The following is a 283341-nucleotide window of genomic DNA, read 5'->3' on the forward strand; positions in this document are numbered from 1 at the left end:
GAGAGTGCAAGCGGGGAAGGAACAGAGAGAGAGGAGAGAGAATCCTAAATAGGCTCCACTGTGCTGTCAGCATAGAGCCCAACATGGGGCTTGATCTCACAAACCCTGAAGTCATGGCCTGAGCTGAAATCAAGAGTCAGACACTTCACTGACTGAGCCACCCACGTGCCCTGATTTTCTTAATTTAAGGAATTAGGTTTGTGTTCCCTCATTAAGAAAAGATAATCTTTAGCATCATTAAAAGAGTTGATCAGGAAATGAGACAAAAATCAAGAGATCATATTCCTTTATTACATATATGAAATATAAAAAAAATTAACAGAGCAATATATATATATATATATATTTTTTTTTTGCAAGTCCACAGGACCTCAGGAAAAAAATATGTTCTGTATGTGAAGTTAATCTTATGGCACTGTGGTTCATGTTTTGTATATTCAAGTACAGAAGAAACTGTACGTATTGTGGTTATGCATGTGTACAGATGAATAATAATGAAGACTGTAGTTTGGTGAACTATCACATACATTGTGTCAAAAAAGTGAGCAAATATAATGACCATATATTGTTAATAAAGATAAGGAGAAAACTGTCTCAACATTCAGGTTTAAATACTAAACACAAAAATAAAACAAATTCTGTGTCTATAATAATTTTTGCAGTGTTTACAAGTGCATTGCAAATAAATGAGCTTTTAAAAATTTAAAGTCAATTTCCTCTTTATCCAAGCATATTTCTACACTTATGATTTCTTCTTCCTCTAATTTTAAAGTCTCATCTTGTTTAGTTTTTAAAAAAATTTTCATCATGGTTGGTATCTGTGGAATCTAACCTCTAGCCTGAAGCTGAGATTTGATATGCAAACATGTTCTTTTAGGTTGTATCTTCACATATTTTTTCCCCAAGTGTTCAGAGTTAAAACGTACAACTTCCTTTTGTCCACATGTAGTGGCAGTGCTTCTGTTTCAGTAGGTTTTCTTACATGCCCTTTATTTTTCTTTCTGTCAACAACGGTTTCCAAACTTTCACAACACAAGTGGTAGGTAGTAAAGTGCTTTATACAAGGAAATACTATATACATGTGGAGAGGTTCCATTTAACACCCCACAGACCAAAGTTCACACACATCACGCAAAAGAAGGCTCTTTTTTAAGAAAAACCTTTTTTGATAGTAGGGTTGGGGAGTCCTTAAAATCTCCTTAATTGCTTTAAGTAGCACAAATATAAGTAACATATCTGAAGCTGGAAGGAGTCCTTGTTAGATGTACTGCCCTTAATGGATTACTGCTAAATATCACACTGCTGTTAAAAACTCTTAATAGTTACAAATTTCAGAATCAGTCCCATAGAAACCAGGTATCAGCATAGGAGTTTTCATTTGTCTTTATGAAACAAACTGTATTTAAACATGGCCTCCCAAAGAGTCAGATTAGACAAGGCCTATGCATTGGAACATTTCTATATGTTTTGGCACTTAAAAAATTCCAGTTTCATTTTTGAGGTCTCCTTTCCATGAAGTTTGTGTTTCATACATAGAGAAGTGCCATTATGTGCTATATACCTTTATTGCTACTTGCACTCTCTTTTTAAAATATCCATCACTTTTCTTCCAAGGGATGGCTTCCAGTGCTGGACAAAACTTTTCATATTCACGACTAATTTGCCTGTTCTTACATCTTCATGTCCTGCCACAAGGTACTCCAAACCTAAAAGAGAACAAAGTTAGGGGCTATAGAGTATCATAATTTATTGAAGGAGAGAGATGTGACTTCAGTAATTTTATATGCACGGTTCATGCTTTTATATATTCATAGTCGAAATAGGGAGTCACAGGTAGTAAGAGCTAACACTTAATAAGCATTTACTGTGTGCTAAATGGTTTACATGTATTATTTATTTAATCTTGAAAATAACCCTATGAAGTAGGTCTTGTTTTTCTTCTTGTGTCACAAATAAGGGGTGAGGCTCAGCAAGATTACACAAGTTGTTCAGTGTCTCCCAGTAAATAGTTAACACTCTGACTTAAGCTCAACTCTGTCTGTAGAACTTTTACTTTATACTGTACCACCCTTCATGGTAAAGAAGTGAGGATTCTGTGCATGCTTAGCACACTGCCATAAATTACTATTTCTTGGAGACTCACTATGTATGGTAGTGTATATTGAGGATTTTATAAAAGTGAAAAACCATTTGGGAAAACATATTGGAAGAGAGTTATAAATTATACAAAGTAACACATATTTCCTATAGAAAGTCAGTGTTGGGGCGCCTGGGTGGCTCAGTCGGTTAAGCGTCTGATTTCGGCTCAAGTCATGATCTCACGGTTCGTGGGTTCAAGCCCTGCGTCAGGCTCTGTGCTGGCAGCTCAGAGCCTGGAACCTGCTTCCGATTCTGTGTCTCCCTCTCTCTCTGCTCCTCCCCTGCTCACACGCTGTCTCTCTCTCAAAAATAAATGAAGATTACAAAAATAAAATAAAAAAAAAGTCAGTGTGTTTTTGGGATATAGGATGTTTGTTTGTCATATATTAAAAAAAATAATTGAGACTTAACTGGACCTAGTATTGACTTTGTAATTAAAAATTCTTTTCAGACTTCAAATAAAAAATTTTGGATAACACACAGAAAAATTAAAGGATGGTTTCAATACCTATACACTATAAAAAGGAAATATGTTAATCTCCTTTAGGAGATGTTTGTAATAATATTAATATTGGTATTTTGAAATAATTTTCTTTAATATTATAGGGTAGAGAAATAAGTAGTTATATTTATACGACAGCTTTCCAAGATAAAGAGACATATACTTTAAAACTTAAGGGAAAATAGTAGATGCTAAAATTAAGCTGAAAATACTAATTTAAACTCATGGCTTTATATGTACATATAAAAATTAATATATATTAATAAAATAATAAAAGTAAAACATATGAATATGGTGTGTGTATATATATATATATATATATATATAACACTTGTCCACTGAAATGACCTAAAAAAAAGGCATTCAAGTAGCAGTGAACACCTATAATAGATATACTGTAGTCTCTAATTAAACAGATCTCACCAAAACAAAACAAAACAATTCTTGGACAAATGCTATTGCAGGTCCAGGGCAGGAAGATACAAGGTAGCATGGGACATCCTATTGTGGTAAAAGGCACAGAAGCTTTCAAAGATTAATGGGGATCAATTCAGAAGGACATGGGAGTTATCAAGAAAGGGTTACAACTTTTTAAAGTTGTGATAATCTGAGCACCAAGGAATATAATAATTTGTACCTATTGGTGTCTATCTATTTGAATCAACCAATATCCATAATTCCAAAATGATACTCAAAAAAGAGAAATCTAGAAAAAACTAAATTGTCATCCTTTTTTTTTTTAAATGTTTATTTTTGAGAGAGAGAGTGAGCAGGGGAGGGGCAGAGAGAGAGGGAGACAGCTCTGTTCTGACAGCAGAGAGCCCCGTGCAGGGCTCAAACTCATAGAACCCTGTGATCATGACCTGAGCTGAAGTTGGTCACTTAACCCACTGAGTGACCCAGGCACCCCTAATTTGTCATCTTTTGAGGAAGCTGTTAAAACCATTACTTACTTTGAAAATTGGAAATTATGGGGAAAGAATTTAGCATTTATTCTGCCTTTTACAATAGGAACTATATTGAATGGTAACCTAATAGCCCAGTTTCAAAGAGACAGTCCCCTTACAGAAGCATCAACTAATAAATGAGGGAAGTTAGGAAAATGTCATTTCTCAAACTCTAATGAAATTGTTGATTCAGGAAGATTACCAATCAATGATAATGTCATTAAACCAATAGTTACTGGGAAACTGGATGTTTGTATCATGACTAAGTAATACCACACTCATTATTTTCTAGTCTCAAAAGGGAAAACAAAACTGCCCAATGGAGAGACCAGACTATCATCACTCTAACCCAAGGATCAAGTCGAGCAACCCTGATGGTGAGTTTTCCAGTTACTATATGTCTTCTGATATGATTTAACATGAAGTACACACACAGCAATATCTCTAATGGATTCTAGTCCAAATATTTATCTTGAATCTATCAAGCTTTTCTTTAGAGATTACATAGGCAGTAGAGGGACAAGATAAATGACACCACAAGGAACCAACCAGACAAATATAGAAGGTAATACGATCTACAGGACACTTGGGCTGGTTTCTTCAACACTAATAATTTTTTCAACAATGAAAAAAGGAACTGTGCTTGAATAAAAGAGACTTGAGAGTCTTAAAAACCAGATACAATGTGTGATCCTGGATTAAACCTGACAAGGACAAATCAGTCCTAAAGGACATTTTGGGACCAGTTGGGAAATTGGCATGTGGTCTGAGTATTATAGTATATGAAAATAAACTATAATTGAAGGCAAAGATCACTAACTGAATAAAGTAGGTTGCAAAACAGAGTATAGTATGAATTTATTTTGGTTAAAAATTATATGTACATGCACAGAGGAAGACCTGGAAGGATTTTACACTAAGCTGTCAACAGAGAATCTTTGGAGGTAAGAAATGTGACATTTTAAATTTTCCCCTAAAATTTTATAATGTACATGTATAGCTTCTATAGAGGGTTATATATTTATTTTTAAATATTTATTTATTTTTGAGACAGAGAGAGTGAGAGAGTGAGCTAAGGAGGGGTAGAGAGAGAGAGAGAGAGAGAGAGAAACAGAATCCTAAGTAGGCTCTGTGCTGTCAGCGCTGTAAACACAGAGCGCCATGTGGGGCTGGAACTCAAGAATCATAAGATCATGACCTGAGCCAAGATCAAGAGTCAGACGCTTAACCAACTGAGCCACCCAGGCGCTCCTTAAGATTTTTTAAACTTTTAAAAGTAATCTCTATACCCAATGTGGGGTTCAAACTCACAACCCCAAAATCAACAGTTGGATGCTTCACCAGCTCAGCCAATCAGGTGCCTCAAGAGGGTTATTTAAAAAATTATTAAAAGAATTCAGCACTAAACTTAAAAACAGCTATGATGGTGTTTTCAAAAAAAAAAAAAAGAAAAAGAAAAAGAGAGAAAATAATGATAGAGATTTTAAACACACTGCAGAGCACAAATGTAAGGATTATAAAATATTAAAATTCTTTGAAGAGTAACCTTAGCTTTTGCATGAAAAAGAATCCCAATATTTAATTAACAGTCTAATTAAAATATAGTGGTCTTGATATAATATCATGTTTGTATCATACCTAAAGTAATAACATCTTCATTTAAAAACACAATACATAATTTTCAGGAAACTTCATTGCTAAGTCTAGTATTTTAAATGAATTTACTTTGAAACTATAAACAGAACAAATACGATAGGAGCTTGCCATTAATTTAAAGTATAAATATAAATTTGGGACACCTGGGTGGTTCCGTTGGTTGAGCATCCAACCCTTGGTTTCTGCTCAGGTCATGATCGCAGGGTCATGGGATAGAGCCCTGAATCAAGCTCTGTGCTGAGCATGGAGCCTGCTAAGGATTCTCTCTCTCTCCCTCTGCCCCTCTCCCCTGCTTGCTCTCTCTCTCTCTAAAATAAATAAAATGAAAAAAATTAAAGTATAAAAATAAACCAACAAAAATGATACTGAATAAATCCATAAATTATGGAGCAGTATCATGCCAAAAATTAGCATGGAAAACAATGTTATCTGTTGCATCACTTACTAGCATTTACATTTTGCTTTCCTATTTTTATGCTTTTGACATCTACTTTGCTACACGTTTGAGGGCACAAGATTTATTTTGTTTCTTTAGAAAAAGAAAATATAATACTTTGCTGCTAGTCTTGATATCCTAAATTGATTAATGAATGAGTAAATGTATGTATGAATGTAGGAATGAATGAATTTGCAGGGATGCCAATTAGATTGTTCCTTTTCAAAAAAGTAGCAGAGGAAGCAAGTTGGCGTGTAAGGTTTCCGAATTTTCTTATCAGCTTTCTTTGGCCTTGGCTATTGAACTTGTAAAAATGGAAAAACAAAGTGAAATGAAAGAGTGTCTGGTTTTGCTTTGGCAGGTTCCAGTCTTTTCTTCAAAGCAAGTAAACATGTTTTTAAGAATTCTTTGAATAATTGCGCTTATGTTTTCAATTGTGATGAACTCAGTTGATTCTTTGGCTCTGGCAGAAACCTGATTAGGAAGTATAGTTTACTTCCTGGAGGGTGGCTCAGATGGTCAAAGCTTTTTTTTTTCTTTTAGTGGCTTACTAAAAGACTGGGCATATTTTTTTTTCTTTTGCCAAGATAGTAAAAAGTGCTTATAGGAAGAGCCTCTACATACAGATTATTAGGAAATAGAACTTAAATTTATGACTCTTAGTTTCCTGTATTCAAAATCCAAGATTCTAATTACTTCACTTGTTCTTTGGAAACATATTTATTTATTATTTAAAATGTCCCCTTTTCCTTTTCCTTATTAAAATTTAAAATAAATAAAATACTAAAGGGGTATAAAAGGATGTAAGAGATTAGTCAATGGGTCAAAACGTCAACAGTTTTATATTATTTTAGATTGTTTAGGGGATAATATTTTATTGACTGATTTTCTCTTTTTCTCTGTCACTCGGTTATCTGTTTCTCTCAAAGTTATTAATCAAAGACTACAGTAATTTCTTATTAACATAACTGGGGTTTCCTGGACTTTTATTTTAAAGGAATTAGATCCAGAGCATAAATTATGCACCTGTTTTAGCAGTGCCACTAAAATACAGATGGCAACTACATAAAGTGGAAAATACAGAGGATTTTTTAAAAAAATATTTGTTTTGATAACTTACTATCTGGGTACTATGTTATTTTTTAGGTACTAATGGTAGGTACTAGAGATGTTGTGATCGAAAATCTAAATCCCATCCTCAAATTTAATGAAGGACACAGAGAAATAAGCAGCTTATGACACAGTATGAAAGTGTACTTGTAGAGCATAAAGGTAAGAATCCCATGCTTACTCACTTGTCTCTACCACTGTAGTAACATTTTAAGGTGCAAATTCCCTTAATTTCCAGTTTTTCTAAGATTCTACAGTGTTTTGTTTTTGTTTTTGTTTTTTTTTTTACATTTCTGCTGTTTCTAATTTGGAACCAGAATGGTCATTTAATGAAAAACAAGATGATGAGAACTTGAGAGTTGTTTTCTATCCAGGAGGAACAGATGCTTCTCATGCAATCGTAAAAATGAATTCAGTATTATTTGCACAGATGGAATGTTGCATTTGAATTTCCTTTGGGAGAAAATTCTACCCAGGGCACCGTAATAGGACCTAGCTTTCAGATGAAGTATTAGTGGTAACTAAATTATGAAAGTGTTTTCTATGCTACTGGCACATGGAACCAAGCTAAGACTTCTCTTTTAGGACAGAAAATATTATATTGCTGGATTTTAAAATGTTTCACTTTTTAGAACATGTGGAAGAGAAACAGTTTTTTGATGTCAGTTCAAAGAGTACCATTTGGATTTTCCCCCAGAATTCAGATGGTGAAAAGGAGACATACTCTTGGTGAGTTGATTTCAGTTGTGGTTTAGAGAATAAGACAAGGAGCAAATCAGCAGAGACAAAGTAGTTACTAAGCTAGAAAAGTCTAATGCTTACCAGGATTGAGGATTGGACAAGTGCAGCCTCTGTTAGTCCACGATTCTGGATATAATGTTCGTTTTCCTCGTAAAATTTTCAATTTGGTAGATTTTAAGACTTTTTTTATCTTCACATTGACCTCAGCATGAGATCCTTTGTCATGAGCTGATAAAATCTTTATTTTTAGCACTGTAACAACACAATTCCAAAAGTCAAAATGTATAGGATTTCATGTTACCTGTTGAACTCTGAATAACTTAAATAAGCATTTCAGAGTATAATGGAAAAGTTAACTAATGATGATGCAAATGTGGAAATTTGCTTTTAAAATCATTAGGTTCATCTTGATGAACAGTGAGTAATATGTAGAATTGTTGAATCACTATAGTATGTACCTGAAAGTAATATGAAATGGTATATTAGCTATACTGAAATTTGAAAAAACTAAAAAAAAAATCATTAGGCTCACTAACTTTTGCATTGGCTTCACCTTATTTATCGATATTAACTATACTCTTCTTTCTTCGACATTTTCATCTGCTTCTGTTACTCATATCATTATGCTAAGAGAAAATCAGCCATTTGCCTACTGCAAACATATCTTAAACACATTCAGCTATCAAATCCAAATAGAAAAAAAATGTATAGGAAGTAGAATTGTTATCCTGGTTTTTATTTAGATTCTGATTATATTTTACTCTGCAGCTCACTGTGTATAAAGTTATGACAAAAAACAAACAAAATATTACTGCCAGAATATATTTTACATATTCTAAAGAGATTAAATAATTAAATAATAAAATAATAAAAATGGAGTATTTAATCTTCTTCCCAGATGTAAAATCCAAGCCAACTGGGGTTGGAATGGCTGTCCTTCTATATGATGGCAGAGCTTCAATATTCTCTATAACTCATGATTCTATTACGCTATGCTCTTCATCTATGAAATGATGTGGCTAGGGGTTAAGCAGTTGGAATAACTTGGGGTGAGGAAGAAAGTAGATCTAAGGAACACTGGATGTATATTCTATACTATTAGAGGAGTTCTTACTGGCTCATCTATATCTTGATGGAAAATTCTGTGTAATGAGAGAACCCTACACTGGCTGGTTCCATTTCCTAATAATACTGTTGTCAGATATCAGATATCTTTATAGAATCACCAAATTTTAGACTTATAAGTGGTCTTAAGAGGTCATCTAATCTTGTTTTATGTATGAGGAAGCAAGTTATAAGAAATCAAGTGAACTTCCCAAATTTGCATGACCAGTCAGTTAGAGAGGTATCAAATCCAAATAGATAAGATAATGCATGAAGGGTACGTAGCATAGTTCCTCACACATGGCTAATGCTCAGTAAATGTTCACTGTTATTTTTCCACTAGACTGTATGGTCAAAGAGAACAGGGACCTCATCTATTCATTATTATAACTTAATAAATATTTTCTAAGGAATAAACAAATGAATCAAGTTTCTTTTTTCCACTAATAGAATGGAGAAGGGAAACCATTTTTCCCCCCAAGTCTGTAGATGTGTTAATAAGAATAAGGTATTTCAGGATGTCTGGGTGGCTCAGTCAGTTGAGCCTCTGACTTTTGACTTCGGCTCAGGTCATGACCTCATGGTTCATGAGTTTGAACCCCGCATCAGGCTCCGTGCTAACAGTGTGGAGCCTGCTTTCGATTCTCTGTCCCCTCTCTCTCCCCACCGCCTCAAAATAAATAAAAATAAACAAGAAAAAAAAAGAACAAGGTAGAGTGTTCAAAGTTTCTTAAGCAGAAAATAGTACAATTGTATTAAAAGATGCCAGTGCAGTTGTTTGTAAATTCAGAGAGCTACCAAATATATGTAATATTGAAAACTAGTTGATATTTCCACTAAACTGACCATCTTTGAACTAAATTGTCCTGTTTTTTGCTTTTGATAGTAAATACCATTTTCTCAAAATGAATTTTTCTTTATTGGGCACTATACATTTCAAAAGTTTTCTTCTATTATTTAGCCAAGTTGTCAAGTGAAAGGAGGGAAATATGCATGTAATTTTAGATAAAAATTTATGAGATTTTTTTTTTTTTTAGCATTTATTCATTTTGGAGAGACAGAGAGACAAAGCATGAGTGGGGGAGGGGCAGAGACAGAGGGAGACACAGAATCTGAAGCAGGCTCCAGGCTCTGAGCTGTCAGCACACAGCCCGATGTGGGGCTCGAACTCAAGAACCGTGAGATCATGACATGAGTCGAAGTTGGATGCTCAACCAACTGAGCCACCCAGGCGCCCCAAGATTTATGAGATTTTTAACATTTACTTAAAAAAAATCTTTTATGAGATTAAATACGATGTTATCAAGAACCTAGGAGGAAAAAAAGAACCTAAACACTTGGTTTCAGAGATCATGACTTAAAATTTTCTCTTCATTGTAATGTGTATTTCAGGCAGTATGAATTATGGAACAGGGGCACCTGGGTGGCTCAGTCGGTTAAGCGTCCGACTTCAGCTCAGGTCATGATCTCGCGGCCCGTGAGTTCGAGCCCCGCATTGGGCTCTGTGCTGACTGCTCAGAGCCTGGAGCCTGTTTCAGATTCTGTGTCTCCCTCTCTCTCTGACCCTCCCCCGTTCATGCTCTGTCTCTCTCTGTCTCAAAAATAAATAAACGTTAAAAAAATTAAAAAAAAAAAAAGAATTATGGAACAGTAAAAAGCCTCAGATACTAGTGAAAAATATGTTGGCAAGATAAGGCATCTAGTATATTTAATAGTAAGCATAAAGCCATTTAGAGTTTGAAGATAGGAACAGTCTTTACATAGCAGTAACATTTCCCTTTGTCTGTATTTCCCTGGTATTTGAAAAGTAGAGGAGTCTAGAATATACAGAGAGGGCAGGGAAGAGGCTTGAGTGGACAGCTAGCCTCAGTGCTTCCTAAATATATATCCTCTTCCTTCTCCCTACCAGTTACTGAGCATATAGTGTATGCAAGGTAATGTGCTGTGTGCTTTTCAAAACTCTCATTTTATGGGAAAGGTGGCACCATCCAATTTTATAGATGAAGAAGTCTAGAGAAGTGAAGTTACCCAACAAACCAGAAATCCAACCCACGTAGGTCTGAATCCAAAGCTCGAACTCTTAATCACTGTGAAATAGTGTTTAAACTGATTTTTGCTTCATATTACTACATGATAACTGGCACAGGTTATTACTCGAAACTGGTAATACTACATAAAACTGGCACAGGAATCATTTTAGTGGCTAGGGACTTCCCTTTTAGGTTACTAAGACAAGAAGCATCCATAAGAAAGGGTTATGTGTGATGGTTTTCTTCTTTTTGTTTGCCTCTTTTCCTCATAGTAGGATGACTTTGCCTTTGCTCTAGCAGCCTCCTGCCCTCACTAGGACCTTCAACACTATCTCTATTAGGTATTATTATATTAAGACTAATGCTTTGATATTTTGAGAATGTCATAGACTAGACCTCCCATTTCCTAAAAAACTCTTTGGATTTAGTTTGAATAGATTCTTAGAAGCATTCAGGATTTCAAACTCACCATATGAATATTTCATTCCACAGAATGCCTTGGGGTTTCCTAACACCTGTTCTTTACATTCACATTTACCTACAAAAAGTAAGTGAAAAATTGTGTCAGTTATTTAGAAACAAGGAAGAGAAAAAAAAAAACAACACAAGTAAATCCAGGTAGCATAACTCATTTAAAAAAAAAAAACATTGAAATATAATTAACATACAGTGTTATATTAGTTTCAGGTGTCAGGTAGCATAACTCTTTAAGACTTGAGTGATTCACATAATCCATAAATACTAAGAAATCATAAACAGTCATTCAAACAAAGTAGAGTCACTTTCTGAATTGAATTAGTTATCATCCAATAAAGTACTGACTTAAGAGAAATATACAAAGGTAGAAACAATGATATATTTTAATGCTTGTAATTGATGTTATGATAGATATAGTCCAGTATGAATATTCCATGCTAATGGAAAAGAAAAACTAAATGAATAAACTATAGAAAAGACACTTTCTTTTTACAATTAATGTTCACTACAGCAAAAGTCAAATAGAGTAAAATAACTGGGCAGTCCTTTGAAGGTAATGCCATCCAATTTAAAAGTATTTATTTCACCTATTATGTGCAGGACATGGTGCTATATACACTTCAGAGTATATAAAAATGAGCAATATACAATTCTTGCCTGAAGGCTTACAATTCAGTAAGGTGAATAAAGCAAGTGTATAAACAGTGTTCTAAGACAGATACAATATGCTTGGGTGAGAGTCACATGTTTGGGAGGATGGAAAAAGGCTACATGGCTGAAGAAGGATTTGAAATGGACCCTGAAGAATAAGTAAGATATTTCCCCAACAGTTTAAATTATGCATTACAATTATTGTGTGTGACACATTTGTCAGGCCCTGTGGAAGACTTGCAAAATGCCTTTGTACGTAGTCTATATATAGCATTCTTATTTATCTGTTTCCTCTCTAAAGTGTGATCCTTGAGGACAACAGTTATGTCTTATTTATCTTTAAATCCCTAGAAGGAATAGGATTTCCGTTCTTACATATTTAATAATTCGATATAATTTTATCATCCCTCCCCTTCTGCCTTCATGCATTACATTTAAATAGGCATTGAGTGGTGTAAACATAGGTAACATTTACTGAGGAAGAGCTACTATGTGCCAGGCACTATTTAAAAAAAATTTTTTTTTAATGTTTATTTATTTTTGAAGGAGAGAGAGAGAGAGCAGAGCATGAGTGGGGGAGGGGCAGAGAGAGAGAGGGAGACAGAATCTGAAGCAGGGTCCAGGCTCTGGGCTGTCAGCACAGAGCTTGATGCAGGGCTTGAACTCACAAGCTGTGAGATCATGACCTGAGCCGAAGTCGGACGCCCAACCGACTGAGACATGCAGGCGCCCCTGTGCCAGGCACTGTTTTAAGTGTTTTACATTTATTTACTCATCTAAGATTCTAACACATAGAAATTTGACAAGAATATAGAGATAAAAGGGTGAGTAAAGGGGCGCCTGGGTGGCTCTGCCGGTTAACCATCCGACTTCGGCTCAGGGCATGAACTCATGGCTCATGAGTTTGAGCCCCATGTTGGGCTCTGTGCTGACAGCTCAGAGCCTGGAGCCTGCTTCAGATTCTGTGTCTCCCTCTCTCTCTCTTTCTCCCCCACTTGCACTCTGGCACTCTCTTTCTCTCTCTCTCTCTCTCTCTCTCTCTCTCTCAAAAATAAAGATTAAAAAAAAAATTAAAAAAAAAGAGTGACTAAAGAAATGTAAGACAGAAAGGCAGAGTGTAGTGTGTTCATGGAAGAATAAATGTTTCTGTTTTTCCTGGGTACAGATTGAGTTGTGAATAGTAGAAGGCATCATGGAGGACCTTGACTGATAATGCAATTAGGGCCTGAATTTAATTTGTTAGATAAAGGAGAAATTTTTTTTAAAATTTGAGTACAAGTCACATACAATGTTACATTAGTTTCAGGTGTACAGCATAGCAATTCAACAACTCTATATGTCATGCTGTGTTCACCACAAATGTAGCTACCATCTGTCACCATGCAATGCTATTACAGTATCATTGACTATATTCCCTATGTGGTGGCTTTTATTCCCATGACTTATTCATTACATAACCGGAAGCCTGTATCTCCTGCTCTCCTTCACCCATTTTGCCCATTGATAAAGACGAATTTTCGAAGTTTATCAGATTAAAGAAGTTACATGAATTAAATATATATATATATATATATATATATATATATATGTGTATATATATATATATACATATATACATATACTTCGTACTTCGTACATATATATATATACATATATATATATATATATACGTATATATATATATATGAAAATTAACCTGGCATTACCATATCAAAAGTACCGGAAAAGAGAGAAAATGGAGATGGGGACCAATTAGAAGATGATGATATTGATGGTAACAACAGTAACTGAATTGAGTGCCAACTATAAGCCATAAACTATGTAAGGAACTTTATATGGTCTTATTTAATATTTATAATAACCTTATGGGACAGGCTTTATTAACAAGTGAAAACATAAAGGCTCAAAGAAGTTAATTAGCTTATCCAAGGCAGCAAAGCTAACGTAGAAAAGCCAGATTTTAAGCCAGGGTCTGGGAGAATCTGAAGCCCCTGATCTTTCCACTGTACTGTCTCCCTAAGTCAGATGAAATGTAGGTCTGAACTAAAGAAATGGCTGTGGGTCTAGAAAAGAAGGAATATTAAGGGAGGATGCAGAGTTAGGGTCTACAAATCTTGTCAATGGATTGGATTACGGCAAGGGAAGAGGGAGCCTAAGGATGAACTTGGAGTTTTCAGCTAAGATGACAGAAGACTAAAGTATTACTAACAGAAATAGAGACGTTAGGAGGAGAACACTTCAGGAGTGTGTAACTTATGGTTTTTGGTAGCAACCAATGGTTTAACTTAATTTTTGAAAGGATATGGAGTAGCTCATAGAAAGGAGAAAAAGCTGAAGAACCAGAACTCAGAAAAGACAAGCATCAGGACAGCGCCAGAGATCTAGGTACCAGGAACTGTTATACAGTCTCTTTTATGGCTGTGTCATTGGAATCACGAACTGTGATTACTTTCAGACTTTGTCACTTTCAGCTCACGATTTAAATTCCGGGGAGAGAACATCTGATTGGCCTCACCAAGACTTTACTAAATGGGGGAAGGCTGGTTCCCTAGAGAAAGTTTGGGTTAAGCTGCCACAGAAATAGCAGGAATAAAGAGGGGGAAATGGATCTGGGTAGGCAGAAACAACAGAGGTCTAGTATGCGGAGAATATAATGACTTAGAGTTGCTGACAGAATACGCAGGTGGAAATGGGAGTAGGATTCCGGTGAGATGAGGTTGGGTAGACATGGTAATGTGGCAAATGGTGACATGCTGACTCTGACTAAAGCTGTTAGAAACCAGAGAATGAGATTTTGCCAGTGGAAAATCACAGTGGAATTAAATAGTGGGAATGAGAAATCACAGGTGCTTAAAATTAGCTGTTGTGATTTGTTAAATAATATTGCGTATCATCTAAACATAGCAGAGATGGTTACTCCTTCAGGAATTGTAGTAACCTAAGATAGCCCAGGGCCTTTGATAATTCCACCAAAGCTGGAGAGTGTGGTAACCACCATGCTAAAAAAACCAATTGAGCTCCAAAGGGCATGTATTATTCCTTAACTTATGTTCTTTTTAGTCCTTCAGCCAACAAGAATATACAAAGTTCTGTTATTTGAAGATATTTCTGTGGCTGCTTTCCAATACTCCCTTTTTCATGTTAAGAAATCAGACATTCAAATTTGTTTTTGAATGAATCTGTGTTGATCAGGCTTTATTTAACCCAGAGGTGTTTCCTTTTTTAAAAAATTTTTTAACATTTATTTATATTTGAGCGCAAGAGAGACAGAGTGCAAGCGGGGGATGGTTAGAGAGCAAGGGAGAGAGAATCCAAAGCAGGCTCCAGGCTCCGAGCTGTTAGCACAGAGCCTGACATGGGCTTCAAACTCGTGAACTGTGAGATCATGACCTGAGCCGAAGTTGGGCGCTTAACTGACTGAGCCACCCAGGTGCCCCCAGATGTGTTTTCTAAAAGGAAATCTGGAAAGGGAGAAAAACCTAGTTAGTTAATACTGGGTTATGAGAAACATCATTTACAGTTCTGTGGTATCAGGTAAAGCCAGTTGTGTTGAACAAATTCTATAGTACTAGTTCAAGCCAGTTTTGTTATATAAGTTCTGTGGTACTAGTTAAAGCCAGATTTGTTGTACAGGAGGTAAAAGTATGTATCTAATGTTCTCTGTCTCACAAGAAGTGGTAGAAATTAAGGGTATCTTGCTGGTATAGTGCATTACACTTCTAGTTATGGAAACTTATGGTAGGTAAATAGGTAGGCAGGCACATGTATTCGAGAATGAACTGTGGTGCTTAGGAAACTGATTATCACTTTGTTGGTAAAAGGTGCCCAGGAGCACCATTCTATATCCAGTGGGAACTTTGCTGTTTAGCAGGAAACTGAACAATGTCTTCCTCAATCTGGAACCCCTCCAGGTGAATTTCAGAGACTCTCTGGGGGATATCACAGACCTAACAGCTGTTGTGGATGTGAGTCTGGAGTCATTCTGATGCCAGCAAGTTACGTGCTTAATTGGTGTGTCGCCAGCTCCCTAGTAACGTGATTGGCTTAATGAATGTCCTATCATGCTAAAAAGTTGATTTTCACAGATTTGGCTTAGCAGACAAAGTTGGATAATTATGAAAATCATCGTGTTAGAGAAATAGAAGAAAACTTTCGCAAGTGGTTAAAGTTAAAATTATAGAATTCAGACTATTTAGCATTGAGGCAAAAAATTAATGAGAAAGATTTTTTCTTTTTCAAATGCTGAAAAGATAAATATGACAACTTTGTGTTTCTTTATCTTTCCCACCTTCTTTCCTGTTGTGACCTAAAATGAAAACATTAGGAAAAGGATCGTAAGATCAGGTTAAGTAAAAAAAAAAAAAAATGATACAGAATTGCAAATACCAGTATTTCTCAAATTTGGATTCTTGATTCTTGAAGAGTCCATAAGTTCTCTATGAAAATGAATTAAAATTGTGGTTTCTTGCTCTGCCCCAATCACCCTGGTCTCTTTGCTCACCACAGGGCTTTTGCACTTGCAGTATCTTCTGCCTAAACTCTCTTCCCTCTTTTATCTGTAGAGCTCACTCTTACCTTTTTCAGGTGTTCTTCTGCAAACATCACCTTCAAAAGACTTTCCTTGATCACCCTATTTAAAAGTATGCCCCTCCCAGCCATTTATTATCTCCCTCCTTGCTTTATTTCTCTGTTATATTAGATAACATGACACAAAATTTTATTTATTTATTTATTGTCTTCCTCCACAAGAATGTAAACTCCTTGGAGTCTGGGATTTTTGTCCGTTTTGTTCTATTACTGTATTTACAGTACTGACACATAGTATGGGTATGCAATAAATATTTGTTGGATAGATGAATGAATTTACAAAGAACTACTAAGTAGTGAGAAAATTACGAATTGGAAATACACAGAATAAGAGACCTGAATGGCCAAGAAACCGTGAAAAGCTACTAAAACTGTTAGTAATCAGGAAAATACAACTTATAATGGCAGGGTCCCATTTCACACTCACCAGATGGGCAAAAGTTGAGAGGTTTGATAATGTTAACTTCAGAAGTCGGAAAATGTTAAAGGAGTTGAACTGTGCCTGAGTTAGTGAGGTAGAATAGTCCTTGGCCCCTCATATGTGTTACACACAAGTTTGTTACATAAATATGAAGTTATCAGTGAGGATGTGGAATAAGCAGCAGGATGTCATCTCTGGTGGTGGAATGCAAATCTGTACAACTGCTTTGGAGAGCTACTTGGCAGTATGTGGTAAATCTGATAAAAAGCATACTTGTGACCCAACAGTGGCTAGGTTGTACCCTAGAAGAAGGCTCAGCAAACGTTTTCTATAAAGGGACAGATAACAAATATGTTGGCCTAAGAGACAAAATTAAAGATTTTGATGTAGGTACTTATATAACTATTTATTTTATGTTTTTAAAGTTTATTTTGAGAGAGAGAGAGAGAGAGAGAGAGAGCATGCACACACATGAGAGAGTGTGAGAGAGAGAAAGAGAGAGAGAGGGAGAGAGAGAGCACAAGTGGGGGAGGGGCAGAGAGAGAGAGAGGGAGACACAGAATCTGAAGCAGGCTCCAGGCTCTAGGTTGTCAGCGCAGAGCCCAACACAGGGCTAGAACCCATGAGCCATGAGACCATGACCTGAGCCAAAGCTGGACCCTTAAACAACTGAGCCACCCAGGTGCCCCACTTATGTAACTATTTAAGCTGTAACCATCTAAACCTTAGAGCAGGTAGTTTGTGGGCTGTAGAAAAACAGATGGCAGGCCCAATTTGGTCTGAGGGACAGTTTACCAGCCCCTGCTCTAGTGAAACTCCTTCTCAAGTGCACAGAGTTACATTTAAGAGGACATTTGTGGTAGCATTACATATAACAGTGGAAAATTAGGAATTGGAAATATCCTAAATGGCAAATAATGAGAGAATAAAAAGTGATATATTCAAATAATAGAATGCATAAATCTAAAAAAATACATATTTAGGTCAAAAAAAGCTTTAAAGGGGTAGGTAAGTTATGTACATGCAGTCTTAAAAACACTCTTATGTATATGTGTAGTAAAATAGAAAAAATATGAAAGTGAATGATAAATACCAAAATTCAGGGTGGCGATTACTCTGTGGAGTAGGGGAGGCTAGTGAAGTTGGAAATTGATACAGGTCTTCAAATGTATGTATAACACTTTAAAATTTAAATGAAAATATAAAACAATTATGGCAAAACTTAAAGTTTGATAGGTGTGTGTATATGGGTGTTCATAATACATTTTGGGCATTTGTAATGTTTAATACAAAGAATTTTTTTGGTGACCATTTCACAGTACACACAAATATTGAATCATTATATTGTACACCTACACTAATACGTTATATGTGAATTATACCCCAATAAAAAAGTTAAAAAACTTATTATAAGTTTCATTTGTATCATTTGGGGAGCTCTTTACAACCAAATGCTGACACAGATCTCATGCCCACATTTGTGTTTGTGGTGAATAGCACCACTCAACTTTCTACAAGAAAAGAATAGAGGCAGGATGAACACAGAAATCATGTATTCACACCAATATTACGGCATACTCATCAAACGAAGGAACAGATAAACATCATAGGAAAACTGAGAGGAAAGAGTAGTATAGACCTGGCAGACTTAAAGAACCATATTTATGTAGTGAAGAGTGCTTTGGCTTCAGTAAAAATTATTTTTCATCTTGAATTAATGGCGTTAATTTGAATTTTGTTAGTTTTATTGTCTTCTAGTTGTATAAAAGATATAAACATAAGGAGTTCACACCTGCCTTTGTGCATATTAAATTACACTAGGTCTGTAAGAACATTTTTCCTTTAAAAGGATCTCTACATTTCCAAACGTGACATATTCAGTAGCTCTCACCTCTGTAAAAGAGTGTATTTTAGACAGAGAAAGACACACCAAAACAGTAACAGCTTGGGTAATGAGATTTGGATTTTTTTTTTTTTACTGTGATGTTTTGAATTTTCCAGATTTTCTATACTAATTATATATGTTCCTCTAATAATCAGAAAATAAACAGAAGCTTGTTAAAATACTCCTTAACTAAATTGAATAGTTCTATACTTAAGGGAGTCACTACTTTATTAACCTCAGAGCTAAAGCATCCCCCTCATAGGATACAAGAGTTGTTTCCTGGTTTGTCACAAATCACTGTTACTCAAGACCAGACCCGGAAATATGGTATCTGGTTATATCTATCATCTCACCTGAGTGTCGAAGTGCAGAAAATCCTTGCTCACCCTCCCACTCCCAGGCTGGTTCACTTTTATTGTCCATGGAATGGAGGTCAGGAATTTCATGATACCAGTCCATGTCTGTGCTGCTAATAAAATAGAAAATGATGAAGTTAAGGAATTTCTTAGAACTTGAATGAAATGAATGTATTTATGGAGCTGTAAATCTAATCAGGTACTTTCCCATCCCTTTAGTTTTCAGAAATAGTGTTTTAAGGGACTATTGTTAAGATTAATAATTTATTTTGTAAAATGAACCAGACCATCTCGAGAATCTTGCAAGAACAAATTTGACGAAGATTCTTCAAAGAGCTGTGCAAATGCATCTTTGCTCCACTGACAGCATGTAAGACTTTCTAAGTCGTTACTAGATCTTCAAAAGAATCCAAAGGACACAGAGACAGAGCAAGAGCCATGTGCACTCACCTGCTGATGCAATCGCCTGTGAGTGGGTCACAGCTCCCTGCGCAGTCACAGGGCCTGCAGCCATAGTCTCCGAAGCCCCAGTACCCCACCATACACCTGTCACAATGTGGCCCTGCCACCCCAGGCTTGCAAGGGCAGTCACCATTGCTGGGGTCACAGAAGGTCACTGAGCTGAAAGGAAGGACAGCTGATCCCACTGGATGACAGGAACACTCTACAACAGAGAGGACACACAAGGACTGATGAGTAACGAGGTTATCTGTGAAGATCAGGCCTGGCAATCCTGAAATAGTTTCCCTTTACCACCCAGCGAACCTCTAAGACTCCTCCTTTAGCCAGTTGGTATATGCTGAGAATGAAAGCTAATTAAATTACAGATAAGAAGATATAATCAAGAAGGCAAATTTGCTGAAAAACGAACTACATTATTTATTTTAGATTAGAGGGCATTAAATGTGAATGGCTTTTGCTTGGGGTGTTGAGAATGAACCAGCAAAGGTAACAAAGAAGGAGCAATTAGCGAGAAAGGAAAAAAAGTCATGAGTGTGGTGTTCTGGAAGCTAAACAAGGTTTCCACATCACATAGGCAACATTCGCTGGGTTAAATGCTGAGAGGCCCAGAAGATGGGGCATGGGGATATATTTTTGCATTTGACAACATGAAGACCATCGGTGTTCTCGATAGGGACAGTTTCACCCTGTGAATGATGAGTGGTGAGCCCATCTGAAGAGAATTAAGGAGGTCGGAGTAGAGGAATTTGAGCATGGGAACAGATAACTCTTTTGAGGAGCTTTTCTAGAAAGGCACAGAAATGTGGTGGTAGCTAAAACTGGAGGGGATAGGAATGCAAGTGAAGGTTCTAGTTTTTGCTTTGTTTATGGTAAGATGAAATAGATTACAAATGTTTGACATTGAATGGGAATGATCCAATAGAAAGGGGGAAAGAGGAGGTGTTGGCCTTGGGTAGGAACATGAGCAGTTCATAGTAACAGGATGCAGGGCAGAGCATATGGGCACTGATGCAGGAAAGTGGGTAAATGCAGTAGTGGGAGTTAGTGGAATTGTTCTTCTGATTGCTTTTTTTCTGATTTTTCTGGATGAAATAGGAAGCAAAGTCACCAGGTCAGAGCGATGAGGAGTGGAAGCAGGAGAGTGAATGAGAGACATAGATAGTGAAGTATAATTGCTGGGCACAGAAAGGCTACACTTGAGGTCAGTAGTCATGAATCTATAGTGATAGTGATATAGCCAAGAGGGTTCAGGTATGGGATAGGGAGAAAGCTGGATTTAATTCACATGGTGCTATGGACCCTTCCAGATTCATATGTTGAAGCCTAATCTCCATTGTGATGGTATCTGGAGGTGGGGTCTTTGGGAGGTTTGGATGCAGTCTTGGGGGTGATGAGATTGGTGCCCTTACAAGGGGATGGAAAGCTCAGCACTCTCTTCTCTGTGAAGAATGTGAAGCTATGATGAGAAGTTGGCAGTCTACAACCCAGAAGAGAGCTCTCACCAGAGCCCAGCTGTCCTGAACTTCAGAGGGATATCTGGGTCTCAAAGAGATTTCAGGAGGATGAAATTATTTTACTTTACTTTACTTTACTTTACTTTACTTTACTTTGCTTTACTTTACTTTACTTTACTTTATTTTATTTTATTTTATTTTATTAATGTTTATTTTTGAGAGAGAGAGAGTGAGTGGGAGAGAGACAGAGAGAGAGGGGGATAGAGGATTTGAAGTGGGCTCTGACGCAAGGCTCATGATCTGAGCTGAAGTCGGACACTTAATCCCCGAGGATGAAATTATTTTAAATGAAATGACTTCAGCAAGGTACATAGCACAGTCTGACACCTACTAGGCTAACGCTTCCTGCTAAGTCTTCTCAACTAATATTGTGAGATCCCACTCCCTCCTTTATTCCCTTGGAAACATCTTTTTATTGATTATTTTCTTTGTCATTAAAATCACAGTTTGGCCTCAATCTGGCTTCAGATCTCAACTACTGGCTGTGACCTCTGGCAAGATACCTAGCTTCTAGTTATCCCAGTTTTCTTGTCTTTAAAATGGAAATGAGAACAATATCTACCCTCATATGGTTGTTGTATGGATAAAAGGAGATCATGCATGTAGCATATGGCTACATTCGTGTAGTGGCTGGCACATGGTTAATTAATTGCAGGTTAACTAACAATTTAATTCAAGAAATAATTCTTGTAGAGGTGTAGGATCTATGCTTGTATAAGTAATGGTGCCAGCCTTCAGGGAACTCATAGTCTTGTTGGGGAAACAGAGGAGTAAACAAAAACTTTCCATATGCTGTGACTAGGTACTCTAACAGAAGCCTAGGAGTGCTACAGGGAGCATAGAAAAAGGAAGACAGGCTGAGGGAGCACATAGGAACTGCAAAGGAGGGGTCATTTAGACATGTGAGCTGATCCTAAAAGATGAGTATGAGTTTACAAGCTGAGAAGGAGGGAAAGACAGGTTGTTGTTTATCCTAGTCTTTGGATACTCCCCCCACTGCATTTCTTTTAAATAATGAAAACAAAATTTAATTGTGGCCAAAAACATATATGACAAAATGTAGCATCTTAACCATTTTCAACTGTAAAGTTCATCCCCATTGCATTTTATGTTTTCACATTACATGTGGAAGCTTACTGCTTCCTGAAAATGTGAAGCTCTTTCCTGTCCCGGTGCCCCTTGTTACACCTGCATTGCCTTTCCCACCTTGTCTGTCTGGATCTTGACATGTTTCCTTGTCTGGCTCCCTCCAGACAGTTTACCATGTTCTCCTCTGTGCTGCTTCTGCTTTTAGTATATACTTCTATTTTGTGTGTATCATAGTACATCATTATTTGTTTGTATACATGTTGCCCTTGCTACCAGACTTTGGACTCATTGACAGATGGATCTTTATCTTCTTATTTTTGTTTTCCAGTCCCCAGAACAGTGTCTGGTATATGGCAGATGCCCACATTAGTATTTGTGGAATTGACCTGAAGGACATTCCAGGCAGTGGGAATCATATGTGAAAGGGCATGGCCTCCTTGGAGAGCATGAGAATTTTAGAATGTCCATTGAGTGGAAAGTAGTTGAAGTTGATGAAGGAGAAGAAAAAGTCAGAGTTAGGGTTGGAGCCAGATTGAGAAGGACCTAACCCAAGAAGTTGATTTTTGTTCTATGGGTATAAAGAGACATAGGAAGTCACTCTTTCTTCCTTTCTTTCTTCTTTTAATGTTTATTTATTTTTGAGAGAGAGACAGAGTGCAAGTGGGGGAGGGACAGAGAGAGAGGGAGACACAGAATCCAAAGCAGGCTCCAGGCTCTGAGCTGTCAGCACAGAGCCTGACATGGGGCTTGAACTCATGAACTGTGAGATCATGACCTGAGCCGAAGTCGGATGCTCAACCAACTGAGCCATCCAGGCACCCCGGAAGTAACACTTTCAAAGGCAGAATTATGACATGATTATGATTTAATTTTGAAGATACTTTGGTGGCATTATGTGAAATAGTCTAGAGTAGGGAGAGACTGATAAGAAATGATAGAGAACAAGGAACTGGACTAAGAGAGTAGATGTGGGAACAGGAGGAAAGGTTGGATGTGAAAAATCAATTTTTAGATTGAAATGATAGTATTTGGAGGTCATTTGAGGAGGAAGAAGAAACTGTTGAGCAACAAATAGAAATTGAGGAACATTTTAACATTTCTAGCTTATGAAAGTGGATGACTAATATTTCTCTCATGTTAGTAAGGCATTGTTGATTTGTTATTTGTTCTTAATTAATTAATTACCTAGGAAAGAACTTGGAGAGTTATATAATATGTACCACAAAATGTACCAAAATGTATCAAAGTGCTATGTGATGATACTAAATGAGATCACATAATCCAATATAAACAGTGCATCATTTTGAGATGACTAAACCAATAGTTACTGCAATATTCAGTTCTAAGCTTGGTTCTTTTTTTTAAGAAAAATTTTTTAAATATTTATTTATTTTTGAGAGAGAGAGAGAGAGAGAGAGAGAGAGAGACAGAGTGCGAGAGGCAGAGGGGTAGAGAGAGAGGGAGACACAGAATCTGAAGCAGGCTCCAGGCTCTGAGCTGTCAGCACAGAGCCTGATTGGACTCAAACCTGTGAACTGTGAGATCATGACCTGAGCTGAAGTCGGATGCTTAACTGACTGAACTACCCAGATGCACCTAAGTCAGCTTGGTTCTTGACAGCAGATAAGGGAGCCAGAAGAAAGACGTCTTAGACTTCCACCTATTGTAATCTTTGGTTTTCCACTGTCACCATTATCTTTTACTCTAATAGAAAATTCAAGCCTTTTTAGGATTTGACCTCTGTGTACTACCATATACTTTAAAACTTACACATATTTCATGTGATTCTATCACATGTGCTGTGGATTTCTGTCAATGTGACTTTTTGCATAATTACAAGATAAAAATACCATTTGGAAACTATGCAGAACTAGCTCCAGGCAGATGGCACTGACACCTTTCACAGCATATTTTTCAAACTGCACACCAAGGCTTGCCTTGCATACCTCTCTCCTGAAGTTTGTGAAACAGTCAATATTTGACACATAATCTACATTTCTTATTTTCTTCCAAAATGGAAATATATTTTCATCTTGCTTGGGGGAAAAAAAGGTTCTGCTTAAATTCTGGTTGAGGTTCTGATTCTTCAACATATATTTCTCATTGGCTGTTGATTCTAAAGTGCAACCCAAGCACTTAACCTTTTACATATTCATTACGATGAATGTCAGTTACAACCCAGTTGGCGTACCTAAATCCTTCCATCAGCTTTGTCTTCTTGTTGGAAGACAATAGAATAGTAAAGATTGAACTATTATCATATACTGTCATTCTGAACTTATTTTTCTTTCATTATAATTTTTGGTGTGTACAGCTATGGTGAATTGTCTTTAAAAGCCAAAATGGTGGGGCGCATGGGTGGCTCAGTTGTTCCAGTCTTCGACTCTTGGTTTTGGCTCAGGTCATGATCTCACAGTGTGTGGATTTGAGCCCTGTGTCAGGTTCTGTGCTGACAGCATAGAGCCTGCTTTGGATCCCCTGTCTCCCTCTGTCTCTCTACTTCTCCGCCTCTCGTGCTCTCTTTCTCTTAAAAATAAATAAACATTAAAAATAAAAAAGCTAAAATGGTGCTTTGAGTGGCAGCCAGATGTCCTGTCTAGGTATTAAATGATTCATTATTGGAATAATTTTCATCCCTCCCAAACCTTTTCCCCAAACCACTTGCCCACTGCTGCTCTCTCAACCAAATTGACAGAATAAAGTTATTAAAAGTATCATTTTAAATTCCTAAATAATGTCACAAGGTTTCTTTAATAATGCAAATGACTACTTTTAAATAATACATTCTGTACTGATGTGTCCTGTTATAAGAAAACCTAAAATAATAATACAAAATATTCAAAACAGGTGAGGGAAATGGGTACTTTTACAAAAGATTTCATGACAGGTTCTTTTCAAATAACGAATATAAAATTGCTAAATATTATCCAAATTTTATTTACAGATATTTGTTTGCAGAAGTACATCTATTATGTGAAACACTGGCTCTCTATGAGCATTTGCAGAGAAGAGTTAGGACATGAGGCTGTTCTGGAGTAACTTCTACCAGAAAACATACTGTTCATGAAATAATGGATGAACACATTTTTAAACAACCTTGTTTATGTGTATGGCTCTGAAATTAATAATTGTTTCAATCACAATACAGCTTGATTGGAAATTGCCTGTAAGATCTTTTAGGAAGACAGAAAATAAAACAAAGGTGGTGTAATACAATTTGTAAGGGCACAAACTTAAAAGTCAGGCTCATGAGTCCAAATTCTGGTTTATGAGGGTGATTCTTTACAGGATTTTGTGAAATTAACCTCTTCAAGTTTCCCTTTTCTTATTGATGGAGCAAGATTAATAATACATATGCCATAGCGTTCCTGTATGAGGACTGAATGAGATATTGTATATATTTAGCAATGTATCAGGCAGTTAGTACATCAAATGCTCAGAGAATGACTGTTATTATCTGGCTGAAACACACTGGCTAAAATTTTTTTTTTTTATTAAGTAATCTCTGTGCCCAACGTGGGGCTCAAACTCATGACCCTGAGATCAAGCGTCATATACTCTACCAACTGAGCCAGTCAGGCATCATCAACATACTAGTTTTTAAAAGTCCACCGTTCATTCACTAATTCACTCATTCATTCATTCATTCACACCTTTGCCAAAGAGTTTTTGAAGTTTAGTGTTAACATGAGCTTTGCTAGAACCTGAAGATATAAAGAGGAATACAGAGTCACAACTAGCTCTTCAGTGAATCAAGAGAGATATGCAAATAAATAATTACAGACAGTAAATGCTATATTGAGTACCCCCCCCCCCCGGGGTGCATGGGAACACAGAGGAAACAGCAACAACTACCTTAGTGCAGATATGGATTGTTTTTAAAAGAAATTTTAATAATTTGATTGGTTTCCAAAATATCCTGAAATTCCTCACTTTGCATCTGGGAGGAATTTGGTGGCAAACAGCTTTCTTGCCTACTTTGTCTTACAGAATTAGGTTAGCCTCCTATTGCATGTTCCTTTCTTTGGATAAAATAAATTCATCTGCTCTTACTCTCCTTTTGTGGGTGAGAGCATATTGAAAAAGAGTAGGTCTTGATCCATGATCCTGCTGCTTATAGGGAGATATTGCACCATGTAATTTAGGACTAGAGTCCCAGCTGTGAATCTACATGAACATAATAAGTATGTAAACATGAGTACAAGATGGCCAGGGACAAAATGTGAGAGTTATGGCTTCCTTTATTCTGATGAAGTTGCTAAAGCTTTCACTGCCTTCTCTCTTTAATCCACCTTCACCACAACTCCAGAAGTCATTTGCAGATCTTTCATTCAGAGAGTGGTCCACGATGCCAAGCTTACTGCAGAAACAACCAGTTGAGTTCAGCATCGTACACCTTTTAAAAATTGCCAGGACTCCTTACTATTACCTGATGGCTGTAGCTTTTGCTATTCTGCTAGTAAAAGCTACGCTGGGAGCAAAACACCCTCAAAGTATTTGCTCCTGATTTAGCTTTTCTAAAAACAGAACTCAAAGTTCAAGGCCCTCAGCTGGGAAAGCAGCAGCTTGTCAAGGGCTTTCACCACTGCCCAGTAGCCACTCCTTCAACAGAGCCTCCCAGCCTCCCAACACCATCTTCCCCTGAAAAGGCCAAGGTCCTACATAATTTCTGATGGGGAATTTTAAATATCAAAATCATTTCAAAAGCTGCCCAGCTGCCTGCTGAGGTTCTTGGAACTGGAGCTATGACCAAGACAATGACTGAGAGGTAGCTCTAAACAGAAAAGAGGCAGTATGATTTGTTACTACTGTATCAAGTGTGCAGTTAAATTAATATAAAATGAAGTCTTCTACATTTTTGGGTACTGTTTTCTCCTTCTACTATCAATTATTTTTGCTAGTGGACAAACAGCTATAGGAAAATAAAGAAAACGTTATAAACAAAGGTAATTGCCCATTTTTTAAATTCATCCTTTATATATGATATGCATTGTGTTCAAAGATAGCTAGTTTAACAATATTCAAGATGAATATTAATTTGAAATAAAATTATATGCTAGAATAAATCTAATAAGAAAAATTAAGACTTGCCTTTCACTTACTGAAATGCAATGTCTCTTGAGTTATTGTACATCCCACACTGAAAGAAATCCAATGCTTTAAGAAAAAGTAAGGTATTTAAGTATATTTCCTGTGTTTTCTATATACTTTAAATGAGTAATGCAAATAAATACAAAAGACATACCCTTTATTTTTAATGCTTTACTATGTGACCACTACTCAGACCCTCAATTTGATTTCTGTATCATTCTTTTCCTGTTTACTAGTTGTAACTGAGCCAGTTACTATTTATTCCTGGGTATATCTAAAAGATCTTAGATGGCTAAATAGCTAATTTTATTTTCGTGAGTTGCTACTTCAGTTAAAACTGCAGAAAGTACTTTTGAGAGTAGAGATACATTTTGTTACAGGAAGACTTTTAAGTATAATTTTAGACACGGTATTTTGCTTTGAGGAATTTGGTTATATCAAACATCATTATCTTTTTGTTGAAGAAAGCCTTCTGTATTTCCATTCTACTCAGCCACCATCTAACCAAGTGCCTAGCCAGGAACTGTAGTCATCCCTAACTCCTTTTTCTTTTGGATAAAGAATGCTTACTGACCCCATCTGTCTTCTCCTTTCAACTGATGTGGTTCATCCCTGCTAAAATCTATCATGGTACCCTTTTCTTCATAACACTTATTATAGTTTTAAATTACATATTTACTTGGATAAATTTATTTATAGTCTGTTTCCATGGAATTAGGGACTCTGTTTTATTGTATATATACAGTGAATAGGATGGGACTGCCACCAGTAAATCTGTTTGAGTTTTTAAAAAATGGATGAATTATAGTCACTTAATGAATATTTGTTAATGATTGATAGTCTTTTGGCCTCCAGTTTAATCTCTTTATGATTTTTCACCTCCCTGCTATCTATATAGTACACTGTGAAGGCCCAGAAGGTAGAAACCACATCTTTTCATCTCTGTATCCAAAGAGATGACTGGCCTAGGACCATGCTGAACCATTTTAGTGATTCAATCTTTGTTGAATGAATGTGCCTTGGAATGAGTGACAGCCATGAAATATGTTTAGATGAATCTCCTAAAAGGGTCATATTATTTCTTTTATAGGTTTTTAGTATTTTAGCACCACAGCATTGCAATCCTAAGATACTAGAAATAGAAAACACACACACACACACACACACACACACACACATACACACACCCCAAATCCAGAGAAAACTGAAATGGTTAAACAGAACAGATTATTCTGAATTTTCCTAGTGCAAGACGGTTCCCTACATTTAATGCTTCACTCAGTCAAATTTTATTATTTATTATTTGTGATAAAAGTTCTTTATTCCAACTCTGTAGGGGACATTCCCCACCCATAAATGCCTTTCACTGGCAGTGAAATTTTTTTTCACATTAATCAATCTTTTTTCCTCACTTTCATCCAATTATATCTAATTACAACTCTTTGTTCTAGGGCAGTAAATTACGTTTTGCCACTCCCTATGTCCCCTTACACCCTTTGAGTGTTTGAAGAAAGTTGTTGTATTCTTCTTGAGCAGTTTCCTAGTTGAGTTGAGACTATTTAGCCTCTTTCATATTTGTTCATTAGTATCTCTGTTTTCTTGATTGTTGTGTTGGCCCATGTGGAACACTCTTCAGTTAGCTCCATCTTTCCTGTACGAAGATTCCTTAAGATAAATGCAGCTCCTGAAGTTCAAACTTTACATGGCAATGTATGATAATACATTTTTTCAAGAGGTTAGGGCCTTTAAAAACTATATTTGGTTCTAATACATATGTTCACTCATTTCTGCATTTAAAAACTCATTTTGTTTTCATCCACTAGACCACAGTGTAGAATCAAGTTCTTGAGATCTCTGTGTGTATTTGGATCAGTCTTTAAGGTCAGACAAACCTGGGTTCAAATCCCAGCCCTGCCTCTGACCAGCTGTGTGAAGTTGAACAAATTATATAATTAATTTAAGCCTCAGTGTCCTCATTTGTAAAATATAAAAGTCACCACCTAACTCCTAAAGATTGCTAAATGAGGTAAGTTATGTAAATTGCCCAGCACAGTGTCTGGCCCATAGTAGCCATTCAACAAATGCTACTTCTCTTCTTCGTACCCTATCTAATTTTGTCCAGGCTTTCTGAGAGTTTTGATATTTCATAATTATTTGCCTGATTATTTATTGCTTGTCCTCATGAAACACAGAATGGTGTATTGTTTGTTTATTCAGTGAATTACACTTTGTTTTGGAAACATCGTAGAGAATCTCATGATCTCTCCCACTTCTCTTCCCAAATTTGACTGACTTTTATTATTCATCAGTTCATAAAATTTCTCCTTTTTGAGGGGCGATTTTAATTTATGTCATTTGATCTTTTTAAGGGATAGTCCCAGTATGATTACTACATTATGATATATGTATTTTTCTCTATCTTTTCCATTTCTTAACCCTCTGGTTTTACATCCTAGATTTTTTTAAAGCTGACATTAAAGTTTCCCAACTATGATTGCCAAGTGACTGGTTCTATTTAAAGTTTTCAAAAACAGTTACTTCATATTGATTCTATGCTGAAATCATTCACAGTTGCTTTCAGCATAAAACAGGAATGTCTAAGTTGTTTATATGACATAAAATGGACTCATGTGGTTTTGCTGAAACTGTAATTTGAAAGAAAAAGCCCACTAAGCTACTATAGGAAGAGACTTTAAGGACCCTTGGGAAACAATCCTTTTCTGATACGGACTGGAACATAGGTACAACAATGAAAAGTGGGGAAGTGCTATGGGCTCCTAAATGTGGTAAGGTATCCTGGATTTAATTATTTAAAAATTTTTACTTCTGATACAATTTGAAGGGAAAGTATAACCATCCTAGAGGTAGAATGAAATAATTAATAAATAGAGGTACAAGCAAGCAGACAAACACAGAAATTCTTCTTTGGGAGCATGATGAGAGGGTGATATTTGAGTTGACTGTGAAGGATGGAAAGATAGTCTGCAGCAAGAGAGTCACCCATTCTAGACACTGTGTTTCCATCAGTTGAGCAGTTTTCACCTAAGACAGAAAGAAGAAAAGAAGAAGAAAAAAAGCAAGAAGGAAAAAAAGATAGATTTGGATGGATGACTGAGCTCTTTACAAAGATAGCTGGCTAGTCAGGGTAACGGTAACCAAGTAACAAAATGGTATCTTGGTAAACACTTGGTTTGGGTTTTAGGGCAGAAGGACCAAGTTTATTTTTGTTCACTCTTTGCTGAAAGGCAACAGACTACATTTATTTTGGACCGCCAGAGAGGAAGGAAGGGCATGTCAGTTTTTCAAGAGGTTGTTTACTTTGACAGGGAATAAATTCTGCTTTCTTTTCCATTTGCTGATTTTTCTTTAAATATGGAGAGAGACGATGCAATAGTTAAAAATGTGTCATAACATAAAAACCAAAAATTTATTGTAAAGGAACTAACTGGCTGTTTCCTAAAACAAAGAGCTATCCTATTCTTTAAAAAAAATTTTTTTTAATGTTTATTTATTTTTGAGAGAGAGAGACAGAGTGTGAGCAGGGAAGGGGGAGAGAGAGGGAGACAGAATCCGAAGCAGGCTCCAGGCTCTGAGCTGTCAGCACAGAGCCTGACACAGGGCTTGAACTCACAGACCAGCTCATGACCTGAGCTGAAGTTAGGCGCTTAACTTACTGAGCCACCCAGGTGCCCCAAGAGCTATCCTATTCTATAAGTCATTTCTTCAAACATCTATTTCAAACGATGTGTTGTATGGGAACATGTGTGTGTATGTAAGGGAAATTTTCTGTAGAGAGGTGTCATAGAATAGCTGTCAATATTTCACACCCAATTTCCCATGAATCTAACATTTAAGATATTCTTTGGTGTTAAAAGGTCGGGGGGAGAATGGGGCTTCATGAAGAACTACATTCAACGATTATTTAAATCCAACACAATAACATACTTATAGTAGTTTAGTGCACATTCTGAAATATGTAAATACAGAAGTAAAAGTAAATTGTCAATGTAGTGGTAAGTTAATTTTATTATAAATTCCAGTCTTATTACACAATAATGAACTCTAAAATATGAGGTACTTATGGTAAATCAATGTATATACTATGAACAAGAGGGAGTTCTCTGAATGGAATTGCTAGATATTTATTTTGAAACTGTTGCATGAAAAACAGGTATCTTAGAAATCTGCCATAATTTTTTTTTTTTTTGAGAAAAGCAGAGGTTCTAAGTTAGACATTCTTAAGAGGGAAAGATAAGTGACATGAAAGCTTTTGAGCATTTATATCTATCATTGAGTCAGGAAAAATGTCTAGTCAAGAGTTTTAGTAATCCTTTAGGATTTTCTGTCAAGAGTTATGGCTAATTCAGTGAGCAGATTGAGTTATAGATGATTCTTAGCTCAAAATCTTTCATTCAAGGATGGAAGTGAACAGAGCGCACATTAGAAACAATGGTATATGTAATGGTTCTCAATTGCTGGCCAGGAAACCAAAAGGCTGAATCAGAATCACCAACCTTGCTTTTAAAGACAAAAAACAAAAACAAAAACAAAAACAAAAAACAGATATCTGCCCCGGATCCCTGTTGGAGATTTTGATTCAGAAGATCTAGGGAAAGGCTCTGAGAGTTTATATTTTCAGTAAGTGCTCCCAAGTGATTCTGATCCATACACGGGTTGGGGAACCAATGACTAGATTGGAGTAGTGCTTGAGATCAGAGAAAGAAGCTGTGAAGGTGGAGTCAAGACTTCTTTCAAAGGAGGGAAACCATTCCACTTGTGGTATAGAGTATGAGTCTATTTGAGTTCCTGATTTGAAAATGATCTGATAGCTTGAAATTGACCATGGGGGAAATACTTAAACCATAGAAATTGGCCAATGCTATAAATCTGGGCATTTTCCCTCCCTAGAAAGCTAGCACACCACAGTTCAGTGAGGTCATTCTCATATTTTTAATATGTCTGCCAAAGGAAAATCTACTTAGGTGATAGGATACAACAGGTACATAAGTGACATTCAATATTTCAAGTGAGTTACTGTAAAAGAGACTGCTTTTTTAAAACATAGAGACAGTGTTCTTCAAAGTATCTTAGTACACAGTGATAATTATATTTTCCATTTTACTTCTGTACTTTAGCAACCAGCTGGTCTGAGCCTCCATTCTCCTCTCAACTCTAGATTCAGCTGGAGAGATTCACATTTTCCCTTGTGTTTACAGACCTTAAATGCACTGTCCTTTACATTTTTTTTTTCTGAGTTGTAGAAATAAATTTAGTTCCAATGATCTCTACTAGTCTTAAAAAAACAAACATCTCTAGAATCCTCAAAGTGCTTTCTTGGCTATGGAAATGTGTTGTTGATTGTTTGTGTCCCAGAGTTGATCCTACTTAAGATTGTAATAAAGAGGAAGTGAGAACAGAGATGATTTAATTATAAATCTATTGGCCAGTAGATTTGGTTTAGAGCTCTTTTTATTCAGGTCTGATGAATTTATCACCATCAACTAAAAAATGTATATGTAAGGACAATAGCATTCAGCATAGAGCTTGTCAGGAGAGTGGAAGGGAAAAATAGCCTGGAACATCAATGGAGCCAATAAATCCTTGGCTTATTTGGCAGAGAGTTAGCTACCTAACTGTGAACAGAGTCTCAAGATTAATGTCACCAGTATTTGTTGGATGGAAAAATGTGTCCAGGTAAGTATTCTGTTAAATGTATATATATGTAATCTGTGAGGAAGAATAACATCAGTTCATTTTATTTTCTAGATCAACTCATTAAAGTCAACAAAGGCAATCATTGATTAGAAAGTAGTACAAATATTGTGTTTCAGTACTTTTAGAGGAAAAAATAAAAACAGCCACCAAAGAAGTATCAGAGGCATCTCTTCAAGGAAGTCTTCCCTTAATTGCTTTCACCCTACCCTACACTCTAAGAAGCTTGATGTATCCCTTTCATTGCATTTGCTCATATAGTGGGGATAATAGTACCAACATCAAACAGCTTTTGTGGAAGTTAATACATATACAAAGGCTAATACATATACAGCCTTTTGAACAGTAAACAGAGAATAGTAGGCACTCAATAAATGTCAACTGTTATTTATTATATCATCACCATCACCACAGTATATTGAAATAATCTGTTACTTAAATTTCTCCCCATATAGAATTAAAGATCTCTTAGGGAAGACCTTTTTATCTTTACAGACCTAGTGCTTACCGCAATGCCTGGCATAGAGGAGGCACTCTGTAAGTGTTTCCTGAGCTAAACTGAGGTATAATTTATATACTTCTAGTAAATTTTGTCTGGGCTGCTGCCTCAGGTTTTCAGTGGTTCCAGCTCCTGAGAAGATAACTAGGAAATAAGGGAGAGATGTTTTCATAAATCATCTCTGGAAGTCCAACAGACTATATTGCCCTGCCTTACTTAATATTCTGTTTGTGATTATTTCACTGATGGAAATAGAAGGTTTACTATTTCCTTGATATACAGTTGTAGGCTCTAGCACTTAGAAATGAGGAAGAAATATACAGAAGGAATATTCTAGGATATATCTTCCCAAGTGAAGTCTTTCCATAGATATGTCACTATATAATAGCAGTATTTTCCAGCATTTTCCAATATTAGGCATAACTTGAGCATAGCACAGTAACAAAAAGAAAACAAAACAAAAATTTTAAAAGGTATTTATCTTGGCTCCTTAGACACTCTGTAAAAAAAAGCATTCTTTGGTTAAATCTGAGAGACACACCTCAAAGTTTTATAGGAGGTTTATAATGAACATTATTAGCATATGAAATGCTCAGAGAAATCCTGAATAAGTACTTGATTAATTCATCATTTCTTAAATTTTGAAAGTCATAGAAAAAATTTTCCTTATCTAATTCCTATTGACATCTCATGGAGTTAGTGTTGCATGAATCAAACTTTGGAAAATGCTGCACTACGGAAAAATATTCATCCAGTTTTCTATTTTTTAATCAGTACATCTCTATGTAATTCATTTTTATAAATTCTAAGTTCATATGCATACAAATAGAAATGCAAATCTTGGCTAACTTGGATGTTCTGGGAATGGTAGGATATTCTAGCCGACTTAACTGTAGAGTAAGTGCTAAGATGCATTTAACCTTTGTTGAAAAGCATTCTGAGTGTGCCTGGCTGGCTCAGTCGGTAGAGACTCATGTTCTTGGGGTTGTGAGTTCAAGCCCCACATTGGGTGTAGAGATTACTTAAGAATAAAATCTTAAAAAGACAGAGAGAGAGAGAGAGAGAGGGAGAAGAGAAGCATTCTGAAGCAATCTTAAACTTTAGTATGATACAGTCATCTGGGAATTTTGTTAAAGTGCATATTTGGTTCATTAGGTCTGGGATGGGATAAGAAGTTCTGTATTTTCTAATCAGCAACTGAATGATGCCAACGGGGCTGGCCTATGGACCACACACTGAGTTGCAGGTTACTTTTCCGCCTTGGTAAGCACAGTAGAATAAATATAATAAAATTGTTATTTTGAATAACATTGTACATGTTGATATAAGCACACACTGAGATAGTTTAAATTTTTTAATATCATATCATAATATTGACTTGTTTTCTTGATACTACCTTCCTCAGAAAAGTAGGAACTAATGGGGGAAAAGTTCTAGTTACAGCAATATCTCTATCAGCATCTAGCATGAAATCTGGTACACTGTAACGTTAGTAAATGTTATCATATTAGTAAATTTATCATAAACTTTGTCAAAGTTAATAACTCTGAAGGTGGTACATAGACACATCTGTTAAGGAGATAGTCAATGATATGAAAATATTACTAGATAAAAAAATGAAAACTCTACCAAACATGTTGACAATCAAACAATATATTACAGAGAGTATGAAGGTAGAGAAAAGAACTGGATGTACGAATAAGTATTGGGAGCTCCCCCTGGTTCAGAAAAGGTGAGAGAAGAACAGAAAGAATAATATTCTGGAAGAAGGTGCCGGTAAAGAAATCCATGCTAGGGAAGTTGACACAGATATCTTGTCCCAAACATATGCCAGAATAGCGATAGAATGAATGGGGATATGCTTTCCTCAGCTGTCTAATCAGCGGATCAGGGGGCTGTCCGGAGAAGGAAAGAAGGAAATATGGATCTTCCCTACTAATCCATCTACCACCTACAATTACGCTAGAAGGACTAAATTGGTATCAGTTATTTTCATAACTTCCTTACTTGGTGCATTAAATACTATGAAGGTATTTGTTTAGGAGTGATTAGCAATTTCACTTAGCAGTAGTATTTTCTATCTTTCAGTCTTTCAGAATCTCATGACAACTTAAAGAGTTGAGTAAGTCAGGCAAATATGTTCTAAATACCTCATAATATTTCAGGTTTTTTTTTTTTAATGTATTAATGTGGTCTTGATGTTTTCACTGAAATGGCTTTGGTGCTTTATTTAGGTCTTCTAATACTTAGATAATGCCTATAAATATCAACTTGGTAGGGCCCATGAAAAATTATGCTAAATGATATTTATTGGTTGATTTTCAACCACTTGTGGGTAGTGCAGTCAGCTTCATTTCACTGTCAAAGATGAGGACACCAGGCAACCACCCATATTTTCTACTATTCTCATTCCCTTTTGTGTTGTTGCCTTCCCCCCTCTTTCTTGCCTTTATGGCCATTCTGAATTTTTTTCAGTTCTCAAAGTATGTTATGTTCTTTGTCCTTCTGTTCCATTTTGGCTCTGGTTGTTTTCTCCACTAGGAATAAACTTAACCGTGCTTGTTGATTCCTATTAAACTTCAGGCCTCAGGTTTTATATCAAAACTCAAAACATTCAACTTGTTTTTTTAATTAATTTTTTAAAGTTTATTTGTTATGTAGAGAGAGAGAAAGTACAAGCAGAGAAGGAACAGAAAGAGAGGGAGAGAATCCCAAGCAGGCTGCACACTGTCAGCACAGAGCCCGATGCAGGCTTGAACTCACGAACTATGAGATCATGACCTGAGCCAAAACCAAGAGTCAGATGCTTAACCAACTGAGCCACTCAGGCACCCCAAAACATTCAACTCTTGTTAAATGCTCCTCCTATGAGCTCCCTCCACACTCTCTAACACAATACTGAGCATACTTACGTGATCTAACATACATGTGCACACATACATACCACTATTTGCTTACATAAACACCTATAAGACAGACATATATACTTTTACACAAATTCTCACATAAATAAACACTGTGAAAAGACTGTGTCTCTCTTATGTGTTGTTAGTTTTAGCTACATTCTCACATTTTGCTTATGTTTTTATAGAACTGGTAGTTTGGGGACAAAAACCTGTAAATTCTTTTTTTTTTGTACAAGTCTCTAAAAGAGTTGTATAAGTAAAGTAGTGATCATTAACAAGGAGCCACTTTTTAACTAATCTCCTTTTTCATGATCTTTTTGTAAAATTCTGAATTTAAAATTCTAGGATTTAAAAAGCTCTCTAGGATTTAAAAAGCTAGAGCTGGCAACCTTTTTATATTTTGTAAGAATATGAGCCATAGCTTGAACATAACACAGTAACAAAAAGAAACAAAACAAAAATTTTAAAAGGTATTTATCTTGGCTGCAGGTCTGCCAATAAACCTTTTATATTTCTTTTAAAAATTTTTTAATGTTTATTTATTTTTGAGAGAGAGAGAGAGAAAGAGAGCGCGTGCGTGCAAGCTGGGGAAGGGTAGAGAGAGAGGGAGACACAGAATCCGAAGCAGGCTCCAGGCTCTGAGCTGTCAGCACTGAGCCTAATGAGAGGCTTGACTCACAGACTGCAAGATCATGTCCTGAGCGCAAGTCCAATGCCTAACCGACTGAGCCACTCAGGTGCCCCAAACCTTTTCTATTTCTATTTTTAATGGTTAAAGAACTTTGTTTAGTTCCCTGATGTGTCCCTAGCTCTTGGCACTCAATAGGCACTCAATATATATACATTGAGTGTTTGAATGAACAAATACATGTTAGGTACATTGTACAACATAGTGTTTCAAGTCAATGCTATTTAATAGTATCTTTGAAAACGTATTTGAAAATGTTCCCCATTGGGGTGCCTGGGTGGCTCAGTTAGTTAAGCATCCAACTCTTGATTTCAGCTCAGGTCATGATGTCATGTTTGTGAGTTCAAGCCCCATGTCAGGCTCTGAGCTGAGTGTGGAGTCTGCTTGGGATTCTCTTCCCCCCTCTCTCTCTGCCTCTCCCTTGCTTTCTCTCTTTCTCTCTCTCTCTCAAAATGAGTAAATAAACTTTTTTTAAAAAGCAACAAAAAGAAAAATGTTGCCTGTTGTCCAACAAGAGAGTTACCTTATCTAAGTTACTCAATGATAAATTCCTTTTCTATATTATTTGCTTAGTAGTTAGTACATTCTCATTTTTAGACATTTCTACTAGTGGTCTGAGGATATGCAATACACATATATACATATCTATCTATTATATATTTTAAAATATATATCTTTTCTTTTTAAACTTTTATTTTTAAGTAATTTCTATACCCAACGTGGGGCTTGAACTAACTCATGACCCTGAGATTAAAAGTAGCATGTTCAGGGCACCTGGGTGGCTCAGTGGGTTAAGTGTTCAATTTCAGTTCAGGTCATGATCTCACAGTTCATGGGTTCGAGCCCCACATCGGGCTCTGTGCTGATAGTTCAGAGCCTGGAGCCTGCTTCAGATTCTGTCTCCCTGTCTCTCTGCCCCTCCCCTGCTTGCTCTCTGTCTCTCTCTCTCTCTCTGTCTCTCTCTCTCTCTCTCAAAAAAGTGAAGAAACATTAAGAAAAAAAAAAGAGTCACATGTTCTAGAGACTAAGCCAGCAAGGCACTGCTCTATCTATTTAAATATATCCTGTAGAAAATGGTATTAGGACTGAATATATTGTGAGTCTAAGCAATTTTATAAGCAGACCCTTCATTGAGCACTTGGGGCTGGGTCTTTATTTTATTTCCCAAGGTACTGTGGATTTTAAAGATGTAATTATCTTTGACATAAAGTATTTTAAATCAATAAATAGTAGAAATTCTGTAGCATTATTTCCCACCTTCTATCTTATAGGACAATAATAGCTATTATAATGCTAGTTTCCATTTCTTGAGAGCTTTCTATAAAGGCAATGTGCTAAATAGTTTACATACTTTATTTTATATAATTCTCATTACCACCCTATGGGGAGAAAAAAAATCAAAATCCAAACAGCTTTAATAGCTGGCATAAGATCACATAACCATAAGGATCAGGGAAAGCTTCTATTCCAGATCTGTTCAAAACCTATTCAAATGAAAGGAGCAGGAGTAAAATGGAATTCTCAGAGAAATATTAAGATGCAAATCTAAATTTTGGGCTCAATGTTGAAAGTGAGCTGTGCCACCTTCTGTCTTCTACAATTTAAGAGAGAAAGCTTGTAACAAGCAAGAGCACTCAAATTTCATGTAGATATCTCCTGTCTGATGTTAAAAATATGTATTTTTCAAGAGCAATAGATTTTTTTTCCTTTAAATTAAAAAAAGGCAAGATTTTAAATGATTCTTTCCCATTGTATTGCTCCCTTCCTGTCACTGTTTTTGAGCCAGAACATGGAGTCCTTGGTGGGGAAAGGAAATGCATGATCATCAATCTCCATTAACAGTCTTGAGTGGTTTTTGTCGTCTAATAATTTCTGAGTTGATAGATGTATAGCTACTCATGTAGTTAGATGAGCTATTCATCCACATTGGACATCTCCTTAAGCTCTGACTGTGCCCTTCAGAGTCACGTGTTTCAGATAATGTCTCATTAATTGAGCAGATCTTTTAAATTCTACTCTTTTTTCATATAAACGTCTTCTTGGAATTATGCTAACAAAAAAGCAAAATCCATTTTATGGTGTTTTGGGGAAGGTAGGGGATTATTGTTATGTTCTAAATTAGTCTGTAATACAGGGGTACATTAAGGCAGTGTCAACCAAAGTATATTCATAATGATATGAAAACCTGTGGTTTTTCAGGTTTCACATTTGCTGTAGAGATGAAGCTAGAATGACCCAAGTGCAGATAATAACTCTTTATTTCATCAGTTTGAGTTCACTTATTGTCTAAGTCCTACTCATATATTTAGTCTTAAGATAATTTTACAAGAAAAGAAAACACTTTTCTTGGTAATCTCTGCACCAAATGTGGGGCTTGAACTCATGATCCCAAGATCAAGAGTCACATGCTCTACAAACCAAGCCACCCAGCATCCCCTTAAAAATTTTTTAAAGGGCACCTGAGTGGCTGGGTCAGTTGAGTGTCAGACTTCGACTCAGGTCATGATCTCACAGTTCCTGAGTTCAAGCCCCACATCGGGCTCACTGCTGTAAGCACAGAGCCCTCTTCAGATCTTCTGTCCCTCCCCCACTGATGCTCTTTCAAAAATAAGTAAAACATTTAAAAATTTATTGTAAATATATCTTTCTTTCAGCATCCTTTTTTTATCTTGGGTCATCTAGTTTTCCAAAATGTGATGCTATGGGAAAAAATTTTACTTCATGCAGAGTGATAAAGGAGATTATTTTTATGAAGTTGAAAGTTCATGCCTTTTATCAATGAAGAAATGAACTAGTGTATGTGAGTGTATTGTCTGAGAATTTCATGACCTCTCTCCCATGGATCAGCATATAAAAGATGGAAAGATTCATCTCTTTTGTACAAAGCAAGTTTTTTGTTTTTTTTTTTCAGTAACCACTAGTTGACTTACTTTTGCAAGCATCTGGAGCAGAAAAAGGTCTCCGGAGGTCCCGGTAGAAGCCTGGCTTACATCGCTGGCAATGCTGACCTTCTGTGTTGTGCTGACAGTCATTGCAGACACCCCCACTACGATTACCTGATGCCTCCCACACCTTAATGTCAAAGTGACAGGCATCAGCATGCCCATTGCACTTGCAGGCTGAGGGGGGAAAAAGGCATGGGAGGAAACCAAATAATTAAAAATAAAACAACAGGTTCTCTAATATTCAGGCAGTTAAAAATAGGGTAAGCTGATTGCTAATTTTTTAATTCAAATATAATTAACATATAGTGTTATTTTTTAAAATTTATTTTTAGTTTTTTAAATAGTGCATATTTTCACAGTACATGCTCAAAACATATAAAGTATATAAAAGGCAGACAATGAGAACTCTAGTATCCCTATCCCTGTGTATCCTGTCCTCCCTATTTTTAACAGGTTACTACTTTTTTTTTCAGTTTCTTGTGTATCCTTCCAGTGTTTCTTTGTAATTTTTAATTAAAAAATAATTAAGTTTTGGGATATGCCTGAAAGTCAGCAAGGCATAGATCCATCTCCTTAGGCAGAGATGTTACTGTTTCCTTAGCAACTGGGGTTGACATTTATTGTGGAAAAACTATTTGAGTGGCTACCCATTTCCTCCCCCCTTTAACGGTAACACTTCACAATTTCTATTCCTGCTGCTTCCCAAGGACCAGAGTCATCACTGTGGGTCCCCTGACCATGCTTAGAAAACTCCACATTGTCAGGCATTATTTGAAAATGAAAATTCATATTGCAGATACAGGTCTGAATTCATGCTCACTGAGAAGCCTAGAAGGAACCTTATGGGGACAGGGATTAGGAATTTGTCAGGTAGATTGATTTGTCTTTCATGAAGTACTATTCCTTAGCTATTGATGTACTGGTGAGTACAAGATAGTTTCCTATAGAAGCCTGAATTTTTTTTAGAGAAGAGACCCACATTGTTTCTTTTGTAACAATTTCTCTAAGTCATTTATAATATCAATAGCACCACGTGACAAGTCTCTGTGTTCTACAGGTCTTTAGATACGCAGTTGGTGTCTGTGGAAAGGACCAGGAATGGCACTCTAGGAATTTAGGAGAAATTCTTTAGATTCTTTTGATGAGTGATTTAGAATAAGAATGCAGACATTTTCGTGGACGTCAACCCGTGTTTGTGCTATTGTTTTTTCATTGTTTCCTTGATGTGTTGTTATGATATTTTGACCAGATTCATAATCTTTAAAAAGCATAATATAAGATAATTCAGGATTTATGCCTAGAGGAAATCCTTTACTTTTCCTAGAAACTAAAATAAATCAATTATGATTCCAAATTATGTATGGGAAGAGACTTCCCACAATGTTACCCACGGTGCTTGCCTTTTAAATCCTTGTAAAATTGAAGTTTGTGAGTATAAACATTGTTATGGGCATGTGTATGTGTCTGAACATTTTGAACTGCAAAGAAAAAAATCGTTTTTATTCCCATATTTTTTACCCTTTTATCTAATCTTGAAACTCCCAAGTTAGCCTTGGTAATGTAGTCCAATTCTTGACTAACTGGCTTAATTTCAAATTTGATCTGTCATTTCAAGTATCATAAGTGAAAAGAAAGGCATTAGGCATTATTGAAAAAAAAAAAAACACAAACATTTAATTTGGAGTCTGAAGAACTGTGATCAAGTCCTGAAAATCATTTACTAACTTTGGCAAGTTACTTAATCTTACTGAGCCTCAATTTCCTGGTCTCTAAAATGGGATTAACACCATCTGCTTTATAGGTTTGTTTTGAGAACCGAACTGGAGATAGCTATTTTCATGGTTATAATTCAATATTTCAGCTGTGAGGGTAATTGTATGCCATAATCCTCCTGTTGCTCTTGTGTCTAGCTATGTTTTTATTATGTCAACTTCTCAAGAAGGGTGCTTAGATTCTGCAAAGCATCCAAGCATTGGGCAACACGTTGTTGGTAAAATAGTCATACTGGCAACTTTGCAAGCAGCAATTGTTTCCAATGGTGGAGGTTTTAGTGGGCAGTGATATGGGCTATATTTGTGTAGGTTACAGTGCCTGTCATCCACCACTTTATATTGTATTTCTAGAGACCAAGGAGTCCAGAGATAAGTTTACTTTACAAAGAAGGCTTTTAGTCTTGTGGGCTTGGTACTCACTTCTGCACTCTTTAGGAGATCCTGTTTTGCCATCAGCTGCCTCCCAGGGGCGGTCATTGTATAATGGTGCACAGTGTTGGCAGTGGGTGCCTGCTGTGTTGTGCTTACACATACACTTCCCATGGACCTACAAACAAAAATAAATAAGAGCTGTGAGGCACAAACAATGCTGGGAAGGAATATTCTTCCCATAGTCTTATCTCATTGGTTGGCTTTAGCAATATGATATTCATACACTTCCCTAAAAAAGCCATCAAGATGGGAGATCCTTTCTTTAGTTTGTCTTGTGATTAATTCAAAAGGTTACATAATATATTTTTCTTGGCTGTAAATTATGTGACCCTAATGAGCAATTCTTAGGTACTGGCTAGATATTTACTTAAATTTTTAATGCCTTAACATTTTTAAAATTCTTTACACAAGAGTACTACATCCTCACTATAGAAAATTTGGAAATCTGTAAATATGATTATCTCATATCATAATCATAATCAACATTTGAAGTTTATATTTCTAGTACTTTAAAATATAATTATGTAATTCTTTTCTCATATAACAATATATTGACATCTTTCCATTTCATTAAATATTCTTGTACAACACACATTTTAATGGCTCCCTTGTATGGTGTACAACTTATTTTACCAATCACCTATTTTTGGTTAATTAGGTTTTTAAATATTTTTACATATATTTTAATTCTATAATGAATATCCTTGTAGCTAACTGTTTGTGTACATCTTTGTTTGGAATGTGTTTTCTAGAAGTAAAATTGATCAATCAAAAATGTATATATTTTTGAGGCAGCTGGGTGGCTCAGTCAGTTGAGTGTCTGACTCTTGATTTCAGCTCAGGTCATGATTCCAGGATTGTGGGATTGAGCCCTGAGTTGGGCCCCATGCTGAGTGTGGAGCCTGTTTAGGACTCTCTCTCCCTCTGCTCATCTCTCCCGTTTGTGTGCTGTCTCTCTCTCTCTAAAATAAAAATAAATAAATAAAATAAAAAACTTTATAAAAAAACAGACATATGTGTGTGTGTGTGTGTGTGTGTGTGTGTGTATGTATGTATATATAGTTGTTTAAGACTTTGAATATATTTTGTCATAATTACCATAAAATTTTCTTTTCATCCTACAATTCAGAGTAGTCGAGGATTTATTAAAATAGTGTTTCTCACAGGGAGGAATACTTTAGTAGAATTCTTTAGGATCTGAGAGTTTTATGAGGATTTTAATATTGTTTGTATAATCTCACCAATAATTTCTAAAAATTAATATCTTGGATCATTTTGAATACTCCCTAGTAACTGTTGCCATGAATTCCAGTACCAACATGCACTTACTGACATGTGATGTCATGACTGTACAAATGAGAGTTTTGTAAAGTAGCTCAGAATGGGGTTTCCAAATTTGGATCTATAAGGGTTTTTTTTCTTGAGAAACAGTAGAAAAGGTAAATTAGCATGAAAGTAATAAATTATACCAACCAGTCAACAAATATAACTACCAAAATAGGCAATATGTTAGGCAATGTTTGGTACACAAAGCATTACAAAACATAATTTGTGTTTCAGAATAGTGTAATGTAGGTGGATAAAATATTTACATATAAAAATATTATAGATAAATAAGACAATAAATACCTAAGAAAACAAAATGATGTGAGAATTTAAAAGATGCAGAAGTCATCAGAGATTAGCAGTTGTGGGGGCTTTAGAAGGGGGTTGAATTTTAAGCTGGTCCTTAAACATGGGCAGTATTTCTGACAGGCAGAAGGGAAGAGACTTTCCAGGAAGAGGAAACAAAATGAATCAAGTTGTGGTGCTAGGAGGCTACGGAGAATCTCTGAACAAAGTTTATTTCAGTACAGCTAAAATATTTTGATGGCAATGATAAAGGAACTACTAAAAATGACATGAAATGACATGTACTTGGGGTGGGCAGAATCAAAATGAGTCCCTAGAGCTCAACAAATCTGGAAATAGCTACACCAATACATTGATGAACTATGCCTGACCTAATTTAACCCTAGAGTAAGTTGTGTTTTCTTACCCAGGAGCCCCTTTGTCTTTTAATTCTCTTAGTGCCTCTTCACTGGTAGAGGCATTCTGGATTATGCATTATCCAAGTGTGTGATATGATTACTACAGACATTATGCTCACAAAAAGTTCAAGGAATTATATAGGCATGGAGGACTGAAGACTCCTTGTGAATGATCCGTATGAAACCTAAGTGTTATAGTCTGGAAAATTTAATAAATAATGATTTTGATGGCCATGTTGCTAAATTTCATTTCTTTGTATTATAATGTAAGTTTTTTTAGTTAGTGAAAATTAATTATAGCTGCTCTTTTAGTTCTTAGGGATTAATTAAAGAATATAACTTTTTTTTTTTAATTTTTTTTTTTAACGTTTATTTATTTTTGAGACAGAGAGAGACAGAGCATGAACGGGGGAGGGGCAGAGAGAGAGGGAGACACAGAATCGGAAGCAGGCTCCAGGCTCTGAGCCATCAGCCCAGAGCCCGACGCGGGGCTCGAACTCACGGACCGTGAGATCGTGACCTGAGCTGAAGTCGGAGGCTTAACCGACTGAGCCACCCAGGCGCCCCAAGAATGTAACTTTTTTTAAGAGGGTGGGATTAGCTCCTTAGAGTATGATGATGCAAAAATTTTTGTTGATTTTCCTTATAGAAACGGAACTAGTGTTATAGATTCAATTTACTGATTTGGGTACTGGAAAGCCCAAGTATGAGCTGAGTTACAGTCACCTATTTTCTTGGGCTTCTCTTTGTGACTATCTCTGCTAGGAGCTGTTTACATGTGAAGTTCCATGGAGTTCACATCTCCATGTTGGTAAGTAAGATACATCTCCATTCACACATTCAGGTAAATTCTAAAGACAAATTTGCACTTCAATTTGGAATCTGTAGGAATTCAATTTTTACTGCTCTATAAGAGTGTGGTCTTTTTATCCTAGCTCTTGGAAATCTGGTTTTTCATATATTCTGATAGAAATCCTCCAGTCTTACTGTTTTTATTAAATCTTTTAAATTCAACCTTCCTTAGTACGATGAAAAACAGAAACTCTTTATTATATAACTTTGGTGTGGTAAGATTCGCTAAAGGCTCTTAGTAAACCTGGACAGTTCTTTGTTTACTTGTGCTAGATGTTGATTTCAAGCAAAATGGAGTCTTTGGAAAAACTGAGAAAGAAAAATCTCTCAAAGTTGAAGATTTTGGTAAAGTGAAGATATACTTATATAGCTGGCAGAAGTCGGTAGCATAATGAAAATAACGAGAAGAGTAGTTTTATAATTAATTCCCTAAGTTCTATAACCTATTTTAAAAAAATACTACACACAAAACATCTAGGATACAAATATGTAATGGCATTAGAGTCAGAATTCCTAGAATAAACCATCCCTAATTCACCACTGCTGTTATATAGAGTACTATCTGAGGGGGGCATTTTAGAAAATGTTAAGTCTAACTAACATAAATATGGTAAAGACCAACATCAACAAATGCTATTTGTGTAAAACTTCTTAGTCCTTGAGGCTGTGTCTTAAAGAACACATAGGATTTTCCTTAGAGACAAGGACAAGAAGATAAGAATCCCAAAGGAATATTCTAGAAAAAAAGTCAGTAAATAAAGAGGGCATGTGTTGGGGGATTGGTTCTATATAGATCATGAAGCACATTAAATATTAGCTTAGGGTGCTGGAATTTACCCTGTAGGTACTGAAGATCTATGAAAATTTTTGTGTAAGGAAATGATTAAAAGGTATATTAAATACACTTCTTTTCTTCTTTTAAAAAAAAACTTTCTACCTCATTCTTATCTTGTCTGTTGTGTTCTTTCTTCCCCTTCCTCTTTTACTATTTCTTATAGTATATATATATATATATATGTGTGTGTGTGTGTGTGTGTGTGTGTATGGTCATTTTACACATATATATACAGTAAAACCTTGGTTTGAGAGCATAATTCGTTCCAGAAACATGCTTGTAATCCAAAGCACTTGTATATCAAAGCAACTTTCAAGAACCATTGGCTCAGTTGTGATCATGTGATGTTCGGCATCATGTACTACTCATACTGCAAGACATTGGTCGTTTATCAAGTTAAAATTTCTTAGAAATGTTTGCTCCTCTTGCAGAACACTCACAAAACAAGTTACTCACAATCCAAGGTTTTACTGTATATTTTTTTACCCCAGCTTATGCTTTCCAACAGTCAGTGGCACTCACAACTCACATATCTTTTCTGATAATGTTCAAAATTTTTCAAGGTTGTTAATTCTTATATTATTGCTTTTTAGCATCCTTTCTACTTTTAAACAACCACTTACTAAGTACTATATAAAGATAGATGCTACAAAGTATTGTTCATTCTCTTTGGAGGAACCAAACTATCGTTATAGGTCAATTTATCAGGTTTGATCTTGGAATGCCCCAGACTTATAAGTAATTTCACCCAGCTGATAGGTTAGCCCTGGCCCACAAATTCCAGGCCTCAGGAGGCCACAGACATATAGGGAAACCTCATCAAACATTCACATGTATTACAAGATAATGGGGGCAGGTCAATTCCCTCTGGAGTAAGGATTTCAGAGCATTCCCTTGCTCCCACATGCTGAGAATTGGGATGAACCTCCCAGGGTCTGAAAAATGCCAGCTTAGCAAATTTTTCTGCACACAGAAAAATTCAAGGAGCTGTCATTTTGAGAATTACCAAAAATAGCTGTAAATCATTACCTAGACCATCTGAAACAAGAAGTCCTTCCTCAGCAATACAACTGTTACTGTTCAAGCTTGAAAGATCACCCACTATTTGATGCTTGTGAAAAATGTGCAAGTAAAACTAGGTCTTTATTGAAAGAAAAGAAAAAAAATAAAAAGGAATCTTTAGTAACAAGTTAAACATGGCTCTTGTTTGGTCACAAACATGAATTAGATAAAGGGCAGGAAAATGGGATTATGTACTTAAGGTTTAGTTGAAGAAGAGTGATGTCTGTCTGTCTAATTGGAAAAGGAGAAATTGACTTTAATAACAAATTTATAACTCCTAATTATATAAGAAATATTCCTTGGCATTTTGGATATTCTATGCATTTCATAACTTCCTCCCTTATACTAAGTACTTTATTCTATTAATGTCAAAATTTTTCCTACTGGGACGCCTGGGTGGTTCAGTCAGTTAAGCATCCAACTCTTTATTTCAGCTCAGGTTATGATCCCAAGGATCGAGCCCCACTGTTAGTGCAGAGCCTGCTTGGGGTTCTTTCTCTCCTTCTCTCTGTGCCCCTTCCTCATGTTCTCTCTCTCTTAAAGAAAATAAACATTAAAAAATGTCCTACTTGTATCTAATATTACTTATTTGTTACTAATATTAATCTATTTGCAAGTAATTTTTAGCATACTTATAGGGAAGGACTTATGCAAACTTTGAACAAGTAATTTGAGCAATTATTGGAACAGAATGCTCATTAGTAGCTATGCACTTCAGTGACAAATATATATTAGAGCCAAAAAGATAAGGAGAGAAAATACAGTTTCTACATATTTGAGGCTCAAAATATAGGAATCTGGGTGGGGGCAAAATGAGGAAATTATTATCTTTCAAATCCATCCCTATAAGACAGATAGTCTTGCTTAGAAAAGCTGCTTCTTCATTGTTGCTTTTGAGGCAGAAAGCCTTCTAGTAGTCTGCAGCGATGGAATTGAGGAAGTTGGCCACAGCAAGAGGTTGTGAGAATTGGATGACTGGTAGTGTCAGGCAAATGGGTTGGACAATCACTTATCAAGATGTCGTAAAACATTTAAACATTAGATGGGAGATTGCCTTAGACAACTTTTAGGGTCCTACCAGACTTAGGGTTCTATGATTTTTTTTTTTTAACGTTTATTTATTTTTGAGACAGAGAGAGGCAGAGGATGAACGGGGGAGGGTCAGAGAGAGAGGGAGACACAGAATCGGAAGCAGGCTCCAGGCTCTGAGCCATCAGCCCAGAGCCCAATGCGGGGCTCGAACTCATCACAGACCGCGAGATCGTGACCTGAGCTGAAGTCGGACGCTTAACCGACTGAGCCACCCAGGCGCCCCATGGGTTCTATGATTTTAAGGCCTGCTTCTCTGTGTTCAGAATACTGAACTACTAAAGAAGACTCATGTGGCTGGGTCTTATTATCTCACCAATGCAGAACATTTCCAGATCATCTGAAAACCAAACAAGGGAGAGCAAAGAAAGTATGTATGTCTTCATTCCTGCAGCACTTCTTGTGACACAAAGGAAAAGGTAAATAAATGTTAATAATCTCTGAAGACAGACTTTCATTTGTTGATACTGACTATACCTAAGCTAACATAAATTCTGTTCTTTTTTATTTTTCTCCTCCTGTTCTCCTCCCCTGCCTCATTTCCCCCATTGCTTGTGACTAAAGATATCATAGACTAAATATCATCCTAGCTCCTGCCTTTTAAATAAAGATACATTTCATCATCTAGTGATGCTTACTACAGACATTCACCATAATGGAAATTACCAAAGCAAAAAATCAATCTGGTTAATTCTTTAGAGACTCATATTAATTGAATTCTTTTAGGAATGCCTGATAAAATTTGCTTCCCAACTGCTTTCCAAGAAAGAAAGGAACAGCTGTTGTTCGTGTCCTGCTAAAAATTACAATGAAAGTTAGTGGGGGGGGGAGGGGAGGAGACTTTACAGCTAAGTATTCAGAAATTCTTGAATTTCATAAATTAAGTAATTTCCTTGTGCTATTGTGCCATTATTGTTTACATATACATGATTTTATTTTCATTTTTACCATTCAATTTTGAATTTTGATGGAAAAATGAGTCTTCTATTATACTGTCATTGGAACTTTAAAAAATGTTTGTGAAAAGAGAATGCAAACAGTGCCTACTCTATGAACCAAAGGAAAATGCCCACTTAAAGGCAGCTGCAGCAATTCATGGAACTCCATTTAGCTATGACAAATGATTTAGAAGTGGAATAATGCTATGCAGCAATTTAAGACAAAATGTGAAGGCAAAAACTGATTAATTTATAAAGAGATAGTATGTCCCTTTTAAAGAAAAGGATTAACTTTGAAAAGAATGAACTTCTTATGCATGAAAAGAGATAAATTCTAATAATGGGCTAGCCTGTTAGAACCTGCTCCTCTAATACAGGACAAAAACATGGGCAACAATGCTACAGCACAAACCTTTGAATAGAGAGTATTGTCAGGAAACATGTCTTTTCATTAACAAATAAAATATTCCTTTTCCCCATTAAAGGTTTGCATGTTTTAATTTAACAGAAGATGTGGGAGTTCTATGGTGAATATGAAGCATAATAATTGAATTTGGTGGAAAAGGGGGCTTGAAACATTCTGTCAGAATGGGGCAAAAGAGGTTGAAGGCTGGTTCCAGACTCTTGCCCAATAATACATATAGCAAGAATGCAACGAATTGAAAAAGTTTTACAAGGGCACCTTTTGGGATGAGCACTGGGTGTTGTATGGAAACCAATTTCACAATAAATTTCATATACTGAAAAAAAAATGCAAAAAAAAAAAGAAAAAGTTTTACAATCTATTCATTGGTCTGAAGTTGGACACTAGAGAAAACAGCTCTTGTGAGAAAGTATGGGCAATAAAATAAAGATAGGTATAGAGCAGAAAAAAATATGTTTAAAGAATGAAAATTGGCCAGTACTTTGAGACTTCTCTCTTTTCAGTTAGTCAGTTGCCTGCAATTCTTAGCTTTTAAATGGGGTTGTAGGTCCAGGAGCCCATAACAATGTACTTATGCTCAGAAGGGGCAAATCCTTAAGTATTAGTAACAAACATATCAGCTGGGATTATAACCATTGGTTCTCAATCCCAGAACTGGACTCAGAGTTGCCTAGATAGAGAACGAACTGGCTTCCTGATGGAGGGAAAGGGAATGTCTTAAGGGAAGGAGCTAAAGACAAACTATGCCTATATTCACTATCTTGCCAAGAATCTTGTTCTGGCTGATAGAACTGGAAAAAAGCATGAATGGAGCCAATGTAATTTCGCAAGAAAATTGCATTTAGTGCACTGCATGGTAATCATGTGTTTATCTGCCTCTCTCCACTAGATTGTAAGCCCTTGCAGGAAAAGAACCAGTGGGTTAAATTTCTTTGAATCTCTAGTAACTGGCATAGAATATGTTTTCAATAAATATGTGTTAATTTTTTCCATTCAGGAAATATATTTTAAGGGCACATTGAGAACCTCAGTTATTGAATTTACTTCCATTTCATAAACTTGCCAAGAAAAGCAGGGTACCAATTATGCATTTAAAGTGGGAATGGGAAGGGGCACCTGGGTTGCTCAGTCAGTTAAGCCTCCGGCTTCAGCTCAGGTCATAATCTGTGCTGACAGCTCAGAGCCTGAAGCCTGCTTCAGATCCTGTGTCTCCCTCTCTCTCTGCCCCTCCCCCCACTCTTTCTCTCTCTCTCTCTCTCTCTCTCTCTCTCTCCCCCCCCCCCAAAAAAAAAATAAACATTAATAAAAAAACATTTAAAGTGGGAACGGGATACTTTCAGTTGTTTGTCACAAAACAGTATTTTGTGTAGAGTAGGATTGAAACACATTCAGGTTTGTCTAGAGTGCTTCCTATAAGGTATATAGTAGTTCACAACTGGGCAAGGCATGTTCGTAAATATGTTTTTATCTATAGTAGTCATCAATAGTTGCTCTGGGAGATCTGTAAGCTTAAGGAACACGGGTCAATCATGGAGGGAAATGAGAGTAATAATAACAATAATGATGAGGAGGATAAATAATAACAAGATAATAACAACAATAGTAGTGGTAGAAGCTAATATTGAGTAGCACTATGTACTGGGCACTGCTCTGGTTCATTATATAAGCATTAACTCAATGGATGTACACAAGAACCCTATAAGATGAGTACAATTATCATTGCCATTTCACAAAGGAAACTGAAGTTTGAAGAGTTTAGATGACTTGCCTAAGGTTACAAAAGCCAGGAAGTGGTGGAGCTGTTGTATTAGAATTCTGGCAGTCCGTTATGAGTCTTCATCTTAATCCCTAACCTATGCTAGGATAAAACCCTGGGGAATAGGATTTTGAGAGATCTGCTTTGGCCAAGTCCCTTGAGGGTGTTACCTAAATAAAATAGCTGTGTTCCAGGGCGCGCCTGGGTGTCTCAGTCGGCGTCCGACTTCAGCTCGGGTCGTGAACTTGCAGTTTGTGAGTTTGAGCCCCGCAACAGGCTCTGTGCTGACAGCTCAGAGCCTGGAGCCTGCTTCAGAGTCTGTGTCTTCCATTCTCTCTGCCCCTCCCCTGCTCATGCTCTGTCTCTCTGTCTCTCAAAAATAAATAAATATTAAAAAAAATTAAAAACATAAAATAAAATAGCTGTGTTCCAAATCAATTTGTCCTTGAAGAGCTCTTCAGGACAGAAGCTATTTTGGACTCAAAGTGAGCCATTTCATGGGTGTTCTGGCCTTGAGTGGATTATTAGTCCTATTCCTCTGGGAGAAGCCTCGCAGTTTTGGAGATAGGGGAATACAGGAAGATTGGCCCCCCATTTCCCTCACCTGGCTTGAAAAAGTTTAGGGTACGTTGAGATGGAGAATACTTTTAAAATCTCCTTGGTTCAATGTAAAACCTATCTGAGCACTGAAAATTCTGATGCCTCCTAGGGGCATCTCTGGGCCACTGCAAGTTTTACTTATCAAACTCCAGTGAATAAATTTACAAATGGAGATGATAACAGGAATGTAAATGAAGTCTAATTAAACATTTGCTCTTTGTGGATAGCACCTCTTTTATGTTATTTACTCTATTAGATGTGATGTGGTAGGGATAGTAATAACACATAGTGTGATGGTTTTTATAGTCAGTATTAATTTAGGTTATGGAGAATGGTTAAGGAGAACACTGCATAACCTGATTCAGATACATTTTGAGATTCAGGTTGCTGGGTTATTTCCATTTTTTCATGTACAAAATTCCATAAGCCCCCAAACTGTGATTTGTATATCTAAGTGGCAGTTTATTTGTGCCATTGTGCATGTTCTTTACCATAAAAAATCAGGAGTATTCAGAAACATACATATAAGACACATAAAATTTCCAAATGCTACCAACTTTGTGTACTCCAAATTGTGGGCATTTATTCCAAGATTACTCAAAGATGTGGTTCAGCAGATCTTTTTTTAATAGTATTACAGCTAGAACTAAGAACTAAAAATCAAGTTTTGTGGGTTATCTTTCAACGTACCAAGACAAAAGAAAGCAAAAAAACCCAAAAAACAAAAAAACAAAAACAAACAAACAAACAAAAAACCAACCTCCCCAAACCTACCTATCTGCATAAAAGAATGCAGAAACTGCTTCAGGGCAGAGAAAAGCATAATCTGGGTCTTTCAAATAAATTGCAAAACACTTTTGTATTTAAAAATATTGCTAATAAAGTAACCTCATTTTAAAAGCCAAGTGAAAGAAGGTCTTAAAATATTCCCATTGTTTTAAAATGTACTATTGTTGCAATAGTGTTTTGTTTTGTTGTAAGTGAGCACTTTAGTTTAAATTTGGGGTCCTTGAGTAATTTTAGGTAGGATTCTCTCTCACCTTTCTGAGTAATCCTTTTCTAGAACAAAGAGAAAAATCTCTTCTTTTTGCAAGTCCAGTGGTAGGGACTACTTTTCTTTATTTCCAGGGGTTTAAGAGCTCTTCAGGACAGAGGCTGGTTTTGACTCAAAGTGAGCCATTTCATGGGTGTCCTGGCCTTGAGTGGATTATTAGTCCTATTCCTCTGGGAGAAGCCTCCCATCTTTAAAGTTATCATCTTTTGAGAAAGATGCTTTGCATCTATTTGTAAGTATATTCAATATTCTTTGTCTTTGTATGTATGGTTCTTTGAATTTTCCTTTGAACAGGTTGTAACGTCTTCATTAATTAATGAGTTAAATAAAATTGTTGACCTATGTTTATTTTATATCTGTATGAGAGTCATGGCTTCACTTTTGAAAAACTTACCCTTTAATACTGCCATTTCTTATCCCACATGTGTTCATCTATCCTAAAGTTCTTCTATCAAGACTGCTTAAGCATGTACTTCTAAAAGCGGAATTTCAACTTGTTTTGAATGTCTTATATTTTCAAAAGATTAATTCTACTAGCTTCCTCTTTTCAGTATCATCAGGTACTTTATCTTTCCTCTGGGGACTGTAATAAATATTTCTGCCTTAAAATTACAAATAGCATTGAACTAAATATTGTGATGCCCAGGAGGCTTATGAAGATTACATTTAGATAAGATCATTCTATTGTGTACATATGCAATTTTTTCCCCACCATTACTTCATTGCATAGAACTGTTTATTCTGTTTCCAATGGATTTTAAGAATTACTTCTGACTACTGGGCTTTGAAAAATGATGTCTAATAGACATGTTTATTTGGATAAATCCTATAAGTGAACAGAGCTAGATTATATGCATAATTTGGTTTGAGATTTGCATGTGTACAATGACAATAAAGTCAGACACTGATTTTAAGACATTTATTTCAGTGTATCTAAGGCTTTCTTGCCTTATAATATCAAATTAGCTTCTCTATAACAGCCACAATTTGTTCAGCTGTAAGATATAGAACAAGAGAAGATTGGCAAATATTATTAGATTCTTGCTATACTTCTTGTCCTTAGGCAAAGTTTGAGTTTTCTATAAAACTGTATGAGAAACTTTATCAGTGTATAGCTAAGTAATTTGAAATTTCTTTCAAGCCAAATTGCTATCTGGTCACTGTATTAAGTTTCTAGGATGGTTGTTACATAGCCATTTGAGCCACTTCATCTCTGTTCTTCATTTGATCTTAGTTAAGTCTTGTTTTGAAAGTGCTCACTTTCACTTTGCACTTGTCTTTATACACTGAAACTTTCCCCAGGTGACAATGCAAATCAGTGATAAGATAGGGAACAGATGGGAATGCAAGGTGGTGCAGCCACTCTGGAAAACAGTATGGAGGTTCCTCAAAAAACTAAAAATCGAACTACCCTACGACCCAGCAATTGCACTACTAGGCATTTATCCACGGGATACAGGTGTGCTGTTTCGAAGGGACACATGCACCCCCATGTTTATAGCAGCACTATCAACAGTAGCCAAAGTATGGAAAGAGCCCAAATGTCCATTGATGGATGAATGGATAAAGAAGGTGTGGTATATCTATACAATGGAGTATTACTCAGAATCAAAAAGAATGAAATCTTGCCATTTGCAACTACATGGATGGAACTGGAGGGTATTATGCTAAGTGAAATTAGTCAGAGAAAAAAAATCATATGACTTCATTCATATGAGAACTTTAAGAGACAAAACAGATGAACATATGGGAAGGGAAACAAAAATAATATAAAAACAGGGCGGGGGACAAAACAGAAGAGACTCATAAATATGGAGAACAAACCAAGTGTTGGGGGGGGGGGGTTGTGGGAGGGAGGATGGGCTAAATGGGTAAGGGACACTAAGGAATCTACTCCTGAAATCATTGTAACCTGAAATCATTGTAACACTATATGCTAACTAATTTGTATGTAAATTTAAAAAAAAATAGGGGCACCTGGGTGGCTCAGTCGGTTAAGCGGCTGACTTCGGCTCAGGTCATGATCTCACAGTCTGTGGGTTCGAGCCCCGCGTCGGGCTCTGTGCTGACAGCCTGGAGCCTGCTTCTGATTCTGTGTCTCCCCCTCTCTCTGACCCTCCCCCATTCATGCTCTGTCTCTCTCTGTCTCAAAAATAAATAAATGTTAAAAAAAAAAAAAATTTAAAAAAAAAAAAATAATAAAATTAAAAAAAAATACAGGGGACAGAACTCCCAAGACAGTCCTAAAATATTAGAGGCTCCATCTTAGAACAGTGATGTAATCATGAGGATTCTTTTCCTTCCCACCAACACCTAAAATAACTTTTCGTGAGGGGAAAAGGGATATCACTTCCAATTTCTTAGTACCTATTTAATTTTAATAATTTTAGAAAAAAATGGTGGAATTAACAATAATAACTTCTAATATGCTGTTAAAACTATTAACACATAACTATGAGACAAGAACCTGGGAAATTAAGTGAAGGTAAAAACTAGTAGAACTCATTTTGTAAGTAACTTATCTGTCAAGCAGTGTTTGACATGAGAATGAAGGAAGGATTTGTGAGGATTTATTCAATGTCTTTTTGGATTTAGATGGTTTTTATAATTAGTTGGGGGCCAGGTAAATTCTATTAGAAATGCTGTGGGGGATTAATAAGTACTTTTCATCCCATTGACATTCACTTGCTCAATGTGTTCACATAGCTTCTGGTTATATAAAGGAAAATTCCTTGTCACAGACTATTTTGCATTTTCTTACAAAGTTTTTTTTCTTTTTTTTTTTAATTTAATTCACTCTAGTTCACATTTCCCACTGTTTTCCTTCTTTCTTGACAGCTCTGTTTGACTGTCACTCAGTATTCTATACAGTACAGAGGGTGTTACAAAAGTTGACTTGTTTAAGATAAATGAACCCCTGATTGTAGTACAAGAAGCCAGTTGCTAGAGCATGTTTTCTTCCATAGTCTTTTGTTGTTGAATTAATTAATTCATTCAGATGCTTCTTTTCATATTGGAAAAATGCTTGTTTCTAGGTGAATCTTATAAAATGTAGTTTCATTATTGAGTATTCTCATATAAAAAAATATGCTTGTTTGGCAACTCTGTCAGAATGCAGAGTCATTAAAGAAACCTGTGATCATCTGTATATGGCCAGAAACGATAGCCACAGCATTTAGAAGAATTAGTTTTCTTTAATACCCACCCATTCAAAGCTATTGCTTTTAAAATCAGTCAGCTTAATGACCAGGACTTTAAAAGAAATTCTGCAAAATTCCTATGTAACCAGCCATGGATTTTTTCGTTTGTGTTTAGCTATTAATTTTTCTTATTATAATTATATTCATGTGACATAAAATTTATCATTTTAACCATTTTTAAAGTATACAATTCAGTGGTCTTTAGTATATCAAAATGTTGTGCAGTAATTACCATTGTCTAATTCCAGAGCATTTTCATCACACACCAAATAAACCTCATGCCCATTAAACAGTCACTCCCCATTTCTCCCTGACTCCTGGCAACCATTACTGTCCTTATGGACATGCCTATTGTGGACATTTCATACAAAAGGCATAATGCAATATGTGGTCTTTCGTGGTCTTGCTTCTTTCACTTAGCATCTTTTCAAGGTTCATTCATGCTGTAGCATCAGTACTTCATTCCTTTTTATGGTTGAATAATACTCCTTTTTAAAAAAATACATAGCTTTCTTTGTGTGTGTGTATTTATTTGTTTGTTTGCTTATTATGTTTAATGTTTTTATTTAAATTCTAGTTAGTTAACATATAGTGTAATATTAGTTTCAGGAGTAGAATTTAGTAATTTATCACTTAATCACCCATTTAGCCCATCCCCCTACCCACCTCCCCTCCAGCAACTCAGTTTGTTCTCTATAGTTTAGAGTTTCTTTTATGGTTTGCCTCTCTTTTTCCTTTCTCCTATGTTCATCTGTTTTGTTTCTTAAATTCCACATATGAGTGAAATCGTAGTATTTGTCTTTCTCTGAATGACTTATTTAACTTGGCATAATATACTCTAGCTCGAGCCACATCATTGCAAATGGTAAGATTTCATTCTTTTTTGGGGCTAAGTAATATTCCATTATATATCCATTCTTTATCCATTTATCAGTCTGAACATTTGGGCTCCTTCCATAATTTCACTATTTTTGATAAGGTAATATTCCATTGTACAGATAAACCACATTTTGTTTATCTATTCATCAGTTGAAGGATATTGGGGTTGTTTCCACTTTTTGGCTATTATAAATAATGCTGCTATGAATATTCATATCCACAGTTTTATGTAGATATATGTTTTCAATTCACTTGGGTATACACCGAGGAGCAGAATTGCTGGGTCATATGGTAACTCTATGTTAAACATTTTGAGGAACTGCCAGACTGTCTTTCACAGCAGCAGCAGCAGCATTTTACATTCTCATCAGCCATGTATTAGTGTTCCAATTTCTCTATATCCTAGTCAACATTTATTACTATCTATCTTTTTTATTATAGTCATCCTAGTGAGTGTGAAGTGGTATCTCATTGTGGTTTTGATTTGCATTTCCCTAGTGACTAAGGATGTTGAGCATCTTTTCATGTGCTAATTGTTCATTTGCATATCTTCCTAAGAAATGTGTATTCAAACCTTGCCAATTTTTAAGTTAGGTTATTTGTCTTTTTATTTTTGAGTCATAAGAACTATTCATATATTCTAGATATTAGACTCTTATCAGATATATATGATTTGCAAATATTTTCTCCCATTGTGTGGATTGTCTCTTCATTTTTTTTTTCTTTTAGACATTAAAAATTTATTTGAAATCTTTCTGCTTGAAATATGGTTGTTTCTCATACAGTCATCTTTCCTTTTTTTTTTTTTTAAGTTTTTATTTTAATTCCGGTATAGTTAACATATGGTGTCATTTTAGTTTCGGATATATAATATAGTGATTCAACAATTGCATACATCACTTGGTGCTCTTCACAACGAGTGCACCCCTTAATTTCCATCACCTATTTCACCCGTTCCCCACTCTGGTAACCATCAGTTTGTTCTCTATGGTTAAGAATCTGTTTCTTGGGGCGCCTGGGTGGCGCAGTCGGTTGAGCGTCCGACTTCAGCCAGGTCACGATCTCGCGGTCTGTGAGTTCGAGCCCCGCGTCAGGCTCTGGGCTGATGGCTCGGAGCCTGGAGCCTGTTTCCCATTCTGTGTCTCCCTCTCTCTCTGCCCCTCCCCCGTTCATGCTCTGTCTCTCTCTGTCCCAAAAATAAATTTTAAAAAACGTTGAAAAAAAATAATTAAAAAAAAAAAAAAAAGAATCTGTTTCTTGGTTTGTCTCTCTCTTTTCTTGTTGCTCATTTGTTTTGTTTCTTAAATTCCACATATGAGTGAAATCATATGGTATTTGTCTTTCTCTGATTGACTTATTTCACTTAGCATAATACATTCTAGCTCCATCCACATCGTTGCAAACGGCAAGATTTCATTCTTTTTTATGGCTGAATATTTCATTGTATATATATGCCACATCTTCTTTATCCATTCTTCTATCAGTGGACACTTGGACTGCTTCCAGATCTTGGCTATTGTAAATAATACTGCTATAAACAGAGGGGTGCATGTATCTCTCTGAATTAGTGTTTTTATATTTTGGGGGGTAAATACACAGTAGTGCCATTGCTAGATAGTAGGGTAGTTCTATTTTTAACTTTTTGAGGAACCTCTATACTGTTTTCCAGAGTGGCTGCACCAGTTTGCATTCCCACCAGCAGGGCCAGAGGGTTCCTTTTTCGCCACATCCTCACCAACACCTGTTGATTTTAATCATTGTGATAGGTATGCAGTGATATCTCAGTGTGATTTTGATTTGCATTTCCCTGATGATGAGTGATGTTGAGCATCTTTTCGTGTGTTTATTTGCCATCTGTTTGTTTTCTTTGGAGAAATGTCTGTTAATATCTTTTGCCCATTTTCAAATTGGGGTATTTGTGTTTGGGGAGTTGAGTTGTATAAGTTCTTTATATATTTTGGATACTCATCCTTTATGGGATATGTCATTTGCAAATATCTTCTCCCATTCTGTAGATTGCCTTTTAGAGTTCTTGTTTCCTTCACTGTACATAAGCTTTTTATTTTGATGTAGTCCTAATAGTTTGTTTTTGCATTTGTTTCCCTTGTCCCATGGGACCTATTTAGAAAACAAGTTGCTACATTTGATGCCAGAGAAGTTACTGCCTGTGCTCTCTTCTAGGATTTTTATGGTTTCAGGTCTCACATTTAGATCTTTAATCCATTTTGAATTTATTTTTGTGTATGATGTGAGAAAGTGTTCCAGTTTCATTCTTTTCCATGTTACTGTCCAGTTTTCCTAACACCATTTTTTGAAGAGACTCTCTTTCCCATTGTATATTCATTCTTATTTTGTCAAAGATTAATTGACCATATAATTATGGGTTTATTTCTAGTTTTTTTATTCTGTTCTATTGATCTATGTATCTATTTTTGTGCCAGTACCATACTGTTTTGATTATTATAGCTTTGTAGGATAACTTGAAGTCTGGAATTGTGATGCCTCTGGTTTTGCTTTTCTTTTTCAAGATTGCTCTGGCTATTCAGGGTCTTTTGTGGTTCCATACAAATTTTAGGATGATTTGTTGTAGTTCTGTGAAAATTAATTCTGCATTAAATGTAAATGTGTAGATTGCTTTGGGTAGCATAGACATTTTAACGTGTATTTGTTCTTCCAGTCCATGAGCATGGAAGTCTTTCCATTTCTTTGTGTTGTCTTCAATTTCTTTTATCAGTGTTTTATCATTTTCAGGGTACAGTCTTTTCACCTCTTTGGTTACGTTTATTCCTAAATATGTTATTATCTTCGGTATAATTGCAAATGGAATTGTTTTCCAAGTTTCTCTTTTGGCAGCTTTATTATTGGTGTGTAGAAAAGCAACAGATTTCTGTACATTGATTTTGAATACTATGACTTCACTGAATTCATTTATTGGTTCTAGCAGTTTTTTGGTGGAGTCTTTTGGGTTTTCTATATAAAGTATCATGTCATCTGCAAATAGTGGAAGTTTGACGTCTTCTTTCCAATTTGTTGTCTGATTGCTGTGGCTATGATTTCAGGTACTATATTGAGTAAAAGTGGTGAGAGTGGTGGACATCCTTGTCATGTTCCTGACCTTACAGGAAAAGCTCTCAGTTTTTCCCTATGAAGGACGATGTTAGCTGTGGGTTTTCATATATGGCCTTTATTATGTTGAGATATGTCCCTTTAAACCTACTTTATTGAGGGGTTTTATCATGAATAGATATTGTACTTTGTCAAATGCTTTTTCTGCATCTACTGAAATGATCATATGTTTCTTATCCTTTCTCTTACTGATGTGATGTATCACGTTGATTGATTTGTGAATATTGAACCACCCTTGAAACCCAGGAATAAATCCCACTTGATCATGGTGAATGACTTTTTAAAATGTATTGTTGGATTCAGTTTGCTAGTATTTTGTTGAAGATTTTTGCATCTATATTCATCAGGGATGTTGGCCTGTAGCGCTCTCTCTCTCTCTCTCTCTCTCTCTCTCTCTCTCTCTGTGGTATCTTTATGGTAATGCTTGCCTCATAAATGAATTTGAAAGTTTTTCTTCTTTTTCTATTTTCTGGACTAGTTTGAGAAGAATAGGTATTAATTCTTCTTTAAATGTTTGGTAGAATTTGCCCATGAAGACATCTGGTCTTGGATTTTCATACGTTGGGACTTTTTTTTTTTTTTTTATCACTGATTCAATTTCTTTGCTGGTAATCAGTCTCTTCAAATTTTCTATTTCTTTTTGTTTCAGTTTTGGTAGGTTACATGTTTCTAGGAATTTATCCATTTCTTCTAGATTGTCCAATTTCTTGGCATATAGTTTTTCATATTTTCTTATAATTGTTTGTACTTCTGTGGTGTTGATTGTTATTTCTCCTCTCTCACTTGTAATTTTATTTATTTGGGTCCTTTCCCTTTTTCTCTTTAAAAAAAATTTTTTTTAATGTTTATTTTTGAGAGAGAGAGAGAGCACGAGCAGAGGAGGGGCAGAAAGAGAGGAAGACACAGAAATCTGAAGCAGGCTCCAGGCTCTGAGCTGTAAGCACAGAGCCCAACATGGGACTTGAACTCACGAACCATGACATCATGACCTGAGCCAAAGTCGGACACTTAACTGACTGAGCCACCCAGGTGCCCCGCTCTCTCTTTTTCTTGATAGGTCTTATCAATTTATTGACTTTTTCCAAAGAACCAGCTCCTGGTTTCATTGATCTATTCTATTGTCCATTGTTTTCCTGGTTTCTGTATCATTTATTTCTGCTCTAATGGTAATTATTTCATTCCTTTTGCTCGTTTCAGGTTTTGTTTGTTCTTCTTTTTCTAGCTCCTTTAGGTGTAAGGTCAGATTGTTTATTTGATATTTTCTTATTTCTTGAGGTAGGCCTGTATTGCTATAAACTTCCCTCTTAGAACCACTTGACGCATCCCAAGTTTCGAGCCATTGAGTTTTCATTTTTGTTTGGTTCCATGTATTTTTTATTTCTTTTATTTCCTGGTTGACCCTTCCATTGTTTAGTGGCATGTTATGTAACCTCCATGTATTTGTGGACTTCCTAGATATTTTCTTATGGTTGACTTCTAATTTTATAGTGCTGTGGTCAGAAAAAGTGCATGTTATGACTTCGATTTTCTTGAATTTGTTGAGGTTTGTTTTGTGGCAAAATATATGATCCATTCTGGAGAATTCTCCATGTGCACTTCAAAAGAATGTGTATTCTGCTGCTGTAGAATGCTGTAGAATATTCTGAATATCTCTTAATCTGTCTGGTCCAATATGTCATACAAAGCCATTGTTTCCTTATTGATTTTCCATTTAGATGATCTGTCCATTGATATAAGTGGGTGTTAAAGTCCCCTTCTATTGGGGCACCTGGATGGCTCAGTTGGTTAAGTGTCTGACTTTGGCTCAGGTCATGATCTCATGGTTCACGAGCTCGAGCCCCACATCAGGCTCTGCACTGACAGCATGGAGCCTGGAGCTCACTTTGAGTTCCGTGCCTCCCTCTTTCTCTGCCCCTCCCCCACTCACACTCTGTCTCTGTATCTCAAAAATAAACATTAAAAATTAAAAAATTAAAAAAATAAAAATAAATAAATAAATAAATAAATAAAGTCCCCTACTATTGTATTATTACTGGTTAGGTCCTTTACGTTTGTTATTAACTCTTTTAGGCATTTGATGCCTCCATGTTGGGTGGAGGCCAACTGTTATATCTTCTTGTATTGTCTTGTCTTGTCTTGTATTGTCTTCTATATCTTCTTGTATTGTCCCTTTTATATTATATAGTGTCCTTCTTTGTTAATAGTCTTTGTTTTAAAGTCTATTTTGTCTGATATAAGTATTGTTACTCCACCGTTCTTTTGACATCCATTTGCAAGATAAATGTTTTTATATCCCCTCATTTTCAATCTGCAGGTATCTTTAGGTCTAAAATGAGTCTCTTGTAGGCTGTATGTAGATGGTTCCTTTTTTTTTTTTTTAAATACATTCTGTCACCTTGGCTTTGATTGGAGCATTTAGTCCATTTACATTCAAAGTAATTATTGATAACTATGTATTTATTGCCATTTTATTACTTGTTTTGTGGTCACTTCTGAAGATTTTCTCTGATTCTTTCTTGTCTTTCTCTCTTTCATGGCTTGCTGGTTTTCTTTAGTCATATATTTGGATTTCTTTTCCTTTATTTATTTGCATTTGTATTAGTGGTTTTTATTGTGGTTATCATTAGGTTTGTATACAATATCTTTTGCATATAGCAGTCTATATTAAGTTGGTGGTCATTTAATTTTGAATCCATTCTTCACTCCTCTCCTCATTTTTAGGTATATGTTATTATATTTTACATCCTTTTATTTTGTGAGTTCCTTGACTGATTTTTTTAGAAATATTTATTCTTATTCCTTATGTGTTTCCCACCCTCATACTGTCACTTTTGATCTTCCCTTTCCACTCACAGAGTCCCCTTTAATATTTTTTGCTGGGTTGGTTTAGTGGTCATAAACTCCTTTAGGTTTGTTTTTGTTTTTGTTTTTGTTTTGTCTAGGAAACTCTTTATTTCTCCTTCTATTCTGAATGATAGCCTTGCTGGATACAGTATTCTTGGCTGTAAATTTTTTCCATTCAGCACTTTGAATATATCATGCCAGTCTCTTCTGGCTTGGAAAGCTTCAGCTGAAAAATCCACTGATAGCCTTTTGGGGTTTCCCTTGTATGTTACTGTCTTCTTTGGTCTTGCTGCTTTGAAGATTTTTTTCTTTATCACTATGTTTTGCTATTTTAATTACAATATACCTTGGTATGGATCTGCCTTTGTTGATTTTGCTGAGGGTTCCCCATGCCTCCTGAATCTGGATTTCTGTTTCCTTCCCCAGACTAGGGAAGTTTTCAGTTACTATTTCTTCAAAAAATTTTTTTGCCCTCTTTTCTCTCTCTTCTTCTGGGACTCCTATAATACAAACGTTATTACATTTGATGGAGTCACTGAGTTCTTTAAGTGTATTCTCATTTTGCATAATTCTTTTTGCTCTCTTTCGTTCAGCTTGATTACTTTCCATTACTTTGTCTTCTAGGTCATTAATTCGTTTTTCTGCTTCTTCTAGCCTACTGTTCATTCCATCAAATGTTTCTGACTTTGTCTATTGAGCTCTTTATTTATACTGTTATTCCTTATCTCTGTGTTAAGGGTCTCACTGGTGTTTTCCACTCTTTTCTCAAGTTCAGTGAGTATCTTTATGGTCATTACTTTAAATTCTGTATAAGGCATGTTACTTATATCTGTTTCACTTAGATCTCTGGCCATGGCCTTTTCCTATTCTTTCATTTGAGACAAATTCCTTTGTTTTCTTATTTTGTCTGAGTCTCTGTGCCTGCTTCTCTGTGTTAGAAAAGCCAGCTATGTCTCCTCTTCTTGACCTTATGAAGAAGAGGTTCTGTAGTGCCCTGTCCCCCAGGTCTGTCACTTCAGGGAGTATCTCCGATGTGTGCTCTGCTGTTGTGTTCTGGCCACTTTATCCTTCAGGCCAGTTGTCTGCAGAGTCTCTCTTTGCCTGTTGTGGTCAGTGTTTTATCCCTGGCCTGAATGTGGTGGATTTTAACTAGATGTGCTCTGGTCTGCTTGTGAAATGAGATCTATTGCCACTGCTGCAGGAACCTGCAAAATTCCCAGATCTTGAGACAGTGTGGGTGGGAGTTTGGTCTGGTCTGGGGGAGAGAGCCTGTTGCACTGGTACTAAGGCAAGTATGACTTGGAAGGGCAGTTCCACCAGAGCACTGTGGGGCAGGGCTGGATGTAAGCAAGTTAGGTAGTGACTACTGTACTGGTTCTCACAAATGGCCCTGTGCTTATGCTGCAGGGTGGGGGAGAAATGGCACCTGCCAGTTCCTTTGTTCCTGGAAGGGTGTCTTTGTGAACATTGCCCCTCTGGGACATGCTGGGAGATGAGTAAATAACCTGCCCACTGTGTGCCTAAGGGGTTTTTTAGATTGCTGTTTCCATGCTGTATGTCCAAGGGCTGTTTGCTCTGTCTTCTCTCCAAGAGCAGCCCCAATGCCCTAGGGGCTTTCCCTGAGCCAAGCCTGCTGACCTTTAAAACTCCAGGCTTTAGGCCCTGCTGGTTGCAAGAACTCATGAAATTCAGTCCCTCTCATTTTTCAAGCAAATTACTATGAGGCTGCTTCTTCCCTGTTCACTCCCCTGTCCATCTCTTACCCTTCTCGATGACCACGGCTCCCTCCCCACTGCAGTGGCCATGATCTCTTTCTCTCCTGAACCAAGTCTCCATACTTCCTACTTTCTTCATTATTGCCTCTTCTCTACCTTTAATTATGGAGTTTGTTCTGCCAGTCTTTGGGTCAATCTCTGGGGTATTTAGGATAATTTGATAATTACCTAGTTGTATTCGTGGGACTAGGTGAACCTAGGGTCCTTCTAGTTGGCCACCATCTTGCCCTCTCTGTCTTTTCACTTTTAAGTGAATCTCCAAACCCAGTGTGAAGCTTGAACGTATAACTCCAGGATCAAAAGTTGCATGCTCTACCAACTGAGCTAGCCAGGAACCCCAATAGCATCTTTTGATGCACAAAAATTTTTACTTTTGATGAAGTCCAATTTATTTATTTTTTCTTTTGTTGTTCTGTGCTTTTGGTGTCAAATCTAAGAAACCATTTCCTAATCCAAGGTCACAGAGACTTACATTTGTTTCCCTCTAAGAGTTTTATAATTTTAGGTTTACATTTAAGTCTTTGATCCCTTATAAGTTAATTTTTGTATGTGGTGTAAGAAAGGGGTCCAAATTCTTTTGCATGTGGTTATTCTCTTGTCCCTGTACCATTTATTGAAAAGACTCTTTCCATTGAATAATCTGGACATCTTTGTTAAAAATCAATTTACCACAGATGTATGGATTTATTTCTGGAGTCTTTATCTTATCAATTTTTGTGTCTATCTTTATGCCAGTACCATACTGTTTTGTTATTATTGTAGCTTTGTGGTAAGTTTTGAAATTGGAAAGTGTGAGCCCTCCAACTTCATTGTTCTTCAAAATTGTTTTGACTATTTAAGGTCCCTTTCCTTTCCATATGAATTCAGATTGTCCATTTCTGCAAAGAAGGCATTTGGAACTTTGATGGGGTTTCATTGAACCTGTATATCGATTTGGGGACTATTTCCATCTTAGCAATATTAAACCTTCCAATCCATGAACACAGGATGTTTCTCCTTTTATTTAGATCTTTAATTTCTTTCAAGAATATTTCAGTTTTCAGTGTACAGGTCTTACATTTACTTGGTTAAATTTATGCCAAAGTATTTTATTCTTTTTTTGATGCTATTGTAAACAGAATTGTTTTCTTAATTTTATTTTTGGATTATTCATCACTAGTGTACAGAAACACAACTGGGTTTTATGTATTCTTTTATATCCAACTTTGCTGAACTTGTTTATGAGCTCTAACAGTTGTTTTGGCTGTTGCTGTTGTTGTTTTGTTATTTTTTTTTTCTTTTTGTGGATTCTTAGGGGTTTTCTACATATAAGATCATGTCATCTGTGAACATACATAGTTTTACTTCTTCCTTCCAATCTGGATGCCTTTTATTTCTTTTCCTTTTAGTTTTTCTTTCTTTCTTTCTTTTTTTTTTTTTTTTCCTAATTGCCCTGGCTAGAACTTCTAGTACAATAATAAGTAGAAGTTGTGAGAACAGTCATCCTTGCCTTATTCCCGATCTTTGTAGGGAAAGCATTCAGTCTTTCACCTTTAAGTATGCTGTTAACTGGGATTTTCATAGATGCCTTTACTCATGTTGAGTAAATTCATTTCTATATATACTTTGTCGATTTTTTTCCCTTTTTAGTCAAGAAAGAATGTTGAATTTTGTCAGAATCCATTGAGATGAGCATGTGGTTTTTATCCACTGTTTTATTATTATGGTGTATTATATTGGTTGATTTTCTGATGTTAAACTAATCCTGAATCTTAAAATATATAGTCATCTATATTTTTACTGCAATAAAATATTATAGCCAAGAATATGCTGCTCTTCTCTTTCCTTACTAGGGAAGTATAACTGCTCCTTCTAATACTTACAGTCACAGCTAGGTTAACAATGTCTAGACAAAAATATTTTAAGATTTTATTTTGATTAAAAAGCAAAATTAAACTTTCATAGTATAAAGGTGTTGGAGGATTTGAAAAGCAATCTTTCTGAATATCTAGTATAATAAATTAAGTGTTACTATCGTACTATTTATTATGTTGGGGGACAGCTGATATGTCACGGCAGTTTGTCTCTTAATATTTATAAATTTTATTATTCTGTTCTTCAAGTCATACAATTTATGCAAAATGGCTATAAAAGTTGTTGAAATCTTTAAAAAAAAAACTGTTATAAGATACCTTCATGCTATAGAAACTCTTTGGTCTCTCAGCATTCCATTAAAGCAGGTATTACTGTGTTAGACTGATATAATTAATTCCTAAAAGTTGAACATTTTAAACTTTATAATTACCTATTATTTAATATCTAAACCACTGTGAGCAGGATCTTGCTTTCCATATATTGAATGATAACAGTTTGATTTTCTGGCAAAGCCATCTCAATCCCATTGTAATCTGAAGAACCAGATGGATTCACAGATCTCTTGTGACTCCAGGTCTTTTAGTAACAAAATGTAGCAGGTTAACTTAGTGGCATAGGTTAGTTACTTTGTAAACGGTTTTTTTGGTTGCTATATTATTTATAAACCAATGTTTTATGATTGGATAATTAAAGTTTTTTATATTAAGAAAAAAGGAAATTAAGATTGGAATGGCATTTTAAAAATTAAAATTTAATATAGATGATATAACTGTGAACTTCTATTACAGTTTTTTTCTGTATAACCAAGAAAATCATGTTAAAAATGTCCCAAAGCATTTTATGTCCTCTATATTCTGAAAAGATTTTAAGAAAAACAATGGCAATATTGGAAATGGTCTCACTATGTGTTTCTCTTTTGCCTCAATTTTAAGAAATAAATAATTAAAAAGAAATACTGAAGATAATTTAGTTATTCTCTGAGGAAATGTGAGTCTGGATCAAAGATACAGTAATCCATCTGACACTCCTAGTATTTGTATGATTATGTTTATTACAAAGCTTGTTCGACAGGATTTCCTTTTCTCTAGATGATCTTAAAAGTCTTTATCTTATTGCCTTAATAAGACCACAATAATTATCAGTGAAAACAATAAGCACCTTAATATAGATGAAACTCTACTGAAGAGTTCTGAGATTTTTTTCCTTAGCATTATGAGGGTAAATGTGACATAAAGAGAATAAATTTTGGAATTAGATACATGGGGTTCCTAATCACTGCTCTCAATAATTTTGGACAAATTCCTTAAAGCAAGACCTAATTTCCTACCTATAAAATAAGGTAATAATAACAGCTCCATGTATTTGTTTGAGGATTTAAAGAAAAAATGTGTGTAGAAATGTGACACAATCAAGAACAGTCATTACTGTTAATATTATTGACATTATTAACTGAAATGAATCTCTTAACTTTAAAATGCCATTGATTAATTAATTCATTTAGCAATTCAGGACTTTTTGAACTTATGTTAGACATTGTGAATGTTCCAGTATGTGCCATTAAAGAAGAAAGTAGCTTAGCAGATAGGGAAAGTTGGATATATAAGAAAATAATTACAATACGGTGAAGTAAGTATTTTAATCAGGAGTAGTACAGGGGAGGGGCGCCTGGATGGCTCAGTCAGTTGAGCATACTCAACTTCAGCTCGGGTCACGATCTCACGGTATCTGACTTTGGTTCAGGTCATGATCTTACGGTTTGTGAGTTCAAACCCGGTGTCGGACTCTGTGCTGACAGCTCAGAGCCTGGAGCTTGCTTCAGATGCTGTGTCTCCCTCCTCTCTGCCCTCCCCCACTCACACTCTGTCTTTCCCTCTCTCTCAAAAATAAATAAATGTAAAAAAAAAAAAAAAAAGAATAGTACAGAAGAATAAAAGAATGTGAGAGGCCTGAAGAATGATTTGAGTTTTGTTTTCAAGGCCACTAATGACCTAATTGCTTGATAGCATAAGCTATAATTCCTCATCTTTTATGTTAGTGAAATTGGGTGGCACAGTTTGGAGCACATTCCTCTTCAGTGCTCCTATGCCTGTGTAATCCCACAGAGTTAAGTGCCCCCCCGCTTTTTTTACACATGAGAATTGAATTAAATGGCAAATAAGAATTAAAAGATAAATATGTTATAACTACAATATTTAACCTCTTTTCAGAATACTATGCTATGGAAATACTATGATTCCACCTTCTCTTTAATTTTAATACCTACCAGAGCCTTATCTGGGAAACAAAGAAACCTCTACCCTTCAGGAATTCTGAGAGCTGACTGAGCCAGCCAAATTACATGCCTGGTAGTGGTGCCCTTAGAAATGCAAAAATAAAAGGCAAAGGACGTCTGACCAGTGTTTACTCTTACAAACTTCATAACTGTTTGTATTATATATAAAATATTTAATAGTGGAACAAATGCAATCATTTTCCCATTTCTAATATGTGAAGTCTTTTAAAGCTAAAAATATATTTTAGTTTTTGAAACCATAATTTTCTGTTTTTAATTTCTATCTAAAGAGCTAAAGTGCTAAAGAGGTATCAGAATTCCATATGGCTAAAAAAAAAAATCTTATTATGAGTTAATAAGTACTACAGTCCTTTCATATCCCCACACATGTAATATTTTATTCCATTAACATATTTACATTGCTAAGATATAACACAATTGTAGTTTCAATTATAGCTTTAAGGCTTTTAATGCCAAAATTAGAAGACCTTGTTTTCCTCACTATTTGAAATAGCTATGAATTTTCTGTCTTGTGGAATCATTAGGACACTGTGTGCGTGCGTGTGTGTGTGTTTGTATTTTAACTTTGTGTGTCTGGTGACTAAAAATTCTTGTAAGAGGGAATAAGGACTTAAATTACAGCTTATCTTCTACTGAATGTAATTGTTTTAGGACAAATTGAAGTACATTTCCAGCTCTTACAGAATTGGCAAGACGCAAATGAAATACCACAGAGATACGAGTTCTGGGGTTGTGAACCAGAAGTGAGATATCTATCTGTAACCTCAGCTTTTCTCTTTCCATGTAGCTCCCCCCCACCGCCACCACCTCCTCGTCATTATATTAGCAGTGAAACGGCAAGACTAGGCCTTGCAGACCCAGAGATCTCCCAGATATCTGCAGAATGGATCCAAAAATGCTACACTGAAAAAGAAATATTTATAAGAAAAATTTTCAAAGTGAGATATACCTTGAATATCTGACAAGTACTTACAGTAGGAAAAATGTCAAATTTAAGTTGTTTCTTCCCAAATTTCTACTAGTTGCTCAAACTTGTTAAAGAAACTTATTTTTGGGGCGCCTGGGTGGCGCAGTCGGTTAAGCGTCCGACTTCAGCCAGGTCACGATCTCGCAGTCCGTGAGTTCGAGCCCCGTGTCGGGCTCTGGGCTGATGGCTCGGAGCCTGGAGCCTGTTTCCGATTCTGTGCCTCCCTCTCTCTCTGCCCCTCCCCCGTTCATGCTCTGTCTCTCTCTGTCCCAAAAATAAAAATAAAAAACGTTGAAAAAAAAAAAAATTTTTTTTAATAAAAAAAAAAAGAAACTTATTTTTGTATCTGAAAAATGCTCCAATTTTGACATAAATATAGATGTTTCACTTTCTGCAAAACATGTTCATGAAAAGTTGAATTGTATATATATTATATTTTGGAGAACCAATTTCACGTTTCTATTGACTTATATTTTACTTTCAGAAATGTCAGCTCTGACACCAACAATTTAGTTTTCAGTTGTTTTTTCACTTAACCCTTCTGTGAAATAGTCAAAGGCCTGCAAATAAATATTTAAACATTCCGGGAAAAACTTTGAAAGGAACCCCATAGGTAATTCTTTCATGAGTGCAAAAATTGTTTTGTAATGAATGAAGTCTTCTGGTTTCCTGATCTTCAAATAAAAAGAATATACTTAGGCCACTTTTGCCACTAAGAGAAAAAGTATATCTTGCTGTCTTAAGCGAAAATAAAGCTAGATTACTTGGGAAGTTTTACAATCAAAACACTAACAATTTCCAGCCATGAACATATTTTACTAGCTTGCCCTTCTACTAGAAAACACAAGGTAGTAAATGAAGTATAATCAACATTCTGTACACCTTCTATGGTATCTGTAGTTACTCATTGCCAAGGGACTAATGACAAAGCTATAACATAGTGACACTCAGGAACATTAAAATAAGAAGGTCAAGACCTTGAAATGGATTAAGGATAATCTCATACTAACTGTATCAAATTGGCAGGCTTTATAATAAGTTTGTTAATATTTGGAACACAACACTGTGCACCATTTTGGTGATAGGATTACCCTTTCTTCCAGATCCTAATGTGACAAATGAAATGATTGGATTGCTGCTGCCTTCATTACTGTTTTCAAGCCCTTGTTCTTTTCTTTAATTCCTTGAAGAGTTAAGAGGTTTCTAATTATTATTTTTGGCTTATTCCACAGCACATTTAAAATTTTTTTGAAGATGAAAAATGTAGTCTTAAACCTGTTCTGACAATATAAAACTTGATATATGAGATGTGCAAACATAAATATATAATGTATTCAGATTCAGATGAGAAAAATGTTTGTAATGAAACTATATGAGTAATTCTAACACTTGCCTTACAGAGTTAGGTAGCTAAGTGACATTTTCCTCAAACCCCACTATATGGTTCTACATATGGTTTCAATGTTTACTCTTAGTTTTAGAATACACCAGTTAAAATATTGATACTCTTTTATAATTAGTTTCTCATTACAAAGGAAAAATCCACCTTAACAAGTATAGAGCAAGGTATTTAAACAATTCTTCACAGTGTTCTAAGGCTTCTGTGGTATCCAATGAATGATATGTTACTAAAACAGTGAAATGTTCCATGTTCCTTATTACCATCCATCATCCAACAGCTGTAAAATCACCAGCTGCTAGGAAAAAGAGAACTACATCAGTCCTTTCCAGCTGCAAAGAGAAAAAGCTTCAGATCTCCTTTTTGCATAATGTCTGGGATCCAAACAGGCTGGAGTCAAAGTTTCCTTGTCACAAACCCCCAACCTTGTGAACATGTCAAACAGCACATAAGCTACAATTTATTTTTGTTGTTAGGGGGAAGAAGTGTACGTGGGAGAAGAAGTAGAAGTGGCTGGGGTAATACAATATAGTAATAGCAACGTCAGTAGTGGCTACTATATGCCAGGCACAGGCTATCATAATTTTAAAACTCACAATAACTATATAAGGTAGATCTTATTTTCTTGGGAAACTGAGGTTCAGTGAGACTGAGTAACTTAGCAAATGGTGTGGTGAATCAAATCCAGATCTGACTCCAAAGCTAGGGTCTTAATTACTTCACTGTTCTGCCTTCCAGTAAAATGAACAGATGAGAAAAATCTGAACTGGTAAAGAATAAATGGAATGTATTTGAGAATGTATCTGGGAAGAAGGGGAAGCATGAAGGTGGTAGTAAAAGACATAGGAGGAGTGTTTCAAAGTAAATGAGGGTGCCAACTTGCACTTTGTGCCTTTTTCTGCTCCCCTCTCTCACAGGGAGAAAATGACCCTAACATCTTAGATAACTTGAGAAACAGATTAAGTATCATTTGCATTAACTTCCTTAATTGTCATCGGCCATCAAAAATTCTAGTGCATAAAATCAGACTTCATTAATTAATTACTCATCCTGACAACAGTAGATGAATTGGCACAGTCTATTAAGCAGCAGCTCTCAAACTTTAGCAAGCACTGAAATCACCTAGGCCCCATCTCTAGAGTTTCTGATTCAGTAGGGCTGGGGTAGGGCCTGAGAACTGATAATTCTAACAAGTTCCCAGGTAATGCTCCCAGTGCCACTGGTTCAGGACCACTAACTATAAGAAAAACTGTGCTAAACAATGTTATATTTATACACACATACCTATGACAAACTGACTAGTAAAAGAATGTTTTTCAAGAGGCTACTTTCCATTGTACAGGCACAATTTAGGAATCCAGTTATTTATACCTGCATATGTAAAATGAATAGTGTTCATACAAATGTGGGAGGACAACTGACCTTATGGCCATGTTATTAATTAATTACACAAGAGTATGCTTTTAATGTGCAATTTGCTCATCTAAGCAGTTATGGAAATAAGAATATCACATTTAAAAAAGGCAATCATTCCCAAATTTAATACCAACTCTTTATAATCCAGAAAAAAATACATAAAAATAAAATGCACTTAAGCTTAGGGATGGGAAAAATCTGAAACTAGAACTATTCCTATTTCCAATCATAAGCGTCTGCTGGTCCAATTGCTTATGGCTTAAAAAACAAAAATAACTTTTAAAAAAAATTTTTTTTTCAACGTTTATTTATTTTTGGGACAGAGAGAGACAGAGCATGAACAGGGGAGGGACAGAGAGAGAGGGAGACACAGAATCGGAAACAGGCTCCAGGCTCTGAGCCATCAGCCCAGAGCCTGACGCGGGGCTCGAACTCATGGACCGTGAGATCGTGACCTGGCTAAAGTCGGACGCTTAACCAACTGCGCCACCCAGGCGCCCCAAAAATAACTTTTTTAAAGCAAGTAGAGACAAGGATTTTCATAGAACTGGATCCTGGAAGCCAACATACCATTGGCCACTTAGCCTGTTTCTTCTCCCTTACCCTGCCCTGGCTCTAAGTTTGACTTGATCTTGCCTGGTTTTGGCACATGCTGTAGTTACAGTACTAGGGGCTACCACCACTGCTGCTGAAATCGATATGAAAATTGGGGAGCAGCATGGCACAAAACCAGTATTATTTTTTCTAAGTAGGTTTCATGTCCACTATAGAGCCCAATGCAGGGCTTGAATTCATGACTCTGAGATCAAGACCTGAGCTGAGATCAAAGGTCAGACACTTAACCAACTGAGCCACCTAGGCGCCCCCAAACTAGTATTATTTTAAAAGGAAGTTGCTTCCAATTTCAGAGTGACCTGAGATTAGTAAGGAAGTGAAGTTTCAATCCGCTAAGGTCTTCTAGGATGGAGACTTCTCATTCCAACATCATTTTAAAATGAAAAACACTTACTAAATAATCCCCTTTACTTGGTTATCCAGATCCTTTCTATAGGCTACCAGTTTTCTTTTTTGGGATGGGAAAGGTCATCCTACAGTAACTTTATTATGACAGAGAACCCAGGCTGCAATAAGTCTACATGATTAGAGCAGATGGTTGTTATCTTTCCAAAGGGTGAAGCCTGAGCCCAGCTGGCAGCACACAAGGTTAAAACCAAGGTCCAGAATATCCTCTTTCCTAGTATTACCCTGCATTACCCAACTCATGATGTGAGATGCAAGACTGTACAACCACACTGAACAGAAGTATGAGGTCCCACTGTGCAGAGGCAAAACCCAGCGGGAGAAAATTGAACATTCAATCATCGAAAAGGATGCTGAAATAAAGTGCAGTTGCCTACTCTTCCACTATTCATTGCTGAGAAAGACGAGGGTATGGGATGAATAGCAAATTATGTCCTTTACTCTTCAAATAAATAAATCCTGAGAAAATGGGGTTGATGGCCAATCAGGCAGTAGAACAGGATGAAAATCTAGGCTAGTTAGAGATCTTTGTGCCGTAGGCAAAGAACAGCAGGGATAAGGGAAAAGAGAGGAACATTAAAATGCCTGGAAACATTAAAAAGGGAGAAACTTCTTTCTCTTTTCTTAAACAAGATAGGAAAGAGCATTTTTAATTTTCCTTGCTGCAGTGGCAGTAGATTCTGGTTTTCATAAAACACGATTTCAGTAACATGGTCTATTGATAAGATTGCTCAGTCACGGGAAGATAAACAGGCTGACCATTAATGTTAGGACTAGGTCTTCTCACAAAGCCTTTAACAAGGGCTATGTCTCACGCTGGGTCCACAGAGGAACTCTTAACACTGTAAGGTGCTTCAGTTAAAGCTTCTGCAATATTACAATGGCATGATTGATGGTTTTCTTTTAAGAATGTGACTCTCTTATACATGTAAACTACTTTAGAAAAGTTATAGATAAAAAGCTGAGGGAGAGTTTGGTTTCAAGCCACACAGTTCCAGACACCAGCTACAGATGCCCCTGTCCTGTTTAACTACATGTTATTTTCTGAGCAACATTCATTCACTGAGTGGTTGAAAGAAATGATCTGCCAATCACCTCCACCCTCCCTCATCCTGTGAATCTCACAAATACAGAGGCTGAAGACAGGACAGTTGACTCTGTTCCCTCTCATCAGGAAAATCATTTGGTGACTGAGTGGATGTCATGAGCAAGATAGCCCAGTTGTCCAAGATGATCCTTGCTACAAAGATGAGGCTGACCTTTGTCATGTAGATGAGAACTCCTTGGTCAGCTGCTCCACCTGTTTGGGCTTTAGCCCTGTGAAACAAAATATGCCAGTCTGGTCAGGGATGTGCTGCCCATTGTGGGAGAAGTCCTCCTTCTTGAGGTTGGAGACCAGCCGAATCTGCATGCTAATGATGCAGCTGGCCATAACTTGTGCTTCTTAACAACCATTGTTTTTGAAAATCTAGATGGTCAGAGTGGTTGAGGCAACTCGGGCTCCATTGAGAGGAGGGCTGGAATACACGGGATGGATCAGTGTCTTCATCTGTGATTCCACCCCTCTGACTTCATCAGCATCTTTGCAGACCACAGTGAAGTCTCCCACACAGTTACCATATAAGCCCATGTTCTTGGTATAGGATTGGCAGAGACAGACATTAATGCCCTCTTCAGTGAAGCGATGTACAGCCTAGGCATCCTTGTTACCATCACTACTGGCAAAGTCTTGGTAGGCCATGTCAAAGAACGTAGAGAGATTCTTTTTTTCACTGCTGTTGCTATTTCCTTCTATTTCTCAGAATGAGGGTCCACTTCCACGGGATTGTGGGCATAGGTGTGCAGAAGAACACTTTGCTATGGCATTTCTGAAATGTCCTCCATAGTGCTTGTGAAGTCAAAGCCACAAGTCTTGTGGGGGGGAGGGGGTCATAGTATTGTTAACCTTGCAGCTGCATGCCAGTGTGTCTGATTGTTTGGGTAGAAAAGACATCTTGGCTGATCTTAAAAAATCTATGCAGAAAACCAGTTTGATACCCAGGGCCTTAATTCCAGAAATGGTCTGCACAGTGATATACTGGCCAATTTTCAACTCTTTGCTGTCCTCCACTGGAGTCTGTCCTATAGATGTCTTGCAAAATTCAGCCAGTCCTGCAATGGACAGATATTCTTTGTCCATATTTTTTACATCAACCTGGGCCTCTGCCTTCCAGATGCTAGGGAGGACATAAGGCTCTCCATTATACTGGTAGACACCTCCTACCAGATTCTTTCTGCTACTGGTGTCTCTCTTATAGTATTTTGTGACTCTCGGGATGGGATCTGGAGGCCCCATCTCCACATGGGCCCACCAGGAGCTGACTCTTGCAGAGACCAGGTGGTGAGGCTGAGGTGGAAGACTGTGGTGATTTTGGAGAGGATGCTGCCAGAGTGCAGCAGTACCAGGGTGGCAACAAGAAGTTCAGTGGGTAGTGGCAGAATGGAGTGGAGGGCCAGTGGTGCAGACATGGGGGCTCAGGCTCATTGCCTGACAGTTTTCTTGCTGGCAGAAGACTGTATAGAATAGTTATATTTTGAGACTTTTATAGAAGTTTCTCGTAACTCTGTATTTATCCCTTTTCAAATTTAGCAAAGTTAATAGAATTCTCTCTCCCTTTTTTTAAGTCAGAAAGCCATTTTTTAATTTCTAAAGCTCTAGCATATATTTCTAGGGTGTGCCGATGGTCACCTGCCACACCTGTACCAGGTTGTCTGGGTAGCCAGCAAACAGTCTGGCTATCAGAAGACCAGGTTGGGAGGTACACTGGGGTGGCTCTGCCTTGCTGCTAATACTGATAACTTCTTGTTTCGGCTAATCTACAATGATCTTGACCTTAAAGTTCCAGATCTTAATGCTGTGGCGTGTGGCAACACAGAGCCACAGTGGTGGGGGCTGAATCACAGGGTATTGATGACATCCTTGCCATCTAGTGCATGAAGGTACTTGCCTTTGTTGAGGACCCACAGCATGACCTGGCCATCTCTGCCTCCAGAAGCACAGAGGAATCCATCCGGAGAGACAGTCACTGCATTCAGGTAGCCTGTGTGGCCAGTGTGGTTGGTCTTCAGCTTGTAGTTTTCCAGATTTTATCCCTTGACCAGCTTGTGGCTTATAAACAAAAGAAATTTACTTCTCACAGTTCTGGAGACTGGAAGTCTAAGATCAGGGTGACAGCATAGTCGGGTTCTCATAAAGACCCTCTTCCAGGTTACAGACTGCTGACTGCTCACTGTATCCTCACGTGGCAGAAAGAGAGCTAGCTAGCTCTCTCAGCTCTTAAGGCCACTAATCCCATTCATGAGGGCTCTACTCTCATGACCTACTTACCTCCCAAAGGCCCCACCTCCACATACCATCACACTGTGATTAGGTTTTCAACATATGAATTTTGGAGGGACACAAACATTCAGTCCATTGCAGCCTGCATGCTCTCCTTTCACTAATTCACTTAGTGGCCGAAATTTATTGGTGCTCTACTTCACATAAACTTTCTAGTTACAGTCTAGTAGATTGACATGTGTCTAGAATGTCTGGGTTCTTTTTTTTTCTTTTTTTTTTTTTTTTTTATGTTTGCTTAGTTAGGAGAGGAGGAGCAGAGAGAGGGAGAGAGAATCCCAAGCAGGCTCCACACTGTTAGCATGGAGCCCCACCTGGGGCACGACCTCACGAACCAATGTGAGATCATGACCTGAGCTGAAATCAAAAGTCAGATGCTTAACCAACTGAGGCCCCGAGGTGCCCCTGGGTTATTTTCTATTTCAATCATACTTGAACCCAATTATCTTAGGTATTACAAATTAGTCCATCCTTTATTTGAAGCAATGTGAGTTCAGAGATCCATTAGTGTTTGCAAACTAGTTTGTTGGGTGAATGTTTCATTTTCTCCAACTTGGGAGCCCCAGTTTCATTTCTAGAGTGATAGCATTGTTTCTGTTTTTGAAACTCTGGCTGATTCTGTAGTCATTTTTTTTACCCCAATGTTGTCCTGCACCCTAGGGACTTAGCCCAGCAGACACAAACTGTCCTGCTGGCTAACTGGTTCATGCTCCCTTATGACCCTTTCCTCTATCAGGGCTAGGAGAAAGATGACACATGTGGAAGTCTACTCTACAAAATGAAATAAGGATACTTTGAGATCTTCAAATTTTTATTTATTTATTTTTGCTTTGATCCGAAGTATCAGAGAAAAATATAAAATTTAAAAATTGAAGTGCTTTCCTACCTGTCTTCCCCTTGCCTAATCCGCATAGCTTTGGGTGCATCCCAACAAGGCACTTGCTGTCTGAGCCACTCTGTAACCTTGTTTTTTGGAAGAAGGTGATGTGAGGACAATGACAATAGGTTTTGATTATCTTTTTATTCCTATGTTGCTATCACTCAATCAAACACTTAATTCTGGCTCCAGTAACATACCAGACTAAGGCAACAGAGATCACGCAGTCCCTGTCATCAGGAGTTTGTGATCTCCTGGGAGATGCAGACAAGCAAAAGTTGAGAGGGAAGCCCAAGGAGATATGTGAATGCAGAGAAAAGGGAGTTTAACCATGGTTTAGGGTGAGAGGGGGTCAGGCCAACTCTTCACAGAGGAGAATTATTATTCATTCTATTGGCTGAACAGCAAAAGATACCAGGCATTAAACTGAAGTTCTTATTTTTTCCACTTTAAAATGTCTTCAACAATGGTTCCCATTTACTGTCAAAGCTGGCTTCTGAGTGATAATGCCACTAATATGATTATGCCAACCTCTCTTACTGCTCACCTTACACTTCATATCTGAAGGTCATGGCACTAAAAATTGGCATGGATGTATTCCAAGGAATCTGGTTATCATACTTGACTATTTATAATTCTAAAATTGAAGACTAAACCACAAGTTAATTGGCACTTTAAAAGATGGGTATGGAGTCGGAGGAGTGAATCAGCAGAGGAAGAAACAGGGAGGACTATGTGAGAGCAGACCAACTCTAAGGGAACTTCGATTACCAATGTCCAAAGCTGAAAGTAACTCACGGTTTGTTCTTCACAGGTGAGGAATTGTTTTACATACCACATGGAATGCTCCTGGGGCTTTGACAGGTCTGAAGCCATCAACAGGAACGCATTGATCCGCATGGCCGTTACAGAAGCAGCTGCCCTTGACAATGAAATCATAGATTGCATAATGTGTAAAATGTTGAGGCTTTGTGGTCAGGTCATTTCTCTGACAGGGGCAAGACTGTCGTTTTAGCAACTGCACACGGAGGTTGGTGATCTTCAATTGCTCCTGCACTTTGGCACTATAAGGGTTCTCTGCATCATATGGTGGTGACAAAGCTCTGAAAATAACCTGTAAAGAAAGAAAAAAATACCATGAGTATATACGACTGTGTGCAAACCCCAAATTGTTTGCCTCATACAGTCTTGGTTTGAGTTACACCTTTTGTCATCTACAAGTGATAAGAGATTTTTAGACCTTGATCACACAGGTGCTGCCTGTTCAGATGCAGAAGTATAAATTGAGTAACCAGCAGAGACCTTACTCTTGAGATGAAGGCAGCCATGCAAAGATCTTGGGGGAAGAGCATTCTGGGCAGAAGGAACAGCAAGTTTAAAGGCCTTGAAGCTGAATCAAGCTTGGCTTATTAAAGGAAGAACAACAAGGCCAGTGTGACTGAAGTCCAGGAAACAAGGGGACAGTTTTTAGAGAAGAGGACGGAGCCAGTGCATAACAGATCATGAATAGAGAGTCCTTTAAAGGCCATGGTAGTTATTCTAACTGTAGTGGGAAGGCATTGGAGGGTCATATGCAGAGAGCTGATATCATCTGATTTACATTTTTTAAAAAGATAACTCCCACTTCTATAAGGAGAATGGATTAAAAAGGGGGAAGAAGAGAAGCACCAAAATCAAGATCCAGACACTTCTATTTCCAAATGAGGTGTGACCCTTCAAAGACTAATCAGTTATTAATTGGGGCCACTGTTGCTACAAATACCTTTGGTTCTCCTTTTCTGGATCTGCCTTCCAAGCTTGTGGTACATTCTTGGAATATTCTTATGAGTAGTAAATATATAGTCATTTCAGGGTGGATTTGATTTCTGAAATCAGTTAAAAGTCCTTTAAATCCAAATGTAGAAAATAAAATGGCTGATCAAGTTAGTTAACAGTATTTTGGTTAAATGTAAAGTATAAGTAATAAAACTTTTTATTGTGTATGTTACAGATAGACTTGAAAGGCAATTTAAAACTTTAGTTCTGAGGAGGAAACCAGAGGGAGGAAGACTCAGAAGGGATGGACTTTGGGCATGTGTGTGTGTCCATACGTTATATGGGGGTAATAAAAGGGCCCCTGGGGTGGAGTGGTACAAACTTCTCTAATGGATGTCTTAACTTTGGGGGAGTAAGGCTGGTGGGAGAGAAAATCACTGCCAGTAGAAAGCAATGAATATAAAAAAAGGAATTCCAAACTATCTCACAACATAAAACAGTATCATAAGGAGACCAATACCAAGTTATACCTTAGTATGCAGGTTAAAAAAAAAAACAGAACAAAACCTTAAGCAATCTTGTTAATTTATATAATAAGAGACACAAAGCTCCCCTGAAAAAAATTTTAGGCATCTCTTGGCTTTTTAAAGATATGTTAAAACTCTACTCACAAGAAATCCGAAATATTTTGATAACTGAGTAGTATGAAAGTAAAGTAATTATTAAAAAGTAGGCTTTGGATAAACTCCCATTTAGAGAGAATGTATCTAAAAGGAGCTTTCCAGGAAAAAAATTCCTTAAGGAATACTTCAGATATAAAAATTTCATTTTAAGAATTGATTTTGCAATGAAAGGATGAAAAGGCAAGAATCAACTGTGCAGGATCACATCTCCAGCCATACTTAGGTGCAGAACTGTCCTAAATGAAATATAACTTAAGGAGGAGTGATAATTCAATGGATACTTGGCCTTCACAGCCAATTCTCCATCCAGCAGCTATAGTGATTCTCTATAAATAGAGAATGTCTATAAATAGAGCATGTCACTGCTTAAATCTGCCCCCACCCAAGGACCTCCCATTTCTCTCAGAATAAAATACAAAGTCCTTATAGCAGCCTGCCTCATTTTTGTTCTTAGCGCTTATTTACCAATTGATACATTGTAGTTGTACTTTAATGCTTTACTACTGTCTTCCTGGTCTCTAGAAAGTAAACTTCTTGAGGATAATTGCTGATCCCAGGACAGTGCCTAGCAGAGAGGAAGTATTCAATAAATTCTTTGTAAATGAATTGATTGATTATAACATTGTTCTTGGCATTTAAGTAATAGGTGAGAATTTTAAATAACTTAATTTCCTTTTCTAAGGTCCTAAACAGATTCACACACTGAATTCATATTATAGCACTAGAAGGGAAGAGGTAGGAAATTATAAAAACAAATAACTGAATCATTAACCAACCTCTGCATCTCTAGCTATTTTTGAACTTGCAAACCTTGGAAAAAGTTGTATCCTAAACTTTAACAATGTTCTGCCCCATTTATTCACATGTAAAGTGGTGGAAAGCAACATATGGAATACAGTTTTCCAATAATACTATGTCACCTACTTGAAAGTCAATATGGAAGTAATGTCTCTTTTAATGATAGCCTATATCACAGCATGTTTTTACATTTTGAATCATTAACAAAATTAAAAAATTGAACCCATTGTGAGTTTTATGTGACACTTATTTTTCAAATAACACCCCAATACTGGCATTCTGTTAGACATTCGTGAAGGACACTTGCTCTAAATAAAATCAGTAATGTGGCCACCTCCTGGTTTATCAACCACAGTAATACAAGGACATGGAAAAGGGTCACAGTGCTTACCAAATAAGTATTCTACTGAAAAGCATATGGCATCCTTCTCTAAACTGTGGTCCACCCTTCCTTTTCCTCAACATTGGTGGTACTGTTTGCTCTCTCTGTTCCTATCACGTATTTATCCTTGACATTTACCCTAGTTCCCCCTCCCCGACTCCTTATAACCCCCGTCCTCTGAGAATTGTTTAGCATATGCAAGGCTAGAGGAAGATCTGTCAAGGTTTGTAGGAACTAGAAGCTCTTTTGCTTCCTGAACCCAGACTGTGGAAGCTGAATGGCGGCTCTGTGCTTAGTGTGCATGACACCACAGTTGGCACGCTGATATCAGCAGGGAAGGGACATCATGACCCCTGAGGCTGCATGCTGGAAAGGAGACAGCAGAGTGCCACAGACACAAAGTGAACGGGAATTTAAACCATGAAATCTTTTTTCCAGAAAGGAGACGCCTTAATCTGATACTCTGGGAAATGGATCTACCCTGCGTCAGGAAACAAAGAGTGCGCCAATCCAGATGCTTCAAACTTCTGGCAGGTCGCCCTTTGGGTCCCACCCAGTTTTTCTTCAAACATCTCCAGAAGAAGCCTGCATGGCACTACTAAAATGAAGTAAGAAAAACTGTAGAAGCCCTCATATATCAGCCTCTTCTGTTTTTGTCCCCATCAGGAACAGGGTGTATCTATGGGCCCACCACTGTTCCTCTGTCTATGAGTGCGTCTGAAGGTACACCCCTGCAAGACATAGTTAACAAGCCAGAGGAGAACTAGGATCGAGCCTATTTCAGTGTTTCCAGCTTGTTAGTGCTATTGGCCAGGACTTCCTGATATTATTTTTCAAATTAAGAAAGTGGGTTATATTTCAGTGATTAATACTATGCTCATTACAGAGAAATCTGTCACTCAAAAATGTAGAAGACATTAAGAATCTACAGTGCAGTCCCAAGGACAGCCAGGAATACCGACTCCACAATATTTTCCCATCTAATCTTCTGTATATATACATATAGAATATAATGTAAACCGCTTTGTTTCAGCTTAACAATACCTTGTGAATTTTTTCCAATTCAGTGAAAATAATTCTACATCAGTGGTTCTCAAAATGTGGCTCCCAGACCAACAGCATCAGTGTCAACCCGGGAACTAGTTAGAAATGCAAATTCTTGAGCCCTTATACCAGGCTGACTGAATCAGAAACTCTGGGGATGGAGCCCAGCAATCTGGGTTTCAACAAGCTGTGCAGATGATTCTGATGCACAATAAAGTTTGAGAAACACTCTTTCATAATTAAAAAATCTGGTTAGGATTCTATTGTGCGGATATGACATAACTTATTTAACCAGGTTGCTGTTGTTAGGCATCTAGATTGTTTTCAACTTTTCGGTATAACCAACTACAGTGAACAATCTTATAGCTAAAATGCAGAAGTTTATAATAATATCCTGAAGATACATTTCCAAATGTGAAATCAATGGTTTAAATGAAATACATAATTTTAAAACCTATCTGAGCTTCTGAGTGAATCACAAACCCTTTCCTACTTAATCTTTGGGATTTTCACATTTCTCTGGTCTTGGCCTACTTTCTAAGCCTGGAATCCCTTAAACTTTGCCTAAGGATCTGGACTTTTGGCTTTAGGCTCTGCCATTTCTTATGCCTTAGTATAACAAAGAGATCCTTAAAAAGTTCTGAACAGGTTAGAATTACCTATATGTTCTTTTCTAACTCTCAATAATAGTGAGAATTAGTTAAAATAGAATTCCATATGTCCTATTTTTACTGAGATGAAACTTTCAACAGAGTTTAACACAATGTGAACAGAGTAAGAAGTAAATATTAGGTACATAATAGACAGGAAGTCTTTTGAGTACCAAACTCATTTACATATTGCTACATAATTAAAATTTTATTGCCTATGTTAGATCACAATAATTCAAGAAACTTAGTTATCACATTTTAAAATTTTTGTTTAGCTACTAGCTTGAGAAATATTTCAGGTCCGAGGTGATTGCCCATCTTGTGGACTCTGTTGGCACTTGTGTTTCCATGAAAGCACTTTCATGCTAGTACATTGTATTTTATTTTTATTTTTATTTTTATTTTTATTTTTATTTTTGAGAGAAAGAGCATGAGTGGGGGAGAGGGGCAGAGGGAGAGAGAGAGAATTTTAAGCAGGCTCCATGCCCAGCACAGAGCCCAACGTGGGGCTGGATCCTATGACCCTGGGATCATGACCTGAGTTGAAATCAAGAGTTGGACACTCAACCGACTGAGCCACCCAGGTGCCCGGATCATGCTAGTACATTGTTATTGTCTGTTTACTTGTCTGTATCGCAAAATAGACTCTGCTCAGTAGGTTTGTCTGGTTAACAGCATTGTCCCCCAGCACATCCCTGGCATATTATAGCATTTCATAATTACATTGAATGAATAAATAAATGAACCATTTTTCCAAATAGCATTTTTAAAAAGGAGAAGCCAAATAAGTAATAGGATTTAGAAAAATAAAAAAGGAAAAATGTTCTTACAATTATGTACTCTTGATGAGAAAGTGTATGAATACATACATATATGTATAAATACCTACATAAAAATATGTAATATATTTCAAATGGTTTTATGGATTCCTTCTCTTCAATAGTACACACGGTCTTTCACATTCTTAAGAAAAGGGATCAAGCAGGCATGATCAAGCACCCAAACACATACAAATATTACACCTTTTCCATGGTTTGTGGTCTAGTTTTCTTATTTACCAAAAATGGAAGCTTTAAGATCCTAACTGCAATTGTTCTTTAGTGGTTTTTAAAATTCCCATATCTTTATGTTATCAAAACAGCAGCTTTTGCTTTCAATGATTTCTCTCCTGTTTTTCTATTTCATTTTTGCTTTTATTTTTATTACTTACTTTCTTCTACTTACTTTGGGCTCAATTTTCTCTTCTTTATTTACTAGTTTGTTTACCAGTTTTTTCTCCCAAGTTTTTATTTAAATTAAGGTTAGTCAATATATACTGTAGTATTGGTTTCAGGAGTAGGATTTAGTGACTCATCACTTACATATAACACCAATGCTCATCACAATAAGTGCCCTTCTTAATGCTCATCACCCATTTAGCCCATGCCCCCACCCACCTCTTCTCCATCAATGCTCAGAGTTCTTTTGATTTGCCTCCCTCTCTATTTATATCTTATTTTATTTTTCCTTCCCTTCCCCTATGTTCATCTGTTTTGTTTCTTGAATTACACATATGAGGGAAATCATATAGTATTTGCCTTTCTCTGACTTATTTTGCTTAGCATAATACATTCTAGTTCCATCTACCTCATTACAAATGGCAAGATTTCATTCTTTTTGATGGCTGATTAATATTCCATTATGTAATACCAAACTTCTTTATCCAATCATCAGTTGATGGACATTTGGGCTCTTTCCATGCTTTGGCTATTGTGGATAATGCTGCTATAAACATTGGGGTACATGTGCCCCTTCGAATCAGTACATTTGTATACTTTGGATTAATACCCAGTAGTATAATTGTTGGGTAGGGTAGGTCTATTTTTAACTTTTTAAGGAACCCCCATACTGTTTTCTAGAGTGGCTGTACCAGTTTGCATTCCCACCAGCTGTATAAGAGGGTTCCCCTTTCTCCACATCCCCACCAATATCTGTTGTTTCCTGAATTGTTACTTTAGCCATTTTGACAGGTGTGAGATGGTATCTCATTGTGGTTTTGATTTTTATTTCCCCAATGATAAGTGATGTCGAGCACTTTCTCCTGTGTTTGTTAGCCATTTTTATGTCTTCTTTGGAGAAATGTCTGTTCATGTCTTCTGCCCATTTCCTAACTGGGTTATTTATTTTTGGGGTGTTGAGTTTGATAAGTTCTTTATAGATTTTGAATATTAGCCCTTTATCTGATGTGTCACTTGCAAATATCTTCTCCCATTCCATAGGTTGTCTTTTAGTTTTGTTGACTGTTTCCTTCGTTGTGCAGAAGCTTTTTAACTTGATGAAATCACAATAGTTCATTTTTGTGTTTGTTTCCCTTGCCTCCAGTGACATGTCTTATAAGTTGCTACAGCTGAAATCAAAGAGGTTGCTGCCTGTGTTCTCTAGAATTTTTATGGTTTCCTGTCTCACATTTAGGCTTTCATCTGGTTTGAATTTATTTTTGTGTATGGTGTAAGAAAGTGATCCAGGTTCATTCTTCTGCATGTTGCTGTCCAGTTTTCCCAGCAATATTTGCTGAAGAGACTATTTTCCAATTGGACATTCTTTCCTGCTTTGTCAAAGATGAGTTGGTCATACATTTGTGGGTCCATATCTGGGTTTTCTATTCTGTTCCATTTCTCTATATGTCTGTTTTATGCCAGTACCATACTGTTTTGGTGATTATAGCTGTGTAATATAGCTTGGAATCTGGAATTGTGATACCTCCAGCTTTGGTTTTTCTTTTTCAACATTACTTTGGCTATTCAGGGTCTTTTCTGGTTCCATATAAATTTTAGAATTGTTTGTTCTAGCTCTATAAAAAAATGCTGGTGTTATTTTGAGAGAGATTGCATTGAATATGTAGATTGCTTTCAGTAGTATACACATTTTAACAATATTTTAACAATATTTGCTCTTCCAGTCCATGAACATGGAATGTTTTTTTATTTCTTTGTGTCTTCAATTTGTTTCATAAGCATTACATAGTTTTCAGAGGACAGTTCTTTTACCTCTTTGGTTAGGTTTATTCCTAGGTATCTTATGGTTTTTAGTGCAGTTGTAAATGGGATTGATTCCTTGATTTCTCTTTCTGCAACTTTGTTATTGGTGTATAGAAATGCAACAAATTTCTGTACATTGATATTATATCCTTTAGCTTTGCTGAATTCATTTATCAGTTCTAGCAATTTTTTGGTGGAGTCTTTCAAGTTCTCTACATAGAGTATCATGTCTGCAAAGACTGAAAGTTTGGCTTCTTCCTTGCTGATTTGGATGCCTTTTATTTCTTTTTGTTGTCTAGTTGCTGAGGCTAGGACTTACAGTACTATGTTGAACAACAGTGGTGAGAGTGAACATCCCTGTTGTGTTCCTGACCTTAAGGGAAAAGCTCTCAGGTTTTTCCAACTGAGGATGATATTAACTGTGGATCTTTTGTATATGGGCTTTATCATGTTGAGGTATGTTCCTTCTACCCTTACTTTCTTGAGGGTTTTTTATCAAGAAAGGGATGCTGCATTTTGTCAAGTGCTTTTTCTGCATCTATTGAGAGGATCATATGGTTCTTATCCTTTCTTTTATTAATGTGGTATATCAGGTAGATTGATTTTTGGATATTGAACCACCTTTGCAGACCAGGAATAAATCCTACTTGATTGTGGTGAATAATTCCTTTAATGTCCTGTTGTATTTGATTTGCTAGAATCTTGTTGAGAATTTTTGCATCCATGTTCATCAAGGATATTGGTCTATCATTCTCCTTAGCTGGTTTTGGAATCAAGGTAATTCTGGCCTCATAGAATAAGTTTGGAAAATTTCCTTCTATTTCTATTTTTTGGAACAGCTTCAAAAGAATAGGTATTAACTCTTCTTTAAATGTTTGCTAGAAACCCCTTGGGAAGCCATCCAGCTCTGGACTCTTATTTTTTGGGACATTTTTGATAGCCAATTGAATTTCTTTGCTGGTTATGGATCTGTTCAAGTTTTCTATTTATTTCTGTTTCAGTTTTGGTAGTTTACATGTTTCTAGGAATTTATCCATTTCTTCTAGATTGCCCAGTTTGTTGGCATATAATTGCTCATAATATTCTCTTATAATTGTTTGTCTTTCCGCAGCGTTGGTTGTAATATCCTCTTTCATTCGTGATTTTATTTATTTGAATTCTTTCTCTTTTCTTTTTGATAAGTCTGGCTAGGGGGTTATCAATTTTGTTTATTCTTTCAAAGAACCAGCTCCTAGTTTCATTGACCTGCTTTCTATATCATTTATTTCTCCTCTAATCTTCATCATTTCCCTTCTTCTGCTGGTTTTAGGATTTATTTGCTGTTATTTTTCCAGCTTTATTTGCTGTTCTTTTTCCAGCTCATTTAGGTGTAAGATTAGGTTGTGTATTTGCGACTTTTCTTGCTTCTTGAGGAAGGCCCGTATTGCTATGCGTTTCCCTTTTACAACCAACTTTGCTGCATCCCAAACGTTTTGAACTGCCATGTTTTCATTTTCACTTGCTTTCATGTATTTTTTAATTTTTTCTTTAATTTCTTGGTTCCATTCATTCTTTAGTAGGATGTTCTTTAACCTCCTTGTATTTGTGGTCTTTCCAAATTTTTTCTTGTGGCTGACTTAAACTTTCATAGTGTTATGGTCTGAAAATATGCATGGTTTGATCTCAATCTTTTTGTACTGGTTGAAGCCTGATTTGTGACCCAGTGTGTGATCTATTCCTGAGAATGTTCCCTGGGCACTTGAAAAGAATGTGTACTCTGTTGTTCTAGGATGAAATGCTCTGACTGTATCTGTTAAGTCCATTTGGTCCAGTGTGTATTCAAAGCCATTGTTTTCTTGTTGATGTTCTGCTTAGATGACCTGTTCATTGTTGTAACTGGGTGTTAAAGTCCCCCACTGTTATTATGTTATTACCAATAAGTTTCTTTAAGTTTGTTATCATATGACTTATATATTTGGCTGTTCCAAGTTGAGGACATAAATATTTACAATTGTTAGATTTTCTTGTTGGATAGACCCCTTTATTATGATATAGTGCCCTTCTTCACCTCTTGTTATAGTTTTGGTTTTAAAATCTAGTTTATCTGATATAAGTATGGCTACTCTGGCTTTCTTTTGACATCCATTAGCATGATAAATTGTTCTCCATTCCCTCACTTTAAATCTTCAGGTGTTACTGGGACTAAAATGAGTCTCTTATAAGCAGCATATGGATGGGTCTAGTTTTTTTTTTTTAATCCATTCTGATATCCTATATCTTTTGATTGGAGCATTTAGTCCATTTACATTCAGAGTAATTATTGATAGATATGAATTTAGTGCCATTATATTACCTGTAAAGTTGCTGTTCCTGTAGACTGTCTCTGTTCTTTCTCTAGTCTTGGGTGCTTTTGGTTTCTTCCCCGCTCAAAGAATGCCGTTTAATATTTCTTGCAGAGCTGGTTTAGTGTTCACAAAATCCTTTAGTTTTTGCTTGTCTTGGAAATTCTTTATCTCTCCATCTATTCTGAATGACAGCCTTGTTGGATAAAGTATTCTTGGTTGCCTATTTTTCCCATTTAGCATGTTGACTATATCATGCCACTCCCTTCTGGTCTGCCAAGTTTCTATGGACAGGTCTGTAGCTAACCTTATGTGTCTACCCTTGTAGGTTAATGGACTTTTGTCCCTAGCTGCTTTCAGAATTCTCTATCTTTGTATTTTTGAAGTTTCACTATGATATGTCTTGGTGTTGACCTGTTTTTGTTGATTTTGAGTGGAGTTCTCTGTGGACTTCAATGCCTATTTCCTTCCCCAGATTAGGGAAGTTCTCAGCTATAGTTTGTTCAAATAAACCCTCTGCCCCCTTTTCCTGCTCTTCTTATGGTACTCCTATGATATGGATATTACTGTGTTTTATGGAGTTTCTGAGTTCCATAAGTCTATATTCATGATCTAATAGTTTTATTTCCTTTCCCTCTTCTTTTCTGCTCTGTTGTTTTCCATAATTTTATCTTCTATGTCACCTATTCATTCCTCTGCTTCTTCCATCCTTATTGTGATTACACTCAGTTGGTTTTGCATCTTAGTTATAGCATTTTTTATTTCAGACTGACTATTTTTTAGGTCTTTTATCTCTGTAGGAAGGGTTTCTCTGGTGTTTTCTCTGCTTCTTTCAAGTCCAGCTAGTATTCTTATGACTGTTGTCTAAATTCTTGATCAGATATATTGCTGATAACTATTTTGAGTAAATCCTTGGCTGTGAGTTCTTCTTGATCTTTCTTTTGGGGAGAATTCCTCCATCTTTTAGGTTTCTGTCTTTTGCGTGTTATGAAAGCTTGTTATGTTTTTTGTTGCTGAGAATAATCCTATGTTAAGGAGGGGTTGTACACTGTCCAGGGACTGATGCTTCAGGAAGTGTTTCTAGTGTATGTTTTGTACACTCTGCTGTTGTGTTTTGGCTACTCTTTACCACAGGTCAGTCCTCTGCAGAGTTCCCCCTTTCTTGCAGTGAGGAGTATTGCAGTGGACCTTTAACTAGAATGCTTTGATTTGTTTGTTAAAATGAGCCTGATTAAAAAAAAATCCTGATGAGAGAGAGAGAGAGAGAGAGAGAGAAAAGGAAAAGGAACAAAAACAGACAAACAAAAAACTATAAGCCTGATTCCAAAGGAAAAAAAGAAGAAAGCCTGGTCCTATTTCCACCAGAACTGAAGCTGACACTTTGGAGCACTCTATAATCAGTAGACTTGGTGCATGCAGGGGGCCTGTGCTGATCCTCTGGGGGAGAGGCCCAGTGTGCTGGCCCATAGTCAGACCTGCCTTAGTAACGATGCAACTGCAGGGGTGTAGGGGGCCGGATTTGATGTAAACAGCTTCAGCCTCCACTGGGAGTGCTGTGTTGCTCACTGAAGTCTGACTGTGCTGGTGGGTGGGGGGGGCGGGGAAGATGGCATCACTCTGTCACCCTGCTGTCTCATCCCCAGAGAGGGGACCTCACACCCACCACTGTTCAGGAAGCCCTCACAGAAAAGCGAACAATCTCCTTCCTGTGTCTCAGGCTTACATCAGATCCCTGCCCCCTCACCCTCTCTGTGCTGAGCCATTGGAACACCTGATGCCATAGTTCCTCTATGTTTTATCTCTGGCACACAGCCAGGATTCAAAACTCCAAATCTTAAAGGACCAGGCACAGTGTGGACCACCTCCCTTCCTCTGGAGGAGAGCCTCACTGTGCTGTGTCTGGTGCTGTCTTGTGTGCCTGGTGTAAAGCAGCCATACTGCCATGCAGGTGGTGGGCATTTATGGTGAAGCACAGCCAGTAAAAAGTAGCAACCAGATTACCTGCCATCTGCATGCGGTCCTGTCCCTTGCTGATGAATGGCCACTCAATGGTGCCCGCTGGGTCTTTTGTCCTTATGGAGGCAATATACCCTCTTCCACGTGTACTTCAGGAAAGGGAACATTCTTTCCCAGTGCAACCCAGGGAATCCCTATACCATGCTGTCTACTCTTGGGTCTCTCTTGGGTCTACTCTTAGGTATCCCCAGGAGCACTGCTGCCATCCCAGCTTGAATCAAGCAAATGGCAGGGACTCCTAAAATCTCAGAATTTGAGCTCTGCTATTTGTAAAAACTTGGTGATAGTTCCTCTCGATTCCCCAGTCAATGGTTTGGGGCAGTGTTGTTCATGTACAAACCCGACACACTTGTCTCTCTACCCCTCTCTCTTTTTGTCTTTCTCCTCTCTCCATGAAAAGGGCTCCCTCCCCTCCATGGCACCGCAGCTTTTCTCTTCCCCCAATTCAGGTCTCTGCACCTTGTACCTGACTTATTCTCAACCTCTAATTGTGCAGATTGTTCTCTTAATCCTCGGATCAATTTCCTAGGTATTCAAAATGATTTGCTGTTATTCTAGCTGTGTGCAAGGGATGAGGAAGCCCAGGGTCCCCCTACTACTCCACCATCTTAACCTATCAATCTACTAGTTTCTTAAAGTAGAACTGTAGATCACTGATTTAAGGACTTTCCCTCCCCACCAAATACTTCTTTAATTGCATCCCATACATTTTGATATGTTGTGTTTTAATTTTTAATTCAGTTCAAAATCCATTCTAATTTCCCTTTTCATTTCTTCTTTGACTCATGAGTTATTCAAAAGTATGTTATTTAATTTCCAACTATTTGTGGATTTCCCTGATACCTCTTGTTATTGATTTCTAATTTAATTCCTTTGTGGTCACAGAACATAGCTTGTATGATTTGAGTTCTTCTACATTTATCAGCATCTGCTTTATGGTCTGTCTTGATAAATGCTCCTTGCACCCTTGAGAAGATTGTGTATACTACTGTTTTTGATGAAGTGTTATATAAATGTTAATTAGGTCAAGTTGGTTGACAGTGTTACTCAAATCTTCTGTATCCTTACTGATTTTCTCTACTTTTCTCTAATTTTATCAATTATAGAGAGAAAGGTCTGGAAAACCCAACTATATTTATCAACTTGTCTATTTTTTTTTTTGCAGTTTTTTCTTCATGGGTTTTGAAGCCTGGCTATTAGGTGCATAAACATTCAAGACTGTTATATCCTCTTGATGAATTGGCTCCTTTATCAATATGAAATGTCCCTCCTTATCTCTGGTAATATTCTTTGATCTGAAATCTACTTTGTCTAATAATATATCCACTATCAAAAGCTTTCTTTTGATTAGTGTTAGCATGGTATATCTTTTTCTATTCTTCTACCTTTGACTTAGTTATGTCTTTGTATTTAAAGTGAATTTCTTACAGTTGCATCTTTTAAAAATTTTTATCCAATCTGATAATCTATGCTTTTAATTGGAGTGTTTAGACCTTTTACATTTAATGTTATTATTGATATTGTTGTGTTTAAATCTGCCATCTTGGTTTTTGTTTTATGTTCTATTCTTCTTATTTTTCTATCTGTTGAATTGACTAGTTTAAGGTCCCTTTTATTTCCTTTTTTTTAATTAGATGTAACTTTTTCTTTAAGTTGTTTTAGAATTTGTAGTATTGTTGCTTTAGAGTTTATAATATACATCTTTAACTTAATGCAGTCTACCTTTAGGTAATATTTATCACTTCACATATAGCATAAGAAACTTAGAACACTGTACTCCTTTTTCCTCTTCTTGACCTTTGCTCCATTGTTGTCATGCATTTGACTTCTATATGTAATATAAATTTCACAACACATTGTTAATATTTTTGCTCTAAAAAGTCAATTATCTTTTATTTATTGTTATTTTTATTTTCTTAAGTAAACTCTATTCTCAACGTGAGGCTCAAACTCATGACCCAGAGATCAAGAGTCTCATGCTCTACTGATTGAGCCAGCGAGGCTCCCCTCAATTATCTTTTAAAGAGATTTTAAAAATAAGAAAAAAAGTACTTTGTATCTGTCCACCTATTTTCCCTTTTTGATGATCTTCATTCCTTTATGTAGCTCCAGATATCCATCTGGCATCATTTTTCTTCTGCCTGAAAGACTTCTTTCAATATTTCCTATAATGCAAGTCTGCTGGTAATGAATTTATTTTCTTTTGGCCTTTCTATGTCTGAAAAACTATTTCATCATAGTTTTTTGAAAGATATTTTTATTGGGTATAGAATTGTAGGTTGACAATTCTTTTCTATCAATAATTTCAGGATCATGCCCCACCATCTTTTGCCTTGCATTCTGTCAAAAAGCTTTTATTCTTATATTTGTTCTTCTGTTCATAATGAGTTATTTTTTTTTCTCTTTAAGAGATTTGTCTCTTTATTATTGTTTGTTATGCAATTTGATTATAATATGCCTTGGGGTAGTTTTCTTCTTGTTTCAGTGCTTAAGGTTTGTTGTACCTCTTGGATCTGTGGATTTATAGTTATAATCAAATTTAGAAAAATTACAGTCTTTCTCTTTCTTTCTTTCTTTCTTTCTTTCTTTCTTTCTTTCTTTCCCTGTTCCCTTCCTTTCTCCTCTCTCCTTTGTGGACTTCAACAACACGTATATTAGACTGCTTGAAATTGTTCCTCAGCTCACTGATTTATTTATTTAAATAACTGATTTATTTATTTTACTCTCTCCCCCCCCCCCCATTTCATATTGAATCATTTCTTTTAGTGTGTATCAAGCCTCACAAATCTTCTCTTCTGTAGTGTCTGATCTACTGATTCCATTCAATGTATTTTTCATCTCAGACGTTGTATTTTTCAACAGTGGAATTTCAGTTTGGATTTTTGCCATATTTTTCATGCTCTGCTTAACGTGATCAATCTTTCCTCTACACTCCTGAACATAAGGAACATAGTTATAATAACTGTTTTAATGTTCTTGGCTAGTAATTCCATCATTTGTGTCACTTTTGGATCTATTTCTATCAATTTTTATATTTATTATGGATTGTATTTTCCTGCTTTTTTTGCATGACTTGATGGGCTGCAAGATACTGTGAATTTTATCTTGTTGAGTGCTAGATATTTTTGTATTCTTGAGCTTCTTTCTGGAATGCAGTTAAATTACTTGAAAATAGCTCAGTCCTTTTGAAGCTTGCTTTTAAATTTTGTTAGGTGGGACCAACATATTCTTTAGTATAGGCCTAATTCTGCCCTTGTGCTGAAACAATACCCTTCTAATTACTGATGCATTACGAGGTTGAATTACAAGATTTTCCACTCTGGCTGACTACTCCTGATCCTACGTGACCTCTGAGGGTTTGCTCCCTCTCTCCTTTAGGGTAGTTCTTTCTCTGGTCTCAGGTAATTTTCTCATACAAATGTATTGATCAGTACTCAGCTGAAGACTTGAGGGGGACCATCTGTAGATCTCTGGAAGTCTCTTCCAGTGCACTGCTCTCCTCTCTGGTACTCTGCCTGCAAACTCTAGCCATCTTTACTTCCCAGACTCTGAGCGCTTAAATTTAAAAAATCCATTAGACTCCTCCTAGGTTCCTGCTCCCTGCACTAGCCTGGAAGATGTCTCCAGGTAATAAGCTGGAACCATCAAGGAGCTTAACTCATTTGCTTCTCATCTCTCAAGGATCACTGTTCTCTGCTGCCTGATGTCCAAAACCTGAAAACAGTTGTTTCATATATTTTGTCTATTTGTTTAGTTGTTTCAGGAGTCAGGGTTAGTCTGGTACTTGTTACTACATGTTGGCTAAGAGCTGAAGTCTAAAACATCAAGGCAGATTAACTTTACTGAAGTACAATTTATAAAACTGTAACTGGATTAAGCCCTTATTTTTGCATAAAAATATCATAGAAGTGACATATTGGAAGTTTTATAATGAAGCTAGTAGTTAGATTTAGTAGATAAAAAGTCCAGAAAAATGAATTCGTTTTCTTTTTTTTTAAGTTTATTTATTTATTTTGAGAGAGGGCAAGCAGGGGAGGGGGAGAGAAAGAGGGAGAGACAGAATCTCAAGTAGGTTTCATGCTGTCAGTACAGAATCCGACATGGGGCTCGATCCCATGAACTGTGAGATCATGACCTGAGTCAAAATCAAGAGTCATATGCTTAACTGACTGAACCACCCAGGTGCCCCAACAAATTAGTTTTCTTACTGGGCATTTCAAACTAAGAAATGTGAAAAATAATTTAAAATATAAGCATCTAAACTGTGTAAGTTTATTCAAGCATTCTATTTTTGTAATTTGTATCTTTTTAAAAAGTTTATTTATTTATTTATTTATTTATTTATTTATTTTGAGGTGGGAAGGGGCAGAGAGAGAGGGAGAGAGAGAATCCCAAGCAGGCTCCACGCTGTCAGCATGGAGCCCAACACTGGGCTGAATCTCATGAACTGTGAGATCATGACCTGAGCCAAAATCAAGAGTTGGAACACTTCACTGACTGAGCTGCTCACATGCCCCAGTAACTTGTTTCTTTTTAAGATGGGTAAACCCTCACTGTAACTTTCTTTATAATTTATAGTACCTATTATATTCTTCTATCTTACATTTTTTATGTTTATGCCATGTTTTTTTTTTTTTAATTTTTTTTTAACGTTTATTTATTTTTGAGACAGAGAGAGAGCATGAAAAGGGGAGGGTCAGAGAAAGAGGGAGACACAGAATCTGAAACAGGCTCCAGGCTCTGAGCTGTCAGCACAGAGCCTGATGCGGGGCTCGAACCCACAGACTGTGAGATCATGACCTGAGCCGAAGTCGGATGCTCAACCGACTGAGCCACCCAGGCGCCCCTGTTTATGCCATGTTTTGATTCATGTTTGTATTCCCATCTAATACCATGTCTTATAGATTCTCAATAATATGCATCAAAGGAGTGAATCACTATAGAATTATGTTAAGACAGGTTTATAATTTTCTGATATAAGAATAGCAATATAAATATAATAAAATTTATTTATATAATGTGCATTTTATTCACAAGAGAATATACTAGGTACATAGTATTTCGTAACAAACTTTATCATCTTACAAAATATCTTATGACTAGTAAAATTTTACCTTATAGATAAAATGAATATTAGTAAATATTAAAATACTTTTTGAGTGCCAAATTTAATAATGCATTTTTAGTAACAAACTTACACAAACTGTACGAATGACAGCAACACATTTAAAGAGGAATCCCTGGAACTTTGGCCTAATATAATCTAATGAAAAGACAAGTCACCTCAATGTTACAAATGATTCTATAGAACAAAAATAATCACACTTCTTCCTTACTCTGTGTAAGCCTAGTTAGAATACCATCTATTTTGAGGAACATTTTTAATTGTATTCATTTGTTTTATGTGTTTGCTTACTAGTTGTTTACAAAAATAACATCTAGTTAATTCAGTGGAATCTTGTTACACATTGACAACTGTTCTGTTTATTGTTAGGTAGGTGCTATACCGAAGACCTAGGCATGGAAACTGATACATTTGTCTCTATTTCTACTGTTTATTTAATATCAAAGTTGATATTAAATATCAAGCTCCTGAATTTAGTAGGATTCATGCATTCTAGTTTTGTATTGTCACCCCAACAACAAGGAAGGTTTTATGTTTATTGACTTCTGAAGCCAGTTGATGGCATCACTTAAGTTGAAGTTGTAGGTATTTGAGATGAAAGAGCATAGATTCTTTGAATGAGTACATGTACCCTAATATGTTCTTGAAACAGGCTTCCTGCTTTTTTGATAGGCACCTGTGGGAAAACATGTGATGTTTCAGGCTTTTAAAGGATTGCAGTGAGTGGAAGTTTTGGGCTTCATGGAGAGAGAAGATTGGACAAGGGGAAGGTAGCATAATTGACAGGTGGGCGTCTGCAGCTGAGCAGCTGGTTGGTTTAATTTTAGAACACTCGCCCTTGACTGTGCCACTTTAAGTGGAGCACCTACTTGTCTTGAGAAGTGTGTCTGTCTTTTGGGCAGGACCAAAATCCTTTTTGCTTACACTCTGGAGCATTAGGCACCCTGTTTCATCAGATAGCCCACCTTTTAAAGTGGGAGAGTCTTATCTGCTCAACTAGTCCTTCTAAGATAGGACAATATAATCTAATAAAGCTCTCAATGGAGCAAGCTGAGGAATGCAGTGCACTCAAGTGACTTGCTTGTACGATAATAACCTCGATTTGGAAGTACACAAAAGCCTCTTTGCATGTTTCAAGGGCATATTTACAGTTCTAAAGTGATGAAAGGCAGCTTCTTAAATATCTTCAGGGGCAAGGGAAGTGACAGAACTGCAAGGAGGAACAAGACATAAGACAGAAGACCAAAATAAAAATAAAGATTGAGGCTAAAAATAAAATTTAAAAATTCTCTAATATTTGGAATCCTAAGCTTTTCCTTTTCCCTCAGCACTTGGAGTCATAGGATTTGAGTGTCAAAAAAAGTCCTTACCAATCAATGGTCTGGCCCAACTAGAAGAAACTGAGGCACAGAGTACTTAAAGTGACTTGCCAAAGGTCAACCTACAGGTTTGTGACTAGAACCCAGTCCCCGATATCCCACTCTATACTTATTTGTCAGCTAGCCATTCCTGGATTAAAGTTAAATTTAAAATGTAGGACTAAACAAAATATAACATATGATTGATCACACCTCCATTCATCATCTTAATAATGGATAGGACTAACAGTGCCTCCTTTATTCTAGTAATGGAGAGACTAACTGTGCCCTTGATAAAAGTAATGATACCTGCTCCCACTTGGCTCACAGGGATGCAGTGAAGATTTTTAATAAGGTATCAGATGTAGATGCCTTGAAAAATCACTGCTCTTTATAAATACAATTGAATGAAGAATAGCCTTTTACTAGGGATTTGCCTTGTTTTTTTGCCAATATTCCTTCTTTGGGCACTATCAGTGAATGCAGCCCAGTGGTTAGGATTCATCAACTGTCCTCTAAGATGCTGACTGTCTGTCTACCTGGGTAACTTCCCAATACTGATCACCTCTGTTTCTTATCACTATGATTGGCCCACAGTACAGAATACCCTCTTCTTCTTGGATCACCAATACCTTCTGCTTGCCTGCCCAGTGCTGGAAATTGCATGCATGATCTCTCTGCTTTCACTGCCCACTCTTGCTCCCTCTCTTTGTACTCAACTTTATATTCCAGGTATACTGAACTCCTTTCTGTTCCAAGAAAGCTCCATGGTCTCTCTCCCTTCCTGGTCTTTGCCCTTGCTATTCCCCCTGCCTATAATGCTTTTCACACCTCTTTGTCAATGACACCCACTGCTCCACCCCCTTACTTGGCCCACTCTTGCCTATCTTTTAGGTGTCATCTTAGAGGTAACTATTCAGGAAGCTTTCTTCACCATTCCACTCCACTGCAAGCTTAGATGAGATCTTCTTCCTATGTGCTACTTCAAACACTTATTATTTCTTTCACACTTAGAAGTTACCGGGGCTCCTGGATGGCTCAGTCAGTTAAGTGTCAGACTCTTGGTTTTGGCTCAGGTAATGATCTCACGGTTTGTGAGTCTGAGCCCCGCATCAGGCTCTGTGTTGACATTGAGTAGCTTGGGATTCATTCTCTCTCTCTCTCCCCCAAAATAAGTAAATAAACTTAAAAAAAAAGAACTTACCACATCTATTTTAATTGCTATATTCCTTTCTGGACTGTCAGCTCCAAGTGCAGAGGGCTTTGTCTGCTCGCCCATTGCTGTAGAGTCAATTCTGGCCACATATAAGAGTTAACACATGTTTGTTGAAAGATCATGGTTAATAATGATTTATATTTTATGAACTGCCTTCATTTTTATTTATCTCATTTCATCCTTTAAAAAAATGTTTATTTATTTTTGAGAGACAGAATATGTGCAGAGGAGAGGCAGAGAGAGAGAGAAGGAGACAGAAAATCCCAAGTAGGCTCTGTGCTGTCAGCATAGAGCCTGACACAGGGCTCCACCTCACGAACCATGAGATCATGACTTGAGCCGAAATCAGAGTGTGACGCTTAACCAACTGGGCCACCCAGGCACCCCTATCTCATTTCATCCTAACAGTAAAACTACTGTGTAGTGTTACTCATTCCCATTTTTCAGATACCAAAACACTCAGAAGATGTTCATTGACTTGTCCAAGGTTACCTAGCTAGTGAGTGACAGAGCTAGTGTTTGAACTCAGGTTATTAGAGTCCAAGTTCCATATTATTATCATAATATCACAGCTGACTTTGGTTATAGAATAATTGAAGGTCTTAATCAGGTGATCAGAGGGTTGAAATGATCAGAGCTTCCCTTCAGGAGAATAAATCTCATAAAGAGGAAAGCCTGAACCATGGTGGAAGCAGTGAGGGCAGGGTCGGCAGAACAGCCACGTGTGAGAGGCAAAGAAATGAATATCAGAACAAACACTAAGGACTAAATGCTAAGCTTTAGGGGCCACTCATAGTTAGAGTCAGGAGGAAAGAGACAAGCCAGAAATAATACAAAAAAAAAATCAGTGAGAAATGTAGGAAAATAATGAAAATTATTTCAGAAACCAAAGGAAGTAAGAATGTAAAGAAAAAAATGTAATTAATAGTGGCAAAAGCAATTGGGGAAGCAAGAAAGAAGAGAAAATATTTGGGAGGTTGGCTGGTTCACAGAAGACTTTTGAAAGCCTAGATGGAATAAAGGACAGTTTGTAGAGCTTTCAAGAAAGAATAGGGGACAAGGAAATGAAAGCAAGAAAGAAGTGATTGAAGAATTTTGGCAGTTTGTTTATTCATTCATCAGTTGATAGACATTTGGGCTGTTTGCAGATTTCAGCTATTATGAATAAAAGTGCTATGGACATTCACACAGAAGTCATTGTGAGAACATAAGTTATTTCTCATGGGTATTTAGGAGAGGAATTGCGAGGTGGTATGGTAAGAGCATGTTTAACTTTATCAGAAACTGCAAGACTGTTTTCTAAGGTGATTGTACTATTTTGCATTTCTACTAGCAATGTATGATGAAAGTATTAGTTGTTATACATCCTCACCAATACTTGGTATTGTCAGTCTTCTTAATCTTATATTTGACAATGAATGTAAACAGCATCTCATTGCGGTATTAATGTGCATTTCCCTGTTGTCTACTGGTGTTGAGCATCTTTTATCTGTTTATTTGACATACATCTTCTTTGGTGAAGTGTCTGTTCAAATCCTTTGCCCATATTTTTTCTTGTTGTTTTTCTTCTTATTGAGTTATAAGAGTTCTATATAAATTCTGATATATAAATACATATTCAGAGACACGATTTGCAAATATTTTCTCCCAATCTGTGGCTTGTCTTTTCATTTTCTTAATTGTGTCTTAAAAGCAAAAGTTTTATATTTTTATGAAATTCAGTTTATCAATATTTTACTTTTATGATTAGTGTGCCATCTAAGAAATGTTTGCTTAACTCAAAGTCAAAAATATTTTCTTCTGTGTTTTCTTCTAGAAGTTTTATATTTTCTGCTTTTACATTTAGGTCTATAGTCTACTTCAAGTTAATTTTTCTGTATGATGTGAACTAAGTGTTGAGGTCTCTTTTTTTTCTTTTTTCTTTTGTGCCTATAGATGTCCAATTATTCTAGCACCAATTTGTTAAAAAAACCTATCTTTTCTTCATTGAATCACCTTGACAACTTTTTTGATATTGTTTTCTTTATGGTTCTTTTGTTTGAGGTAGAGCTTCTTAGATCTGTAGATTTATAGTTTCTATCAAGTTTGGAAAAATTTTGCCTCCTATCTCTTTAAAGATTTTTTTGGTCCCTTGTTTCTCCTTTTAGACTTTAGTTACATGAATGTTAGACCCCTCAATATTGCCCCACGGTTTACCAATGCTCTTTTTCTTCAGTTCTCTTTTCTTTGTGTGCTTCACAAATATACAATTTCTATTTCTCTGCCTAATCTTTTCTTCTGTACTATCTAATCTGCTGTTAATCCCTCATAGTACATTTTCATTTCAGATATTGCATTTTTCATCTCTGGAAGTTCCACTTGGGTCTTTTTTATATCCTCTATTTCTGCTTTCAACATATTTGCTGAACATATGGAGTATATTTATAATAGTTGCTTTAATGCCCTTGTCTGTTCAACCTACAAGCTATGTTATTTCTGGGTGTGTTTCTATTAAATGAGTTTTCTTCTAGTCAGGAGTCATATATTCATGCCTGTTAATTTTCAATTGAACATTAGACATTGTGAATTTTATGTTGTTGGTTGCTGGATTTTGATGCATTTCTCTAAGAAGGATTAGACTTTGTTCTGACATGCAGTTAATTTACTTGGGGTCAGTTTAATATTTTTGAGGGTTGTTTTTAATTTTTGTTAGGGTGAATCCAGTCTAGCTTTTATTCTACAGCTAATCTAATCCCACTACTAAGGTCATCTGAGGACTCTGAACAGTGCCTGTGAATTACGAGATTTGTCCACTTTGGATGGTAGGAACATGAACTATTCCCTGTCTTGTGGGAATACTAGGAATTGTTCAGCTAGCTACTACTTTCTGGAGGTTCTTTCCCCACTCTCATAGACTTTTAGCTCATGCATATGCGGTTCATTATTTAGCCAAAGATTTTTTTTTTTTAATTTTTTTTATTATTTTTTTTTTTTAATTTTTTTTTTCAACGTTTTTTATTTATTTTTTGGGACAGAGAGAGACAGAGCATGAACGGGGGAGGGGCAGAGAGAGAGGGAGACACAGAATCGGAAACAGGCTCCAGGCTCCGAGCCATCAGCCCAGAGCCTGACGCGGGGCTCGAACTCACGGACCGCGAGATCGTGACCTGGCTGAAGTCGGACGCTTAACCGACTGCGCCACCCAGGCGCCCCTTAGCCAAAGATTTGAGGAGATCTTTGTACAGGTCTCTGGACTTCTTTCTTTATGCTTCACCTTCTTCTCCAGTATTCTGCCCCACAGATCCTAGCTGCTTTGGCCTCCTAGAGCACTGATCTCTGTCTCCCAACTCAGTGAGACCATTCCACTCTGGTTTCCCTTCCTGTGCTGTGGCTTGGAAATGTCCCGTTAGTAAGCTGGGCAATCAAAGAGCTTGCCATGTTTGTTCTCCCTCTCTCAGAGGTTATGCTGCCTGTTGTCCAAAGTCTAAAACAATTATAACAGATGTCTTTTCTGGTTTTCTAGTTTTTTAATGTGGGAAGGTAATTACCATAGCAGTTAATCCTTCATGAATAGAAGGAGAAATCTCATTTCAAGCTGATAACTTCTAAGATGTTGCAACTTCTGAGATGCCAGAAATGAGAGAAAAGGAAAAACTTAATCTGATTTTAAGATCAGTTTGAATACTTAACTTTCTTATTCTTTCTCTACCCATGTCCTTTTCCTTTCTACAAGGTAGAGGATCCTACTTGAGATTTTTCCCTTGAGCAAATGAAACTGCCTTTGATATAATCTGTTGCATTTGGAGGTGTAGTGGAGTATTTAAGTAGCAAAAACTATAGTGTTGCAGATATCCTTTTTGTCCAAAGTAGATGAAATTACAACAGCTCTGGGTGGTTATTTCACTTACTGAATTAACATTTCCTAGGATTTCATTTTGTCCCTGATCTCATTCAACATGATCAGAACAAAGCTATTTATACTCTTCTGTGCTTGAGTCACTTAATTGTAATATCAAGATAATTTAATGCAGAATGTAAAATTATGCATATAGTAAAAAAGCCAAAAGATGAAAAAAAAAGCCAAAAAAAAGTAAATTTTCCTGCAGCCGGATAACAGAGATATTCCTTTAAATGAAGTGCACTAAGAGTCATCCTTGAATCTCCAGTTTACTTCTAAAATCTAGTCACATTAGAAAAAAAGATAAACCATAAACACTCAGTTATTAGTATCCAGAAATTCTCTGAGTCTACCTAACTATATCTACATTTCTATGAACACACAGTTCTTTTCTTCTTCCCTCTTCTTTAAGAGTAAGATAACTCTTAAACTCTAACAAGACCAAATGCGAATGAAATTATCCATTGGGGCAAAAGCATTCAGCCATTTTTCTCATGTTAAAGGCTTTAAAATAGTTTTTCCCCTTCTGTTTATTCCCTCAATTAATTTTTCTTATTAAAATGCATATATGTATACATTAAAAATAAACACCTTGTTAAAATATTATAATAATGTTACAAATAAACAACTTTTCTAACTGGATGCCATAGAAAACCACAGTTGGCAATTAGTTTGACTTTAAAACTAGCTTTCTGGTTGAACATGTGTGTGCCTATTGGGGGATTTCCATAATGCAAACCTGCCCTACACTGTGCTTTCAACTTTTCATTCAAGACAACCAAAATGTCCTGATTAAGATTTAAAAAAATATAAAACTTTAAACACTATTACCCTGGTGGGTAGATCCTGGCTACCAAACAAATAGACTTCAAAGGGACCTCCCAACCTTCTGTAGACCACAGACAAATGTTTGCTATTACTATTGTTCCAGGTAGCCTTGGGCCACCTTGTCCTTCACTGGTAGGAGACCTTGAAGATAGGGTTAATCACTACCATGAAAAGTTTTTCCAGTAGAGATGAATCTCACACACCTTTTCCCATAAATTACAGTCTGACATACAAAGATTAGTTGCAAGAGTTAAATTAAGGAAGAGAACCAAAAGCTGGATTAGAAGGAGAGACTTGCAGAAATAAAGACCAGTAATTGGGTAAAAAGTAAAAAACATATATTATTTTCTTTACTTTGGCCTATATGTAGCGAGTTACAATCAGTTCAACTAAAAGACTTGTGGCCTAATTTATGTGATTCATAAAATAGAAAACAATAAATTCTTTAAAATTAGTCTACGTTTCCTTCTGCTGAGGAGTAGGGTAGAGAAGAGCTAGAAAAACAGAGGTTTTTCAGGATGTTTAAACCATTGGGCTTACAGAGCAAAAAGCCCACAACAGAAATTCTGACATTCAAGGCAAAACAGGACAACAAATTAAATCTAACTTCAGTTTTTAAGGATTTCTTTGTTAAACATTAGATAAGAAAAGGGCATTTCCAACCTGGATAGACTGCAAGCTTGTTAATATAAATCCTAATTGTGTCTCTCATCATCAGTGTCATTTTTGTTTCTATATGATGACAAAGCCATGATTAAATAAGATAAAATTCCAGGTCTCTGTGACATTAAGCCTTTTGATAAAAGACTCACATTTATTAATTCACCATTGCTTAGCTGAGGGAACACTTTCTATCAGGCATTGTGCTAGGTACTCTGGATACAAACCTGAATAAGAAAATCAAGAATGCATAGGATGTCAGTTGTCCCCTAATTCTTAAAAATTGAGCTCTGTCAAAAGTGGTGCTAGAAGGGGCACCTGGGTGGCTCAGTTGTTAAGCTTCTGACTTGGGTCAGGCCATGACCTCACGGTTCATGAGTTTGAGTCCCACATCGGGTGAGATCGAGCCCTGCTTCTGGTGAGCACAAGCCCCCCTTTGAGTGAGCTTCTCTCTCTCTCTCTCTCTCTCTCTCTCTCTTTCTCTCTCTCTGCCACTCCTGGGATTCTCTCTCTCTCTGCCCCCCTCTCACTTGCACCCTCTTTCATTCTCTCTCTCTCTCTCTGTCTCTCAAAAAAAAAAAAAGTGGTGCTAGAAGATAGCTTGACATTTTTAAAAATCAGAAGAGAACATACGGCTATTTAACCCAAATTTCTCAATGCAGGACATTCCTCTAGAATAGCTGATACCCGTCCATTCTCTGCTAGATCCCACACCCTCATAGAGCAGCATGTTTCATTTTTTAATGGTTCTAATTATTAAAATGTTCCTCTGTGTTAAGCTAGGATCTATCCTCTGTAACCTCTAACACTGGTCTTGGGCCTATACAAAAATAAGTCTATTTTATCTTCAATAAGGAAGTCCTTCAAATATTTAAGGCCAGCCATCAACTTAACTTTCATTCTCCAGGTAAAATATTTGCAGTGTCTCATATCACACAGTTTCTAAACTATGGCTGAGTAGCAAATGACCTTTGTTTTATTTATATGTGTAAGGTACATGACAATATTTTCCTCTCTGAGATGTTAAACTCTTAATTTCTGAGGATTTTTTTTTAATTTTATTTTGTTTAATCCAAATGCATTTCAAAGGTTTTTTTCTGTAATCTAAGGGATATTCAGATTTTAAAAGATTTATAGTATTTACAATATAGCAGTTTGGGAAGAAATGGGATTGATGAGTGAAGACAGTGGTATGAGAGTAAGTAAATGAATTCTTAATGAGAATATTGTATATGTAACCTCTTGAGCCCCCATCTCCAATCATGGTAAAACAGGGAGGCAAGATTGCAGTTCCAGTGTCATTATTTTGGGGGATGGGGAAAGGGAAGAAAGAATCACATTTACATCTGAATAGAACATTGTGATACCTGCATATTTCCATTGCATCTGTCATTGTATTAATTAGTTCATGAAAAAATATTTCTGGTTACATGCCAACTAAACTGACAGGCAAACTGACAGGTAAGGCTGAGGTTAAAAGGGTTGTGGGAGGCTTCAGCACTCTAAATGTTCAGTAGCTCCTAGCAAAGGAGAATCCCTTCTCCTTGTCATCAGAGAGAGGGAGTGAGGAGAGGTGGAGGGCGGGGCAGAGAGAGAGAGAGAGAGAGAGAGAGAGAAGCATTTGAAGGGATGAAGGTGACTGGCTGGAAACTGACCAGGGGATTAAAATGGCTTTTGATGACGGTAGTACCAGGGGCCAGACCTGTAGATAACATATCCTCCTGATTACACTCACATCACCTCTAGACCATCTAGAAGTAGCTAAATGCTTTATCAAGCGGACTTTTTAAAAAGGAGAACTAAACAGGAGCAGAAATAATTTATCACTGAACTCTTGACCGTGAATTTCCACGTGCACCTGGTGCATGTTTTATAAAGTCCTAGGTAAACAGGTGCATGTGAGTTCTGGCTATAAAATTTTAAATTGATAATCCTTTAAATATAACTTCTTAACTTGAACAGGACCTCAAGAGAGACTTTTTAAAACATATTGTTTTAAGATCATTAATTTTAACAACAAACCTGCCACACAAAATCACAAGTATATGTTCTTAACAACAACAAAAAATAAAGGCAAGTTCAAATAGGGAATCTAGACAAGAGCCAGGAACCTAACTGCTTGCTCACTCTGAGTTTGCTACCAAGCAACCTCTTACTAGAATCACTTGGAAATTCCTCCTTGAGTCTGAAATACCAACAAGGTGTAGGTGGATACATATTTCTCAGTTTTGATAAGAAATTTTAAGCTCATACTTATGTCTTACTGTAACACTGCCATCTAAAAATATCTTTAAAAACTTAGTTCCTTATCTTGTACTTGACGTTCATAATATAGTTTTAAAAGAATTTATAGCGTCACAATAGATATATAAGACTAAATATGGAATGGAGAGACATGAAGGGTCCTTTGTACATCTGATTAGTTCATTTTTCTCTAAATCTAACTCCTTCCAGTTAATTTTGCCTGTCTATGAAGATGACTTGGCCACTGCTTTAATAAAAAGCATATAATTCTTTATATTCACTTTATGTACTATTAAATGACCAACGCTGATGTTCTCTCCAAAAGCATTAAGCAAAAGTGTAGACTTTCAGTGCTTTTGGAAACATTGACAGTTGACCAGTGTTAATATGTGAAGTCCCTAACTTACAGATGGTTTGCGTTCTAAATTTTTTGTGTAAGTCATTGCCTAGGCTTAAGAATGCATTTTGTCTGTTTTTGCTTACTACTCTATCCCCAGAGCTTATTCCAGTGTTAGACACACAGTAGGAACCCCAATATTTGCCAAAAGACTAGATAAACTGGCCTAAAATCCCACTTCACTACCAAAGTAATTGAATTATATTATTATTAATAATTAGTATTTATATAGTACTTAGCTACTTGTAAAACACATTTATGTATGCCTTATCTTACTCTTTCTCACACTGATTCAGTTTGCAAATGAAGAATCTAAGGCCCCTAACTTAATGAGAGAGGCTATTGAGAGGTTCGAGCTTGAGATAAGGGAGCTTGAACTAAAGGGGTGACTGCAGGTGAGAACCACCTTAGAGATGGAACCAGCAGAACCTGGTGACAGACTAGACCTGGGACTCCATCTCCTGTACTTGTGCTACCACCTTGCATCTTGTAATATTATAAACTACAGATAAAATGTCATCTCTGAATATAAAATAGAGACTTAGGGAGTAAGGGCTCATTTCTTTTCCCCTTTCCTCCCTTTTCTTAACAGTTAAGTGACTTCCTTTTGCTCAGTGATTAAGAAGAACCATTCACTTTGCAAAAAATGAGACCTCCCCAAAAAGATTACACCAAAATTGAGGGCTCCCACCCAGCTAGCAGGAAGACTGATGTGACTAGCTAAGTAGTGCCCATCCAGGGATCCCTGCTATCAGAGTAGTTAGGATGTAAAGGATTTTCTTAGTCATTTACTCACTCTATGGCATAATCTATGTGTTCAGAGGTGGATGAAACCCTAAGAGTAATGAAACAAGCCTTCAAATCTGTACATGAATCTTCCCTGTAACATCTCTCACTGGGGATCACTCAGCCTTTGCTGAAACATTTCATGGGATGAGAAACTCAAGGTAACTCTCTTTGCCTCCTGGATATATCCAGTTTTTAAGAAAGTCTTTCCTTGGCCATATTCTTGCCTTCTGAAAGCATCAAAGTCCATTTAATCCCTCTTCAAACATCTGAAGAATGCTAGCAATTCCTGAACATCCATAAATCCTCTCTCATAAGCAAAATATCCTAAGTTAATTGTTCATTATATAATGAGATTTCTAATTGCTCTTACCAGTTCTGCTCAGCTTTCTCTAAATAGGAATATCTTGACCTCAACATAATATTCTAGGTATGCTTTGATGAGAAAACACAATAGAAGGACTATTCTCTCCTTTGTTTGAAACTTACTCTATTAATGTAGCCTAAGATTGCATTAGCTTTTATGGCAGTCAATGATATATTGTTGACTCACATTGAGATTACAGTCAACTGAAACCCTGAGGTCTTTTTCACATGAACGCTGATAAGTCACACCTCTCTGGCGGCAGTAGAGTTGATTTTTTGAAAAGAGGAACTTATATTTATCACTATTAAGTTTAGTCTCATAAGTTTTGCCCAAGAATGTTTCACACTGCTTCTTGAGTTGTCTTTTGTAAACAGTTCTGATTAGGCTATCCCTACCCAGAAGAGCTGTTGATTGTTATCCACTACTCACATGATCGAGTCTAAAATATTGACATACTAGACCATGTAAATCTGACCTGACCCTCCAGGGCCAGCCTCCTCTTTCCCCCATGCTTCACTTTCCCCATTCCCCACCCTACCACATACTCTAACCATTCTGAGGATTGGCTTTCCTTATACATGTGCACTTTTCCATGGAACTCCTTTCTCTGCCTTTCAATTATTATTCATCTTTTAAAAGAGAGCTATTCAGAAGTCCCAATTAGACTGTAAACTCTTTCAATGTGGGAATATACTAACTACAATGAAATTCAAGCAACTAGAAAGAGACATAGCTTCCACATTTTATTTTTTTAAGCATTTTTGTATTGTCAAAGAAAATATTTAAACTTTCTTCAAAGCCAGTTTCTCATCCCAACTCTAGAAATGCAAGTGAGTTGGATTTGACCTACTTGAAATAGCAATTCTTAGGGAAAAGAAGTAACAAGCTTTTCAGTTTCCCAAGAGAACCAAATACCTACACAGTTTGTCCAGAGGCAGTGCCATGAGGTGATTGTTTTCTAGAATCACGAAACAACCACCCTTGTACCCATTATAGCATTGTGAGAAGAAGCCCATTTGGAAACACAGCAGAAGCATAATTAGGAGGCCCTCTATGCAATCATTTCCAATGATACTGATGAAAAATTAAACAAAATCTCCAAGTTAACCTTTGATGCACCTTTCACTGTTTTCCAAGAGGTGGTGGCAGATTTGTACCTTTCCATTTGTGCCAGGCCTTCACAGATTAGGAACACAGCCTCTGGTTTGAGTTTGGAAAGACATGTTACCTGTGACATTATCCTTACTGAGAAATTGTAACAATCAACTGCCTTAGGATCTGTCATCCTAAATAGCAACTTCGGAGACACGTAACAAGTTATCTCTCATGCTGTTTAGTGTGTCTGCACACCAGATACTTCGCACACAAATGTTTTAAGCCACAGAAAGCAATAAATAGTTATCACTGATAATAATAACAATACTAATGCCTCAGAGTCTGTTTACTTGAAAAATAACGATTTAATGTCAGGCAGCATGTTAGATGCTAAATAGTTGGTCTCAAAGTACGATCTGAGCTGATTTAAGGGGTTCACAAAACAATGTGATAAATGCTGTCATAGAGGTAAACATGTACTATGGGTGCACCTGCGTGACACACACGTGTAGTGCACTTAACCCAGAATTTTAGGAAGAGGTGAAGTTTAAGCAGCTCTTAAGGATGGATCAAACCATCCATCCAAAAAATATTTGGCTGACAGTTTGGTTAAATGAATGAGAGGTAGGACTGGGGGAGGGGAACAGAAGAGAAGAACATCAGGACAAGGAAGCATGTGTGCAAAGGTCAGAGGGTAGGAGAGAGCCTGGCACCTTGGAGTAATATAAGTAGTTCAGTAGGTACAGTTGGAAGCTCGGGCAGAAGAGGCAGTGATGAGAGATAAGGCCGGGGCATTTGGAAAGAGCCTAGTGTGCCACATTAAAGAATGTGGACTATGGTATGGGGGAACTGGGGAGTCACAAAAGACTCCTTAAGCAGGGAAGTGACATTTTGGATTTCAAAAAGCCCCTGTAGAGTGTGGCATAGAGAACAGATTGGAGAGCAAGCAAGACAGAACAGCAAGAACAATTGGAGGAATATTGCAATAATGTACATGATGAAAAATCATGGCAGTTTGCACTAGGATGGTTGTGTATAGATGAAGAGAAGCATGCATACTCAAGACAGACTACAGGAGCAGAACTGGACCTGGTAAATGACTGCTACTGGCTGAGGGAGAGAAAGGAATCGAGAATGAATCTCAGCTTTCGCCTTGATGGGCCTTTGTGGGTTAACCTGTGATGCCATACACACATTTTAATTTTCTCAGTGAGGTAGGAGGCAAGCTCTTCACCTGAGAGCCAGTGGGGGTTGGGGGTGGTGGTAATGTGGGTGAGGAGTGGTCTCAGAGACAGGAGACAAGCTCTGCAAGATTCACTACAGGAATGAAAGAGGGCTGAAGAAAAGAGGATTTTGAGATAAATTTGAGGGCCAAATTAGACTAGAAAACAAATTTGTAGAGGCATCTCTCAGTAAAATTATGTTTTTATTTTTCCCAGTAGAGTTCAACTGTCTAGCTGAAGGACAAGAAAGTGAACAGTAGAATTGGAGCACAAGGGGGCAATGGAGTTGGGAGAAGTGATAGAATATTCCAGAGAGAAAATCATGGGGGCAGGCTAGGTGTCATGCTCATTTTCACAAATTCATATTTGGAGCCAGAGAAGACATAAAAGAAGTGGTCTAATGTGACAAAACAAGGTGCTTTGAGAAAAGAAATGAACATTTTGAAAGAAAAATGGCCATAAGTAACAAATCAGAATTGATAGCACACATGGGAAGAAAAGAAGTTGGGGAGTGGGAGTTGACAGTCACCTTGCAATTTTGTTTTTGTTTTTGTTTTTGCAAACTATACCTCTTCACTACCCTGTGTCCCAAGGAACCCCAGTGGGCTTACATTCTCCTGAACTTTGAGAATCATCAGAGAGGAAGCTACTGTTACAAAGGGGTGAGTGTTGCTCCCCTTTGAGTGTGCCAGGATGGAAAACAACAAAGATAAGGATTCTTGGGGAGTGAGGTGCCTGGGTTCTTCTGATAGATCATTGGTGTGAAGTGTCCTCCACTGACCTTTGCTTTCATATGGAGATAGGGACAGAGGTCATTTGTTGGGACATAGGATATGAGAGAAAGATAGCATTGACTGACAAGAGGAATTGATGTAAAACCTCAAAGATTTCAGAAGGATCAGATTGGCTAGAATAAAAGGAAACAATAATTCTTAATGGAGATTAAACAATATAAAAGAGTGACTACATTTTCTCCAATCTAATTTTAAATCTAGAAGCCCTGTTCAGTGGCAGCCAAAAGATACAGTGTTAGCACAAATGAACATGATGTCATGTAGAAAGGATGTGAATATTTCTCACAATTATTTTATTGTTTTAGAAACTGTAATTATGAAGTGTAAAGTAACATCAGCAAACATAGCTGATGCCTAGAAAGGCATCATTTGCAGGAAGGTTAGGGAGAGAAGAGAAATATGATATAGAAAGAGGGTTGGTGTTTTGTTTTGTTTGTTCCTTAACAAGCCAAACCAGCCAAGCCAAAAGAGCTTGTTCCTTAGAGATAAAGAAAGATATATGCAAAATGCCTGGTCCAGAAACTGGCACATTCTACCATAATCTCTAAATGTTGTCTTTCTCTTTTCCTTCTTAACAAAAAATTAAACATTAATTAAAACATTAATAACACATTTTAAAAACTGTGACAATGTAAACATATGTACTTAAATGGGAATAACTGTATAGCTCCCATGCCTTGGGTAGATGACCTCCATCACATTCTGCAAACCAAATCTCACAACACCCTAAGTAGAAAAAAAAAAAATGTGTACAGTGCTAAATTTTAATTTCATTTCCAAAACTGTGATGGCCCAGGGGCATTCAAAAAATATATTTTTTATAATCATTCCAAAAAGTCACTCTGGTAGCTGCAATTTTGAGTCAGAAAAGGGTGAAGAGTTGGATAAGCCAAGATGCAATGGAATATGAGGCCCTTAAAATCTGAAGGTCGCTAAGATCAACATTTCTCTTTTAGCATGGTACTTTCAAAGGTATCTTTCTCCGTTAGTATTCTTCCCTCTCCCTTTTCCATCATTACTCATTATCCAGCCAGCACTTTCCCTTTTCCCTATGCATTTTGGTCTTTTGATAACCCAGAGTTGCAGCTCATATGCCTTCCCTCACACTAGTCATTTTAGAATTTGCACCCACCATTCTGACTGTGGAAAGTCAATGTTATTCGACGCATGCTGTTTCTTAATTAAACAACCATTGGACCCCTAGACTGGCAAGACTGGTTTTCATATAAACCTTGGGTTTGGCAAGAGTGGTTTGTTTTTTGGTAATGGCAGCATCAGTTGGACTGAGTTTGATCCTCCCCTGTACAGTTCTTGGATTTTCCTCTTTTCCAACCACACCCACTTCCCCTGACAATCTCATCCAGTTTCATGGTTTTAAATATCATCTCTATATTGATGAGTCCCAAGTTTATACATTTAGTCCAGACCTCTGAACTCTAAACTCACAGATCCAGCTGCCTACTGAGTATCTCCTCTACTTGGATGTCTCATACGTAATGTGTACAGAAATGAGCTCCAGGCACTCCTCTCCAAATCTCTGCTCCCCTAGAGTCTTCTCCACCTCAGTAAATGGCTATTCTATTCTTCTAGGTGATCAGGCTAAAAACATCCTTAATTCTGTCTTTTTCCCACACACTACATCCAATTTCTCAGCAAATGCTGTTGGCTGTAGCCATAAAATCAATTCAGAACTCAACTACCTTTCATCATTCCCATTGCTCTCTGTCCATGCACTGTCAGATCCAGCCTGAATTATTTTTAATCTTTATTTATCTTTGAGAGAGAGAGACAGAGTGTGAGCAGGGGAGAAGCAGAGAGAGAGGGAGACACAGAATCCGAAGCAGGCTCCAGGCTCTAAGCTGTCAGCACAGAGCCCGATGTGGGCCCGAACCCACAAACCATAAGATCATGACCTGAGCCGAAGTCGGACGCTCAACCAACTGAGCCACCCAGGTGCCCCAGCCTGAATTATGACAACAGCATTCTAGCCAGTCTCCTTGCATCCCTCTTTGGTCTTTCTTAATACATAAGCAAAGCAAAACAAAACATCAGCAATAAGAACAACAAAAAAAACCCCACACAAACAAAAACCCCCACAAATCCACATAAGCCAAAGTGATCCTATTAAAAATAAATTGATCATTTTTCCCCTCTGCTTAAAACCTCCAACGGCTTCCAATATCATTCAAAGTAAAAACCAATGACTTTATAATAATGACTTTAATTTATAGTCCAAACTGGGATTACTTAGAGAATGAAAGGGGATACCAAAAATAATTAACAGGCTTTAACTGATCTAGGTGTAAATTTGGGCCATCCTGACACCTACTTCAAGGCCCCACATTCTAATTATCTCTCTGACCTCTGACCTCTGATACTATACTGCACCTCCATCCCTCTGCTTCAGTGCCAGCCTCCTCACTGTCCTGATGGCATTGGGCACACTTCTTTGGGGCCTTTGCTCTTTCCCTGGATATGTCCACTGCTCACTTCTGCTTTCCTTCAGGTCCTTATTCAAAAGTCTCAGTGAGGCTCTCCCCGGGAGTTCTTTCTAAACATTAAAAACCTCCTCCCCACTTTCTAGCCCTTCCCCTGGTTTATTTTTTTTTTCCTTTAAATGATCACTGTCTAACATTCTATATACTTTACCTTGTTTAGCACCTTACATTTGTAATGTAAGCTCAATGACAGGAAATTTTGACTTTTTGCTCTGTATTCCCAACTCCTAAAATAGTGCCTGGCACATAGGAGACACTTTATAAATACTCATAGAAAGAATGAATGAATCATGACTACTTTGAAAAGATCAGCACTTAGTAGATATGTAGCATCCAACATAGTTAATAAATGGTATTATTATCTTATATATAGTTATTTTCATATGATTCAATTCAATAAATGTGTTTTGGACAGTTAGGCCTTGCAGAGACATGTGCCAGGTACAGAGGTTGGGGGGCTGGGAGCCACAGGGCATATACAGTGATAGATGGGACAAAGTTCCTCAAGAAGTGAACACTAGAGGAGTAGAAGAGATAGGGGACATGATATTATAGTTACATATGAGTGACACAGAGTGCATGGGTGGGGAAGCGGAAGGAGAGGATACATTTATTACTGAGTTTTCAGATACTTCTAAATACTGATCAGAAACAGTAACTTCTTTATTCTCTGTCATGATGCACGTTCCTCATCTTCCAGAAGCCCCAGTCCCTAATACAACCATTCTGGTTTCTAGGGTTCTCCATTCCTTGGTCAGAAGCACCTCTTGTGTGCCCAGATATACCTGACCTCCAGGTGCCTGTTCCTCTGCTCTTCATTGCCTGGCCTTAATTCTTCAGTGTGAATCCTTCATTACTAACTCAGCATTTTATATTCTGATTTCTCAAAATTTCCAGAATATTCTAATGAAACATTGGCAAAGCTAAACCATCTAATTGAACAAATGCAAAGCAAACAGATACTAACAGATTTTCTTAATAGCTAGAAAGGAGGTATTTTTGGAGGAAAAGTCTACTCTTTGAAATCAATAAATCAAAGTTTATTGATTTGATCTCTGGGTTTGTTTTAATTTTTATGTAGCTTCTTTAAATAATTCTAATTAACAACTACTCTCTGGATTTTCTTTAAACTAAAGGCATTATTTTTTTGAAGAGTGCTGTTAATCTCTAGCCCCACCCCTACAGGAAGGGAGTACCCCCAGGGTATGGATAATCGAAGCACTCTAGACAAATATATACAACATTTTATTTTCAAGGAAGTTCAACAAAATTATAGCTAAGAATATACTTCAGAGCGAAACATTAACACATTGGATGACTAACTTTAGTTAGAAAAATTACTTAAAGCAGTTACTAGCTAGGTAAAAACAAACCACCCAAAACCAACCAATCAAATAAAAAGTATATTAAATGGTACTGAAAAAAACTATGGTACTCATTCCCATATAGCTTATTTTATTTTATTTTATTTATTTATTTTTTAGAGTTTATTTATTTTGAGAGAGGCAAGAGTGAGCATGAGTGGGAAGGGGCAGAGAAAGAGACAGGGAGAGAGAGAGAGAATCCCAAGCAGGCTCCACACTCATAGCTTGAACTCACAAACCATGAGATCATGACCTGAGCCAAAACCAAGAGTCTGATGCTTAACCAACTGAGCCACCCAGGCTTAAACACCTTTTTGCACCTAAATAAATAAATAAATAAATAATAAATTTTTAAAAATGATCTTAGGTAACTTTAAGTGCAGATAGTCTGCTTGTTATATGTAATTTTTCTATCTAATGTAAAAAAATAATTGTTATGCAAAGTTCATGGTACCATATTACAAATTATCAATCACACTGTAAGTTGTATATCATACCTAATAATTACTAGAGCAATTTAGTTTTTGTTTACTTAAAAAATTTTTTTTAGTTATAATAAAACCTAATCATTTAAATAATTTTGAGGTAAGCTAATAATCCCAGCTCTGGCATGGGCTGGTTCACTTCTTGTTTGAGTCTGACCAAGTTACGCCAACTCACTAAGTCTCAATTTCTTTGCCTGCAAAATGGAGTTAATACTAGTACCCAACTAACAGGGTTCTTGTGAGATTAAGGGATATGGTGCATTCTGCAGAATGCCTGGCACACGGAAAGGCATCAGTAGACATTCGCTGCGACCATGACTCATGACCATTGCTGCTGCAAAACTGTCACATGCAGATTTCAGTGACTGAAGAAAATAAGTAGCTAACCAAAGAGTAGTGATTAGCAAACATTCCAACTCATGTATTACTTTCTCTTTTCAGCTAAAAATCTAAATATTGCTTAGCATATTATAAATGTAAATATCTGTAAAAACCTGATTAAGCAATTTGCCATCTTCTGCACCCTTGTGCCATACTGACTTTACCATAAGGTATTGAAGTAGAATCTTTTCAATGGCCAAAGAGACATCCTTCAAAGAGATAAATGAATACTCAGATTTTTCAAAGGCATATTATTTGCACAACGTATCTGGGAATTAATCATGCACTATCTCATACTACTTAGTAAACCAGTCCATTAATGATCATGTTTGATCTCTTACCCAGTGGATTGTAAGGACTGTGAAGGAAATGAATGTATATCATTTTTGTATCCTTCACACTACCCAACTCAGGACAAAGTAATTTCAAACTAGTATAGTGGAAACAGCACAGGGCTAAAAGTCAGGAAACACAGATTTCAGCTGAGTAATTACAGACAAGTCATGTAACTCTCTTTAGGCTTCAGATTACTCATCAGTCATGTGTTTTTCCATTGATGACATTTAGGTTCCTTTCCAAATGCTCTCATTCTAAGAAACACTAGCAAGAGGGATTTTTGCCAATGTTTGTCATTTTAATACACAACTTCATTTGTCCATATCTACAGATTGAAAGAAATGGGACCTTTAATTACAGATTTTGTTCACTCAGGAAAACTTGCCAGGAGCTCAGAGTTCTTGTCATTGACTATTCCATCAAACATGAATCCTTCAGCCTGTTTCAAAAAGAGCAGGCCTTCCAGGTTAGCACTCCCCATCCTCTACCCTGTTTTATCTTCTCCTTGGTACTTATCACACTCTGACATGCTGTGTATTTTTTTTTTTAATTTTTTTTTTTTAACGTTTTATTTATTTTTGAGACAGAGAGAGACACAGCATGAACGGGGGAGGGGCAGAGAGAGAGGGAGACACAGAAGCGGAAGCAGGCTCCAGGCTCTGAGCCATCAGCCCAGAGCCCGATGCGGAGCTCGAACTCATGGACCGCGAGATCATGACCAGAGCCGAAGTCGGCTGCTTAACCGACTGAGCCACCCAGGCGCTCCCATACTGTGCATTTTACTTAAGTATTTGTTCTCCATCCTCCCTCCATCCCCCTCCCCCAACACCTAAGCTTCATGGGGACCAGGACTTTTATCTCTTTGGTCCACCACCATACCCCAGCACTTGGAATAGCATCAGACATATAATAGCCCCCAAATTGTTTGATGAACAAATGGGTGAAAAAATATTATTGAAGGTCCTTCATTAATTGCCTTTCTCCAACCACAACTTAATCTCATATTTTTACCAATTGAACTTTTCCATGTTAACCAGGGTTTCTGAATCTTATCCCCTACGCAAGGCTTATATTCATTCCTCCCTTAAATTCCTGCCATTTAAGGATATTCTCCTAGTCATATCACTCATTTGTTCCTGCTCATTTATGCAGTCACAGATTTATTGAATGCCTACTATGATCCAAGCAATGTGCTAAATGCTGGGGATACAGAGGCAAGTAAGATTGACACAATCCTTCCGTGGTGCTTCACCAGTCTTCTTCTGCTCTGTACCACTGCCTCCCTTTGAATGTTTTATATTCATAATGCCCTGGAGGAAAAAAAAAAATCTGTGTGGCTTGGTTGGTTGCTATCCAATTTTGAATAGAGCTCTTCTAACAGTGAGTTAAAAGAGTAGAGGGCAGCAATGCTCACTTCTAAGGAGATAATAACTCCATCACTTTAGAGGTACTTTGGGGTCACTTGGAATTTCCTAAACAGTGATAACTGAAATTCCAGTCCCAAGAGGCCTCACTGTTTGGAACCTAAAATGACTTGCTACATCTCCTCACTTCCCTCCATTTTCTGTACCCAGAGGGGATCCGAGGCTGCTTCTTTGAATCCCCAAAAAGCCTAATTAACCTCTCATCTTTAGCTTCAGTGTTATTATTACCTGCTGCTACAACTAAATAGGAGATTAAACCCCCAATAGACATAGAGCCTTGATGTCAAACCATGCCAAGCATCAGGCCTCTCTGTGCCTTTTTAAAAATTATCAAGGCATACTTGAAAACTGAGAATTGTGTGTATTTAAGAAGTATGATTTTATGATTTGATATACACATACATTGTGAAATAATCACCATGTTCAAGCTAATTAACATACCCATCACCTCAGTTACCACTTTTTTGCATGTGTATGGTGAGAACACTTAAGATACACCCTCATAGCGAATTACAAGCACACAACTAAGTATTGTTAACTATAGTCATGTTGCTGTACAGTAGATCTCCAGAATTTATTCATCTTGCATAACTGAAACTTTGTACCCCTTGAACAACATCTCCCCCATCTGTGCCTTTTACCGGGATTTTGGGAGCACTTAATACCTCCAAACCAGCATTTTCCAACTTGTGCTCTGTGGATCTCTGGGGTTCCAAAAGCTAGTAATTGGAGTTCTGCAGAAAGAGGGTTCCATGGACAGATAAGTTTGGGAATGTCACATCCTACATTTCCCACTTGAGGATACAGAACACTAATGAGAACATTTATGTATTTATAGATGTTAATTTTGTTAAACCCAATGTTTCCCAACCTAGTTTACTCATGGAACCTTTTTATTCCCAAAACACTGCTGACATCTCAGAGGACATTCCTGCTCAGGAGAAAGCTGTTTGGCAATGCCTTTTTAACCTTCATGTCACATCCAAATGAATAACAAATGGTTGTGAGAGAGTGCGAGAGAAGAGAGATATGCATACATCTCTCTGCAAGCAGTTCTTGGGGGTCAATAATGAAAAGAAAACATAGTTTTGTGGAACAAACACTAGACTTACAGTCAGAAGACTCATGATTTAGTCCTGCCTCTGCCATATAACTAACTATGCACTGTTGTTGGGTAAATCACCTCCGAGCCTTAATCTCCTCTCCTGAAAAGGACACACATTTTCAGATAACCAGTCATTGTAACTGCTGACCAACTTAGGAAGTTGCTGTGTAGCAGATTTAACTTTGATTTAACTTGAATTAAAGAGTATTCTTCTGGGTGGCTTTTGGGGCCTATATTTTTAAAAGCCCTCTTTCAGATGACTGGTGCCTTCAACTCCAAAGATGGAGGTATCTGATTTTTTAAACATGAAGCTACAGGTCTAAGGCCCTAAAAGCCCAAGGAAGTATTTTGGAATGAGTAATAGAAAAAAATGAAGTCTGGGATATATTTATGTTAGTTTGAGTAGTAGGAAATACCTAGAGAAGTCCTCAGAAGTCTTATATTGATTGGAGGAAGATCCAGGTCTATAATAATATTATAAATAAGCAATAAATGAAATTTAAGACTACTTATTTGACCCCACGTTAATTGGCTTATTTTTCTGATCAGCCAGTTTCCAAAGATAGAGATTGGGGATGTAGAGTTGTACTGCAAAATTAATTTGTAGCTCAGTACTAACTTATATTCCAAAGCAACACAGGAGAAGTAGGCAGTAATCAGTCCCAGGCAAGCATCCTCTGATCCTTGTCTTTGAAGAAGACTCTCTTCTACTCTCTAACTCAGGAGGCAAAGATTCATTCCCAAACCTGTGCTCTGAAAGGAAGAAATTCTATGATGGTTTAGAGTATATATGCAGAAACACTCTAGAGGGAACCAGATGCTCCTTGATTTTTTTTCTTGCCATTGAATTATAAGTCTGCTGAAATAACAGCTACAATGAAAAACAACTTTAAGAAGTTTTTTAATGTTTATTTATTTATTTTGAGAGAGAGGAAGAGAGAGCATGCCAAGGAGGGACAGAGAAAGAGGGAGAGAGAGAATCTCAAGCAGGATCTGAGCTGTCAGCACAGAGCCCCATGTGCGGCTTGATCCCATGAACCGTGAGATCATGACTTCAGCTGAAATAAGAGTTGGACGCTTAACCAAATGAGCCACGCAAGTGCCCTGACCCCCCAATTTTTAACTGGATATAAAGGTGACTAAAACTGGAGATCAAAGGTGAAATATCTAACGTAAATTTTAGTCTCTCTCTGCTTGAAATTTGATGTAATAACCATTGATGACAATAAGTAGTTTGGCTTTAAAGAAGATTTTGCTTCCACTGTAAGTTAAATAAATGTTACTTTAGTCATCGCTAAGTAATTGCTGGGCCATTATAATACGGTTAATGTGATATTTGCTAAGCAAGCATGCCTGCCATCTGGTTACTGAAACTGTATTTTTGCTACTTCCTAGGTACACATGGCCCAGTAGCACTGAGATGTAGGGAACCGATATGAGCATGTGGATCAATTCCAAAGCCATTCATTTGTTTGCAACACAAAGTGTTCTCCACATAAGAAAACAATGAGTCTAACTTATCTGTTTCTTTCCTGTCTGGTATCTTTAAAAATGTCCATCATGACAGGGTGCACACGAGTTTACAATATGAAGCCAGCTTTAGAGACCAAGAAGAAGAATGAAACACAGTCTGTAGGCTATTTGTGCCACATCCCACTTGGTTCCCCTGCCAGCAGCACGGGGCCTGGTCTGCAGGGAGCACACAGAAGAAGGAGGTGGGTAATAAGGCAAAAGTCCATAGGTGTCTATGGTAGTAGGAAGAAGAAATTCTCAAACCTGCTTTTTCATTAGGCCCCTCACAAGCAACCCTTTCCCCAAACCAAAGGCAGGATTACTGGCACTGACTACAGTGCCTGGCACATAGTAGGGGCTCACAAAATGTTCACTAAGTGCAATCATCTGGAAAGTCTGTGAATAGTAATACAAAGGACTGCTAGAAGGCAGCTTATCTTAGTATTTGTAGCCATTAGTACTACAGGCATGGGACATATGCCTCACACCCAGTCCAGGCTTCCTCAGCCTTGGTGCTATTAACATTTTGGGCTAAGAATTCTTTGTCAGGAGTGGGAGTGGGGTGCTATCTTGTGCACTATAGGAGGTGTAGCAGCATCCCTTTCCTTCACCCACTACATGCCAGTAAGTGTCCCTCCCTGCAGCAAAAATGTCTTCAGACATTGCCAAATGTCCCCTGGGAGGGGGCTTGGTGGGGGGTGGTGGCAAAATCACCCCTAGTTGAGAACCACTTATTTAGTCTGTGTGTTCATGATATGTACCAGAATTATAAAGATTATATTCTCTCTTCTCTTTTTTCTGAATCAATATTTTAAAAATTAAATTACATTTTATTTTATTTTAATTTTAATTTTTAAGTAAACTTTACACCCAATGTGAGGCTTGAACTCATGACCCTGAGTGAGCTCTACCTACTGAGCCAGCCAGACACCAGTCTAAATCAATATTTCTTTCTTTCTTTTTTTTTTTTTTAAAGAAGCATCATGGGGTTTTTTTTTAGTTTTTTTTTTTTTTTTTAATTAAGGGGGGGAGGGGCAGGGAGAGAGGGAGAGGGAGAATCCTAAGCAAGCTCGGCAGTGTCAGCACAGAGTGCAATGTGAGGCTAGAACCCAGGAACTGAGAGACCATGCCCTGAACTGAAATCAAGAGTTAAAAGTCAGATGCTCAACTGAATAAGCCATCCAGGTGCCCCTGAATCAATATTTCTTGATCTCATGAAGGTATTTTATGCTCTTAACTTGTTTTCACTTAACTTAGTTTTCTCTAAATGTTTTCATAATGCTCTGGGGAACGGGGGAGGGAAACTTCCCAGGTATATCCATATATTCCTAGGTATATCTTATTAAAAAGACTTGTTTCCCCTTTAGGGAAGGGGAAATATGAAAAAAGGAGAAAACATTCTACACAGAAATTGGACTAGTAGCTAAGGAAGCTGTTTTGCAAAATGAGACTGAGACGGTTTTGAGTCCAAAAAGAACTTTTATATCTTAAAAGAAACTACCTTCATTTGTTTACTATACACTCTTGTAATCTTACCAATAAAACTCTTGTTATACAAAAGTATCCTGACAAACAGATTTTTTTTCTCCCTTGGCTTTATTTTTATTTACTTCCTATTTATGTTAACAGTTTCAGGAAGATACCAGCATGTGTGGACCCCAGGAACAGGCAGTCTCAGTAACTCTTGCCCCTTCGGAAGCACAGTGAGTAGACCCGCTAACTGAAGAAATTATTAGCCTTTCAAACCTCTAAGATCGAGTGAGGATGTTGTGTGTCTACGCTTTCTTCAAATTAAAAAAAAATTAAAACCTTAGAATTCCACCTTAAACCCAGCCAGTGGCCAACCTGCTTGAAAATGACTACGCGTCCATATCTAAGGGTGAGAAATAATTTATGACAAATAAAGCTCATGAAAAATTCTAATTTCATTCATGTTGCTACAAGTATACCTTCATGCTTTAAAAAAAATGTGGGCTGGTAACATTTTTCTACCTTACTTACAGTGTAGAGTTAAACGTGTGCTCTTACCTCTCCTCCAGTGCACGGAAAGGGATTGGAGTATCTCGAAGTGCAAATCGCTCCCTTCTTGACAACATCATCTTCCAAGCCAAACGTAGCCGAGCAGTTCGTTGCAAAGTACTTGTAAGGCTTCCACGTCTTCCCAAAGTCCTGGGAGCGGTCCAGCACCATGGCTGCTGGCCTGGGGGACTTGAACACCATAATGAGATGAGTGAAGTAGAATTCGGCTTCCAGGTCTAACTGGATTTTTTCTCTGTGCACATCCTCAGCGGACTGCCACCACGTGCGAGGGAACCTGAAGGATGAGTCTGCCATGGCAGCTGGCAGGTGAGCCACGTGAGGCTGGGCGGCATTGCATTTGTCACATTTGGGCTGCCGACAAGTCAGATCAGCGTTCTCACTGTAGGAGCAGTACAGCTCAGTGGCGTTCTGACCACAGGTGGTGTCTGCCCAGAGTTTTCTCCCTAAAGCCAAATTTCCCATCCGAGGGTTGCAGGCTTTTTCACAGCGGGAACTCACTCCAGCTACTCCACTCAGTCCTAGGGAAGGGAAAGCATATGTTATTCAAGACAAACCCATCTGGAAAGCTCTTCTGTCACCCTAGTCTGTCTTCGACAGTCAAGTTACCCCCAAAGAGCTTAAGACTTCTGGTAAAGAGGAAATTCTACCAAATTTGGGCATGGATACGGTTCTGGATTGATACATACAAGCATGTGAGTGTGCATGTGTGCGTGCACACATTTCATGTTTGGTTATAAAATTCACATAAAAAGGGAAAAATCATTTCAGATAAAGGGCGAAGGGAAGGGAAATGGAAACACTGGGGGGAAAAAAATGGGCCTCAACCTTTTAAGTACTTTGCTTTCTAAATGTTCTCTATATTTGAAATACACTTCTTTGTTTTGAAGCCATGACTTAAATAATACCAAAAAACAATAGTGTGTTTAAGATCACCCAATTTAGTCTTTCAAATATAATTTAAGTCCTTAGCATTATGTAACATGCTTATTAGAAGACATTAAGGAGGAAATATAGAATTCTATTATATTTTTAAGCCAAAAATGTGAGGGAGCCAATTCCCTAGGAAAAGCAATAGGAGATACTTAATCCATATCCAATGGGATCTCACTTCGGGTAGCAAAGCTAGACATCACTGAAGCTCAGATGCATAATGTCTATTTTTAATATTTAGTAAATATAACTAAGGGAAAAAAAACCTCTCTCAACTGCCAAATGGCAGAAAGGCCTATTTGACATGCTCTCTGCCTCTTGAGTGCTGCAACCTATGACAGGTTATATAGTCGTTGCCTGTTTGCTTAACAGGAGAATGTGTACAGTCTGGCCACCACTAACAGCACCTTTAAACATTATCTGTGAACTAAAACACCTTCTTAAAGAAACATGTGCTTCCACCCAAACAAAGGTCCAACAGACTTTAATGTTTCAAAATTACTTAAAATGATAAACATTATCCACTTATTAACATCCTGACTACATATTTTAATCCTTTAATTTGGGTTTGTCATTTTAATTATGAATACCCTAAGCAAAATCATCTATTTTAAAAGTTAAAACAGAGAAGGAAAGAAGGAAAAGGAAGTTAAACCCTAAATTCTGGCTAATTGAATGTTTCTGCTACTTAAGAGAGAGCACCTCCGAACTATTGTCACTGTACTGTTGGAGAAGCCAAATGACAGCTTAGACTAAAACAGAGACATTTCACACGCTGACTGACAACCACCAGCCCCACATAACCTCTGCAACCAAAAGAAAGGGCTTCCTTAGGCATATGTTTTAAATGGCAAATTCAAATGTGCATTATGCCTAGACTCTGCTTGCCACTGTTCTGATTAGCTGGGCAACAGTTGCTTGTGGCCAGGATCACCCAAACACACAGTGTGCTATGACTCACCTGTAAAGCATTTCGGGGAAAATCATATACTGCTCGTACAAGTATTTTTGACTTGAAACACTTGCCTTGTGATATTTATTTACAACCTCTTGATTGCTTGCATGTTTTTGCCATAACATGGTTTGAAAAGGGAAAGGTTCAGTAAAGTTCACTTTGTGGTCGGGGAGCATGTGTGAAGTGCAGGCAGGGGTGCACGTGTACTCCTGTACTCCTCAGAATTCAAGTAAAACCTTAGACCTTTAATGGCTCCTTGGGGAAGTATTGAATACTTTTAAACGCCTCCGAACTAATAAGTACAGAAAAGATTGGGACCAGATAATCGGTGGACAAAAATACTTGGATATCCCTAAAGAAATGACTATTCAAGTATAGCAAGGATGCTCCTATGAGTCACACTGATTTGGGGTGAAGATTCTAAAACTTTTTTTTTTTAACTGTGTGCCAGCGTCTCTGGGGGCAGAGGAGAAGAAGCCTTAGGGAAGGTACAAGTGCGCGGATGCTCTCTACCCACCAGTCGGTCCCTCCAGCCCACACTCCCCTTTCTAGAGCGAATGAGAAACGTTTGAGAGACTGGATGGCTGAAGAGTCCCTCACTTTCTTTCCTCCTCACACCCTGAGCTGCGCTAACCCCTAACTGGAAACCAGGTGACCCGTACGGGGGAGGGAGAGGAACGGAAGAGGCTCCCGAATTTAGAAACGGCGCGCTAGGAACCGGTGGCCAAGGGCAGCCCAGGAAAGCCGGGATGGGAGTAGGAGAGAGAGCCTCTGACGACGCCTCTGCAGGTCATCCAGTTACCGAGACTGGGAGCAGACCCGCCTCCGACCTCCCACGGAGCCTCAGCCAGGGTACCAATTCCCCAGGGGCGGCCAGCCAGCTCCGTTCAACACAGGGCGGTCACCACCTATCTCCCCAGCCCGGCGTCTCAGTGCGTTCCAGCCACTGCCACTGTGAAAGGGCACACACCCCGCCCAGGTGTCCCTACCTGGTTCCCTAGTGCCCAGCGTGAGGCCAGGGACCTCAGGGTTAGCTCTCACCCAGAGGGCGGCCGCGGCCCACGCGCGCCCAGGGTCGCTGGGCCATCCCTCCCCATCATTCCTCAGGCCATGAAGTGCCGGGGGATGGCGAGCTTGGTCCTTTGTTCCCTCACAAAGTGGAAAGGCAGTTTTTTACAAGCCCAAACCGAGAAAGAAACCAAGGCCGTGGTATCTCCGGCAGGGCGTACCCAGGATATCGGGTTAGCCAAGGGCATGTGTATCGCAGTTGCAAAAAAAATCAATAGTATTTGAAACTGTGGAGACCCAGGGAAAAGAGGCGGAACATGGCCACTCATTTCATCCTCGGGAGCCGAGCTTGGCGCTCCCAGCCCGCACTACCCTGCACCCCCGAGTCCCGAGGTGGGGAACAGAAAGAGCGAGGGAAGGAGGGTGGGGGCCCTGCAGCGTCACCACCCACCTGCGGCCACCGCGGAGCAGCCCCAGAGCAGCAGCAGCCGCGCGCAGCTCCCCATGGCCGGGAGGAGCCGGGAGGACCGGGGCCGGGCGGGTGCGGGAGGGAGCTGAGCCCTCTCGGCTGTGGGATGAAGCGCCAACAGTCCTCAGGAAGAACTGGGGCTCTTTATTTCTTCCCCCTCCTGGGGCGCCAGGCTCGGTCAGCGGGCGCCGGCGGCTGGGAGCCGCGGGCCGGGGCCGCGCCAGGCGGTAGGGTGACCCTCGCACACCGGCCTGGAGGGGCCCGGGCACCTCGGGGGCGACGGGAGCCCCCGGACCATAGCCGGCCTGGCCGCGCTGCCCCTGCGGAGCGGTCCCGCGGGCTCCTCCGCCGCTAGCCCGGGGCTCAGCACCCGCAGCAGCCGCTGAACTTTGCGAGACCTTTCACTTCCCGGCCGCCGCCGCCGCCGCCGCCGCCGCCGCCGCCGCCGCCGCTGCTGCTGCCTCCCGGCCGTCCTCCGCCGCTTTTACCACCTCCTCTTGCTGCTGCGCCTCGATCCCGTCCTTCTCCATGGGCAGTTCCATGGGATGCATTTTTATTGCACCGACACCGCGGCGCTCCGGTGCCAGCCCTCCTCCCCTTGCACCTCCACCCCTTCCTCCTGCCCGCCCCCCGCGCTCGCTTGACAGCCGGGGCGGTGCAGCCTGCGCTGCCGGGTCGCCGCCGCCGCCGCCGCCGCCCGGGGAGGGGTCCCCTGGCCCAACGGGCCGCCCCCGCAGCCTCCTACCAGCTCATCCCACCCGCCTTAGCCCCCACGCGCACGGGTCACCTCGGCCCCCAGCTTTCCTCGTGCCCCTCCCGGCGCTCTCCCTGTAGCTCCCTGCGTGACCCCCCTGGTGCCCTCCAGCACCCACAGGCCTCTTCTGGGAAGCAGTCTCCCACCTTCTCCCGGAACATTCCAGAGAGCAGTTGACTCCCTCTTGATCAGGTCAGGGCATGCCAAGGGGCTTAAAAAACCGCGAAACAGGCTAGCGCCTACTTCCCACATCCCCCAGCAAAACAAACCCTGCTCTCCACTCCCCATCTCCGCCACCCCTTCTCCTGGAGTCTCACGATCCAGGAAGGGAACCCCACCAGCCCTGCACCGGGCTATGGGCTTTGGAGAGCGCACTAACTGCTAAGTGGCCTTCGCTGCTTCTCTGCTGCCTTTGGGGGGCGGGGGAGGGCATCTCGACTAAACAATCAATGCTTGCTTTATCCGAGGTGTATCCATTTTGATGTAAAAATGTGCCCTCTAACTCAAACTCAAGGTGCCAAAAGAAAAGGGTCAGAGGATTAGCTAATGGGCAGTTTAAAACATCCTTGTCTAGAGGCAAGGGCAATTCAAAGAGAAAACTGGTCTTTCCAAGTACTCTCACTCCATATACGCTGTGTTGTGGTGTGTGTGAAACGACGTTGTGAATTAAGTTAAGGCAAGCAATTTAGCAGCAACCAGAAGCAGCTAAATGTGGATAGGATTGCTCAGGACTGCTGCTTATGGAAGGAGATTACATCGCACTGGAGTCTGGGACATTTGCAAGCACTATGAAAATACCATTCTATGCACACATCCAGGGGGCTAGGCTAACGTTGAGTAGAAAACCATGTTTTATTGCTGTGTTCATTTTGTGTCTTTGAATATTTTCCAGAAAATTAACTACGTTACAGAGAGCATTCAGTTGTGTGTTACTGATGATGACAATTCAGTTTTGGGTCTCATGCACATATTTTTCAAGACTCACCTGGGGATATATAAGAAGTTTGTATCTCCCAGGAAGAAATGGGATGAGATCAGCTTCATCCACTTGGGAGGCATTAAAATTATTCTTCTGACCAATACTGGGGAGTGGCAAAAGGTATGGGGCAGCAATTTGTATAACACTTTAGAAAATAAGCCTTTTGAGTTTTCAAATATTGGCAACGTTGGGACTTTCTTCACGTCTTATGGCTATGCTCCCATTGGAGTCACTGAAACACCTCTCTAAATTATTCTTTTTACCAAATAAATGCTAGGAAATTATAACAGTCAAGGAATTGTGGCACCAATATTAACCTAATAGCCAAAGCAAATGAAGGAAAGAAAGAAAGAAAGAAAGAAAGAAAGAAAGAAAGAAAGAGAAGCACATTTATCATTAACCTGAGTCTGCTGTATTGAGGCAGAACTTCTCATTACAAATTTCAGAAACATTTACTATATGCACCAATCCTGACTTGAAAATATACTTCCTTGATTGCTCTATAACTGATTCTTGTTCCCTTTAACAAGACAATGGCAAAGCAGTCTTTCATATTTAGTCCATACAAAACATTATTGTGTTTTTCTTATATTCATTATACTTAACTGAGAGCACCTGCTAGATATAACAAATTTTCATTAAATATTTTTTATTGAGTTATGTTAAAATTATTGCTATATACTAAGAACAGGGCTAAGAAGAAAACTAATGAAACCAGAATGATTCCTCATATTCTAAAGGAACCTGTACCCTTTATACCAATACCTTCCATACAAAGCAGCTCAGGAGAGAAAAGTAATTAGCATTCTAATCAATTTCATTTGGTTATACAGTCTAGCTATAAATTTTATTTCCATTTTGAAGAAGCTGTCCAGGGGAAGTTTAACTACATAAGAAAAATTTGGGTGCCTGGTGGCTTAGTCCATTAAGCTTTCGACTTTGGCTCAGGTCATGATCTCGAGGTTCAGTGAATTAGAGCCCTAGGTAGGGCTGTGTGCTGACAGCTCAGAGCCTGGAGCCTGCTTTCAGTTCTGTAACTCCCTCCCTCTCTGCCCTTCTCCTGCTTGCACTCTTTCTCCAAAACAAATAAGCATTAAAATTTAAAAAAAAATAAGGAAAATCATGCTCAGTAATGAGTTGTATGTCATTGCTTATGATTATTTTATAAAATTTCAGTAATGTTTTCAGAATTTTCTTTTTTAATTTTATGAATTAGTAGGAAGCGTAGAAAACCTATGAAATTTCAATAACAAGTTTCCAGAAGCCACATATTTGACAAATTAAATCTAGAATACTCCCAGGAATTTGGAAGAAAGCTAAAAGGGTTGTTAAGAACTAAAATAGATGGCAAAAAATCCATGCACTAAAGACCTTATTCATGGGAGAGCTCTTCAGATGTTCACTTAAATTATTCATGCAATGTTAATAAGTTTGGTTATGCTGTTTTCTTAGACCACAACATATTAGAAGTAACAAATTAGAATGAAGTGGGATGACATTAAAACAAGGAATGAGTTGAGGCAAGCTGGTAATAAGGAGAATGAGAGAACTATAAAAAGTAACCATAAGGACAAAAAAATACACAGCAGTCTAAGTGAGGCCTTTCAGTGCAGAAGCAAAGCACCAAAAGGCTGAAAAGGTATCACCCTGTTATAACTTATCACAATGAGTCAGGTTCCTGATGGAATCTAGAATATTCAACATCAGAGAAGACCTTAGGGATCTTTGAGCCTAAGCTTACCCCATAGGAACCCTTTGAGCCTATGCTTACCCTCTTCACAAAATCTCTGTCCAATAATCATCCAGCTTCTGTTCTAGAAACCTCAGTAAACAAAAGCCTCAAAAGCAGTCCTTTTCATTTTTGGTAGTGTTCTATATGACCATGACATCTCTCTTCTTAAAATTCTACTATGTTCAGGGGTGCCTGGGTGACTCAGTCAGTTAACCAGTCAACTTCAGCTTAGGTCATGATCTCAGTTTGTGAGTTCGAGCCCCGCATCAGGCTCTGTGCTGACAGCTCAGAGCCTGGAACTTACTTTGGATTCTGTGTGTCTCTCTCTGCCCCTCCCCTTGCTCCCTCCCTCTCTCTCTCTCTCTCAAAAATAAATAATAAACATTACAATTTTTTTTAAAAAAGCTCTACTTATGTTCATAGTTTAGCTTTCTGCAATTATACAGAATAGGTCCAATTTCTTTTCTGATAGATATTCAGAGACTTGAAGTCAAATTTATACACACACACACACACACACACACACACATATATATATACATATATATATAATTTATTGTCATGTTAGCTAACATACTGTGTATACAGTGTGCTCTTGGTTTTGGGGGGGTAGATTCCCGTGATAAAGTCAAATTTTATTGCTCCTCTTAACTATTCTTTTCTCCAAGTGTTTAATAGTCCATTTGGCATGATTTTCAAAACTTTCACCATCCTAATCCCCCCTTTCAGATATACTACAATTTGTCAATGTTGTTCTTATATTGTGCATCTAGGACTCAACTCCGGGTTTATCTGTATTGGTGTAGAATAAAACAGAACTGGGGTCCCTTAACTTAGGTCTAGGGCTTACGTTTCTGTAGCCTAAAAATGCATTAGCAGCTTTGTGGTGTCGGCTGATATTATCCTTGAAGCAAATTAAAATCCCCTTTTCAAGGCAAGGGAATTAAAAGCAAAAATGAACTACTGGGACCTTATGAAGATAAAAAGCTTCTGCACAGCAAAGGAAACAACCAACAAAACTAAACGGCAACCAACGGAATGGGAAAAGATATTTGCAAATGACATATTGGACAAAGGGCTAGTATCCAAAATCTATAAAGAGCTCACCAAACTCCACACCCGAAAAACAAATAACCCAGTGAAGAAATGGGCAGAAAACATGAATAGACACTTCTCTAAAGAAGACATCCGGATGGCCAACAGGCACATGAAAAGATGCTCAACGTCGCTCCTCATCAGGGAAATACAAATCAAAACCACACTCAGATATCACCTCACGCCAGTCAGAGTGGCCAAAATGAACAAATCAGGAGACTATAGATGCTGGAGAGGATGTGGAGAAACGGGAACCCTCTTGCACTGTTGGTGGGAATGCAAATTGGTGCAGCCACTCTGGAAAGCAGTGTGGAGGTTCCTCAGAAAATTAAAAATAGACCTACCCTATGACCCAGCAATAGCACTGCTAGGAATTTACCCAAGGGATACAGGAGTACTGATGCATAGGGGCACTTGTACCCCAATGTTTATAGCAGCACTCTCAACAATAGCCAAATTATGGAAAGAGCCTAAATGTCCATCAACTGATGAATGGATAAAGAAATTGTGGTTTATATACACAATGGAGTACTACGTGGCAATGAGAAAAAATGAAATATGGCCCTTTGTAGCAACGTGGATGGAACTGGAGAGTGTTATGCTAAGTGAAATAAGCCATACAGAGAAAGACAGATACCATATGGTTTCACTCTTATGTGGATCCTGAGAAAATTAACAGAAACCCATGGGGGAGGGGAAGGAAAAAAAAAAAAGAGGTTAGAGTGGGAGAAAGCCAAAGCATAAGAGACTCTTAAAAACTGAGAACAAACTGAGGGTTGATGGGGGGTGGGAGGGATGGGAGGGTGGGTGATGGTATTGAGGAGGGCACCTTTTGGGATGAGCACTGGGTGTTGTATGGAAACCAATTTGACAATAAATTTCATATATTTAAAAAAAAATCCCCTTTTCAGGGGCGCCTGGGTGGCTCAGTCAGTTGAGCGACCAACTTTGGCTCAGGTCATGATGTGCTGACAGCTCAGAGCCTGGAGCCTGCTTCTGATTCTGTGTCTCCCTCTCTCTCTGCCCCTCCCCCATTCATGCTCTGTCTCTCTCTGTACCAGAAATAAATAAACATTAAAAACAAATCTCTTTTTCATATATTGATGTCTTAAAGAGTTATTGATAAAAGATAAAATACATTTTGTCTAATCAGAAGAGTTCTATTAAAATACATTGAAGGTGGTAAGCATTCAATAAATATGAGTTTAAAGAAAAAAATCAACAAACTCAAATTGGAAAATTGGAAAAATGGTGAAAACTTCTAAAAACAACTGTTGGTCCTGAATGGGATAAGTATCTATTTTCTGAAAAAAAAAAAAATCACTTCTATGGAAAATTTGACACTTCAACAACACTGTATACATGTGGTATTACTATACATTTGCAAAGAAAGGAAGAACTTGGCAATGGTGATATTTTTAGTGTACCTAGTATCTTTCCTCCGTGAAACTGTAAACATGATCTCATTTATCCTTGAAGCATCAGTGTGAGGGAGGGAACAGAAATAGTTGCGTGCATTTACAGAGAAAGTGATATGAAAGATATAAGTGCCAAATTTAGATCATCCAATAAATATACACTGGAGATAGAACATGGTTTCCAGATTGGGAAAAAAAAAATCATTGTTTATCCATCAATTTTCCATGAATACTATCTTATCTCTCTTGGAACTAGAAGACTACTGGGAGAAAATTAAACGGAGAATTCTTTCCATTGAAATAATCCTATATTTTGTTTCCTACCTGGTCTATGCCCTTTAAAAGCATCATCTTGGGAATTCCCTTAAGCTTTAATCTAAGCCTCCTGCCACTGGCACTGTTTCTTATTTCATGTGCTTCCTGGCTACAGCTGCTCATTCCTAGGAAGGGAGTGAGAGCCTTTGAAACTACATGTACTCTTCCAGGAAGGTAAGCAGTACTTTTCTTAAAAAAAAAAAAAAATGCACGCATGCTCTCTCATGTTTAAATTAATTATATGGAGCCTAGAAAGTTCGAACAAACAAGAGCAGTTTTGTTGTTGCAGATCTAGCTACTCTGGACAGTACTGTATTGACACAAATTTTAAACGCTTTCTCCTGTAAGTGGCTCTTAACTAGAACTTTCCGTACATACTGCTATTTCTGACACTGATGAAAAGATGTCAGAGACAAATTATTACTCTTTTAACTGTAAGAAAATAGACAAAGAAACAATTACTAAAGGCCCCGTGAGGATCCAATAAACAATATGGATGAATCCTTCCATCCATTCGTGTCTTTTACGTAATAGTGTTGTGGTTAGGAGCATGGACTGGTCTGACTTCCCAGGTTTGATCCTGGCCCTGCCACCTACTAGCTGTGTGACTGTGGGCAATTTATTTAACCTGTATGTGCAACTATTTCCACAGCTGCCATATGGCAATCATAATAGCACCTAATTAATAAGGCTATTGTTAATATTGAATGAGTGAATATTTATGAAGTAGTAGGCAAGAGCAAGACACAGGAAGCACTTTAAGTTTTGTTAAATACACACAATGGTAAAATACAAATCCATCACATGCATACACTCTCTTTTGACCTGCTCTGGAATTTCATCTTCAAGTTATATAGAAATATTTAATAGGCAGAAGCTAAACCATTGTCCTGGCTTAATTTTAAACTTCCTTTCTTCCTTTCTTTTTTTAGAGGGAGAGAGTGCGACAGTACATTAGTGAATGTGGAGGTGGGGCAGAAGGAGAGAGAGAGAGAGAGAGAGAGAGAGAGGGAGAGAGAGAATCTTAAGCAGACTCCATGCCCAGCTCAGAGCCTAACCTGGGGCTTGATCTCACGACCTGACCATGAATGACATCATGACCTGAGCCAAAATCAAGAGTCAGACGCTTAACTGTCTGAGCCACCTGGGCACCCCTACCCTGGCTGCATTTTAAATGTTACACTACATCTATGAAAGCATCACACAGGAAATGAAAGTATGAAGCAATAAATCTTCTCTAGCTAGAGGGAGAGGGAAGCTCCACACTGGTGGAGCAGCTATAACTTCCAGACACTTTACAATTCTCACAACTATCCAAGGTTAGGTCATCAACTCTTTGATGAAGAAACTGAAGCTCAGGGGAAGTTAGATACCTGAACCAGGTTGTAGAGCTAAGTAAGCAGACAAGTTAGGATTTGAACTCTGGTGTGTCTGATTTTATTTAATTTTTACAATTTTTTAAAATTCGTTTCAAATGTTTATTTAAATTCTAGTTAATTAACATGTAGTATAATATTGGTTTCAGGAGTAGAATTTAGTAACTCATCACTTATATACAATACTCAGTGCTCATCATATCCAGTGTGTCTGATTTTAAGTGGAATCTTCTTCATTTCCTTTTACAAGAGAGGTAGCATGACGAGGCAGTTAGAGGAAGATTTCAACAGTAAACTGCCAATGTCTTCATTGGTTAAAAACACTCCTGGAATGTTTTCTACTTTGACAATCACAGTTTATTAACCGCCATCTTCCTGCTTATTACTCAATCTCACTTATGAGATTTAGGGATGAATATCCAACTGTCAATGAACAGCTCTACTTAGACACCTCAAATTCAACACATTCAAAACTAAACTCATCATCTTTCTCCCCTAACATGTCATTCCTCCCATATTCCCTATCCTGTGAAATGTCACAATTACCCATCTACTAGATCAACACAAACAGAGTCGCATTTTCCAAACTTCTGCAGAACACTCTTGTACAGTGAGATATACGAAGTGTTCTGAGGAAAAGAGTTCTGTAGTCAAATAATCTTAACGTTAAGTTAAACAGACTTCTCAGAATCTTTAACACTAAGTTCATTTCAAACCCCCAAGAAATGGATATGATATTAGACAGGATTACAGTCAGTTGCATGAACCCAACTCAGTAGCTTAACCAAACAGATTGATTTTCTTCTCATGATAAAAGGTGTACAGGAGGCATAGAATCTGGTACTAGTGCAGCTGCGCGAGAAGGTCATCAGGACTTGTGTGGTTTTCTTCCTCATGGTGAAAATACGGCTGCTCTACCTCTAAGACATGTGTCCCCATTCTAGGCAAGAGAAATGGAAAAAAAGAGAAGGGAAAAAGATATATTCCGGGTTAGTCTTAAAAAGCTTTCCCAGCAGCCTTATACACCTTCTTATATCTAATTGTCCAGAACTGCGTGCTGTGGCTTCTGCAGGTCAAAAGGAAATCTGGGGAGGCGAGTATTTTATTTTCAAATGTTTATTTATCTATTTTGAGAGAGGGAGAGAGAGAATTCCAAGCAGGCTCTGCACTTGCTGTGTGGAACTTGATCCCACAAAACGCGAGATCATGGCCTGAGCTGAAATCAAGAGTCGGATGCTCAACTGACTCAGCCACTCAGGAGCCCCATAGGGAGGTGAATATTTTAGTTGGGCTTGTTGCCACTCTGAACAAAACCAGGCTCCTACTGGAAAGAAAAGGAGGTTGAATATTGAGTAGACAGCTGTATATGTCATCAAAAGTTAGCAATTTCATCAGTGTATTTGGCCCAAGCACCTATTAGCATATTTCGTGGCTCCCCATCATTGACAGATGGAATTCATGCTGCTTGCTTGGCGCTCAGACCTTCTGTGATGTATCAATCAGCTCCCTGCCACAAGCTCTCTAGCCCCACCCACAGTGAGCTACCTGTGGTCTTTGAGATGGACAATGGAACTTCATGCGCCTTCTCTCCTTCTGGCTAACTCTGGCAAATCCTCAAAAATTCAGTTAAACTGCTGTGACACCTCCCCCTCCAACTGGGCTGGTAGTCCTTCTATCCTCCTTTGTATTACTATATTATTCTCAACTATGTTGTTTTTCCCCTTATGTACTGAGTGGGGGGGGGGGGGGGAACCCAGGAAGCACAATTGTATTTATACTATATTATCCTCAACTATAGTTTTTTTTTTCTTATCCATTGAGTGGGGAAAAAAACAACCAGGAAACACAATTATATTTATGTTTCAATTATAACTATGGGAAATATACATATGAAAAAGGCATGGGATATATCAATATGTTAGAGATGATTGTTTTTCTGGCTTCTAAAATTTTAGCAATACCATATAATTGTTATGGTTGCATTTTTATTTCAAAAATAGAACAGCTTAAGGCAGAATATGATAAAGCAGGACCTGAAGAGTGGCATATAAAGTAGGCAATTAGCAGCAGGTTGAACACATTGGGCTTGGGAGGTGAGAAGAGCTATGTGAAGGATGTGGACCAAACTCGGTCCTAAGATTGGGTAGGTTTGGATGGCTGTGGTGGCAGATATAGGCAAGCCTTGCTGGTGCTGGTCACACAAATGCTCAGGCCACACCTATATGTTCACAATGAGTAGCATCCATTAGAAGGGAATCCAGGGGATCAGGAGGAGACGGGGAGGAAAAAGTATACTAAGACCAGTTAAAGGCTTTGGTGAGTCAGGCTGATTTGTGTTGGGAAATTACATTATTATAGTTGTCATTATCTGGAAATGGCATATAATAGATAAGAGAAGAGAGGATCTAGAAGAGAAGTGAAGGGCTTGTCTATGACAAGAGCTGAGTCCAAACCAAGGTGGTGATAGGGAAAATGGAAAAACAGAGAGCGATTGAGAAAAAAAAACAAAAACAAAGAATTGACAGGACTTTGTAATCGTTTGGTGGTGGGATTGGCCAAAGAAGTTAAGAATGACTTGGTGGCTCTGAATCTGGTTAGTTGAAAAAAGTGATAGTTTCTTTTTCAGAAATAGGAGAACCAGGAAATTTCAGAATAGGAGAACCAGGAGAACCAGCTAGTCTGGGAGGTGGACCAATAGGAAATGGCCGATTGCATTTAGAAAAAGTTGATTTAGATAGAATAGCAGGCTAGTCACCTCCAGCAGACAGTTAATCTGGCTTCGGAGTTTAGCAGAGCAGTGAAGTCTCCAGATACAGGTTTAGGAATCATTTACACAAGGTTACAGTTGAAACAATAAACAGAAAGAAATCCCCAAGAGAAGCAGGATATTTTAAAGAACACTTACCATCAGTATTGTAACTTTAGATAATTTGTAATTATCATGATAAAACATTAGTGTAGGAAAGACCTTGGAAGTTATTTAGGCCAGTCTCCTTTTTCAACATGAAAAAAAAAAAAACCAACAACAACAACTGAGGACCATTGAGATTATACATTTAAAACCTAAAGCATATCTACTGTAGGCTCGAGGGTATTCAAAGTTAGACAGCTTGTTAGGGTTAGTGACTGAATTGGGATTGAGCTTTCTCTGTGTCCAGTGACTCTTACATCAGCAATCAAGAATACAAATGTTTTGCTAAAATTTTCTGGCTCTTTAGTTTAAAATCAAAGAAACTATTCTCAAAATATTAGAAAAACAGTTTTTTAAAGACCACAATTTCCTAAAGAAACAATTTGATTTAAAAAAAAAAAACACCTTTGTCTATAGGGAGGATTTCAAAATAAATAATATAGGACAATGTATTCAAACTACTTATTAAGCTAGCTATGCTTCTGGTCTAACTTTAACATGATAGATCTTAATTTCCCTGGATATTTCCCTTAATTTCCCTGAAAAATTGCACTGCAATTTCAAATGTAAACATATTTCTGAGAATTTTTAATTTAAACCTCACAAGGTTACAATGCAATTTAGAGGGCAAATCTCTGACACCATTTGCTTTAACCCTAAATTCAGTATGATGGACCTCACCATAGAAGAGAGATTCAGTTACTAGGAATATCAGAAGAACTTCATTACACAATGCTTACAGCTCAAGTAATACCTTCAGGGTATCAATGCATTTTAAAGACCTGCACGTGAGGGGCAACTGGGTGGCTCGGTTGAGCATCCCATTTCGGCTCAGGTCATGATCTCCAGGTTGGTGGGTTCTAGCCTAGCGTCAGGCTCTGTGCTGATGGCTCACAGCCTGGAGCCTGCTTTGGATTCTGTGTCTCCCTCTCTCTCTGCCCCTCCCCTACTTGCTCTCTGTCTCTCTCTTTCTCTATCTCTTTCTCTCTCTAATCGCTTCTCGGCCTTTTGGCTAAGATCAAGTGTCTCTCTCTCTCTGTCTCTCTCTCTCAGGTAAATAAACATTATTTAAAAAAAAAAAAAAAACCCTGCAAATGAGTGGTAAAAGACATTGGAAGTCCATAGACATAGACATCCAAGGCTATAATAAAAAGTTCATTTATGTTCGTGCAAAATTCAAAATAACACCTTCAATTTTCTACCTTAAACCTTCTCTACTTATAAATGCTATTTACTCACAGAAATATTCCCTATGAAATTTGAGGAATTAAAACCTCAAAGCCAAAGTTAACACAAAATCAATACAAAAATATTCATCGTTTTGGTGAAGTCCAAGCACTTTTTCGTGCATGCAGTTGGTCTCTGTAACATAACTATAGAAGATTTCTTCATCATAAAGGGATAGTACATCATTTTCCCACTTTCTTCCCTCTTTCAGGAATCTTTGAGTAAATGCAAGTTTTATTGCAAGCAGAGAAGGAATCTTCTTTAAAATTACTAATAATTGTTAGAATACATGATATTCCTATTATCGACAGAATTCTGTTTTTGGTGACAAAAATATGGAGAATTGTATTAACACTGTTTAAACAACATTGAAATTTTTATTAAAAAGAATCCTGAGGCATCAGGGGATTTCTTAGTCTACTAATGACCCTATAGGAAATTTGTTCTGTGAAACTATCATTTCTCTGGCCTCACATCCAGCCAGCAGGGGAAAAGAAGGAAGTACAGATTACTATCTCTTACTCTGAAAAAACAAAACAAAACAAAACCTGCACACTTGAGGTAATAAGTAGCTAAAGCCAGTAGCTTCAAATTCTTTTCTCCGTCTCACTGGTGTGGTCCTGGATATAGTACTTTTAAATACACACAGAGAGTTCAGTACACTTAAGGCTTCCTAGCATATGTTTTCTTTTCTTTTTTCTTTTCTTTTTTCTTTTCTTTTCTTTTTTCTTTTCTTTTCTTTCTTTTCTTTCTTTCTTTCTTTCTTTCTTTCTTTCTTTTACACAAAAGGATATTCAATTGCCCCTTTATGGACTCAAAATATCCTTCAATCAGTAAATAAATGTCTTGAATATGTATATCATCCAAAGGGATAAGTAAATAGAGTCGTATATAGATGTAAAAACTCCCCTGTGCAAATGTGAATGAACTTGAAATTTTGATAGGGCTTTTTTCTCCCTTATTATAACCAATAATGATAGCTAGCATTTACTGGGGACTCAATGTATGGCAGGCCCTGTGCTAAACACTCTACATACATTATCTTCAATCCTTGCAGTCACCTAGGAGGAGAACTTTAGTCATCATCCTCACTTTAACAAATGAGAATTGAGACTAGCAGCAGAGCTGAGACTATAATGCAAGCCATGTATCTCCAAAACTCATGAGCAAATCCATCATGTCCTTCAAGGGTCTTTGGGAAATGTAGAATAACGGCAAGAAGGGCAAACTCATCATCCCAAGAAACTAGTTTTCATTTTGGCACATTTCTTTCTGATCTTATTTGTATTCATACAATTTTTGTTCCATACTCTTTTTCACTTACTATTATTATTATTATTAGAAATTCTCCCAAAACATCAATTTTCATGACCACATACTGTTCCAGCAAGTGCATATACTTTGTTCTACTTAATGCCACATGTATTTGGACACTTGGGCTATTTTCAAATTTTTGCTGTTATAAATAATACTTTTATGAATATCTTTGTGATTTAAATATTTTCTTAATCTGGGATTATTTCTTTGTAATCATTAAAATGGAAACACCAGGACAAGGAAAAGTTACATTAAAGCTACATTGCCAAATTTCTTTTTCAAAAGGGTTGCACCAATATGTGGTGCCTGTTTACCTCACTCCTACCAGCACTGGGTATTATATTTTAGAAATATAAATTTCTTAATTCACTATGTGGAAAGTGATATTTTAAAATTTGCATTTCTTTGATTGGGTTGTATGTAAATTGAAATTTTTTTCTGTGCTTGCTAATCAGTTTTATTTCACTCTTTTCACTGGTTTCCTAAGGTGGAAACTTAGCTTTTGATTTTAGATCTTTCTTCTTCTTTTTTTTTAAAATTAATTTTTTTATTTTTCGAGAGAGAGAGAGACTGCACAGACAAGGGAGAGGAGCAGAGGGAGAAAGAGAGAATCCAAGCAGGCTCCGTGCTCATTATGGAGTCTGATGTGGGGCTCAATCCCACTACCCTGGGATCTTGACCTGAGCTGAAATCAAGAGTCGATTGCTCAACTGACTGGGCCACCCAGGTGCCCCAGATCTTTCTTCTTGTCTAGCATATGCATTTAATGCTGTAAATTTCCCTCTAAGCAGACTGGTTTTGCTTTGTTCCACAAATTTTGGTAAACTGTGTTTTTATTTTTTAAATTCAAAACATTTCAAATTTCTCTGGAGATTTCTTCTTTGACTCATGGGTTATTTAGAGGTATGTTGTTTAATTTCCAAATATTTGGGGGTTTTCTAGCTATCCTTCTGTTATTTATTTTTTAGCCTAATTCCATTATGGTTTCCATTTCATTCCACTTGAGAAAATGCATATTCTGCTGTGGTTGGATAGAGTATTCTATAAATGTTAACTCAATTAAATTGATCTCTTCAAGTCACCTATATCCTTACTGTTTTCACCCTTTTCAAATTCTACTTACTTTTAGCAACTAGTGAGCAAGACAACAGAAAAGTAAATAGAAAGCTAAATTACATTTAAAGCTTATATTGTAGGAAACAGATTTCCATATGTGCTTTCCATGAAGTTTTTAGTTTTTGTCTATTACCTCTTTCTAACAATGAAAAGGATGTATGAGAGGAAAAGCTGGGTAAGAGGGTGAGCCAGAAACACAGAAGAAAATGTTGAAAGGAAACACCAATCACGTCACTAGTCTGAGATTTTTCCATATTCTGAATGATCCCTATTTGAAAAAAAAAAAACACAACTTATTGCCCAAGGATTTTATCTTTATCAGTCTTCTTTAGAATTCATAATTTTAATGAAAACAGCAATAATATGACACTTAAAAAGAGCATCTATAATCTTGTGTTTTGAACTGAGCCTGTTTTCACTGTAAAATATCACAAACTCATGGGTATAGAGTTGGAAAGGTAATAGCCAGTAGAGAAAGTTTGGTTGATTACATAGTATTATAGTTTTAAAAGCTGCTTCAAAAGCAATAAGACTATTTGGGAAATCTTTTTCATAATAAATGTGTTCTTCCTTTAAAATGTAAACACTGAGCCAATCTTAGAAGCAAACATTGACTGCATACTTATGTTAAGTCAGTTGTTGTATTTTAGTTACAACAATGCAAAAACGTGAAGCATAGGTTTACTTTTTAACTCCAGTGCTGTTCAAAGATCACCTATTGGCCTCTGAAGGACAGGTGGCATGTCTGTTATAGTTTAACAAGTGGCCTTTGGGTGAAGTATAGTCATTCAGATACCTCTGGATGCTTTCGATGCTCTCATGTGTGGCAGGGTGCACTTGCTAAAAACATTCTCCTCTCTAGATCTGGAAACATAGATTCTAGATCTTAGGCATGGAGCATGTATTCCAGACTTCCCTTTTGAGTCACAAATGAAAAATGCCATCTTGCAATTGAGACAGCAATTCCTTTGCCAAGAAATCATTCTTCCTTTCTTAATATTGACATAAGTATTCCAGTTCTTGGTAAATAAAATAGCTTCCTGTTTGCAGTACATATCTGAGCATTTCATCCTTTCGATAATAGAGTTTACAGGTTTTATTTTTTAGAAGTACAGGTTTTATCTTAGAAGTACTGGTAACTCTACCAGGCTCCCCAAAGAATTTCAGATTCACCTCAAATACCAGCAACTCAATTCTGTTCTACTACTCACATTTGTTTGGTTGGGTTGAATTGGAATTATATTATGTTTATAGTTAATTTTAGGAATGTTTACATCTTTAGGAAACTGAATTTATTTTTTTATGGACATGGTATAACTCTCCATGTATCTAGGTCCTCTTTTAGACATTTCAATAGATTTTTATAATTTTCTTCATAAAAATCTTGCCAGTCTTTTATTAGACTTACTTCTAGACACTATTTTTGTTTTTTTTATAAATTATATCTTTTTAAAAATAATATTTTTTAAGTCTCTGTTGTTGGTATATTGGAATGTAATTGACTTTTTTTTTGTATATTGATCTTTTATCTAACAACCTTATTAGATTCTTGGTTCTAATAATTTGTAGTCTTTTGGATTCTTCTCTATAAACAACCATACAATATGCACAATAGTCCATTTGTTTCTTTGTTTACAATCCTTATAACTTTTATTTGTTTTTCTTTGCTAATTACAATGGCTAGAACATTCAGTACATTTTGAATAGTCACAATATTGGAAGGCTGGTGCTCTTCTTTATTATCTCATGAGGTAAGCAGTGTGTTTAAAAGATGTTTTTCTTCTTTTTTACACAGCACTAGGTGTTTTGTGCTAAGAGAATTCAAGTTATATTCACTATTGCCAGATTCATATCTTATCTTTAATTATTTCCCATATCTTTACCTTTTCTACTAGTTGAATCATTCTTTATATACTTTCTAAGTCCATGTTCTAAATTAAATTTTCTCATTTCCAATGGTATATTTTTGTGAAACTGAATACTGATTGTGAAATCAATTCCTTACTGAGAAATTATCTCTCTTTTTATTCAAATTACTTCTTAACACTCATGGTTTCCAGGAAAAACTTAATTTAAAAATAAAATTTCTTTGAGATGACTATGGGTCTATCTAACACTTTTAGTGAAGTGCTCTTTATTTCTTCCTATAATGTTTCCAGTACTTCCAAACATGCAGATTGCTTTGTTGTACAACATCAGAGGCATCACTCGCATCACCATCTCTGTGAATGGCATGCTCTGGAATTGTGCAGTGCACAACCTGCAAGGCTAATGTGGTAACCTTGTCTATGTATTTTACTTTTCTGTCTAATTAGGACTGTGAGTTATCTCTCAAGTAAGTAGTGATAGTCTACAAATATCTGACTCTAAAATAACCCTAAGTGGGTTTCAAAAAGACTGTATGGCTATAAGTAGAAAAATATTCTGTTTGGAAGACATGTTACTATAATATAACTTTAGTATGGCAATCTCCTTCTCCTATCCCAAATCAGTATTTATTCAATGTTCTTTACTTTAGTATTGTGTAATTAAGTAAATCGTCACTCTATTTTTATATAAATACAATTAGGATGAGAAAAAAATGGGAAGAGTTGGGAAGGAATTCTTTGGGGGGAAGAATCAACATAAAACTAATATAATTATTATTAGTAATAATAATATTTGTGATGAGATAAGGATAATGGTAAGATGGTGATAATAATAATGAATGCTTAGCTCCAGATTTAGGCTACACTGGAACATAGTTTCTGACATTAAAAAGTCTTTTAAAAAGAGAGAGAAAGGTTTACATAGCATAGTTGTTACTTTCTCACTAAGAAATGTCAGTGATAATGAAGTATGCCAAACATACAATGACACCAGATTTTCAATTGCAACCTTTTGAACTCTCATTGCATGCCCAAGCAAGGTCAAAATTAATTTTATCTGATTGAAACCATAAAGTTCTCTTTAGAAAGGTAGGTCTTAATTTTAGAGAAAAAAGATCAGAGATTGTACCCAGTTCATCTTTGTAGCTGCACATCTAGAGTTGTAAATAATATGTACATATATATGTATTTTTTCACTCACTCATTCATTCAGTATTGGATATCACAGGTCAAGACCTCTCAGAGGGGTAATGCCACAAAGGAAATAACATATGTACCTAACTAACCTAACTAACATGTGCAAGTAAGCACATGCAACTTTCACTATCAAAAAAAAAAAAAAAAAAAAAGCATCTGTCAGATGGAGCCAAAATAAGTGTAAATCAATCATGACCTTGATAGAAAAGGATAAATTTGGGTGCTCTAATGTATTGGCAGATAATGATGCTAACATAGGAGTTAAAGCGAAGGCAAAAATCTAGACTACAGGTTATAAGAAAATGTTGTGAATAGTCAAGAGTTGGAAAGCAACTTAAGTTTTAAAAATAAAATAATTTGTCCTGGGAATGTATAAGGCATATTAGGCTTGATGCTACTATGAGGAGACCAGGGGCAGCAACTGTGATGAATTCATATTTATATCACTGGTGCTGGGCAAAAATAAGTTCTCAATAAATATCTGTTGAAAATGGAGGAAGGATGATCTATTAGATAGCTATGTGACCTAGTTAAAAATATTCCAACTCACCAATGTCACATGCGGCTAAAGCAAATCTGTTTCTGAGTTGTTTCTGTGGGTGTGGTTCTCAGCCAGGATTGGTGACACATCAGAAAAGATGGCAAACAGACTGAGAACAAGTGCTGCAAAAAGTGATCTCACTATAACAGCATGGGTGGGCCTGGTAGGTCAGTTCTCATACAAGCACATTCGTTCTAGAAAATTCTCATATGACTAAGAAGAAGCTGACAGAAATTGAACAGATTTCATCATTAAACAGAGAACATCAAATAGGTAATGGAAAATGTTGAATGACGGTAGGAAGAAACATTTTTAGATACTTGCATAACCTCCTCCCTTTTTCATTCCCTTTCACATTCAGTTTTCTCCTCCCATCCCTACACCCCTACTGTCCCTTCCCTACAAGGCAGAGATGCTTCCCTATAATCAATTCAGGAGCACTGTCTTTGGAGGTTAACTAACTTCCACAAAACCACCTAAGAGACAGAGTCAGGGTTTTGAAAAGTTCCTCGTCATTACCATTCTACAAAACTAGATTATGCAGTAGTTACATAGCAAGTAGAAAGTAAAATGCCTTAAAGGGTCCCCTGCCCCCTACATTCTGTCATTAAGCAGCAATTATCCTTCAACTCAAAGATTCCAAACTTCCTTACCAGAAAAATCCATCTAAAAGTTTCTAAATTAGGGGCACCTGTGTGGCTCATTTTGGTTGAGCATCTGATTCTTGACTCTTGATTTCGGCTCAGGTCATGATCTTGGAGTCAAGGGATTGATCCCCACATTGGGATTCACACTGGGTGTGGAGTCTGCTTGGGATTCTGTCTCTCTACCTCCCTCTGCCCTTCACCCCGGCTTGCGCACTCTCTCTCTCTCTACAATACAATACAATACAATACAATACAATACAATACAATACAATACACTTTCTAAATTACCCACCAAAATAAAACAAGAAAACACCAAAGATCCAGAAATCTCCAGGAATAAAGAATAGAGGTGGGCAAGGACAGGGTGAGCATGTTACCTTTCACTTAACCTCTTTCATAAAGTGGGAATAGTAGTAATATGTATCTTATAGGTTTTGATAGGATTAAATAAGTTAATTAAAGAACTTAGAAAAATGCTTGGCACTTAGTAAGCATTTAATAAAAGCTAACTATTATTTATCTTTTTCCTATCAGGTGCAGTGGACATTTTTTTTCCTAATTAGCCTAAAGAAAATTTCAGTATCACTCTGTGTCTTCAGTTTCTGTAGCCCAAGATGTGATTTCTAGCATATGCTCATGTTTTTAAAAACTCTATGTAACTTATTTGGATTTCTGTGTTGTAACGTGATACAGCATACCATGAGTTACCATTTTCATCAAACACATATTGCTTTAACACAAGTGAATTAACAGATTATTGATCATCCTGCAAAGGCAGAATGGTGAAATGGTTAAGAACCCAGACTCTGACATTTTCACTGTAGTTTAGAACCCCAGATATTCTTCTCACTAGCAGACTGGCTTTGAGTGAATTATCTATCCTCTGTATGCCTAAGTTTCCTCATCTGTAAATTGGGATAGTAATAATATCTTCTTAATAGGTTTGCTATGAGGATTACATGAATCAATATATAGAAAGTCCTAGGAATAGTGCCTTGCACATACTATGCACTTATGTGAGTTATTTCTTTTATACTTTGTCCATCTACTTGCAAAATTAAATTTTGTTAATTGATTTTTTAAAATTTGTCAATAAAGTGTTCATAGGGAAACAAATATCTCCACTCTAAATGCCTAAATATATTTAACATATGATTGAAATTCAAGCCCTTCTGCCCATCTGCCTAATTTTATTATATTGTAATCATTGCTTTAATCCTATTTTGAACGTCAGATACTTAGTTGGAAGTTGTTGTCTTTTATTATCTGAGCCTGTAACTTTTCCCCAAATCCATGCATATGTTTAAACTACAATATTTATATAATTTCCTGACAAATTCCCTAACAAATCAAACTGTTAGAATATATTAAATGTGATAAACACTTAGAATATTTTATCTTTTTATACAGATCCTGCTAAACATCACAAGTCTTAGGGCTCAAAGATAAAATAAAATACATGGACATATTTTTAATCTTTATGTGTAACTACTGTTTATGAAGAATTGAAATGAACAACAGGCTCAAATCAAGCAGGGAAATATGCTAGTGACTCATCACATTTTAATGCTGCTTAATTTTCAGGCTTCCTGTGTGAATTAGCTAAGAGATACAGCAATTTAAAGAATAATGACTAAAACCTTTTCTATTTCCTGCTTAATTTCCTTCTGAAGGAAAGTATTCATTTTTAAATATTTTTCAGACATTCTCTATGTAAAGAAAAACCAGTGAATTAGAATTTTCTTAACAAGCACATCTTTTAGAAAGAAGAATTTCAGATGAAGGAACAAGTGAATAGAATAAAAGTATTTTTGCAAGTTCAGAAAGAAGGGGTCTATGTAGATCTAGATAAAAAAAATTCAATCAAATATCATCTGTGTCACGTTGATGTGATTTGTATTGTTGTTATTCTGCGAATCTTCCAATCTTGTTCCGATGTCTGGCATCATTCACATACCTGCACACCAGGTGTAAGTGAATTAGGGCAGCCCAGTAGAAATAACCTCCCTTAGGGAAAAAGGATAAATAAAGAAGGTTTGCCATTTGGGTCACTCCTTGGAAAATGCCAGAGGTATAGTACAAAAAAGAACTAAAACCACAAAGACATTAAGAAGGTAACTTACAAAGAAACCAAAGTGATTAGCTTTCTTATTTGTAATTATGGAAAAACATTACATTCACATTACTAAGGGTGTAGATGAGATTTTCTTTAACTACAGCTAAGTCCTCTCAGAACTGGATTTTTTTAAATATTATGTACAAAAGTTAAAACTCTACTTATTTAAAATCAATTGGCTATCCAAAAATTTGTGTCTTCCTCTGCTTCCATTTCATGAATTTTAAGGAATTAGCTTTAGCATTTTTTAGAGCATAGGTTGAAAAGGCATTTTAATTTCCACCTCAGAGTAATTTTAAAACCACATCAATTATTTCTCATGTGCAGCTGTTTTTTATCCACAAATTATTGCTCTAGGCATTTTTACTTTACCACACATTTCAGAAGAGAAGGAATGAAGGGGAACCAGCTAATCTACAAATGTTTCACCAACAGTAGATCAGACCCAAAAAAAAGTGTGTGTGGGGGATTATGAACCAAAACTTCTTTAGTAATAAGAACTGCTCATTAATTGTCTAAACATTGAATATACACTCCACCTAACTTGCATTTAATTATCACCAGAAGGTGGATTCCCAGTTTATCCCCCCCGCCCCCATTTATTCATCCAACAAATACTTACTTATGTGCTGGGAAACATTAAGTGAGGTGTCAGACTATTCTCAAGAGACTTACAATCTGATTGGGAAGACAATAATTGCACATTAAACAATGAGAGAATCATATATAGCAATGAAACACTCTATAGAGACTGCGCTGCCCAGAAGAAGAAAAGTGGAATGGAGAGGATGATAGGTATGGATAAACTAGAGAAGGGCAGGCAGGTCCATTCTCCAAAGGCACAAGTGAAGGTTTAAAGTGAATGGAGAATGTTTGGGATGCACTGGGTAGGCATGTTTTAGAGGAGCGGGGTACACAGAGGTGAGCAAAACAGCAGAATTTAGCACTGGCAGGGAATTTAGAGGTTATCTTTCTGAACATGCAAAAATCTCTTTTATAACATCTCTGGAGGCACCTGGGTGGCTTAGTTGGTGAGGCATTTGACTCTGTATTTCAGCTCAGGTCATGATCTCATAGTTCGTGAGTTCCAGAACCCCTCATCTAATAGTCTGGAGCTTGCTTGGGATTTTCTGTCTCCCTCTCTCTCTGCCCCTCCCCTGCTCCTGCTCTCTCTCAAAATAAATAAATAAACTTAAAAAAAAAATCTCTGGATGAAAGCCACTTAGCATCAACTATTATGCATTTCTTGTTTGTTTGTTTGTTTGTTTGTTTAGCAGAACACTTATGTTCCAGTTACTGTTCTAAAGCTTCTAAAACATGAATTCCGGCAGTCTCATAACAAGCCTATGAGAGTGGTATGACAATCATGCCCACTTTACAGATGAGAAAGAAAGGCAAGGAAAGGACAAGTAATTTGCTGGTGAGTGACTTGTCTGGGGTCCTCTCACACATACTCTGGCTGCAGAGTTCATGCCCTGACCAGGTGTTCATCCTTTCCCAGGATAGATGGCCTTTCCGCTGTTGACAGGCTCAAATGATTAGACACGAGTCGAAAAGCTTCTAAAATTTCCCAGAATTATTGGTGATGTCGATTTTCCTCATAAAAATCCAGATTTCAAGCAAAGAACACTTTGGAACTCTAACGATTTGAGTCTAAGTGAGTTAAAACGGCCATGAAGTACAGCTGTCTAGTACTTGTTTAATACTAAACCCAGTGATTTTTGAAAAATTCTCTTAAAATATATAAAGTGAACTTAATTTGAAAAATTTAGTGATTCTGTACATAAAAATAAATGTAGCTGATGTATTCACTTGTGAGGGTCTTTAACAACTTAGCAGCTCAGGATACTATAAAATATATAAAGGCCATGGGATCACTTCAGAGTAGAATTTTCCCTGTGAATTTGAAGAATGTTTATAATTAAGAATCTTCTTAGTAATCTTTAAGAACCTCGATGCTACTTGGGAACTTAGGCTTCTTATCCTAAAGCCAGATTCATATAATCCTAAATACTGGATTCATTCACTCATTCAGCCAGTTCTGGCTGAGTTCCCTCCATGCGCCAGACATTGTTTCAAGCATTGAGGATTCCGTAGGGAACAGAACAGACCATGTTCCCGCTCTCATGACACTTAACACACTTTGGGGTGAGGGGCACAGCTAGTATTTAATCAGGAGTGTAACATATTTTCTGCTTTGCCAAAATTATACTATATCGGATTCCCATCTGCCCCCAATTACTTCTCCTAAGAAGGAGAAAAGACTGTAAGACCTTGAGATATATAACTCAATAAAAGGGAGATATAACTTGAGCCAGAAAGTAAGTCCGTTTTTCCACGGAGCAGCATAAGGAAGTGGAGCCAGCTTTCAGGAACACCTGGGTCTAATGCTATCTCCCAGCAATCTTCCCTGAACTTCTCCACAAGCTGAGAAATTCTAATTTTTAAAAAATGCTAATAAGTTTTAAATTGTCAAGAATGATGATAAAATAAGCACTTAAATTCAGCACCTGGCATTAGCATATAAAAACAAAACATTTTATCATAGAACCAGAAATTGACAGTATGATCACATGTCATTATTGGATTGGAGCTTGGAGCTTGGCTGTAGAAATGGAAATATAAGTCTATTGATTAAGTCTACTGTGATTCACAGAGGGTGATTTCCTCCACGGAAAAGGCTGGTCATTCAGTTACGCGCTTATGATGAAGCGTTTATAAAGAGAAGTCACATGTTTCTAAGTTCTAAGGCCAGGGAGAGAGAGTTAAACCAATAACTGAAAATGTACAGATTTTATTGGATAAATGGTTAAATATTTAGTTGTGAAAACATAAGCTTTTCTCCATAGACTTAAAATGTTTATAATGATCACTTTCTTTAGGAAAAACATCCTAGAGACATTGTTAATTATAAACAAAGAAGGATCAGTACTCAAGCTCTTTGGTTTAAGGAAGCAGAACTCTGAATCTTTGTTTAATTGCCTAAATAAAACTACTGCATGGAGCCCTTTTTGCCTCTGATAAAAGCCACATGTTCCTGTATATCTGTGAGAAAGGGTTGTGGAGGTTTTTGGTGGTCATGTAGTTAGAATCCAACTAGATTCTGTTCTTTTATAGATGCTTTTATTTTCCACGTGTAATTTCACAATGGGTGCTATAACCAGCTATTTGGTCACTGCAACAAACCAGGTCTCCAGAATACTCTTGTTTTACTTTACCGAGCCCTAGCACACGTGGCAGAATTCACAGTACTAAACTCTGGTACCATTTGATACCATTCTCACGGCATTAACAATTTTTAAAAAGTGATCCATTTCATCTGTTGTAACTATAGCTTAAGTAGTTCAAACAAAAGGGTTGTCATGATAAAGAAGAATCCTGCTTGTTATTTAACACCTGATATTGGTAGATTGACAATGTGACTAACAGAACCATGAGTCCCTGGAAAGAGGAGGCCTTTTGAATAAGGAAAGAATCTGGAACAAAGAAGATAAAGAGGTTTCAAGCTTAGTTGATTTTGAGTATCTTCACACTATGTAGTGAAACTTCATTAACTTGTATTCATAAAATCGATTACCGTCACCTAGTTTGGGCTAAAGATTGCTTTAGAAATATTTATGATACATGGCACCTGGATGGCTCAGTCAGTTAAACATCTGACTTTGACTCTGGTCATGGTCTCACGGCTTGTGAGTTCGAGCCCTGCATTGGGCTCTATGCTGACAGCTCAGAACCTGGAGCCTGCTTCAGATTCTGTGTCTCCCTCTCTCTGCCCCTCCCCTGCTCACACTCTGTGTCTCTCTATCTCAAAAATAAATTTAAAAACATTAAAAATTTTTTAAAGAAATATTTATGATGCAAAAGAATCAATAATAAAATTTTAAAGTAGTTCTTTCCAGTTAGGATGTGTACAGTGAAAACAATTGGAAAAATAGGCACAAGGAAATATTTTTAATTTGTGGAGCAACTCGGGAAATTTAGTTTGCTCCCAAGGAATATCAAGTTTCCAAGTAAATATCTTGGGAAACAAATGTATTATTATATATTTTTTCTTTTCTTAAATATTCTGGTAGAAAAAATATACAAGTACTTTGATTAGTATCTATTACCCAAATATTTCTAAAATAGATATTGCCTATTTTTGGTCAATACCTGAATTTACAGGGTTAGTTTCCATACTATTTATTCACACAATCAAACTGTGTAGCTACATCATGTGTACAGGCCTCAACCACACTTTCTCAGTTATTGTCAGAGTAAAAGCAGAGTTTAAGAAGTTTGGGGGAAGGGGCACCTGAGTGGCTCAGTTGGTTGAGTGTCTGACTTTGGCCCAGGTGGTGATCTCATGGTTTGAGGGTTCAAGCCCCACATGGGGCTTGCTGCTATCAGCTTAGAACCTGCTTCAAATCCTCTGTCCCCCTCTCTGTCTGCCCCTTCCCTGCTTGTGCTCTTTCTCTCAAAAATAAATAAACCTTAAAAAAAAAAGAAGAATTTGGGGGAAGTAGGGCAAGTGCTTTTGCCTGTCTCAAGGATTCCAATCTGGCATCCATGCTTGAGCTTTAAGGAGGTCTGCAAATCTGCAGAATTAGCCTGAGACAATTTTTATGTGTTTATATAAAATTTTTCATAAAGTCCATGTTTTTCATGATTATCAAAGGTCTTTATCCCCCTAAAAGAGTAACAATTATTGATTTAAGGAGTCCTTGTTTGTGGAAAATGTAGTGCTCCCTCCAATAAGCTGCAATACAACTTTGAATTAAAGGATCTAAGATGATGTCCCTTCCCCATTGACTACAAATTGGCTTTGAAATTAGAGTCACAATATTTCCCTAGCAAGTCTTCCACACCTTCCTGCCATTTGAAAGAAAAACAGTTCCAAATGTAACTTTATACATTTTGGTGATATTAAACATTTCTTCTGTTAAAGTTTCTTGTATCTTTTGTCTGTTGAGCCAACAGTATTTCTACAATCCTGTTTATGGGCAGTAGATATTGAAGAAAAGATGATGAACTACAACAGACATGTCCCTAGCCTTCCGGGATGGATATATAGCAGATAGCACTTACTTTTCCTCATTCTCTATATCAACTGGAAAAAAAACCATTATGAAAGTTCATCTAATTTCAGCTAGAAAGTGCTCTTATTAAACTAAATACATGAAGTAAAGTGACATCTAGTGTTGGTTAAGTGGAATTGAACCATAAGTCAGGACACTGACTTATGTTAACTTATGTAACTAAGAGTAGTTAACTTACTCTTCCGAAACAATGTTTAACTTGGCTTAACCTACTCGTAAAAGCATGGTTTTGTCTCCTTAAAAAAAATATTTTGGAGTAAAATTTAATAACCTGAATTTAAATGTTAATAATATTGTTTTTTTCTTTCTTAAAAAATAAAGTACTCAAAGTGTAGAGAAAAGTATAAAGAACAAAATAATACTCATGTTCTATAAGCCAATTTTGGCAAATCTTAAATTTTGCTATATTTGCTTTAGATGGTTTAAAAATAAAAGACAGTAGACATATGTGATGCCGTATGAAACTCCTTCCTGATTTTATTTCCATCATTTTCTCCTCAGAGGTAACCACTCTCTGGTTTATTATCTTCATGATTGTTTTTATACTTTCATCATGTATTTTTGTACCTATAAAGTTTATAATACTGCATTTTTTTACATTTGATATAAAAATAACATATTTTATAAATCCTGGTGCAGCTTGCTTTTTCTAGTTCAGTAGTATGTTTTTCACATTTATTCATATTGGTCATTAGCTCTACTGATTTATTTTAACAAATTGGCTGGATTATACCATAATTTATTTTACAGTTGATGGACATCTGAGTTGTTTCCAGTCTCCTGCTCTTATAAACCATGGTACAATGAATACTCTTGTATGTGATCTCTTCTGTGCACATTTGAGAGTTTCTTTAGTCTGTAGGCCTAGAACATGGTGCTCAGGTATATACTTTTAAAAACATCTGTAGATGTTGAGAATTTGCTCTCCTAAAGAGTTGTACCAATTTATATCCTCACCAGCAGTGTAAGAGAATTTCTATTGCTTCTCACCAACAGTATTCTCAGGCTTTTAAGGTTTGAAAATCTGCTGGGTGTACAATGTTATTTCATTGTTATTCAGTTTGTATTTCTCTGATTTGTAATAAACTGAGCTTCCTAAAAAATATGTTTTTCCCACTCAAGCTTTTGTGAATTGCTTATTCCTCTCATGTGTTCACTGGATTCCTGACATTTTCCTTACTGAATTGTTAAGGTTTTAACATATTCTTGATATAAGTACCTTGTAGGTTTGATGCATTGCAAGTATTGTTCCCCTGTTTATGGCTTGGCTTTTCATTATGTTCATGGGATCTTTCCATTTTAGTGTAATCAACATTATCAGTATTTCCCTTTTGGTAGCTTATTTTAAAAATCTTTCATTAAGCTTTTCTCCTTTATTTTCTTCTAAAATGTTTAAAGTTTTGATTTGCATGATAGGCTTCTGTGTTGTTAACTGTTGTGCATTTTATGAAGTAGGGAATTGTTCCCTCCCATGTGGATAATTGTTCCAACATTACTCCCTAAAAAGACTCTCTTTTCCTCATTGTTTACTTTTGTCTTACCATCACAGTCACTCAAGAATTTAGTTGGTAAAATTTCTCTTGTATAGTAGAACCTTGAGTTTTCCTCAATTGAGTCAAATGTTTCTACTGACCTCCACCCGAGGCTTTATCCCTACTCGTACTCCAAACCTGGTTTGCCATCTGTCTGAGAAATATGAATTGTGGGTGCTTGGGTGGTTCAGTCCGTTGAGCGTCCAACTTCAGCTCAGGTCCCCGTGTCAGGTTCTCTGCTGTCAGTGCAGAGCCTGCTTTGGATCCACTATCTCCCTCTCTTTCTGCCCCTCCCCCACTTGTGCTCTCTCTGTCTCAAAAATAAATACACATTAAAAAATAATTTTAGGGGTACCTGGGTGGCTCAGTCAGTTAAGCGTCTGACTTCGGCTCAGATCATGATCTCATGGTTTGTGAGTTCTTTGAGCCCTGCGTCGGGCTCTGTGCTGACAGCTCAGAGCCTGGAGCCTGCTTTGGATTCTGTCTCCTTCTCTCTCTGCCCCTCCCCACTTGTGCTCTCTCTGTCTCTCAAAAATAAATAAATGTAAAAAAACTTTTTTTAATAATTTTAAAAACTTATAAAAAAAGGAAACATTAGTCAATCTCAGGACCATTCTTCCTAATATTCTCAGACTTTGTGTCTATGTTCTGGCCACTAGTATTTTCTTCTTAGTTGTTCGCATTTCTATTCTGGGTTATTCTGTTCTATTCTCAGTTAGGGTGAGCAACCACCCCAGTTTGCCAAGGACGAAGGGGTTTCTCCAATGCAGGACTCTATGTGTTAAAACAGAGACAGTCCCTGATAAACTGGGATAGGACGGTTGGTCACTGTAGTTCCTACTTGCAGTTTCAGCTTCCTTCTCGTTGACTCCTTGACTCTAACCAGGGTGCTATATCTTGCTTACCAATCATCTTTACATGGAACTTATATTTGTTGAGGTCCTACTCTATATTAAAGACTGAAGTATTTTCACATCACATAGTACATAGTATCTCATTGAACACTTATAACAGCTCTGTGTGCCTTTCTTTTACCCATGAGAAGAATTGCATTTAATTGGCAAGGATCACAAAATTAGTGACATAAAACAATGAACCCATGCCTAAAATATATTTTTGACTAAAAATATTTTCTTTCTACATAACTTGCTGTCTTCCTAACCTGAGGAAAACATAGCTGTAGTTGCATACATGGGTCGACACCTATCCAAATGGAACTTCTGGGGGAATCCTATCATACCTAGTCTCACTGTCTATTCATTTTGGTCTAATATGATTCCTGCCACATTTGACACTACATGAAATCACCATCATATGTTATAAAGCACAGGCCACAATTCCATTTGGCATGCAGCAGGACAAACATCTCAAATGTTGCATTAAGATAAAAACTAAGAAGAAAGATAAACATGAATAGTATCACATGGCACCTCACATTGCCACATTAGAGTATCAAAATGTCACTGCGTGGTTATGGGATCTTTCCATTTTAATGCATCTATTTTTATCAATCTTTTCCTTTTTAGAGATTTTTAAAGAAATCTTGCAGTAAGTTTTTCTCCTTTACTTAATCCAAACCCCAAATGTTATTTATATGTTAATGCAAAATCATATACAAAATACAAAATAGTATTATTTGTATTAAATTAGTCCTCCCAAATATTAACAAGAGTTAGGCAGGAGAGCAAATGATCCAATTTGTTTGGGAAACAAATTTTTTCTAGAACTTCTCAATCTTTATTTTGTTAATTTGCTTTGTGATGTCCCTACACAGAGATAGTGTAGCATTTTCCAAATGATTTGACCATGAAGACTTTTTGTTTTGTTTCATGACTTCTCAATGACTTTTAAATATACATGGGGAAATGCTGTTGTCATCTGTAACAGCACATTACCCTCCAGGGGGCAGCAGATTCCCTTGGCATATGGCCAATCATCTGTTCATTGAACAGAATGACAAAGGTTTTAGAACATGGTCTATTATTTCTGGTAATGGATGTAAAATTTTTAGTTCCTGTGGCAGAAATAGGCATTGAAATTTAACTTATGGTTAATAATAAAATAAATGTATGGCACTGAGATATAATAATCAAAAATAAACCAGGTGAGTCTCTGATCACAATTACATCATTGGACTGTAAAGTTCAGATCACAGGTCCAATCTTTTCCTTCTTATCTTCAAACAACAAATATTAATTGAATGTTTCATAAGCAATAAAATGAAGTATTAGAATCAGTTCCTTTCCCAAGGAACTTACTAAGAGATGGGGCAAGGGGGGCAGTAATATTTAGATAAGACAACAGCCTGGCTGCAAATTAGAAACACCTAGGGGACTTTTAAACAACAATAATGCCCGGGTCCCACCTCAGAACAATTAAATTGGAATCTCTGTGGTTTTAGGCATGGCATTTAAAAAAATGTTCTCTGATAATTTAATGAGTAGTCAGGATTGAGAACCACTGTATTAAATGATAAAATAATGTTTTAGGTAAGCAGTTTCTGGTGTTTTCAAAGAGGAGGAGAAATTTAGGCTTTTTTTCCCCCAGATGGAATGTTTTAAATGTAGAAGTTGGTAAAGCATGTGACTTTTGATCTCAGGGTTGTAGTTCGAGTCCCACATTGGGTGTAGGTATTACTTAAAAATAAAATCTTAAATTCCACATAGGAGTGAAATAATATGGTATTTGTCTCTCTCTGACCAACTTATTTCACTTAGCTCCATCCACATTGTTCCAAATAGCAAGATTTCATTCTTTTTTATGGCTGAGTAATATTCCATTGTGTACATACTGCATCTTCTTTATCCATTCATCAGTCGATGGACATTTGAATTATTTCCATAATTTGTTGATAATGCTGCTATAAACATTGGGGTGCATGTATCCCTTTGAATCAGTATTTCTGTATCCTTTGCCTAAACTAGTAGTGCAGTTGCTGGATGGTAAGGTAATTCTATTTTTAACTTTTTGAGGAACCTCCATACTGTTTTTCAGAGTGGCTGCATCAGTTTGCATTCCCACCAACAAAGTAAAAGGGCTCCCCTTTCTCTGCCTCCTCACTAACATCTGTTGTTTCCTGTGTTGTTAATTTTGGCCATTCTGACAGATGTGACGTGATATTATAGTTTTGTATTTCCCTGATGATGAGTGATGTTGAACATCTTTTCATACGTCTGTTAGCCATCTGTAAGTCTTCTTTGGAAAAATGTCTATTCATGTTTTCTGCCCATTTTTAACTGAATTATTTATTTTTTGCATGTTCAGTTTTATAAGTTCTTTATATATTTTGAATACTAACACTTTATCAGATGTGGAATTTAAGAAACAAAACAGATGAGGGGCTCTTGGGTGGCCCAGTCGGTTAAACGCCCAACTTCGGCTCAGGTCACGATCTCATGGTTTGTGGGTTCAAGCCCCATGCCAGGCTCTGTGCTGACACCTCAGAGACTGGAGCCTGCTTTGGATTCTGTGTCTCCCTCTCTCTCTGCCTCTTTCCCACTTGCACGCTCTCTCTCTCTCAAATAAGAAAAACATTAAAAAAAAAAAAAAAGAAACAAAACAGATGAACACAGTGGGGTGGGGTGGGGTGGGGGATGAGAGGCAAGCCAGGAAACAGACTCTTAAATATAGAGAATAAACTGAGGGTTGATAGAGGGAAGGTGGGCCGGGATGGGTTAAATAGGTGATGGGTATTAAATAAGGCACTTGTTGTGATGAGCACTGGGTGTTGTTATGTAAGTGATGAATCACTAAATTCTACACCTCAAACTAATATTACACTGCATGTTAACAAACTGGAATTTAAATAAAAACTTGAAATAAAAAATATAAAATCTTTATTTAAAAAAGATAACCTTTGAAAATAAAATGCAGGCAGAAATAAGGGCTCAGGAAATAAAGCAACTGAGAGATTTTTTTTCTTTAAGTGTTTCTGTGACTATGTAAGTAATGTATACACTGATTTCTGAACATTTGGGGGAAAAAACAGAAAAAAAATCAAAATAACCCATAATCATATCACCCATGAGAGCCACCATTAACATTTTGACATATTTCTTTTGAGAAAGAGGAAAAGAGAATTGAGACAAGTTAGGAATGGAGTATAACCAGGTGTATAGATAAAATCAACCAATAGGAGAATACTTACTAGTACTTTATGAAACTAAAACAAGACATGAATGGTTCCTAAGAAAATATAAATTACATCAGTTGACTCAAGAATAAATAGCAGAAAACCTGAATAGATCTCTAACTGTGAAAAACACTGCAAACATTTGCAGAAACTTAATTCCATGAGATAAATATCATTACAATCCCCATTTTACAAAATGGGGAAATTTGAAAGGCTACATGTCAAGAAATTAGCAGAGCTGGAACTTGTCAATAGCTTCCATTATTGCAATCACCATACTCTAAGAGGTCTGGACCCCAACAAGAAAAAGCTCATCCTATGGTAGGGAAGTCATTTAACCATCAGTAACCCAGCACCTAATCTGTGCTAGGCACTGTTCTGAGTGTAGGCAATGCAAAGATGAATAAACATGCTATGGTCCCTGTGCTCAAGAAGTTTCCAGATGAGTCCAGACAGACAAATAATTATACAGACTACACTGCAACATGCTAATTGTTATAATAGAGATAGAAAAAAAAAAAAGTGTGGTCAGAGCTCAGAAGCAGTGATGCCATGGGTGACAGGGAAGAGTTCCTATTGAAAGTGCCATTTGAACTGGCCCTAGAAAGGTAGGCAGAGAAAGGAGAGAAAGAAGGCATTCCATATAGAGGGAGCAGCAGTTGCAGAGGTAAAATGCTATAGTCTCCACGTTGACTTCTTCATGAAATCTTTCTTTCAAAAACAACGCAAAGAGACATTGGGCTGCTTTTGACAGAGGGCAGCATCCTTTCCCTATTCCATCATGACAAAAACTGCTGTTAGTTCATGTTAAAATGGTAGTGATATTTGGCAAAAATCTATATTCTTCCTTAATGAGTTGTCAGAGATTCTGCCATGCCATTTGTCTTCTAAGCAACGTATTATGAAGGCTGTCAGTAAAGAGTAAAGATGAGGATAAACAATGTATTCAGCAGTCAGCAGGGGGCTGAGAATCTGTTCATTCAGAATCAGCAGGGGGCTGTGGGAAAATGTCTATTCTTTAAGCAAGCCTATGAAGGACTACCATTCAAAAGAGACGGTAGGTTTGTAAGAAGCTAAGAAAGTCTTCCTCTAATTTAAACTCCCAGGAGCTTTCTGTGGCCCTCTGCTTACAGACGGAGGATGAAATGAAGCATAGCAGACATTCTGATATAAGAGTGATCTTAATTTGACCACTCACCAAAACCTAATTCAGAGACTGACAGATGAATCTGATACTATACAGAAGGTTATGTGTATGGGTAATTAAGTTGACAGTCACATATGTCAAAATAATTCACACTCAGTCTGCAGTATAGGAATTTCACTATCTTAGTGAGGCTATTAACTATGCGGGTAATTAAGAATTAAAATTGCTTTTTTGTTTTTCCTGAAGTTCTTACAGTTTGGGTTAGAAGAGCAAAGGAACAAAGTTTAAAAAATGACAGATTTGGGCTCTGAGACTTATTCCTTGTGGGACTTTGAATAGGTTGCTTAGCAACTCTAGCTAATAATACCTACTTCACACTTCACTCGCTGTAAGGATTAAATGAGATAATATATGTAAAGGGTTGGCATGTAAGTATTCAATAAATTGCAGTCATAATGATGCTGCTGCTGGCTTAAATATTATTATTATATAGATTCAAGGACAGTCTAAACTTTTCTCTGAACACAGTATGTTCTGATAGGAAGAAGAAAATTTTTACTAAACATAACTATTGATAAATTAATTATATTATGAATAAAAATTATTGTGCTGATAAATTTTATCTCATCCTGTCACTAATATGATCTAACCTGTTATCTATAATCAAGCAGAAACAGAACCAGTTTTAGTTCCCCTTCTTAATTTATCACATTTCTAATTGTTCTACTACACTTTAAGAATCTAGGTGTAAGTATTAGCAGCATTGAAAAATATCATTTTTCAGTTTATCATTTTAAAACAATCATAGTTTACTGCTGAATGTTCTCAACATACATGGTAAACTGAAAGGTTTAACCTACTAGAAACTTATTGTTACTTAAACTGAAAAGTGATTCTGTCCTTTATTTGAGAGGATAAAGGGTTACTCTCCTGTGATTGAAACAATAGTTACCACCCAAGGGATATTATTTATTATAATGTTCATTTTCTCCCGTTATTATTTTAAACTATTAGAGAAAAACAGTAATGTATTGAAGCTGATAATGTCCTTAAAATGACCTATTTCAATTCCTCAATTTGATGCAAAACTAAGCCTGGCATTTAACAAAATACTAAGTGTGATACTTTTAACATTTTTGTTTTCAGAATTGCAGCATCTATAAATAATATACCCTATAATTGCTAGAAGTAAATAATATAACTAATCTGGTATGGAATAACCCTGACTTCTTCTAACTTGACTGGTTCTCACACCTAAGGATAAATATCAGCTATTTGGAACATTGTAAATAACATTCAGTGCTTCATTTCTACAGTTCTTTAAATAACAGCCCACATTATTTTGGTAATACATGGAAACATTGTCTAATGCCTGAAAAGTTACAAGTGGTACTCAAAATCCCTCATTTTAGCTGTTGGATAGATAGCATCGGATGCAGAATATTTGACTTTGGGAAATTTTACACGTTTCCTGGAATACAATTAATATTTTTCTCAAATACTTGTCTATATTGTCTTGTTCACAGTAACTACATTACATATTGGTCAACAAGATCAAATAATTTTTTAACAGGAGATACTCTTTCAGTCTGAGAATAACACAGAATGGGTTTTTCCTGCAAAAACAGTTGATGTCTATCTATAAAACTTGCAGTAATTATCACAAAAAACTAAAATAGACTTTTTAACTCTATACTTCAACAATTTTTCACCCATACACATTCAGTCATGCATGTAAAGCTGTCATTTCCAATCTAGACCTTTTCTGATTAGTCTTAGCTATTCTGAAGCAATGCAAATGAGAGTGATTATGTTATTGCTGTTGGGGCAATTAAATGCTCTATTTGTTTACTACTGAAAGCCCAACTGATCTGACACACAGTCAAGTTACAAATAGTTCTGTGTCTGATATTAATGAATGCCCATAATGCATTTTTCCAAAGTTATTTCTTCACAGTTAAAATGACAGAACTTTCTATGAAAATCCTTCCCCTCTAAATCAGTGGTTCTCAACTAGGGGGAACTTTGCCTTCCAGAAGACATTTGGAAATGTCCAAACACATTTTTGATTGTCACAACCAGGAGAAGAGGAACAATACTATTACCTAACGGATAGAGGCCAGGGATGCTGCTAAACATCGTACAATGTACAGGTCAGGACATCCTCCCACCCCCCCTGCTACCACCCCAATGAAGAATTATCTGATCCAAAATATCAATAGTTTAAAAGTTCTGGGGGTGGATGATGGTGATGGTTGTACAACAATGTGAGTGTCCTTGATGCCAATTAACTCTACACTTAAAAATAGTTAACATGGTAAATTTTATGTTTTGTATATTTTACCACAGTTAAAAAAAAAATCAATAGCGCCGAGACTAAGAGCAAATAGGAGAAGGGATTTCTAGATGGAGAGAATATCAAGTGTAAGTACATGGAGTTGTAAAAAAAAGCGTGGCCTGTGATTCAAAGGCAAGTGTTGTGGTTTGTGGGACAGAATGGAAAGAGATGAAGTTGGAGAGAAACTTTGGAAAGGAGTTTGTTTTAGGCTGCTAGTAATTGGGAACCATCCAAGGTTGGCTAGCAACAGAATAGTATGTCCAGACTTTCATTTTGTTTGGGAGGATGGAGCTTAGAGATACCTCTGGCAAAAGGTGGGTAACAGATAAAAAGGTAGAATAGCAAGTTTTGTTTTTAAAAATTTGAGTCAGTGTAGGGGCACCTGGATGGCTCAGTCGATTAAGCATCTGACTCTTGGTTTCGGCTCAGGTCATGATCTCATGGTTAGTGAGTTCAAGCACTGTCATCGCAGAGCTTGCTGGGGATTCTCTCTCTCTCTCTCTCTCTCTCTCTCTCTCTCTCTCTCAAAATAAATAAATAAACCTAAAAAAATTTTAAAAAATGATTCAATGTAAACCTTCAGACTATGAGGAAAGGTGGGAGAGATTGTATGGAACAGGAGACTGTAGGAGAAATTCCATGAGATTTTGTTTTGTTTCCTCTGTGTTCTGCAAACACTGAAGTTTCCATTTGGACACATTAACTTGTTAATGCCTGTGTGTCCATTAGGAATTTTACTTGAAACTCACCACTGCCACCCCATGGAAGTATGGCAAAGAACAGCAGTATGTTTAAAGTCAATATTTAATGTTGATCATCTAGTTGAGGGCTCCCAGTTTTTTTACCCCCAAAGTCTTTTATTATCTACCTTCCACCACTCCATAACTTGATGCTATGATTTATGAAACTGAAAGACATCATTTACTGACCAATTGCTTTCCCATTTTTATAAATTAGATACATATATAAATGCCAATCAGAGCTTCTGATCCATGATAATCGACCAGTATTTAGAGTTGATTTCATTCTAATCAAAATCAAAGAAGCATGACATTTCAGTCTTATACAGTCTCCATTAGCTAAATGTACAATTGTTTGACTATACTTCGTTAGTTGTTTTGTTTTTTGATAATAAAAATAGTTTGCAAAATCTCAATACTACCTACAAAGTGATCCAAGTCTCTAAAAACAAAACAAAACAAAACAAAACAAAACAAAACAAAACAAAAACAAAGCGATCCAAGTCTAGGGTTGTGTGTTTATAAACCACTGATCTAATCCACTGATTTTCATCAGGGGGTGACTGTGCCCCCCTGGAGGACTTTGGGCAATGTCTGGAGACAGTTTTGGTTGTCACAACTTGTGGGGGGGGGGGGCGAATTGCAACTGGCATCTAGTTGGTAGAGGCCAGGGATGCTGCTAAAATACATACATTCTACAATATAGGGACAGACCCCCAACAAGAATTGTTTGGCCCAAAATGTCAATAGTACCAAGGTTGAAAACTCTGGTCTAGTTCAGTCCCTCTATTGTATAAATTAAAAAAATGAGACCCAGAATTGTTAAATTCTTCCTTTTATTTCAGAAACCTTACTTTTTTGAGGGAGGGAGAGAGAGAGAGAGAGAGAGGGAGAGAGAGAGAGAGTATAAGCACATGTGGGGGAGGGACAAAGAGAGAGGAGAGAGAGAATCTTAAGTAGGTTCCACGCTCAGTGCAGAGCCCTACAGGGGGCTCGATCTGACAACTTTGAGATCATGACCTGAGCCAAAATCAAGAGGCAGAGGCTCAACTGAATGAGCCACCCAGGCACCCCTTGTTTAATTTTTAATTAGACAATGCATTCAAGGATTCCAAAAATAGTACATATATAAAGGTATTTAGGACTTGAACAGACATTTCACCAAAGATATACTAGTGGCCAATAAGCACATGAAAAGATGCTCAACATCATTAGTCATTAGGAAAATGCAAATCAAAACCACAATAAGAAGGTTTTTAAAAATTATTATTAGGATTACTAGAAAGGCTATAGTATAAATTTTTAAAAATTGAAAATAACAGGTGTTGGTAAGAATGTGGAGAAATTGGGACTCTTGTACATTGCTTATGGGAATGTAAAATGGTGCATTATTGGAAAACGTTGAGTCGTTTTTCAAAAAGTTAAGCATAGAATTACCATATGACCCAACAATTCTTCTTGTAGGCCTATATCCAAAAGAATTTAAATACAGGTTCTCAAACAAATACTTGTGCATGGATGTCCATAGCAGTATTACCCACAATAGCCAAAAAGTAGAAATAACTCAAATGTCCATCAACAGATGCATGGATAAGCAAAATGAGGTTATATAGACACAGTGGAATATTACTCAGCTATTAAAAATAATAAAGCAGTGCTATGTGCTACAATGTGCATACCTTGAAAATATTATAGGAAGTGAAAGAAGCCAGGTACAAAAGGTTGCATACTGAATTATACCATTTACTTGTCTAAGTTTATTTATTTTGAGAAAGAGCATAATTGGGGGAGAGGCAGAAAGAGAGGAAGAGAGAGAATCCCAAGCAGGCCCTTGTGCTGTCAGCGGGGAGCCCAACTCAGGGTTCAATGCAGAGCTTTAAACTCATGAACCATGAGATCATGACCTGAGCCATATCAACAGTCAGATGCCCAGCCAACTGAGCCATCCAGGTGCCCCTATGTGATTCCATTTATATGAAACATCAAAACTAGGTAAATCTAGAGAGACAGAAAGCAGATTGGTGGTTGCCAGTGCCTAGGGGGAGGGAGAAATAAGAGGTGACCACTTAATGGGTACAGGATTTTCTTTTGAGGTATTGAAAATGTTTTGGAACTAGATAGAGGTGGTGATTGCAACAACTTTGTGAATATACTAAATGCCACTGAACTGTATAATTTAAAATAGTAAATTTCATGTTATGTGAATATCAGCTTAATAAAAGGAAGTTAAATATATATATATATATGTGTATATATATATATTTGGTGAAAAGCTTATCTTTGTCTGTTAGTATCTGAGGAATCTTCCAGTATATTGATGCACAAAGAAACAAATGGATAGATTATCTCCCTCTTTTCTTTCATACAGAAGTAGCACATTATATAAGTTATTCTATGCAGGATTTTCTCAGCAATTTACCTCTGACATGGACACTTTTGAACATCACAGGCCAGTTTATTTAGTGACATGTTCCTAAAACTGGTTCCTCTGATATTTCCTAATGATTAGATTCTGATTATGTGTCTTTTGTAAGAATAGCACAAAAGTGCATCTTCTCATTGCATCTTATCAGGTGGCACGCTATTTTGATTTGTCCCATGGCTAACAATGGTCATTTGATCATTGGATTAAGGTGGTACCTGAAAGGCTTTTACCATAAAAGCAATCAATCATATAACATGTGCTATTAAATCCACCATAAGTGTTTTCAAAGACATCTTCTGCTATCTTATATATTGACTTTTTTTTTTTTATATAACCTCATGTATATAAATAACTTTTATGTGTCAACTCAGATTTTCTCAGTGTTGTCTGTGTCCGGGGTCCTGTCTCTATAGTTACAGACTACTTCATGAGGTCCCAGGTTCCTCCACCTGTGGCTCCTCCCATCACGCTAAACTGTAAAGCCGGGGAGTAGATTTCCTCAGCTCCGCTCTGCCAGGAGATAAGATGGAAGTGGTAGGTAAATTCCCTCCCAGTGCCTCCCTTTGTTGAACTGTTTCAAAGCATAATATTTCAATAAACTTGTCCAGAGGCAGCCTGCATGGCCAACCGAGAGTTTCTGCGAACGAGCTGTGGCCAGCTCATTAATGTAAAGCCTAGCATCTGTTTCTCCTTCCGCGTCTTACCTTTTTTCTTTTACGCTTACTGCCCTGGGATTGTGCCTGCCAATAAAGCATTCACACTTAAATTTTTCCTTGGGGTCCATTTACAAGGATCATGGGCCTGACGCCATGGGAGAAATTTCTTTTCAACCAGAGTAATGGAAACAAGTGTGCTTTTCCTGAATTATTTTTTTAAAAATATTATGGAAATTGGATTATGTAACCAATCATATTTCTCTTTGTTAGGACGCCATAAAGTTTAGAGACAAATGTACAGCCCATCTCTAGCCAGTGCATAAGGCAATATGGTGTAAATGTCTGTATTCCAATCTTTTTTTTTTTTTTTTTAAGTTTATTTATTTTGAGAGAGTACGCACACACGTGCGACTAGGGAAGGGGCAGAGAGGGAGAGAGAACATCCCAAGCAGGCTCCGTGCTGTCAGCACAGAGCCCAAGGCGGGCTCAATCTCACAAACCTTGAGATTATGATCTGAGCTGAAATCAAGAGTCAGAGGCTCAACCCCCTGGGCCACATCCAAAGTCTTACCCATTACTGCAAATGCCTCCATACACATTTAAAACTCAATTCCAACTCCATTTTCTTAAGGCCGCAAAAACAAAAAAAACAAAAAAACAAAAACAAAACCCATCAATGCTCAAAGTGCTTACTCTCCAAGAACTGCATTTAGTATTTCAGATCAGAGAAAGGTAAAAGTCTGCATCTGGAAAAAACAAATGAGATTCTGATCAATACTGTTACATCAGAAGGATAAAAGACTGCGACTGCGCCGGGTTTCTGGTGGCAATGCAAAAGAAATAGATCTATAGGGAGGCCACCACACCATATCCTAGACTCAATTTGACCTCATCTTAACTATATTCTGTACTTCACTTTCTTTGGTGAGTTTCACCTTGGTCTAGTCTTGCTTCTCGCATTCCCTTTAAAGTGGGCTGAAATGAGCATTACAGAACAGAGGAGACTGTGGCAGAGGGGCGCCCAAATCACAGAATCTGTGGGAAAGCGAACACGAAACTCAAGAGCCCCAAACCCGTTCTCACAAATGCGAAAGGACCAGCTGGTGAGAAATCACGTCCGCTCTACAGAGTACACAGCATTTCTCAGTGGAACTCACAAGGCAGGTGAGCAAAGGAGAAACCCCCGCCCGCCTCACTGGAGAGTTTCCCTAGCAAGGGCCCTGGAGCAAGTGGGGCTACCGAAGTTTCCCACAGGGCTGTGCGCGGCGCGGAAGCCTCAAACACTCACGCTACCGCTGGTTGCCAGGGGACACTACGCAGCCACCTCCTCCAATCAGGACTCATCTCTCTGTGCCCAATCACAGAAGCCAAGAGAGCTGTAGTCGGAGGTGAAAGGTCACGCTGCTGTTTGGCGGCCATTTCTCTGGAGGCTCCGCGATTCGCGCCCAACTGTAGCTACTCCAGTCACGAGGGGCGGACGACAGCTGGGTCGGCGGCGAGTGGCCTGCAGCATTTGCTTATAGTCGCGATGGTAAGCAGGAAGAAAGCGACCGGAGTCGAAGAGCCAAGGGAGAGCGGGTGACCGGCCTCGCCGGGCCCGGGACTTGGTTCGCTCGGTTCCCATTCATCCGCGTGGGGAGCCGCGCACCCGGTCGCCTGCCTCTTTCTCCCTGCTCTGCGAATCTGAGGCGCGCGCTCTCCTTCCGATGCCCTTCCCTCCCCAGAAGTGCCCCTGACCCCATGCCCCTGTTCGTTTGAATGTGAGCCTGAGGTACCTTGCTGTCTGGGACCACAGGGTCGAGGTAAAGATGAAGCGGTCTTTATGCCCCACTTATCCCACTCCAAAATCGGCTTTAATTTCCATCATGTTGGGATTCCTGGCCCTGCAGCCCACTGGAACACAGAGTGCAGGCTTTGGAGCATTCATTTGTTTGTTTAGCAAAAAAAATTTTGAGCGCGCGCTACCAGATGCTGTTCTAGGCGCTAGAGTATAAGGTGAAAAGTACTGAGGCGGACCCTGCCCTAGCTTTACTCAGTCGGGTGTGAGAGATAGACTTTAATCAAATAACATAAACATGTAATTACAAATAATGTGAAGTACTGAGAAGAGAGCAAACAGGATGCTGAGAGGGTGCAAGATGGTACATTAGAAGACAGGTCAGGGATGGCATCCCTGGTAGGATTTCACTAACTAAATAGGAAGTAGGAAATCCAGCCCCTTAAAGAGGAAACGTGTACGAAGCACGGGGAACACGAGCATATGGGCCCCAAGGCTGGAAAGAAAGCTTGACCAGTTGGAAAAATTGGCCAAAAGCTACACCGCTTGAAGAACATGGTTATGAGATAGGATGGGGAAGACCCTTAGGTGGTGTTAAGAGGTCTGGATTCTACTTCCAGTGCAATTGAAAGCCATTTTAAGTAGAGATATCACATGATAAAGATAATACTTATGTGCATAAGTTGGAGAAAGACCAGAGTGAAAACTGGAAACCCATTAGGAGGTTATTGCAGTAGCTCCCATGTTCTTTGAGATTACACTGCATATGCTTATCTTAGGGGGGTTTAGTAGCTAAGTTCCTTGGTTCTTTTCTTTCTTTGGGCTGATGGGTGAGCAGATGAGAGAAGGAAAAATCTGAATTCACTGGGAGATACTACTACTGGTTTGTTGAATAAAAACTATCGATTGCCCATATGTAGCCCGGAGGCTTTACTAAGTCAAATAAGACCCAGCAGACCACCTAGCTCCTGGATTCAAGTGAAAGACTGAAATGTCATCTGCCCCCTCCTTACCTCTGTAGCCTCCTGTTTGGGACTCTGACATCACTGGATTGTTTGTCCCTGAGATCGACTTGTTGCTTCACTCTTTACTCCTTTCACATAGGTAGCCTCTTGTATCTAGAACAGCCCTTTCTCCCTCTAGAAATACCTCTCATCCTTTAGAATGGAAGCATTACTTTGGGCAACCTCTCCTTTTGACTTTGGATTGATTGGTACCCTTACACATGCTATCTCTTCTTACTATATTGCAGCGCAATACCTATTTGTATGTGTTTTGCCTCTCCCCCTCCCAGTGTGAGCTTCTTGAGGACAAGGACTATAGTCTACATTATTTTTTTCGCAGCCTTTGTTTTTTTATAGCCTGGAACAATGAGTGATGTATAGTAGGTATTCATTGTTTAAGGGAATACTGAATGAAATTGTCTAACCGGGTATTTAAATTTCTCATATGCTCTTCAACAAATAAAAGTGAAAATTAATGCAGTAAGTGAGAGTCAAGAGCTTGCTTTATTTCGATACCATAAAATATTGGTGATTTCGGTAGAGGGGAGTAAGTAATGAAAACTGAGCTAAGGAAAAATAACTGATTGAGATCTTTTTTTATTCTTTATGCAGAGTTTGCCCCTCAATCCCAAACCTTTCCTGAATGGATTAACAGGAAAGCCAGTAATGGTGAAACTGAAGTGGGGAATGGAGTACAAAGGCTACCTGGTATCTGTAGATGGCTATATGAACATGCAGGTAAGCTAAGGAGATAAGGATCATTAAATTATATTTATTTTGCTTTACCTTAACTCCTCAAGGGCTTATAAGAATACAGTCAACTAAATTGATAAACATAAAACAAAATTCAAGAAAAAAAAGTCAAGGTCAAGAAGGCTGTTATAATTGTGATAAACTGTGTACAAGACCTGTTAAACCAAAATTCAGCCATAGAATTGACTTCTAGTGGTTAAAATAAAAAGAACTGAGATACTTGATTCATAGTGGTATAAAGGAAACACAAATGGTTTTTTGGTTTTTGGGGGGGTTTTGTTTTTGCAGAACAAACAAAACTCTCCAAGCATTTAGCTCTGAAAGACATTTTTCAAGTGACATTTTTAAGTCTTTTAGTGAATGCTAAAGACACAAAATCAAAGTAATTCAATAAATATTCAATATGTCTTGAGGGAGAGGATAGGCCAAGCCAAAGGAATTGTTGAACTGACTGCATGTGTGTTAAGCTAGCTTCTGTAAATGTTTAGGACAGGATTTTTTTGTTTTTGTAATTGAGGTAAAACATATGTAACGTAAAATTTACCATTTTAACCATTTTCAAGTATAGAACTCTGTGACATTAAGTACATTCACATTATGGTGCATCCATCACCATTATCCATTTCTAAAACTCTTATATCATCCCCAACTGAAACTGTACCCATTAAAAGATAACTCCCCATTTCCTCTAACCCCTGGTAAACATTATTCTTTCTGTTTTCATTCTGGGTACCTCATATAAATAGAATCCTACAACATTTGTCCTTTTGTACCTGGCTTATTTCATTTAGCATAATGTTTTCGAGGTTCATCCATGTTGTAGCATTTATCAGAGTTTCATTCCTTTTTGCGACTGAAATAATATTCCATTGTATGTATATACCACATGTTAATCCATTCTTCTGTTGGTGGACATTTGAATTGTTTTCCACCTTTTGGCCTTTGTAGTACAATGAACATGGTTATATAAATATCTGTTAGAGGTTCTGCTTTCACTTCTTTTGGATATGTATCCAGAAGTGGAATGATTGGATATAAAGTCATGCTTTGTTTAGTTTTTTGAGAAACTGCCATACTATTTTCTATTAGCAAAACATAAAGGATCAGTTTCTCCACATCCTCACCAATATTTGTTACTTTCTGTTTTGATAATGGCTATTCTAAAGAGCGTAAAATAATCTCATTGTTTTGATAATCATTTCCCTGATGATTAGTGATATTGTGATCTTTGTGTGCTTATGGCAATTTATACATCTTTGGAGAAATGCTTGTTCATGCCCTTTGCCCATTGAAAAACTGGGGTGTTTTGTTTCTTTGTTACTTTTGTTTCTTTGTTACTTTGTAGTAGTTTACAGCCAGGTTTTTGATGAAAGAGTTTGAAATTATATTTTCCTGAAGCATAGGTATTTATGTGACTGATTAATGGCAGATGGATTTTAAAGGTAGTTGGTCAGTCCAATCATGACTCTAAGTATTCCAAACTGGTACTTCTTGTAGGAAGAGTATTAACAGGGGCACCTGTAGGCAAAAAGAGCTGAGATTTTCCTTAATTCAAGAGGTTACCACTTGAACAGATGATGCTTAGGTCCCCAAAGTTCTTATAGAGCATGGTTTTGGCCTGGATAATTCCTCAAGCAGGAATCATTTACCAAGGCCATAGAAAAATCTGAAGAGTAATACCAGTCTGTTGAAATGTTCCAGACTTAAATAGTGGTAGTGATTACACAGCTTTATGAATATATTAAAAACCACTGGGGTCGCCTGGGTGATTCAGTACAGGTCACAATCTTAGGGTTTTTGAGTTTGAGCCCTACATTGAGCTCTCAGCACAGAGCCCACTTTGAAGCCTCTGTCTCCCTCTCTCTCTGCCCCTTCCCACTGTCAAAAAATAAACATTTAAAAAAAATTCGGGGTGGGGGGAAAAACCCACTGACTTGTATCCTGTAAAAGTGAATTTTATGCTGTGGGCATATATCTCATTAAAAGAAAGAAGTAAAGAATACCCACAGAATATTTGGTTTTAGAAGTAATGTAGTTTCTAGTGAGCCTACCAGAGTTGTGAAGTGTATCTGAATAATTACAACCACGTTAATGAGGCTTTTGAGTTTGTTTGTTGAATGAAAATTTATTGACTGCCCATTACGTGCCTGGCTGTGTGAATATACCAATGAACAAAACAAAGTCCCTACTTTGAAGGAGTTTATGTTTTAGTAGTGGGAGATGGTAATATAATGTGATATCAGGTAATAATAGATGCTATGGAGAAAAAGAAAGCAGAAACATAGTGTGCAGTGTTAGATAGAGAGCCAGGGAAAGCTCTGAGGAAGTAAATTTAATCCGAAAACAGAATTGAGTGAGGAACTGAAGACAGTATCTGAAGAAAATGCATCTCAGTTTGAGGGAACAGCAAGTACCTGGGCTTTGTGGCAGGAACTTGTTTGGTGTGTTTCGGGCATGGCAAGAAATCCAAAGCAGAATGACTTAGAATGATAGAAGAATGGAATGGTAGTCATAGAGGACTTTTTACGTGATTGTGATTTGCAAAAGTTGCAAATAAAGTTTTTTACCTATATGTGGAAGGAAACCTAAACTTTTTGACGTAAAGTTAGAAATAATAGTTTCCTGAAATAACTATAAATTATGGTTACTCTGAATTGTTTAACTTTCTCTTAAGAACTTATTTCTGTCTATTAGCACATAATTTTTTAAAATTCTTACTCAGTTCTTTGGTTTGGTTGTTGACTAATATAAAAGTATTAGATATTTTAGCTATAGATTTTGTACCCATTGGGTTCTTCAATGTGATATGGTGTTATTACTCAGTTAATACCTGGTTCCTTAGAACTGAATTTTTTTGGAAAACATTTAAATCACAACTTATTCATAAATTGGAGACTGTCTTCCTTGACATGCTGTTTTAATGTCTAATACAAAGGAGTGTTACATAACTGAGAGATTTAAAAACTTACATTGAAACGAGCTTTATTATATATTCTATATCCATCGATGTTAACTTTACTGAATGTTTATATGAAACCCAAAAGTACTACAGTAGTAAAAGAAAGCTAATATCCTGTTAATTATAGATAAATGTGAGTTGTTGGTATAGAAAGGTTTCAGTTAATAAGTTGTCTCACCAGTATTACCTAATATTTTAGGTAGTGTTACACTATTTTTCTCCTGTATTATTATACTAATATACTTTCTTTTTATTTAAAGCTTGCAAACACAGAAGAATACATAGATGGAGCATTGTCTGGACATTTGGGTGAAGTTTTAATAAGGTAACAAGAATAGTAGTATATGTAAGGAGTTACTAGTGAGCACTAGAAATCCCTGTTTTAAATTAATGTCTCAATTTCAGAATTACTTTCTTTAAATCACTATTAACATAATATTCTACAGTTAGACTTAAAGAGTTTTGAAACCCTTAAACTTGTCAAAGAAGATGGAAATTTTTTTGAGTTATCCTTAAGATTTTTCTAGTGTTGATACTAAACTTTCTAGCTCTTGGTGTAACCTTTTTCAGTGGTTTAGGTGGAAGAGCTTGGTTTTGAATTTTAGTTGGGTCTGGCTGCTATAAGGGATTTTCATTATATTCATTTTGAAATAGCTTCACACCTTCAAATTTGAATCATTACCTTTGGAAGATCATAAAGATACCATTTCATAATACCTACTTGGTAAATAAGTGCCATGTGCTTTTAACAAAACTTTTTTTTTAAAAAAGAAAGAAATGATGCATTGTAAATTGTAAATATTATAAATATCTAGCAATAGTAATTCAGATCTTAATGTGGTTTCCGGTTGGAACAACAAAATGGACTGTTTTTCTATTTACAGGTGTAATAATGTCCTTTATATCAGGGGTGTTGAAGAAGAGGAAGAAGATGGGGAAATGAGAGAATAGCATCTTTTGTGGGGAGTTTTTTTTATATATATTTCTAGACAATAAACTTTTTTTTTTCAACTTGTCTTGTGAACTATTCCTATTCAGATATTTAAACGCAGAGCTCAAATGTTGAAACAGTTGAAAGATTATTCACAGAATTAATGCTTTAAAAGACACTCAACTTCATTCAAGTTGGTTTTCTTTTATAAGCTCAGTATTCTTTTTTTTTTCTATAGGGAGAAAATTATATGCTTAATAAACACTTATGAAGGTGAATTTCAGTGCTTTTCTTGTAATACTATATTAACTGAGACCTTTTAAAACAACTTTCTTTTAAAGTTATTGAACCACTTTTGTCATGTATAAGGTTAAATATTTCCTTAGAATTAATGTATACTGTTTCATTTTACTTAGTAGTCAACAAATTACCTGTTAATTTAAGTTTTAAACTCCTCAAAACCATTTAGATGTTTTAGAGTTATACACTGTTAAAATGTATACTCCATAGTGATAAAATGTACACTATGAACTGTGGACTGGCTGAAAACAAATTAGATCGTTTAAAGTCCTAGATTGTCAGAGAATGCCATTATTGCACTTTAATGGTCATTCACCACATTGCTAACGCAATGTTAAAGGAATGTAACATAAAGTAATGTAAGTTAAAGTACACTTTGGATGTGTAGCTCCAACTGGGATAACCCAAAGATATAAATGTTTAGCTTATGGTATACTACTTAGGATATGGTAATAAAAGCCTTCAACAAAAGAAAATAACTCCCATTGCCAATCCTATAACCACGAGAATAAGTGCCTGTCTTCCTTAAATTGGTTAGGCCAGCATATGGGGCAGAATATTGCCATTACTGAAAACCAAAATCTACAAAATGCCTAAAACATTCTGGCAGTAAATGTCTTAGTGCACCTATTCAAGTGAAAAAATATTCTTCCTCTAGTGATTTTGTTCTTGTATCCTTGACCAAAAGTAGTTCATGTTTGTTACCAGATGGAGGTTTTGAACGATAGGTAAGTCTTCTTCCCAGCTGAAACAAAAGAAACAATACTTACTATTTTTCATCATAACTACTTTCTGTTGAATTGTAAGTAAAATAATAACATTCACTTGATTTTTCCCAGGAATTACATGGCTCAAAATAGTAAAAAAAAAAAAATCAGTTACAAAGGGATTGATAACCTAATGGGTGTCCAACATGCTAGGCAAAATTACATAATAAATAGAGCACCATAGTGTGCGAGAAGCAGAGCAGTTAGGTTTTATGCGAAGTTGGGTGATTTAGGTAAAGTCATCAAAAAGCATATGTTTCACAATCAGCAAAACTAAAAGGCCACCAATGGAATGGGAGAAGATATTTGCAAGTGACATATCAGATAAAGGGTTAGTATCCAAAATCTATAAAGAACTTCTCAAACTCAACACCCAAAAAACAAATAATCCAGTGAAGAAATGGGCAAAAGACATGAATAGACACTTCTCTAAAGAAGACATCTAGATGGCCAACCGACACATGAAAAAATGCTCAACATGACTTATCATCAAGGAAATACAAATCAAAACCACAATGAGATGCCACTTCACACCTGTCAGAATGGCTAACATTAACAACTCAGGCAACAACAGATGTTGGCAAGGATGCGGAGAAAGAGGATCTCTTTTGCACTGCTGGTGGGAATGCAAACTGGTGCAGCCACTCTGGAAAACAGTACAGAGTTTCCTCAAAAAATTAAAAATAGAACTACCCTATAACCCAGCAATTGCACTACTAGGTATTTATCCAAGGGACACAGGTATATGCTGTTTCGAAGGGGCACACGCACCCCAAGGTTTATAGCAGCACTATCAACATAGCCAAAGTATGGAAAGAGCCCATATGTTCATCGATGGATGAAGATGTGGTATATATATATATACAATGGAGTATTACTCAGCAATCAAAAAAAAAATGAAATCTTGGGGTGCCTGCGTGGCTCAGTCAGTTACGCATCGGACTTCAGCTCAGGTCATGATCTCGCGGTTCGTGAGTTTGAGTCCTGCGTTGGGCACTGTGCTGACAGCTCAGAGCCTGGAGCCTACTTCAGATTCTGTGTCTCCCTCTCTCTCTCTGACCCTCCCCTGCTCTCACTGTCTTTCAAAAATAAATAAACATTAAAAAAAATTTTTTTTAAATGAAATCTTGCCATTTGCAACTACATGGATGGAACTACAGGGTATTATGCTAAGCGAAATTAAAGACAAATATATGACTTCACTCATGTGAGGACTTTAATATACAAAACATGAACATAAGGGAAGGGAAGCAAAAATAATACAAAAATAGGGAGGGGGACAAAAACCTAAAAGACTCTTCAATATGAAGAACAAACAGCGTTACTAGAGGGGTTGTGGGAGGGGGATGGGCTAAATGGGTAAGGGGTATTAAGGAATCCACTGAAACCATGTTGCACTATAAGCTAACTAACTGGAATGTAAATTAAAAAAATAAAAATTAACAAATTTTAATAATGAAAAAAATATGTTTCAGATAGGGCCAGCCTAGAAAAGCACCATATTTGAGGCCAACATTGCACTTCTCAGTAAGTGCCATAGCCAGTTTCTCCCCCATTGGTTAGAAGAGATCACTTTCCTTGGCTGAATACCAATTGATGGGCATTTAAAAATCCTGTTAGATAAAAACGTGAGAAAACCATGTACATCTTCTTAAACATTAGTAATCCTGTTGGCTCTTAGATAAACCTTTCAAGTGCGAGGAGTGTGGGAAGGGCTTCTGTCGGTGTTCCATCAGGAGAAGCTTAGGGAAACCTCCGGTTTGTACCTATTCATTTCTTCTAAGGCATTGACTCAAGTATATCAATTATTCTTCTCTTTTAGTCTCCTTTTTTCCTCCTTTATTTTGTTTTGCTTCTGTATTTGAATTTGTGTAAATTAAATGGATGAGAAAACTGTTCTATTGAAGATGAGATTTGATGGGACATCTCCAGTGTCTCAAAAGAGGCACTAACCCTATGTAAGACTGCCTCCTGCATCGCAGAATTTGACATTCCTGGCCCAAGGTAACTAACAAGGGCAGTCCTCCCCATCATTTGATCAACCAAAGTGTTCTTAGGGTCTAGAATCCCAGAATTCCTCGTAACATCAACTTTTTTCTCTGTCCAAACAATTTCTTTTGGTAACCTTTGTCATTAATACTGAGAAAATTGCCAGTGATGAAGTGCCCTGACTGGGTAAGAACTATCAGAGGTCTTTGTACATTATCAGCTTATCAGATTGCTATTGTTTTTCCATTTTTCTTCTAGTTTTAGTTCTCTCATTTTTAGCCTGTTAATTCAATTCAATAAGCATTTATTGAGTATCCACTATGTGCTAAGCTTTGGGGGTACAAAGTCATAAAAATTCACAGTTGGGTGCCCGGTGGCTCAGTCAGTTAAGCCTCATTGATTTTGGCTCAGGTCATGATCTCCCAGTTGTTGAGATTGAGCCCCATGTTGGGCTTCACACCGACAGTGAGAAGCCTGCTTGGGATTCTCTCTCTCCCTCTGCCTGCACCCCACTCATGCACGCGTGCTCTCTTTCCCAAAATAAAAAAACCCTAAAAACTCACGGTCTAGAAGGAAAGATGGATATATTAAGAATAATCATTTCAATGTGATGAGTTTAGTGAATAGTGTGTATATGTGGATGGGTGATGAATGGTAAATTCTCCTTTGGGAGAAAGAGGACAAGTCAGGTCTTCATAGGAAAAGCTAAACTAGAGAAGTCAGACCCTTTTAAAGATGAAATGCTTATTTAAATAAAGTAATTTAAGATCATCACTTTTTGACATATATTAACAGTTACCACACTTCAATTTTTTCAAGTACTTCGCTCAAAAGACTGGTTGTGAGGCACACAATAAACCTTCCCTGTAGGTTAGAGTTACTACTGTGGTAATCAGTGTCCATGGTAGCTTTGCAGATAACCATGGAATTGGCTTCCCCGAATATATTTCAGACCCTAACCCAGAGGAAGGAGAGTAGCAGATAGAAACACAAGGCCCTCCATACCCAGTGTGAAGTCATGGACCACATGGACTCAGTGACTGCCCAATCCCATACTTATTATTGAACAGATGATCTTGCAATATAAAGAACCTTGACTTCTGGTCCAGAATCTGCTGCTAAATCTGAAGCGACTCTGGGTAAATCATTTTAACTTAAACTATTAATCTATTTTTACAATATGAAGATTAGAAGACCCATCCAATTATATGTAATTCTCTGGATTTGCTGTCTTTGTTGTTGAATGAAAGAAGCAAGGTTCATGGTTACTATTTGTAAGAAGGAGAATATATACAATAACTACATAGAACATTTCCAGAAAGATGCAGATGAAACTTAGGTGGTTGCATCCAGGGAGGGGAACTGAAAATTTCTTACTTTTCACTAAATACTCTTCTATCTTTTGAACTTTGAGCCATATGCTTGTTACTATCTAAAAAAATTATTTAAAGAAAAAATTCTCTGGTTTCATGAACCTGGAGCTAAAAGAAGTGAGGCGAAAGGCTTTTACTAAAAAGTGGGTCTAATGGAGAATCGTAGACCCAGATATTTGAATTATCCTAAAAGTAACAAGGAATCAGAGACCAACTGACGCTGTGACCAGGAAAGACTATTTTGCTAAAGTTCACCCTTGATAAATTAGCTGAATTAGGTATTTCACAGAAGCATTCACATATTAGATGTAGCTGGACCTACTGATAACAAAACACAAACCTTTTTCTTTGGTTGTGCCACTGCCCTTTCCAGAGCAGCTTTTAGCCTTTCCTCTTGGTGTCTTTGTTTTTCTTTCATTTTATCTTCACGTAACCTGTCAAAAAAGGAAAACATTTTTGCAACTATAAATCACAAAAAGTAGAAAAAAGACCTATAGTATTTGGTAATGAACTACCTAAATATTTTATGATTTCCCTTAAAGTTAAATAATACTTTACCTTCACTCATACTGTGGCTTTTGAATATTCAGGGGAAATGTCAACAACAGATCCCATTCGTGTTAAAGTGGGAGAAAATGCTTGTCACCATTTTGGAAGGAGTAAATCTATCTACCTAGATCTTGGTCTAAAACAACCACCTCAACAAAGCCTTCTTGTTACTCCACTTCTGTTTTAGCACTTTACAGTTAATGTGGACAAGGCCACTTGAATTAACACCCAGCCTCCTCCTTTAGTCTGTTTACTAAAGTATAATGTGTAGAAAAATGCATGAATCACAGTGTATATTATATAGTTCAGTGATTACCACAAAAGTGTACTTTTCCAGTTAATCTTTTTGAATGGTATCCTGAAATTAAGACCAAGAAATGCTATTTGTCTTGTTCTCTTTAGAGTTCTTGTAAGGATAAAATTACATAAAATGACCTCTGCATATTGGGCCAATGCCTAATGCAGAATAGGCCCTCAATAAGTGATAACTATTTTATGGACTCCTGTAATTGTAAGTGTAACATTTACTGAACATTTTTTATGCAAAATTAGGTTTATGTGTCTAACTCATGGGAAAAATAAAATTCGTTTTGATAAGAATGACAAGCAATTAGAATTAGATTCATGTATCACTATTGAAAATAAGTTGTAATTACAATCCAATGAAAATTATTTCCTATTGTAGAAAAGAGGCAAGTGCTGTTAGTGTAACCAGTCATGGAGGTCTTCCCCCCCATTTTCATTTTCATTTTATTTATTTTTATTTTTTCCATTTTCATTTGAGAGAGAGAGAGTACACAAGCTGGGGAGAGGGGCAGAGGGAGAGAGAAAGAGAATTCCAAGCAGACTCCACAGTTGGCACAGAGCCCAAAGCAGGGCTCCATCCCACAACCCTGGGATCATGACCTGGACCAAAATCAAGAGTTGGACCCTCAACTGACTGAGCCACCAGGTACCCTAGTCATAGGTCACCTTATGGAAGGAGTAATCTTTTATTTACAATTTAAAAAAATTTTGCTGTATATTCAATAAAATCCCACCAAGATCACCTTTATATATATCCTGGACTTCATTTTTATATGGAGGAAACAATATCCCCCAGTAAGCACTAACAAAATATCTAACATTAATGCTAAATATTTGAATATTTATGTGTCAAGCATGCTTTAGTACTTTTACATAGATTATTTAATTTAATCCTCACAACAACCCTATGAAATACTATTATTAACTGCCATTTTAAAGAAAACAAAACAGACTTAAGAGAGGTTTTGTGGTCTAAGGTCACAAAAGTTGTAAATGGCAGAACCTGCAGGTCAACTGTAGTGCTCGTCTGCCTCTTAACATGGGTTTTTTTGCTTTAGCATGAATGTTTTTCCACCTATCAGCATTCTGTATGTGCCACATTATACTAGGGATCATATATTTATAATCATTGCCTGAAAGGTAGTATGTACATAAAATCCTTGGGGCACCTATGTAGCTCAGTTAGTTGAGCGTCCAACTTTGGCTCAGGTCATGATCTCATGGTTTGAGAGTTGGAGCCTAGAATCGGGCTCTGTACTGGCATTGCAGAGCCTGCTTGGAATTCTCACTCTGTCCTCTCTCTCTGCCCCTCCCCTGCTTGCACTTTCTCTCAAAATAAACTTAAAAAATTAAGATCCTTATTTAACTCGGTATGGAAATTTGTAAATCAGTGCATTCTCCTGGAAAGGCCCCCAGGTAGGCAAGGCTGTGAGGGTGGGAGGGGGTGCTGTTTGAGGGATGATAATCCTCATGTAGTTGTCTTGAGGACCCGAATGAGTTAATATGTAAATGTTGTGTGTGTGAAGTGTTGGCAGTTATGCACTGAGGAAGAGTTATGCCCTCATTGCATGGCTCTTTCAAACAATTCCTTCATATGTAGTCTCCTTCCAGTGAAAGGCTCTAATTCTATGCTTTGGGCCCTCCATGACGAGTGCAATTCCCCTTCCACAAGATAGCTGTTCAAAAATGTTTGTATAAGTAGTGAATATTCATTCTGAAAATCCATAGTTTCGGGGTAAAATGACCCTTCACCCATCCCAAACTGGATCAGTTGCCCAGGTGAACCAGTGCTCATTACCATTGCTAGTGACACATTATTTCATAAGAATATTTGATGACCGTATCTCCCACATTAAATAATAGCTGTATGAGAAGGACATACTCTACTCATACTCATTGGGTCTACTGCATTTCTATCGCGATCCTTGCCATGTCATAGGGGCTTGTTCAGTGTTTGTGGAATCCCAGCAAAAAGTTTCTCAACTCATTAAGTCATTCACTACCCTCATATCATAAGACATTGACTATACTTTTGCCGCCGTTCTTTCTGTTTTATCCTCTCAATTGTCTCCACATTTTCTTTGGGAATGGATTCAATGAGATCACTCAATTCCACCAGGCGAGACTCTACTTTTACCAGCTTTTGAACTGGGTTGAGACTGCCAACATCAGCATCTCCAATGCAGACCTTGTATACTTGATTAATTTTTTTACTAAGAGATTCTATCAGTTTTTCCTGAGATTGAAAAGGAGAGCAGAAAACATAAGATCTCATCACTATTTCCTTGTTCATTCAATAAATGTAGAATTCCATTTTACTACATTGCAATGAAATATAGTAGCTCTTATATGCTACTAAACATTTCTTTTTAAAAGAAAAACTAATAGAACAGTGAGACGATGTAACAGTGATTATATCATAATTTATAGTCACATTATTACTATAGTAACACCTTGGATTATTTTAAAAATATTTCAGTCTGGGTATAAAAAGCAATTTTACTATGACAATACCTTTTTGCTTGAGTGTTTTCGTGTATCTGATTCCTTAAGCATTCAAGTAGAGGCACCATATGTATACATTTTAAATCCTTTTTTGGCCACTCCAATGCATCTCCTTGCAACGCAGCACGTGAGCTTCCTTTTTTTGCACTTATTACTCTTAATGAAACTGTAATCATCCTGTATGCAAGCTATCTGTATACATGCCTTATCTTCCCTTCTAGACTGTAAACACCTGGAGTTATTTTGTACATTTACACGTATATCTAAAGCAGCACTTTGCATATAACTATGCACTTAATAAATGTTTGCTGAATGAATGAGCGCATTCTCTCTGAGGGAAAAAAAAAGTTATCAGCAAACAGATTCCCAGGTTGGCCTGCAAAGCCTATTGAATTTAATTTTCATTCATTCCATTGGAAGCCATTGCAGTATTCTGATCCAAGCAGAGGCTTAGGCCAAACCTTGCTGATCCCTGTACCTGGCCACTGCGCTGTTTTAACTATTGGTAGAGATGCTCGAGCTTGTAGCTCATGTGTTTCAAGACCATAAAATTCTCATTCTTTCTCCACCGTGTACCCGTCATTCGCAGTTAAGAGGACCTCAATAAACTGCTGGGCAAAGTAAATCATTCTCCAGGTAGCATCCTGCCCCCATGCCTGCTTCTGCTCAAGAAGATGAGAATCATCATAAAGCCAAGGACAAATAACACTCAAGACGTGGCTCCAAGCCATGGGACACCCCTCCTGGAATCAGACTCCTTACAGAGCTACCAACACTTCATTGCAAGTCAAGATCTGTTACTAATGGTTTACTTCCAACAGCTTGTCCCTCCCACCTCCTGGTTTAACCACCTTTCTGATGGTCCCATTTACCACTAATCACCCTTTTTTTTGGTCTCTAAAGTAACACTTACTGTATTTCCTGTTTATATTACAAACATGTTCCTTTTTACACCTGAAACTAATATAACTGTATGTTATACTATACTGGAACTATACTGGAACTAAAGTTTAAAATTTAAAAAAAATTCTCCTTTTAGAAAATTGGAGAAGCATAAAGTAATATTAAAGGAAAAAGTAAAAGAAAAAGCAAAAGGCCTATTTGCCATAAAGCTCCTTTTTTCTCTCCCTTTCTAAATAACATTAATTTCCTATTTATATTAACACTTCTAGAAAACTTTAGAAATAGAAAAACTATAAAAGGAAAAATAAAAGTATACCCATCCATCAAGGAGAAGTGTATATTAGGTATGTAAAAACAATTTTGCTGCAAGGGGAGTACATTTAAAAAAAAATTTTTTTTTAATATTTTGAACACTGATGCTGAGAAAAAGCAACTTTAATATGAGAATGGTTAGTAGTCGATGAAAATTTCTGAAAGAGACCTTTTGAACACTTAGAGTTTCAGAGGTGGATAGACTTTCAGGATGTCTTCTGTTTTTCAGAATGTCTTTTTTTTTTTTTTTTTTTTTTAAGTTCCCCCTGTGAAACAGGAGAGGAAAAGACAAGGAGAGAGATTTTCTTGACAAGGTAAGAACAGCATAAAAAATAGGATTAGGTAATGAGGTTAAAAAATAAAGATTCACGTATGAGAAAGAGATTGAGGGCCTGGCCCAACAGTGCAAAGAGGCAAAGGAAGTGGGAAGCTCAAGCTACAGGCCTCCTGATGACAGAAGTGAAGTGTCCAATTCCTGGAGCTGCCACTAGATGGCAGGCCCAGCCCAGAGTCCCCTGGAATAGGGGCTACCTGAGAGTCTGCAAGGGATGGGAGGAGTTCCAGCTGCTCCCCGGAGATGGAGTTGGCCAGGATTGTGGAAGACCAAAACTGGGATAAGGACTTCGTATGCCTTCCAAAAGGGAAAGGGAAATGATCTGACTAGAGCGATGCTTAGGAGTAATAATTACATCAAAATTGGATAGAGGAGCAGGAAGATGTCTTGATGTCAAAGGATTCTGTAATTCTAAGCCCTGTCACATTCTGCTGTGTGCTGACTGTACACAAGTCTCAATTGAACTGGATCAGCTCCCTGTTTGAAAGAATAAAACCAGAGATGAATACATTCTGCAAAATGCACAATAGCTTATATTCCATTTCATGTTCAATGAAAATGAACAAGTAACTGCTACGCAAAACAACGTGGATGAATCTCACAAACGTAATTTTGAGAGAAAGAAGCCAGTTAAGCCAAATATATTACATGATTCCATCGGTATCAAGTTCAAAACATGGAAGCTAATTGATGGTAAGAGAAGTCAGGATAGTGGTCACCTTTGAGGGATGGTAGAGACTGGAAGAGGGCATGAGGATTTTAGGGATGCTTATGACAGTCTATTCCCTAATCTAGGGGTTGGTTACATGGGTATGTTCACTTTGAGGAGATTTCTTAAGAGAGAATTTATAATTAGCTTATAATTTGAGCACTTTTCAATATAATTTTATACTTAAATTTAAAATTTTATTTTAAAAGTAAATACTGAATCCATAAAAAATGTTGTTAGGGATTAAATAGGAGTGTGGACATTTTAAAAGAATAAAATCTTGATTTTATAGTTACAGTTCCAAAGTAACTATGATGATTTATGAATATCAAAATTAGATACAACTATGTTTACTCATAAAGGATTATGTTTTGCACATTTTGAGATCTGAAAGAATGGGAGTGATTCTAAGGATACTTTTTCCCTATCAATTTTCCTGCTCTGTTCCCCCTTTTCCACCCTAGCACTTCCCATCTCTAGGAGACACTATGAATTACTGGCCCCATTTTCTCGGAGTGTGCAGTACACGAATGCCAAAATTATATTTGTGATCAAAATTTATAGATAATCTTTTAAGAAGTAATTTTCAGATCAATCCTACCTTCTCTGTTTAGGGATCTGGTTGCCTCAAAATTTAAGAGTATTGAAAATGTTACTGTTTTTCACAGCCATCCTAAACATGGATGAAAGGAGTTTGGTAAGGGAAGGGTGAAATATCACTGATATTTATCTGACATTTTTCTTATGTCAGTCAATTTCAGAATTATTTAAAACAATTGAAGAGTGGAAGCAACCCAAATGTTCATCAATGGATGAATGGATAAACAAAATGTGGAATATGAATACAATAGAATACTATTCAGCCATAAGAGGAACTAAGTTCTGACACATGCTATAGCATGGACGAACCTTGAAAGCATTATGCTAAGTGAAATAAACCAGACACAAAAGGACAGCTATTGTATGATTCCATTTATATGACGTACCTAAAAACAGGCAAATTTATAGAGACTGTAGAATAAAAGTTAACTAGAGGCTGATAAGATGGAGGTATGAAGAATAATTGTCTAATGGGTAGAGAGTTTCTATTTGGGATGATGAAAAATTCTATAGTGATGGTTACACAGTATTGCCAATATACTTAATGTCACTGAATTGTACACTTAAAATGGTTAAGTGATAAATTCTATGTTACGTACATTTTAACACACACACACACACACACACACACGATTAAAAAAAAAAAGCCAGCATTTAAGAACTGCAAGGTGACTGTCATCACACTTCCTGCTTTAGCAGTGCATGACCCCACCCCCTCCTAACTCAGGGTACTATATACCACCCTAGGAAATGTGTGTGTGTAAACAAGCCATAAGCAACTTTTGCTTTTGTAACCCTGCCCATCTTATGGTTAGAGAGGACAATCATCTGATTGAGTTACCCCAAATCTACCTCTTTGAAAATCAAGTTCATAACCATAAATGTGGTATTAGCTTCACATATGAGATTTGAATTTTTATTTCATTTGAGATTTTTTACATGGAAATCATTGTTAGCTGAAGTTTGTTGTGGGTCTAGAAACTAATCATTCATTCAACAAACATTTATTGAGCACCTACTTAACAGGGACACTTAACATATTTAACTAGGAAGGGTAATACAGTCCCTGCCCTGGAGGGGTTTGCATCCAGCTGGGAGAGACTCATACATAAATAGATCCAATAATGGATCTATGTCAGCAAGAGAGGCTGACATCCGTTAAAAGCTCAGTGCTGGACTGATGTTACAGTGCTTCACGTGTTAGTTATTTGCTCTTCAAATTACTAACAAAATGATCATAGACAATGAACTACTTCATGTGTATACAGTCTTGACTAAAATATATTTATGGGCAGAACAATTTCAACATCATACTTTGTAATAATTAGAGCACATTTTAAGAGAATCCCAATGCCAGTTTGAATGCTTTCTATCTACTATGTAAATTGACTATTACATATGGACAAGATAACTCTAAACTTGTTTTCTACCTCTGTCATCAACCCAGGACTTGTGGTGTGCTTTAACTCCCCATTCCAATGCTTAGTGGACAGGGAATGCAAATTATTATTAACATGAGCCAAAATAAAATAACCACTGGCAAAGAATAATTACCTGAGCATCTGATTTAAATTCTCCAAAACTAAATAGCCTGGACCTTAATTCCAGGTCTGCAGCTTTTTCCTCTTCTCTCACACAGTTAGCCTTGAGCATTTCCTTGTGCTCCAAAAGAAATGCTATGTTGCTATTTCTATTGCAAAAGAAGAAAGAGACCCATGTCTGTAATTTGTGGTTTAGAAATACACCATCATTCCAGAGCTTCAACACACTTTCCAGATCATATGTTGGCATCCTATGTCTAGTAAGCCAAATACAAGTTTGTATTTTAAGATGTCAAAGTACATGCAACATTTCAGGTAAAATGAGAAAAATGAATGCACACATAACTGCTTTTAACTTCCATCAGGAAGAATTTTCTTCCTTTGATTCCCCTGAGACCTCCAAATAGCAGAGTTGACATGTCAGGAACCCAACCAAGTTGTGGTGTGATCTAGAGATAGATTCTGACCTAGATCCCCTTTTCCTGCCCAATCACACCCACTTCCTTCCCCAAACTCATATTGTTAGCGTGCAGGTGCCATATGCTATGAGGATTGGGAGAGAGGAGGCCAGGATTAAAAGGATACACTAGCGGTAAAGGGTAGCTGTGAGATCATGATTTGTAGGGGCTTAACTTTTGAATAAGTTAATTTGCTCCAAAATTCAGTGTCCAAATTCAGACCTACTGTTTGAAAAGATTGCCATCAACTGGCCCAGAAAACTGTTCTGGAAAAGGCTTTACACATCTTTATAATGGGTGGATAAACAGATTTATTCTCTGCTATTTGAAGTTATTTTCCAAAATTATATAAAATTTTAGAGAAGGAATTTTGCGAGGTATCAAATCCAGCCCCCTTCCCCTGACAGAAATCCTTTTTATGAGAGCCCTGATATATCTGTATGTATGTTATAAAATGGTATAATATTTAAGTCACATAACTTTGTGAGAGTCACAGCCAAGGAAAATGCATTTATTAGCATTATCATCTAAAGCCTGATTTGATTAGGCAGGTGGCAGAGTGAAAACCGCACCAGGCAAAACTTAATGAATTGTGGAATGACTATGTTGTACACCTGAAAGCAATGTAATGTGTGTCAACTATGCTTCAGTATAAAAATAAAAATTAAGGCAGGTGATATTATAATTCTTTTTAATCTTCCAAACTGCCTTTTATTATTGCTAGCTAAGAAAATATTTTGACAAGTGAAAGGATGTAGGGACTAAAATTAAACTAAAGCAAGTCTACTCTATGTAATTATAACTTCTACATTTTACACCCTGCAATGTAAATTACTATTAATAAAAAATCCCACACTAAATCCAGAGAGACTGTGAGGAAGGCTTACACAGGAATAAGTTGGATTCTGTCTCTGGTTAGAGACAGAATTGATTAATAGAATAAATCTGCTTGTTTTTAATAACTTACATTTTATCCTGTATAAGTTTTTCTCTTTTATTTATATCTTCAAGACTTTCATCTACATCTTGGGAATATTGTACCAAAGTTAGATTCTGCTCTTCCAGCTCTGTGAGGACTTGAAGTAACTCTTCTGGTTCTTTGAAATAAAGTTCTGGCTCCTAATCAACCAGTAATGAATATCATTTACTTAAAAATATGCTACTTATGCACATATGACTTATCTAGAAAAATATAGTGGTGATGGTGGTGGGGAGAATACCATTCTGATTATAAGAGAGGCATGGGCAGAGAATGGCAAAGAGGCCTATTTCCATTTGAGAGGTGGCCTTCAAAAAGAGGATATTTGGGGTATTAGAGGAGTCGAAAGGTATTAGAGAAGGGAAAAAGGAAGGTGAGGAAAAGAGAAAGGAGGGATGGAGCAGAAGAGGAGACAAAGGCAGGAAAAAGGGAAAATGGGTCTAGGGAAAGGCAGGAGAGAAGGAATAGAAAAAAGAAAAAGGAGGCCAAGTGCAGGTCATTTTCTCCCCCCGTTTTATTTTATATTTTCCCAAAACTTAATAAATACGTATTACTTTAAGTAAATTTAGTTTTTAAAAAGATGACTTGGGTATTTGCACACCATGTTCATCATATTTACTATAGCCAAGAGGTGGAAGCAACCTAAAAGTCCATTGATGGATAAATGGATAAAGCAAATGTGGTATATCCATGCAATGGGATATTATTCAGCCTTAAAAAAGAAGGAAATCTTGGCACATGCTATCACATGGATGAACCCGGAGGACATTAGGCTCTGTTACAAAGAGACAAAATACAAAACTTTTAGGATGGAGTTAGCTCAAAGTTAGCCTTATAACATTAAAGGGCTGTTTTGTTGAAGGTTGACTTATCTTACAGTATAGATACCCAGTATATCTCAAACTCCAATAAAATGATAAACAATCAAAAAGTGGAATTTTTACAGGATGATTGTAGATAATATGTATATATGTATGTATATACCCTAAATTATTACCTTCTTATAAACATTTATTTTTCATAAAATGATGACAAAGATGAACTATATAGGCAACTGGGAAACAGTATCAAAATCATAATGTCTTCTGGAAATTTGTGGAATATTTGGAGTAAGAAATTTAATTCTTAAAAAATGAGCATTTATACTTTTAACCAAACGCAATATTCAAATCAAGAAAGATAACCTGATTACCAGATCATAGTCCATATCATCATCTAAAAAGAATTCCAAACTATCTTCTGAACTGATACTTTCAGTGAGACTGTAAAAGAAAGAAAATGCCTGGTTTCTGAGCCATTTTCAGAACAGATTTGCTTTTATTTCTAAGTTGTCTTTGGAACCTAACTATAATTCTTTTCAATAACTATAATCTTTTTAAATAGCCTTTTTAGCCTTTTAGGAAACGGCTTTTGCAGGAATCAATGGATTTCACAGGTATGCAAAAGAAAATCCGATTGAGTCCCAGACAAGGCTGACATATGCAAACAAGTGAGACCACAAGGAAGGGCCAAACCATATGGTACCAATTATTTGAGGTGCATCTACAAAAAAATTTTATGAAGAAACACATGACAACGTACATTGCTGCATGTGTTTTGTCACTTCTAATGCAGTCTTGACAAACTAAACATGTGCTCCAATGCTCAAAATAAGGCTAATTCCTAGAGTAATACAATATTTGTCTTCTGAAGAGCTTATTTTTTGAAAATATTTTCTGATCAGGCTGAGGAAATGTTGGTTGGTGGGATGGGAAATGAGGTGCGTTGTTTTTTTCTTTTAATATTTATTTATTTTTGAGAGAGAGAGAGAGAATGGGGGAAGGGGCAGAGAGAGAGGGAGACACAGAATCGGAAGCAGGTTCCAGGTTCTGAGCTGTCAAAGCAGGGCTCCAACTCACAGACTGCGAGATCATGACCTGAGTCGGACACTTAACCTACTGAGCCACCCAGGCACCTTGAGGTACATTCTTAAAGAATAATTATGTGGTTTGCAAAGTGGCTCTGGAAAAGTCCTTTAAGAAGGATAAATTGAAAATGATTGGAAAATTAAAGAGGCATGGGCTAGGGAGAGAAAGCTGGCTATTGGTGTGATCTATGTAATTAAAACTTTCACAAAAAATACTTCAGGCTTCCCCAGGGACCAACATGGTGGAGAAGTAGGGGGATCCATACTTCCCACGACTCTCAAACAAAGAAGTGCAGAAGCCAAAGGACTTTGAACACCAGAGTCTGAGAGGAAAAGAGACTGAATCTACTAGGAAGAAAATGGGAAAGCTGGAAAAAAGATTGGTGGGTAACTGCGAACTGGGGGAGATAAAAAACGGCCACGTGGGCACAGAGGGCAGGGACCCCTTTCTACAGAGAGACAAAGGGAAGAGAAAGAGTGGCTAGGGGAAGTGTCTGACCATATCTGGACAGGAGAAAGACCTGGGACTGAGACTGAGAGGGATCCGATCTCTAACTGTGGGGCTTTCTTCGGACTGGAGCTGACTCCCTGTTCACACACCTGGGGAGGAGGGGAGCCAGCCCTGGGTGTGGTGGTATGTCAGGGGTTCAGTCCACAATTGGAAAAAGTGGTTCCCTCCCTGTAAGGCTGTGCGATAGCACTGAACCTGCCTGGATCTGCCACTCCCAGGCGCAGTGGCTGGGCTGAGGGCGCAGTCTGCAGGAGGATAACGTGGCTGATTCCCTGTAGTGCTGTGGGAAAAGACAAAGCCTGCCTGTGTCCACCACCCCAGGGGCTCGAAGAGAGGGTGGCGACTCAGTTGAAGTGAGGGCGGCGACTCAGTTCTCAGTAAGAGAAGGCGGTCCTCCCTGAAGTGCAGCAGCACAAAGCCAGCTGGGACCACATATCGTCACACTGAGTGGCGCTTCCCCAGTGCCAGAGTGCATGGAGCAGGACTTTGAATCCTAGCCAAGCGCAGGGTCAGGGGAGTTGGCCGAGCAAGAAGGACCACCTCATCTGTGCTCAGGGCACAGTGAGTAGGACTCAAATGGAGTCCACCAGGTCCGGCTCCGGCTCCGTGGAGAAGAGACTGGGGGATCACCATTCCGCAACCTCCCCCCACCACCAAGGGATCCCACTCAGGGATCACTCCCGGGGCCCATAATAGAGATGGGTTCGGACTATGCCAAACCAGGCCCCTTGCACTGGGTAACTGCCTATCCGCTGGAGTGACACAGACCCTGCAGACAGCTACTACCTACAAGCGATGCAGCATTGCCTGGATTAACTCTAGGTCAACTCTGGATATACAGATATATTCTTCCCCCTCCCCCATTTCTCCTCCTTATCTCTTCCCTTCTCTAGGCTGGATACTCTAGTTATTGTTCTCTCTAAATAGACACATTTAATCCATTGTCTTGATACATGTTCTGCATCTTTTTTACACTCCTTTCTCTCTCTGAAATAATCAAGCCATATAGTTTCTCTGTCTGGGTAACTTTATCTTCGTGTCATTTTCCCCGCCTCCTTCTTTATTTTCCTTTCTCCCTCTCTGGTTTAAGCCTTTTAGTCTCTCTGCCTAATCAATGTTTATGTTTTCTTCCCCCTCCCCACCCCAGTCATTTCTCTCTTTGTATGTGCTCTTCCATCAGCACCACCTCCACCCTCTTCTTTACTTGTAGTCAGTATTTTGGGTTTTTTGTTTTTAGTCTTTAGTTTTTTGTTTTTGTTTATTTGTTTGTGTTATTTGTTTATGTGTTTGCGTGTTTTGTCTCCAGTTTGTCTTTCTGTTTTCCTTTACAGGGCAACTCCAAGGAACAAATCAAAGCACACCTGGTGGAGGGTCCAAAATATCACTACGAGTAGGGTAATAAAATAACTAAAGTCACAACAACAGAGAGCAAGTAACAGTCTCCAAAAAAAACACCTCCTGAAAGGCCAGGCCCTGGACAGTGTATGACCCTCCTTTAATATAGCAGTGCTCACAGGTGCAGAGCACACAACAAGCTTTTAAAACACATAAGGGACAAAAAAACTAGCTAAAATGACGAAATGGAAGAATTCTCCTCAAAAGAAATTCCAGGAAGTAGCTAATGAATTGATCAAAACCGATTTAAGCAATATAACAGAACAAGAATTTAGAATAATAGTCATAAAATTAATACCCGGGCTTGAAAAAAGCATAGAGGAGAGCAGAGAATCTGTTGCTACAGAGATCAAGGGCTAAAACATAGTCATGATGAATTAAAAACCTCTATCAATGAGGTGCAAAATAAAATGGAGGCAGCTGCAGTACGGATTGAAGAGGCAGAGGGGAGAATAGGTGAATAAGAAGATAAAATTATGGAAAAAGAAGAAGGTGAGATAAAGTGAGATAAAAAAAATCCAGGAGTATGAGGGGAGAATTAGAGAACTAAGTGATACAATCAAATGGAACAATATCTGTATCATAGGAATTCCAGAAGAAGAAGAAGAGAGAGAAAGGGGATGAAAGTGTACTTGGCCAAATCATAGCTGAGAACTTCCCCCAATCTGGGGAAGGAAACAGGCATTGAAATCCAAGAGGCACAGAGAACTCCCTTCAGACATAACTTGAATCAATCTTTTGCATGACATATCATAGTGAAACTGGCAAAATGCAGGGATAAAGAGAGAATTCTGAAAGCAGCTAGGGATAAAGGGGCCTTAACATACAAAGGTAGACACATAAGGGTAGTAGCAGACCTATCTACTGAAACTTGGCAGGCCAGAAAGGAATGGCAGGAAATCTTCAATGTGATGAATGGAAAAAATATGCAGCCAAGAATCCTTTACCCAGCAAGTCTGTCATTCAGAATAGAAGGAGAGACAAAGGTTTCCCCAAACAAACAAAAACTGAAGGAATTCATCACCACTAAACCAGCCCTACAAGAGACCCTAAGGGGGACTCTGTGAGTGAAATGTTGCAAGGACCACAAAGTACCAGAGACACCATTACAAGCATGAAACCTACAGATATCACAATGACTCTAAACCCATATATTTCAATAATAACACTGAATGTAAATGGAGTAAATGCTCTAACCAAAAGACATAGGGTATCAGAATGGATTAAAAAAAACAAGACCCATCTATTTGCTGTCTACAAGAGACACATTTTAGACCTGAAGAAACCTTCAGAGTGAACGTGAGGGGAAAGAGAACTATCTATCATGCTACTGGAAGTCAAAAGAAAGCTGGAGTAACCATACTTATATCAGACAAACTAGACTTTAAATTAAAGGCTGTAATAAGAGATGAAGAAGGGAATTATATAATAGTTACAGGGTCTAGAGCTAACAATTATAAATGTCTATGCACCGAATACAGGAGCCCCCAAATATATAAAACAATTAATCACAAACATAAACAACCTTATTGATAAGAATGTGGCAATTGCAGGAGATTTTAAATCTCCGCTTACAACAATGGACAGATCATCTAGACAGAGAGAATCAATAATGAAACAAGGGCCCTGAATGATACATTGGATCAGATGGACTTGACAGATATATTTGGAACTCTGCATCCCAAATCAATGGAATATACTTTCTTCTCGAGTGCACATGGAACATTCTCCAAGATAGATCACATACTGGGTCACAAAACAGCCCTTCATAAGTATAAAAGAATTGAGATCATACCATGCATACTTTCAGATCACAATGCTATGAAACTTGAAATCAACCACAGGAAAAATCTGGAAAACCTCCAAAACCATGAAGGTTAAAGAACATCCTACTAAAGAATGAATGGGTCAACCAGGAAATTAGAGAAAAAAATTTTTTAAAAATATGGAAACAAGTGAAAATGAAAATACAACAATCCAAATGCTTTGGGATTCAGCAAAGGCAGTCCTGAGAGGAAAATACATTGCAATCCACGCCTATCTCAAGAAACAAGAAAAATCCCAAATACAAAATCTAACAGCACACCTAACAGAACTAGAAGCAGAACAGCAAAGACACCCCAAACCCAGGAGAAGGAGACAAATAAGATCAGAGCAGAAATAAACAATATGGAATCTAAAAAACAGTAGAGCAGATCAATGAAACCACGAGTTGGTTTTTTGAAAAAATAAACAAAATTGATAAACCTCTACCTAGGCTTCTCAAAAAGAAAAGGGAGAGGACCCAAATAGATAAAATCATGAATGAAAATGGAATTATTACAACCAATACCTTAGAAATACAAGCAATTATCAGGGAATACTATAAAAAATTATATGCCAACAAACTGGACAACCTGGAAGAAATGGACAAATTCCTAAGCACCCACACACTTCCAAAACTCAAACAAGAAGAAAAGAAAATTTGAACAGACCAATAACCAGTGAAGAAATTGAATCAGTTATCAAAAATCTCCCAACAGGGGCGCCTGGGTGGCGCAGTCGGTTAAGTGTCCGACTTCAGCCAGGTCACGATCTCGCGGTCCGTGGGTTCGAGCCCCACATCAGGCTCTGGGCTGATGGCTCGGAGCCTGGAGCCTGTTTCCGATTGTGTGTCTCCCTCTCTCTCTGCCCCTCCCCCGTTCATGCTCTGTCTCTCTCTGTCCCAAAAATAAAAATAAAAAAACGTTGAAAAAAAATTAAAAAAAAAAAATCTCCCAACAAATAAGAGTCCAGGACCAGATGGCTTCCCTGGGGAATTCTACCAGACATTTAAAGCAGAGATAATACCTATCCGTCTCAAGCTGTTCCAAAAAATAGAAAGGGAAGGAAAACATCCAGACTCATTCTATGAAGCCAGCCTTACTTTGATTCCAAAAGCAGACAGAGACCCAGCAAAAAAACAAAAACAAAAACAAAACAAACCCAACCCAACCAACCAACCAAACAAACAAACCCCCAAAAACCAGAACTACAGGCCAATAACCCTGATAAATATGGATGCAAAAATTCTCAACAGGATACTAGGAAATCGAATTCAACCGCATATAAAAAGAATTATTCACCATGATCAAGCAGGATTCATTCCTGGGCTGCAGGGCTGGTTTAATATTCACAAATCAATCAATGTGATACATCACATTAATAAAAGAAAAGATAAGAACCATATGATTCTGTCAACTGATGCAGAAAAAACATTTGACAAAATTCAGCATTCTTTCTTAGTAAAAGCCCTCAAGAAAATTGGGATAGAAGGAACATACTTAAACATCATAAAAGCCATTTATGAAAAGCCCACAGCTAATATCATCCTCAATGGGGAAAAACTGAGAGCTTTCCCCCTGAGATCAGGAACACGACAGGGATGTCCACTCTCACCGCTGTTGTTTAACATAGTGTTGGAAGTTCTAGCATCAGCAATCAGACACCAAAAGGAAATCAAAGACATCAAAATTGGCAAAGATGGAGTCAAGCTTTCACTTTTTGCAGATGACATGATACTATACATGGAAAACCTGATAGACTCCACCAAAGGTCTGCTAAAACTGGTACATGAATTCAGCAAAGTCACAAAATACAAAATTAATGTACAGAAATCAGTTGTATTCTCATACACTAATAATGAGGCAACAGAAAGACAAATGAAGAAACTGATCCCATTCACAATTGCACCAAGAATCATAAAATATCTAGGAATAAACCTAACCAAAGATGTAAAAGGTCTGTATGCTAAAAACTATAGAAAGTTTATGAAGGAAATTGAAGAAGATACAAATAAATGGAAGTTTATTCTTCTGATTGGAAGAATAAATATTGTTAAAATGTCAATACTACCCAAAGTGATCTACACATTCAGTGCAATCCCAATCAAAATTGCACCAGCATTCTTCTCAAAGCTGGAACAAGCAATCCTAAAATTTGTATGGAACCACAAGACCCTGAATAGCCAAAGTAATATTGAAGAAGAAGACCAAAGCAGGAGGCATCACAATCCCAGACTTTAGACTCTACTACAAAGCTGTAATCATCAAGACAGTATGATATTGTCAAAACAGACACATAGACAAAAACAGACACATAGACCAACGGAATAGAATAGAGACTCTAGAATTGGACCCACAAATCTTTGACAAAGCAGGAAAGAATATCCAATGGAAAAAAGACAGTCTCTTTAACAAATGATGCTGGTAGAACTGGACAGCAACATGCAGAAGAATGAAACTAGGCCACTTTCTTACACCATTCACAAAAATAAATTCCAAATGGATGAAGGACCTGAATGTGAGACAGGAAACCATCAAAACCCTAGAGGAGAAGCAGGAAAAAACCTCTCTGACCTCAGCTGCAGCAATTTACTTGACACATCTCCAAAGGCAAGGGAATTAAAAGCAAAAATGAACTATTGGGACCTCATCAAGATAAAAAAGCTTCTGCACTGCAAAGGAAACCATTAACAAAATGAAAAGGCAACCAACGGAATGGGAAAAGATATTTGCAAATGACATATCAGATAAAGGGCTAGTATCTAACATCTATAAAGAACTCACCAAACTCCACGCCCCAAAAACAAATAATCCAGTGAAGAAATGGGCAGAAAACATGAATATACACTTTTCTTTTTTTTTTTTTTTCAACGTTTTTAATTTATTTTTGGGACAGAGAGAGAGCATGAACGGGGGAGGGGCAGAGAGAGAGGGAGACACAGAATTGGAAACAGGCTCCAGGCTCCGAGCCATCAGCCCAGAGCCTGACGCGGGGCTCGAACTCACAGGCCGCGAGATCGTGACCTGGCTGAAGTCGGACGCTTAACCGACTGCGCCACCCAGGCGCCCCGAATATACACTTTTCTAAAGAAGACATCCAGATGGCCAACAGGCACATGGAAAGATGCTCAACGTCACTCCTCATCAGGGAAATACAAATCAAAACCACACTGTGATATCATCTCACGCCGGTCAGAGTGGCTAAAATGAACAAATCAGGAGACTATAGATGCTGGCGAGGATGTGGAGAAATGGGAACCCTCTTGCATTGTTGGTGGGAATGCAAATTGGGCAGCCACTCTGGAAAACAGTGTGGAGGTTCCTCAAAAAGTTAAAAATAGATCTACCCTATGACCCAGTAATAGCACTGCTAGGAATTTACCCAAAGGATACAAGAGTGCTGATGCATAGGGGCACTTGCACCCCAGTGTTGATAGCAGCACTTTCAACAATAGCCAAATTATGGAAAGAGCCTAAATGGCCATCAGCTGACAAATGGATAAAGATGTGGTTATATATACAATGGAATCCTAGTTGGCAATGAGAAAGAATGAAATCTGGCCATTTTTAGCAATGTAGATGGAACTGGAGAGTATTATGCTAAGTGAAATAAGTCAGGCAGAGAAAGACAGATACCATATGTTTTCCCTCTTATGTGGATCCCGAGAAAATTAACAGAAGATCAGTGGGGAGGGGAAGGGGGGAAAAAAAAGTTACAGAGAGGGAAGGAGGCAAACCATAAGAGACTCTTAAATACTGAGAACAAACTACGGGTTGATGGGGGATGGGGGAGAGGGGAAAGTGGGTGATGGGCATTGAGGAGACCACCTGTTGGGATGAGCACTGGGTGTTGTATGGAAACCAATTTGACAATAACATATATATATATACATATATATATATATATATATATATATATATACACACACATATATATATATGTATATATATGCATATATAGTATATAGTATACTATATGTATATATGTATATATATGTATACATATATGTGTATATATATGTATATATAGTATATAATATATATATATATATATATATATATATATATATATATATATATATATCGCTTTCAAGTAGAGGGTAGTAATGAAGGGGAAAGTGAATAAGTGGGTTAGGGGAGGAAGGAGATTCTAGAGCTATATGGAAGAATGAAATCATGGGACCCAAGAGTAGAAAGAGCTACTAGGGCCAAAAGAGAAGAGACAAAGATGACTCCAACATTTGTAATCTGTGAGCCTGGAATGATGGAAGTAGCCCTAACAAGATGGAGAACAGTTTAAGGGTAAGATAAGAAAAAGATTAATATTTTCTTTGTTCGTGTTGAGTTTGAGGGGACAAAATACCTACCTGGAACTGCCCTTTAAGTGATGGGAAAACAGAGAAAGAGCCATTGACGTAAGCGAATATTTGGGAAATGTCCCCTGAGAAAGCATTTGATAACTATTGTCCTACCCAACTCTTCTCTTGATCCAGTGGTATCATTTTCTTTTCTTTTTCTTTTTTTTCAATGTTTTATTTCTTTTTGAGAGAGACAGAGCACAAGTCGGCTCTGTCAGCACAGAGCCCGACGCAGGATCTCACAAACCATGAGATCATGACCTGAGCTGAAGTTGGGTGCTTAATTGGCTGAGCCACTCAGCTACCCCAGTGGAAGTCGGATGCTTAACTGACTGAGCCACTCAGGCGCCCCAGTGGTATCATTTTTTAATTAGTCTTTTCCCGCCTCTCTGAAATTCTTGTTACCTTTTTGGTTTCCTTTCTGACATAAATGTCTATGGTTTCTCAGCTTTCTTCCCCTCTCATTGTACCCACTCTTTTGGGGTTATTTCATCCTCTCTCATAGATTCCACTACTGCTAATATACTAATGGCTCCCACATATCTATCTTTTTCTCTTGAGCTCTAGACTTCAATGTCTAACTTCCAGAGGACATCAATGTCCACTTGGCTGCCCTACAAGGAGCTAAAAATAAGACAATCCAAAATCATACTCCTTATTTTCCTTTTCAGGCCTGCTCCCCTTACTGTGATCCCAAAATTATTGAATGACAACACTATATACTCCATTGCCCCCCAGAAATTTGAGAGTTATCTTTGACAAAATTTGTGAGTTTTTTGACCACTCTCTTTTCCTCACACTTCCCCCAATCTTTTATGTGAGCCTTTCAAAGCCTGTCAATACCACTTCCCTGAGGTGTCTCACAGCCCTTCCTTCTTTGTTCCTACCGCCACTATCTTATTGAGGCAGTTCATTATATCTCCCCTGAATTGTGACAACAGGCTCCTAACTGTCCCTTCTTATCTCTATTTTTGTCTCCCTCCATTTTATTCGATAAAATACTCCCACATCCAATTTGCTAAAATGCAAATCCAATTGAGTCCCTGTTACACTCTTGCTTAAAACACTCAGTGTCTCCCCAGGACCCCTGGGACAAATCCAGGCTCCTTAGGATGGCACCACGCTTACCTGCTCATGATACAGTACTTATCTGCCCCTTGAGCCTCTCACTTTCACAGAACCAACCTCTGCCACCTCTGTGACAAAAGGCTCCAACTTCTCCCAGAGCTTGTCTTCCCCGATGCCTCCTCCTCTCACCAGACTCAGCTTGGATGCCATCTGTTCTGGAGAGTGTTCACTTATCCTGCCCTTGCTCTCCTACTCCCTCACCTGTCATCTGGGTTAAGAGTTCTTCCTTTGCATGCCTGTGGCACTCTGAGCTTATCTTTCCAGTGGTATTATCTATTATATTGTAGCTGACTAATCCCTTGTCTGTTTTCTCACTAGATGATAAGCTTCTTGAGGGTAGAGACTGTGTTTTACTTACTGTTGGGTCCACAGGTCATTCAATAAGTACTGGTTGAATGAATGAAAGAAACTATGAGAGTGGTGAGCTTTCTGAGGAGTGAATGTGGTGCTTGCATGTTACTGTGTGTATTGATAGATTCAGAAAAAGCAGTTGACAAAATTCAATGCTCATTTATGATAACTCACAGAGAAATTAGACTAGAGAGGATTTCCTGAAGTTGATAGGTTATCTGTATAAAAATCCTACAGCTAACATTTTACTTAATGGTGAAAACCCGAACCCTCTTAAGACTGGACAAGGCAAGGATGTCTCCTCCCACTACTATTATTCCACATAGAATGTTCTACTCACTGCAGTAAGGCAAGAAAAGGATATAAAAGGCATACGTATCATAAAGGAAGAAATAAAACTGTTTCTATTTGCAGATGACATGGTGGTCTACATGGAAAATCCAAAGGAATATAAAAAAAAACCCCAAAGGAACAAACCCAAAATTCCTGGAACTAATAAGTGAGCTCTTCAAAATCAGAGTATATGAAAGTACAACAATCAATTGTATTTCTATATACTAGCAATGAACACAAGAACACTAAAATTAAAAATACAGTTCCATTTACAATTTCTCAAAAAGAAAAAAATAGGAAAACTATTATGTTTAAATCTGACAAAATATGCACAGGGCCTGTATGCTGAAAACTATGAAAAGCTGATGAACAAAAATCAAAGAAAATCTAAATGAATGGAGAGACATACTATGTTCATGGATTGTAAGAGTTAATATAGTTAAAGATGTCAGTTCTCCCCAAATTGATATACAGGTTCAAATTTGTTTCCTAGGGCTGCTGTACCACAAACAAGGTGGCTTAAAACAACAGGAACTTATTCTCTCACAGTTTTGGAGGCTAGAAGTCCACAATCAAGCTGTCAGCAGGGCCATGCTCTCCCTGAAGTCTTCAGGGAAGAATCGCTTCCATGCCTTTCTTTTAGCTTCTTGTGTGGTTGGCAATCATTGGTGTAGTTTGGCTTGTAGATGCATCACTCCAATCTCTGCCTCTGTTGTCATATGGCGTTCTTCCTGCATCTCTGTGTCTCTTCAGGATACCAGTCATACTGGATTAAGGGCCTACCCTCATGGATTCAATTTGCTTATACCTACAAAGATCCTATTTCTAAATAAGGTAACATTCATAGATAGTACCATGGATTAGACTTTAATATATCTTTTATAAAGATATAGGGAGACATAATTCAAACCATAAAAAGGTTTTAACACAATTCTAATGATTCCAGCAAGTGGTTTTTTTTGTAGATATAGATAAAATTGTTCTAAAATTTGCATGGAAAGCCAAAGGAACTAGAATAGTCAACAAAATTTTGAAAAAGGAATAGAGTAAGAAGAACCAGTCTAAATGATTTCAAGACTAATAGCTTATAGTAATAAAGACCATGTGGTATTGGTGTTAGACGGCCACATAGATCAATGGAACAGAATAGAGAATCTGGAAACAGACCTGAACAAATATGCCTGATTTTTGACACAGATACAAAAACAATTCAGTGGAGAAGCCATTTCAACAAATGGTGCTAGAGCAATGGACATCCATAGGCAAAAAACAAACAAACAAACAAACAAACAAACAAACAAACAAAAAACCTCTCAATCTAAATCTCACACCTTATTCAAAAATAATTAACCTAAAATCGATCACAGACTTAAATGTAAAACTATAAAAACTTTTCAGAGAAAACATGAAAAGTAATCCTTGGTGTCTAGGACTAGTTTAAAGTTTTAGACCTGACATGAAAAGCATGATCCACATTAGAAAAGATTGATAAATTGGACTTCCATCAATATCAAAATCTTTTGTTCTACAAAAGACCCTGGTAAGAGAAAGGACAATCTTCAGACTGAGGGGAAATATTTGCAAGCTACATATCCACAAAGGGCTAATATAGAAATATATAAAGAATTCTCAAACTTCAACAGTAAGAAACAAAACCAGACAATCCAGTTAGAAAACTGGCAAAAGACGTGAACAGACATTTCACAAAACAAGATATAAGGTTATCAAGTACATGAACAGATGTTCAACAACATTAGTTACTAGGGAAATGCAAATAAAAAGCACAAAAGATAGGAAGATTATGCATCCAAAAAAAAAAAAAAAAAGGATGAGATAATGCCATTTGCAACAACATGGATGGACATAGAGTCTTATGGTAAATGAAATAAATCAGACGAGAAACACAAGTACCATGTGATTTCACTCATATGTGGAATCTAAAAGGCAAATGAATAAACAAAAAGGAGAATCAGACCTATAAATACAGAGAACAAACTAATTATTTGTCTTCCAGAGAGGAGGGGGTTGGGGGATAGGCACAATGGGTGAAGGGGAGTGGGAGATACAGGCTCCCAGTTATGGAATGAATAAGTCATGAGAATAAAAGTCACAGCATAGGAATATAGTCAAAGATATCATAATAGTGTTGTATGATGACAGATGGTAACTACACTTGCGATGAGCATAGCATCCAATTACTATATTGTACACCTGAAACTAATGTAGTATTGTATGTCGACTATACTCAAATAAAAAAGAACCAGAAATAAGATTTTTTTTTTTAGAAAAAGCACAATAAGATATATACATCAATCAGAATAGCTAAAATTTTTAAAAATCAAAATGGTAAATGTTGGTGAGAATGGAGAGAAACTGGATCCCTTGTTCATTGCTGGTGGGAATGTAAAATGCTACAGCCACTCTGGGAAACAAATTGGCAGTTTCTTTAAAAACTGTGCATGCACCTGCCATCCAACTCAACAGTTGCACTCTAGGCATTTATTCCAGAGAAAAGCAAATTCTGTGCACACAAAAAAATTGCACAAATATATTTATAGTAATGTTATAGCTCCACTCTAGAAACAATCTGGATGTTGTTCAATGAGTGAATAGTTAATTTGTAGTGTGTACATATCATCTACAGTTGGCTCTGGAACAACACAGGGGTTAGGGGAGCCAACCCCCTATGCAGTCAAAAATCCACACATAGCTTTTGACTCCCCCAAAACTTAACTACTAATAGCCTACTATTGACCAGAATCCTTACCAATAACAGTCAATTAATACATATTTTGTATGTTATATGTATTATATACTATATTCTTACAAAGTAGGCTAGATGAAAGAAAATGTTAAGAAAATTATAAGGAAGAGAAAATACATTTACAGTACTGTACTATATTTATTGAAAAAAATTCCACATTTAAGGGAATCTTCACAGTTGAAACCCATGTTGTTCAAGGGTTAACTGTAAATACTACTCAGCAATGAAAAGGAACCAACTATTGATAGATCCAACAGCCTGGATGAACCTTCAGAGAATTATCCTCTGTAAAGCATCCAATCCCAAAAGGTTACATAATGTATGATTGCATTTATATAACATTCTTGAAATGACAGAAATCGAAGCAATAGAGAACAGATTAGTGGTTGCCAGGAGTTAGGGAGAGGAGGAGGGAGGGAAGTGGGTATACTGCTAAGGGGCATGATGAAGAATCCTCATGGTGATGTTCTGTATTTGATTGCATCTTGACTGTATCAATGCCAATATCCTGGTTGTGATATTGTACTACAATTTTGCAAGATGTTACCATTGGGGGAAACTGGTTACGGGTACATGGATCTCTGTATTTCCTGAAACTATGTGAATCTACAACTATCTCAAAATAAAAAATTTAATTAAAAACAAAACATTGATTGTTAAATGCCACAGAAGTGGAGCAACTTCAGGGTCCCTAGAATTCAGAGTATGGTATCTGCACTGACTTTTGTCATGTGTGATTGTCATGGCCCAGATCCTTTCCTTGGGGCCAGTGTACCCATCCTGGGCATCAGTATATTTTCTTAAAGCTTCCCTGGGATAGGCAGGGTTGAGAACTAGCAATTTATTAGAAAAATAATGAGTATAATTGAGTCAACAAACAAATAAGGGGCAAAACAAACAATGCTTTGTGGTCCTATTGCAGCGATTTTGAATGACCTTGTAAAACTGCAAACACAGGGGTTGGCAGAGTAGCTTAAGAAACAATTAAGCAATGGTTCTGAGAGGGCCAGACCCAAGATGCAAAGGGTAGGCAATTTCTGCAGATGGCAGTGGCAGGCACTCATGAAAGAATGAGGGGAGCCCTGTGAGAACTCCATCAACTCAGGAGCACCCAGAAATGGCAACCACTACCTCCAGGATCTGTTAGGATGGGTATAGATACATGGTATATTTGTTGAAGAAAGGCTAAAAGGGATATATGCTGCAAAAACATTCACAGTTCCCGAGAGTTAATCAAGTGTGTACTGTACTTTGATAAGGATGATTTCTTATTCTCTAGGGTGAAGGTGGTCTTCCTGTGGGGTTTTCCTGTTCAAAATGTCCAGGCGAAGTCCATGTCATTGGTGATGGTGGAGGTGAAAAGAAATAACATGTAATTAGAAATGATTCCTTGTTACTTGGTGCAAGATATTCATTTCTCTGCATGGATATGCCCATTACTTCTTTTTATCATTATTAGAATAATAATCACAAAAAGTGGAGTTCTTTTATTCTAGTGAAAGTGGGTTCAAGCCTAAGAATAAAATCAAAGGCAGTGGTTGTGCAGGGTGCAGGGGTTGCAGAGTACATATTGTCAAAAACATGATACAACTATTGACAGTCACAATCAGGAACATAAATAGTGAAATATTTATGGTTCTATTTCTTACCTAACCATATATATTTCTTGTATAATCACTGATTTTCAATCAACGTAAAAATTACAAACGATGTGCACTTGTGGAGGGAATGAGTTGTATCAGGTCCTTTGCCCCTGATTTCTCTGCCTGTCTTGTCCATTCATCCACCTCTCCAAGTTTTGTAATAATGTCAGAGAGAAAGAAATGGAACTCCTAGCTCCCAAGGATTACGGGTGATGTGGACACCAAGTCCTGTTTTCCAGGTTAGCTTATAGGTCCTGGATTTCCACTTTGAGATGGACACCTTCTCTGGTTTTACTTTTGTAAGTGAAGTCTCAAGTCTCTAGTGTTACCTTGGCTACCTCTTCCCATAGAATTGTCTGAAAAAGATGTCTTCCTGGAATCCTCAATACTGCCCTCATTTTTCTTCGTCTTTAATTCTAGAAATGGAAAATAAAAGGGAGAGAGAAAGAGGGGGGGAAACACTTCTGGGAATGAAGTTCGTCTCATGGTGAAAACGTACAGAGACAGAAATAGAGGATGGGAGTATTGCAACAAGCAATGAACGATGCAGACGGCAAGTGCTGGTCTCTGAACAGGCAGAATGGATGGGAATGGACCTAGGGGACATGAGGAGGTCTCTCTGCAGAGAGGTCTCTGCATCAGTTTGTCATAAACTCTGTAATCCCAGTGTCAGCCACTCACTCTGGACTGAGGGACTCACTGGTTTCTGAGCATCCTTCAGTTAAAGGACAAATCTAGGAGCACTAGATTTTAAGCTGCTAAATGCAAATACTTCCTGGCTTTCCCTTCTTTTTGTTTTATCTCTTGTTAAACACTGTGTACTGAGTTTAGCCAAGTGCCATCACTCTGCTCCGTACTCTGAAAGATGATCTAATTTCATCACAGCACAGGGAGAGATACAGGGAACTGAGTAGAGAAGCCATCCCTGGTGCGCTGGTAAATGTTTAACAGTCAGCTCTCCGGAAAAGACTTCCCCCTGATTTGTAGTTTACTGACTTCTATGGGGTAAATGCTCTTACCCCGGAGTCTCAGGATCAGCTCTCAGCTGAAGACTCTGCCGAGAACTCTCTGTAGCTCTCTCCTCTCCATTACTCTGCTCAGGGAACTCCAGCCTCCCTGGACCTGTAGCTCTCTTTTCAATTCATGGGGACTGCTAGGCTCCTCCTCCTGACCTTGCACCCTGGAAAAGCTCCCCAGGCAGTATGTTGAGGCCTTCATTGGGCTCTTTTCATTTGTCTCTCCTCTCTCACGGATCATCTTCTCTCCTTGCTTCTCTCCTTGATGCCTCATACCTGAAACCTGTTGTTTCATATATTTTTCAGGTTTTTTTCTTTTTTTAGGCAGGAGGGTGAGTCTGGTCCTTGTTACCCCAATGTTGCTGGAAGAGGTAGTTTTCCTCTTTGATTTGCAACCCCATTTTGATCACTTACTTAGTTCTTCTATATAATACATCTATTTCTGGTTCATCAAGCTAATTTCCTAACACCAGTACCAATGCTGTGTTAACTTCTGAGACTTTGTGATATTATTCCTTAAAAGATTAGTAACACCCTATATTCTCTTTTAACTTTAGAAGTATTTATCTTTCTAGATGGACCTCAGAATCATTGTGCAAAGTTCTCCCCAACCAACACTCAATTGCCTGGCAAGTTTTTGGTAACATTTTTATTATAATTCCACAAAACTTATACATTAATTTCAGAAAAATTGGCACCTTTGCAATATCAACCTTCCTCTCTAAAAACACGACATAGTTCTCTTTTTGTCTTTTTGTCAAATCTCCAGGTCACACAATTAAGGCTATTGTTGCCTTCTTGAATTTGATTTTCTTGTATACTTTCTGGTTAATAAAGTTAGTCTATCTAAGTTAATATGTGAGGTTAGTAAAGTATAATTGAGTTTGTGTCCATTTACTCTGCAGAAACCTTTAATAAAATCAAATAGCTTTTCAGATTTCGTATAGGAGGGTGAGGGGGCTCTAGGTATGCTATCATATCATCTGCAAATAAATATTTTCTATTTCTCTATGCATATCTTTTTATTGCTTTATATCTGAAATTAACTTGAGTTTGCAAATTAATAATTTATAATATCAGAGAGAGTGGGAATCCTTGTTCAGGTTCTGCTTAAAATAGAAATTTTGACTATTTAATAAAGAACAAATAAATATTGAGGCAGAATATTTGAGAATTAGGGATATTTACTTCATTGAAATTAAGAATACGTGACTCACTTGTTAATACCGGAAGAGTGACATTCATACTTTCTCTACTTTTTGTCATCTGTGCCTTTTTCAGCGCTTGCTGGATTTGCCAGTGTTTTGGAGACAATTTCAGCAGAAAAAATCCATATTTCATGTATTCTCTAAGGAGGAATTCTGTTTTTGCTATCTCACTACTCAAAAGAAACAAAGGTATCATTAAAAATATCCACTGAAAGTATGTTCATTTTTTTAAAAGGTTTTATAAAATCTGTTCCTTTGATTATATATTTGAATAATAATTTATTTAATAAAAATTGTAAGTACGGTCATATGATGAGATAAGAAAAAACCACGTAGGAATGCTATTTGAATGAAATATGCCACGGGTATGCACTCACAGAATAGACTGATGATAGTTTTACTCTACTTATTTATTTCTGAGGGAAATGTATTCAATTTTAGACATAGGAAAAAATTAGAAGGTAGCCAAAGATGGGACTTATGTAAGAAAAATAAAGAAAACGAACACTCAGTGAGCTCCTACTAGGAAGTGGGGGCAATATTCAGGACACGCTACAGCTTTAAAATAGTATCATTCCTGTCTTTTGGAAGAAGAAATGAATGACGTGCAAAGTCATCTGTCTAGTAAACGGCAGAACCAGCGCTCAAATCCAGGTCCGACGGACTCAGATGCCCGAGCTCTCGCCAACAAAATCCAGTGACTTGGACTGAAAACCTTTCCCCTCAGCCTCAGATTACTTTCCCATAATTATGTTACAAAGTGGATTCTCAAGGAATGTTTAAACTAACAATGAAGGCCCTCATGAAAAGGAGCTTCACAGTTGTCCTTCGAAGCTTCCTTAATCATCCCCTCTTCGATATCTCTATCAATATTACTCCTGTATCAATATCCTCAGCTTCAGTACTTTTCTCAGTCAGTGCCTTCCTTAAGCCCTGATGTGAGAGTGATATTCAAGAGTCAATAAATGGCTGGCTCACATATCACCAGGTGAAAGATGTTGGGAGTCCCTCATTCTACCACCACTTTATTTTTAGTCTGAAAGCCTCCCAGATGTTCTGCAAGAAACAAGATTCAAATGGCTGGAATTGCACAGCTTCCAAGCAAAAGCTTCAGAACAAGCTCCCTTTTGCCTTGTGAACAGATTTCCAGCCCTACCTGCAGTGGAGGAACTTCCTGGGCGATCTGAGGCCCATAAAGAGAGAAAAGGGAGAGGAGGCTGGGTGACTCAATCAGTTGAGCGTCTGACTCTTGATATTGGCTCAGGTCACGATCCCAGGGTTATAGAATTGAGCCCCTCATCAGAGGGAGGAGCATGGAACCTGCTTGGGATTCTCTCTCTCTCTCTCTCTCTCTCTGCCCCTCCCTCTCCTCGTGTGCTCTCACCTCTCAAAATAAATAAATAAACTTAAAAAAAAAGGCAATAAATAGCAGTTGCCTGCCTCCTCTGTGCTGTTACCAGATTGTTTTTCATTGCCTTTTACACCTTTCTAGGATGAGGAGACACATAAAAAATAAGCAAGTTCTTTTCAATAAGGCCATTTTGCCATTGTGCAAAAATGCAGTACTCTATGCAAACATAGCGGCTGCTACTCTGGTTCTAGAAATAGAACAGAATCTTCTAATTATGTGATGGAGGAAGGAGGGAAGGGAATTCTCCACCTTGGAATGCCTTCAACTTTAGGCTCCTAAAATAGAAGAGGCTTCTGTAGCCAGAATGTGTTTGAAAACACACATTCTGTTAGTAGCAATTGGTTTCAAAGAAACTACCATCCACTTCGTTTATTGTATTTTAGAGAAGGTGTTGTCCTCTTTTCTGAAAAATCTAGGACTTGGTTTTAGAGGAAAGTTAAGCATCAAATCCTCAAAAAGAAAAAAAAAAACAAGTTTTAGCATGACTTGATACAAAGGCTAGTGTCTCCTGGGTCATGAAACTACTGTCCAAGAATGATGATAGAAGGAAGCTTCTTTAGATATTTGAAATTAGATCAAATGAGATACACTTGACTACAGAAGAAAACATCTGGGCTTGAAAATAAAAAAAAAAGATTGTGGTGAGTGGTATAATAGTTTTATCCCAGCTTTCCCCTCCTGTAATTTTTGTCATTATAGATCCCAGTTTTTAATATCGATTCTAGGTTCAACTAAGTGTAAGTATAAATATAAAAAATTTTGCCAATTATAGTTTTAAGATGGCTGTAAAATTGAATCCCAACTTCAGAGATGTTAAAATGTGGGAAGAAAAATGCCTTAGAATGAATGAAAGAGGGCACTGAGAAAATAATTTATGGTTTACTCTTAATGTTGGCTTGCTTCTTTTCAACCAGTTTCTAGGCTTTTATATTGACAAGTTAGAGGAACCTTTTCAACCAGAGGTCACTGTACTCTGATACCCAGGCAGAGACAGACGATCCTTGATTAACACATTACTTATTTTAAAAATGAGGTCATACTCATGGAATCATCAATAGATAAGGAATATTCCCACCCAGGTCTTGCTAGGCACAAGTAGGTTTCAATGGGGCATGGAGATTTGAGAAGGAAAAGATGGCACCCTGGGCTCACCTTTTCACTGCCTGTACCTCCATATTTGCTTTCTTTAGCTCTGCTGTTATTTGGAGTTTGTTTATAGTTTCCTGTGCTGCACTGAAAAGTAACAGAGATTTGTTAGTTTGTTTTGTGTTGTATTGTGTTCTGAGAAACTAAAAAGAAAGACGGAGGAAAAAAGGCAATTTGGCTAGAGTGAAAACACGAACATTTTAAGGGCGTCTACAGATCTCTGGTCATTTTCTCGAAGGAACTCTTCAAAGGCCATGGCGTCTTCTTGGAGCTTTTTTTCTGCTTTTATGAGTTGCTGTTCCTTCACTGCTATGAGTTTTTCAAATTTTTTAATTGTATTTCTTTTGGTTGAGAGAGCATACTAGGAATGTTGAAAACAGAAGTGCAACATTATTCCACGTTTCTAGCCCGTTGCTAGTACATTTCTTTCAAAGTAATTTTTTTGTTAAGTTTATTTATTTATTTATTTATTCATTTAGAAAGAGAGAGCAAGCATGAGATGGAGAAAGGCAGAGAAAGAGAGAGAGAGAGAGAGAAACCCAAGCAGGCTCTGTACCTTCAGCGCAGAGCCCGATGTGGGGCTCGAACTCATGAACCATGAGATCATGACCTGAGCTGAAATCAAGAGTTAGATGCTTAACCGTTTAACCAATGGAGCCACCCAGGTGTTCCCCCATTGCTACTACATTTCAATAGTCTCATAATAAAGGGTAAAATAAATTGCATACTAAGTGATCACTTGTATTAGAAATAAAAGCATGGGGGCTCCCAAGTGGCTGTTGACTGAGTGTCGAACTTCAGCTCAGGTCATGATCTCATGCTTCCTGAGTTCGAGTCCCACATTGGCTCACTGCTGTCAGCACAGAGCCCACTTCCCATCCTCTGTCCCCCTCTCTCACTGCCCCTCCCCCACTCATGCTCTCTCCCTCTCAAAAATAAAAATAAAACATTGGAAAAGAAATAAAAGCATGCCAAGTCTTGAGACTACATAGCCTTTATCTCATGAGGGAATTTATTTGGGGACCACCAGGAGACTGTTTCCTTTCTTTCACTTTTATGAAGAGCTCAGTATTGTTCCCAAATGGCTGTGCCCCACAAATCAAAAGTAGCTGCATATCCCCTCAGGCTCTATGCTAAGAAATAAAAATAAAAATGAAAAAAGCTACATGTCCCTCCAAAGAGCAGGTCCATCTGGTATTATCCACAATAGCCCTCCAGTATTTCTGGGCATTGAGAAATTGTGCTGTCTGTAGTCACAAAGTCTCCTCCATTAGGAAGTAGCAGGAAAGAATCAGGTTTCCTTGCCATGCCTATAACACATTTCTCCAAGCTGCCCAAGGGTAGGGGTGTTTAACCAGCCTCCAAGAGCCCTGTTTAGATCCCAAAATAAACTTTGACATCTAGGTTTTATTTTTTTAGTACATAATGTAAGAATTTGCTTGGGTTTTTAATGCCGTGCAGGAAAAAGAAATTATAAAGTCACATAATAAAAGTGAATTTAAAATATTTAAATGAGGAGATTTTAAAGAAATATCAATAATTACCCCAGATTTATAACAAAACAAATTTCATTCATTACTTGACAAGTATTTATTGAGTGCCTACTGTGTGCTGGGACTGTTTCAAGTGGTGCTAACAGAGCAATGAACAAAATAAACAGATTTGCTTTTATGGGATATACATTCCAGTGGAGCGGGGAGTCCATTACAGGGGGATAAGTGGTCCAATGGGCAAGGGGGGCAAAGGCAGAGGGTTGCCATTATATAGAGCCAAGAAATGCCTCCCTGATTTGGTGAAAATTAAAGAGAAACTGGAAGGAAATAGGGACCAAATCATGGGGATATCTGAGGCAGGAATGTTCCTCCCAGAAGGAAGAGCCTTCTGTGCAAAGGCCCTGAGGCAAGGGCAAGATTGGTGTGTCCTAAGAACAGCAAGGAGGCCAGTGTAGTTAGAGGAGAATGAGCAAGGTGGGGAGTGGTAGGAATGAGGTCAGAGAGAGAGAGAGAGAGAGAGAACAAGCCAGGGACAGATAAGTCACTAGAGGTCTTCAGCAGAGGAGGAGCATGTGTGGAGAAAAGACTCCTACCTTTGTGTGGAGAACAGACTGAGTGTAGGGAGCAAAAGTGGAAGCAGGAGACCAGTGTTCAGAAGTTATAACAGTAATTTGCACAAGAGATATTGGTGACGTGGACTACAGTTGCAGCAGGGGAGGTCATGAAAAGTAGTGTGATTATGGATATATTGGGAAAAATATATTTGAAAGTATATTTGGAGCTGGGTTGTAAGTAGGAGAGTTGAGGATAGCTTCAATATTTTTGTCCCAAGCAACTGGAAACGTAAAATTGCTACTCACTGCAATGGGATCACTACATGAGATGGAGATTTTCAGGGGTAGAGAAGAGTATAGAAGGGACAAACTTTTGGAAAGTCTGAGTTTGTGAAGTCTGAGGTGCCTATTGGGCATCCAAATGGAGCCGTTAAGAACCGTAGTTGCCTTTGTAAGTCTGGAGTTCAGGGAAGAGGATCAGGTAGAGAAATAAATTTGCAAGTCGTTAATAGGGAAGCGGAATTTAAAGCCATGGGCCCGGAGGGGTGTAGATAGAGTACAGGGTGAGGAGTGAGCCCTGGGGCACTCCAACATTTGGAGATTGGAGAAAAGAGGAACCGGAAAAGAAAACTGTGAAGGAGTGAGCAGTCAGTGATGAAGAAGAACTAAGAGACAGTGGGTATTGGAAACCAACCAAAAAAAGCATTTCAAGAAAGAAGTCATTACCAAATGACTTAAGGTCATTACCTTAGGTAATGACTTAGGTCATTACCAAATGACCTAAGATCTGCTGACGGGAAGTAAAAGGAAGACTATGAAATGACAAATTGAACTTGATGATGGGAAGGTCACTGGTAACCTTGAGAAAGTAGTTTTGGTGGACTGATGAGGACGAAAGCCCAACTGGAGTTGTTTAGGAAAGGATAGGAGGGACAGTAGCTCTGGAGACTGTAGTGGAAAAATAAAATGTCAAGGTGAAAATTTGGTAATGCTATGCAAGAAGTCTTCTATTTGACTAATGGAAGGAAGAAAGAAATTATTTTTACTACCTCCAGGAGAAACCTGTCTCTCTGGTCATTAATAAATTCATGAATGGTCCTTTTTGTGTCTGCACCTTCAAAGAAAATGGAAATAGACTTAGGTTTAATTCATTATCCCTCAAAAGCCTGTATAAAACAAAAGCCAAGTAATTAAATCACTGTATACAGTATGTATCTGACCTTAAAAAATCATTATACCTTCAAATAAACATTTTTCCTAATCACTCAAAAGCTGATTTCATAATAGTAACTATCATTGATTTTATGTTCATCATATTCCAAGAACTTTATTAGACACTTTATTTTTTTAATGTTTATTTATTTTGAGAGAGAGAGATTGAATGTTTGTGTGTGTGTGTGTGTGTGTGTGTGTGTGCTGGAAAGGAGCAGAGAGAGAGGAGAGAGAGATACTCCCAAGCAGGCTCTGCACTGTCAGTGAGACCATGACCTGAACCGAAATCAAGAGTGGGATACTTAACCAACTGAGCCACCCATTTGCCCCTCGGCAATTTAAATAGATTACTTTATTTAATTTTAACAATAACCCCAATGAGGTACATATTTCTATCCCCATTCTATATGTGAGCTCAGAGATGTCAAGATACTTGCCCAAGATAATAGAGCTAACATGTGGTGGAACGGGCATATGACTCCTCAGCCTGTGCTAAAGAAGACTGAGCTGTTTTAAATCTTAGTGTTTTGGCCAATCTAGATATATAAAAGTGAAGTCCTTTGGCAAAGTGTTCTTGGGGGTCACAAACCAAATTTACGGCAGGAAAGAAAATTTACTATCTAGCCTTTACTATCTAGCAATCAAAAAGATCAGTTTCCTTTCAAGATTTCTTCGTTCTAGAAAAATTATACATAGGCTGCATTTCAATAATGTTCACTTCATGAAGAACCACCAGAATGTGGTATAGAACAAAGTCTTTTGATTAAAATGTAAATAGAAGTTGAAAGTAGTGTTTTTCTGTTTGTTTTTAAAGTTTATTTTTGAGAGAGAGAGCACGAGCTGGGGAGGCAGAGAGAGGGAGAGAGAGAGAATCCCACAGGGCTCAAACCCATGAACCATGAGATCATAACCTGAGCCAAAGCCAAGAGTCAGACACTTAACCGATTGAACCACACAGATGCTCAAAAAAATCTTGTTTCCCAAATGACCAGTGAGCCTGTACTGCATGCACTAGGAAGGAAGCCCACAGTCTTGGACCGTATTCTGCCTCTGCCTCTTACTAGCTATGAGGATGTGAGTAAATTACTCACCCTCTCCAAGCCTCAGTTTTCCCATCAGCAAAAATGAGGACACTAATTGTGGTAAATTGTATTATTGTTCCAAACTATTTTCTGCCCCCTCTGTAAGAAGATTATCTCCCCCTTACCACCCCACCCTGCCCCGTATCAGGCTTGACCATTGACTGGATTTGGCTCATGTAATACAAGAGGAAGTGATCTGTGATGCTTCCAAGCACAAGTTTTAAGAACCACCACTGGTTCTCTCTTTCTCCTTCTGCAATAACTCCAGCAACATATCAGACAGGGGTTGTTCCTTCAGTGCAGGACCCAATGAAAAGCACCAAAGTTGAAAGGTGAATGAGAAATAAACTTCTGTTGTTGTCAGCCACTGAAATTTAGAAATGGTTTATGACCACAGCATAAGGTAGCCTAATGGATCATTACTATAATTTCTACCTCATAGTGGTGTTGCGAGAAGGAAGTGAGGCAACATGCTAAGAAACACATCATAGCTTCTTAATCGCTAGCTATTATTAAAAATACAATTCGAACGAGTAATCGCTTAATTTTCCCAGGTCAGTAATGATAGCAATTATGATTATTATAATCATTAATAGTTCTGTGATTATGGGTAACAAACAACAAGATTTGGAGTCAGACATTGGTTTGAGTTCTGTTCCACCTAGTGACCTTGAATTAGTGATTCAACCTCATTGGGCAATTTTCATCAGAGGAGGAGAGGAGGCAAAAATATCTAACAGCATTTTGTTGAGGATTAAGTAAAATAACATATGTGAAAGGAATAAGCACCTGGTTATAACATAGTTTTCTTTTTAATGCATAAACAAATTGATTATAAAAAATCCTCAACATTCATAAAATTAGAGTCATAAAATGAACTGCCATGTACCTATCACCTACTTCAACACAATCAACATTTTACTAATCTTGTTTCATCTATTGCCACCCCTCACTCTCCCCCTCACTGGAATTTTTAAAAAAAATTTTTTTATGTTTATTTACTTTTGAGAGAAAGAGAGAGAGAGAGAGACAAAAGTGTGAGCAGGGGAGGAGCAGAGAGAGAGTGAGACACAGAATCCGAAGCAGACTCCAGGCTCTGAGCTGTCAGCACAGAGCCTGATGCGGGGCTTGAACTGACAGAGTGGAGATCATGGCCTGAGCTGAAGTGGGCCGCTTAACTGACTGAGCCACCCAGGTGCCCCGCCCCTCACTGGAATATTTTAAAACAAATCCAAACCATTGTTACCATTGAATCCATAAACCCTTTAGTATGTAACTCCATCATATAAAAGAGTCTTAAAACATAGTCATAATACAACTATCATACCAAACAAAATGAACAATTCCTTAGTATCATCTTTACCTACTCTGGGTTCAGATTTCTCCAGTTGTCTCAAAAATAACTTTTTAGAATTAAAAAAGTTAAAATATAAACAAAGATCAGTTTGGTTGGCATAAGTCCTGAAGTCAATTTTTTATGTGTAACTTCCATCCCCATCCCCCCATAAACACTTCCTTTATTCCATGCCATTTATTGGTTTAAGAAACCAGATCAATTTCCCTGTAGAATTTCCTTTATAACGAGATTGCATCCTCATGGTATTATTTAACATGTGCTCAATCTCCCACGTTTGTTTGATTAGATTCAGTCTCAATTTATTTAAAAAACATTTTTAATAGAAAAAAAGCATGAAAGTGCTTTCTGTAGCTTTGATTTGGTCACTTGTGATGGGTCAGATGAATTGGAATCAATTTCAACATAAAAAAAAAAAACTTATACTGTTCTTTCTGTTTTTTCACCAATAGAATTTATTAGAAACATTTCAATAGTGTATGACACATCCTATCTTTTCCTTTTGTCCTCGCAGAGCACAGATCACATGAAAGGAATGATTTTTTTTAATTTTGGAGTTTTTTAAATTCCAAATTAATTTTAAATTTTTTAAATTTGGAGGAATTTTGGAGACAAATTCTGTGTATGCTAAACTTATACAGAGACTGATAAATATCAAGTCTAGAATTCAAAGAGAAATGCCAGAGTATGTAGGAACAGATACTTTTTTTCTAGCTGTATTGAGATATAATCGGCATATAATATTGTTTCAGTTTAAAATGTAGAACATGATGATTTGATACACATATATTATAAAATGATTGCCATAATAAGATTAGTTAACACACCTTTTGCCTTACATTACTACCATTTTGTTGTGGTGGTGGTGGTGAGAACATTTAAGATCTACTCTTGGCAACTTTAAAGTATATGATGCAGTATTGTTAACTGTAGTCCCCATGCTATACGTCAGATCTTCAGAACTTACTTATCTTATAACTGGAAATTTTTACCCTTTGATCAACATCTTGCCATTTTCCCCACTCCCCAGTCCTTGGCAATAACCAATCCACTCTGTTTCTATGAGTTTGGCTTTTTTAGATAAAAAAAAATTCTATACTGTCCTTTTAGTAAATATTATAGTCATGCTTACCACCTTAGGCTACTTTAACATGATACTATCTGGCTGACTTGGTGTGATTTTATTCTTCCACGCCTAAATAGACTGGTTGTAGTGGGTTTCCCATTTTGGCTCTTCTAGCTATCTGGAAGGTTTTTGACAAAGAGACCACGTATGATAAAGCCCTCCGGAAGCACTAGTGTTCCTCAACACCGGAATACCTCATCACTCACTGGGGATGTGGTCAAGAGGTGTTGCCCTTTGAGAGTAAAACCAAAGTCAAGCTGCCAGCTGCATTTAGGTGGAAATGACACATCTATTATGCAGCCTAACCAATCTGTCTATGACAGTTTCTGTGTAATTTTTTGAGGTGATCTAGCAGTTGGCTGCTATTGCATACAGAAAAATAAAATAACTGGGCTCCCAAAGTAGGGGTCACTTGCTCATTTCACATCATGTGGGTCTGTTTCTAATGAGGATCCAGGCAGGCAATGTAAGGTTGGGAAATGGGGGTTTCAACCAAATCAACTCTTGATTGGAAAGAGTCAGAGGGGGATTTATTTTCAATGAAAATGTCCAAATTGCTTAACTGTGTAACTGGCAGAAACTGACAACCTGATTTCCATTGTTAACAGAGCCCAAATTGCCTTGGATAATACCAAACGATTGTACCATTTCCTTTTTGAGAGTTTACTGTATGTCATTTACTCTTAAGAGGCCAGGAACTCCTCTGTCAACTGGCATGGTGTTAAACAGGGTCATCTGCAAAACCACACTTGCTAGGTGTCTCAGAAGTGGTAGTGTCACAAGGATATTTGAAGGTGGCCACTTTGTGTAGAACTCTAAAACATATCCCATATCATTTTAAGTGCTCTTGATAACTTAAGGATCACCATTCTACAAAGGTAAACTATGAGGCACACTACTGAACCTAGCTATTCCCTCCTAGAGGTATAGTCACTGATATCACTATGTTGCCTGTCATTCGCACTTTTTCATACAACTATGTGCAGGATACGTGCCTCTAAGATCTTCTAAAAAGAGATAATGTGGCTTTCTTCTTCTACACTAATTATAGTCTCCAAAGTTCTTTCCTAAGTGGCTGGTTTTTTTTGTTTCGTTTTGTTTTTTTGTTCCCTAAAGATTTTCTTTTATCACAATTTGGGAGAGTTACCAAAATTTTTAAGTTTCCACAACAAATCCTGCGCATTCAATGTATCTTCCTTCCTTCCTTTTAATTTTAGTTTAAAAATGTGGACAAAACTTATTTGGGGGGAAGATTTTATGACCCCCATCATCCTAGCATTAATCATATCAATGTCATTGGCTTCCAACTGCTTTCTATGTCATTTGTAGGCACTTCTTGATTCAATAAGTGAGAAATGTCCATGACATTTTGATGAACAAGTTGCCCTTTTTCATAGAGCAAGAATTAAAAGCCTATAATAACAACATGTTGCCTTCAAGTGCCCTTGAAACAGGTTATGTCTTTGCAACAACAAGGCTCTTAGCATCCTGATTCCGGATATGTGAGTTTTATGGCCTGGAAAATCAAGACTTCTCTTAGAAAGTTTTCATATATTTCTACATCTAGAAACGAGTTTAAATGGCCCATGCCATAACCTTTAATACTGTATCATTTGGGGAGTGACTTTCTTCCTTAGAACCATGAAAAGGAGTAACAGTCTATTTCTTGGAAAAGTGTGTTTTCTTATTTAAAATAGATTTTTCTCCCAACTCTCAGCCCCCATTTACAAAGGCTTCCCCACCATAGTATGAGATAGTATACTTTTTTTTTTACCTCCAGAAAAGCCCCCAAACCTGACATTAACAGTAAATATTCAAAACAATGTTCTTAACCAGTAATTTAGACTTACCTTCTGTTAATCTGAGAATAAGAGTGGGATCTAGCCCAAATTTTTCAAATGAGTCACCAGCTGTGTCAGAGTAGAATGCTCTTTGGCCCAGGTGTGAACGACTCTTCATTCGAGATGAAAAAGTAGACTTTTGGTAGACTCTCATGCTGCGGTTTATAATTTTTTCCTGCCCAAGTGGAAAAGCTTAATGGAATTTTTACTACATAAAATGTTGTCTTTAAAAATAGTGATCATATATAAAAATGTCATTTACAACAAGTCTTGTTCTCATTACTGATATATTTCTCAGTAGTGATACATTAAACAAGCAACTTTGAGTTCTTAACTCTGAAGGACTGGGTCTAATTTTCAGTTCCTTCTCTTAGGAAGCTGAGCACAGATATAAAGACATTGAACATTTCCCAAACAGGTGCATCACAAATATGAGACTGGAAAGTGCTCTGGCTTTATTTTCATTTTCATTTTTTAATCTTATCTTGCCCAAACTGCAGGTAACTTGGAAATTCCACTATTTTGAAAGGACTGGTTCTGTGGAATTGAATTGAAAACTTGAGAGGAAATGGACCTCTCCAGTAGACAGGAAGAAATCAGCCTTTCAGTTTCAGAATCTTTGCTCAATTTAATTTTGGATTTTCAATAAAACTATACAACTCAAGCATGAAACCATCACCTTACAGATGAATCAGTTAGTGAGCATTTCTAGATACTTTTTCATTCTAATTAGGATTTTAAAAATCCTATAACCAATCTTTACCTCTAGGAATAAGGAAAGCCAACCTCATGAAATCCAAATTGTGTAATATAAGGTACAATAATATAAGTAGTGAGATTAACTGCAGGGCACACACCACCACCATCACCACCACCACCCTTCTCTCCAACAAGGATGGGCACTCCTTTCTCTACATTTCTTTTGTATGCCTCTATTACTGTATTTTATCAAGTCTAAGATGTCACTTATTGTAGCTGCACTATCACTTTATGCATTGCCAATTATGCATGGCACCCCATCTATATATGCTGGATCCCAATTTCAGGAATGAGAAAATGTGAAAAAAATATGAACATTAGAATCAGTGAAGTGGGGTATACCATACTTGTCATATGCCATTGTCATGGTGCGTCTGTCTTCCCCCAGTAGGTGGTGATCCCTAGGTCTTTACTGTTAGATGATGTTCCTTTTGTGTGTGCTTATACTCCAGCACAGTGTGCAATGCATACACAGACATCTGACTCCATGTCTTAACCCAGCAAAATTAATAAAAGTGATAGATAGGAGGATAGGTTTCTAACATTAATTGGGTTTAGGCTTTAACAAAACGTTACCTTTTTCTTTGCTGCCACTTCATTTTCTTTGAAAAGAAAGAGATCTTTGAAAAAGATCTTATATGGCCTTTCCTTTTTGACTGAGTCTTCTTTTCCTTTATCTGTTAAAAAAAAGGAAAGAGAAACATCTGTCATCCCTGCTCTGTTGACCAGAAGGGCGAGGCTCCCCCTAGCCAGGGTACAGCAAGTGGATAGGTGGGTCTCTGAGGAGGACACAGGCAGCCTTTGCCTCCCCAACTGAGGCAGGGATGCAGGGCCTGGATCTCAAGGGCAGAAGACACAGCTCATCTGTCTGTTTCCCATGGCATCAAGCAGAGTGCTTAGTACTTCAAGGGGGATAAGTCTGTATTTGTTGTGTGAATAGATAAGTGGGCCAATTACAAGATAGTGGGATCATATTTTGAGGCATTAAGATATTGCTCCTTTCCATCACTACAAATACAACTACATTCTCTTATACCACCATTTCAGCAGCAATAGACACAGCCAATATCCTTAGGGACATCCTCAGTCCAGACTCGAGAGTCTTCAAAAAAAAAAAAAATCAAAGATAATGATGAGTATTGGTGAGGATCGGAGGAATTGGAATCTCAAACGTTCTGCTACTGGGAATGCAAAATAGTGCAGCCGCTTTGGAAAACTGGCAGTTCCTCAAAAAGCTGAACATCTGGTTGCCATGTGACCCAGTCATTCCACTCCTAGAAATGAAAATGTACGTTCACATGAAACTTGTACATGAATGTTTATAGCAGTATTAGACATAATGGTCAAAAGATAGAAACAATCCAAATATCCATCAACTGATGAATGGCTAAACAAAATGTGGTATATCCATACAATGGAATAATAATCGGCCATAAGAAGGATACATAATACAAGACTGATGAAACTTGGAAATATATTAAGTGACAGAAGCCACATTAATTCCCTACATTATAAGATTCCATTATATTTCATGAAATGTCTAGAATAGACACATCCATGGAGCCAAAATGTAGATTAGTGGTTGCTGAGGGCTGGAGACGAGATGGAGGAGGGTAAGAGGTGACGGCTAAGGACTGCAGGGTTTCTTTCTGAGATGATTAAAGTGTCCTAAAATGGACGGTGGTGATGGTTGCAAATATCTGTGAATACAAACCACACACTTGTACACTTAATAAAAAATAAGCCTGGCTATAAAGGGCTTGGGGCAGGGGGAGATGGAAAGGGAGAGGAAGAGAGGGAGAGAGAAGTCAACTGAATTTCTGAATGGACTTTTTGTTTTTATTTATAAAATCTGAAATGATAAAAGGTCTTTCTCTTTTTCTTTCTTTATTGCTTCCTAATGTTTGAGGGTGGAAATTTTGACTTTAAATACCACTGGCCAGAAACAGGAATACTGGAGCTTGGAACTGTTACCTTAAGTCAGTGAAAAGGAAAGGATAACTGAAGACACATCTCTCTGCCCCAGCCCCTGCACCTACTCTCACCTCCCCAAATATCAGAATGTCTTGAAAGCAACACTCTTCTCCAAGTGGCTAAGAGATTCCCAGCAGGGCTGGGAATTATTGGTCTGGAGTTTATAGGCTGCCTGAGAATTGGCTCTTTGCCCAGGGATTCAGTTGGGAAAGTGGGAGTGTCTGGGATAGAAACCTCAGACACATTTTTCTGCAGGTAATGGATTAGGAAAAAAGAAAATTACAGAATAGAAGCCTTTGGCTCAACATGGAATGTGGAATTTTCTGATCACCTCCTATTCACCTTGTGGGTAAAGGAAGGATCCCCTGCCCTAAATAGGATGAGATGGATGAACATATGACACTCAACACTGGACTGATGAGATAGACAGCATCTGGGATGCTGGGATATTAGTCCCTTATATGCCCAGCCCAGGGGAGGAAGACACCGCCTGCCATGCAGGACCACATCATGACTGCACTTAGGAGCAGAGCGAAACAGCGGGGATTGCAGGAGACAGGCTTTGTAGTAATAAGAGGATAAGGTGCCCCCTGCTTCCCATAACAGGATGTAATTGACTTATGAAACCCATTAGGTTGAAGACCAGTGGGGTGTAACTGGTCCAGTTGATGGGGAAAATAGGTGGGGAACCTTTCTCACTGAGTGGAGGTCGAATCTGGCAAGAACAGGGAGACTTACAGTTCGACCTTTGGGGATCTGTGAAACTCAAAGATGTCAATGCAATACATGAAATTTTAGGCTTTGTGATACATGAGCAAAGACAGGTGAGGGTAAGTCCAGGCAGCTGGGCTTGGAGACAGCAGGAGTATAGAAGGGCAGAGCCAACAGACTGAGGCTCAGGAGGAGACAACAGAAGTCAAGGACCCAAACGGACTTAGGGTTGAGTGGCATTGCCAGTCTATGACCTGGTGGTACCCTATACCACCACTCTGAGGCCAGAGCTGGACCTGACATCCCAGGATGGGACCACTGATGTCTTCCAAAGGGTGAGGCATTGGTAGGCTGGACATCTCTCCCTCCACCAACTTTCTCTCCTCCTAAGAAAAACCTTACAAACTTAATGTCCACCCCACCCTAGGTGGCTTAAAATTTTAAATGCCCGATTTTAATCCCCTCTGATCAAGTTTAAGTATCCTGGGTTGACAAAATATTTTTTCTCTTCTAACTCCAAAGCCAAATTCTTTTTGTTTATAGAGAAATAGAAAAACTAAAACTCTGAATACCAAGTATATTAATTTTCTATGGCTGCCCTACTAAATTACCACAAACTTGGCAGCTTAAGACAAGAGAACTTTATTCTCTCACAGACCTGGAGTTCAGGAGTCCAAAATCAAGGTGTCGTCAGGACTATAATCCCTCCAAAGGCTCCACCTTAGCCCTTCCAGCTTCTGGTGGCTTCAGCCATTCACTGCCTGTGTAACTCCTGCCTCCATTCACAGGGCCTTCTTCTATTTTTTCCGCTTGTCATTGGATTTAGGACCGGGCTTATATCCGGGATGATCTCATCTTGAGATACTTCCATTACACTTGCAAAGACCCTTTTTCCAAATAAGGTCACATGGCAGGGACACAGACAGCTACCACCATTCTGGAGGGCCGCGTTCAACTTGCTCTAGCAAGTTTCCTGAATTATAAACTCACTATAAGCATTGGCTCTTAGCCAACCTTTCTCCCCACCTGAATTACTTCCTAGTCACATAGAACTAGGGCTGCTATAACAAATCACCACAAATTAAGGGGCTTAAAACATCAGGCATTTATTCTCTCACAGTTCTGGAGGCCTGAACTGAATGCATTGGTTTGGTTTTCTCTGGGAGTTTCTGAGGGAGAATCCATTGTATGACTTTCCCCTAGCCCATGGAAAATGCCCGTGGAATGCCTATTACCTGTAACATACTCTTGGCATTACCCAATTTTCAAATCTTTGTCAAATTTGTAAGTGAAAAAGAATTTATTCTTCTATACCAATAAATATGAATTCCTTGTATATTTGTAAAGAAGCAGGAGGAGGAGAGAAAGGCTGGATAAGGAAAGGAGAGGACAGATTTTGATAAGATGTAGTTATTCATGACCTTTATTATGACAAATAATTGAGTTGTTTTATGTCATGAAATTCCCTAGCAAACTAGCTAAGTATGACAACTTAATGCCCTTCTGATGTGGAGATTTGTCTTTGCAGAATTAAAAAGTGGAAGAGAACTTTCTCAGCAGCAGGCCATTTATAAACTCTTTACATAGAAAGATGCTTGTCTTGTGGCATTCTCCTTTTCCTACTCTCCCAAGTCTACCATGGAGACTGACCATACCAGGCGCAAAGCAAGAACTCATTGACAGATTCCTTCTTTACCTCCAGGAGTCAGTGGTATCGGCAAAAAATACGATGACATTTTGTCTCCTGGCCCTGTCCAAAGAAAAGGAAATACATTAAAAGTAAATTCTGTAAACCTGTGCACACCGGGTGATGTATGGAAGTGTTGAATCACTAAATAGTACTCCTGAAATCAATATTACACTGCATGTTAACTGGAATTTTTTTTAACTCACCGGAATTTAGATAAAAACTTAAAAAAAAATAAATTCCATAAACCTTGTATAAAGAGGCTAAATTCAACAACCAGTGGTTCCAAATAGCCTTCATTACTTTTAAAAGTAGTATATGCGTAAACTCTTTGACCCAGCAATTCCAAATCTAGGAACTTATCCCAAGAAAATAATCAGGTAAGTGGGCAAAAATGTATGTACAATAATATTTGTTGACATGTTATTTAATAAACAGGGAATTGATTAAATAACTACGGTGTACCCATAACATGGATCGCCTTGTGGCCCCTCAAAACGATGCTGTAGTCACTGTTTAGCTCTGTTAACAATATATTACAAGTAAAAAACAAAATATTTCAAAATGGTGGGAATGGTGTGGGTTTTAAAAAACACAGGCCAAATCAGATGCTTTAAAAGTTGTTCAGCCAAACATTAATAGTTGTTGTCTTTGATTTGGAGCAACCCCTCCTTTCATTTTTATCAGGTGTGGGATTAAGGTTAGGTGCAAAATTTAAGGAAGTAGCCCCCCAAACTCAGTTATCAAGATAAATAACATGTCAATGCAAGTTTTTTAAAAATTCCAAGATAATGCAGGAAAAAAAAATCTATGGTGAACAAAATATTAAAACTTTAAATACAGACAGGATTCGACTGTGAACTCATGTGACCCTGAGAGTGCATGCCTCACTTGTCACACCCGCGTCCTGGCCCACAGATCTTGTCTGTATTTACATTTTTGATATTTTGTTCATCGTGGAACTTTTTGCATTAATTTTTATTTTAAAAAAATAGTGAATTAAATTAAAATGTTTGGTTTTGTCCATGCTGAGCATGGAGCCTGCTTGGGATTCTCTGTCTCCCCCTTTCTCTGTCCCTCCCCTGCTCACTCATGTGCATGCACTCTCTCTCAAAATAAATAAAATTAAAAAAAAAATGTTGTTTTTGCCTTCCCCTTTAGGCTTTGCACCAAAGGCAAATGTTTGACTTCCTTCACCCTAATCCTGTTCTTGAATTTTTATACTTTTTTGTGTTATTCTCAATGAGTTTGTGTAATTTTTACAATGAAAAAAGTATCAATGATATTTTCATTAGGGAGGAAAAAGGACGTTTAGTATTTGATATAAAAACGTGTGCCTGGGGGTGCCTGGGTGGCTCAGTTGGTTGAACGTCAGACTACAGCTCAGGTCATGATCTCATGATCCATGAGTTCCAGCCCCTCATCGGGCTCTGTGCTGACAGCTCAGAGCCTGGAGCCTCCTTCGGATTCTGTGGTTCCTTCTCTCTCTGTCCCCCCTGCCCCCACTCTCTGTCTCTGTCTCCGTCTCTGTCTCTCTCTCAAAAATAAGTAAACATTAAAAAAAAAATTTTTTTTAAAAGGTGTGCCCTTGTCAGAATGGCTAACATTAACAACTCAGGCAACAACAGATGTTGGCAAAGATACGGAGAAAGAGGATCTCTTTTGCACTGCTGGTGGGAATGCAAACTGGTGCAGCCACTTTGGAAAACTGTATGGAGGTTCCTCAAAAAATTAAAAATAGAACTACCCTATGACCCAGCAATTGCACTGCTAGGTATTTATCCAAGGGATACAGGTATGCTGTTTTGAAGGGACACATGCACCCCAATGTTTATAGCAGCACTATCAACAATAGCCAAAGTATGGAAAGAGCCCAAATGTCCATCGATGGATAAATAGATATAGAAGATGTGGCATATATATATATATATATATATATATATATATATATATAATGGAGTATTACTCTGCAATTAAATAGAATGAAATCTTGCCATTTGCAACTACGTGGATGGAACTAGAGGGTATTATGCTAAGCAAAATCAGTCAGAGAAAGACAAGTATCATATGACTTCACTCATATGAGGACTTTAAGAGACAAAACAGATGAACTTAAGGGAAGGGAAGCAAAAATAATATAAAAATAGGGAGGGGGACAAATATAAGAGACTCATAAATATGGAGAACAAACAGAGGGTTACTGGAGGGGTTGTGGGGAGGGGTAGGCTAAATGGGTAAGGGGCTTAAGGAATCTACTCCTGAAGTCATTGTTGCTCTATATGCTAACTAACTTGGATGTAAATTTAAAAATAAATAAATAAAATGGTAAAAAAAAAAAAAAAAGACACTTGTTACGATGAGCACTGGGTGTTGTATGTAAGTGATGATTCACTGAATTATACTCCTGAAACCAATATTGCATTGTATGTTAACTAACTAAAATTTAAATAAAAATTCGAAGAAAAAAAAAAGGTGTGCCCGCAATAGGTGTGCCCGCAATGGGACAAACATCCTGTTTCAGGTTGCCCATTTATTTATTTTTAAATGTTAATTTATTTATTTTGAGAGAGAGAGAGAGAGAGAGTTGGTTAGAGAGAGAGGAAGAGAGAGAATCCCAAGCAGGCTCTGAGCTGTCAGTGCAGAGCCCCACTCAGGGCTCCAACTCAAACTCACAAACAGTGAGATCACGACCTGAGCTGAAATCAAGAGTCAGATGCTTAACCAACTGAGCCATCCAGGCACCTGTAGCTCCTTATTTAAATTTTGCCTCAGTTCTCTGAAAGAACCACCTTGAAGAGCTAAGAGTCCCAGAAGCATTTGTAGCAGGTGATTAAAGATACAGACTTTGGAATGGAGAAGCCTGTTGGTTTGACATTTACAGATGTGTGAGCAAGATCACTTAACATTCAAAAAATATTTATTGAGTACCTACTATGTGCCAGGCACTGTTCTGGCTGCCAGAGACAGGACAATTTAAAAACAACAACAGACAAAAAACACAGTTTCTTCATGGAATCTACATTTAATTATTTAGCATCTCTGAGCCTCAGATTCCTATTCCAGAAAATGGGGATATAATCTCACCCCTTAAAGCTTTCATGAGGATGCAATGTATATGAATAACCAAGCAGGGTGCCTAGCATGCAGACCAAACTCAGTAAGTGGGAGAAATTTTGCACTAATATTTGTTCATTAGAATGTGATTTTACTTCCATGATTATAAAAATAAAAATGAAAAAGAGAAAAGAAATTACATTAAAGCTTAAAAAAATTTGTTTAATGTTTATTTATTTTTGAGAGAGAGAGAGAAAGCAGAGTGTGAGCAGAGGTGGGGAGGGGGAGAAAGAGAGGGAGACACAGAATCTGAAGCAGGCTCCAGGTTCTGAGTTGTCAGCACAGATCTCGACGCGGGGCTTGAACTCACAAACCGTGAGGTCATGACCTAAGCCAAAGTTGGATGCTCAACCGACTGAGCCACCCAGGTGCCCCATATGTTAAAGCTTATAATAGAGAAAAGATTAACAAAAACCTACATCATTGATACTATACTTTTCAGATTACTGAAGATTTTTTAAATGTTTGTTTATTTGTATGAGAGAGAGAGAGAGAGAGTGCACAAGTGAGGGAAGGGCAGAAAGAGAGGGAGACAGGATCCAAAGAGGTTCTGCATTGGCAGTAGAGAGCCCCATGCAGGGATAAAACACAAACTGTGAGATCATGGCCTGAGCTGAAGTCAGACACTTAACCAACTGAGGCAGCCAGGCATGCCTGAAGATATTTTTCACAGGCAGTGGATTCATTCTGATAGTGGAAATTTTATGGGCCCATAAAAAAATTGATTTACTATTGGATGGCCAATAGTTAAGATTTGTAGGGGATTTTCTTATATTTGTATACTCAGCACTCCTCCAAATCCCTAAGATTTGGTTCTGTTCACTTCTCTCTTGACATACTTTAAATCTTTTAATTCTTCTATCTATCTACATTCACTCCCCTATCCATCCCCACTTTCATTCACTTCTCCCAAGTCTACCTGCAATAAAAATTTTTATCCATGGGTTCTGGCACTTTCTCACTCAGAAAAACCAGAAGTTCCCAGTCATCTAAGCCAACCAATAGCAGGTATCTGCTCTGATTCCATCTTTCTAGTAACTCATAGAACATTGAATGGAATCAGTAGTCTCTAAAAGCTGTTATACTTCTGTACTCCTGTACATATTAATCTCCCTATTGATCAATGAAGGGTTGGTAAAGAACATAAGAGAGAAGAAGAGAACCGCTGTTCCTAGAAGGGATTATAAAGTTCTCTGAACTAAACCAATATGATGTGTCAACCAGGAAAAGGAAGCCGAAGCCATGAATGTCTTTGTTGTGCAAAATAAAAATAGCACGATGACTAAACAAAAGCTCTGTACTGAAATCGAGGGAAAATGTCATTGGACTGCATAGCAAATACCTGCAAGTTCACATCTAAAATATTTGTTCAAATCCAACTTCCGACAGACGAAAAAGATGAAGAACTCAGAAAAAACTAAAGCTTCAAAATGGTGGTGTGTGTGTGTGTGTGTGTGTGTGTGTGTGTTGGGGGTCACCTGCATGGCTCAATCAGTTAAGTGTCCAACTTCAGCTCAGGTCATGATCTCACGGTTCATGAGTTTGAGCCCCACGTTGGGCTCTGTGCTGACAGCTCAGAGCCTGGAGCCTGCTTCCGATTTTGTGTCTGTCTGTCTCTCTGCCCCTCCCTCACTCATGCACGGTCTCTCTCCTTCAAAAATAAACATTAAAAAATGGTGGTGTGTGATTTCAAGCCATCATTTTTAGAGGTGGCATAAGCTAGTGATTAAGCATAGTGAGGAGCATGGACTTTCATTGTGCTCCTTAATTCTCACACTTCAATTTCCCCATCTTTCATTTCTTTCTTTCTTTCTTTCTTTCTTTCTTTCTTTCTTTCTTTCTTTCTTTCTTTCTTTCTTTCTTTCTTTCACTTTAGGGAGAGAGAGCATGAGCAGGGGAGAGGAACAGAGGGAGAGAGAAAGAATCCCAAGCAGGCTCCGAGCTGTCAGTGTGGAGCCTGACACAGGGCTTGATCCTGCGGCCCTGGGATCATGATCTGAGCTGAAATGAAGAGTCAGATGCTCAATTGACTGAGCCACTCAGGCGCTCCTCAATTTCCCTATCTTTCAAAAGGACTGATAAGAATAACACCTACTTCATGAGATAGTTAGGTGAGTTAACATGTGTCCCTCACTTTGGACAGCATCAGATGCACAGTAAGTACCATAGCAGTACTTGGAGAAAGCATTCCAAAGAGGAAGGATACCCGGTGTGTTTGAGGAATGGCAAGGAGATTAGTGGGACTTAAGCATAGTGAACAAAGCAGAGAGTGATAGATGAAGTCAGAAAGATAGCAAGGGCCCTGTGGGTCATTTCTTCAGTGAAATGAGAATCTGTAATGAACCACTCTGATGGCTGACCTGGGAAGAGACTGTACAAGGGGATGGGGGTGGAATAAGGACACCTGTTGGGAGGCTACAGTCATTGGGAGGCACGAGATAATGGGGACAGTAGTGGAAGCAGTGAGAGGTGGTCTGATTCTAGATACGTTTGGAAAATAGAGCCTATTGGACTGGCTGATGGTTTGGATGTGGGGTATGAGATAAAGAGCCCAAGAGAAAAAAGGATAGTTTCCATGAATGGAGACAGAGAAGCTGTGGGGGGAAGATAAATTGGGAAGATCAACATTTCAGTTAGGAACATGTTATGTGTGAGATATGTTAGATGTCTAAGGGGACATGGGTGTAAAATATACTGTTCTTCCAAGCAAACGCCGATCCTGGCTGATTAAATCAATGCTAGCCTTCCTCTAACATTATGCAATTATATGTGGCCACTGAGTCAAATTTTTTGATGTGGATCCTCACAGGGGCAACATGGATGACGCCGCGGGAAGACCCTAACCTTGATGGCAGGTAGGTTTAAATCCTGCTTCTGCCTCTTATCAGCACTTTCTTCTTAGGTCTATCCTATTAAACTCAATGCACCTTCCATAAGGTTCTTCTTACATCAGGTGTGGATGCGAATACTTTTCTTACAGGCTTGTTGCAGTTTTCAAGCACAGGTAAGGTATGCAGTGTGCCTACTTATGGTGTGCTGATAGGGAAATAATTGCCTATCATTTCTTCAAGGTAGATATCCACATCTTTCCTCTTTCTAGTCTGTTCTGCCTCGTGAATAACTGCCAGCATTTGACAAGAATAGGAGAGATAACTGATAACCAATTTTCGTAAGAAACCCTGAACTAAAATTCCTGAAACTGGTTCATTTGAGAGGACTCTCCCAACAATATCAGTGTAGATTTGGGGTACCTGACCCACCTTTGTGTGCATTCTGAACACTCCAAGCTTTATGGAAGTGGAAAAAGAAGAATGGGGTTTTATAATGCCTAACCCTAAAGTCTGAGACCAACTCCTAAAATGGACAATAACAGTATCTACCAGATACTATTCAGAGCAATTTGTGTTTGATTTTCTCAACTCTCTTTATAACTCGGTGAAAATGGATTTCCAGAGTCTCTCAGTAGGAGATAAAAAGCTTTGTTTATCTCCCATATGCAAAGATTTAGACACATTCATACTCAATGGCTTTCAGTTTGTTGTTGTTTTTTTTTTTTTCCCACCTCCTTCCCACCCACTTGGACAAATACTAGGAGAAAGGGCTGTGAACTGTGTCCTTGGATGGTGTGGAGAGACCAGAACTAGCAATTTTTTGTTTACCTGAGAGCCAGGAACCACTAGGTCCTTGGCCTGCTTAATGATCTGCCTCTCTTGATTAGGTCAGAAGCAGAGCACAGTGATGAGGAAATTACCTTCAGCTTGACCTTTAAGGCCTTGCTGGCGTATTTTGTGTGGGCTTTTCTATTGACATTTCTGACTGCCCCTTTTGCAAACTGAAAAAAATAACTGGGGGTCAAGAGGAAGAAAGAGTACAGGAGTAGAAGTCAGCCAATGTGAGTAAGATGATGTGAAAAATACTGTGTAAACTAAGAAATGCTATAGGGATGTTGGTTATTGCGAAGGACATTATCTATAATTATTTAACAATGACCAAGGAGGAGAGAAGTTCTCTCTTATCCTTCTTGCTTGTCTGCAGGGGCTTTTCAGGCAATGTTGTATATCTGGACTGTAACTGATGCACTCAGTTCACTCACAAATAAAAATCCCCATGAAAAGAATGACTATTTCTTTTAGACTTCCCCCCAAACTTGTAAGCTTTAAGTTCATAGTACATTCTGTGAACCCAGCAGGAGATCTAGTGGCTGAAATCTTTAACTTAATTGACTCGTAAGACAAATAACAGGATTAAAATGAATAGTAGTATAATAACAAGTACACCTATAATTTGAGCTAGGCACTGGGCAAAGTGTTTTACATTTCACCTTATATAAAGCTCAAACAAATCCATAAAATAGAAAAAGGCATGAGAAAATGGATGAAAAAACTGAGGTTTAGGAAAGTTAAGTACATTTCCCAAGGTCAAACAACTCATAAGTAACAGAGTAGGATTAAGACAAGTTTATCAAACCCCAAAGCCTTCTATATTTCTATAATTTTACCCTCTCCTTTACGTCTACAACTTCATAAGTCTGCAAATAGGCCTGTAATTGCAAAATGTAACAGATTCAAATCTTTAGCAAAAATTTTATAATATAAAATTTTAATATTTTTCTATGAATTATGACTTTATGTTTGCTTTTCACTATTTCTATTTCTCTTGTACTATTTCTCTATTATACATTTCTCTTTAAAACTATAGGGGAGCATGGGTGGCTCAATCGGTTAAGCATCAGACTTCGGCTCAAGCATGATCTTGAGGTTGGTGGGTTCGAGTCTCACAGAGGGCTCTGTGCTGACAGCTCAGAGCCTGGAGCCTGCTTTGGATTCTGTGTCTCCCTCTCTCTGCCCCTCCCCTGTTCATGCTCTGTCTCTTTCTCAAAAATAAACATTAAAAAAAATAAAAAAAAACTGTGTATAGACACACACATCTGTTTTTGATTATGTGTCTGAGCTGTGAGGAATATATGCACCACCCCCCCCCCCCACCCCCGTAGGGTCTCTTTTATTCACATTCTCTATTGAATTCCTCTCTTTCCTACCAATTGGTTTCTCTCTTGAATGGCCAAAATATGAGAGCTAAAGTATATTCTTACTTATTTGTTCATCTAAAGGATTTTTTGCTTTCTCTTCTTTGTTTTTAAATGGCTTTTAAGTAACACTAAATTGACTTTCTTTTACATTTTATGGTCTTACAGGTCTCAGCCTGCGTTTATGGTCTGTTATTCGTGTTTATCAAATGCCTTCCTTTTGATTATAGTCTTTGCTGGGCAGGGAAAGTGCCTTTCCCGTCTTTGTAAGTTCCACAATCTAACACAGAGCTTCTAATAAAAGCGTCTAAACAAAATAAAATGATTAAGAAACTTAAAACCCAGTGCCTGCCAGTGTTTTCACAGCAGTTGATAGGCAAGAAGAGATGTCGGTGAGAATTACAGACCATCTTGCGTAAACAAACTTGATTCTGTCTCCAACCTTGGGGGCAAATTGAGGGTAGGCCCACCAGTCACAGCTGGGTGTGAGGATGGGAGGTGAGGGGGGCACTGAGCTGAAACCACTTTTACCTCCAAGAGTTTGGATCCAGGAGCCGGTCCAACCTATCCTTCAGAAAGCCGTTAGTAACGGGACGGAAGGACAGAAACGCCAATCGATTCTCTAGGCTCGGCTCTATCCTCCCTCGCCTGGATCCCGCTTCATCTCGGGGACCTTCTGGTAGGGGAATCTGGAGCGGAGCTGGCCAACCGAAAATTGTGCGTGGCACCCGGCTTCTCGGGCGCGCGGACCCAGGAGCAACTCCCACCGCAGCCCCCTCCTCCCCATCCTCAGGTTCCTTCTGCCCGCGGTCCGTCGCGTCCCAGTCGGCTGGGCAGAGGTTCCCCGACACTGCGCCTCCCGGCTCTCTGTGCCTGATTCCCGCACCTACCCCTGAGCAGAGGTTTTCCCCCATTCGGCCCCATCTGGGCGCCCTTGCCCCTCGGTGACTCCCTCAGCGACTCGCCTGGCCACGTGATCGACGAAGCCCACCCTTCTCTCTCCCGGTGACCCAGCTTCAGTTTCCTAATCTGGAGAGTAGGGACAACAGTCTCCACATTTACTCGGAAAATAAGAGGGCGACCAAAAAAACACAAGAGATTCCATGATAACATTTATTACTAATCCTCATTCGGGTTGTTGGCACAGGCACTGCAGCTGCGACGGTCGGGGGGTGGGGGGAAGGCGCGCGTTCCCAGCGGATTGGGAAGGCGGTGGCTTAGAGCGCCCGCCCCGGCTCCACCCTCCCTGCCCCGGGCGCGGCCCGCCCACCCGCACCCTCCTCCGCCGGCTAGCCAGCCGCACGAGCTCCGCGGCCACCTGGAGACCCGCGGCGCGCGGCGACATGGCGGGCGGCCACCGCCTCCTGCTGGAGAACGCGCAGCAAGTGGTGATGGTGTGCGCCCGCGGCGAGCGCTTCCTGGCGCGGGACGCGCTGCACAGCCTGGCCGTGCTGGAGGGCGCCAGCCTGGTGGTGGGCACGTAAGTGGCCGCGCGCTGGGGGGACCGGCTTGGCCCCCTTTCCCTAACTTGTGCGCTCTGGAGGCAACCGGGGAAAAAAAAGCTTTCCGGCATCCAGAGAGCCATTGCAGGCCTGTCTTTTAGGCACCTGTTGCTACCTACCTTGTGTGACAGCTTCCGGTTGCCGTTTGGTGAAAAAACGCTCTCAAGCTGAACCCCACGCCCTCCCTGCCCCCTATCTCCAGATCTTTGGAATCTGCATCTCTGCGGTGGAGTTCTGGGACTTTAAGTTTTTACAAAACACTCTCCAGCCCTTTGTACACTAAAGCTTGAGCACCACGGAAGACGTTCAGATAGTGATGGTTTGGGGTGATAGGAAGTTAAGATTCAGCTACCAAAAAAAGGGGACATTTTCAGTTTTCACTAAGCTTCTGTGCTTCCTGCAATGACGTGAGTAAAAGAAGAGCCAAAGTTTGGGAGGGTGAGCCTGCAGTGGGAATGGAGTTTGGATGCCTGTTTGAATTGGAGAGCGCCACGGCATCGCGATTGCGCAAGATGGGCTGGGCCCTTATCTGAGGCTGCTTAGGGTTGTGTAAGAGTCCAGCTTTTAGGGACTGTGTGTTTTATTTTTAATTAACAAAGTGATAAAAAAAAAAAAAACAACATTCCCAGTGTTATTGCTAAAAATTAGTTAAAAGCATAACAGAACCGCACAGAGGTAGGAATCCAGAGCTAATTGATGGCCGTACTCTCTAGAATCCAGAGGCCCTAGTATCTTGCTCTCCTGTGCACAACCCTCTTTCTCACTCACTTCATCACCCAAGATGGCTGCTCCGCCTCTCCTTATGGTGTCCACCTTCCAGATAGTAGGAAATAGGATGAGAAAAAAAATCGTTTTGGTTACAATTTAGTCACATGGGCCACACCCGGCTGATGAGAAACCCATAAATGTAGTCTTCATTCTGGGTGGTCATGTGTTCAGCTAAAATTTAGGAATCTAGCGCTGTGGGGGAAAGGGAACACTGATCTTACCAGACAACTGGCAATCTCTGTACACATGATTTGGCTTTTTGCCTTGCATGTGGCTAGAGTCTTTTTTTTTTTTTTTTCAAAGACACAGATGCAAGTAGGAAATACAACAAATGTTGACTGATACCAAAACACATGGGCAACATAGTTTAAATCATTAGTCAGCTTTTCCACAGTATTTCCCCAAACTTTAGTAATTATTTCTTGATTTTTATTCAGGGATGGGTTTATAAAAGCCATTGGTCGGGCTGATGCTATCCAAACACTGTTTTCTGAAGAAACGTTTGAAGAAAGAATTGACTGTTCTGGGAAATGCATCTTGCCAGGTATTAACCTCTTTTTCAGTAAAGCCCTGCATCCGGTTTTAGTAACATAAAGAAGAGTAGCAGCTTGTTTTAAATAGGGTCTCAAAATAATACTAAAATATAATAGCTACTGTGCATTGAATTTCTACTATTGAATGTCTAAGCTGCTTTACAAACATGTTTTCATCTTGAATCCTTACGACTGCCCTGTAAAGTATCATTATCTATATGTTACACATTAGAAAGCTCCAGTTTAGGGATGAAATATCTTACCCAAGATTGCTGGACAGGTAAAGGGCAAGCTGGGAATCAAACATTCATTCACTTCACTTCTTCCCACTCACATGCTAGAGAGAAACCAGCTGTGGTGTGTTTAGGTTCAAAGGCTGTTGGAAGAACTTTACTAGTCTATTTCATATGGGAGGCAGATAGGGCAAACTGCTGTTTCTAATACCAGAATATACTCTAAATTTACAGAGAGTGTGAAACAACACATCTCTAGGCAGAAAAGTGTGTGTGTGTGTGTGGGGGGGGGATCCTTAGAGATTTCACTGAAGTTTATTTAAATCTTTAATGATTGACAACAAAATCAGTTTGTTAACCATCATCTCCTACATAATGTTCTATGGCTTCATGAAATCATCTGAAGCAAGTTTCACAAATTTTGAGTTCTATACAAAACATAGAGGCTAAAATTTACATTTTAAAAATGTATACTATGTATACCTGATAGAACTTCTACCTTCTGGCTCTTGGGAGTCAGGAACTAAAGTCAGAGTGAAACCTTATGAAAACAAGCAGAAAATAGTAGAACGCAATCTGAATAGAGATTCTTGATTTTAGTCCAATCAGAACTATTTATGAATGAGACTTTTAATCCACAAGGTATTCAAAATATTCTGGAAAGACACACTTTACTGAGTTAGACCTGGATAAACAAACAATCCAAATGATTGCTTTATAGTTTCTCTTCAGTTAAGCTACATTTCTTTTTTTTTTATTTAAAAAAATTTTTTTTATGTTTATTCATTTTTGAAAGACAGAGACAGAGCACAAGCAGGGTTGGGGCGGAGAGAGAGGGGGACACAGAATCTGAAGCAGGCTCCAGACTCTGAGCTGTCAGCACAGAGCCTGAGGCGGGGCTCGAACCACAGACCGTGAGATCATGACCTGAGCCGAAGTCGGACGCTCAACCGACTGAGCCACCCAGGCGCCCCTACATTTCTTTTTTTGAAGAAAGATTCATATTTCTGATTTCATATTTTTCCTTCTCAAAGTTGGGAGGGATTGTATTCTGTTTTCACACCCACGTTATTCCTTGGTGATACAGTCCCTGGTTTTGCTGAACTAATAGCTATGACATCCTGTTTTAAAACAGGATGCTTAGTGAGCATGGGCTTAGTGGGCAGAAGAAGCTGTGTTTCTTTATTGGATATACTCGTCATGCTGAGTCACCCTCCTCCATTAGAGGCTTCTAGACCGGCCATGCAGAGAGGCTTCCTTCCTCTTGGTGGAGGAAACCATACAAATTCTTCTTCCTCCATCATCCTCCAAGATGGCTGGCCATCACCTGCTTTCCCAAGAGTGGTTCGAGATAGTCTGCCTACTATCTAAGGGCTTTCTATTTCTCAGATTTAAAAATGATTTGATTTATTGGTTACAGGTTTGGTGGATGCACACACACATCCAGTCTGGGCTGGTGAAAGAGTTCACGAGTTTGCAATGAAGGTAACTGCAGTAAATGATGGCACATCAAAATAAGGCACAAATACAGACACGTCTTTTTCTAAAGAGTGGTTAGGCTATCAAGCTTTGCAACAACATATGTCTACATTTCTTTTTAATGGATATTTTTTACTGACCTGGACTATGGAAAATAAATTACAACAAAACTGACTTATAACTGTCCAAATCTTTATACTATGCATAGGGCCAGCAATCTTTAGGTATGATAGTTTTCAAAAATTTTTAGCTGTAGAATCCTTATGTATGTATGTATGTATGTGTGTTTTTTGTTTGTTTGTTTTAGACTCCTCCTTTTAAAACAGAGCTGGGCTGCCTTTTTCTACTAGTTTCTCCTCTCTTTCCCTTCCCCCATTTCACCTCTCCACCCCTACTAGCCTTTGGAGGGGCTCCAGGAAACAGTTTGAAATTCACCATTCATTGGTTCCAACTTGGAAAAATATATTGCTAATCATAAAAAATAAAATAAATCTTGTATTTTTTTTCCCTGAAAAATGAGACTTATTAAGAAATAGAAGGTGTATTCTGTGTCACAACTCATTAATTAGCCGTGGTCAGCCCTCACATCCCTGGTTGGAACCATTTTCACATTGTTTCTTTCTAATAGATTTTATTTTTTAGAGAAGTTTTGGGTTCATGGCAAAATTGAGTGGGAGGTACAAAGATTTCCCATATACGTCCTGACCCCATACATGCACAGCCTGCCCCATTATCAACATCCCCCACCAGAGTGGTACCTTTGTTACAATTGATGAGCCTACACTGACGCATCATTATTATGCAGAGTCCATAGTTACTAGTGTTCTCTCATGGTGCTGCATGTTCTATGAGTTTGGACAAATGTGTAATGACACGTAACCACCCTTATAGTATCATACAGAGGGGTTTCACTGCCCTAAAGTTTCTCTGTGCTCTGCCTATTCATCCCTTTCCCCGCCAACCCCTGAGAGCCAATAGTCACTGATCTTTTTACTGTTTCCTTAGTGTTGCCTTTTCCAGAATATCATATAGTTGGAATCATATAGTATGTAGCCTTTTCAGACTGGCTTCTTTCACTTAACAGTATGCATTTAAGGTTCTTCCATCTCTTTTCTTCACATTGGTTTTTAAGTGTACATCCTAACAGCTAAGAAATTTCTTCAGATATTGTGTACCTTCTTCAACACATAAGAGCTGTTTTTGTTTTGTTTCAGTTTTGCTTTTGAGAGAGAGAGAGAGAGAGAGAGAGAGAGAGACAGAACCAGCAGGGAAGGAGCAGAGAGAGAGGGGGACAGAGGATTCAAAGCAGGCTCTGTGCTGACAGCAGTGAGCCTGATGCAGGGATTGAACTCACAAACCGTGAGATCATGACCTGAGCCGAAGCTGGACGCCTAACCGACTGAGCCACCCAGGCGCCCCACACACTAGAGCTGTGTTTAAGACTTCTTTATTAAAGCACAGAATTTCAGATCCAAAAAAACAATCCTAGAGATTTGCAGTCCAAACATCTCATTACATAGATGGGGAACGTGAGGCCCAGAAAAGGGATGGCTGTTGAGTGAGTTCACCAGCTCGCCATGGCAGAACCCAGATGAAAAACTCTGACAGGGGGATCCCAGGTTGGCATACTTTGTTTGCACCACACTTCTTGCTGCCTAGAGTAACTGGAGCCCAGTGGGATCCCAGGAAGAGCTTCTCTGCTTGAGTCACAGAGGTCAGGCCCCAAACTCTAGTGGCCAGATACTGAGAGGTGGAAACCCCCCTGGGTCTCTTTAGTAGATGTTTGGAATAGCTGCAGTGGGGTTCCCAAATTGTCTAAGCTTTGTTTTCTCATCCATAGGTGCTACGGATAGACAGAGTCTTAGCTGGCACACATTGGGGCCAACTGGGTTATTAAAATACTGAAATACTCGTGGGCTGGTTGGTAAATTGTTGCAGCTGCCTGAGATTGGAAGTGCTCCCCACCACATCTCCCATTTCTGCCACCCCAGTCCTTCCTGAGGTACCCATGTTCCTTCGGCCCCCCCATCACCCGGGCAGAGTAGAGGCTTCCACGGCTATGTGTCCCAGCATCCTTTCCCATCTGCCGGTGTCCCTGACATATCAGTTGTTAAATTATTTTGAATATCACCCCTGGAGGTAGGCTCTGTGGACCTGCCTGCAACCTCGTGCCTGTGCCTGGCCTAAGGGTGAGCCCTGTGTTCAGTTGGCAGGAGCCACGTACATGGAAATTCACCAGGCTGGAGGAGGCATCAACTTCACTGTGGAGCACACGCGCCAAGCCTCGGAGGAGGAGCTATTCTGCTCCTTTCAGCAGCGGTTGCAGTGCATGATGAGGGCGGGCACCACACTGGTGGAGTGCAAGAGCGGATACGGCCTCAACCTGGAGACGGAGCTCAAGATGCTGCGTGTGATTGAGCGCGCTCGGCGCCAGGGGCCCATCGGCATCTCGGCCACTTACTGCGGGGCTCACTCAGTGCCAAAGTAACCTCAACCTGGGGCACCCAGCTTTGATTTGGGGCATTGACAACAGAGAAGGAAGGGGGCAGGTGGTGCCTCAGTGGGGATACATTCTCATGGGAGTGGAGGTGAATCCACGCTTTAGTTCTTGCAGAAGAGTCCGGTAGAAGCCATTAGAGAGGTGTTCTGATTCTAATACACATCTCATGCTGGTGGTTTTAGGAAGGCGATCCCCACCGGACCTATCAGTTTGCTAGTCCCTTAATGATGAAGGAGGAAGAGATGTTCAAAACTCTTTCGGTTAACAAAAAGCAATGCCCCCCCCCCCCTTATAGATCCTTTAAAATGACAGATGCTACTGTAAATAGTTGCCCGTGACAGCATAATCACACATTACAGATTCAGAGAAACACTCTGTAGGAGATAGATCACATCTGTAAGGCAAGAAGACTCAGAATGGTTTTTAATTTTGTTCATCTGTTTACTTGTTTAGCACCAAACATGTTTTCTTGTTGTAAATGTTTTTTTAGCTTTACCTTTATCCAAAAAGTTTCTCCTATATGGGAGAATTATGCCCCTTTCTGCCTTCGTACTTTATCTGTCCTGAAATTTCTAGACCCAAAAGCCCGCAGTGCTAGAACTAAAAGGTCCAAAGAAATCCAGGACTTGACAATTAACAGGGCAAAGTCTTAGTGCAGTTTTGAGTTTTGATAATGTAGATACATAAGTGCCACAGGCTTACAGAAATTATTTGAAAGTTTAATAATTTATATATTTTTACATTTATTCACTTTTGTGTATTTGAAAAACAAGTTTAATGTGAATTTTTGGTTTATCATTTTTAATCAGAGAAAATTTAAAAATTAACATTAAATTTATTATTTAAAATTCACAGAACTAATTAAGTTGAAACATAAATACTTAATATTTCCAATGATGCTTTTGTATGTGTTTAGCATTTCTACTTCTGAGGTTATTATTAAAGCTTAAAACTGTACTAAAACTTTTGGGACATCTGTCTACAGAAAATGGAGTTTTAATTTTTCCCCAAATGGAACATAAGGTGGATGAAAGGCAGTGTAACATGGTAGAAAAGTCTCAGGCTTTGGAGCCATACCAGACCTGGGTTTGAATCCAGCTTGGCTACTTTCCCACTGGGTGATTTTGAGGGCATCACTTAACTCTTTTGAGAATTGGTAAAGCAGTGAGAGAACACACTATCTATATGATTGTCTTGAGAATTGGAAACAATATACGTAAGTGCCTGTCTCCTCGTGGTCCACCTCTGTCTTCCTACCAAAATGGTTTTTGTGGAACAAGAGACTTTTATGTTCCAAATATAGGGCTAAAGTGTAAAAAATTTTTAAATGTTTTTTTATTCTCTTTTGAGAGACAGAGAGTGAGCAGAGGAGGGGCAGAGAGAGAGGGAGACACAGAATCTGAATCAGGCTCCAGGCTCTGAGCTGTCAGCACAGAGCCCGATAAGGGGCTCGAACCCACAGACTGTGAGATGATGACCTGAGACAAAGTCAGACGCTTAACCAACTAAGCCACCCAGGTACCCCATATAGTGCTAAAGTTTTACGGAATGTTCTCCATCTGCTAATGAGTCTCTGAGGTCTACATCTTGATCCCCAAAGATACATACAGCCTGAGCCTCAGAGTATGCCAAATGACGGCTAAATAGCATGTCCAAAGTTGTGTAGCCAGCAAATAGTAGAGCTCTGTGTCTGTCTGACTTCAGAAGCCCAGCCCTTTCTAATATATAACTATTTCAGAATCTTAGAATTTCAGGGCCTCTCATGATCCTCTTTCCTCGTGGTTACAAATGGTGAGATAGGAAGCCTTAGGCTGATGCTTCTAGAAATAGTGTGGAAGAAGAAAATGGCAGAGTGATTGCTAGGGCCCAGGTAGGGGGCCCTGCAGGTGCTTGTCAGGGAAGCATCCAGGATGCTCTCTAAGTGTCTTCGAAAAGAGTGTTTAGTTTCTCAGGCAGGGAGCCTTGCTGGCATTCTCAAAGGCAACATGGCTGAACCAGAATGGATGAGCCATTTGAGTCTCTGTGTCCAGGGTCTGTGTGTACAGAAATCTCGTCAATATCCCTGCTATAGCCCAATTGTTAAGACTCCTGAGTTATAGCTTTAATTATTTCTCTATCTTAGGGTCATTTGCCTACAGTTTGTCAGGTTCTTCAAGTGCCAGAAAAGCCTTTCTTCAATTAAAAAAATTGTTTTTCCCATGTAATCTCATTTTCTTCCCTCAGAGGAAAGACTGCTACAGAAGCTGCTGATGAAATCATCAATAACCACCTCCCAAAGCTGAAGGAGCTTGGCAGTCGTGGGGAAATACACGTGGACAATATAGATGTGTTCTGTGAGAAAGGCGTCTTTGATCTCAATTCCACCAGAAGGATTCTTCAAAGTGGAAAAGATCTAGGATTACAGATTAACTTTCATGGGGATGAACTCCATCCTATGAAGGCTGCTGAGGTGTGGTTGACCTTTGGCTTTTCCTTTGTCAAGACTCGTGCGGTGGAAAACTTCCTTAGTTTGTTCAGAGTTAGGAATAGCCTTTCGAAAAGATAGAGAATGGGAGAACTCGTTTGAACAATGCGGGGGCCGGTCTGGTTGAGACTTGGAATCGCTGACCTCTATTAGAAATTTACTTTTTTGCCGGCCATTTACTTTTATTATCACCTGCTGGTGGTATTAGTAGGAAGAGAAGTACCTTTGTGATCTTGTTTATCAAATTCAGAACATAGCTTGGTTGGAACACAAAGCTACACTGGCAGAGTCTACAAAGTTCACATGTGGCTTCCAGGGGTTTTCTGTGGCAGCCTCCAGGTGAATGTTGGTGGAGTGCCCCATTAGTAGTCACCGGATGATTTTCTGATCTGCATGTCTTGCTCAGATTCATTTATTCATGCTTTTAACAAATATTTGAGTGTGTGCCAGGCACTGTCCTAGGCACTGAGAATTCAGCAGTGAATAAAACAGACAAAATTCCCTCAGTTGTGAATCTAGATGTCACTCCTTTAAACCCTGGAGCAAAATAAATAACTGCCGTTGGGGCAAAAATACAGATGTGGATACTCCACATGTGTCTCAACGACAGCACATGTAATGTGATCTCTTAATATCACTTTCAAATCTTGTCCCGTGTTTCCTGCCCAGTGGATGACCCCATTTACCTATGTATTGCCTAAGCCAAAAACTTGGACATCACTTGGTCTCCTCCCCACCTTACCTGTCACATTTCAACCAATCTGCAAAAGCTCCCAGTTTATTTCCTGAATATCTCTCGGTTTACTTCTCTTCACCCTACTGCCTGGTTCAAACCACCATCAGCTCTCAGCTCCCGCAACAGCTTTTCTCCTTGCATCCACACTTCCTGCACTTCAATTCATTCCTTTAATCCATTCCCTACAGTGCATCGTATTTTCCTCTCTGTTGCTGAAAACCCCTGCAAGGCTCACCAGTGCTGGCAGGATGAATCCCAAACTCAGCACATGTAGACTTACCAGGATCCAGCTCTCGCTCACCTCCCATCTTCCCCTTTCTCTGCCCTCTTTACCATGAGCCAACCACAGTAAATAGTTTTAGTATACCTAATACCCCATGCCTCTGGATATGCTTTCTCTAATCTGAGTGTCTTTTGTCTGGCTCACTCTAACTCCCCTCCATGTTTCATCTTAGCTACCACTTCTCTGGGACCCTTCCCAGAGCTCTCCAAAAATGGGTTATAGTCCCTCCGTATGCTTGTCCCACTGTGTTCAAATTGCCTCTGTGATCCCTACTGGACCATAAACACACTGAGGACTGTACCCACACCTTCACAGTTCTATCCCTGGGGTTAGCACAATACCTGGCATACAGATGGCCTTTAGAGAGTAAATATTTGTTGAATGTTGAATGAATGTGAACTAGGTGGTCAACAAGATACTCTTGGTCATAGAGAGTGACTGGCCAGTTAAATCAATAGAGGTCAGTATCCAGGATGAACAAATCAAGTTTGGAAAAGTGAAGGTGATTCCAAAGTTGGAAAGAAACTCCCCCTGGGGAGCAAAGTCTGTCTATGGAACATTGGACTCTCCAGAAGCCCAAACCAAAATGTTATTAGACCTGAGCTCCTACTGATGTGGGGCTGGCTCTTTCCTGCCCTGGTGTGGGCATCGCTGCCTCCCTGCGCCATGGTGTAATGTCAAAAATTAGTCTACTTTCCTTGCCTTGGAGTGCTTACCATATCACCTTTCAGACTGGGGCAGTGTGTGTGTGTGTGTGTGTGTGTGTAAGGGGAGGGATATGTCAAGCTGAGAAGAAACCCACTTTAATGCCATGTTCTCATTATTACTATAAGATTACCTCCTCTTGGTATTCCTCTGACAATCAAGCCCAGACTTTTCACCTGGAGAGACATCAAGCTCAAGTAGATATTCTCAAATTATACATACAATTCCATTTTTAAAGTTTGTTTTCTTAATTGATCTCTTTTCACTGAGTGCAATGCAATCCAATATACCTTTCTTTATGGTGTTTTTATGATGCTAAAAGAATCAGATTTTATTACCAATGTCACTCAATGTTCTATTCTGATCCATAAGATTCATGAAGTTTTCTTTTTTAGCAAATGCCTGAAGAATATCAGTAAGCCCTTATGTTTAAGAATAGTTTTTAAAGTAGCACACTAGCTCATTTGCAAGTGAATGTCCTTGACAAAGCCTTTACCCTTTTGGGGGCTTCTGTTTTCAAGAGGCAGTTGCCAAGAAATTTTCATAATAGAGTGCTGTTTATTTTTGCAGGGAAAACAATGTTCTGGCACTTTGTTGATTATTGTTGTTGGTGGTGAAACCTTTCTCTCTCTGCCCATTCTGCTTAGCTGGGAGCTGAGCTGGGAGCTCAGGCGATCAGTCACCTGGAAGAAGTGAGCGATGAAGGCATCGCTGCCATGGCAACGGCCAGGAGCTCCGCTGTCCTCCTGCCCACCACCGCCTACATGCTGAGGTGAGCTGCCCGTGCAAGCTTTGAGGATGCAGACCGAGATGCCTAAATAGTATTTCATTGCCCTTCCAAATTCCTGAAAAATGCAGATCAGGAAAACTGAGCCCATGGGAGATGCCAATTCTGGAGTCATGTACAGAGATGCATTATTCTGAGGAAAGAGCTTGGACCCAAATGGCGTTTGAGTGGTGGGATTATTGGGAAGAGTGGAGCTTTCTCATTCTTTTTTTCCCTCCTTTTTTGGGATTTTCCAATTAAAAATCATGCATCACTTTTATCATTAGAAAACAATGTAATGGACTTTCTACTTAAAAAAACATGCATAAGATGTTAGAGATATTTAGCAATATTCAGAATCTGAAGGAGCTGTTTTCTAAGAGGATGCAAGTAGGTACCACAATCTTCACAAACCCCGGAGGTGGGAGGAAAGGGGAGATGTCTAAGTATATTTTGTGAAATCTTCCCAGGAATTTTGCTGTTTGCCCTCTATGGATTGAATGCACCTAGCCCATAGTTCATCTTCATAACTGCCGTTTCGGACATTGGACCGTGTCTGGAGGTAGTTTGGGTTGTCATGACTAGTGGGCGCTGCTGGCATCTAGTGAGTAGAGGCCAGGGATGCACCTAAACATCCCCACAGTGCATGGAGCAGCCTCCCACTACAGAGAGTTGTCCTGCCCAAGAATTACCCAGCCACAATATGAACTGTGCTGGGATTGGGACACTTGGCCTTAGCGATTGAAAAGCCAGGCTTTGAGTAACCTTTATAAGAGAGAAGAAAGGAATATTGCAGTGCTTTTCTCAAATACAGTATGATTTATACACATATGTGTAATATTATACATTTCTCTTATTATTACTATTCTCTTAATGTAAAGAGTAGACATAATGTAGATTACAACCAGGAAATATCAATCAGTAACCGTCCTTGGTATCTTGGCATTTACAGCAAGTCTCAGCAATCATCAACCGAAGTCATCAATCAATACTTAATCTGGTTAATTTTCCATCAACCAAGGAACACTTTTAACTCACTTTGAATCTCTTAAGATGGAGCGAAACTCTGACACTTGAAGTATGAAGGGCAGCTCAGCAATAAAAGTCAGAGCTTTGTCCCGCTGCCAGAGGGGGCTGCCATCTGTGGTCACCGCAAGATGGGTTGGTCACGCAGTTTGGACAACAGGAAGAATCACAGACAAGGCCACACTTTTCTCTCTGGCTTCTCTGTTCTGGAATTTTTCTGATCTCTCCAACAGGAGCAATTTGCAGGGCTCCCTGCCATGCCCTGAATTCTCCCTCCTTTTTTTTCCCCCTCTATATGCTTATTTATTTTGAGAGAGAGAGAGAGAGACAGAGAGAGAGAGAGAGACAGAGAGAGCACAAGTGGGGGAGGGGGGTGGAGAGAGAGGGGGATGCCATAATTCTCTCTCTTTTTTTCTCTCCAAATGTTTGTTTATTTTTGAGAGAGAGGGAGGGGGTGGGGAGAGAATGTGCACAAGCAGGACAGGGGCAGAGAGAGATGGGGACAGAGGATCTGAAGCGGGCTCTGTGCTGACAGCAGAGAGCTTGATGTGAGGCTTGAACTCATGAGCCATGAGATCACGAACTGAACCGAGGTCAGACGCTCAACCAACTGAGCCACCCCGGTGCCCCTGCCCTGAATTCTCTTGACTCTCATTTCCAGAATAACAGTTGCCTTATGCTACTCAAGGACTTGCTGTAATCATTATTTTATGCATCTTTGTGTGTACTGTTTAAATTTATTCCGGATACATTCACCTTAGTTTTTCTGGCACTCCCTTGAGACTTCTACAGCCTCACTTTTGCTTTTTCTTTTTTTCTTTTTTTACCTCCTGAAGTATTTCTGGAAGGGGAGGGGAGGCCATCAGAATGAACCGTGGGGAAATTTTAACCTCTACCTTTCCTCACCCTTATCTCTGCTTCACCCACCTCCTCTCATATATTATCCTAGTTGAGGAACATTATCCCAGGTCGTCCTGCAAATTGTCAGTCATAGACTGTGAATGTTTCAAGGACCTCAGTCTTGGCCAGTAAAACCTGTAGACTCTCAGCACAACCGATTTTATCTGTCTTCCTCCCCCCGACACTGTGAGCCTGAGTAAATACTAGCGTAGAGTCTGATAGCTCAAGACTGCATCCCTAGGATGACCCGTGCCCCTTAATAAAGTGCCTGCCTGAGAAAGCCCAGCCTGACAGGGGAATTAAGTGTTTGTCCCAACAAAACCAGGCGACAGGAAGCTGGACCCCTGGACTTCCTCTTACAGCAGTAACTTTACAAAGCTTGCAATTGTAAATTCTTTCTCTGCTCCTTTTTTTTTTAATTAAAAAATTTTTTTAATCTTTATTTATTTTTGAGAGAGAGAGAGAGAGAGAGAGAGAGACAGAGCGAGCAGGGAGGAACAGAGAGAGAGGGAGACACAGAATCCAAAGCAGGCTCCAGGCTCCGAGCTGTCAGTACAGAGCCCGACGTGGGGCTCAAACTCACCAACCATGAGATCATGACTTGAGCCGAAGTCGGACGTTCAACTGACTGAGCCATGCAGGTGCCCATTTCTCTGCTCCTTTGAGATATAAATCTTCCACCACCCAAGCAGGATTGTCTCCTCAAGGACCTTAGAGCCCTCTCTTCAGAAGGCAAACATTCAAGAAGACAACTCTGTCCCTAGTTCCCAGCCTGGTGGGTACACTGCACCAGCTTATGCCCCTCCCTCTTTTTGTAAAGGTAGTGAAGTTTGTTTCTCCTCCAGAGAACAAACCAGTGCCAGTGAACAAACGCAGATCATACTGGACCATCTCTCGTGCTTTTAGAAAATTTTCACTTCCCTGACTCTACTCAACTCCCTCTGCCCCTTTTTCCTCCTGATCTCCTCGTTCCTTCTTAAAACACCCAGTTAGCACTGCACAGATCAAAACAGTCCAGTCCACATGGGACTCTTTTCCCTTCTGCAATCGTTATTACTGAATACAGTTTGTCTTCAGCATTTTAACTAGTGTTTGGCTCTGTTTATCTCTGACATAACTTTTGTGTCATGTCCTGAAGAATAAATAATATCGTGCCAAGGAGGTCAGGGAGACATGTACCCTAGGAAGAAGCACAAATATTTTACCTATTAGATTCTTGGGCCTTCAGGATTTTAAAGGGCCACAAAAAATGTTCGAGACCCTTCCCCCCACCCCCTGCACAAGGAGGGAGAGAAATATGAATAAAAAATTGCAAAATTGAAGTTAATAGAAATAACATTTTTTAAAACTTCATTGTTTATATTTGGGAGTCAAAAAAAAGTTTGTTACATTTGAAAAAATTTAAGTTGTATTTTTCTTCCTTAGCAGGAATCTCTGGGTGTATATAAAGATTGCCAAAATAGGGGCACCTGGGTGGCTCAGTTTAAGTGCCGCCTCTTGATCTCAGCTCAGGTCACGATCTCAGGGGTTCGTGAATTCGATCCCCATCTAGCGGCTCTGTGCTAACAGCGTGGAGGCTGATTGGGATTCTCTCTCTCTGCCCCTCCCCTGCTTGCATGCATGTGTGCTCCCTCTGTCTCTTTCTTTCTCTCTCTCTCTCTAAGTGAATAAATAAACATTCAAAAAATTGCCAAAATGAACACTCCCAAATTAAAGAAGTTAATCATAGCCAAGTCATTTCAAAAGCAGAATGATAAAAGTCAGAAGTCCTAGGCTTCCACATCACCATTAATCACTTAACCTTGAGTTTCTGTTTCTTCTTCCAGAACACAAAGGGGTTGGATATCTTAAGTCTGCTTCCATTCTGAACATCTAGTCTGCAGAAGCTCCACTTCCAGAGACTGACATCTTTTTTTTTTTTTTTTCTTTTTCCCCCTTGTCTTAGACTGAAGCAACCTCGGGCTAGGAAGATGTTAGATGAAGGGGTAATCGTTGCTCTGGGCAGTGATTTCAACCCTAACGCATATTGCCTTTCAATGGTAATTATTTTTAATGTGCCTTTCTGAGCAGAGAATCAGTCTTCCACCAAGTGTATAAATAATTTAAAACTAGTTCACTAGCTGCTAAAATGTTCCAAAGATCTAAAAAATGTTTTCCTGTGAAACAAGAAAAGAAGTGTAGACGACAGAATAATTGGATATTTCTGCCCCACATAAATGCCTCCAGGCATAGAGAGGGGAGAGAAAGTTCTACCTGCATAATTTTTTGATTCCGCCTTGGGCGTTGTGGTTTGACAATAGCTTATTCCTGTCTTGGAGGTTAGCACAAGCTCAAAGAAGTTTTAGTGAGTGAGTGTGGAGGGGAGCTTAGTGGTCTTGAAAAGTTGTGAATAAATACTCTATACGTGGCGGAGGTGGGGGTGGGAAATCTGTATTAATAAAGGGATCTTCTCCAAAGCATAAGAATCTTTACATGTGAATTATAACTTTTCTCATACTAGTTTAGCCAGTTCCTCCTATATATTTAATTTCCATTATTGGTTGTGCTGCGTTGAGAAATGTCCAGGTAGAAGTTGCCATTTTGTTACTTTCCTCTAACACTGTTCTTTCTTGCCTTAGCCAATGGTCATGCATCTGGCCTGTGTGAACATGAGAATGTCCATGCCTGAGGCCTTGGCGGCTGCCACTATCAATGCAGCTTATGCGCTGGGAAAATCTCACACACATGGATCTCTGGAAGTTGGTAAGCAGGGAGATCTCATTATCATCAATTCGTCCAGGTGAGTGCTCTCCCAACTGAACTAGTTTCTTTTATGCCTGTTGTAATATATAGACTGGGATTAAATGCCTTTTCTGCTAATTATTAGCATCAGGCTCTGTGTAGGCTCGGATGCCCCCAATCTCCTTTATCATCATCCCTTTCTAACCAGAAAGTCTGCCTACAGATCCTAAACCACACAGAGGAGACCAGATTGTCCAGTGTTTTCATCTGTCTTACATCTTTCATAGATCTTCAGGTTTTTGTTCTGTTGACCTGGACTTGGGACTTGTGCCCCCCAGCACAAGTTTTTCTGCTGGAGTTCTGACCGATGCTTGTACTGGGCATGCATGTCCCAGCTCTGGCTCGTCACCCTGGTTCTGATTCATTACCTCTCTGGCGTCTTCTCACTCCTACCAGATCCCCAAAGGCTTAAGTTTTCCCGCCCCTGGTTACTCACCCACAGCCTGCTGCTAATTGGGCCCCCAGTGTGACAACTGAGTGTTACTTTTCTGTCTTAAATTTGTTAATCCTATGGCTCCTTGACCCTAGCCAGCCTATTGCAGTCCTTGGACTTCGTGTTCGACAGAAGAAAGAGGCTCTGTAATTCTACTCCTCACTCTCTCTATTGAAAATAATACTGATGTTACTTTTTGTACATCACTTAATAGGATCAAATATGTTAAGATCAAATACTTAAATAACATCGTTAAACCGTATTTAAGTTATAGACCAGTTATCATGTAATCTGTTTTTTTTTAAAAGCCCAAATATCAATGACAAAGTATGAAGAAATTTTGAGAGAATGTATTTTTAAATTAGCATTTATTGACAAAGGGATAATTTTGGCTTGCATACATTAAAGTACGTTTGATTTCTTTCTAGATGGGAGCATTTGATTTACCAGTTTGGAGGCCATCACGAATTAATTGAATATGTTATAGCTAAAGGAAAAGTCATCTACAAAAAATGAAAGATCTGAAAGGAAAGAGAAGACTCTTCGACTGTATAAGTCAATGCAGTTGTAGTAAAAGTTAAAATACCATAGTAATTTACCAGGGTGATGTCAGATATATTTCAGTGCTTTGTTAATCCACTTGAAAAAACCAAGAGATAAATTTATTTTCTTTTAACATGTGTACCTGGACATATAAATAGGTAAATCAATTGGATCATAATCTTATAACATTAAATCATCTCACAGAGATTTGTTACAAATATTTTGAAGATTAATATGATGGAGTATCACCAGAATGCCTTTGTGGGGAAAGCAGGTTGGCAATTAGGTAGACATGGCTTGGAAATCCCATTTTATTTCTGCTTTTCAAGTTTCAGTTTTTAAACTACATTTAGTGAAAATTAGGGGATGGTGAGAAATCCAAGTGATATGCCCCAAACTAAGCACGTGTAGCCTTCTATAATAGGCTAGTCCTTTCCCCACATAGTTTGTCTTTACAGATGTTCTTTGAATGAATTAGTGTCTCCTATGGGAGGGTGTCCCTATATTTCTAATTTCTTCTCAATTCTAACAATAGAGCTGCACAACAGATTTCAAGGCTTGTCATTTTATACATGGGTACAGGGGCCTTCCTCGAAAGGATGCATTTTGACCAAATCCATTAATGCGATTTTTAAAAGTCATTTTTAAGTTTTTGATTGTTCACATTACAAATGTGTAACAAAATTTTTGTAGCTCTCAATAAATTTTGTAGTCACTATTATTGTTGTTTCCAGCCCTGGAAGTAGGTCAGTGGTATTATCTATTGCAGCTATTTGGGAGATGAACAAATTACATAATTACACATAAAGAAATAGTGGATGACTATATAAATCGGTGTTTCTAAAGCCCTATGAGTTTACTTGAAATATTTTAATTTTTTAATTAATTTTAATTTTTTTTTTTTTTATTTAAGAGAGAGTGCACCAGTGCGCATGAGCCGGAGTGGGGCGGGGGGGGGGGGGGGGCGGAGGAGGAGAGAGAGAATCTCAAGCAGGCTGAGATTCAAGCACCCCTCGAGCACAGGCTCAGTGTGGAGTCTGACACAGGCTCCATCCCACAACCCTGAGATCATGGCTTGAGTTGAAATCAAGAGTCAAATGCTCAACCGACTGAGCCACCCAGGTGCCCCAACTTGAAATCTTTTTAAATGTTTGATCATCCTTATAATCACAACTGCATTATTAAACTTTGTCCTATTTATGAATAAATGATTTGAGAAGTAAATGTTAACCAAATTATCACCCATTTCAGGTTAATAAAGCCTGAATCAATGAGGCTTTACTGTATTCCATATATATTGAGCCAAAATACCCCTTGTTGGGAGGTTATGGGTAACATTGCACATTACTGTCGCTCCCTGATAGCATGGGGTCTTTGGAGCATTGTCCTTCATATGCTTGGTGAAGGAGTTTGAGGAGGCGTGGGAGATGGATGGTTGCTGTGGGTGATGCCTCCCCAATGACCAAGCACCTGCTCAGCAGTCGGAGTTTGGGATGCAGGCGATAGATATAAAGGCCAAAACTAAAGACTAGGTGTGTTTAGCACAGAAGTATATCTTTACGCCTATGGAATAAGAAGGAGAAGTGCACCCTATTTTCCCTCTAGGAGGCATTCACTTTAAACAAATAGCATTAATGTCTTTTTAAAATGAAAGAGAAGAGGATACCCACCCAGAACCTCCTTAGTCCTCCCAGGCCAGTGTCCTGTAAGCCCTGGCAACTTGGGATCCTGCTAGAAATGAGAACTTTGGCTTCCCTCCAGACCTGCTGAATCAGGATCTGTGTCTTAACCAGCCCCCAGGTTATTTGTACGGTAATTAAGTTCTGAAAAGTACTGCAGTCTAGACCCCTAGCGACACTGGCTTTCACACTGTGCCTCAAAACACAGTTTACTTTTGCTGTTCCGGGCCTTGTATCACTGTTCCCTCTGCCTGGACTGCTTTCCCTCACTTCTCTATGTGGTAAATCTAGTCCCTCCACACCCCCACCATGCACCCATCCTCCATGATAGATTTAATAGCATTGTGGTTTTAACTGTCTTTCCCTTTAGAATGTTAAGTTAACAGAGGGCAGGGACCTACCTCATCGTGCCCCAGGCTCTAGTATGGTGACTGGTTCATAGCAGGTGATCAAGAAATGAATTAATGAATGGCTACACAAACATACTGATAGTCACAGTGAAAGTGACTTATTAAAACATACTAAGTAGACCACCCCAGGAAGGCAGTGATAAGGAAAATGTTCTGTGAATTGGAAAGAACATATGAATTCCTTAAGTTAATGCCAAAGAATGATGCTCATGGAGGAGTAAATTGTAAAAGTAAACCCAAAGAAACAGTTCCATGGTTGGGTGGGGAGCCGGGCTGCCATGTTTACCTTTGGGGGTTGGAAGGATGTTGATGAGAAAGAAAGGCTCCAAGACGGAACATTATGAAGTGTTCAGAAGATAGGTGATGAGCTCTCATACAGCAGAGGGCTTGTGGGGAGCTAGGGCTGGCTCAGATTTCACAGGGCTTTGAATGTCACCTTCACTAGGAGGAACCTCATTCTTAAAGTCAGGAAAAGCCCCTGAAAATCTTTGAACAAGTTAGGACCAGGACAAGAATATTATAGAAAAAATTAATCTGGTTTTAGTGTACATAGTAGGCACTCAGACATTTGTTGTATGCGTGGACTCTGGCAAGACACCTTGAACAAGTCCTTTTGGTGGATAGAGTAGGAGGTATCGGGGCTAGAAGTGGAAAGCTCTTGCAGTGGCCCAGTAAGATGTCAAGATGCCTGCTCTGTGCTCCACACTGGGCTAGACCAATGTTTCTTTTCTCAGCCTTTTAAAACTATCAGGCCACCCCCCAAAATTAGATTTCTCCCTAAGGAGTAAGATTTCGTCAGATAGGGCTGAGCTTGGAAGACCATAAACCATCATAATATATAAGTTCTTTTGCATCTCAAGAACCAATTTTTGCCTCATCGTGCACAATTTCACCCCCACTGAATTGAGGGTGCACACACCAAATGCCGTGGGAGACAGGAGACAACATGGTATGCTGGAAGGAACACACATCTGGGACTTAACATCTGGGCTTTGATTTCTTCTTGAACTCTTCATCTGTAGAGGTTGGATTCCCTCCATCTCTGAAATTCTGATTCTAGACTGGGCCCTGCCTTCAGGGAATTTACAACCCAATTAGGGCAGTAAGACTGACATTAAAGAGTAGAATCAAAGCCAAAGTGTATTAAGAGCTGATTCTTCTAAAAGGAACTCGTGAAACACAATACTTTTAAAATTTAAACTGGTTTTGCCAGATATCCCCCCTGCCCCCAAAGCATGAGCATCTGGGTCTTTATTACAGTAAGCAGTAAAAGGATAAATTCAATGCCAGCCCCTGAGAGAGATTTTTTTCTGATGGGAAGTTATTCTGAAATATGAAGGCACATGTTTTCCAAGTGATTCTACTGCAGCTACTGCAGGAATCAAGAGCCTGGCACCCAACTGGTAGAAACCAGCAATGAGCCATCCGTGCTTGCTTACCTACCCTCCACATCTGAGGTGTTCTGTGCTGGTAGAGTTTTGCTTCCCCTACCATACATTAGCATGAGTTCTCATGCTTTCAATGACCTAGCATCTACTTACTTCCTAACCTTTCCATCTTGCTGCTTGCACAGTGCTATTGTTTGTTTAATCCTCTGGCCACTGCCTACCTAAAGCTATAAGCTGTGAGGGCAAAGACCAGGGCCATCTTGGTCACCCTTTGTTTAATGATTGAAATTGACCAAACGTAGAATTGGTTTCTTGGCATAAATGTCTTCTGACGTTGATGCTCAGCTTACATTTCTTCTTTTTCCTCCCTTCTCCCTCTGACTGCCATCACTCAAAACATAGTTCAGGGGCGCCAGCCAGGTCACGATCTCGCGGTCTGTGAGTTCGAGCCCCGCGTCAGGCTCTGGGCTGATGGCTCGGAGCCTGGAGCCTGTTTCCGATTCTGTGTCTCCCTCTCTCTCTGCCCCTCCCCCGTTCATGCTCTGTCTCTCTCTGTCCCAAAAATAAATAAAAAATGTTGAAAAAAAAAATTAAAAAAAAAAAAATTAAAAAAAACAAAAAAACAAAAAAACAAAACATAGTTCAGTTACCTCTTCCAGGAAGCCTCCCTGATGATCCAAAGGTGTTGTGGTTATTGTACTTTCCTCTAGGACACACACTTGGCACATTAATTGGCCTTTCATGTCCCCAACTAGATGGAAAGTCTTCGAATAAAGGACTACATGTAATATTGATGTACCTTAGCCCCAGCACAGCACCTCAGAAATAGTAGCTGAGGTAGGGAAGATGCTTAACAGCTACAGATTTCAAGATCGGATGAAAATTGGCTTATAAAATAAGGAAGTATATTAGATCACCTTTGGAAATTCACCTGAAGGACAGGCTCCAGGACTGCTTTTTCCAGCAGCTCCTTAACATTGAAGACCCAGATTCCTTCCTTCCCTCTCTGCTTTGTCATCCCGTGTTGGCGTTACCCCAAGGCCAGATTCCCCAGTGGGTTGGACTGGCTGTCAACAGGCCTAGGTGTTCTACGCTTCCTCCTCATTTAAGTCAAATAGGTGGATGAGAAAGCCTGACTGCTGTGGCTCTCAGGAGAGAATGCTTTCTCAAGGCCCCCAATAAAACTTGTCTCTGTCTCATTGGCCCAAATGCAACCTCAGCCATTTCTTGAACTAATCACCAAGCAAAGGAAATGTGGTATCTTGTGGACTCACCAGGCCTATGCTGTACGCTGAAACACGTTTCTTCCAACTCTTTTCCTGGCTTTGTTTTTTGGGTATATTTTTAACGTTTACATTTAATAAATTAATATCTTCAACTAAAGTAACACCCCAAATGCAAAATGATGCTATTCATAATTAGAAGATTTAATCAAAATATAATAATCCAGTAACCAGATCCAGAAATGAGACTCAAGTTTAAAGTAGTAATGAAAAGTGTCTTGAATTGTTCAGGTTATGTTTTTGATTTCATGTATAGTGGTAAATTGTTACAGTAATGTTCTGCACATCACATGCCCATGCCATTGACTATTATTCTTCCACATTGACTTGGGCTTGAGAATGTGACTTGCTTTGGCTGAAAGGACACTAGCAAGTATGGCAAAGTAGAGGCATAAAAGCCCCAGGGCTCTGGCTGCCCTGAGACAACAGGTGAAGCAGCTCAGATGACCTGCTGGGGAGGAAGTCACAGTACCATTAACTCTTGCTGCTACTCAGGGAGAAAGAGAAAGGATAAGGAATCAATTACACTTTCTAAAGACACTTTGTGTTAACATTCATTGATGAAATCTTTCAGAAACTCGATTAACTGCAGTTAGAATAGGCTTTCCCCAAAGAGGTGCTAAACTTTGTTATAAAAATCTAAGAATGTAGTGACAACATAAGTCAATTGAGACTGAGTTTATTCTGTGTTTACCTTGTACTCTCTTGGAGGCGTGTGATAATCAGTTGCTAACAGAGCTGTATCAAAAACTCCATAACAAAGTGCCCCAGCAGACGAAAGTGGCTCGTGGGAATCCAGCCCTCTCCAAACTGGAGTGAAGAGCCGTCATCAGACTGCTGGGTATACTGGCTCCGCTGCAGTCAGTGGCTAAGAATGAATAAACCTTATTCGTGCATGTTAAAACAACGCCAAGAACAACATTTCAGTAAACAGGTTCTCAGCACATTTTTTTGGTCACTGAATTGCTGTAGGCAACAGTTTTCACTTCTGTCTCTGCCTTTCCTATGGACAGGTGCAATCTAAAAAGTGAAAACTCTATTGTGAAAGGTACTGTTGGACCCATTTTAGGCTTTAATCAAGTAAGCAAGCTGGCAAGTGTGTCTGTTCTTTCCCTGGCCTCCTGTGGTTTTTAGAGCCACGGTTTCAGACTCTTGCGCTTGGGGTGCCTTGCACATATTTGCACAAATGGATGCAAAATGGAAAGTTAAGATCTTCCCACAGATCTTAACCTTGGGAAGCCAAGAGGTCATCTGACCCATCCTTCATCCAGATGATTACTTAAGCCTTCCCAGAAGATCCCTTATCTTATTTTTTGAGGAAAAAACAGACTGGGTAACACATCCAAGGCCCCATCGACCTTTGTCAATAGTTCCTCATTTTAATGATTACCATTACAGAGAAGGGGTTGGCTAACTTTGAACATAAAATTCCTGATTTGTGAGACAGGACGTTCCTTAACAAAGGGTACTATAGGAATGTGAGTACAGTACTAACACATAGGAAGAAAGTAGTAATATTAACCTCTAACTCCAGTTTAAGCATCTAAGATTTTTTCTGAGATATATAGTGATATTTGATAAATATCACTAAGGGCCACTCCAATGGCAATCTCTTTATCATTCCTCAGCTCCTTTGCACAAAACCTCTTGTTGACCTCTTGACTACACTATGATTCAATCAATAGAAGAAAGAGAAGCTTAAGGACAAATTATGACTTCAAAACAAGTTGTTTATCAAGGCCTATTAAAGAACACCCATCATATTATAGTGTAATTCGATCAAAGTTATCTAGTGGAGAGTTTGTCAAACAAACAAACAAACAAAAAAGATTTACAAAAGTCTAATGCATTTGGAAAAGAATACCATCAATCTGTTTCCAGATACCATTTGAACTGTTTGAGTTCAAATAATGTTAAGTGGCCTGTGGCCTGTTGATAGCGTTAAGAAAGAAAGAAAACTATAATCTGAAAACAGCTGCCATGTCTCAAACCAAGTCAACAAGAACACGGCGCTACAGTCAGCAACTAATACAGTCACCAGCCTAACCAAAGTAGGTTTTAGAAGAACGGAATAAAATAATGGGTTGATCTACCCAGGGAAGTTCTCAGGTCTTTTCCTCAGCATAATACTGCTTCCTGTTAAAGTACCATCTGATCTGCTAATCCATGACAAAGCCCATTAAAGATCCCCAGACTCTGGGATTTTGATGAAATTCTTATGTAGGAATTCCAGTGAAAAGGCCGTTGGAGAAACTGGTCTGGATTCTGGAATATGTTCCATTCTGTATTTTTCTATGTATGGTGCAGCTACTTCCCAAACCTGAAAAGGACAAAACAAAGTCAAAATGTTGAGGACACTGTTCTCACATGCCATGGAACATCAACCTCGTAGGACCAAAACGTCTATCGCTGACTAGACACGTAGCGGCTGTTTCCTTGCTTTTGTTCTAAGCCATTTGACATACGATCTGTGTCAACTGCTCTTTGGTTGCATTAACAGATTTTAAAATACAAAGTGTGAAACCTTTCTATTAGCAATAATCACACCTCGGATAAACCTCATTGGCTACGATACTGCCACTGTGCAAAGCTAGTCTGAAACCTTTCTGGAGTTACCATGAAGGTTTTCAGCTGCTTACTCTTCTGAAGCAAAACAAGCTAACAAACACACAAAGCCTAGAGAATTCAGTGTGGACAGCATTAAAGAAAGTTGCTTAAACGATGACCGTGTGTTTTCTAAAACAAGCTTTGAATAAGGCGGTGGATTTCCTCATTTGCCAGATTTCCGTGCCGTGTGTGCTCTATTCCTTTCACCCTTGCTACTCAGAGTATGACCTGTGGAGCAGCAGCAGCAGCATCTGGAACAAGATCCCCAGGAGATTCACACGCACATCACAGTTTGAGAAGCGTGCTTCAGACCCTTGTTTATACCTCCACCCACCAACCTATTCTCTTCCAAGCATCATGTCTTCTCACGTTAAGGTCCTGTTTTTGGTTTACAACTGCTTTTTATCAGCTTGCTGCCAACAACCAAGGAGGATTTCCTGTTCTTTTGTATTACCTTAAAAAATATATTCTTTCAAAGGCTAACTTCCTCGAAAAGATACGTGCATCTCCAGGTTTAATTGCAGCATTATTTGCAAATAGCCAAGACATGGAAGCAACCTAAGTGTCCACAGACAGATGTATAACAACTCCACCCAGTCTTAAGAGTTAACTTGAGTTAAGGTAACACACTTCTTGCTTGCCCACCTAAGGCCCTTGATCTATAACAGAATTAATTTGTTTCTTTTGAGATTTGCCGGCCACTGGCCTTGGGGGATGAAGGACCAAGAACTTTCCCCACCTGCAGAGGCCAGCAAGTATGTTTGGAGCCACCTTGGCTTTCCAACTAGCCCAGCAATGTTTTAGCAAAATGTTTTTCTTTTTTAAGATCACACAGTGATTATTGACCTCCCTTTGGTCATCTGTGGATCTTGCCCTCCTTTGCAGAAAGAACAAAGTACTCTTGGGGAGCCTGGGTGGCTCAGTCAGTTGGGCGTCTGACTTCAGCTCAGGTCATGATCTCACACTTCGTGAGTTCGAGCCCCGCAATGGGCTCTGTGCTGACAGCTCAGAGCCTGGAGCCTGCTTCGGATTCTGCGTCCCCCTCTGTATCTGCCCCGCCCCTGCTCTCGCTCTGTCGCTCTCTCTCTCTCTCTCAAAAATAAATAAACATTAAAAAAATATAAAAAAAAAAAAAGAACAAAGTACTCTTGCACAACCTCTGGGTACCAAGAAACCAGACCTCCTTGCAGCTCCCCCACTCCCCGGGGCATCAAGAAACTGGAACTTCTTCCACAACCTCTAAATACTGAGATAACTCTGTAGCTGACATCATTGAGTCTGCATGTAAGTAAGAAATGTCATAGACCACTGTATTCTCTTAACTGTTTAACTCCCTTTAAATACCTCTGTGCTAGGCAGAAACCTGGGAGTTGGCTTTTGGACAAGAGTCTATTTCTCCCCAGGTAGCTGGCCTCCTGAATAAAACTCATATTCCTTTCTAATCAAAACTCATCTCTTGAGTATTGGCCTTTCAAGCGATGGACAGCTGAACTTGGTTTTCAGTAACAGATGAATGGATAGAGACAATGTGGTATGTATGTATGTGTGTGTGTGTGTGTTGTCATCCATAAAAAAGAAGGAACTCCTGGCATTTGTGATAACATGGATAGACCGTGAGGGCAGTATACTAAATGAAATGAGTCACAGAAAGACAAATACTGTATGATCTCACTTATGTGTGGAATATAAATAGCAACCACAATGGCAAAAACTGAGTTCATAGATAGAGGGAATAGATTGGTGGCTGCTAGAGGTGGGGGGGGGGAGGGTTGGAGGGTGAGCGATATGGATAAAGGGGGTCAAAAGGCACAAACCTCCAATTATAAAATAAATAAATCTTGGGGATACACAACATGATGACTATAGTTAATAATACTGTATTGTATATTTTAAAGTTACTCAGAGATTAGATCTTAAAAGTTCTCATCACAAGAAGAAATTATAACTATGTATGGTGACAGATGTTAACTAGATTTATTGTGGTGATCATTTTGCAATATATACAAATATTAAGTCATTAGGTTGTACTCCCGAAATGAATATGTTATATGTCAGTTATATTTCAATTAATAAAAAAAGGCCAACCTCTCTCATCTACCTCTCGATGTGCACCAAAGTTGGCAGCAAGCAAGGGGCGTCCCCTCAAAGGGTGTAGGGCACACTTAGAAATGACAGATGTGAAGATCAAAAGGAAAAATCATTCCCCAAGAACAGAGCAATGGTTCCACGGGAAATCAAGAAATTCTAGAGAACATGATACTCACAAATTATTACAAAAGGCTTAAAGAACTTTAAAAAATATATTTAAAAAACGAGTCAGCCTATGAGGCATCTGTCCCTATCAGAGAAATCTCTAGTCAATGAAACCAGAGGAAATAAGCAGTAAAGAGAACCTGTAGGACCTCAATCAGGGTGATGATAGGGTAGGACACCCCACGGCGCTAGACAGACCTATAGACCTTTGAAGTAAAAACCTGGGACTTCGTTTTCTCTTCGGGTCTATTTAATCATTGGACCAATTGGAGGTGGTGGTGATAGCATCACAGAAAACATACTTTTGAATGAAAGAGAATGCTCTTGGTGAAGGAGATCCATGAAACTCTCATCTCATTTTTTCTCCCGATGAATACCTGTCCCAAACTCCATTTAAAATCATTTCAGTTTCTAGTCATTAGATATTTAATGTTTGGGTGCAACACAGGACACTTAAGTGGTTATCAGACAGCTTTTTAAAGTTGCACAAGAAGTTGCCCAAGTTCCTTTTTGTTCACATCCAAGGCATAGACGAGAAACAAAAGAATAAGACAGTATTTCTTCACTCCCTACTCCCACTTTGCTTTCCCATAATGACCCAAAACTAAGAAATAAGCCAAGTGGCCAACTTGCCTTCTGTTCCAGGAGCAGCCTGTGCGCTGCCTCAATGTCTGGGGCCATGAAGCGATCTTTTATCCAGGGCCTACAGAGAAAGTACATCAAACCATCAGCCAAACATTCACCACTGCCAGGGTTCACAGATCTGAAATGATGGCATCTCCAGGGACCTGTTTGACTTTACCTTACAACAGAGCGCACCAGGTCATATACTTTTTCCAGAGGAGTAGTTGTTCTCAGGGGCCGTAGAAACTCTATGCCCTGGCAGGCTGCCAGAAGTTCGATGGCCAGCACTACAATAAGAAAGGTGGAGGGATGATTAAAGCCTGACTTCGTGCTGGGGGGATATAACTCACGAGGAAGTCGACACTGCCAGCCAACTAAGAGATAGTCGGTTCTCTGTCTAGTGGTAGAATAAAGCTGCCTTGGTGTTTGGTTACCATCTTAAATTTGCTTTTCTAACCTATTGGCTGTATGTTTAATGTTAAGAAGGAGAACACTATCCAGCTAAATGTCTTAGTCCCCCACTTCTTACTTTACCTGATCAAGATGGATGATATCTTTGTCCTATTTCCACCTTTGCATAAATTTCAATTTGTTTTTAGTCTTGCTATTTCTTTTGGCTTGAAATACCTGGCAATAGACTTTCATCAAAGGATTGAAGGAGCCAGCAAATGAGCAAATGAGTTTTTTGTTGTGCTGGGACTAATTCTATAGTGCTCATTTCAAACCTTCAAACTCAAAGGCTCCCAGGCCCATTAAAACTGAAATTCTAGGGGCGCGTGGGTGGCTCAGTCGGTTAAGCATCCCAACTTGGGCTCAAGTCCTGATCTCACGGTTTGAGTTCAAGCCCCGCATTGGGCTCTGTGCTGACAGCTCAGAGCCTGGAGCCTGCTTCAGATTCTGTGTTTCCCTCTCTCTCTGCCCTTCTCCTGGTCCTGCTCTGTCTTTCTCTCTTACAAAAATAAATAAACATTAAAAAAATTTAAAAAAATGCAATCCTAGAAATTGGTACTTTGCCAACTTTCGGCTTCTTGATAAAACAATCCTTACACAGGTTTTTCCTAGCTAAGAACTTATTAAATGTACCATACCTTGTGATTGGCTTTGAATATTGACATCTAAGTTTCTCTACATTTGGATTCCATTATTTGCCAAGAAAAAATAGTTTAGAAGTGTAACGTTGATCAAACCATTTAAGTGGTTAACTGAAATGGAATATTGAAAATATTTGACTTTCCATCTTAGAATTTATGAATCGCATCACAAACTCTGGTGAGTACAGACAAGTCACAATAGGAGAGGATGAAATAAATGAATCTATTTTGGACCTGGAAGAAACTTTACATCTTCTAGTCTAGTCCCCTCACTTCATATGTAAGGTATTGGAAACTTTAAGAAGTTGAGCTGGGGTGGACAGGGAAGGCATCTGAGGTGAAATCTGCACAGCTACAAAGAGAGTGAAGAAGTGAACCATGTGAAGTCCTTGGGGAACAATGTTGCAGGCAGAGAGACCAGCGAGGACACAGGTGCTGAGGTACTGGCAGGTACAAGAATAACACTGTGGCTCCAGGGTATCGAATGGAATGGAGACAGGTGCGAGTGAGAGCCAGAAGCCAGATCACGCATGATCCTGGTAGGCTACAGGAAGGGGGCTGGGTTTTGTTTGGAGTACGATGAGGAAACTTGGCAAATTTGAGCAGGAACATGGTGTGATCAAAATTACATTTTAAGAAGTTCACCCGGGTTATTGTATGTGGTGACTATGGAAGAACTGTAGTTAAAACAAGGAGATATCAATCAAAAGGAGATGATGGGGCCTTGATTCGGTGTCTTTTGACAGTAAGGTTAATTTGCTGAAGAACTGGCTAGAAGATCCGATCTGGATAGGAGTCTGATAAGGGTGTCCCCTTAACCTTCTGGCCAGAGCCACATGTTTAATGGGGAGACCATCTCAAGAATGAACATTAGGAACACACTCCGGTAGGCAGTTAATAACCAGTGTTGGTGAGGATGTGGAAGAATCAGAACTCTCAAACACTGCAGATAGGAATGCAACATGGTGCAGCCACTTTGGAAAATAGTCCGGCAGTTCCTCAAAAAGATGGAGGTCAGTCACCATATGACTCAGCAATTCCACTCTAGAGAAATGAAAATATATGTCTTCGTAAAAACTTGTACACAAATGTCTATAGTAGCATTATTCATATCAGCCAAAAGGCAGACAAAACCCAAACATCTCTCAACTGATGAATGGATAAACAAAATGTGTTAAATCCATAAAAGGGAATGTGTGGCCATAAAAAGGAATGACGTACTGATACATGCTACACCATGGAGGAACCCTGAACACATTATGCTGACTGAAAGAAGCCAGATACAAAAGGCCATATATTGTATGACACTTACATGAAACGTCCAGAATAGGCAAATCCATAGAGAGAGAAAAGTACATCAGTGGGTGCCTAAGCCCGGGGACAGGGTGGGACAATAGGAGAGGGATAGGTAAACGGTACGAGGTTTCTTTCTGAGGTGATGAAAATGTTCTAAAATTTGTGGTGGTGATGGCACAACTCTGTGAATATACTAATAACAACTCAAGTGTGCAATTTAAATGGGTGATTGTATGGTATGTAAATTATATCTCAATACAGCTGTTAACAAGAATACTCAGCTCTCCCACATTTATCTTAAAATACCGTAGTGTTTGCTTATCCGCTGTTTCGCTTTCCACAGTTTTGGTGGCCTGCAATCAACCACCGTGTGGAAGCAGGTGAGCCTGATGATTTGTCAGGTTCCTCTTTCTGGCGAATCATCAGGTGAATAGAAGCCTGACGCTACGTCACAACGCCTGCGACACTCACCTCACTTCATCTCGTCTGTAGGCGTTTTGTCCTCTCTCATAGTCACAAGAAAGGGTGAGTACAGTCAGGTATTTTGAGAGAGTTCACATTCACATAACTTTTATTTCAATATATTGTTATAATTGTTCTATTTTATTGTTCTTGCTTATCTCTTACTGTGCCTAACTTATAAATTAAACTTTATCATAGGTATGTGTGTATAGGAAAAAACATGGTATACGTAGGACTTGGTACTACCCGTGGTGTTGGGCATCCACAGGGGGTCTGGAACGTTTTCCCCGTGGATAAGGTGGGAATTACCGTAGTGATACTCTTGTCAGCCAACTGCTTCCAATACAGTTGCAAAAATTTAGGAGCTTAGATAACAATGCTTAAAGGAAGGCAATTCCTTTAAAACAAAACAAAACAAAACAAAACAAGGGGGCGCCTGAGTGGCTCAGTCGGGTAAGCCTCCCACTTCTGCTCAGGTCATGATCTCACAGTTTGTGAGTTCGAGCCCCGCATCCGGCTCTGGGCTGACACCTCAGAGCCTGGAGCCTGCTTTGGATTCTGTGTCTCCCTCTCTCTGCCCCTCCCCTGCTTGCGCTCTGCTCTCTCTCTCTCTCTCTCTCTCAAAAAATAAACGTTAAAAAAATTAAAAAGCTAAACAAGGGGTGCCTGGGTGACTCTGTTGGTTGGGTGTCTGACTCTTGGTTTCAGCTCAGGTCATCATCTCGCAGTTGGTGGTTTCAAGCCCTGTGTCAGGCTCTGTGCTGACAGTGAGAAGCCTGCTTGGGATTCTCTGTCTCCCTCTTTCTCTGCCCCTTCCCTGCTCCTGTGCAATCTCTGTCTCTCTCTCTCTCTCTCTCTCTAAATACATACATACATATATACATACATACATAAACTTAGAAAACAGTAAACAAAACAAGCAGTAATTTAGAAGGCAGAGAGAGGTTGGCCTAACGCAGTTCCACCCTAGAAGTATCTGCCAGAAGGTTTGGATCTGAATCTTGTCAAGCCTTTAGGAACAACCGCAGTATACAGGGAATGCAAGGGCTAGAGAACAAGTTAAAAGTAACACCATAAGGGAGCCAACAGGTAAATCCAGAATGTCAGTTTCTAACAGAAGACTGACCTGTTTTTTTGTTTGTTTTTTGTTTTTTGTTTTTTTTTAATCTAGTCCATGGCATGAAGAAAAAAAAGGGAGAGGGGACCGTTCTAGATAAAAAGAAGCGTAAAGCCTTTAACACACCAAATTTAAAATGTGGGCCTTAAATCTAGATTTGAAAAAAACCCACTGTAAGGGCATTGAGACAATTGTGAAACTTTGAATATGGACTTATCAGTGACCCCAAGACTTGTTGATTTTGTTGGATGTGATAATGGCATCATGGTCGATAAAAATGCAGGAAGAAAATAATGTGATGGGATTTGCTTGAAAATAACTTGAGAAAAGTAAAAGAAAAAATGAAGCAAATGTGCTGTTGAGTCAGAGTGAGGTATAAATGAGGGCTCGTGGTACTAATCTCTCTACTTCTGAATATGTTTTAAATTGTTTGAAAAATAAAGCCAACCAATAAACCTGATAGGTCAGCAGGTGTGGTTCTTAATTTTCAGCGAGCATCAGAATCACCTGGAAGACTTAAACCAGATTGTTCTGCTCTCTCCCCTAGAGTTTCTACTTTAGCAGGTGTTGAGGGGGTGGTGCCTAAGAGTCTGCCTTTCTCACAAGTTCCCAGGTGATGCTGATGCTGCCTGTTTTGAGGCTCACAGATGTAGAAGTTAATCAGAGAGGCTTGCCATCCCGGACTGGCTGGGTTTACCTTGCTCCACGTGCTCGATGACCCGAAGTGCCTTCCTTGCTGCCCATCCTCCCATGGAGACATGGTCCTCTGTGGCCGCGCTGGTGGAGAGAGAGTCCACCGACGAGGGGTGGCACAGAGCCTTGTTCTCAGAAACTGCAAGAGGCCGTGCAAGTTAAATATGCTTCTAATAGGAAAAATGGCCATGTTGGCTGCTCCCCGTGACCAACGTCATGGAGGAGCCCCTCCAGGAGCTCTCGGTTGTTATCCAAGCACCAGATGGTCCAAAATTATTTTGGGAAATGGAAGCAGGTTGGGTTTGTATCAAAGTGAGAAGGGCTTGGAGCCAATAATGAATTCTGAGATAAGACCAGATGGGAACCCTAATAGTACAAAGCCCCGTTGAAAACACAGGAAACATTTAGCATGCTAGGGAGACTAGGAAAAAAAAGATGTGATGGTCTTTTCTAAGTACTCAAGAACAATTGACTGGTACTATCACCAGAGGAGGCCTTAGAATTCAGGGTGGTGTTTGGGGATGGAGACTGGACCCCAGATCTTGAGCAAGGATATTTTTCAGTTCAGACTGTTCAGTGATCATATAAGTGGAGGCAGTGGGTTAAGCACAGGCTTCATGACTGCCAGAGATAACTTGGGGAGGCTGGGGAAATCCTAGTGATGGCCCGGATTGGTGTCTCCCAAACTTTATTGTGCATATGACTCGCTCCATCTTGTCAGAATGCAAATGTTGAGTTTCGCGTGGCCTGAGATTCTGATAAGCTCCCAGGTGGTGGCTGGAATTTTGGCTCGAAGACAACACGTTAAATATGGAGGACCTAGATTCCAGAGCTCCTCCCCAGCTCCAGAAGCCAGGGAAGGCCAAACTCAGAGCGTTTTCTTCCCTACACTTTTGACCCTGAGAGTGGCTGAGTGAGACTTCAGTTGTTTTCTGTGCCATAAGGGGTCCTGAGGTAATCTAGCTACATGAACTAGGGTGGTCAACTCGTCCTGGTCTGCCCAGGACTTGCCAGGTTTCAGCACTGCAAGGCCCAGGTCCTGTGACCCTTCACCTGCCATTAGATGGATAAGCAGGCTGTAGTGAGTCTCATTCAGAAAGAGAAGTTACATGTCCCCCCAAAAGAAAACTACCCACTTCGTTATAAAGAAAGCAAGTTGAGCAACTTCAATAGGCAGTTTAGGGAAGCCAAACCCATTCAAACGAAGCTTTCTGAAGTCCCTAATATTTTCTAGAAATCAACCACAACCTCCCTATGTTAATGTGAGAAGTTGCTATCCTTTAAGGAAGTATTTTCATAAGGGGGTTAAGTGAGCAAATAGAAGATCCTCGGCAGAGGACATCATGAATTCAGGGTCTCTGTTGGTTTTATTGAGTTTCCATGTGAGGCTTTGGTGAGGAAAGGGTTAGGAGTAATCCTAATAGCAACTAATATTTACTTACTGCTTAGAGACATGCCGGGCATAGTTCTAAGGCTTTATATGCATTAATTCATTTAACTCTCAAATTAGCCCCATTAGGTAAATTTATCACCCCCATTTTATAGAGGAGTAAACGGAGGGTCAATAGGATTAAGAAACTTCCTCCATATCACACTCCTGGTAAATGGCAGAGCTGGGATTTGGACCCAGAGTCTATGCTCTTGTGTGCCCATGTGATCTCCTGCCTCATGGGTAGGTTTGCCAGAAAAAATACAGAATGCTCAATTAACTTTGAATTTCAGATAAAAAACAAGTAACTTTTTAGTATAAGCATGTCCCAAATAATTCAAGTTTAACTGGACATCCTGCATTTCTATTTGTTAAATTTGGCAGCCATATTAGGATTATGTACTCATTAAAATGAGATCTGCGTTAATTGAAGTGAGAGCATAGACTTGAGGACAAAAATGCCTGGGTTTGAATTCAGTTCTACTTGTGAGCCGTTCAATGTTGGGTAAGTCACCTAACTTCCCAGATCATCCGGTATTCATCTATGCAATGGGGGTAATGATAGTGCCTTGCCTCACGGTATTGTTGTGACCGTGAAGTGAGTAAATATAAATTAAGTCCTTAGCAGGTCCTTTGTTCCAGGCCTTGTTCTGATGTGTTACTTAAAGTTTTAATTCAGAAATCAGTGACACTGAACCTCAGTTCTCATAGAGGGCATCTTGCTTCTTATAAGCATTTTTGCATATCGTAATCACATCTTTATGTTCTTAGAGGTCAGTATATCTAATGAAATGTATCCAATGTTTAATCATCCAGGTCCATTCATGTTTCACCTTATTTATGGATATCTTTGTCTTTTTCCTTCTGATAGTCCCCAAATTGCGATTAGGGAAAAAGCTACAAACATGCCATTCGTATGTGACGTTAAATTGCTTCCTACAGAGAAATTGTGGAAACCTCATTATTTACAAACTCATTGGGGTATTATTCTGTTTTACTTCAACTTTGTTTAGATTTTATTATATATATATATATATATATATATATTTTTTTTTTTTTTTTTTTTTTTTTTTTTCCTAAAATATGTCAGGCTTCCTTCTGCATTTGTATTGAGACAGGTAGGATGCAAATAAGGTGGGGAAAAAAACCTCATTCAAGGACAAAATTTGACACTTTCAGATAAAAAGGACGGGCTCGCGTCCTGAGAAGTGGGCAGTGTTCTTACCGAGGGCTGCAGCTGTACAATGTGCAATCATGAATCCCGAGTTCAGACCACCCTCAGCAACCAGGAAGGCAGGCAGCTCGCTGAGGGAGGGGTTACAGAGCCTTTCGATTCTTCTTTCACTAATAGCAGCAAGCTCATGAACTCCAATGGCCAAATAGTCCAGGGCCTAGAAAGAGTGACTCAATTCAGTTGAATTGAGCCTAAATTGGAATATGCTTTCAGGGTCAGGAGCAATTCTAAAAAGCTTACTTTGGCTGGGTATTCACCATGGAAGTTTCCTCCAGAAATAGTCTCTCCCCTACTGGCAAATACCATCTTTCAAAACAGGTTAAGGCTTGAATATAACATTTGCTGATCACTGCAAGTGGAGGTCTCCCCCACCATCCGAAAGTAGAGCGTTCCTATGATAATCTTTTCTAAACCGAAATGGCATAAAGGGAAGAAGTGCTTACCATTAATTTACATGGAAAATTTTTGAGCATTCCCAGACCCTCAAAATCACCTCTTTTAGTCTTCTGATACCAGAGGACACATCTTGCTAATGGATGCACAAAATAAATTAAGATAAAGCACAGATGCTCATACAGTTCAAAGCCCCGGCAGCCTGATGCTGAGATGCTGAGTATAGTTCCCAGGGAAGGAGCTTGGTGATACTGCTGTTACCGCTTCAGATTTCTTTCAGTCCGTGAAAACAAGTACTAACGTAGGTCTGTAATGCAGACTTTCAAGAAGCAGGGGATACCTGTGTGACTCTTTTCCCAACCCACTAATTTGTAACACTGATAGCCCTTGTACAAATATGGGTGGAGGGAAGGAGATTCTCTCTACAAGCAGTTGTTGACATAAAGGGACAAAAACCCGAAAAAACAAAACAAATATCCCAAACCTTAGAGATGAATCATGTACACCCAACGGGGGGCCAAGAAAACATGAAACATCAATTTTTTTCCCCTGAGATTAGAGATTCTCAAGCACCACAACCATAGTAATTTTAGCGGTTAGTACTTTCCCTCAAAACGGTCTATATCTGAAACGAAGAACAGAGACCGGGACGCCAGTTTAAAAGCAAACTCTTTTTGGCAGGGGGCAATGTGAGCTTGTGCTCCGTAGAAGAATTTGCTGAATGAAGACTGTTGATGAGCAACCACTAAATTGTCTGGAACAATCAATCCTGGGAACGTTTTCAAACTCTCTACTCGGTGATCCTATGCCAGCATTCACAGCATATGGCAGCCAATAGGCTGTTGCAAACCAATCTAAGTAGGAGGCAGCTTAGACTCCCTGCATATCAATGCCCTCAAGGATCATTCCTTTGTATCATGCACTTCACTTGGATCAACAGGCACTCAGACAAAAGGCAGTAACAGATCCTCCTTGCAGATTCCAAACAGCTAATTTTCACCTCCTGGACTAGAGAATATTATCTATGAACTAGGAACTCTGAGACAGGTTCTGACTTCCAAGGAACTGGAGATGCACGTATTACACTAACTTAGTCAAGTTTGGAGTTACTCTTTTCTGTACATATATCCGTGAGCCTATTAGGCCCAATGCTGGCTCTTCTGTACCAAGCCACCCCCAGTCACAGGCCTTAGTCTTCTCTCCATTCTCTGAATCCTTATAGCAAGTAATATCTGCACCTATTTAAAACTTAAGCGTGTTCTGTTGTTCTCCAGTTGTTTCGAATTTGGTTGCGGGCTATCAGATTATAGCACTTTGAATTTAGTTCCCATAACATCTAGCAACTATGTAATAGGTGCTCTATATCTACAACAGGAAAATTCAGAAGACTATTCTTTCGAGTAACTCCACCATTGTAGGAGAACTCTCAAATATGGCCTTATTGGAATTTCATCAATAATTAAGAGTCTTTAATTGAGAAAGGAAAAGACTGTCGGCTGAAACTTTTGCTGGGGCAAGTGGTAGTGTAAGAATTTAGTAAGGAATTATCCCTCTCCCATATCCAATAATTTAATGGCAAATCTTTCTTTGTTTTTTTCATTTTGTTTTGTTTTATTTTGTTTTGTTTTACTCTATAAGATACCCTTTCAGGTCTAAATTATCTAAGTGTAGAAAGGATGCCTTTCCTCACAGTGCCAGAACTGACAAGAACTGACAGATGAGACAGACTGCATAGACTTCATGAAAATTCTAGTCCATTTTGGGGGGTGAAGTATGTTGAGGTGAGTGAGTTGAGGATTACTTAGTGTGGATTTGACTTAACTGTAAAACAATCTGAGAGGACATAAAACACACATCCTGAAGTAAACTTGTCAGAGAAACCACACTAAAAGGGTCTTGTGATGAATCTTTCACAGCTGTTGCGAAACCTGTCTGCTAAACTAAGCTGTGAGCTCCTTCCAGGGTTGCTAACTCAGCACTTTGTCCCGTATTAAGAACTGAGGCCGACATGGGATAGGAAGGCATATATTCCTAAGGGTTGGGTGGTCTTCAAAGGCAGTACTGGGTACCTCTGTGACAACTTTGCCAGTGTGACTCCCGAGTGATCACATCAACGTCTGGGGGAACTATACCCTCAAAGAATATTCCATAGCAAAAACAAGACGGCTCTAAGATAACCACACCATGAAGGAAAGAAGGGCTGCATCCTTGAAAAATGGAAGCATTCTTGCTATTCTCTGTAGAAATACGGAAATACTGATTTGAGTACACTCCATGTCAAAAATAAAAACTTGAGATGAGGAAAGCCATAACTCGTTGATCAATACTTTGATAAGTGTTAACAAGCTGCCTTCCGTTTCATGTGTCACAAGAACCGGGAAGCCTTGCATAAATGCAAACCTACCCAGGATCCCCATAATCACACTTGTGACCTCGGTTTTCATCTTTCTATCAGCAATCTCAGCACTGGGTTTTAGGGCAAAGGTTTTCATGAAACCTCTCAGCCAATGCCGGAAATATGTGCATTAGCTTTTAATGAGTCCGTTTGGAAAGCACAGCGTGTTAGTCTCTGAAGGGAAATTAGGTTCTCAGACCTGCCCCTGCCAATCATCAGCTCTGAGGTTCCTCTGAACCTCAGGTACTTAGTCTATGAAATGGAGTAACAACAGAGACACTACACAAAAGGATCGCTTTAGCATATCTAAAAATTACTAGCTTGATTTCTATAACTACAGTTTAGTAAGCAGTCAAAAGATACAGGATTGTCTGTTGCACTATTAAGTTCTGTGGTAATGATGTTCTTCACAAACGCTATTGTGTCATTCACCACACCATGGACCTAAAATACAAGATTAAATGAGTTAATACATTGAAAACACTGATAATGGTGTCTGTCACACAGAGTCTGATACTCTTATTAGAATAGCAAGAATGTTTTTTTTTAATGTTTATTTATTTATTTTGAGGCAGAGAAAGAAAGAGAGAGAGAGAGAGAGCAAGCGAGCATGAGCAGGGGAGGGTCAGAGAGAGAATGAGAATGTCAAGCAGGCTCCACACTGTCAGTGCAGAGCCTGATGCGGGGCTTGAATTCATGAACGATGAGATCATGACCTGAGCCGAAATCAAGAGTTGCACACTAACCAACTGAGCCACCCAGGCACCCCGAATAGCAAGGATGTTTTAAACTGGGATTTATTTGTACTGTAGGGCTAATTTAGTGATTTTCCATAGACGTTTTTGATCAACTAGTTAGAATAGAACTTGCTGAGTTAAAGGAAGTAGGGTATTTATTCTAGGGAGGACCCTATTACACTACAGAATCTGGCACCAGATCAAATATTGTTTCATTCTTGAGTTGTGTGTTAATTTCTTACTCAACTAATTGCCATTCACAAATGAATTATAACATCTGCAATACTGGATGCCTCATGCCCACTCAGGTCTTCTGCATTGTTTTAGTCTAAAGTTAAGCCTCACAGATTTATTTATGGTGGTTTATATCTGCTTATTAAATGAAGATAAAGTACAACCATGATGTGCACTTAATTTTGATTAGACTTTCCTGCAAACATCTCTGAAAGCTGGTTCTTGCTATATCTAGAAGGGAGAACCAGTAAACTTCCATTAACTGGTTAGGATGATGTTATCACTAAGAATTTTAAAAAGTTACGGCACTAAACCAACAGAGCAAGTTGTCTCTTGTGCTTCTGTACAAGGGAATTGAGCAAAGCACTTCAAAAGGAAACAAACAGCTTAATATATAGAATAGAAACTAAAATAATTGGACAAAGGGAAGTATGACACACATAATTTTTAACAGAGGCAGTAAAGAAATTTGGATCATAATTGACCATTACATGACTTTTTAACACTTACCTCTTTTTCTTTTCACCCCTCCCTGAATTGGGAAAAAAAGAAAAGGCTTTTTGTTTGTTTACCTGTGGACAGCAGCGCAAGGTATATGCGTCCTGAACACGATCACAGAACCTGTGACTTTCTGTGGAAGAGGTGGAAGGGATAGCAATTTTTTCAAAGTTATCAATTTTTTCCCACAAAACATAAAACCAAATAAGCTCGCTCACAAAAACATCCCCAGACCTGCTATTTCAGAAGGGTGGTGATCCGAGTCCAAGAGTGACCGAAACCGAAAAGCCACTTCAACTTGCCCACGATGAGGGCGAACAGCATGGATGTCTAGAATTGATGGAGAACAAGTCTGAGCACTTCTTCCATTAGCATAAACTACCACTGGTGATGGTTCAGGACCATCCATGGTGCTGACACAAGCCTTCAAAATCCCAGGGGTTCTTACCACCACTCACAGTTAGAACCTCAACTCCAAAAACAAGCTTTTCCTTTGACTGTACTCTTTCTACTTTAAATATCCGAGTGCAAACTATGTGTTAAGCCCCCTGGGAATTCAACTCAAGACCTTGGGCCTACCCTAATTTAGGATTTAGGCTCCTAATGGAAGGAACCTCCACAGTGGCCAGTTTTAGACAGTTTTACATCAATTTTAGGCAGATTTCTGTCCTACTACATAGAATGGTAGGGAGTCTTTCAAATTCATTACTTTCCAGGTAAACTACAACTTCTATGGTTTTTCTCTCTCAATTTTCTAATGGAGACCAACTTTAATCCTACTCTACTTCTAAAACCCTGTGGACAGATTCCTTAGACAGTGCACAGTTTGACGGGAGTTGGGCCTGGGTGATCCAGAACGCTGGGTGAATTCTAGAGTCAGCATCTGTAAAACGTGGTCATTCCAAGGATCAAGCGTGGCATAACTTAGATGAAGCTGTGGCAGTATTGTGTATGCCATAGGCCCTTGGGTTTTCTCTTTTTCCCCTACCACGCATCCCCACCACTCATGTTTAAAGACCTGGACCAGCCCACCCAACCAGCTCTGAATGACTGAATAGCAACCAAATGGAAGAACCATGCTGACCAGTATCGAAGGCTTTGGTGGTGCCTTTCAGCACCTCAAGGGTCAGGGCCGCCACGATGTCAGCCTGACGTGCAATAGCACTGGCTCTCTCCACAGCTTCGCAGCCCAGGGAGGTGATCATCTGTGTCCCGTTGATGAGTGCCAGACCCTTTGGAAAGAAAGAGAGAAGCTCCTTGCTACATTTATTGTAACCTATGTACAAGTTGATTTCATATCTTTTGCATCCCTAAGAGAAAAGTTAACCCGTCAGCTGAAGGACATTTATTTATGTTTTCTAAAGTGCAAGGCAGTAAGGCTTATTTAAGCACTTGAGGATTAAGTGCTATCCTAAGTGAAATTGCTAGTATAAACCTGGCAAGTGGAATACATGTTAAGTATCCCCACTCTCAAGACAACAATGAACGTCCAGTGTAGCTGCATATAAAATCTTTAGCTCCTAATTACGCAGCATTTCTTCTTTAACTTGTCATCATTGTGGACAGGACATCCTAAAACATTTCTGGCCCAAGACTCTTGGCTGAGAGCACCCTGAGGAATCTTGACTTATAGCATCTGTTAAGGATCCTTAGAGATCCCGATTTGAAGTTTGAATTAAGTAAGAGAACCCCTAAACATTTGTGGCGGGCAGAATCTTCTGAATGCCTATGGACGAGTCCTCTCTTCAGTGACAAACTTTTAACAAACATGAAAGCCACATTTACTTTAAGAAATCAGTGAGACCGACATTAAGACTGAAAATAGTATATAAATAAAAACTTGTTAAAACGAATACATTTTCCTTGAATCTCCTTACCTCTTTTGGTTTCAGAACAACTGGTTTCAATCCATGAGCCTCCAAGACCTGCAGAATGATTAAAAAGATAAAAATGGGTATCAAATGAAATACTAGCCTTTTTCTAATTTCATAAGGAATCAATAAAATATCCTTAAAGCCTAAAGATCTGTCTTATAAAAGAGCAGACCTCATAAACTGGATCTTTCACCCTCCTCTGGTCTATAGTTCTGTTCTTTAATCTGAAAGCAGACTTATATTTCACATAATTTTTGTACTTAAATCAGGAGCATTAGTGTCTACAGAAGTAACCCCGAATTTTGGGTTTTAGGTCCTTTGTGTTCAGTTTCCACGTTACTGACTCACTTTTTCTTCTGCTGCTTCCTGAGTACATGTTTACAGAGTAAGAGTATGTGAAATGCCCTAGGAGGCAGGAAGTAGGTAGGATAGCACAAAGGAAGGGCAAATAGCATTTGGAGGGAAAAGAACCAGGGGAGCAGAGATGGAAGTTTCCCAGAGGACTTATCAGAGGGAGGAACAGGAGTGAGTGAATAAGAGTAGAATGAGCACGAGCTGGTCCCTCTGTCCCGGGCACAGCACATCCCAGCTGTAAGGAACCCCCAGTTTCTGTAATGTAGAACTTAGTGGGAGGGATTAGACCAACAAGAATCTTATAAACCAGTCTAAATTTAGACTTTATTCTAAGGACAATGGGAAGCATTACAGGCTTTAGCCGGGACACGCTTGAATTTGCTGTGTGACGGTGGCTGGGAAAACATTGTACAGAGAAATAAAGATCAGGCTTTAGGGAAGAAAGGTGATTTGGAACCCGTACCCTCCTAAGGATTATCTGTTCCTTTAACTTCTTCCTTCCCCTGGGTCCTCTGCCCCTTCATTGGGGAACCTCTCAGCAATTGACCTGGGATGACACCTCAAATAGTTCTTTGGGCTGCTCTGATGGAATTTGGAGATGGATGAGGAAAGCATTAAAGCTTTACCAAAAGCAAGCCCTTCTGATTAGCCATTGGGGTGGAAGCTTGGAGGAAAATGGAGCCTGCTTTCCAGAGGCCATACAGCAGGTACTATGATCCACAGCACTATACTGTGAGACCAGCAACTAAATAAATTTGCAACAGTGTGTGGCCTCCGGGATAGACACTGGAAGATTTTTGGCTGCAGAATAAAATGCTGGGATTAACACTGACTGCTGTACCTTTTCACCAAGGTGACCATCAAGTCCAAAGGGCCAATAGTAAAGTATGGAAGCTAAAAGCCTTACCTAGTTTGACTAATGGTGGTTCCCTCATGGGGTTGCTGTAGGGATTCAGTGCTATAAAGTATGCAAGTGCAGCCGGTGCCCAGCCTAGGGAGATTACTGCAGAATGTAAGTTATTAAAGTCTTACGTATTTAGCATCAGCCCAGCCACTCTTTGGAGACCACATCTTCCCTTCTCCAATTAGCCCAAGAGCAAGATGAGAGAGTGGCGCAAGGTCTCCACTGGCACCAACCGTTCCTTTCTCTGGAACGTAGGGCAGGCAGGAGGCTGGGAGAGAAGTAGGCACCAGTTACTTGTGGCTCTCTTCACTTTGCCAGCGAGACCAACCTCTCCCAATAGGATGTAGTATCACTTTATGGCACAAATACCTGGGGAAAGAGTTCCTGGAGCACAACTAATGCTTAATGAACCTGGCTGCACTGCTATAAAAAGGCAGAGGGGAATAAGGGTGGGTGGGAGAGAGCACCTTCCCAATAACAAAAAGCCTTCCTTCCCTTATAAGCTGCTTTAAGTTTAGACTATAAATATCTGTACTCTGAAAATTATAAAACATTGATGAAAGAAACGGAAGCCAACACAAACGGTATGACATTTTGTGCTCGTGGAGCGGAAGAATTCATATTGTTAAAACGTCCATTCTGCCAAAGCAATCTACAGGTTCAGGGCAATTCCTATCAAAACACCAATGGCGTTTTTCACAGAACTGGAACACAGAGTCCTAAAATTTGTATGGAACCACAGAAGACTCCAAATAGCCAAAGCAACCTTGAGAAGGAAGAACAAAGCTGGAGCTATCACAATCTCAGATTTCAAGATACACTTCACAGCTGTAGTAATCACAATGGTGTGGCACTGTCACAGAAACAGACAAACAGATCAACGGAAAGACTAGACAGCCCGGCAATAAATCTATGCCTATATGGTCAATAAATCAATGGCAAAGGAGAGAAGGATACATGACGGGAAGACAGGCTTGTCTGATGCTGGGAAAACTAGTCCACTTCCTCACACCACACCCAAAACTTAATGTGAAATGGACCAAAGGCCTAAATGTGAGACCCGAAACCATGAAACTCCTAGAAGGAAAACATAGGCAGTAATCACTTTGATACTGGCCTTAGCAACGTTTTTTAAGATATGGGTTCCTCAGGAAAGGGAAGCAAAAGCAAAAATAAACTACTGGGACTATACCAAAATTAGAAGTCTTACGCAATGAAGGAAACCATCGACAAAATGCAAAAGCAACCTACCAACTGTGCGATGTTTGCAAATGATATATCTGATAAGGAGTTAATACCCAAAATGTACAAACAACTTACAGAACTCAACATCAGAAAAACCAGATAATCCAGTTAAAAAGTGGGCAGAGGCTCTGAATAGCCATTTTTTTTTTAAAGAAGATATACAGAAGGCTGACAGACACATAAAAAGATACTCAGCATTACTAACCATAAGGAAAATGAAAATCAAAACCACAGTGAGCTATCACCTCACACCTGGCAGAATGGCTATAATAAAAAACTCAAGAAACAACAAGTATCGGTGAGGATGTGGAGAAAAGAGAAACTTTGTGTACGACTAGTGGCACAGCCCCTGCAGACAATGTATGGAATCTCCTCAAAAGATTAGAAACAGAACTACCACATAATCCAGTAATTGTACTATCAGCTATTTACCCAAAGAAAATGGAAACACTAACTTGAAAAGACATATGCCCCTCCTATGTTAATTGCAGCATTATTTACAATAGCCAAGACATGGAAGCAGCCCAAATGTCCATTGCTAGATGAATGGGTAAAGGAGAGGTAGTATTTATATACGATGGAATACTACTCAGCCATAGCAAATAATGAGATCTTGCCATTCGTGACAATGTAGATGGACTTAGTGGGTATTATGCTAAATGAAAGTAGTGAGACAGAGACAAATACCAGTTCACTTATACGTGGAATCTAAAAAACAAAATAAAAAAAGTAGAAACAGACTCATAAATACAGAGAATAAACTGATGGTTGATGGGGGTGGGGGCATGGAGCAAAATGGGTGAAGGGGAGTGGGAGGTACAAGCTTCCATTTATGGAATGGATAAAGCATAAGGATGAAAGGTACAGCATATGAAACATTTTTTTTTTTTTTTTAAGTTTAGACTCTTTCCTAGGGACATTACAGATTTTAGCCAGGACATGCTCAGATTTGCTGTGTGAAGCTGGTTGGGGGACACGGTACATAGGGGACTAATACAAATCAGGCTGCATGGAAGAAAGGTGATCTGAAACCCATATCCCCATTAGGATTATCTATTCCTTTAAGTTTTTCCTCCTCCTTGGTCCTCTGCCCCTTTGCTTTTACTGTGCATGTCCTAATCAGACCTAGAAATTTTTAGGAATTGTAACAATGTATCTTAAAGATCAGGAGTTAGCTGTTGTTCATTACAGCCTTGCTTCAAAGAACAAAAAGTTAGAAATGATGTCAACATAGAATTAAGAGACTTTTGGGTGGCTCAGTTGGTTAAGCATCTGACTTTGGCTCAGGTCATGATCTCATGGTTCATGGGCTCTGTGCTGACAGCTCAGAGCCTGGAGCCTGCTTCGGATTCTGTGTCACCCTCTCTCTCTGCTCTTCCCCTGTGCGTGCTTTCTCACTCTCTTGTAAAAATAAACATTAAAAAATTTTAAAAAAAGAATTAAGAGACTCTCATATAACCAAAGAGTGTGTGCAGTCATTAAAAGCTATTGGGGGAAAAAAACACTATTGGAGAATGTTTGGAAACATGTAAATTTTAACATTAGAAAAGAATTATAAAATATTCTAGAAGGATAAGGCACACCAAAGTATTCACAGGGGTTCTCTGAGGAGGTAAGCATAGACAGCATAGTCTCTGTTTCTACTTTTGCCCAGATTCCTAGGCACCCAGCCTACTACCTCACCACCACTTATAAACAGACATGTACTGTTTTGGAGGAAATTCTCAGTTAAAAAAAAAAAAAAAAGTCCTGTTCTTTCTAAAGTAAACTCAGACTCCTATAGCAGTGTGTTTTCCATCTGTAGATAAGGTTAGTGGCATGAAGCAATGCCATCCACAGGCCAGCTTCCAGATCATAGTTCACCTAGGGAATTCTCAGAACTCTAGGGACCCAGGGGGGTCCTAGACTGACCTATAAAGCATAGGTAGGTTTACAACCAGAGATGTACTTTCTGCGATTGTAGGGAAGACCAGGGTGGGAGGACAGGTGGTGGAATCACTACTGGTCTGCTCAGCACAGCCATGTCTACCCATAGATACCCCATATACCTTCACCCCAAAGAGTTTCCCGAGCCTGCGCTGATCTATGATGTTCATCTTTATCTGTGAGAAGGGACGGTGGCCTCCTAAGCATTTCAAATCTTGTCTCCACATTGGAGTTTTTCTACCCTGAGAAGTAAGCTCCAAAGAGCTGAACTGTATTGTATCCTGGCACGAGATGGCTTCCTGGTCCAGAAGCAAGTCTTTGATCTCTTTGATGCTTCTGTTTTATCTTTGCAAGAAGTTAAGTTTCAGTCATTTAAGTCTGGGTATTCCACTATCTGGGGAGCATTAAGATGTCAGATTCCCAGGCACTAAGCAGAACTACTGAATTGGTCTTTGGGATGGACATCCAGGAATCACTGTGTTTCCCAGATGATTTGATGCAACTTCTCTAACCACATCTGGGCATCGCTGAATTAAAAGTTCTTTCCAGCTCTGAGCTTTGGGCCAGACTTGAGGGATTTGTTCCAGACTTAAAGATACCAAATACTAAGTGAAGGGTGATGAAGTGTGAGTTGAAGGTACACAGGAGTAAGCATCTCTGTCCCCACCCCTGTCCCCTCAGGTAGTCTCCTTCTCACCAAGCCCATTTCCATTTGTCTCCATTATTCTATGTCATCTTGTCTCTGTTAGTCGTCACCCTGCCATCAACCAAGTCTACCTGTGGTATATGCCCAGCCTCGGGGGAGGGTCAGTCTGGGGATCCATGGCATTACCATTAAATACTTCGATAACTTGCTTGAGGGTCTCCAGGGAAATGCCACTGTATCCTTTGGCTAAGACATTGATCCTTAAAGCCAGGAGCATCCGACATCTCTCAGGGATTAGTGGTTTCCCAACACCTGCAAAACGGAATTAATGTTTTCTTCTAGAAATCTTTTCTACCTCCATTTCTCAAATCTTTTTCCATTTTAGTCCAGTCTCCTACCACTGTCAAGAAGAGACTTGACTCAGTCAAGACGCATTTGCACTGCTCTCCTTCCTGATTGTCCTGTTTGTTAAAGTCCCATCTTCTAGAAAAAGGAGAAGCCCCAGTTTTGCCTTCTTAGTTCTCTTTCCTAGAATGTTTCAGTGAGCCCCACCCTCCCCAACACCCTTAGAATAGCATCCAGACTCCTCAGCACAAGCTCCCTTGCAATCAGGTGGGACTGGATTCTTGACATCTCATCTCATCCTGACCAACTCATTCCCTGAGTTCCAGCCTTAATTTCGTTCCCTAAATACACCACTCTTGGGGCGCCTGGGTGGCTCAGTCGGTTAAGCGTCCGACTTCGGCTCAGGTCACGATCTCATGGTATGTGAGTTCGAGCCCCGTGTCGGGCTCTGTGCTGACTGCTCAGAGCCTGGAGCCTGTTTCAGATTCTGTGTCTCCCTCTCTCTCTGACCCTCCCCCGTTCATGCTCTGTCTCTCTCTGTCTCAAAAATAAATAAACGTTAAAAAAAAAAATACACCACTCTTGACATGATAGCATAGCTGCTCCTGCCCCAACCCCTTCTCTCCACCTGGTCCATTCCTTTTTCTCAGATTCAGCTGAAAGGTGGTCTTGTCTGATGCTTTCCTCTTTCCCCTCCTCCCCTGAAGCAGAATTGGCACTAGTTAGTGGAATGCATTAGCTATTCGTGGCTGTTACAGGATGCCTCACTCTGTTTGGAATGATTTACCTGAAGAATGTGAACGTACTAGGTTGACCTGCAGCTCTCTGGAAGAGAAAAGGAAAAAACCCTCTTAGATACCTTGCTGTGAAAATGTTTCCTCAGCTGGGAAAATGAAGGAAAGAACAGTTGAATCTTTGGAGAGGCAGAATAAGGCAGCGTGATGCAATGTAAGAAACCAGCAAGCCTGTGTTTTCAAAGCCAACTCGTATACAAGTTAACAGGAGACTTATCCTCCTCATCTGTAAATTGGGGCAAATGTTAATTATTTCTCTTGTTGAAAGAAGTCTCAAAGATGGGGACAGGTGGCATGTGAATGCTTGTGTTTGCTAAGGAGGGTGGGAATCAGACTTACTCTAGCTTATTGACAGGAATTATAGTTCTGGCAAATTTCCCAAAACCTGTAGTGATACCGTAAACAACTACAACAAAAAAACAGACATTGTACAATTAGATGCAGGCCGTTTTGTTCGGTTAATAAAAAGAATTGTAGGACACAAAGAGAAAACAATACCAGTTTTTTCTTTTATGATGCTATCTATGACTTCCCTGGATTTTTGCACCTTCTTTTCCGCAGTTGGGGTGAGCTAGGAAAACATTGGTCAAAGCAGAGCATGTTGAAAACTTCCATACGCAGTGAAAGAGGTCAGAGGACATCCTTCCCCTGCCCTCCCCCATACCTTTATTTTGTAGTGTCCTTTTCCCAAGTTGACCAGATCCTCTGTGGTCAGGCTGTCCCCATCTAAGGCGATGTACTGCACAAAAGAAGGGAACTTCCATGAGCTCGAGCAGCTTGGCGCTTGAACAAGAGCGTAGGGAAGCCTCAAACAAAACTACATTTTGACACCCGAGAGATTTTACCCTTGCTCTGACACATTCATGTCCTAGTTTAAACGACCACTTGCTCAAGAGGAGGCTGAGTAAAGAAGGCTAGCAATGGAAGAGCATAGTTAATGCATTTGCCTACTCCACGGAGCAGGATAAAGCCCCGTCCTGACAGTGTTCACTCAAAAATTTTGCTGGCTCCACCCCTCCTTAAGTGAGGGGGACTTAATTTTCTTTATGAACAGCGGCTGGAAGTTTACCTTTTCAGGCTCCCGGTATTTGCTGTATCTGAAGCCAGGTAAAGGAAAACACTGGGTAGCGTGAGAAAGCCCCCACCCCATCACCGGCAGGGGCAGCCCCCCAGCGCAGACCCACCGGCCTGCAGGAAAGGATACAGGTAAACTCCTTCTGGTTGTGATGGAATGAAGTCGGGAGACATGGCATCCCCTTCTATAACTGAAACAAGAATGCGAGACAGGCTCCTTACAGATGGCAAAGGAGACGCGCATTGTTGCTGGTAAACCAAGAAAGGGCTCTTCCACTGCCTCTGACTTCTATAGAAATGGCTGCTTTAAAACCACTTCAGAGGCCTTCAAGTGCTCCCAGCATCTTTACAAACGACGGCGAAATGCAGAGAGGCAGGTGTCAGGTGTGGACCAGGGTTTACAGGGAAGTTCAAGATCTAATGCCCACCCCCACCCCCATCCTCACCCCCAGCTGTATTTTGTATTAAATCCGAACCGCTTAGGCCACTGGCCTCCAGTCCGCTGAGGTGCTTTTGAAGGGCAGAAGGATCTTCAAAATGATTCTGTACCTGCAGAGGCATTCATTCAGATGTTGCCTTTGCTACTTCCTAGCGCTCGACTCTAGGTAAGCCACCTCATTTCTGGGTCTGCTGCCTCGTGGTAAAAGGGGGATGAGAATCCTGCCCTCTCCAGGTTATTGTTGGAACCTAAGAGACAGCACGACCCCCCCCCCCCCCCCGCCCCACCCACGGAGGGCAGAGAGGACACCAGGACCTCCCTCCCAGGGATGCGGGGACTGGGCCGCCGCCCTCCGGCCACTCACCCACTTCCACGAACTCGTTGTCCTCCAGGGCCACCTGAAGCGGGTCCTCGTGGTCCAGGAGGCCCAGGCCTTTGCATCGGCGCACGAGGAAGCGCACGTCGTCCACCGAGGCGAAGCCGCCGTTGTCCGGCTTATTCTTGACGTACCTCCTGATGGCCTCGCGGCCCAGCCAGCCCACCGTGAGCTGCGCATCCCGGCAGGGCACGGCCAGCCATTCCCCGCGCACGTGCACCGTGTACCTGGGCATGGCTCCGCGCGACCCGAAGGAGGCCCTGCCACCAGGCCGCCTGCTCCTCTGCCTGGGCAGGAGGCTGGCGGGGACGGTTTTATCTGGGAGGGACTTCCTAGGTGTGGTCGGCGGGGAGGACACCGCTGGACTTTCAAAACACGCCCCTTCCCTCGCCTTAACTCATCCACACGTTGGACAAATATTTATCGAGGGCCGCACGGGGTTCCTGTGGGTTTTCGCAGCCGAGAGAGGGGCGGGAGAGGGGGATGCAGGCAGGCGAGCGGCCCGTCCAGCCGGGGTACAGCCCTGCTGGCGGAAAGGCCCGGCTTCTCCCACGCTGGGGGTCCCAGGTGCCCTCCTGCTGGCCTCTCTCTCAGGGTCCCGGATTTCTCCCTGCCCTGGCTTCTGTGTTCTCCATCGAGGGCAGCCTATAAACACCGTGTTCCTGTCTTTATCTAGAATTACTCAACAGTAAAATGCACCTTCTGGCCTACTGTGACACCACGGAGTGTGGCAATCTTCGTTTTCTTGTTTATTCCACAAACGTGTGTTGAGCAACCACCCCCTGCCGCCACTAAGGTTTTCCCATGCTGTCCCTCAACGAAGGGATACTGCAAAGGCCAGAGATCATTCTCACAGCTGAAGGTCACGTCTGGATGAATGAGCTATCATGGCTGGGAGGTTAACAGCTCAGACCGCCACAGTGGGACTCCAGCTCCACTATGTATTAGCTTTGAGCAAGTAAATTATTAATTAGCCTCAGTTTCCTCTTCAAAAGGGAAGAGGGGTGAGCTGCCTCACTGCTGTATTTGCAGTGTCTACCTGGGATCAAATCCTGGCTTCGCCATTTGCTAGCAATGTGACCTCTGGGCAAGTTACTTGACTTTTTCACGGCCTCAGTTTCTTCATCTCTGAGCTGGGGACAATGATTGTGCCTATTTCAAAGGGCTTTATGGAGGATTAAATGAGCTCATATATGTAAAGCCCTTAGCCCAGCACATGGTAAATTGGAAACGTTACAGAAGTGTGTGTAATCACTATTATTTGGACTCTAATGCTCTGTATACCTATATTAGCTTCTAAATGTTCTTGCAGCTTGGTACATGGATATCCCTAATCCAATTAAGCATCTTCAACACAGTTAACTGCTCTCTGCACCTAATTCATTACCAGTGGATTAAGGAACTCCGAAGAGAATGAAAAAGGAATCAAAGAAATGTGGGCACTGTTTTAACTAAGCAGCATTTTAGTAATAAGCCAGTTTCTAGAGGTTTGATTATTGCAACAGAAAGATCCTGAAGCCTGTTTCCACTAAAACAGATTTGTGCTGGGAATAGAGACATAGTAGTTCATGGAAAACACCAACACCCCAAATCTCTCTTTCCTCCACAGCTTCCTGGGAAATGTACAAAGAAAGAGCTACTGCTCCTTGAGTGTTATTGAAACTTGCACTTTAGCCATCCACATCCCTGCAATTTGTCACCACCTGAATTTATTTTATTTTATTTTATTTTATTTTATTTTTTATTTAATTTACATCCAAGTTAGTTAGCATTTAGTGCAACAATGATTTTAGGGGTAGATTCCTTAATGCTCCTTACCCATTTAGCCCATCCCCCCTCCCACAACTCCCCCCAGCAACCCTCTGTTTGTTCTCCATATTTAAGAGTCTCTTATGTTTTGTCCCCCTCCCTGTTTTTATATTATTTTTACTTCCCTTCCCTTGTGTTCAACGGTTCTGTGTCTTAAAATCCTCATGTGAGTGAAGTCATATGATTTTTGTCCCTCTCTGAGTGACTAATTTTGGTTAGCATAATACCCTCCAGTTCTATCCACATAGTTGCAAATGGCAAGGTTTCATTCTTTTTGATCGCTGAGTAATACTCCATTGTGTGTGTGTGTGTGTGTGTGTGTGTGTGTGTGTGTGTGTATACCACATCTTCTTTATCCATTCATCCATCGATGGATCTATGGACATTGGGCTCTTTCCATACCTTGGCTATTATTGATAGTGCTGCTATAAACATGGGGGGTGCATGTGCCCCTTCGAAACAGCATACCTATATCTCTTGGATAAATACCTAGTAGTGCAATTGCTGGGTCATAGGGTAGTTCTATTTTTGATTTTTTGAGGAACCCCCATACTGTTTTCCAGAGTGGCTGAAGCAGTTTGCATTCCCACCAGCAGTGCAAAAGAGATCCTCTTTCTCTGCATCCTCACCAACATCTCTTGTTGCCTGAGTTGATTTTAGCCCTTCTGACAGGTGTGAGGTGGTATCTCATTGTGGTTTTGATTTGTATTTCCCTGGTGATGAGTGATGTGGGGCATTTTTTCTTGTGTCAGCTGGCCATCTGGATGTCTTCTTTGGAGAAGTGTCTATTCATGTCTTTTGCCCATTTCTTCCCTGGATTATTTGTTTTTTGGGTGTTGAGTTTGATAAGTTCTTTACAGATTTTGGATACTAACCCTTTATCTGATGTGTCATTTGCAAATATCTTCTCCCATTCCATCGGTTGCCTTTTTGTTTTGCTGATTGCTTCCTTCGCTGTGCAGAAGCTTTTTATTTTGGTGAGGTCCCAATAGTTCATTTTTGCTTTTGTTTCCCTTGCCTCTGGAGACGTGTTGAGTAAGAAGTTGCTGCAGCCAAGATCAGAGAGGTTTTTGCCTGCTTTCTCCTCGAGGATTTTGATGGCCTCCCGTCTTACATGTAGGTCTTTCATCCATTTTGAGTTTATTTTTGTGTATGGTGTAAGAAACTGGTCCAGGTTCATTCTTCTGCATATCGCTGTCCAGTTTTCCCAGCACCACTTGCTGAAGAGACTGTCTTTATTCCATCGGATATTCTTTCCTGCTTTGTCAAAGATTAGTTGGCCATACGTTTGTAGGTCCATTTCTGGGTTCTCTATTCTGTTCCTCTGATCTAGGTGTCTGTTTTTGTGCCAGTACCATACTGTCTTGATGATTACAGCTTTGTAGTGTAGCTTCAAGTCTGGATTGTGATGCCTCCTGCTTTGGTTTTCTTTTTCAAGATTGCTTTGGCTATTCAGGGTCTTTTCTGGTTCTATACAAATTTTAGGATTGTTTGTTCTAGCTCTGTGAAGAATGCTGGTGTTATTTTGATAGGGATTGTATTGCATATGTAGATTGCTTTGGGTAGTATTGACATTTTAACAATATTTGTTCTTCCTATCCAGGAGCATGGAATCTTTTTCCATTTTTTTGTGTCTTCTTCCATTTCTTTCATAAGCTTTCTATAGTTCTCAGTGTATAGATTTTTCGCCTCTTTGGTTAGATTTATTCCTAGGTATTTTATGGTTTTTGGTGCAATTGTAAATGGGATCAATTCCTTGATTTCTCTTTCTGTCACTTCACTGTTGGTGTATAGGAATGCGACCGATTTCTGTGCATTGATTTTATATCCTGCAGCTTTGCTGAATTCATGAATCAATTCTAGCAGTGTTTTGGTGGAATCTCTTGGGTTTTCCATATACAGTATCATGTCATCTGCGAAGAGTGAAAGTTTGACCTCCTCATGGCCAATTTGGATGCCTTTTATTTCTTTGTGTTGTCTGATTGCTGAGACCAAGACTTCCAATACTATGTTGAATAACAGTGGAGAGAGTGGACATCCCTGTCTTCTTCCTGACCTTAGGGAGAAAGCTCTCAGTTTTTCCCCATTGAGGATGATATTAGCATTGGGTCTTTTGTACATGGCTTTTATGATCTTGAGGTATGATCTTTCTATCCCTACTTTCTTGAGGGTTTTTACCAAGAAAAGATGTTGTATTTTGTCAAATGCTTTCTCTGCATCTATTGAGAGGATCATATGGTTCTTGTTGTCACCATCTGAATTTGATGCACATAAGAAATCTTAAATTCCAGTACCCTGTCTTCTGACCATGCCCCTTTAGCCTTCCAGCTCCCCCCCTTACTTTAGTCATCTTTGCCCTTGGACCTGACCTCTGGTTGGCTCCTCGTTTCCTCCATTTCCCACCAGCTTCCTTATTTTCTTTCCTAGGAAGCTGGTGTCCTGGTTGCTCACCTGGGCCACTCTTTCTTCAGCACTTTGAAATCCCTTTATCACCCTAAACCTATGCCTTCCCTGAGTTAAATTCACCCCCGGGTCATCATAACAAACTGCTATCTGTGTTCACCCTGGTGGAAGGCTCTGCTATAGAAAGTTCTGTGATGATGTACATCATGGCACTGTCATTCTACTTGCCCCTCCCCCTCAGCAGGTTTCTAAAACATTCACCCACTTCTCAACATCCATCTCCTCTAGTTTTCAGAGGAAGACCTTACCTTTTACGTCTCTGAGAAAACTGAGGCCCTTAGAGGTGAAACACCTAACCTTCTACCCTCCTCCATTCACTCAGCCAACAAATATTTTTGAATACCTGTTCTATCCCAAGCAAAATGCCAGGTGCTGGGAATGAAATAAGGGACATTCTCTGGCTTCATGGTGCTACTCTGGTGATGGATGTACTTACAAAGAAGACTACCAAGAAGTCCAGCCATCCACTGTGTGGTGAGAAAACACAAACCACTTGGGCACTCCAGTTGCCAGGCTCAGCTGAGCCCAGCTTGTGACTAATCCTGAGTCAGACTTCAGACATGTGAGGGAGGAAGCATCTGGATGATACCACCCAACGAACTGAGTTACCCCCAGCCATTTGGAGATTTCAACCCCTGCCCTAGACAACATGGAGCAGAGTCAAGCTATTTTCACTTCCCAATGACCTTTGGGTCATTTTTTATCCATCTGGAACACATTTCCAACTTTCTTTGCTAAGTTAGATATTTCTTATCCCTGAAGACTCAGTATAGGCCTTCTCTTCCCCAGGAAGCATCTCCTAAACCCTTTGGATGGGTTAAGCGGCCTTTCCCCGGGTTGCTTTAGCATATCTCTTCTTTAGCAGTGTATAGAAATTATCTTTGTTCACCCAGAAATTATGTGTATATCCAGCCTAGCACAAATATATTCAACATATGCTTATTAGCTGAAGTGTGTAAATGTGGACTCCACTGAGCTCTGGCCCAGGTAAAGCTGTGATGTTTGTCTCTAGCGCCCTCTACCTTCTTCATCTCATCCTTCACCACCACCCTTCAATTGAAGTGTCCCTTGTCCCAATTCCCTTCCAGGTTCGTTCATCAATGGTAACTGAAACGTGACCTTAACTTAGAGTGTGGGAAAGCTTACGGGGCAGGAGAAGGCTTCAAAAGCATCATTTGGGTCCATAGATTTGCTAAAGTCTAATCATTCAGAACCTGATTATATACCAGGGATGTGAGCTGAACTCTGTCCTATGGACTTTCTGGTACGGAAGACACGTTAAAGCAGAGCCTTGAGAAACGGAATCACTGCGGTGTAGATGTGTCCAGAAGCAGGGAACTGCTAGAGAGAGAGAGTAGGGAGAATCTCAGGATTATTTCTGTATATTTAATGATACACCTCCACCCACATTTATACTCTGAGACATCACTCCTCTTGCTAAAGTTTATCTGGCCATGGGTGGACCCAAACTGGGTCAGAGTCTCACCTCTCGGAATTTGAAATTGAGACAGTCTTTCCATGTGACAAGAACTATTTTACAACAGCAAAGCTGGAGGGTAGCCAGACTCTACAGTTTGGAGGAGAGAAGCAGAAATGAGAGACAAGAATGAGTATTGCTTGCTTGGCAATTCTGGGTGTCAGTGCCCTTCTGTTTGTCCACAGGTTCTGACAACCTGCCCCTGCCCTGTATCCTTAAAATAATCCTCCTTTTCCTTTTCTGACTTCTAGTCATGAGTCGTTGTCACTTACAATCAAAGAATTCTAATACAACTGTGGTTCCCAAACCGTGTGCTGAGGCGCCCCAGGGTACATTACACTCATGGGATGCTTTGTTACATTTGGTTCAAGTCGTATCATTTTCAGTGTGTATTATATGTACAGTATATACTATAATTGTGTTCTTTCTATGGGCTTTGTGCTCTACAAGGATGAAGAATGTTTGGTGACCACTAAGGAAAGGAGTAAGGTTGAACAGACAGGAGAGACTCTGAAAGGCTGATGGGAAATACTGGTGTTCGGAGTGGTCATTTGACCCTGACAGACAG

General features: G+C 38.6%; 5 protein-coding genes and 2 pseudogenes across 8 annotated transcripts; 2 read left to right on the forward strand and 5 right to left on the reverse strand.

Annotated features, from left to right (window-relative positions):
- Positions 1-427: 427 nt before the first annotated feature.
- Positions 428-125324, reverse strand: NTN4 (netrin 4). 2 transcript variants are annotated; one of them, XM_042947423.1, is made up of 10 exons: positions 124944-125324; positions 121588-122117; positions 78654-78932; positions 42141-42267; positions 39934-40122; positions 19493-19706; positions 19040-19152; positions 11135-11203; positions 7613-7783; positions 428-1706 (listed from the first exon to the last, which is right to left on the reverse strand). In XM_042947423.1, exons 1-10 carry the CDS (start codon positions 124996-124998, stop codon positions 1570-1572), a joined length of 1884 nt encoding a protein of 627 aa, XP_042803357.1. In that variant the 5' UTR covers positions 124999-125324; the 3' UTR covers positions 428-1569. The 2 variants fall into 2 exon arrangements, with proteins under 2 accessions (XP_042803357.1, XP_042803356.1); XM_042947422.1 differs by having other exon boundaries at positions 19040-19155.
- Positions 74672-76196, reverse strand: LOC122224949 (annotated as a pseudogene).
- Positions 125325-164941: 39617 nt separating the features above from the next.
- On the forward strand, positions 164942-171122 carry SNRPF (small nuclear ribonucleoprotein polypeptide F). The gene is made up of 4 exons (XM_042947427.1): positions 164942-165149; positions 167012-167137; positions 170372-170436; positions 170996-171122. The coding sequence occupies exons 1-4, from the start codon at positions 165147-165149 to the stop codon at positions 171060-171062; spliced, it is 261 nt and encodes an 86-aa protein (XP_042803361.1). The 5' UTR covers positions 164942-165146; the 3' UTR covers positions 171063-171122.
- On the reverse strand, positions 170053-228280 carry CCDC38 (coiled-coil domain containing 38). Of its 3 annotated transcripts, XM_042947424.1 has the most exons (16): positions 228104-228280; positions 219442-219495; positions 215637-215737; positions 214311-214476; positions 208736-208800; positions 205837-206000; positions 205646-205726; positions 203092-203252; positions 201188-201274; positions 200466-200523; positions 185860-185929; positions 184656-184807; positions 183244-183379; positions 178357-178562; positions 175812-175905; positions 170053-172087 (listed from the first exon to the last, which is right to left on the reverse strand). In XM_042947424.1, the coding sequence occupies exons 2-16, from the start codon at positions 219479-219481 to the stop codon at positions 171974-171976; spliced, it is 1695 nt and encodes a 564-aa protein (XP_042803358.1). In that variant the 5' UTR covers positions 219482-219495; positions 228104-228280; the 3' UTR covers positions 170053-171973. The 3 variants fall into 3 exon arrangements, with proteins under 3 accessions (XP_042803358.1, XP_042803359.1, XP_042803360.1); XM_042947425.1 differs by lacking the exon at positions 201188-201274; XM_042947426.1 differs by lacking the exons at positions 200466-200523; positions 201188-201274; positions 203092-203252.
- Positions 228281-228907: 627 nt separating this feature from the next.
- On the forward strand, positions 228908-245936 carry AMDHD1 (amidohydrolase domain containing 1). The gene is made up of 9 exons (XM_042947429.1): positions 228908-229052; positions 230280-230386; positions 232029-232093; positions 234294-234571; positions 236811-237036; positions 239423-239547; positions 243413-243506; positions 244086-244246; positions 245110-245936. Exons 1-9 carry the CDS (start codon positions 228916-228918, stop codon positions 245195-245197), a joined length of 1281 nt encoding a protein of 426 aa, XP_042803363.1. The 5' UTR covers positions 228908-228915; the 3' UTR covers positions 245198-245936.
- Positions 245937-251964: 6028 nt separating this feature from the next.
- HAL (histidine ammonia-lyase) lies at positions 251965-277677 on the reverse strand. Its single transcript, XM_042947430.1, has 20 exons — positions 277013-277677; positions 276340-276400; positions 276205-276232; positions 275800-275874; positions 275634-275706; positions 275475-275541; positions 275129-275166; positions 274183-274308; positions 270308-270447; positions 268925-268972; positions 268132-268279; positions 267282-267377; positions 267122-267180; positions 265942-266022; positions 263031-263096; positions 262782-262947; positions 260132-260266; positions 255647-255755; positions 255478-255547; positions 251965-252304 (listed from the first exon to the last, which is right to left on the reverse strand). The coding sequence occupies exons 1-20, from the start codon at positions 277257-277259 to the stop codon at positions 252164-252166; spliced, it is 1974 nt and encodes a 657-aa protein (XP_042803364.1). The 5' UTR covers positions 277260-277677; the 3' UTR covers positions 251965-252163.
- LOC122225653 lies at positions 252459-252576 on the reverse strand (annotated as a pseudogene).
- Positions 277678-283341: the final 5664 nt, after the last annotated feature.

This window comes from Panthera leo, chromosome B4 (genome assembly GCF_018350215.1).
Source record: "Panthera leo isolate Ple1 chromosome B4, P.leo_Ple1_pat1.1, whole genome shotgun sequence".
NCBI lineage: Eukaryota > Metazoa > Chordata > Mammalia > Carnivora > Felidae > Panthera > Panthera leo.

Excerpts from the sequence above, each read along its gene's own strand:
- SNRPF (XM_042947427.1), top strand. Across the intron at positions 167,138-170,371 it reads ATGGCTATATGAACATGCAG|CTTGCAAACACAGAAGAATA; the intron begins GTAAGCTAAGGA and ends TTTTATTTAAAG. Across the intron at positions 170,437-170,995 it reads TTGGGTGAAGTTTTAATAAG|GTGTAATAATGTCCTTTATA; the intron begins GTAACAAGAATA and ends TTCTATTTACAG.
- AMDHD1 (XM_042947429.1), top strand. The coding sequence starts at position 228,916 with ATGGCGGGCGGCCACCGCCTCCTGCTGGAGAACGCGCAGCAAGTGGTG. Across the intron at positions 232,094-234,293 it reads TTCACGAGTTTGCAATGAAG|TTGGCAGGAGCCACGTACAT; the intron begins GTAACTGCAGTA and ends CCCTGTGTTCAG. Across the intron at positions 244,247-245,109 it reads ATTATCATCAATTCGTCCAG|ATGGGAGCATTTGATTTACC; the intron begins GTGAGTGCTCTC and ends ATTTCTTTCTAG.
- CCDC38 (XM_042947424.1), bottom strand. The coding sequence starts at position 219,481 with ATGTCATCGTATTTTTTGCCGATACCACTGACTCCTGGAG. Across the intron at positions 203,253-205,645 it reads GAGGTACAGGCAGTGAAAAG|TGAGATAGCAAAAACAGAAT; the intron begins GTGAGCCCAGGG and ends TCTTTTGAGTAG. Across the intron at positions 178,563-183,243 it reads AATTTAAATCAGATGCTCAG|GAAAAACTGATAGAATCTCT; the intron begins GTAATTATTCTT and ends TTTCAATCTCAG.
- NTN4 (XM_042947422.1), bottom strand. The coding sequence starts at position 124,998 with ATGGGGAGCTGCGCGCGGCTGCTGCTGCTCTGGGGCTGCTCCGCGGTG. Across the intron at positions 19,156-19,492 it reads ACAGGCGATTGCATCAGCAG|CAGCACAGACATGGACTGGT; the intron begins GTGAGTGCACAT and ends CTATTTTATTAG. Across the intron at positions 1,707-7,612 it reads TTGTCCAATCCTCAATCCTG|GTTTGGAGTACCTTGTGGCA; the intron begins GTAAGCATTAGA and ends GTTCTCTTTTAG.
- HAL (XM_042947430.1), bottom strand. The coding sequence starts at position 277,259 with ATGCCCAGGTACACGGTGCACGTGCGCGGGGAATGGCTGGCCGTGCCC. Across the intron at positions 276,233-276,339 it reads CAACCAGAAGGAGTTTACCT|ATACAGCAAATACCGGGAGC; the intron begins GTATCCTTTCCT and ends ACCTGGCTTCAG. Across the intron at positions 263,097-265,941 it reads ATAGTGCAACAGACAATCCT|ATGGTATTTGCCAGTAGGGG; the intron begins GTATCTTTTGAC and ends CTGTTTTGAAAG.